A 288,358-nucleotide genomic window follows, 5' to 3' on the forward strand; every position below is an offset into this window, starting at 1 on the left:
TGCTAGTTTGGTTAAAACACTCCCTTTTCTCAGCTTTGAGGCCTTGGCCAGCCACCCGACATCGACAATTTTCTCGTCTGGAAAATGGGGTTAGTTTGACCCATGTCAGCACTGCTGGAGAGATGACCAAGCTAACGTCTATGAAGTACTTGTCAGCATGCCCGGCACTGGGGAAGACTTACACAACGTTAGCTGTAACTCCCTGGCCAAACCTGTACTCTAACGGAGCACACAGTGTGCCTACATACACAACGTGTATTCAGTAACACCATGGGTTTTTAAAAGTACAAAGTGTCACTTCCTGCCTGACACTGACATTCCCTCCTACTCCACATATATTGTTATCACAAGACAATGTGATCTTTCTTTCCCTCGGCCCCTCCCCCTTTCTTTTCAAGACAAGGACTTGTAGCCTTGACTGAACTCATAATGTAGCCAAGGATGACCCTGAACTCCTCCTTGCTTCAGTGTGTGGGGGATTCTAGGTGTGCACCACATTGTGCAGCCTTGCCTCTTACCAGGGCTCCATTGAACATTTCCCTGCTTTGAAAGGCTTGGTGGTCCTTCGTCCTATCAAGATAACATTCTTGTCCATCGATTCTTATGTAGGGTAGACTTGAGAAATAAAAGAGCTAGATGGAAGGACACAGATACTTAACTTTTAACAGCTCTCCACACATTCTACCCCATTTATGCTTCCACTAACAGGGCAGAAGTTCCCCCTCCACTGTGGTGGTATTGTGTTCCCCAAAATATTGTGTACCTTAATAAACTTATCTGGGGTCAGAGAACAGAAAAGCCACTAGTTCGGCAGTGATAGCACACGCCTTTAATCCTAGCATTCCAGAGGCAGAAATCCACCTGGGATCTCTGTGAGTTCAAGGCCACATTGGAAACAGCCAGGCATGGTGACTCACGCCTTTAATCCCAGGAAGCCAGCCTTTAATCCCAGGGAGTGATGGTAGAAAGCAGAAAGGTATATAAGGCTTGAGGACCAGAAACTAGAAGCATTTGGCTGGTTAAGCATGTGGCTGGTTAGGCATTCAGCTGGTTAAGCTTTCAGGCTTTGAAGCAGCACAGTTCAGCTGGGATTCATTCTGGATGAGGACTCAGAGGCTTCCAGTCTGAGGAAACAGGAGCAGCTGAGGAACTGGTGAGGTGAGACAGCTGTGGCTTGTTCTGTCTCTCTGACCTTCCAGTATTCACCCCAATACCTGGCCTCGGGTTTGATTTTGTTAATAAGAACTTTTAAGATTCATGTTACACTCCACCCCAATACCCTTGTTATTTTCTAAAAATTTCAAAGTTTTAAGCCTTTTGCCAATCTCATAGGCTGAAAAATAGCTCACTTAAATGTGCATCCCCCCTAATTTTTCAAAAATTTATTACATTTATGTAGCACAAATCCCAATTGGTCTTAATAATAAAAACCCGGAGCTAAATATCAGGATAAATGCTTAAAAATCATTAAAGGAGCCAGGCACTTGAAAGACTTCTTACCTCTCCTGAATCCTCAGCCTGAAAAGGGACTCCTGTCTCCTCCTACCTTACATCCCTCTCTCCACCCAGCCACATCACTTCCTGTCTCTTCCCTCCTAGTGCTGGAATTAAAGGTGTGAGGCTCCACCATCTTTTAGAATCTCATGTAGCCCAGGATGGCCTTGAACTCCTGGTCTTCCTGCTTCCTCCTCCCAAGTGCTGGGATTAAAGGTGTGTGCCACCACTGCCTGGCCTCTGTGGTAACTAGTGGTTGGCTCTGCCCTCTGATCTTCAGGCAAGCTTTATTTGTTAGAGCACAAATTATCACCACACGTCTAATTTAGTGAGTCCATGTTGTGTGTGAGTGAATGCCGGGGCACATGTGGAAGTGAGGGACAGCCTGGAGGCAGTTCTCTCCTTCCATCAGGTGGGTCCCAGGGGTCACCCTCTGGGCACCAGACGGGCCTCGACCTGCTGAGTCACTGAGCTGCCTCAATATTCTTCTTTTTTTTTTTTTTTCCAAGACAGGGTTTCTCTGTGTAGCTTTGCGCCTTTCCTGGAACTCGCTTTGTAGACCAGGCTGGCCTCGAACTCACAGAGATCCGCCTGGCTCTGCCTCCCAAGTGCTGGGATTAAAGGCGTGTGCCACCACCTTTTATTGTTTACATACAAATTGAGGATAATGATGATGTTAATGTTTATCTAAGTTTTCTAGGATATCAGAATTCTGTAAAGAAATCTTTTATTTTTAAATCTGTATAAAGTACTCATTAAATCAGATCAGCATGGCCTATGCAGCTTGAATTACTGAGGGTGTTTCCCCAACTCTTGGCTGCCACTCCGAGCCTGGAGCTGGAGACCCACAGACGCGTCTGCCACACTGGAGGAGATGGAAATGTCAACTGGCAGTTAGAATAGCATGGGCTTTGGGCAAGACAGCGCTCACTGGGAACCCAGGAAAGCCTCCTGGAGGAGGTGACATTTCCATTAGGCTTCCAAAGGGAAGAGGGTCCTAGGCAAGATGAAGCCCAAGAACACAAAAATGTGGCATTCTCCAAGGTGATGTGCTCGCCAAAGAAGCCGTGGGCTTGGGGAAGGCTAGCCAGAACTCACTTCCCACTGACCCAAAGGACACGGCACCCCAGCCTGGTCACTCTGCCGCAAGTGTTCCCGATTTGTTCCTAACGCTGATGCGCAGACAGTGTATTAAAAACGGGTTTTTATGGCACGGTGGGGAGGGGGCATGGCCGGCAGCTGGAAGGACTGTGGCAGGTCTGCTCACCCACACTTTGTGCTGCATTAAGCCGAAGAGAACCTAAGAAGTCCTCGGAAAGCAGTGTGAGTGCATCAGAAATCAGGCGAAAATGAGCCACAAATTGTCCAGGGATTCCTCAAGTGGTCTTTGTTTATCATAGAATTATTTTTTATTTCCCATTTATTATAAATAACCCACTTCATTACTTAGCCATCTTTGAAAAAATTTGGTATTTAGCATAAACACTGAGCGTCAACCAGAGGTGTGTCAGTTAAAAACAGGATAGGGAAGAATTAAAAAAATCCACAAAATCTTAAAACCTGAAACACATGTAAAGACCACATTACCATTCTTTAAAATTTCAGCGTTAAAAAAACGAATTCCAGGTGGAAACATGAGTAAACATAAATATAATCTAATGTATTTCTTTTATAAATACATTTGGACAAACAAATGTATAAAACAGAGATGGACAGTGCATAAACATAGGAAAATATTTTAAGCTAATTAAATTCGAATGAGCAGGAACTAAAATAAATTTTGATTCTATTTTTTGCTCACCATGGAAAAATATGCTATCGCATTTGTGTAAAAAGAGAAGTTGCCACAGACATGTTATTAAAGCCACCCAAACTCATGATATACATCAATTATTGGAAAACAAAACACCTTTTAAAGCAGAAGATAAAACGCTCTCCTAGCATGTCAGCTGAATTTCTCCCACAGCCACACCTAGTGCAGGTGTTGAGAGGTAGGGAGGTTGCAGGGAGACCAGTGTGCACGTGACCGGGGGTCTGACTACAGTCTGGCAGACAGACAACTTCCACTTCCTCTAAAGCCCAAGTGTGAGGGACGAGACTTGAAAACCTCTCTGCTCCGAGTAAGTGGCACACTCGCCAAGGGAGTCACTGCCAAGGCCGGGCACCGGCGGCAGAGCTCTGCTGGGGGTTATGGGTCCTGAGACATCGACACAAAAGACCTGGGCGAACACTGGAAGGCCGGTGCTAACCATGCCGTAAACTAGCACCCCTGACGAGCCCGGGGAATTCTGAAGGAATGGCTGCTTCGCTGTAGGACTTCAGCCACCACTACCAAGAAAGGCGGCTGCTGGGGAGAGAGCAGCCTTGGTGAGGCCCAGGCCGCCAATCTGTCTGTCAAATCAGTAAAGAGTAAGTATAAAGGAAACACAAGAACAGCGTTGCTGCCGCCGCCGCCGCCGTCGCCGCCCATTGCTTATTTTCCACTGGGGTCCAGCTTGAGCTCTCCTGGCCACTGAAGGCCACATCAGATAGTCCTTTGAAAGCTGATGCCCAGTTCCAGGACTGGTTGTTTGACAGCTTGGCTAATGGATGGTCTTGGGCCTTCTGGGCTGGCCTCTTCCCACCTGCCTAGGCAGTGTGGGCATGTAACATTCGCTCACGTCCATGACCTTAGGTCTTCTTTGACTCCTAAGGGCAATATGATTTGGTTTCTTAAGAGATGCTCCAAACATTTGTCAAGTGAGTGATGGACGCTCTCATTCATGAACTGTCTCGAATGTCTTAAGTGTGCTTACTTAAAGGGTGTAACAGGCTGCGTCTTGCCAACAGGAGCGACTTGGAACTGTGTAACAGGACTAGCACTTGGTCCCTAGGTGTGCAGGGGGAACACAACCCACCGTCAACTGCTGCTACTCTCCAACTGACTTCCATGTTTGTGTGTTGCCCTGGGGCGTCTGTGAGTGTGCCAGTGAAATGAGAAACAAAGGAATTAAGGAAGAAGGAGGAAAAGCACACAGAGATAGGACTGAAAACCTCCCAAACCACACTCTGTGTTTACCTCAATACTCACATCAGGCCTTCCTTTGAAGCAGCTCATAATAAATTTAAGCGATTCCCCCACACAGGTGTGATGGGACTCAAGAGTTTCCAGAGCGTGCGGGGACTAATTGAAGAGATGTCTAGAGAAGACGACGTCAAGGAATGAGGTACCTCGTGCTTCTCAGCATCTCGCCGATCTCTGACCCCCGCTGAGTTGATGAGGAGGAGCCATGTCACAGTCACAGAAACAAAGAACCACATGGCGAATCAAAGTGTGCGAACGAGACTGCGGCATCTTTCCCTGTCACCAGGCGGATGGTTTCTGGATGGTGTGACCTCATTTCAAACGTTACAGTAACTATTACAGAGTTGTTGTGAACAAAGGCAGTACAAAGAAAACCTGTGAGCTTTTTGTCCCTTACAAAAACTTTTTTTCTGCATTAAGGAAAAAAAATTAAGTCCAGAATACTGTCCACCCATGGCAGTCGTATGTCAAGAACATTTAAGGCACTTAAACAGGTGTATCATATTTTTCTGTAAAAAAATAAAATAGGCATCAAAGCAACATTCACAAGGACAAGTGTTCAGAATGGCCTGCACGGACAGCCCTGTACATATATACACGCTTCAGGAAGGCGCCTCCTGAGTCATATTGTCGGCCTCGTCAACTTCACTCCCTGCAAGAAGACATGGAAACGGTTCAGAGTTGGAATGTCCACAAACAAGGCAAAAATATCAACTCATACCAGATAACGTGCCACTGGGAGGAGGAGGGCGCTGATACTCGTTTCATCTGGAATGTTCCTGTAGGTCCCAAGGCTTGGTCCTCAGAGTGGTGCTATACCACTACTGGAAGATGGTAGGACCTTTAAGATGTGGGGTGATTGGGGGCCTTGGCTAGGACCTTGGGCCCCCTAGCCCTCTTCCCTGCAGTGAAGGCAAGGGTTATATTCTATACACTCCCACCATGACTCTCACAGGCCCCAAATAGAATGATGGGTTGATCATGGACTGAAACTTCCAAAACAAGGGGCCCAAACCAACTTTCTTCTTTCTAAGTCTTGGGTTTTGTTACAGCAACAGAAAGCGGATTGGCACACTCACTCAGATGGTCTACATAACCAGTCCCTACCCTAGAAACAGACTTAGCTGCCAGCTCACTGGCCAGCAGACTGTGTCAGCTCCAGAGCCTGGCCGGGTGTTTGTATGCTTCTGTTCTGCACTACATGGTCTCATTAGTACATCTGCAAACAAAAGTAGTCATGGTACCCTGAAGAAAGGCTCCTAGTGTTTATGTTACTAGGTAAATGTTCCAGGCTTTGTGATTACTCTAAATTAGCCAGTGCTAACTGGAAACTGACAGCATGGTCTAATTAAGTCTCAAAAATTTGAGACATTTAGAAGAAAACCTACTCCAGTTAATTTTGTGTTTACTGTGACTGAATACTGTTGCAAAGAGTATTTGGATTTTCAAGCAATTTCTTCTTCTTCTCCTCCTCCTCCTCCTCCCTCTTCCTCTTCTTCTTCTTCTCTTTCTTCTTTTTTTTTTTTTTTTCTTCTTCTTTTCTTCTTCCTCTTCTTCCTTCTTCTTCTTCTCTTCTTCTTCTTCTTCTTTTTCTTCTTCTTCTTTTTTGTAGAACTGGGTATTGAATCTAGGGTCTCATGTATGTTAGGTAAATGGTCACTCACTAAGCTACACTCTAGCCCTTTAAAGAAATTTATTGTGAGACAGGTCTCACTGGGCTGCCCTGTCTTGAGTTCATTTTGCAGCCAGAATGGCCTTGGATTTGCTGTTCTCTGCCTCCGGTCCCTGAGGAGTAGGTAGGGTTGAAGCCCTGTTCAGTATGGCCCAGCTAATTTTCTTCATTTTTTTTTTCAATAGTTGTATGAATACATTCTGAGGGGGCATCACACATGTACACTGACAGATGGAAGAGAAAAATCTCCAGAGAATGTGGGAAGTAGAGGAAGAAGACACTGGCCACCATCTTGCTGCTAGCCCTGAGCAAGGTTACACCCTCCGTCTGCGTGAGTACGCCCACCCACTTTCCATCACTACGACAAACCCAAGGCTTAGAAAGAAGAAGCGTTTTTCAGCTCCTTGTTTTAGAGGTGACCTGACATTGCTGTCATTAGGTCACTGAATTAGTGATGACACTGGATGGGCTAGCCTTCTCATGCAGGACCTCAGGGGCTTCCTGTGAGTCTGCTAAGAGGGATATTCTATCTCTGTCATTGTGTTACAGATATTTATGGCCACATAGAGTTTTCTAGTCCCAAATCCAGCACCGAGTTTCCCACAGGATTTTGAACTCTTGAACTCTCTCATCCCGTTTCCTAGCCTGTAAAAATGGCACTAGCAAGTGCAGCCATGAGCACGGCTGTAGCTCAGCTGTGAACTCAGGCAGGATGCCTCAGAACCCATTGTCTGACCCGGGCAGGGAGCGGGGCCTGCCTCACACACATCCCGTGGCCACGCTGTCATTCAGGATGTTAGGGACACAGCACAGGCGGCTTCGCCACTGGACGCCTCTTCTCACCTATCTCCTGTTAGCAGTCACCGCTGAATTACTTCTGGCAGGACCAAGCCACCAGAGGAGAGCAATTCCATTGTGATACCAGATTCTGCATCGTCTAAATTTCTTTTGAGTCACTGACTCAATTATTTTGGTTAATACTTTTGGAAATTAAGTCTAAAGAACCTAGCTAATTGCCAGGCGGTGGTGGTACACGCCTTTAATCCCAGCACTTGGGAGGCAGAGCCAGGCGGATCTCTGTGAGTTTGAGGCCAGCCTGGGCTACAGAGCGAGTTCCAGGAAAGGCACAAAGCTACACAGAGAAACCCTGTCTCGAGAAAAAAAAAAAAAATGCTAGCTAATATGTAATAATATTATGTACTAAGTATGGTGAAATTGATATTGTGTGGGCTCTTTTGATAGTTAACTTTTATATTTTAATTCTCAAAACAGTTTTACCACACTGGGAAGTTAAAAGTGAAAATGCATTGTGGCTAAGTCTAGTTTGGGCCATATTCCGAAAGGCAGAGAGGAAAGCCCCCCCAGTCCACAGGGAAGTGCACAAGAAAGGGTAGTTCCAATTTTAAACACCCCGTCAGTATCCTTCGGAACAGGAGTATGTTAGAGTATTTGAAAATGCCTTGCAAGTATTATTCTCTTTTATAAGACATTCAATACTCATTCTTCCCGATCAAATCGAATGAATCAATGTATACTGTAATTATACATTTATTTGTGTGTGTGTGTGTGTGTGTGTGAGAGAGAGAGAGAGAGTTTGTATGTATGCACACATATGTGTCCTTGTGTGCGGGTGTCTTCTTCAATTGCTTGCTATCTTATTTTTGAGACAAGGTCTGTCTGTCACTGTGTGCATGCTAGACGGACTTGCCAGTGAGCCCCCAGGATCTTTCTGTCTCTGATCTCCTGGGCTGGAGTTAGAGGGCTGCACTGCCACGCCTGTTTTTCCTGTAGATCCTAGGGTTCTGACTCAGTCCTAATGCTTGAGCAGGACGTAATCTACCCCCTCAGTCATCTCCTCAAACCTGTTAGTATATTTCATTAATAAAATACATACATTTGAACAGTGATATACCAGGAAAAAGTAAATATATGAGTCATTTGAACCCAGAAAGAACATTTCAGGCTAATCTGGATCCACTCAGATCTTTCTGGAGTCTCACCTTCTGCCTTGATACCATCCAGGACTTGATTGTTGGTACGAGCACACTTCCCAGAAGGATCTGAGCGGGGTGGTAGATGAGCAAGGGCACAGATATCAATGACAGATGCTCGTGGCCTGCGAACACTATCTTCAGCATTGGAATCCCTGTTCAACCAGGAAGACAGAAAACAGAGAGGCAAATTCAGGCTGGCGTCAAATAAAAGGCATGCTCCATGAAAATCACAACTGAACGGGTTGTGACTGTATTTCCCTGCGCGTATTCACAGACCCGAAATGGACGTCCTCAAAGTTGACAGGTCTAGCTTCCTTTCACAACACAAAGTCCTAAGCTCTACTTGGGACAGATGAAGACTGTTTGGGGGCCAGTACCTCTCACTCCTTCATCAGGAGGAGGAAGACTAAACGGAGCTGCTCTAAGAAGGCTGGAAAGGACTAAGGAGAGGTTAATCTCGGATCTCCTCTCGCTCAGTGGTGAGGACACTGGCTGTTAGTGTTCCCCAAAGACACAGGAAGATAATGTGTGGTACAGACAGGGGTCATGAGGAGGTCCTCCAGCTGGGTGGAAGTTCCGAGATTCAGCTCAGGACCTCACAACTTCTAAGCATGTGCTCCACCCACAAATCCTGAATGTCACTCTCAGGGCCAAGGATCCCAATGTGCTTTCCAGTCACGAAACAATTTTACAGGTAACAGGTAAACTGTAAAACTAGCACTCAAGCCAAGGCCTTGATGGAACCAAACGGATGAATGCTGCAATGGGAATCTACCAGTCTATTCTAAAAGAGTGGGCTGTGCCTGTGTCTGGGCAAGTACCACGTCGGCTTCTTTAGCTAGCAAAACCCAGACACGAGCAGCTTGTGTGTTAGCACCCCTGCCTTCCTGTGGCCTGGCTCTCAGAACTGACCTACACACGTCAGCTCCTGCAACCAAGCGCTTTCAGAGTTCCGCTTTCTTCTTGTTTTTCTGAAATGGTCTCTGACAAGGGTCCAAGCTCCTAAACATGCCCAATAATGGTGCATAAATAACGTTTTATTATAACACAACAGGGAAGGCTTCGCTTTTGCAGTCATTTTTTAACCTTCTAATAAATTTCGAACCCTTATGCAAAAATGGATCTCATGGCTGCTCTCTTCTCCCAGCCGCATGCGACACTGCTGTAAACCGAAAACACTCAACCCCCCCAACAGTCGTCTCTCAGGGCCGCCACAGTACACACTTAGATACGTTCTGTCCTCTCTTTCCACGTTCACTATAAAACTCAGAAGAGATAACAACACTAAGACAAAGAACAAAAGAAAATAAAATAGAATAGCTCTTTAAAAGCCTAAAAACCCCTGTGTTGTAAAGGATTATGCACAGCCTTAGGAAGTGTATAGGACGCACTATAGAGAGTGACGCACTGAGAGACAAGCACCACCCTCCTCTGTAGACAAGCTCTCCCTTCCCTGGCCCACACGGATGATACCCCGCCTGGATTATATGGAAGTCTGTTGAGCTCTGCTGCCCCCGAGGGACTTCTAAGGAGGCACCAGAGGATGAGATCCAGAAAGGAGGGTCACTGAGGCAGGACATGAAGGAGCCTGAAGGGAACACATGATAGAAGCATGGAGATCTTTTGTCCTTAAAAGTGAGATTAGAGCAGGCTTTCTGACTAAAATTTAAGGATATCATTGCTCAGCTAACTCATCCCAGGTACCTTGCTGTGGCCATGAATGAGGCACCGGATGCTGATGCAGTTACCAAGCCAATGAACCAACTGCAAAACATCCAAGCAAATAACATGACGCCAGAAGGTCCCTGACTGGATGAGGCAGGCAGAGTAGAGATGCAGACATGCATCAGCTGCACTCCAAGTGTCCTAGGTGGCATCTCAGGATGCCCAGGACACTGCAACCCAAGGGGCACAGAAGAGGGCCTGGTGTGCACCTGCTCTCGGTGCAGCCCAGCTTCTGCAGCACAGTCCTACGGACTGCAGCTCCTTCAGCGCAGACCCTGGACTCCCTTGGTCCCCACACCACCATGGTGCTGGGATTTCACATGGATGAAAAGCAAAGCTACTGTTAGGGCTGCCCCAACAAGGCCAAGGCTTGACCTTCTAGAAGCTTCTAGTGTGCTGGTGGTCTTGCCAGTCTTTGAACTGGAGGCCTGAAGCTCTCTTGTGCTGCGGGTTCCCTCAGATCATTCCTCTCATCTTCAAACATACCTTCTGTTCACAGCGACTCAGCACACTTCAGTCCTTTCGGCTGGCTCTACCTCAGTGGTCTTGCTAGTCTGGACGTGAAGATGGAGGGGCAGGAGGGTCTCTGCTCTGCTCAGGCAGCAGACATCTTCGGGAGCCCAGCAGCCAGCAGTTGGCCCTACAGGGAGCTCACTGTGCCTGCCCTTGGACCTCACTGGCTCAAAGCCTGAGCCTGCTACCTGCCTCCTCCAAGCACCAGGTTCTGAGAGCCGAATTCCCCTGGTCCCAGCTTCGGCCACTCCTGACATCACAGCACCTGTGTTTCCTCCCGGCCCTTTTCCCTTTCCACTCACCGAAAGGGCAGATTCTAGTTTCCCGACAGACCCTGGTGGCCTGTTATCACTGTGCCTTGTCTTACAGTTATCTGCCTTGCCTGAATGAGAAGGAATCCAAGGTGACTTGCAGCTGTGCAGACATCTGTCATGTTAAATAGGACTTTCTTCCCACGACTTGATGTGGCTACAGCACTTTCTGGATAGTAACTTCCTCAGTGACTAACATTAAAATCAGGGCTGGAAATCATATATCAGAGGTAAGAATTTTGGTGTCCAGTGAGGAGGTCCAAGTCCTTCGGTGTGTCCTCTGGTGTCACAGCTGGCTCTCAGTGATGGGAGGGGCATTCTAGCAATTAAAGTCACCGTGATCATTTGGGTCTTAAAATCTATCTTACTTTTCCATATTTCTTTTTTTTTTTTTCTTTTTTTGGGTTTTCGAGACAGGGTTTCTCTGTGTAGCTTTGCGCCTTTCCTGGTACTCACTTGGTAGTGCAGGCTGGCCTCGAACTCACAGAGATCCGCCTGGCTCTGCCTCCCGAGTGCTGGGATTAAAGGCGTGCGCCACCACCGCCCGGCACTTTTCCGTATTTCAAATACCTACTTTCCTTTTCTATTTTTAGAGGTCCTCTCAATCTTCTTCTTCTTCTTCTTCTTCTTCTTCTTCTTCTTCTTCTTCTTCTTCTTCTTATTATTATTATTATTATTATTATTATTATTATTATTTAAGGTCTTCTGAGACAGAGTTTCTCTGTATAACGTCACTGGCTGGCCTCGAACTCACAGAGATCCACCTGCCTCTACCTCCCGAGTGCTGGGATCAAAGGCGCTTGCCGTCACACTGGCTCGACCCGTTTATGTTGCTTTGTTCCATTCCTCCCAAGCCCTGGCTGAGTGACTGCAGTGGGCTCTCACGCTCTCCAGGGTCTGGGTGGGAAGTGGAAGGTGGGAGTCACGGAGAGAAGCAGATTCCCTAGTCAGCGGGTCCGATGCCGTGACACTATTCTTTCACAACTGAAAGCTTATTATCTCTGTCCTGGGTACCTCTGCCAGGTGTCCAGGGATATCTGGGCAGCAGCTAGAAACCACAGGAAGGCTACAGTGCCCTCCAGAAGGCACCATGCCAGTGTACTTGATTTCTGCCACCTGGCAATGGATCTGTCATGCCAACCAAGAAGTCACTCTAGTTCTCATTCCTGAAGCCTACAGACAGACAGTCGGACGCTCTTCTCACCCAGGGTTAAGAGCTCATGGGAACACCAGTTACTCATCTCACTAGCACGCACGTGAGCTGGCTGAGAACCAGAAAGCAGGTGGTGCCAGAGCCTCGTGCTATGGCTTAGACAAGGCCTCACCCCACCATGTACTCAAACCTGATGTCCTGCCAGAGGACCCAATGACCCTTTCCTATTCCAGAGGCCGAGGCACTCAGGAACCATGGCAGGTCGTCCTTCTCTGTGAAATCTAATTACACAGTCATGCAGGAGCCCTCTGCTCTCACCCTCTAATCTCACCCCTGCTCTCACCCTCTAATCTCACCCCCTCTAGATCTCACCCCTGCTCCCACCCCCTCTAGATCTCACCCCTGCTCTCACCCTCTAGATCTCACCCCTGTTCTCACCCCCCCTCTAGATCTCACCCCTGTTCTCACCCCCTCTAGATCTCACCCCTGCTCTCACCCTCTAGATCTCACCCCTGCTCTCACCCTCCCTGGAGATCTCACCCCTGCTCTCACCTTTCACCCCCCCTCTAGATCTCACCCCTGCTCTGACTCCCTCTAGATCCCCCACTCTAGCCTCAGTGGGTGTCTCCAGGCTCTCCTGTCATCCACCGGGGCCCCCAGGCCTGCCCAGCTCTCTTGGTCTAGATGCCGTCACTTCTCGGTGCCCACTTTACCCTTCAGCCTTCCGCTCTTACATTGCCTCCTCTGAGAGTGCAGCCTACAGTCTTCAGGCTGACCTGCAGAGCCCTCCTGACCTACGCCAGCCCGGAATTTCTGTGTCAAGCTGCAGGGTCAGCAGCTACTCACCATTCATCTTTGAGGCCATAGTAGGTGCTCACAAAGGAACCCGTGGAATGAATGGGTTTGTATTTTTTCCAAATTCCATAATAAAGTTACTATACAGATTATCACTTCATTTTTACATTTGTTAATTAGGAGAAAAAAAAAACTAGCAAGAACTTAAAACCCCAAACAGACTTACTTGAGTTTTCCTTTTAAAGTAAAATTTAAATACGAAATTCTTTTCATCTTGCTATCACTGTGGTAATATAAATGAAGCAAATTAATTTTAATGCTCCCAGGTACTGATTCTGTGTCACCATGGTTGACAGGATTCAACCAGACTTTATGGGATGGCATTTGACTTTATGGAAGTGAACACCATGCACACATTTACAATTTTACAGGGACTTTAAGCTGTCATGCTGAAAAATGTTTATAAAACATTAATCAAAAATGCCTCTTTAATACAATGCATTGTCTGAAAGATGTTAGAAGGTGCATGTTATAAATGGATTCCTTTTCTGACTAACGTAATTTCCACGGGAAGCATTTTCCCACTGCTCCACATGCACACTGTGTGGGTAGATAAAGAGCACTTTCCCTGCACATTACTACCTGATCTGAACACTTGGGAAATCACTAATGTACAGCGTGCCATATTTCCATGTCACACATGACACATTCGTCTAAAATTATCCAACAGAGTTTGACACTGTAGCATATTCCATAAGCAGAGCTTTCAACTGACATCTGCCACGGAGGAACTTCAAGCACGCGCTTTCTTCTTCTAACAAGCAAGTAAGGGCTTTCTTTTATCCTACACCCAGGAAGGAAAGGATAAAGCAGTGTGGACAAGAACAAGTTCCCTTGAACTTAACTATGTTTATTTCATGTTCTTTGAATTAGAAAATTCCACTTGCATCATGCTCAAGTGGCTGCACTTGTGTGTGCTCTGTATCAGACGAACATTCTTGACTTATCCTTGAGAAATGGCATTTCCCCAGATTACACATGTACTTTTCTTTAATGGCCACACAAGACTGTCCTGTGGCTCACAACGCAAGATCTGCTTTGCAACACTGTTCAGAGTTTATCTCCAGTACTTGTACCTGCACAGTATTTTCAGCATCATTCAATCGCTCCGTCTGTCTCGTCCGTCCGTCCATCCGTCCGTCTGTCCTTTTCTTTGAAATGGTTTTGCTGTCAGCTCTGTTCTATCCGCCATGGCTAACGGAGAGCCATATTTTTCGTCTTCCACAGGCCAGCTTCTCTGTCTTCCACACTGGTTTCTGGCCGCTCTTTCCTGACAGTGTCCTACCATCCTGTGAGTCACCTGCTGCCCCTACTGTCACCGGCTTGCCCAGACCCTACAACTCAAAGCTTGAAGACAACTATGAAGAAGTCATAGGCTTCTATAGACTCCTGCCTCTTTCCCCCAGTTTCTACACTCATCACCTCAGCTCAGCTCCTCGTCAAGTCCAGTTGAGACCAGTCAGGCCTCTCATCAATCCTCCAAACTACACCAGATTAATCTCCTCAAAATTCACATTAATTAAAGCCAATGCCCTGGTCCTGAGCTGCAGTGAGTTTCGAGGGCCCATTCATCAAATCGTCTACCTACTCAACTTTAGTAAAAGATAATTACAGCTACCATCATTTTCAAAGAGCTACCGCATGCTAAGTGCTCAGACTGCATGGTCTCACAGTCCTCACAACAGCCCCAGGGAGTGGGCGGCCCCTTTCCCACTGATGAGGAGTTCACGCAGTTAGTTACCTGCCTGACCCCATCATCTGTAGCCAGAGCAGAACTAGACCTGCTGTATCTTTTTAACTGAGTCCATGGAACTCTGTGGACACCACTAAAGGAAACTTCATGGGTCATTTGCTGTCACTGGCTCAAGCCCAGAACTTCAAGCTCACCCTGGACGTTGACTCTCTTTCTGTATCCAGGCCCATGCGGTCATCAACACCTTAAAGGTGACCTTCCTCCTGACTTGTCCATTGAAGGAGGAGAATATGATTTCTAGTTACATCACATACTCTAGTACTGACTCATGCTAATTATTTTCTTTCTCTAACTCTTCTACTGAGGCAGGTACATAGCTCCAAAATGATTATTTCAGAAAATGTACCAATATTTCCTATATTGGAAAAGACAGATTTAGAACAGATATGAGTTACTCCATTAGTCTTTAAAGCTAATGCATGCCCGCCCACTCTGGGAGCAAATATTCATCTGGTGTGGCAGGAGGGAGACCAATCGGACTGACAAAGAACCAGCAATCTGAGATGAGTGGTGAGGTGCCTGGTGAGGGTCTAAAGACATGGGTTTTCCCACTTAGCCAAGAGATGGCTCACAACCCACCGAATCACTTCAAAGGTCACCCCCTGAACCCACGTGACTTATTCTCCATTTAAGTGCTTTCTCGGAGTACCACTGAGTTCTGGAGGCAACTGCTGGCAAATCTGGAAGGCAGTTGCTTCTCGCCTCAGCTGTGACGGCTCCGACTCTTGTTTAGACTGTTCTTGGAAAGACCGGTAAGTGTAGCATCCAAATGTGCTAACTCTTGCTACTTTAAGTCTCTTTCTCCCTCCTAAGTCTCCCAGGAAAGCTCCTGCTTGCCCTTAAAATTCATCAGGTCAGTCTCTCCCACCATCATGAACGCTGTAGAGCAGCCACTGTATGAAGAACATGGCTGCTCTTTTCAAAATCAATAGATGATGTCCCCTCACTAAGGCACAAGCCCATGTACATACACACCCCCTGAACCCATACTGAGAGACAGAAGAGCCACAGAAATGAAGCCCATGGGCATTGATTTATCTGGCTCACTAACAAAAGGCAATTATACATAGTTTCTAGAGCACCAAACAGTGCCATGGCAAGGCCTAAACTGTAATCTTGGCATTAGTTAGAACAGGCCTAGGCTGATCCTAAAGCAAGCTAATTTTTAGTAACAACAGCTCTTGTCTCATGCAGGGGTTAAGTTCTTCATTAGTTATCATTTGTGTATGTTCAAGTGTGTGTATATGTGGGAAAGTATATGTGTGGGCAGGGTTGTGTAGATGCTCGAGGTCAACCTTAGGTGTTAATCTTCCCCTGGGGCCTCAGTGTGCCTATTAGGCTGGGCTGGCCGGCCCATGAGCTCCAGGCATCTGCCATGCTCCACCTCTTAGTGCTGCGATTCCAGCGTGTGCCACCACATCCAACCTTAAATGTTCTAGGGATGGAGCTCCAGTCCTCACACTCATGCAACAAGCACTTTACACACTGAGCTGGTCCTCAGGCCCCGTTTATCATGTACTATATCAATGGCCTATGCTGGTGTACAGTGTGGCGCTAAGAAGCCCAGGGCTGGAGTCACTCCTGGGTTAGTATCCTGATGGTTTAACTACTGTCTGTTTGCTCTTTGGTTGGGCAAGCTGTTTGAACTCAGTTTCACATCAGTAATACAAGCCTAATTTCTCTCTCATCATAAAGAGGTAGTGAGCTAATATACACCAGTTCACATTTATCTGTTATGTTCCGGACACTCTCTGTTCTGCAAGCAGTGACACACAGACAAAAACCCTGCCTCACAGAGCCAGAATGCCTCCCCATTTAGCAGGTGGCCAGTGCACAGGACACCATGCCAACGCTAGGCAAGCACCAAGTCTCATCCCATAACAAGACACTGTACAGAGCAGAGAAAGCACACACAGATGGCTGGAAAAAGGTGAATTCCACGAATAACAGGCGAGGAGAATTTGGTTATTTTAATGTATCTCCCTTTTAGAGATCATAAAAGAAACCCACTTCTGGGTGGCTGTCCACCAGAGGCAGGTAGGTAAGTTTCTGGTCTAGGTGGTGTTTAATCTGCATTCTGGTCCTTCGTTCTGGAAACCTCTAAAGGATGGCCAGTCAAACTTTTTGCAAAGGTCCTTAGGAAAGGGGACAAGACGACACATGAACACTCTAACGGCATCCTTATCTAAATAATGGTTTTCTGCTCGGATGCACTGAGTACTCTAATACGCAGTCTGGCTGGCACAGCCTTGACTTGGGTTTGTGCTGACTAGCTTCCTTGTTCTGTCTGGCATTCCACCTATAAGTGAAAATTGGTCGTTTCACTGGCGAGAGCCACCACAGCACCTGAACCTCTGCTAAGACTTTATGGACCCAGAGGAAAACATTCTTATTCTTCCTCTACAAGAAGGCATCCCACATGAGATGCAGTGAGATGGAACTCTCCAGAGCTTTTCTCAGTGTCCCAGGACTCTGGACTCATGGAGGCCACAAAGACTTACCATCTCCAAACTGCTGGACACTGAGTGGCCACCAGTAGCTCTGGGCAGGCTGGCAAACCCCTCTGTGTCTAGCAAGAAACAGGATATCTTGCATCAGTTTAACAGACAGAAAGGGAACAGTACCTTCCAACCTGAGGCCTGAGTTATGTCCATCATTATCTCTGTTGGTGGCACCTCACAGGTAAGGGAACAAAGGAGCTGTCAGCTGAGTAGACAGTGTACAATGGCTCGGACATCCTGCTGTCCTTGAGGGCCACTGCTTCCTTTTTGGGCCTGAATGTTGCTCTCCTGCCCACATTCTGCCTGTGAAAGCGGCATGACATACCCTACACTCTCACAATGCTTCTTTTTTTCCAGCACAGGTCTAGAAACTATCTGCTCCTCTGAACAGATGCTTATGTGAAACTCTATCCTGTAGGCCACAAAGATTACATCTCCAAACTGTGACATGATGTCTCACTGCAAACTGTCAGCAGAACAATATCTTGCATCAGTTTAACAGACAGAAAGAACAGTACCTCCACCTGACCTATTATGTCATCATTATCTTTTGCACCTCACATAAGGAGCTGTCAGCTATAACAGTGTACAATGGCTCGGACATCCTGCTGTCCTTGAGGGCCACTGCTTCCTTTTTGGGCCTGAATGTTGCTCTCCTCCACATTCTGCTGTAAGCGCATGACCATACCCTCACAATGCTTTTTCCACACAGTTAGAACTATTGCTCCTCTAACAATTTATTGAAATTTCTGTAATTTTCCTTCATATTTCAAAAGCAGAATTCAAAAATTCCCTTTATCAGAAATGAACAGCCTTGAAAGAGAACATGAACAAACAGAGAGCTATGGAATAAGCTATGTAGAGAAGCAGTCTTGCTAGTGATCAAGACTTTAGAGAAGCTGGGCGGCGGCGGCGCACGCCTTTAATCCCAGCACTCAGGAAGAGAGGCCGGTGGATCTCTGTGAGTTCAAGGCCAGTCTGCTCTACAGAGCAAGTTCCAGGACAGCCATAGCTGTTACACAGAGAAACCCTGCTTGAAAAACCAAAAAGACTGTAGAGAAAAGAGTACCATTCACCCAGGTCTTTGGTGTAAACACTGTGCACAGGCCAGGCTTTGGAAGCCACATGTGGATCCTGTCTGTTGGTCAGGCAGGAGGGAGAAAGCACGCTGTTCTGAGGGCACTCATCCATCGATCTGTCCGAACGAGTGAACGACTACTGCCATCCTCGCGGTTCAGAAGACGGAAGTGAGGCGGCAGCAGGTCCCTGGCCGCACAGACACCAGGGTGCAGGTGGGGTCGAGCACAGACACTGGCTCCACAGCCTGTGCCCTCCATCAGCCTCAAACAGTCACTGCCTGGGGGACTGAGGTGCCCCAGAATATTAACACAGAACGAGGAGAAAGGCTCAGGAAGAGAATGTTTACTCAGAAAGGCCAGGCGGGCTGGGTCTCTTTAAACAGAGGTACCCAAGGCTGGCAGACTTTGACTTACTCTGAACCAGAGTTGTTTGGGGGTCATTTTCAGCCCATTAGGAGAATTCAAGATAGCCTTTCTGCCTTCAGTTACCTGGCTGCAATCCGATCACGTTGCTGGAAGTTTTATGTAAATAAAGATGCAAGAAAAGCCCCAAATGAGCTGCTGGTGTTATTTCTGTTTTGAAACAGGCATGCTTTGATTGGGAAAGACGTTTAATGAATGGTCTGGGCCAGCTCAGCAGATACCGACAAGGAAACACTTAACTCCTCCGACTGAGGTTGCTGTCTCCAAAGAGGTACCACCTCACCTGTCTGCACCACAGGAGTAATTAGCAGGCAGGGAACTCAGGGCTGAGGTGAAGAGCTGAACCACAGCCTTCCCTCTTCCCAGACACTGCTATGACTTCCAGGAGGGGCCTGGAGACAAGGTGTGCAAAAAATAAGGAGATGATGTCCTTCCTTTGCTAGGCTGAGGAAGAAAATCTTGCTAATGTTCACACTAATAAAATGTGAGACATTAAACATAGAGCAAGTATTTCCCATGGCAAAAATAACAAAAGGTCGTCAGGCTACATTTGACATGGTCACCACACAGACAAGGCTCCACCTGATCAACACTGGAGTCCTTGTTTTAGTCAACAGAACTTTAAAAAAAATTTAAAGTTTACTTTTATTTTATGTATGAGTGTTCTGCATGTATTCCTGCAAGCCAGAAGAAGGCATTAGATCATATTATAGATGGTTGTGAGCTATCAGGTGGTTGTTGGGAATTGAACTCAAGACCTCTCAAAGAGCAGCTAGTGCTCTTAACTGCTGAGCCACCTGTCCAGGCCCTCAACAGAATTTTTAAGGGAATTTAATTTGTATTTTCTCTGTAGGAGCGCTTTTCCTGCATGAGCATCTGTGTACCACCTCATGCAGTGCCTGAGGAGGCCGGAAGAGGGCACTGGAGGCCCTGAGACTAGAGTTGTCGACGACGATGAATGAGTCAGGCAGATTCTGGGAACTGAACTGACTCCACAGGGCCAGGAAGTGGGTCAGCAGGCTTGAGTAAAAACGGCCGCCATAGGCTCAGACATTTGAATGCTCAGTCCTCAGGGAGGGGCACTGTTTGAGGAGGACTGGGAGGTCTCACCTTGTTGGAACAAGTGTGTCACTGGGGGTGGGCTTTGCCAGGCCCCATTATCTCTCTTTCTGCGCCTTTGGATCAGGATGTAGAACTCTAAGCTACTTCTTTAGCACCATGTCTGCATGCATGCATTACCATGCTCCCCACCACCATGATACTGGCCTAGACCTCTGAAACTGTAAGCCAGCACAATTAAAACGTTTTCTTTATAAGAGGTGTCATGGTCATGGTGACTCTTCACAGCAATAGAATTTTGACTAAGATACTCCTCTTGCGGAGGACTGGAGTTCAGTGTCCAGTACTCACACCAGGTGGCTTACAATGCCTGTGACTCCAGCTCCAGAGGATCCAATGCCCTCTTCCTGTCTCCATGGTCAGTCTATCTCTCTCTGTCTGTCTGTCTCTGTCTCTCTCTCACACACACACCTTAAAGAAAAGGCTCACACACAACTAAAAATAAAATAAAGAAAAAAAAGCTGGAGTTACATTTCTGTTTTATTTCAGCTTGAAGTTGTTTCAATAATGTACTCCCCTTTTACTCAGTTTCAATGACGTAAGAATTGGGAAAATATATCTCATTTACAAGTCTTCTAGCTGGAAAAACTTGAGAAAACTCTCAGAGTCAATTCTGGAAAGAATGATTGTAACCTTTTTTTTTTTTTTTTTTTTTTTTTAGTCTTCCTGTTTCTTTCTTTGAATACTTAATGCATTTAATCTGGCACTGATCATTTTTATTTCCACAAGCGAGTACAGTCAACTCTGTGAGGAGTGGATGGACAGGTCTAGTCCATGGGTGAAATGTGGGAGCTGGGCCTCAGCTGCACATGGAAAGTGCTTAGGGGCTGGTGTCAAACAGGCTGCAGACAGGGAATCCACGGGTGTGGGGAGGTTCCTGGCTGACCTACTACTCATGGACAGTTCCCACGTGAGTCTAAAGTGAGCCAGGTTAAAGAGTCAGGACTGCAACAGCTGTGGAGCGAGTGTCTGGAGCAGGACGGCAGGCTGCTGTAGGCCAGCTTTGCGATGTACTCACGGTGCACACTGGGGTGAGCTGGGTAACCCCTCACAGGTTTTCTAATTTGGACAATGAGATCATGAGTACTGTGCAAGGTTGTTATAAATGTTACCTGAGATAATGAGGCAAGTGAACCCAATACAGTGCCTAGCACACAGTAGGTACCAAATGAATGCCAGGCCCATTTTCCAATGTCTCAGAACATTTTCTACTTTCTGATACTGTTTAACTCAACCATATGAGAGAGAAGAACACGGGTTTGCAAGTTTACATACATGTATGGCCAACTGCATTTACACTTTTCTGCTATCAACCCATTCCACCTCTCTACCCTCTGGATAATTCCAGTCCTCAGACTCTCCCTTCTAGCTGCTCACTGTGGGTGATGTCATCCCGTTTAACAGACCAGATAGGATCTTTGGGGCTAAAGCTCTGACCACAGTTCCAGACTCCACCAGACTGTTCATGCCTGAAGCTGAACCTCTGATGTGTTCCCAAATCCCTTTTCTACCACTAGGACATTTTTTTGTATTCCTTTCTAGTGGCCCCTCAGGTTCTGTGGTTACCGCCTTTGCTCTCTGTCTGGACTGGAGCCCCTCACTGATCTTCTCAGCTCTCCATGGTGCACCCTCCTACCTACCCAACAGGGTGGCCATGGAAACCATCCAAACTTGAGAATTTGACTTTGTCATCTGTTCATCCAGAGCCCTCCAGTGACTTCCCCTCTCATTTGGATAAAAAGACCTCACAGTGACCAGGGAGGCCACGTCTGCTGTGGTGGAGGGTCTTGGCCTAGCACTTTTAACCTCATTTGCTCTCATTTTCCCACCCTGATTCTGTTGGCTGAAGAACGGCCGGTACCTTCCTCCTCCACGCCCATGCCACGCCTTGACCCTTAGCCACCGCCACGGCAGGTATTTATGTGTCCTCCTCCACACCCATGTGTTCGATCCCTCCTTCCCTCAGGTGCCTGAGGCATGCACGGTGTCCTCTGCACCTGAACGCTTCCCCACGTCCTGTGCTGCGCTGGCCTGCGGCTTCACCGCTCTCCACAGCAACACCAGCGGATAGGCTGCTATTAGAGGGTGATCAGCTTGCCCTCACCAGAAAGGAAGCCGAACAAGGGTGAGCATTTGGTTTGTTCACTGCTGGACCCCTGGGACCTAGAGAGGGCTGGCACATATGAGGCACCAAAAAAAAAAACAAAAAAAAAAAAACCACTTGTTGAATGAATGCATGGATAAAATGACTTGGTTTGAGATTTTGTGTGTGTGTGTGTGTGTGTGTGTGTGTGTGTGTGTGTAACTTTATTACACAGCATGTGTCAGAGGTCAGAGGACAAGTTGTATAAGCCAGTTCTCTCCTTTCCCCATGGGGTCCCTGGGATCCCAGATTGTCAGCTCTAGGGAAAGTCCCTTTGCCCAGCAATTTCAGGGGTTCCCACCTTATCTTTTGAGACAGGCTCTCTCACTGGCCTGGAGCTCCCTGACTAGGGTAGAAAGCCTCGGGAATTTGGAACCTGCTGCAGTGGTCTGAATGAGACACAGGAAGCTTATGAAACTTGTCACACAGGGAGCCTTGCTGGAGGGAAACTCACTGTGGTCAGGCTCTGGGGGTTCCCGACACTTGCAGCTCGCTCCGTTCGCTTCCTGTGAGATGTGCTCTTTTGACTTCTGGCCTGGCCACTGGCTGCCACGCCCTCCTCACCACTGTGGGTTTTCCCTTCAGCTCTCCCTCTGTTGCTTCTGCCATGATGTTAATCACAGCAACAGAGAAGAAAATGGCTCAGCCACCACCGCCCCAGCACCCCAGGTTACAAGGGTGAGCTGCTGCAAGCAGCTTTTTAAGTAGGTCCTGGGTATCAAGCTCACGTCTTCACGCTTACTTAAGCGAGCTGCTGATTGGGCTACGGCCTCAGCTGCCCGATGTGACGTGCTATCGCCACTCTAGCACCATGCATGTTCCCAGCGTCACCAGCTTGCCGCAGCACAGCCGGCTTCTGAGTTGTGTCTAATTTCCTATCTCCTACCCTGAGTGATTTGTCGCAGCGACCACGTGCCGCACAGATGAAGCGGTGGGCACTTGACCTTCCGTTCCTGCAGTGGACGGGGCTGCAGTTGGGGATGACAAGGGGACATGCATGCCCTTTGCTTCACAGCCTCGGGTTCCCTTTTCCTCTACTATAAAGCCTGGTGTCGGCTGTCATTAAACGTATGCTTCCTGGCTTACAGTGTCTGGCTCAATTAAGGGAACTTCAGGGAAGAGACACGACCAAATAAATAATTGGAGATGCAACTCTGGAAGGGAGGCTGTTTCTTGCTCGTTTGTAAGTTGAGACGGAGAGCTGTAACTTCAAGAGACTGGCATCTCCTGGGTGAGATTCTTCACGTCTAACATGGTAAGCAGTGCTGTTCTGTGATGCACATTTTAGTATTGCTGGAGGCAAACTTTCTCAATATTAATAATAATGATAAACAAACCCCTCAGCAACTGACAAAGAACGCACAGAGGAGCAGGAAGACTTGGGAAACGGGTTCTTGTTGGTGTTTCAGGACATGGCGGTGGCCACCTTGGAAAAGGCTGGAAAGGGCAACATGTAGGATGACAAGCTGTGTCCCCCCAGTTCTTAGGGAACGTCCCTTTCAGAGACACGAGGTATACAGGTGCTGACTACCAGTGTGTACAATTCCCCTCTTCGTAGTTGACTATGGAAATAAAAGCTTATAACATTAAGAGTTGACATTAAATAGCAATAAAGACTGTCTTTCTTCCTTCGTTCCTTGTCAGAAATTTCAGCGGAAATTCAGTGAGAGGACACCTGAAACCGGAGGCTACACAGTTACACTTGGGGGAGGGGTGGAGCAGCTGTCAGGCCTCAGACCCATTTCATGAGCTGCAAAGTCAACTCTAAGTCACAGGGTGAAGTGGGTTTCCAGTGTAGGCTCCATCATAAAATGTTTGATGGTCACCGATACAGAAAATAGGAGAAGCGTGGGTACCAGGGTGCTGGTCAGCTGGGACAGTATCTGGTATGGTGTTAGGGTGATGATACTTGAAGAATAAACACATACAGGCTCCCTTATCTTGAATGTCACACTTGGGACACAGAACCCTGGGTTTCCTAAATTTTGGCCACAAAATCTAGCCACACAACCAGTGACATCAATTTTGGCACAAAAAACAAAACAAAACAGCTCACAAAACTCTGAGAAATGTACTTTGTTAAAGTATGCCTTTTTTTAAAATATAAAAAAAAATTTAAAACAGGCACACAATAGACTACTGCTTTAAAAAGTGCTGCCCAGCTCTGTGGCAGTTAAAATAATTTTTGTGTGTCAAACAGAATCCGATAGCTTTGGGTAAGGAGCACCAGAACTGTATATCCATATTTTGATTCCACATCTTCCTGAGAAAGTGATCAAACAAATCATGTTTTCAGTTCTGGTTGAACTCATTCTTTACCATTCTTGAAAAGCTTACAATTAAAGTTGAATAAAAGATCCCTTTGTGACTTTGTTTCTCTTTGGGCAGTGTGAGGATTAGAAAAAAAAATCTTGGGCTGGAGAGATGGCTCAGGGGTTAAGGGCACTGAATGATCTTCCAGAGGACCTGGGTTAAATTCCCAGCACCCACAAGGCAGCTCACAACGGTCTGAAACGCCAGGATCCAACACCCTCAACACATGCAGGCAAAGCACCAATGCACATAAAATAAAAATAAATTATATATATATATATATATATATATAAATCTATATATATATATATATATATATAAATCTTGATGTGTGTGAGGCACACATGGGGTGTGTGGGGGGGCAGGGGGCGTGGTCAGAGAACAACAGCCTTTGATATGTGTCCTGAGCGCTGGCCCAGTAGCCCCTGGGGTTCTCATGTCTCCTCCACCTTCCATCCCACCACAGGAGCACTGGGTTACAGAGGCAATGCCACAGCACTCAGCTTTACGTGGGTTCTGGGGATTCAAGTGCAGTTCCTTAAGCTTGTATGGCAAGGGTGTTCCCCACTAAGGCACCTTCCCAGCCCTGTGAGGATGCTATTAACCTCTGGAGGCAGCAGCCACAGCTGCATTTCCTTTTGCATGACAGTGAGACACCATTTCTTTCAAGAACTTTACTCTGTAGACCTAAGAGGAAAAATTATTTTAGAGAGGAAACATCAGAAACAGACCTACAGAAACTAACTAAAAGCTGGAAGAACGCAGGTGCCATGCACACCTTCTCACTTCGGCAGTGGGGCCAAGTCTCCTCAGCTGTACAGTTTGATCCAGCTTTGAGAACTAGCATCCTAGGAACTGGAGCTGGATCTAGCCTAGAATCAGGCATATGACCTCCTCATTCTCTCCTGAATCCTAAAAACTCGATTCTTCTAGTTGGTAACTCCTTACCACAACTCAGCAGTGGCCACAGGTTCATAATGACGTGTGGACAATGTGAGGAAGAGTTGCCTTGATTTGCCTTCTATACAAGTGTCTATAAATAGGATTTATAAGCCATTGATTATAACTCTCAATTTAAATTTTAAACAGAGTGCATTCAATTTAGAAATGCTTTTACAAATAAAAACTTGGGACTATCATTATTGACTCTCAACAGTTGACTCAGTCTGAGATGATGTCTTTTTATTTTGCTACTTAAATTACAAACCAGTACAAATGTATGCTTGTATAAGGACCTCAAACATCCCAAATCATTCTCTTCATGGGTGTGGCAAGAAACATTTCTACATACGTTGAAACTCAAGAAAAGCAAAGTGATTTGAATCCCCGAGAGAAAAACGATAAATAAAAGTAAAATACCAAGTCCAAGGGAGAGCTGGGACCTACTCTTTCTTGATGAAATCCACGACCGTGCCTGAGCCGTGCCCAGGCTACAAGCTACTCTTCAAACTCTCTATGTAAAGGATCCTCTTGTTATTATACCAATATCACCATCAAACTGGAGAAGAACCAGCGAGTGTGCTGGCTTCTATGGCAACCCACAGCAAGGACTGCTGTCTTGAAATTGCCTCCGACCCAGTTGGAGTCGGAGGAGCATGGCAAACAAGCCCTGTGGTATTGTTTTAGATGAAGCACAGTGATAGCTCTGCACTTCCTCCAGGCTTCCTGCCTTAGTGAACGAACTCAGGGAATGGCATCACGTCAGGCTTTCCAGATGGATTATGTGAAGCCATAGCTCAATGTCATTTTCAATAGGAAGCCTCATAATTAAAGGTCAAATAGTCACTTCATCTGCAATCAATCAATAGAAAAAGTACTAATACGAAGAACTAATCAATCAATGGCAAATGCACTAATAAAAGCAATGAATCAAATTCAGCACGTGTGTAGATGTGAGTACATGGAAGAGACCAAGACAGGGCGAGGCAAGAACAATACAATAAACCAGAGGTGACTGCACGGAGGGTACTGAGGACACGTCCCAAGCCTCACTGTCACAGGGGTACCACTTGGCCCGCAATAATGTATTATTACTATAATAATAATCTTACACCTTGGTAGGTATAATAGTACACTATAATTTCTAAGTTTCTCTTAATGTATTTTATTTGGTATCACGTGTTCATGTGTTTGTATGAATATAAAATCACTGGGAGAAATATTAGGACAGTATTTGCCACAGGAAAGATGTATTTCTGAAGTGCCAAGCAGCTATACTATAACCTGTGGTATTTCTTCTTTGTGTATACAGACAAACAGTACCACTCTGGGTGACATTATGCTGAGTTTCTGTCCCCTTTCCAGAGTGTGGTATTGTTCACACCAAATGTGCCAATCTTCCAGTCCAGCACAGACATTTATTTCTAGTTGGCAGTGTCTGGCCTGCGTCACGATGAAGGCACATTCTCTGCCACCCTTGGGACAGCAGCCCACCAGGAGAGAAATCTTGTGAGAATGGGTAGAGCAGTCTTTTGGGTTTTACAAGTCCATTCCAGCAATCACCCCACAGCCCTGGGTGTGTGTGGAAATAAGGTGCTTTGTCCGAGATAAGGAACACCACTGAGGTGTACCAATTGGCAGAATGTAGGAGCTGGAACTAAAATTCTCTCACCTTAGACCCGAGGAGGCCGAGGCCAGGCCAGGTGTTAGGTCTTTTAGTTTCAGAGAGCTTGGGCCAATCGGGGTATAAAATAGCTAAGTTTACATTGTGTGGTCACTAGCTGCCACAGTGCCTTACCATCACTGGAAGAGCCAAGTACATACTTCTTGGGAGAACTCTTCACAAGCAAACACAAGTCCAAGTTCATCCAATCCTTTCTATCCAAACAACTATTTCTGCAAATCAGCTTTCAGAACACATAAAGAGCAAAGAGCGTAGGACTAAGGGAAAGGAAGAGTCTGGATTTGAACAAATTTGCTTATAGAGAAAGAAATACCAGCCACCCTGAGGAATGCCCCGGTGCTTCCGGCAGTACATTCAACTAGCTGCCGTTTGCTCAGAGAGGGTCAGAGAGAAACAGAAATCACCCACTTCAGTCTTTCACTCCACAGCAAGTCCCAAGATGCTGCCAGGTTTAACAGCTCACTGCAGACAGGCAAGACAGCCATGGTTAAACATGTGCTCTAAGACATGGCTCATCTGAACCCTCTGACCTTCTGACCTTTGGGCACATCCTTCAATTTCTATAAGACTTGCAACGCCACACATTGGCATTCATAACAACATGGGTGACAGAATGTGACATGCTTTCTTTGAGGTCAACAGCTATTTCAGGAAAATCTATGACAGGGGCATGTGACTGGAACCCTGGGCATAATAACACATTTATAACTAACGTAAGTAAGGACAGCAATAACAGTACTACTTTCGGGAGGCCACTGAGAGCTGGGCAGCACAGTCAGCTGTGAGAGGACACCTCACAGCCTCTAGAAAGCTCTGTAGAGTGCACTCTACTGTCCACTGTGTCAGGACTGGCCGTTTACGACCCAGTTTGTCCTTCGGTTTTACAATCATGCTGAGAGCAGACATCAGCCCACTTTAGAAACACAAAGCCAAGGTTCACAATGTTAACAAGAGGCATGCCATCAGGGCTAGAATGCAGATCCCAAAGCTCTTCCCTTCAGCTTGGTGACTACAAGGACTTCAGTGTACGTAGAAACTGCTCCTTAAAGAGTGTGTCTAGTTTTGAAATTATTTTCCAAACTTAACAGAACTGGCAGAGACCCCACCAGACAGCTTTGTTTAGGACTTAGGAAAACATGAAATCTATCAACTTTTTAGTTGACGAACGAATGTTTTTAATGTGAGCAAATTCAAAGCAACATTATGATTCCTCATTCTCTCAAGTGAATCACATTCCAAATGCAGAGGAATTTCTAATTTGAATTTTTACGTACCACCCCAACAAGCCCAAGGAGTTTATGAATGATGCATTTTGCAATAGAGTTCCTGACTACTTAATGAGTTTTAATGACTGAAAACATGGATTTGGGATGTCTCAGGGGTTATTGGGATAAATTGGATAAGCTTAAGTAGACATTAGCACTATTATTCTTAATCTTTTCCATTAAATAAAATACTTCACTTTAACTGTTAATCCAATTAAGTCACAATAGCTAAAATGCCTTTGTAGAAAACAACATAATATTAAAAGATGAATTTCAAACTAATGTCAGTCACCAAACTAGAGTAATAGCATTATTCTCGTCTTCATTTGAGCTCCCAGAGAAGTCAGTGTTTTTCAAGTGCATGTCTAGAATCTTCTAAAGCAAGTTTTTGTCAATTGCTTTTTCAGAAACAGGTCTTCTAGACCCCTAACCAACTTGGGTTAACATTTTGGACTAATCATTTTTCATGAGAATTGAAGACATGATTGCAAATCCAGTTAAATCCTATATTATTAACTAGGCCCTTAGCAAGTGGTTTGATCAAGTGAGAGTACTCCAGAGCGACGGCCGTCTGCATCTGACTGCTGTTCTTTGTCCAACTGAATGGATGGTCCCGCTCCATTTGACAAGTTTCTGAGTTTCAGAATTATTTAGGGTGATACGTAGTTTTTAACTTGGTGAATCACTTACCCAACGTGAGGGACTTGTGTGTGGAGCAGAAAATGATAGCCACTGTGTCCGCTGGTGTGAAACCCGAGTTATTCCTAAGGGGGGAAGAGGGAGGATTTTTACAAATATGTGTAAGAAAACCTAAGCATATCCCATACAAATGTGCCCATCTTCATGTTAGCATCCTGCTTATCAACCCTAGTGACAGAGGTTACTGCGGACCAAAATGCACAGTTCTGTCTGGATTTTTCTTTAGAGACCCTAAGTTCCTATGCCCAGTTACAACGGTTTAGAAAACCATGATATAAAACTAGAAACAATAATAATAACAACAACAACAATAACATCCCTTCCTATCTTAGAAACCCTTCCCCAATTCCTGTACCTACTCCGTGCCTTGAGCTATGAGCTAACTCTGACAATAGTTAGCGCATGAAAAAATGTTCCAGAAGTGAACTGTACATGGACATATGCTGCAGATTAAGTGAGCTTGTCCCCAAAACCTGTGCTGACCCAATTTTTAAAGGTTTCTAATAAACAGGTCTACATTTCCCTTAGTAACCTTAGCTCTCCATTTGTAACTTTTGATGGGAGAAAAATCTTAATTCCTATTTAGAAAAATCCGTAAGTAGGTCCTCTGTCCTGTGTCACACTCACTGGAGGGAAGGCTTTAAGGCCCCTCCTAACCCCGCCCCACGAACACTGTCGAGGGAATATTTTCAACGGTCCCAGTCTCCTCTGCTCTGAAAAGGTTTGCATGCTCATGCTCGGCAGCCTTCCTCCAGGTCTCTCTTGGTATCAGCTGAGGTCTGGTGTCTCCCCTGCGTGGGGCTCCCCACAGATGAGTAGCACTGGAATGCAACAAGGCTGTCTGTCTGTCTGTCTCTCATCTGACTCTCACGTCCTCTTCCCTTAAACATTTTTCATCCCTTTATTCCTCACCCTTCATTCCTGTGGTAAGCTATGGGGAGGGACCTCTCGGGCAAACCTGGGACTGGCAGGGTAGGAGCACACATAAACACTGCATGTGGAAGAGGGGGAAGAGGGGCAGAGGGGAGAGGACGGGGAAGAGGGGAGGAGGAGGAGTTGCCGTTGGAAGAAAACAATGTCCTGTCGCCTGGAGGAGGTGGGATACCACCGTGGAGCACACAGAACCTCTTGGGGGTTAGGGATGGGAAACCTATAGCCCGAGACTGGCACAATGTGAAGTTGGCAAAGAACAGGCTCTTCATGCAGTTCATTTTCAGGAAAACTGGCTTGTGAGCAGGGTGTGGACTTGAAGATGGGGCAAGTGGGAACCCTTGAGTCATGTGATCAGATTTGTTCTTCAGAAATTATCACCCAAACAGAACAAGCCAAGACCGAAGAGGGAGAGCATGGTCTAAGTGGGAGCTAGAAGAGCCGGAGAAGAGCAAGAAACGGCCACATGGAGTTGGAATGACCAGAATGGCCATCACCTTTCTCCAAGTAGTGTCCCTGCCCAGAGCTGGAGAGCACAGGCCTGGGGACAAGAGCACTTGATCTGAAACCTCTGTGAGGATAAATGCAAATGTTTGTTAGGAATTTACACATTGCAAGTGCTTATGACATATTAATGACATGTTTATTGTCATAACTATTACAGAGAGGAAGAAGTTATGGGACATTAGGAGCTCGGAGCATTCTGGATTGAGAGGCACAGAGTCATGAATGGGGACAGAATGAAAGAGGCAGCACTGGGCTTGGGGGGTCCAAGAGTTGGTGGCACATGTGGTGAGTTTAAAGTTGCAAGGGACTATGGGAGGGAGGGATGGAGGGAGAGGGGACGAGAAGGGAAGAAGAGAGGGGGAGGGGAGAGAGAGCACTGTGAAGAAACTGGCAAGTCTGGGTCTCCCAACAGTCCCAAGAGGACCAGACAAAAGGGGCCAATGTGGTTTCTTATTTTTTTCTGAGCTGGAAGCAAAGCAGAAAAACAAGTTGTGTGGAAAAGAACAGAAAATGGTGAAGGCGAGCGCAAACAGAGGAGCGGCTCCTGTCATGGGAGGCAGACTGTGGGAGGGACGGACACCTGGGCTGCAGGATGTGTAGCTCTGGGGATGTTCCCACAGACGCTTGGTGGAGTGTTCCCCTTTAGTGAACCCAAGACTGCCTGGTATCCGCTCTTGTTCAGATCACAACACGTTTCCAGTGGGTTTATCAGGCTCCGGTTTAACAGGAGCGGCCCCACGCTCACCGGAACTTCCAGTGTGGCTCAAGGGATCCGTGGGGTGGGGTGACTCTTGTGTTCTGCTCGGGTAAGGAGACTGTAGCTAGCTGGGCTGTGTGGGGCAGAGCAGTGTTGTGGTCCAGAGCACCAACTCCGTCAGCAGGAGGGAGGGCAGGGTCTTAGGGTGGGAACACCAAGTGTTTCTGCTTAAAATCTACCCTCTCCTGGGACTGGCTTGACTCCAGCTATCCAGTGACAGGCTATGTGGTGTGGATTTTGAGGCAAGTACCCGCAGGCAAATGCCCGGGTGGCCCTCTACTCCTGAGAGTGAGCACAGCACTGGGTGCCACTGAGCACTGCTCGAAGCACATTGCATCCAGTGTGTCTTCTCAGAACCACTGTAGGAGGTGGCATTCCTGCCCTACTTTCTCTGAAGAGGGACCAGAAGCCCAGCACACCCAAAGTCACAAAGTAGGAAGTAACCTGACCCACATTCTGGGATCACCTTATCTTCTCAGAACGAAGCCACTAAAAACAAAATAAATAAAAAAAAAATCACGTCAAATCTAATGGCTGGGAGAGAGCAGTTGCCTGGTCAGCAGCCCACCCGTGTCCACACTTTGAGGAACGTGGCATCAAGACACAAGAGCACGGCACACAGCGTCCTGGTCACTGTGGGGAAGCAGTGAGGACTTGCAGTCGTCTCCAGGGCGAGCATCTGTGTGCGGGTTAAGACAACCGTGCTGGTTACTTTCATTTCCTAGCCCCACCTTATCTCTTTTTAATATTGATTTCTTTTTATCCTGCTTTTATCATTCTTTTGATCATGTTGGCGCCCCCCAGGTGATTATTTCGTTTTCTTCCCAACTGGTTTCTTAAGAATTCTCTCTAGCAAGGCTTTCAATCAGAGGTTTCCACGTAATCTTTCTTTTGTCTTCCTGTGTACCCACAGAGGAAGGCATGCCAAGTTTCTCTAGCAGAAGCAGAGAAGGTGGGGCAGAAGAGGTCCTCAGAGAAGAGAGTGCTGTCGAATGTGCTGGAGGGACGGCATCTCTGTTAGCCTTTGTCTGCCTCTTCAAAAGGAAGACCTCACTGTCATCAGCTGTGTGGCACTAACAACCACCCAGACCTCTGGGGTGTAGGCGCCTCCCTCCAAACGTCCCCCTTCTCCTCCCTGCAGCCCTGCCTCTTCCTCTCGGGACTGTGGTACGAGGCCGACAACAGGACACACACACTCCCTTCTCTTTAATCACCCAGTGACTACCCAGTCAGCAGCCTAAGTATCTTCCATACATTTTAACACTGCTGCTTCCTTTCCTAAAGCGTTCAACATCAACACAAAATGAAACGGGGACAGTCTTCCGAAGCGGCAGAGACAGCTCGGACCACTCCCTGTGGCTGACCTGCAGGATGACTCAAGTGTGACAGGGGAAGGGGGCTGGACTTCATCACAAAGCCCCACGAGCTGACTCTCTGTCCGCTAGCACTCCTTGCCACACACCAGAAGCCACCGTGACGGCATCAATGTCCTAGCATGCCCACGTTCCCTGAGGATTCACTCGGCGCTGGGTCTTTATGCAGGGGGCTTTATGAAGTGATCATTGAGCTCTCTCTGTGTTCTTAGGATAGACACACTGTCTCCATTTTTCTTCATAGAAAAGCAACACAAATTACAAGCCTCTTGAACAGGGCTGAAGCCCAAGTCCATGAGTCTGGTATTGGGATTTTGGACCCATTTGTCTCCAAACAGACAAATGGGAATGTAGAATAATCACTGATAAATTAGTTTTAAGTACTCTCTAACATGGTAACATTCCAGATCAAGAACCCTAAGAAATGCTAATTAGAAAGCAAGGGGTGGCGGGAAGCTCCATTTTCCAAGCTGGGTCTCTCTCGGCTTTATACTACATCCCCATCATCAGCCTGGCACTGCATGTGGCCGACACAAGTAAAGGATATGGACACTGGCAGGTTCTTTCATGCCCAGGCTGGTTCTAGACTTACTGAGCTGGTAGGGAATAAATGAACTGGGAGGGGGGGGGGAAGCAGGAGAGGTAGAAAGAGGGGGGGGCAGATTTCATCAATTACAAGTAAGAAAGATGCAAAAGTAGGAAAAGGAAACAGACCCCAGTGGAGATGATGACCCAGTTTCAAGCCCTGGCAACTGTAACATGTTTTGTATGTATCTGTGTGAACTTGGAAAACTCAGCTAAACATTCTTTACAAATACTCTGCGGGAAAGATGTATTATCAATTATAAGATTTATTTTTATTATTCTAAATTATTTGTATGTGTGTATCTGTATGTGGGTGTGTGCACATTGAGTACAGTGTGTGTCTGTATGTGGGTGTGTGCATATTGGGAACAGTGTGAGCCTGACACTCTGACATCTTCCTCATTCCACAGGCTTAAGTCATACGTACTGAGTGAATCCCACCAGCAGCAGAAGAAATGGCATTTAATGTAAGTCTTGAAGACCAGGAAAGATGAGCCTGGCATGGTGGTGCATGTCTGTAATCCAGCCCTTGGGAAACTGAGAGAGGAAAACTGCCATGAGTCTAAAGCCACCATGTGCTATATAGTGAACATCAGGCAAGCCTGGGCTACATTGTGAAACTTGTGACACACACACACACACACACACACACACACACACACGGCAGAAAAGATGGTGTAGGACATGGAGAGCCAGCTACACATAGGGACAGTCTCAGCAAGAGACAGAAATGAGAAAGCATGAAAGCATGAGGTGGTTCTAGGAAACAATGAAGGTTTTACCTTAACCTAAAGCTTAGGCAGCATGAAAGAACATGGTCTCTCACAATTGCAAAACACACTTACAAGATGAACTTAATTTTGCAGGTCCTGGCTAAGCTTTGGGGACACTGGAACAAGACTGTGGTTACTGGGACACCAAGTCGCTGGAAGCCAAAAGAAATATTAAGAAAAGTTGAAGTGGGCTATCACGGCACCGAAAGCCTGGATGAGGAAAATGGACTTGGGAGTAGAATATATACGACAGAAGCAGGTGACTATCTACAAAATAATGATGTCTGAGTAACTCTGGAGATAGAGGTTCCGTGAAAAATAAAAAATGGGTGCGTGTGGTACCTCGGTGACTTTGAAGCCAGCCTAATCTATATAACGAGTTCCAGGTCAGTCAGGGCTGTACTGGGAGGCCCTGCTCAAATCAATCAATCAATCAATCAATCAATCAATCAATAGATGGATGGATGGATGGATAAATGTCAGGGCTGCACTGGGAGGCCCTGCTCAAATAAACAAACAAACAAATAAGTAAATAAATAAATAAATAAAATAAGGCTCGGGGAAGCTTTTCCAAAAAGGTGAAGGACCATAAGAGCTGAAGGGAGCTGTGAAAACTACCTTTTGGTCATGCGCCGGCCGTCATGCTCATAAACTTGCTGAAGCTACGGTTGCCTGCTAAGATCAGCCAACAGATGTCCTAACATGCTCAAAACCAGTACTAACTGGATTCAGTGGGTTACACAAACCCAAAAGGAGAGGACATGAAAGGAAGGGGAATGTGTTAGGGAATGCCTGCTGCAGGGGAGGAGGAGAGGGTGGACTGTTTATATATATGAATTTGTTAAAAATAAAAGGTATTGTGGTGGTTTGAATGGGAGTGGTCCCCATGGACTCACGGGTTTGGACGCCTGGCCCACAGGAAGTGACACTATTAGGAGATGTGGCCTTGTTGGAGGAAGTATGATACTGTGGGGGTGGACTTTGAGGTCTCATATATGCTCAAGTCATGCCCAGTGTGGCAGACTCCTTCTGTTGCCTGTGGATCAAGATGCGGGACTCTCAGCTCCTTCTCCAGTACCATGTCCTGCCATGATGATAATGGACTAAACCTCTGAAACTGTAAGTCACCACCCCAGTTAAATGTTTTCCTTTATAAGAGTTGCTGTGGTCATGGTGTCTCTTCACAGCAATAGAAGAAACCCTAACTAAACCAGGCTTTTATTAAAACATAAGAGAAGAAAGGGAAGTTTCAGAAAACAGAGTAATTCCATTTTAAATATCCCGAGTCCTTAAGTCTTGCTGAACCGGTCAAGGACGAGATCCACACGGTAAGGTAAATAGCAGTGCTGGGACACAGGAGAAAGCCTAGCCAGAGGGTCTCAACTCAAAGTGTCAGCAGGAAGCTTCCAGCGAGCCATTGAGAAAACGGTCAGCAAGACAGAAGGACACACAGGACAACCCAGCCATAGGAGCCCAATAACTGGCTGAGAGGACGTACCAAACCACTTACCGTGTGGAAAAGATGAAGGTCAAGAGCATGAAACTCAGCTGAATGGAGACTACTGAGGAAGAGACAAAGGAAGACGGTGGACTGAGTGGGCATCGGCACCATCCAAGTCTCCTGCAGCTTGCTGGGCTCACCTAGAACTTGCTGCAATCAGAAACAACTAAAGCGCAAACACAACTGACCTGACAGGCAGAAACGTGTGGATGCAAGCTGTTCTCAGACACTGCCCGGCACAGCAGCACGCGGGGAGATCGAGAACCCCCCTTGACTTAGATTTGATGATCACATTTGTTCAATTGAAAAGAACTGGCTTATACTGGGAGCTGAACAGCACAAATGTATACATAATGTACATCTCAAAACAACTCACCTCGATGTATAAAAGATTATTTGCTATTATAATATTAATAAAAATCGTGCGTGGAATTATAAGACCACTAGAATACAAAGTTGCTTTTTAAGCTTTAATACTTATTGACATTTAGAGTATGCTGCTCCTTAAAAGTAAAGAGCCATTTCTTTATATAAACTTCATTAGAAACTGTGATGGGAACGTTTACATATTATCCAATGCAGCTGAATTATTATCAATGTACAATATGTCATATGTCATAAATCTTTTTGAAATCACTGTAAGAGATCAAACTGAGTTTAAGTTAAGTTAGTGACTTACTGAATTGTGACACATACTGAGTGACCCTGACACACATTACGGCTTCTCTTATCTAACACGAATTACTGTAGATCAGAAAGTGGTGCACGGAACACAAAGGCAGAGCAGCTTAAGATCACAAATGTGGGGCTGGTGTCTTTCTAAATCCCATCTAGAGAGGATCGAGTCAGTGAGTAAATACAATACAGCCAAGAGCATGGACTGCTTCACAACACCGCAGAGGAGGCCAGGGTCAGCAGGACTCCCGTCTCCCACTTACTTATGAACAGTATGAGGACCAGGCTGAATTTGTCCAGGTCGATGTGTGGGTTGGAGAACGTGTCGCAGAAGGTGGTGTAGATGATCATAAGGAGCACGCTGCTGCTGACCACGCCGAAGGGGGGCTTCTTTCTCTCCAGCCAGTCCTTGATGTATCTGCGGACAATCTGAAACACAGAGACCAACAGGTCGCCTCTTCTCTGAGATGTAGGGAGTGGAACTGGGCATCACAAAATGATTCTGACAGTGCAAAGACAGAATGGGAAGGGAATAATCTGGATGTTGGCCACAATGGACTTCAAAGCTTCCCTGCCTCGCTGCTCTTCTTCTGGGGAATTCAGTATTTGTGGTGCAACTTCCACTGGGTGTCCATAATGAGAGTGGATTTTCAACCGCATTCAAATCCATCCTTAATCACGCCAAATGCTCTTTGCTAGCTGTCACTGAGACAGGCCCATTAAGCCTCCCCCAAGTTTATCTCCTCTGCTAATCTTAATGGATGTGTGTAATTATCACAGTCCCCTTTGCCTCAACAGACAATTCCAAGTGCGACTTTGGGAATCTTAAAAATCTGACATCTTCAAGAATTTCAAGACAGTAGATAATCGAAAGTGATCCATGGAACATATTAATATTTAAAGCACTAGCAATGCACCAGAAGTTTTTAATTAAATTATAACTCATGCTTGAAAAGCAAAAGTGCATGTGTTGTGGGAGTTTAAATAATTCACATCTGAATATCTAGAGTTTTTTTGTGAATCCAAAGACAAATGCCATTTGTACGCTTTTAGAATTCTAAAATTAATACTTAAAAATGAATAAACCTGCCCCAACTTTTCTACAAAAGGACTGCTGAAACAAAAGTTATAATGCAGCATCTTCTTATTTTAAGACCAACTCAGATCTTAAAATCACGACAGCCTGAATATCGGTGACACTGTTTGCTTGGCCATGAAAGTCGGCCACTCAGCTTCAAGTCTCCTCTCACTTCTGAAGGGAGTGGTACAAGTCCATCATAAGGATGAGAGTGGAGAAATTTTAAGTTTTGATTCATTCACTATCCTGAATAAATGAATGGAAACTTTCACAATAGGCGAGTTATCAGGGATCCATTAGCAGTAATGAGGTCATGGAACCACCGAAAGGTGGAGGGCAACATCCTGTCATCAAAAAGGCGAAACTCGCAATGGGGCACAGCCGCCTTATGGCTGTAACACAAAACAGGCTCCCGTCATCTCCCCTGGCCACGGCTGTACTTCCTGCACTTTCAAGCACCTGTGCGCAAGCTCACCTCGAATGTGGCAAGTCAAAACTCAAGAAGTAAGAAAGTCACGAGTCGTGAGTAAAGTTTATTATAGTTTGTTGTTATAGTTATATTTTATTATGGTTGTAGTTAATCTTTTACTGCCCATAACTTGTAAATTGAACTTCATCCTATGTATGTGTGTATGTATTTGTATGTGCAGAGCAAAGTCTATATTGGGTTCAGTTCTATCCACGGCTTCAGGCTTCTGCCAGAGGTTGTCCCCGCAGAGCTAACACAGGGCGGCTCCTGCACTCTCCTGACTGGACATTTTGGTGAATGACTCCCGAATCTGCTTCGCTCAGCTCAAGGAACGAGTGAACTGACTGTATCAGGTAAGAGTCTCAGCAGAAAGCTGATCAATCACCTGGTAACAGGCGCAGGAACACAACCTTCAAGCCTGCGTGTTGTGGGCACAAAAGGTAAGAAAGAGCACTACAGATTGAGCGGCAATGCTTAGGATCTGTTTTGAAAGCAGATCTCACATTAAAGTAATGACCGACTGACTCACTGAAATACGAACGGGGAAGGAGAGAGAGCTCTCAAACTTTTTTATCTTAGCTACTGGAGTTCATTTCTTTTCTCAGTGTTGAAAATGTACTGTGTAGACATAAGAACAGGTCTGTTGCCCAGCGTTATCGACTAGTGTACAGGACATGAATTCTGCAGAGCAGTGTGTGAGGTATCATGGGTGGTGAGCGGGCTCTCACACAAACATGACACCATGGGTGGCTGTAAGAAGGCTGCCGAGGGACTTCATTTAGGTCATTTCATAACACACTGAATGTCAAATACAGTCTTCAAATTTTAAATCGTCCAGCTGCTTTAAAATAAAGGGAAAGAATTGACATCTGTGACAACAGTTACTCTTACTCTAATACAGAACAGTTAAAATCATACAAATCCCCTCTCTACAACAGACTAGAATGTATGATCCCAACTCCCAAAGTAAACACGTCCACCTCTCTCACTGCCACACCCCCCCACCCGACCTGACAAAATAAACAAATAAAAATGAATGGGGGTAGAGCTTGGAAACCAAAGCCACCTTAAAGCCAAGGCATATCTCTAATCATCAATCAACATTATGAGCAGTAATTTGATTTAGTTAACCTAATAGTCTCTTCAAAACTTCATTACAAGGCACTTGGTCTTGTGGTAGCAGAGTCTGCTTTCAATATGGTAAGAAACAGGGCTCCTCAGTCAGAATCCTCCTAGCCCAAACACATCGCTGGATCAACGCTGGATACTTAATCTTGATGAATCAATTACAGCTGGGGGCTGGATGAACCCCCAGGGCAGGGACAACCCTGAGGGACAGATTGCCAGTCAGCGTTTCTAGGGTCACTGTATCTGGCCACGTTTCCCCAGTCACGCGTTTTCTTTCCAGCTCCACAGAGCCTTTCCCAGAGCTGCCGCTTCTGCTTTGTGCTGTCTTGAGTGGAGAGCCGCCGGCACACGTACCTCACAGACGTGGCCTGGCCACAGCTCTAGAAAGCCCCATCCCTCAGTCACCAGCTACCTTTGTCACAGTCATACTCTGTTCCTTAAGAAGCTGCATTGTCTAAAAGTTCTCCAGACTGTTGCCTTATCGACAGTTGAAGAGACCCTACAAGAGCCAAAGCTTGGCTGAGAGATCACTGCACCCTGAGACTGTCCCACCAGAGAGTTCTCGGGAACAAAGACACTCAGGATGGTGGGAAGAGGTACCCAGGTGAGGTGGCCAGGTATATCTGTTTAGACCTTACACTGTGCTCATTTGTTCTCAGTGCTCAGAGAAACTCAGGCAGTAACAATTTAGCGATGAATTCTCATTAGCTTACTTGCTTTTCCCAGTAGGGAAGGGGTGTGTGTGAATCTCCCACAGGAAGGCTTTCATTTTATTGTCTCATCTTTAATACTTTGATTTCCGTTATTTTAAATTAAGTAGCAGGAACGGCTATGGGAAAATTAAACTTGACTGCATTTCCAATAAGCTGTTTCATATCAGCTGTAATATGACTTCAAATTGGAACCCAGTAAAAGTGACACATCTTAGGTGAAAAATGTTGATATACCAAGATAACTTGGAGGGCAATATTCATCATTTTGGTTTTCTTCATCTTTTTGGTCAATGTATTTCCTTGCTTTTTCTTTCTACTCTGTCTCTACATTTATAAATTAAGTTTGGAGTAAGGACACATGAGAGATAATTCTTCACGTTAAGCCTGAGCTTTAAAATGTATTTCTCTTCATGGTGGTTTCAGGTTCTCCAATGTTCCCCTTCTATTGCAATGAATTCATATATTTCCATAAAGAGGCTTGTCTCTTTATTGATATCTTGTTGAATGGATATTGTAAGACAGGTGGTATTAAAGCCAATGTTTATAACATTCTCTTAAAATGTTTTATTAAGCCGGGCGGTGGTGGCGCACGCCTTTAATCCCAGCACTCGGGAGGCAGAGGCAGGCGGATCTCTGTGAGTTCGAGGCCAGCCTGGGCTACCAAGTGAGTTCCAGGAAAGGTGCAAAGCTACACAAGAGAAACTCTGTCTCGAAAAACCAAAAAAAAAAAAAAAAAAAGTTTTATTAAATGTTGATTAGGTTTAAAATAATATTAGCATACTTTGGAAAAAGTATAAATAAATAATAAACTGGAATAATCAACATCCGTTAGTGATAATCCATTTCAAAGTGGTAAAAAGCATCAGTTTGGGAAAAATTCCTTCATTCTACTCTCCGGACAATGCTACCGACATCTTGCTAGGGATACAGTTGACGACAGAGACAGAGTGCCCAGACAGCCTGCGTAGACTATAAAAAGCTAGTCACCTGGTGAGTAGGAATATGCTCTGTGTGCTGAGAGCACCCCATCTCAGGTATATAGACTCAAGCCAGGTTACGCATAACCTTGAATCCAGGCTCCACTCCTTCCTTTGACATCTTGGATAAATCCCTTAACTTCCTGGTGGTTCATCCGTGGAAGGGCTGTGACAATAGTTGTAGCAATGGGTGAGTAATGAAGTGAATGGAATACGCTTTACAAACAGCCTGTGGATGGCAAGTGACCGTCAGTCTCCCTTCTGGCTCTGGGCTGGAGCAGTGTCTATCTCCGCTGACAGCACATTCCATCCCACAGGACAATGAACCAGCACGATGCAGCTGTATGAAGCAAAAGAGAGACTGAAAACATTTCAGACCCAATTCAGCATCATATATGCCAACTATAGAGAATTCGTAACACTAACTGCAGCTTAAGTTAAAGCCCATTTAACAGGACCGGCCGACTGGAAACTGAAGCAAATCATGAGTGGAAAGACCAGAGACCACATGCTACCATGCAGATATGCCTTAAACTGTTAATTCATACAGAGAAAAGGTGGGCTGTAGTGCGCTGCTCTGCAAACTAACCAGGGTGATAGAAAAGAATGAAAGGTGGCCGGGCGGTGGTGGCGCACGCCTTTATCCAGCACTGGGAGGCAGAGCAGGGGATTCTGTGAGTTCGAGCAGCCTGCTACCAAGTGATTCCAGAAAGTGCAAAGTACACAGAGAAACCTGCTCGAAAAAAAAAAAAAAAAAAAAAAAAAAAAAAAAAAGAATGAAAGGTGACAGAAATTCAGTTTCATAAATGTTTATTCATAAATCATCCTTAAATACAACGCATAAAGGAAGCATCTGCCTCATGCACTTGGAGGACAGCTTGTCAGGAAGGAAGGAAAACACCATAATGGCACAAAATTTCCTTCATCAAGAACTGGCAGAAGCACACATCTCCTAACAAACTGGGAAAGACCAATCCCATCCACACTGTCAGGGTACAAAGCCCTGGTCCTCGTTTCTCCTGAAGCCCCAGAGCCCCTGCACAGCAGGGAGGGCTAGCAGACCAAAGCAAGCATCTCCAACATGCACACCAGGCTGGCGACCTCAACCAGAAGGGAGCCCTGCTCGGAGCAAAGACAGAGAACCAAATTCACCCCCAGGAACAGAACCCAAAGCAGAATTCTGACATTTTATTACTAAGACCGACTAATGACTGGCTCGGCTGGAGCCGCATACCCTGAGTGGGCGGTCACTGCTGAGGGCCAGGAGGCTCACCCCAGAGGCCTAGGACAGAACCAAACATGACTGGCTGGCAAAGAGAGTCAATGAAATGATTCCTAATGATGTTCTGCTGTACTCATAGATGGGTGTCTAGCTCAGCTGTCATCAGAGAGACATGTTTGGCAGATGATTTGTGGGAAAGCAGACATCATTGTTATCTAGTAGTTACTATACAGACATAAAAACATAACCCTGAACAAATGGCAACCTAGGAAACCGAGTGCTGGGCCTGCCGTGGGTGCGTTCAAAGTTATCTCTGTCTATCTTTTTATATAGCTTAAACACTACTGCTGAGCATGCTCTTGAATACACCTGGGGGCCTGTGGACTCACCACTCAGGCTGACTGACACACTCAGCAAATACAGATTTGTAAGACAGGAGCCGAAAACCTTAAGAAGAAAAACTCTCTGCTTCTGGTTCACAACACACGATCATCTCTTGGTAAGCGCATGCTGTGTCCACCGTGGTGAGCTGGAGCTGAGTGTAGGCCAGGGGAGTGAGAACAGGCCACTGCACAGCGGAGTCTGCACTGGGGCTACAGGAGAGGACACAGACTGCATAGTATGGCAGGGCAGGAGCTAAGAAAGGGCGTGGTGGAAAGAGCAGAGGCAGGGAGAGCCAAACTGTGTGGGCCAAGGGAGTGACGATGGGGAGCACCGTGAGCGCTCACTGTGTGGGTAAGGGAGTGATGACGGGAGCACCGTGAGTGCTCACTGTGTGGGCCAAGGGAGTGATGACGGGAGCACCGTGAGCGCTCACTGTGTGGGCCAAGGGAGTGATGACGGGAGCACCATGAGTGCACTGTGGGGCAAGGAGTGCGATGGGGGCACCATGAGTGCTCACTGTGTGGGCCAAGGGAGTGACGACAGGGAGCACCATGAGTGCTCACTGTGTGGGTCAAGGGAGTGATGAAGGAGACATGAGGCTCACTGTGTGGGTCAAGGGAGTGATGACAGGGAGCACCATGAGTGCTCACTGTGTGGGCCAAGGGAGTGATGACGGGAGCACCGTGAGTGCTCACTGTGTGGGCCAAGGGAGTGATGACGGGAGCACCGTGAGTGCTCACTGTGTGGGTCAAGGGAGTGATGACGGGAGCACCGTGAGCACTCACTGTGTGGGCCAAGGGAGTGACGATGGGGAGCACCGTGAGCGCTCACTGCTCTGGCTACCTGGAGGCAGGGAGACCTGGGTGGGAACTGGCGACATTCAGGACAGAGAACAGGTTCAGGAGGGCGAGGACTTAGACAAAGATGACTAAGGTATGCTGCCCTCTCCCACACTGGGTGGTGTTTGCAGATGCCAAGTTGAGAAAGACCTCGGGAGAGAAAGGGTGCCATTTAGTGACTTCTGGATGTAGGGCTAGGACATGAGGAGCAGGAGCAGGCAAGGCTGAGGCACAGTGCAGTGCTAGTGACTGACCACTCCAAAGATCAGACTCCAAGAGGGACAGAGACGCAAGTGTGCAGGTTCCCGTATCACATAAAGCTGCCAAGGCACCTAAGAGGAAGTAATGGAAAGCTACCTGTATGAGGTCTGTACACGCCAAAGCCGGATGGGGTCCCAGCGCTGAGACGGAAGTGGACGCAAGCCCTCACCCTAACCCACAAGTTATTTCCAGCTGACCACCCCTCGCAAAGGGAAAATTAGTTTTCCCCAATGGAGTATCACTGGACTTACAGAGCCCCGTGCCCAGTGGGAGACGGACAACCCGTCAGTATTTGTGAAGATGTTTTGTCTCACAATGCTTTGTCTAGGCATTGTTTTAACCTTACTTTTGCCTATCTACTGTGGTTTCCTATTTTGTGTCTTTATGGTGTGTGTGCGTGTGTGCGCGCGCGTGCGTATTTGATCCCGGTTGGTTTGTTTTCATTGGTCTGTTGGGTGTAGAGTTGGAGGGTGGGTGTTGGGGAGGATCTGAGAAGGGATGAGGGAGGGGAGACTGTGATCAGAATATACTGTGTGACAAAAATAATTAAAAAACCTGCTCTCACTACTTTTTGGCTGTCTTCACTACTTTATAATTTACTGAATGTTTTACTATGGGGCACACATAGGATGAATAATGTAACAATCCATATTCTCTCTGATTTTTTACATAAATGATAGACAGCACTCTATACATTTAAAAACTGAATTATGTGGGTACACAAGTTTTCGTCCATATGTGATAAGCCAAATATTTATCGTTTCATAGATATTTCCAACATCCACTAGGAGAAGAATTACGTGTTGCAAGTTATTATGGGGAACATGATACTGCCCACAGTAGAGACATGGGGCAGGCAGGTGTGCTTTCGCCTCAACAAGACAAAGTGTACACTGCATGGAAACAGAATCTGGTTTTCTTATCAGTCATTCACTCTGCATACATTTGCTGAATGCCTGTAGCCTTGGAATGTAACGGGAAACAAAATAAACATGGCTTCTCAACATCATGAGCGGGCTGAGACAGGAATCAAACAAGGTGCCAGTGATGAACCGGAGGGAAATCACATGGTTCAAAGGAGAGGCGGATTAAAAGTCAAATGAGTCATGAACTGGAGGGGGCACGGGATGGCATTCTATCAGAAGGAGTGAACAAATCGAGAAAGGTCCTGGTGAGCCAGGGGTAGGAAATGGGGCAAAGGCTACAGAGGCAGCAGGGGATATATTGTTTGCTCAGAATCCTCATTATGTCACTGGCATGGGGGTATATTTTTCAACTGTTAGCTTGTAGTTAATTAAATGGTAATCTTTGATTGCTGTTAAATCACCCCAATTAAGCTAAATTTGGTCTATTTTCTAAGTGTAAACTCAATTTTAAATGTGTGTGTAGTGGGCGCTCTGGTGCTCTGCACAGAACTACCTCTTCTGATTGTTCGCCTTCCTTAGGAGTGTGAGTGAGGCCAGCCTGCAGTGACTGAGAAAGTGTGGAGACTGTGTGCTCTTCGCTCTGAGGGGCTGGACCAGCCCCAGAGCTCTGTATGCCAGCAGGGGGAGCCTGCGCTGGGAAGGCACTCTCCCACCATGCCTCCCTCACCCCTGTACACTTCCTGCACAGAACCTGTCTCAGAACCCCCTGCCCCAGAACCCCACTGAAAACAGTACTCAGTACCATCTACATGGATACCATGTTATGGACAAAGTTTGAAAGGGCAGCTTCCTGATGATGATGATCATGATGATGATGATGACGACGACGACGACAACGGTGACAATGACTGAAGCTGTACGTTCACTTGTGTCAGATGATACCCCAAGAACTTCACACCCATCAGTATTTCATTTAACCCTTACAACAATACTTTGAGAGGTACTGTAGCTATAATATTTAATAAATTGTGAATGAGAGCTAGGAAGATTAAATTACTTGACCAAGGTCATCTAGGAAAAAAAGGGGGGTGGGCATCCTCAGGTACCATTTCTCTGAGACCTACTGCATTCATTCGTATAGTAAACTCTAGTCTTTATGACTGTAGCTTCCTTTGATTTAAACCACAAATGAACAACCAAAGACCCTCGTTTTACATATGCATGCTCACAAGTAAGTTATCGAACAATATCATAGGAAGCACTGTAGAAGAGTTCCTGTTGTTGAAGAAGGTTCTCGAATCCAGCTCGAGTCTGTTCACAGATTCTTATGTAGCCAGCCAACTGTGAAGCGGTTTTATGTTAATTAAAAAGTTAAAGGATGGAAATGACGAATCCATGCACTTTTAGTCTTTCTTCGTTCACTCCCTCACCTGTCCTGACTTTACCTAAGAAGTCACAGGATAATCTGTCTGGAAAAGAGGGGCAAGATGGGCCCTTACCTGTCCAATAATGAGAGGCACCACAACCGTCATAAAAAGCTGAGAGAAAATGGATGTAAAAGGCACAGAAGAGGATGAGCCGAGCTGTAAAACAGGAGGACCAGTTAGATTCACTGTGACCCAGTAATGAAATATTGCTGTTACATCAATAATACAATAAATTAATTTTATTTCCATAAATTTCTTTCACAAGCACCAAACATTTGGCAGTAATCAACAAAGGACAAGTGAAGTCACCTCTGATTTTCTGAATTAGCATTAATAGATTATTAAGTATTTTAACATATAATTCTATTGGAACTAAGATTAAAGAAAAATTGAAGTTACATAATCATCTTAAGTTACTTTTCATTATACACTCTTGAATAGTAGAGTTATTCTACATGTACCACAATATTTCACCTACAGTCATAACTTAAGTGATTATTTCATCCATTTGTAGATTCCTAGAATAATAAACAAACATGTCTCATTCTCTCATCAGGACAATATTTTTATTGATGAAAATAAAATATTTTCTAACTTTTCTTAAGTCAAAGACAATGAATTTTAGATCCTTTACAATTCATTACTACACAAATTCTAGCAAATGAGAGAAATCCTAAAATATAACTTTTTTCTTTTTTTAATCTCTGTATGTGTATGGTATGTGTGTACATGTGTAGGAAAGCAGATGTATATGTGTCACAACGTGTGTGGGGGTCAGAGAACAACCTCAGACATTGGATTGGTCCTTGCTTTCCACTTTGTCCGAGATACAGTCTCTTGTTCACTGCTGTGAACATCAGGCTAGCTGGCCTACAAGCTACTAGGAAGTCTCCTATCTCACCCTCCCAACTCACTGTAGGAGAGCTGGGATCACAGACGTACACTACTATGTTCAGCCTTATGAGGGTTCTGGGGATTTGAACTCAGGTTCTCACACTTGTAAGGCAAGCTCTTTACCTACTGAGACATTTCTCCAGTCCTCTACTTTTCAACTTAAAATTTCAATACACCTGTTTTAAAAGTTGTATGCCGTACCAAGGTTCATAAGTCCTATTTTTCTCCTCCCTTGCCTTTTTAATTCTTTGCTAACAGTTACCATCACAGCTTCATAGAGATCCTATTTCCTGCGGCCCTGATGTTCATCTATATACATAGTTGTATTGGCTTCAACTATCAAGAATCAGTTTCCCCATGAACTTTCTCAACCTCCTCCTGGTGTTCAACCCTCTCTGGACCAGTGACAGCCTGGTTCGCGGATGTCCGTCTTCCTCTTCAGTCCTCCCATCACAGAGTGCCTCCAAACCACATGCATTCTCTCCCTTGCCCCTGTAGCTTGCTTTTCATCCTCCTACAGAGTGGACCTCAGATTTCCTGTTTACCCTTCTGAGTCAGAATTAGAAATGCCCTTTGGAAAATAATGTTATCAATCAACAAGGAGGCAGCGATGATTGAGGGCAGACTGTCAAAACAAATCAGGTGGTTGGACGGATGACACCAGCAGCTCAGGATGAAATGATGTTACTGACGTCCGGGATGGTTGATGCAGGCCTTTCTATGTAGGCCAGAACTCACTATATCGCTCAGGTTAGCCTTGCACTCAAGATTCTCCTGCCTCAGTCCCTCAGCCTCCCAAGTTCTGGCACACATGGCTCTGGCAGGCCTTGTCCTTCTCCCTGTTCCCTTTGCCTTGCTAAGAACTGTTAGAGGTACATTCCTAAAGCTAGCCCCCAAGGTCTGTTCCCTTATTTGGCCATTTCCTCCTCCTGAGGCTGATTACCAAAGTCCAGCTGTCAAAGCATTGAAGTCCAGCAATCAAAGTCCCCTTTGGCTCACCTAATGAACATGCCCAATTAAAACTAAACACTCGTTCGATCCCTAGACATGGGCGTTTCCGCCCCTTTAACGGGGTTATAAACCGACCTTTTCCTGTCTCCTCTTTATCCAGAGGCAGTCCTTTATTACTGCTCCCCAACCCCGCAGGACACATCCCCCTTTCCTCATCCTCTGTCTCCTGTCTTTGTCCCCTACCCCTGGCCTCTGACCTTCTGAGGAAAATAAATCTCCTTTGTGCTGAGACCTTGGTCTGGGGGTCCTAAGCCGATATGTATCCTCTCACCCGCTGAATAGAAAGAAAGAAATGGAAAGGAAAGGCTGTGGCTGCTCCGAGGTGTGGTGGAGGAGATAAAAGGGCGAGCGTAGACCAGAGGCAGGGACATCTGGGAGAGTCCAGAGTGGACATGACCAGACTGAGCTGGGCCATGTGAGGGGGGGGGGGGAGGAAGAGGGGAGAGGAGGGAACCAGGTGTAGCAGCCAGGAGGCCAAAGGTCAAAAGGGGCAGGTAACAAAAATGTCTGGATTATATAGGAAAGAGCCTCTGGGGGAAGGGCAGGCCAGCCCCTGGGCGGAGAGTTGAGGATAGAGAGCAGGGCATGCCAACCATACCCTGTAACAGGTGGAGATTGAGGGATGCTGGGCCTGGCAGCCAGGTCCACTTTGGTATGTTAAATAGTCACCTCAGCTGTTGTCCTGGTTTTGAAGCTTAACAGACAGAAAAAGATATTTCAAGCAACAAGAAACAAGCTGGTGCAGCTATTTTAACATCTAACAAAACAGACTTCAAAACTAATCAGAAGAGAGAGGGAAGGACACTACATGTTTAAAGGAAAAATTCACCAAGAGGCTACTGCAATTCTTAACATCTGTGCAGCAAACACAAAAGCACCCAAGTTCACAAAAGAAACACGACTACAGCTCAAATCACATAGTGACCCTCACATGCTGATAGTGCGTGATTTCAATGCCTGCCTCTTGCCATTAGGCAGGTCATCCATCAAAACTAAACAGAGAAATGCTAGAGTTAACTGCAATCCTAAACTAAATGGACCAAACACATTTACAGAACATTTCACCCAAACAGAAAAGGATACACCTTCTTCTCAGAAGCTCATGGCACTTTCCAACACTGACCACAGACTTGGACACAAAGCAAGTCTCAACAGACACAAGAACATTGAAACACCCCTCCACATTCCTTCTGATCACTACAGACTCAAGCTGGGCCATCAACCACAGAAACAACAGTGAGCTTACAAACACATGGAAACTGAGCAACACACTACTGAGTGAAAAATGGGTCAAGAAAAAGCGAAGAAATAAAACCTTTTTAGAATTGAATGGAAATGAATACACAACATATTCAAACTTATGGGACACAATGAGTGGTGCTAAGAGACAAGTTCACAGCACTAAGTGCCTGCATAAAAAATATTGGAGAGATCTCATATTAGTAACTTAATGGGACATCTGAAAGCTCTAGAACAATAGGAAGAAATAATGTCCCAAAAGAGCAGAGGACAAGAAATAAACTGAAATCAATAAAATAGAAACAACAATAACAAAACAATACAAAGAATCAATGAAACAAAGATTGGTTCTTTGAGAAAATCATTAAGATTGACAAACTCTTAGCCAAATTAACTAAAAGACTGAGGGAAACTATCCAAACCAACAAAATTAGAGATGAACAGAGGACATAACAACAAACAACAAGGAAATCCAGAGAGTCATAAAGACAAACTTTAAAAACCTGTACTTGCCAGGAGGTGGTGGTGCACGCCTTTAATCCCAGCACTCGGGAGGCAGAGGCAGGCAGATCTTTGTGAGTTCGAGGCCAGCCTAGTCTCCAAAGTTCCAGGAAAGGCGCAAAGCTACACAGAGAAACCCTGTCTCGAAAAACATAAAAAAAAAAAAAAACCCCCCCCACACAAAAAAAAAAAAAAAAAACAAAAAAACCTGTACTCCAGCAAATCGTAAAGTCTCGAAGAAATGGATAATTTTCTTGACATATACCACATACCAAAGTTAAATCAAGATCAGATAAGCAAATTAAACAGACCTATAACCTCTACAGAAATAGAAATAGCAATTATGTCTCCCAACCAAAAAGAGCCCAGAGCCAGATGGCTTTAGCACAGAATTCTACCAGAAGAATTAACAGCAATACTCCTCAAATTATTTCACAAAATAGAAACACAAGGAACATTGCCCAACTGTTTTTACTAGGCTCGAGTTACACTGATACCCAAACCACACAAAGACCCAACAAAGAAAAAAGAATTACAGACTAGTTTCCCTTATGGACACAGATGCAAAGATTCTCAGTTAAATACTTGCAAATTGAATACAACACATCAAAATCATCTGTGGTGATCAGGTAGGCTTCATCCCAGAGATGCAGGGATGGTGCAAAATATGTAAACAGATAAATGTGTGATGGAATAATCCTCTTGACACTGTAAAGATTTGTCACTCAAACTGGTTTAATAATAGCCAGGCAGGAACTATGCAGGGTGACTAAACTAAGGATGATGAGAAGGAGAAGGGTGGAGTCAGGAGTTGCCAGCCGGATACAGAAGGAACAGGAGAAAACGTGCCATGCTAATAAAGGTACCACCACATGGCAAAGCATAAATAGAAATATGGGTTAATTTAAGTTTAAGAGTTAGCAACAAGCCTGAGCTATCGGCCAAGCATTTAAAATTTATATTAAGCCTCTGAGTCAATTATTTGAGAAGCAGCTGCTGAGTATTTGGGACCAGGTATTTGGGACAGGAAATGTCCATTTATATAAATATAATCCACCAAATAAACAAATGCAGAAAAGACCTTTGACAAAATCCAACATCCTTCATGATAAAAATCCTGAAGAAACTAGGGATACAAGAGACATACCTCAACATAATAAAGGCAATTTACAGCAAGCCAACATCAATCTAAATGGAGAAACTCAAATCAATTCCATTAAAATCTATTTTCAATAATGAAAAAAAAAACTAAAAAGTCTTTTCTTCATTCTGATAAATTTCATAAAATTTGTTACCATCCTTAGCTGCAATCTTTATACCTTCAAGATGCCAAGACTGTGTCCCTCCATCAGGGGACCTTTGCTCATTGAACACCAGCTTCTGCACTGACCACTGGCCATCGATTTAACCATTCCCCAAACTGTGGCTTCTGGCCCCTTTCCTGTACAACCAACATAAAGTAAAGAAAATGTAGAGAGTCAAAGTGAGGCTGAGGAAGATGTGTATACAGCATCTCTGATCCATCAACATTGAACTGGAGGGACTACTTTCTGTGTAAAATCAGAATAGTCAGGATAATGATTACACTCTATTTTATATCAAGCATGTCCTTGAGCACAGAGTGCTCAACAAATATACTTGCCTCACAAATAATTAACTCTAGATTTCTTCCTGATGCAATGGTTGAAAGCAGGAAAAAAAAAGATTGAGGTACTGAATAAACTTCAAATATTAAATTCTCCAAGTTCTGGATGACCAGTCTGATGCTGTGTTCACAAGCTTTGGAGTGTCTGGAGAAGCAGCAGAATTCAGTTATAACTGCTGGGTGAAGACAATCCCTGCCCGGAATCTCAGGGCTCAGTTCACACATTCCTGGCTCCTCTTTCTACCTAACTTTATTCATACTTAAAAATGGCTAAGTGTTAGGGATATGTAGATCAATAGTAGAGTGTTTTCCTAGCTGGTTTGGTTGCCATATTCCCTCTATAACCGCACAGAAATAAAGGTAACTCATTTCAATAATATTTTTAAAATACCATGTATTTTAATTTTTTCATTCACTAGGCTGTTGTATACTTAATATTTAGAAACCCCACATTAACAGAAGGCAGTAGAACACAGCAATGGGTTGATGAGGAAGCCATCTAGGGTCTCCAGAGTCCATTTGTCCTCTAGAACACCTGAGACCTTTGAACCACTTGATTGGAAACACAGGTTAGAATGACCCTCCTCCGAGGTCCTGTCCAGATGATCGAGGAGGCCGAGCTATCCAGGGATGTAATTAACTAGGTTCCTAAAGGCAGAAGGGAGGCAGAGATGCTGGCTCAGAAAGGAAGGCAACCTCAGTGCTGGATTCTGATGTGACATTAAGTCCTTCCTTTCTTTCGACTTGGCCACAAGATCTACTGTGCAATCAGTGCAAAGATTCAAAGGTGTCCCTGGGGAGGTCTCTAATGCCACTGGCATCAGAGGAAAGGACATGGAGCATCTGGCACAGGACAGTACATTACAATATGGAAAGAAAAGGAGAGGTTCCAACCATTCCATATGCAGACCTGATCTCCACTGTGGGAAAAACTGCTTCCTCACATTTCTACGAGGATCCTGATGTGGACAAAAGGACCCTGGGAATCATGGCCAGCTTCCTCCACCATGTGTCTAGCAGAAGTCCCAGTTATTAGCAGAACAAGCTTGCAAGTTCAGGACTAACTCATATCAAGCATGTAGCCTGGGCTTCCCAGAGACAACATATCTTTTACTGCCAAATTTTCAGATATAGCACATTAAACAAACAACTCAGTTATCATTTAATTTCTTGAAGAAATATTGTACCTTAAAGCAGAAAAGTCACAAGGAGCTTAGCTTTGTAGCTTTCATAGTCTATACCGAGAAGAGATGATACATAAAATCTCAATATATGAGAATTTAAGTCCTTTATGTTCAATCACTCCTGTAGGGAACAAAGAAAGGCATGTGTGTGTGCGTGTGTGCGTGCATTTAAAAAACAGGTCATGAATTTAGGAGGGAGTCAGGGAATCACGGAGAGAGTTGGAATGGAGAGAGAGGGGAGGAAATGAAGTAAGCACAGTACTCATGTATAAAACTCTCAAAAGAATAAAAAAATCAAAGAGAAGATGTTTGTGAGCAGACCTGGCCATCACCCTATAATATGAACCCCAAACTGCTCATTTCCAGATCTGTCTTTCCAGGGAAAGTGTACACACTGGAAGGTTGGAACACTGTCTTGCTAATGGTTTACAACTGGGAAACACTCAGAAACAACAGGAGGGCCAGCTGGGCCAGGCTGCTTGGCCAGACATCTGAGCGACACAGACGCCTCTGGAAGAACCAGAGCTCCTGGTAAGGCTCCAGGTGCAGGTGCTACTGGGTTCACACGTGGAGAATCTGCACCAGGTGTTCAAGATCTGTGTCAGTTTTTGAATGCTTACAGCACACGGGGAGAGAGGAAGCCTGAAGTTGTTTCTTTGCGATCTCCTAACATTTTAAAGTCAGTTCCAAAGTCGTAGGTAACTCACAGACCCAAGAAAGGATCCGTCTGGTCTCCCTCTGCCCAGCCATCTCCTAAGAGTACAACAGCAGCATTGATGGTGGACTTCTATGTGGCTGGTCTAAATGCTTACTATGTGTTACACAGTTTGACTCTCACAGAACCCTGTGAAATGGGTCTAACTATTAATCTCACTTCAGTGGCTAATTGGACAAATTGAACATGGTCACTGTTGCTACAAAGTGACAAAAGCAGGATGTGAACGCAGAGGTATAGCTCCAAAGCCTTCCACTCTCCTGCACAGTGATTCCAGAAGGTTCAGAGGGTAAGCGAGGCAACAGGAGTGGAAGCCAAAGCTGTGCCCTCATTTTCTTGCTGGTGGGGTGGGAGTCGAGGGGGTGGATGACTGAGCCACAGGACACAGAGAATCGCTTGAGTGCCTCTTCTCAACACTCCCAAGAATGATACATAACTAGTACCAGCTTGGATTAATGAGAGGGAGCTAATTCAGTACACACAATGGATGCCTTGGGGCTTTAGCGTTTAATTCTCCAACCTGGCAGAGCACAGTTCAGTGGAAGCACAGTAGACTAGTACATTCAATTTAATAATGATTTTGCTTGGAGAGTAAAAGATTACTGGTCCAAAGTAGCCAGGCTCAGGAAGAGAAACACATGACAGCTCTGAAGCAGAGATGCTGACTATCTGCAGACTCTGTTACCAACCAACATTAGGAAACGGGAGCCTTATCACTCCTGAAAGTGGGCTCACCTGGAAAATGTCATTAATGCATGGGGTCGTCACCTGGAGAGTGATCTGCCTCTTTTCTCCTGCAGGCATTGCTATTTGTGTCTCTTTTCTGCTATTAAAACATTATTGTATTCAATAATTTACTCCTGATGATTGGTCTTTGCTTCCATTAGGAACAATAGAAAGAGCTATGTACAGTTTATACTGTAGGATGGCAAATGCCAGCCAAATCTCTTCTTATGGAAAATCAGCAAGAAGTGGTTTGAGATATAGTGAAAGATTTGCACACACATACACACTGCCCTGTTTCTAGCTCATATCACAGGGCCCAGCCCTGGGGGAAGAGGAAGGGAGGCCTTGCTTACTACTGAACTTGACTTTCTTGTAAATACAGGCATAAATACGCATCTCCTGCCTGTTGTGAAGACCAGCACTACAGGGATGTCTTCCTTCTCAATTCCTACCCTTCCTATGGACAACAGTTCAGCGTCTCCATGGTCTTTTCCCCCCTCTGCTGCTCTTCCTCACAGGGGTGCACGGAAACTTCACTGATGACGTCCTGAGGCTGAGTTTAGTGTATGTCAGGTGACATGTTCAATGTCAAAATGACTGGGATTTTTTTTTTTTTTTAAATCAAGGTGAAGAATATGGTTGTTAGGCAGTCACATTTATTCAGTTGTTTACATCAAACTAAAATTGGGTTACTGCATAAAGAATATATTGAGTAGAGAAAATGATTTTTTATTTTACAGTTAAATCCATAGTATTTTTCTCCTCTGAGAAATAAAATAGGTTTAAAATATTTTTTATAGATAGGATAGTATGTAAAGTATGGTTTCATTTTTACGTTGATTTATCTTTTTTCATCTTTGCTGAGGCATAATTGACAAAATTATATATGCAAGGCACACCAAGTAATGACAGTGTATATAGTGTGTGATGAGCGTCATAATCAGGCTATTTAACATAAACATCACCTGCAATCGGTTCCCTTTGTGTATGTGGTAAAAATATCCAAGAGCTACTACTCTTTTAACCAGTTTTGATCAGGCAGTGAGTCACTAGGTCACCATGCTATCACGAGGCTCCAACAGTCTTCTTAAAACTGTAAGCTGCAGTGGCCTTCATCACTCTAGTCTGGCTCTGGTCTGATGGCTTTAGATTTTCTCATGTGAGATCATGCAGCACTTGCCTGTCTACATTCAGCGTAACCTCCTTCATGTTTACCTATGTTGTATGCTAATTCAGTGTAAGATGAAAAGGTCACTTCCAATTACTTTAATGGAAATGTGTTTGGGGTAGTTCTGAGGATTGGTTTCGGGGGAGAATGAACGCTGTACCACTGAGCTGCACCCCATTCCTGATGGAAACTAGTTACGTAAGTTCTAGTTATTCGAAACATGCAGACTTCAACTAAGATGCACCGGAAGTAGAGACTGGAGGCAGAGGTATCTAGGAACGGATTTTGCTTCTGACTTTCCGAACAAATAGTTCATGTTATCATCAAATCTGGAGTTTGGTAAAGGAACCAAAAGGCCTGCTAAATAGTCCCTTAAACAGAAAGAGGATTTCATTCCTTCGGAAGGGGACACGGGGTGGGGGTGGGGGTGGGGTGGGGGGAGTGGGGGGTGGAGACAGCAAGCAGGCAGTGTCTTTCTGCTCTGGTGCTCCTCCCTGCTCAGGGAGCACCCAGGGGTGGGGCAGGAGCAGAACACTGGAAAGCCTTGACCAAAGCTCCCTCTTGAGTTCACTCTAGCTAGGCCAGGGAAGCTAGAGGCCAGCAGTGGAGCTGGCATGGGCCAGTGGCCCTTCAGAGTGGGTGTTATCACTGTCGTTACTAGAGTTTTTAAAGTACCTCCCAGGTGATTTGGCTATCCTGCCTCCCTTACTGTGACGCAGGAAGGCATGTGTGTGTCAGAGGTGGGAGTGGGAGACATAGCATTTACAATAGGTTCCCCAGAAAAGTCTCTGAGAACAGCTTTTGTGTGACTAACACACAAGCTATCTCAGTTTTGAGAGAAGATTCATCTTAAGGCATTTCTGAGCAGAAACATCTCAGTGTGACTCAAGGGGGATAATCAAACAGCTGGTGCCTCTTTATGTGCTCTCCAACTATGAACACTTTGTACATCCCACTCATTTGACAATCGATTATGCCATCATAATTGGGAACATAATATACAAATAATGATTATCACACATGACATCAACAGCAGGGTGCTGGTTAGTTTTATGTCAACTTGACACAAGGTATAGTCATCCGAGAGGAGGGAACTTCAATTGAGAAAATGCCTCCATAAGATCATGGTGTAAGTGACCCTATAGGATATTTTCTTCATTAGTGATTGGTGGGGGAGGGCCCAGCCCACTGTGGGCTGTGTCATCTTTGGCTGGTGTCCTGGGTTCTATAAGAAAGCATGCTGAACAAGCCATGGGCAACAAGGCAGTAAGCAGCACCCCTCCATGGCCTCTACATCAGCTCCTACCTCCAGGTTCCTGCCCTGTTGGAGTTCCTGCCTTGACTTCCTTTATCCAGAAGGATAAGCGGAATAACCCTTTCCTCCCCAAGCTGCGTTTGGTCATGGTGTTTCATCCCAGCAGTGAAAGCCCCAAGACAAGCAGTATCAACTATTTCTGTGTACAGTGATAGGACGGAGAGCGGAAATTTCTATTCCAGGCAGGCAATTAGCAGGAAACGAATGAGAGCTGCAGACTCAGAGACCACTCCAACTAGGCCCCTCCTTTCAACGAACTCCTATTAAATAACAGTTGGAATCACGGAGACTGGTGATTAATGTTTTCTCTAATTTTCCCCCACATTCTTGACTTCTGTTTACCCAAACAAGTGTTCAGCTCCTTCGAGTCAGTAATTATGTTTTCTGTGTCTTGTATAGACTATAACTGTTCAGGAAATAGTAGCTGAGTGCTAGAAATAGGCCCGAGAACTGTCTCTAAAGAGTCAGGCTTCCTAAACGTAACCAGGAAGAGCCTTCACCAGGGCGGGACCCCCGCCACGCCTTCTTTTCCAGCTGTGCAGCCTGGTGAAATCAGGAAGCAGCTGGGACCCGTTTTCTCATCTAAAGCGGCCCTGTCTGCCATGTGCAAACCGAGCCTGCAGTCACAGCTCCTCAGGAAACCTCAGTCTGTCCGCCCCACTACCTCGGTGCAGAGTGGACAGGATTGTCAGCTTGACATGATCTAGAACCCCTGAAGAGACAAGCCTACACCAGTCTGTGAGGGATCATCTAGACTGGCTAGCGGGGCTGGAGGACGGGAGGAGACAACAGCTGAGTGCAGGCACTCGCCCCCTCTGCTTCCTGACTGCGACAGCCGCCTCTTCAAGCTCCGGGACCTAAGAGTGCACCCCTGACCTGTGAACCTAAGTAAGCCTTCCCTTCCAGACATGGCTTCTGTCAGTAATCTCGTTGTAGCAAAAGGAAAGTAATCAAAACACTTGGAGAACACGGGTTCTTGTACAGTGCTGTGAGAGAGCACACATGTATGGGTTTAAGAGGGACGCCAACAGTAGAAACAGTCAATCAATGAAACACAGGCAGTGGAAACAGGCTCGCATGCGCGCGGTGTCTACACATATGTCTGAGTATGTACGTGTTCCACTGCCACTGGGACCTATACATATCCATCTACTTGATGCAGGGCCAGACTGCTGAGAACCAAGCCATATGAAACAAGTGCCCCACTTCCTGATGGAGTGCACCCACTCCATAGCCACCATGCAACAAGTTGTCTCCGTCAACCTTGTCTGTTATACACTACTGAATAGTGGACAGACACCACAATGGTTACTTAACAGGGTTAGTGACAGTCACCACAAAGAAAGGAAAGATGGGCACATCATAAGTGACACTGGACATAAACAGCCAGACTGTGTGCTTGAAGAGACCTGAAGTGAGAAGGCAATTCCCTGAGAAACATCAGAAGTTTCTGTATACTTCTCATGCTCTTCAAATAAAAATTTTCTTTTGACATAGAATTCATGTAAAAAAATTACCTCTGTGCTATGAAATGTTTCCTGTTTAGGCAATTCTTAGAATATTATACTATTAATATTTGTGATGCTTAAGAGTTCTACCCTGACTTCTAATTATCTGTGCATGCATCCCATTTTTTTTCTTTTGGAACCAAAGCTCTATGAGTCAAAGATCAATGTCTGATTGATCTTCCTAATATTCACAGTGTACAGTTAGGTTCCCAAACATTGAGTAAAATAATGGTTAGTTTATTTAATATTGAAAAAGGTGTAATTTATTTTCCCAGTAAATGAAAGGTAGGGTTGTTTGGGTCAGGTTATGACACTGACCTCCTAATCATTCATTTATCCACCAAATTACCCACCATTCAGCACTCCTGTTCTCCTTTCAACAAGAATTTATAAAATACCAGACGCTGGAGATAAGGGAATGGATATGCAAACTCCTGGCTGGGTAGAAGTTAAAATCTATTAGACATTCACCACTTATAACACTGTTTCATAAGAAAAGTTACTACAAAAGAGACCAAGGCATTCGAGCCCCTGGTGTGGCAGTGGGACTGACAGGCTCAATGCCCCCCAACGCACCCCAGTTTCTGCTGTAAGTTCTTTAAAAAGCCCCCAGCCTGACAGCTTGGTGATACCCACATCCTGGGACCCCTCCTGCTGTGGAGGAGTCCTGTGCTTGCTCTCCCCCTGTTAAGTGCTTACCCTGTGTGGTTCCATGCATTTCATTCTTTGAACTCACAAGAGAACCCTAAAACCACTAGCTCTCAGGGGCTTTGGCAGCTGCTTCCTGGGACAATTACCCCCATCCCCAAAGGCAAGCTCACCAAGAACCCAAGAAAGGCAGCATCACTCTCAAGAACATCCTCAGATTCCTGTATCAGCAGGATGTATCTTGATGTATATCAGGAAACCAGTTACCCTCACTGAAAATATCCCCATCACTCTTTGAGCAAGCGGATCTATTCTTTCATGCAATTATGAATTAGAAAAACAACAACAACAACAAAAACTTTGGAGCTGGGCGTTGGTGGCGCACGCCTTTAATCCCAGCACTCGGGAGGCAGAGCCAGGCGGATCTCTGTGAGTTCGAGGCCAGCCTGGGCTACCAAGTGAGCTCCAGGAAAGGCGCAAAGCTACACAGAGAAACCCTGTCTCGAAAAACCAAAAAAAAAAAAAAAAAAAAAAAAAACTTTGGAGTGGCTTCTACTACAACAGTAACCAAAACTAGATTAAGGTTGTATTCTCATGAGGCTTTACATTTTAAGTGAAAAAGAACAAAACAAAACAAATTAACAAATGACTAAGATGATATATAGTAATTAATGCTAAGGATAACATGTTATGGTTAAGTTTATAATAAACTTGACTGGGCTAGTGACTGCCCAAATAACTGGTTAAACATTACTCAGGAGAAGGATCTCGATGTTTCTGGAACAAATTCACACTCGACAGGTCTGTTTTCAAGGGTGCAGATAATCCAGTCCTCTGAGGTGCTACACAAAGCAACAAGGCAGGGTGCACCACTGCTCCCGTGAGTCGGGATATGCCCATTTTCTATTCCTGCAAACAAAGGTTCTCGATCTTGGGCCTCTGGTCTCTAAGAATCCCAGTACCCACAACCCTTTAGTCCTCAGGACTTGTGCTCTGCGGCAGGTTGAGAGCGACACCATTGGCTTTCACGGTCTGAAGGCTTTGGACTCGGACTGAAGCACACCGCCGGCCTCCCCACTTCTTCAGACAGCATATGGGAGATGGTAGAACATCTAGATGTCCACAACTACGAGTCAGCTCTGACAATACTTTCCTCATATGTATGTGTGTGTACATCTGCACACTTACACTAATATTCTCTAAATAGCAGAGGAATGGAGAAAGATGGAGATGTCTCCAAAATCCTAATTCAGAACAATTAAGAATGGTAGTACAAGAGAAAGATGAATATGGTACTCTATATAAAATAGTTATAAATCTCTCTCAGAACGCCAGCCTGCCGCACCTGCCACGCCTGCCGCACCTGCCACACCTGTCTCACCTGCCGCACCTGCACATCAATGCACTGTGCATTCCTCACAGAACGACTTCACACCTCCTCTCCTGTCAACACTCCAATGCCTCCTTGCTTTTCTTACTCTCCACCACTAGCCTTATTTCTTACTTCCCACGGGAGACAAACCAGCCAGAAAAGACTTGTGCTCTCGAGTCTATCAACGAACTTTCTGGCACCTCTGCTCACATGCCATGACTCACTGTGGCTGGATTCTCTGACCAGGAGGCTGCCAGCATTCATCCTCTGTGCATAAGAGCTCTCTTTCTCCTCTTCAAAGAGTAGGTCCAACAATTCTCCCTTGCCTTCGTTATGGAGCCAATTTCCCCTCTACAACTAGATTGATCTTGTTAATACAAATATGTAACTAATTTTTTCAACCTAAAAAAACCTCTCAATCCTTTATTAACTTTGTTGATGTTTTTGTCTCCTTTATTAAAAAAATTAACCTCAATGTTATCAATTATTCTTGATCTTAATCTTTCTTCTTTTATTCGTTCCCAAGCACATTTCAACCAAACTTTGACTATCTAATTCTATGCAAATAGCTTTTGTTAAGGCCACCGATGACAACCATCTTGTTAAACCAGTGGCCACGTCATTTTAACTGAACTGTTACTCACACCCCACTCCATACATATTTTGAAACACATTCTCAGCTACGCTCTGGGGCATCAAAATCTCTTGGTGTTCCTCCAAGGCAAAATGGGTGTCCCTTGGCCTTCTTTGTGGATCTCTTAATAGTACAATATTCTACATCTTGATATAGCTTGGTGATTTTTTTGCCTCCATTCTTACCTTTTTCCCCCAGTTAAACATGAAATTGTCCTTGATGCTGAGCTCTTCCCAGTGAATATTTATGATTTGGACAGGACCAATACAAACACAGTGGATGGTGATTGGACCCTGGATTACAGATTCATACAATCAATTGTTTATCTATATCTTTGCTTGGATGTTTTGAAGGCAGCTCAATCTAAATGTGCAATGCAAACTCCTTTTGAGTTCCTTAAACATGCTCATCCCACACAATTCCTTATAGTATAAACGGTAACTCCAGTCCTGCAGAGGCTCGGGCTTGCAGTTACCCCTGACCTTTTTGCCCCTTTCAGTTCTACTTGCTCAAGTTCTGTATTTCAACTACGTCCCACCAGACTTTCGACTACTTTGGGCCAAACTAATAATCTGTCATGCCTTTACAGCGGTCATCCTGTTCCAACCATCATCCTCTTATAGGCTAGATATTCTCAGCCTAGTGTCCAGAATCATCAGGCCAATGGTGGTGGTACCCATCTATAATCCTAACATTCTGAGGCAGGAGGATTAAGAGTTCAAGGTTAGCCTAGGCTACATAGTGAGACACTGTCTAGAGAAAGGAAAGAAAAAACAATCATCATGTTATCAAAATGCATTCAGTTATTTCCTATTTCTCTCAAATGAAACCTCCAAGTCCAAAGTCTTCCATGCCTTGGTGTTGGCTGCACTGGTGGCACCGGAACACTCAATTCTTTATCTTTTGCTCAAACACTACTTTTCCCAGTGAGTCTGCACTTCCAGACTAATGAAAACAGCAAGCTCCTCCCATTCCCTAGACCATTTCAGGCCCTGTATTCTCTTCTGTGGCACTCACTCTCATCACAGAGACTGCATTTTTTCTTGGTTGTTTCTTTCTCCTGTGACATAACCACCATGGCAGTAATGATACCTCCGCTCTGCTTTCTGCTCTATGCATGGCAGGAGACTGTTCCTGGCACCTAAGGATTCAATTCGCATTACTAAAAGGGCAATGAGCAGGTTTAAGTAACATTTCATTCTGTAAATACAAGATGGAGTGCAAGTGGGACAAGGTGGAGTTTAATTTTTAAGATCTGTATTATAGAACACATCACTAGAAATAATAATAAGAGAGAACTTGATAACATAGAACAAGAGAAAATGTACTAAACTGTGACACAGACGACAAGAGAGGACTGGACTGAGGCGGGAACAAAGGCAGTCCGTCCACCAACCCGCAGACTACAAGGCCGATGGTGAGAGGTGCAGGTGGAGGTGTCTGATAACATTTCTGTGTCTCATCTCATCTAATTCCCTTTCTGCACTAGCTGATGTGAAGAGAGACATTAGAGATAGGAGACGCTAGGAAAAAAATGAGAGATGATTCTCCAGAATCAAAGAGGGAGCGTGGCAGGGAAGATCAGAACTGCCAGACCAGCTGACAGTCACTGTCACGAGCTCATGGAGGAGCAGTTATCACAGTGAAGATGGCTCTGGTGTGTTTGGGTCCATGGCAAACGGTGCAGAGCTGGCTGCCAGCAGGACTGGTGATTTGTGGCAGATATGGAGCAGCAAGGGGGTGAACAAGACTGCTGCCGTGGTCTGTGACACAGGAATTCTAACCAGAGAGCATGGGCCGGGGGGAGGGGAGGGGAGGGGGATGTGGGAGTGCAGGGGTGAATGCAGGGCGAGCACAGCCAGAGGTCTTGCAGCAATGACCAGGTCAGGAAACAGTCATTCCAGTGAGTCTGAAGAATTCTGGACTTGGGCGTATACCATGCGTGTAGGGGCTACTGGTCACACAGAATGCTGGAAAACGTGATTATGAAGGGTCTGCCTGATGGGTAGTTGGCTGGGCTGGAGGGAAGGTAAACTTGTTGGGCTGGGGGTTATTAAAAGGTCAGGCATGTGAACAGTGAAAACAGCAGTGAGGGATCCCAACACAGCACTGAGAAGAAAGCAATGCAAAGATGCTGACGGAGTTGTTCCTGAGAGAAGGACGTGGTTCCACAGTCCTAACAAGAGGGAGAGCAGACAGAGAGAAGGACGGACAGAGAGAAGGACGTGGTTCCACAGTCCTAACAAGGGGAGAGCAGACAGTGTGGACACATGCTAGCCTCCGAAGGAAGTAGACGATTGTGCAGAAGACAGGGAAGTGACTCGGAACAGGTGATGGGTGTAAGAACGACACTTTCCTCCACTGCAAGTCTCCATGGCAGGAAGAGTTGGCCGCTGAAGTGAACCAGAGGACAGGTTCCAACTGGAGCAGGACAGTGAAGGGGATATTCTGGGAGGTCAGTAATACAGGGAACTGAGATTTCACTAGAAAAACTATATTCCTTAGCAACTGTGTGGGAATACCAAGCAACTTCCATCTTTAAAATATGCTAAAGTAATTTCCAGGGCTCAAATTAATTCGTCGGGCTCTTTAACAGACCACAAGCTAGGCAGCTTAAACCAACAGAAACACTGCCTCATAGCTCTGGAGGCTGTGGGTCTAAAATCAAGTGCAGCCATGTTTTCTCAGAAACGTGTCTAGAAACATCCTCTGTCGTGTCTTCTAGATCCCCGAGACTGCTAGCAGCCCCTAGTGTTCCTTCAGCTGGTCAATGCTGCACCCTGACCTCCGCCTCCATTGTCACTGGGGTTCACCCTGTGTGTATTTGTCTCTTTGTTTTATGAGGACACAAATCACACTGGATTAAGGGCCCCACCCTCTTCCAGTATGACCTTATCTGAACTAATTACATTTGCAATGGCTGATTTCAAATAAGGCCACCCTTGGGTGTGTTGGAGGCTAGGGCTTCCACAAATCTTCCTGAGAGCCCCTAATAGAAGTGGAGAAAAAGAACAGCTTTTCTGGAATGTGTTTGTAGTTTAAGTCTCTCAATTATGTGTCCCGCTCAGTAAACAGGACTTGGAACCCAAGTGTTTTATAAATTCTCATTACAAAATGAATAATAGCCCAAACAGGCAAAAGGAACGTGCACCATGGACATGATCTAAAAGCCAAGCAACACAGAAGCAGCTGTGATGTGGCAGGCTGGCACCTTTGAGCCAACGGGGGAGTGCACTGCTCCGAAGGGAGGCACAGGGCTTCTGGCTGAGGGGCTCGGAGTGCTTTCGAGTCTCTCCACTTTAAAATGTCAGACCATAAAGTTCACAAGCTCACAGTTCTGTGTGGAGGAAAGCTTGTGATAACGTGATGCTGAGACACTCATCAGTGAGACATGTCTTGTTATGACATGCAGACGGAACGAGGGTGAGGGTTTTTAATTCCAGGGCTCAACCCCCTAGCTGCGGCTGGAACTCTATCTGCACACTCTGTGCCTGTGTGTGAGTGTACACTGTGGAGGCCAAAGGTCAACCTCAGCGTCTTTCCGAGTTGTGCTCTACCTTTCTTGTTTTGAGACAGGATCTTTTTGTTGTCCCAAAGCTCCCTGGTTTGGCCAGGTTGGTCAGCCAGCAAGCTTGGGATGTGCCTTCCTGGCACTGAGATTACAAGCATGAATCTTTACATTCTACTTTTTACATGGGTTCCGGAGCTCAGACTTAGGTAATTGCGCTTGCCTGGCAAGTACTTTACCATTGATCCACATCCCCTACTCCCCCAGCTCTTCTTGATTAAGTCACAGGAATTAGGCTTCCATATTTGGTAATGTATAAGACCTAGGATATGCAGCTTATTACTGTGCATGCACTCGGTGCTGGGCGCTATACCTGCCCTGTGACTCTCAGACTAACCGGCATTTTGTACCTGCAGAAAGCTCCTTCTAAGTTTCTACTGGGATGCCAAATCTTGGCCAAAAAATACTAGTGGATAATTCCAGTTCCTCATATCCAATGTGCAGGTAGGCAGGCAGCAAGTCATTTCTTCAGAAGGAATGCAAATAATTTGACCCACTGCCTATTCTGAATTGCAGGAGCTCAAACACATGAGGTTCATTCTGCTGAGGGAAGTGATCTGACGACTCTTCCAACCTTGGAAGAGTGGAGCCGGCATTTCAGAAGGCAAGGTGAGGCTGTGGCTTATTACTGGAAGGTAATGGCTTTCATGAAAGATGCAGAATCCAACTGTTTGATAGTATATCTAGCCTTTCCTCCTCCAGACACAGCTGGTAAGGAATGAAGAAGCCCACTCGATTACTCTAATTGAATTCCAACTTGGGTAATTATACCATAATTAAATAAATTTTCCCCATAGTTTTAATTCACTGACAAATAGTGCTAGTCAAACAGCTTCATTTCATTCCTAGACATGCATCCCCACTACATTTCCGTGAGAAGTGGAGTGATTTATATTTGGAAGATGTGTGTGTTGAAAAACTGCACAGTTCATAAAATATTTTAGGTATCATTTATGATTACATATGCTTTGCTCAGCATGAGATAACATTAATTTCTATTATAATCTTTCATCTAATTTCTCATATGCTTACTGCCAAAGGAAATAAGACAGTTAATTAGCATTTCTTATTTTCAGAACAACTTTTGAGTTAGCCAGTGGCCTGGATCTACTTGTAGTTTTGACATTTCCTTACAGCACATTTTGTTGTCCTTGACAGCTGGACTGCATTAGGAGTTTCTGCTTTCCAGTTTACAAACGGGACCTGTTGTGGTAGTATTCCCAGGATTAGGGAATGAGTTGTAGTAGGCACCAGCTTTGGGATCTCAGCTGCCTCAGATCTCCTAGCTCAAGGTTCTTTTTCTCAAAAACGATCCAACACCAGGTCACTATTAATCACTTAGCTTTACTGAGAAAGAAAAGGATGAGTAGTACATGTGTGATCCATGCCATAGGTCACTGTTTTATGATAATTAATGATTTACCCAGGAGCTGGAGGCCTAATCGCTAGGACCAGCTGCTGTCCCTGGATTGCAAGGCTGTGGGATTTTCTGGGTCTCAGGGATAATTCTCTGGGCTCTGCCGGGAGGGGAGATCAAAACGTGTCACCAAGTTGTACCGAAGGATCCAGATTTCGGAGTTATTATAAGGAATAAAGGTTTGAAGAAGGCTTGGGAGGTGGGGGGGTCTTTTTTCCCCTCATGGTGCTAGGATGCAAATTCAGGCCTTGAGCATGCTAGGAAAGGCATCTACCACCGAGTCACATCTGCAGTCCAGTAGATAGTATTTACTAAGATACGTCAATAGCAGACATGAAAGGCAATACCAAGATACTCACGAAAAGCAGCAGCAGCAACGGTGTCACAACAATGCCCTGAAAGAAATAAGAGAGAGAATGGTTGTTTGTCGGCCTAGAAAGCATACTTCTTCCCCCATTTTGTGGGAACGCTAGTCACGCTAGTCCTCTCACTCCTAACAAAATGAGGAGAGACGGCTCTGCTACCATCACATTGACGTCCCTAATGACTATTTGGATAAGGCCACACTGAAGTTGTAGGCCCATGCTCCTTACACCCACCTTCCCTCCGTTTCAACCGAAACTCCCTTCCCACTGCACAGGCCCTGCAGGGGTGGAACCTGGCGGTTGGCAAGTCCTCTCTCTCACTCAAGGCCTTCTACTCTACTTTGGGTAAAGTGCCCCTTTTTGAGAGAAGACAGGTGGTTTAGTCCCAGTTGGGGTCCTCTCCTGAGCAAAGACCACGTCGGCTGTGATGAATGAGATGTCGTGATTTTGTAATGTGAACTGATCTCCCCCAGGAAATGAGCTGCGATCTCCAAACTCATTTCGCTTGATTAGACTCTGTGTCTCCATGGCGGAAGGGAAGTCTTTCATCTAATTCAGCCACACAGGACCACCTCAGTCCCTCTGCCTCCCCCAGGCAGAAATGAGCAAAAGATTTGTTTTCTTCGATGACAGGGAACAGTTTGAGGCTGTTGTCAATGAGGCAGGATACAAGCTTTTAGCTTTGCTTAAAAGCACACATTTGAGTTGGAAGTCAACATGACAGGCTTCACTTGAGAGCAGCAGACAAGGATGTGTCTTAGTTCTTCCTTTATTACTCAGAGCTTTGTTGTGATTTACACAAGAAAAAGCATTTCATATTTTTATTAATGCACTCTGTTTGAGACTTTGAAATTTTAGAGTCTGAATGTATGTGTGCATGTGTAAGAGACAGAGAGACAGGGAGACCAAGGGCTGCCTTTTTCACCCATAAACAATCCTTTTGGTATTTAGAAGGAAGTCTTTGGTCTTTGCTGTTACTACACAGTTGTGAACATGGCATAAAAAACGTATACTATGGGAACAATAATTATAATGATTCTTTTAGTTTATACTCATGTGAATATCCTTGCTTTGCTATTGGATAATAGAATGAATATTGTTTACTGTGTGAACTTAAGCAAGTGGCCAGAGAGAGCAGAGCAGTGTGAGGGTCATACTTTAAATCTCTTCATTACAGCATGCATTGTGGCTTTATCAGTTCCATGGGTTTCTATGAAGCATGCCTCACATTTTGGAGGGCTAGGTGTACCAACCCAAAATAATTTGAATTTAGAAAGGCTACTGCCTGAGGCTGAGGGTGGATCTCAGAGGCAGAGTGTTTGTCCTGCAGGAACAAGGCTCTGAGTTTGATCACCAGAACTTTAATAATAATAAAGAAAGACGGCTGCTAGATTTCATTCTTATAATTACATTTATTCTGTGTGTTTGTGTGTACACATGCACACACAAGGCATGTGTGAAGGTCAGAGGACAACTTATAGAAGCCCATTCTCTTTCCACCATGTAGGTCCTGGGGATCAAATTCAGGCCATGACGCTTTGGCAGCAAGTAACTTTACAGGCCTGAAAAGGTACTTTTGTCTTTAGTGATTTGGAATATATTTGGAATTTAGGTGGAATTCCAAGCTTTAAAAAGTAATGTAAAAGTGAAAACAAACTGGTTGTTGAACCTCTCAATTTCATGATAAGTTTTAGAAACATTTATCAAACATCCATTTAAACACCAGCTCTGTGCTCCTTCATGGCTGATTGAGGGTGAATCCAACGCGGCTCCTGTATTTCAATAGCTAACAGCCTAGAGACAAGTTCAGTACAGAGTGAGGTGTAAAGCCAAATATGCCGATGTATGAGAAGTAGTGTGAAAGAGGGTGATTATTTACCTTTGGGAGGTTTCCTGGTGGAAGAGATACTGGGGTTGGAGAATTCATGGAAAGTGATCTGGTAGGAGAAAGGGCTAGCCCAGGAAGGGAGAGGCACCCCCACAGCCATGAGAATTTGAGCAGGAAAGCACAGACACATGCGAAGCAAAGCAGGTAGAGAGCCGTTCCGCAGGCCTTCGGGGTCTGCTGGCCTCTGAGCAAAGCAAGCTGCCCGGTTACAGAGAGTTCATAGTTCAGTGTGTGGGATGTGGACTTGAAGTGCCTTGTAACCTAACTAGTCCTGGCCTCGGCCCGTTAATCCACCTAAATGCAAACAAACACAACAGCAACTTGCTTTATGTTATGTTTTGTCACCAGTACTAACTAGTGGCGCTGCTGAGAAACGCCGTGACATCTGAGATGGGCTAAGACATTTCTGTGTAGGAGAGGCTGAGCACGCACTCTGGTGACATTTGTACTAGAGCTGATGGCGTGCTGGCTGTCACACAGTGCCTAGGGCCCACTGTTCTTCCTGATGGCCATTTCATTTTTCTTTATAATAACCAGATGCCAGTGGGATTAGTAAGAACATAAATCCTATCAATGCTGTTTTGCTTCAGCACATTCATGTATGTTTTAAAACGTGACTCTCCCCGACATAAGGGGGTGAGTTACACTGTGGCCCTCTCCTCTACATGGGGAAAGAAGGGTTCTGAAAGGCCAAGCAACCCAACACAAGGTCACATAGCAAAGATGGCACAAGTTGGGGATGAGCCAGCATCATCCAGCTCTAAGTTCACTGGTCCCTTGGAAGCAGAGCTCTACCACCAGCACCACTTCCTGCCGAATTCTACCCTGACACATGGGGGGGGGCAGTGGCCATAGAACCTGGGGCCTAATTGATAAGTGCCTCTCGGAGATGACCGCACTCTGGAAAGCACAACACAGGTATCTGAGCTTTCTCTGTGGAGAAACTCCAAATGTGCAGTAACCTATACAATAATTTCTTTCTTGTTCTACCAAGGACTAACAACATTCAGTCCTGAGATAGGAAAATTTGCTGGACAGGATGCACCATATAATTCTGACTTGAATATTCCTCATTATTTTTCAATAAGGGTGGTTCAAGTTCATTAACTATGACTGGATTATTAGAAACGCTGAACCCCCTTGTTCAGTTATATTAGGTACTGAGTCATCTCCAATGCCATCAGCTGTGGTATGAGCACTATTAAGTTTGGGTAAAGTCATCAGAATTATTACCACACCTATAACAACCCATATTTATTAAGTACTCATGTCAGATACTGTGCTAAGGACTTCATGTCTATTATTTTATGAAATCTTCAGAACCACCCTATGAGCTCTGCACTATAATTATCCTTATACAAGGTAAGGAGCTGAACCTTGGACACGGAGAGGAAAGTGTGGAGGCCATTTGTTTCTTTCACTTCAGAGCCCAAACTCTTGAACGATGATTATACAGTCTTCAGTGGCCCGAAAGATGGCTCAGAGTAAAGGTGTTTGCTGTTTGGTGATGCAGGCCACATGGCCTAAGTTCCTAAGGCTGGAACCCATTTAAAGGAGGAAGGAGACAACTGACTTCCACCTGTTCACTGTGGCAAGCCCCACCCCTCACCCCTCCACATACATACACAAAATTATAAATAAATTAAATGAAAAGTTAACATATTTATAATAAATGTTAAGCCATTTCGTTGGAGTTCTATTTTAAGGGTTAAATCAGAGAGGAGCTTAAAAACTCAATGTGTTTTCTGATGACATGAACTAGACCATAAAGTGAGCACTGTGTGGTGTGGCTAATACAGTCCTCTAAAGCCTGGCTTTTGCAAACATCAGTGGTAAAGGTGGGAAAGGTGTGCACTCAAATTTAAAATGGTGTTAGCAATGAACACTAAAAGACAGAGCATCAAATAAACATGGGTCTACAAAGGGCCCTTGAATTTTCTCTCCTCTCTTTCTTAAGTAACTTCTTGACAGAGAAGGCCCAGCACTTGCAGCTTTTGAAGGTCAGGGTCATGGCAGCTGGTATCATGCAAAGCCTTCTGCTGCAACACTGGAGAACTCAGATCACGAAGGACATGTCACGTCTCCTGGGAAACTTCCCTAGATCCATTTACACCTCGGTGAGAGCCACTGCCACAGTGGAAAGGGAAGAGTGTCAAGTCCGACACTGTCATTCAGACACTCGCAAGTAAACAAGGAAGCCCTGGTAACAGCTAGAGAACTGTAACATGTCTCTCTCAGCAACAGGACTCACAAAAAGAGAAACTGAAATGAACTTCTCATGCTATTTTTAAAGAAAAACCTATGAAGAGGTTTTGCTGTAACAGTTCCAGTGATCTTACAGTTACTGATGTCTGAGGCCAGCACCCAGTACCTTCTGCATAACTTGACTACACAGAATGACAGGAGCTCAGCTTTGCAAAGGATCTTGGGACCACTTGGTCTAAGTCCTCACTGTCTACCTCTTGTACATCCTCATAAGAAATGTGAGTTGAGTGGCTGTGTCTTGTCCAGACACTTGCTCTTCCCAATCAATGGCCCTGACTAAAGGTCCAATATCAGAGGAAACACTTTTTTTTTCCAAGACAGGGTGTCTTGGTATGACAGACCTGGCTGTCCTGGAACTTGCTTTGTAGACCAGGCTGGCCTTGAACTCACAGAGGTCTGCCTGCCTCTGCCTCCTGGAATTGAAGGTGTGTGCCATCATGCTAAGGTGGGAACACTTTCTGAAACCCCAAACCATCAACATTGCTGTCACCAGAGGAAGGCCCACCTCTCTTCTTTGACAGAGCCTTTTCACTGACTCACGCCTGGTGCAATGAGACTCCTGGGTGCTTTAGCCCTCTCCGCTCCTGATACTTCAGTAGTAATGCTGCTGCTGACATTGAGTCTCCCTAGTGTCAAAGTCCTTGGTTCCTCCTAGGCTGGTTTTGAGCCTTCTTCTAATGTACCCTCACCAAGATGCATTCAAAGATGGACAGACTGCATAATAGAAATGTCCTGATCCGTAGAAATGAGACAGAAAGGCTGTCCTTGCAGTGTGAAGCTGGAGCCCACTGACCAAGTCAAGGACTCCACAGCTACCTGAACAGACACTGGCCAACCCAAGGATCTCACAGCTACCTAGGCAGACAATGGCTAACCCAAGGATTCTGCAGCTACCTGGGCAGACACAGGCCAACCCAAGGATTTCACAGCTACCTGGACAGATAGACTTTTCTTTCTTGGACTCCTATTTACTATTGTCTAGTGACCTGACTATGTAACACATAATTTATACAATTTATTTGGTAATTTACAATTTATTTGTCTTGTAGTGGGAAAAAAATGGCCCTAAAAGTTATTGTTCTGTTGACCTGTAATGAAAACTAACCAGTTCTGTCTATAATGTAAATGCATTTAATATGTTTTTCCGGTGGCCTATATATAAATGTCCACTATCACCTTGGGAGCCATTTAACATGTGCTGATGCCTGATTATCCTTAAGAGTGAATGTCCAGCCTATTTGTTCCATATGTGTGAGGAAATCATGCTAACTTTTTAAAAATTAAACTTTGGAAATACCTTTCTTTTATTTGTACATTAGTGCAAAAATTAACTTTGAAAAGGTAACAATAATGATTCTTCCAGCTCTCTGCTTTTGCCTTATGGCTAACATATAAAGGTCTGTTAAAAAGCTGGGAAAAGTTCACCCTTCAGGAACAAGGCTTTGGCCAGCCAGTATGTGGTTCTAGTCAACAAATTCAAAGCATTGAATTATAAAAGAGTGGTGTGGGCAGTTCCAAGGATACCTAAATTTAAACAAAATGGGGAGCATATTGTGGTGGTATTGTGTTCTCCAAAATATTGTGCACCCTAATAAACTTATCTGGGGTCAGAGACAGAACAGCCACTAAATACGAAGGCTAGAAAATGGTGGCACTCACACCTTTAATCCTAGCATTCCAGAGGCAGAAATCCATGACTCAAGGATATAGCCAAGCATGATGATTCACGCCTTTAATCCCAGAAAGCGAGCCTTTAATCCCAGGGAGTGATGGTAGAAAACAGAAAGGTATATAAGGCGTGAGGACCAGAAACTAGAAGCATTTGGCTGGTTAAGCTTTCAGGCTTTCGAGCAGCACAGTTCAGCTAATATTCATTCTGGATGAGGACTCAGAAGCTTCCAGTCTGAGGAAACAGGATCAGCTGAGCAACTGGTGAGGTGAGGTAGCTGTGGCTTATTCTGCTTCTCTGACCTTCCAGTGTTCACCCCAATAACTGGCCTCAGGTTTGATTTTATTGATAAGAACTTTTAGGATTCCTGCTACAGCACATGAAGTTGACAATATATGATACTACATTGACAACAAAGCACATGAGTTCTTTAAGGAAGAAATAGCCTTGTGTGCAGGTGTGTGTCTGTCATCACAACACAACAGTGAGGTCAGCCTGGCTAAATGAGACTCTGTTCCCCACAAAGCAACAAACCACCCAATCAAACAACAACAACAATGGCTATCACATAGCCTGAGAAAAACACACTAGCTCTGTTTGAGGCTAAGGTATACAATGACAAATGGCACAAACACACCCATGTCTTCTCCGAGTTTTCAGAGACCAGAGACAAGCAACTATAATAACGTGATGAGCACACAAAACAAAAATCTCAGAGTGCTCTGAAAGGACTCAGTCGGGGTGAGAAACCAAAAGAAGGAACAGAGGAGAGGGGAGAGGAAGGGCGGGGAGGGGAGGGGCAGGGAGAAGAACCCACAGAAACTCAAACTGGGAGTACAGTGGGCTGTGCGGTTGGGAAGGATGAACTTGAGAATCCAAAGACACACAGAATGGTCTAGTAATCAATCCATCCTGGGGTTTGGGCTTGTGTCAATGATGGGACACCACAAGAAGAACAAGAAGAGAGGAGGACAAGACTGTGGTGACATCATGGTGACATCTTAGAGGAGAGCAAAGTGGAAGACTGGGATGGAGGAAACCTGCCACTGTGGTATACTGTCTGTAATCTAAGAAATAAAGCTTGCCTGAAGATCAGAGGACAGAGCCAGCCACAGAGTCAGCCATGGAGGTCAGGCAGTGGTGGCACACACCTTTAATCCTAGCACGCGAGGAGGCAGAGATCCACCTGGATCTCTGTGAGTTCAAGGCCATGCTGGGCTACATGATATTAATCCAGTCTAAAAGAGAAACAGAGCCAGGCAGTGGTGGCACACACCTTTAATCCCAGCACTAGGAAGGTTGAGACAGGAAGTGATACGGCTGGGCAGAGAAAGGAACATAAGGCAGGAGATAGGAGTTCGCCCTGCCCTTCCCGGCTCTTTCAGGCTGAGGAGTTGGTGAGGTAAGAGGTGGTGGCTGTGGCTTGCTCTGCCTCTCTGATCTTTCAGCTTTCACCCTGATAGCTGGCTCTGGGTTTTTATTACAAGGCCATTTAGGATTTGTGCAACATGCCACACTCTAAGCAGAAGTTGATGTGAGCTAAGAGGATGGAATTTTAGAGGAGATGAAGATGGGGGAAGTCCTTGAAGATGCATGGATGGACGGACAGACGGACGGACAGATGGATGGATGGATCAATTAGCTGAGGGTAGGGGACAGTGGCAAGAAGGAAGGAGGAGTAATTTCCTGGTTTTCTGAATTAGGTGATTCTTGACCAAACAAGACACCACAGAGCCAATTACTTGGCCAAGATGGCCCTGGTTAGTCTCACTTTCCTTGGGCAAGATAAGTGTGAGGGGTCCACGAGGCCTCCTGCTGAGATGCAGTAGCTGCTTATATGGGCCCGAAGCTGAATGCTGCATCAGGACAGTGGACACAGTGGCTGAATCCTCAGCACACAGTAGGTTGTTCCTGCTGCACAGAAGAGGAGAAGTTAAGAGCACAGACTGTGGGCTGAAGCACCGCACTGAAATGACTGTGAGACAATTAAACAGGAAGGGTAGAAGGGAGCAGAGGAGGGAGACGGAGCGAGGGAGTACACAGAACAGAGTCTGGCCAACTCTTTGAAGAGCCAAGACTCCTGGGTCAGAGGCAAAGGCTTCTGTCACTCAGCAAGCAGCTGAAGCAGGCACTGATGCCATCTCGTCAGTCCCAATTCCAGCAGGTGACACAGATGCTCAGGCTGATGTCTGCATGGGCCGTGGGTAGCATCACTGGAAAGAATACTGTCTCAGCCAGGGAACATGCATCTTTTCTAATGGGCAGAAGACAGACCAGCCCTTTCTCCTCAGGGAGACTCTATTCAAACAACCTTGAAAAGGCCATGAACACAGAGTGGGCAGTGTCTGTGCTCCAAAAATATATTAAAACACAAGACAGAGCTGTCTTCCAACAGAGGAGGTACCCAGCAACTTAGTCAACATTGGGTCAATTAAGCACACACGTTACCAAACTCACTATAACTTTCTTCAAATATAATCACAGGGCTAATAAGCTCAGACAAGAAAAGGATAGCCAGATAATCCTTCGTAATGATCAAAAAATGTTCCTCAAAGATAACACTGATTCTTGGACACTATCACTCAAATAAAGTAAGGTTCTGACCAATGGAACTGATGTCCAATTCACAATTTCCTCTTTTACTTTTTAAATGGGTAAATCCAATAAGTGTCCTTTTGAAATCTAGACCCTTGATAGGTTGGAATGCGGTCTCAGAACTGGCAGCAGCGGGCTATTCCCCAAACCAATGACTTTATAATCCTCACTTTGGCAACCTCTTTGGGCAGTCTGTAGGTGAGCTTCTGAGTGGGTGGGTGGATTTAGAACCCAGAGCAGAAGCTGTGTTGGGCCAGACCATCATCTGAGGCTGCACTGCTAGAATCCCTCCACTTGCCTGTTGTACCTGGAAAACGGCCAGCGACCACAACAGGTAAATAAACAGGAATGGCCACAGGTGCCCTGGAGGTGATGAGTGGCAGATCTCTGTGCCTTAGTGTTGCTCTGGATTAAGAACTATATTTCACAAAAAAAAAGAAGTGCAAGAGGCTATTCTCTCTAATAACCCGGCTTTCAGTGGAGCCATGCTAATCCCTGGAACATCACAGCACATTCCTCTGTAACTCCTTATCTTCCTCCAGACGAACATCAAATGACTTGCTAGTAGTGTAGACCATCCACTTTCCCCTTCCGGGCATGCACAGTGACATCTGCAAGACTCCAGCTGTTGATCCTGCCCCCTTTCTGTAGGACTTGTCAGGGATGGAGATTCAGCAGTCACAAATGTCAGTGTTCTCAGGACTTGATGAGGTCATCTCTCCAAGCCAGCAGACAGACAGCACTTGATGAGGTCATCTGTCGGAGCCACCAGAAAGAGCCTGCTTATCTTGGGACAACTTCTCTTTTCCAAAATTGACTCCTTGCTAAAAGTGATGTGCGAGAGGAAGGACCAGTGGGGAGGGGAAATAAAAATGTAGAACTGAACAAACTGAATTTAGGGTCCTAATATTCAGAGTTGCAAAGCAGATAAAGAAGAACCACAAAAAGAAAAAACATGTGTATTACTGACTACCACCAACACAATGACAGATGTTAATGATGAAAAACAGTGTCAAAATGCATGATTTCTCTTTTTGCATTTTTTTAAATATGGGATCAAACTTGCTATGTAGCCAATGCTGGCCTTAAGCACCGGAACTTCCTGTGTCCACCTCCTAAGTGTTAGAATTATAGATATATGCCACCATGTTTGATTTTCTTTTTACCTTTAAAGTGAGTAATTCTTTCTTTCTGGCCATGGAAACTCACCCCCTGTATTAAACAGTTAGCTGCTAACTTGGCCTTTTCTGTGCAGATTAAGCTGACAAAAAAAACTAAGGCACAATTAATGCCCACAGCAAGATATCCTGTGTTCTCCAAGGAAATTTCATGTGAATCTTCTGTATGTTTACAGATTTAAAACACTTAAATCTGTAAACATACAGAAGGCAAGTAAACCCAAAGAAGTGTCTTAAAATTCTTATCTGTATGCAACAGGCCTAGGAGGCAGCAGGAGGAGACAGAGTGAGGGTCAGCTTCTGAGACTACACTATAAAGACACCGGCTTCTGGGGTGAAGGCAAGATCTTATGTCAAAGGTTCATTTGGGCCTGCAGGCCTCCTCTGTGGGCATATGCTGCAATAAGGATCTGCAGTGTGGCTTTCCCTAGGACTAGGAGAACAATCCATCCATTGTTAGCACAGCAAACACGATGCACAAGAAGCCCAGCTTCCTAATGTCAACAGATTAATTCTATACAACCCAATGGCTGACCAAAGCTCACCCTGTGTAGCTGGAGATTTCTCCAGTCGGGGGGGGGGGGACAGCCACTCAGACCCAAGTAAAGACACAGAGACTTATATTACTTCTAAACTGTATGGTCGTGGCAGGCTTCTTGCTATCTAGTTCTTATATCTTAAATTAACTCATTTCTATAAATCTATACCTTGCCACATGGCTTGTGGTTTTACCGGTACTTTACATCTTTACTTCTCATGGCAATGGTGGCTGGCAGCATCTGCTGACTCAGCCTTCCACTTCCCAGAATTCTCCTCTCTGCTTATCCCACCTACATTATACTTCCTGCCTGGCCAATACTGGCTATACTACACTATACTGGCTACTGGCCAATCAGTGTTTTATCAATCAATCAATCAATCAATCAATCAATCAAAGCAATACATTTCACAGCATACAGAAAGACATCTGCAGCATACCCAGTCTGAAACATATCCATAGGAACTTGTGGAGCTTCTTGCTTTAGACTCACTGTTTTAGTGGTGTCTTAAAAGTTTCTATTTCTGTGAAGGGACACCATGACCACAGCAATTCTTATAAAGGAAAACATTTAATTGGGGCTGGCTTACAGTTTCAGAGGTTCAGTCCATTATCATCATGGCAGGACGTGGTAGTGCGCAGGCAGACACCTAATGAGAAGACACTATGGTGGTGGAGAGGTAGCTGAGAGTTCTACATCTGGATGAGCAGGCAGCAGGAAGAGAGGGCGACACTGGGCCTGGTTTGAGCATCTGAGACCTCAGCCCTCAGTGACACACTTCCTCCTAATATTGTTGGTCCCTGGGGACCAAGCATTCAAATCTATGAGCCTATGGGGGTTATTTCTATTGAAGCCACCACAAGAGGGTAGCAAATACTACCAAGAAACCAACAGCCAGAATTTACTCAGAAATGTTATATAGTAGGAACTATGTTAAATGGTTTTCAAATATTATTTCATTTAAAGTCTAAGAAACCTGACTGTCAATTTACAGGTGAGAAACATGGGGCTTACAGAGAACATGGGCGACCATGGGTACCGTGACAACGAAGACTGCAGGACAGGAATCACATCGATAGCTGAAAGGTCAGGGGGTGGCCCAAGGAAAGGGAGAAGAGGGGTGGGAAAAATGAACAAAGGAGAAAACAAGAACTTAAAAGAGAGTATGGTTAAGATACGGATAGCAATACAAGTCAAATTTCATATGTACATAGGTATATATGTGCATTTATATGTATGTACATATATACACATACATACATACATATATACATACATACATACATACATACATAGTCTCTTGTCAAAGGCACTCCAATAACTTAATGTGCTAAATAACCTCTTAGGTCACTGGGGTAACACTAGATCTTTATTTCCAGCAGCTGAAATGATTACATGTATGTTTACTACTCGAATTATTGGCATTTTCAAAACAACAGTGCTTGGTTGATATGAGGCACTTGAGAAATTTTTTTGCTGGACCAGTGGGTGGGTGGGTGGATGGATGGATGGATAGATGGATGGATGTGTATCCACATATGCTTCTCTCAGGGAGCAGGACATCTTACATTGGTAATAGCTATGAGTCGGCTGACACAGCGAAAGCTTTGTATGTATGTATACTAAGCCAGTTTATGCTTTTTATACACATAACTCACGCAGTCCTTAACACACTTATAACAAAGTGTTGTTACGACTTTCATTTTACAGACAAGAAATCGGAAGTAGATGGGAGAATTATACAGAAATTTAAGAGAGTTGGGTGGGGTGGGGTGAGATGGGAATCCAGGATCAATACTATCATGTTATTGTCTCCATCCTGATCAAGACTTCTCTGAGGGCTTAGGGAAGTGGAGAACATTAGAGATGACTACATCCTTTTACACACTCTGACACTAACGCCCAAGGACGGCCATCTCAGTACTCACGGCTGCAGCGTTAGTGGAAGCGCAAGAACCAGCAAGGGTACGACATCCCAATCCCAGATCTTTATTTCTAACAGCACATGTGCTCAGGAGAACAGCTGGAGTGCGGCCCACAGCCAGAAGACCCAAGGTCACTGCCTGAATGATGTTATTTGCTACACACACAAGAAAAAGAAGTGGCAGACGGGGCGTTATACCAGACTAAGAAACGGGAACCGTACAATAGGAGCTCTCTTCTGTCTGCCTGCTTAAAAAACAAAAAACAGCTGGGTGGTGGGGGCGCACGCCTTTAATCCCAGCACACGGGATGCAGAGGAGGCAGATCTTTGTGAGTTTGAGGCCAGCCTGCTCTACAGAGCGAGATCCAGGACAGCCAGGGCTACACAGAGAAACCCTGTCTCAAAAAATCAAACCCACAAAAAAATGAAACACAACAGCCCCAGATGGTGATACAGCTGGGGAGGAACGGGTCAGCAAGACTCAGAAGAGGCGGGTGCAAGGTGGGGGTGTGTGGGGGGGCTCGAACAAGGGCCCAGCGAGGACAGAGAAAGAGGCAATGGGGTGACTAGTGAGATTTTTGGGCCCTGGGGATTTCATTCAGGCCTCTGGGTGCTTAGAGGAGGAAAAAGGGCTTTCTAGAATAATTAGAAATTGATTTCCTTTTAAATAAGGCATTGAAAATAACAGTTTAATCAAAACTACTGTTCAGATTTATTCCAAAGCTTTAATCTAAACAGACAGACAGAAAAGCAGACCTCTATTCATGTGAAATGAATGGGCTTGGCAAGGCTCACCCACCACTTTTAGACGTGTCTGAAGGACAGCACACTCTGCTGTGGGCACTGCTGTGCTGACCAACACCAGGGATGAAGCAGCTGCATCCTATCTGCCTTGGCTCACATCTTTAGTTGGATTTACTCCAGGTTTTGTGATATTCCTTAGTAGACCCTCCCCCAGCACAGAAAACGAGCCCTCACTATTTTCACTCAGAGAGGCTCCTGTCCAGAGAAGATGAACTAACCAATGCTCCTAAGAAGGTATGCACCTCCTGTGAGCATCAGTGGTCACCAGCCTTTCCTCCCACCCCCAAGGAAAGAGGGGTTGTCTTTTCAAAGTCTATTTCCCACTTCCCACCGCCAGTGTCCATCCGGAACGAGGATCAGTGGGTAGAAGAAGAAAAATGGCCCTGAGTGTGAACAGCTTAGACATGAATCTTGGATTCCAAATTTCTCTGGGGCAGTGCTCCCCAAAGCTGCACTAAACAGGAAACAGGAGGGAAAGCCAGGACTGGGCCAGCAGATAATTAATGACTTACACTAACTACTGAGTGGCCTTGGCCACCTGGTGATCATGTAAGGTTTTGTATAAAGTGTTCAACAATAAGATCACTGCTGGAGCTGAAAAGCATCTGTCATGCAAGTCTGAGGACTGAGTTCGAATCTTCAGTGCCATGGAAAGCAGAAAACAGGAGCACACCTTTGTAATCGCGGTACCGTTAGGCGAGGTAAGAAGTTCACCAGCCAGTTAGCCTGGGGTACACAGCAGCAAACCACAGAGACACAAAACCAAACCTGTTGCAAGACAGCGTGCAAGGAGAGGGCTGACTCCTGATGCTGTCCTGACCACCACACGTGCACTGTGGTATGAGTGAGCCATGATCAACACACACACACACACACACACACACACACACACACACACACACACACACACACGTCAACGTCCCAATTTTACTGTGTTAGGAAAATGCAAAAAAGTTGTGGAAAGCACTTTTAAAGTATTAGACTTTTATCCCTGAAATCCTAAGGTAAATGATTAAAAACAATACCGACATTTTACAAAATTATATACAGCAAATTCCCCTTAGTGTTTCAGTTAAGACTTATCCCAATATAGTTACTTCTAGGTCTTAATTAAATAGTGAGTTTTGTAAATAAGGAAAAAAATTGGAGCAGAAATAGCTGTATTTATAGTCACACCACATATTTATTGTGTGTGTATATGAGTGTATGTACATGTGTGTGTGTAGGTAACAGGACAGCTTTCTGCAACTGGGTCTCTCCTACCATGTCTGAGGCAGGCTCTCTCTTGCTCTGCTATGCACTCCATGGTAGCTGCCCAGCAAACTTCTAGACAGTTCTATCTCTGCCTCCTAATTTGGCTTAGGGGTGCTGGGATTACAGATATGCTCCACTGAGTCTGGCTTTGGATGAGGCTCCAGGGACTAAACTCAGGGTGCTGGGCTTGCAAGGCTAGCCTTACCCACTGGGTCTGTCCTCCGCCCACCACCCCTGGTCATGGTTTTGATAGTGCTGTTTGTTGGTGTTCTGAGGCACGGTCTTTCTATACAGCTGAGGCCTCAAATTTAACAATCTTTCAGCTTCCGCCTACCGAGGGCTGATGTTACCACAGCTGGTTAGATATTTATTTTTAAAGGTATTCTGATAAACATTTCCGTATCTTTGGAACTTTTAAAAGTGCCAGAGAGTAAGAAATGAACATCAGAAAAATTACAAACACATTTAACTAGGTCTTTAAAGAAAACAAAACCTCTGTGTCAACATAATATTTCTAGTTCCCCAGTAGAGGGCAACTTCTACACACTTTGACAGTTAAAAACAAAACAAAACAAACAAAAAAAAAACAAAGACCCTGCCAAAAACTCCAAGTCCATGCACATCAAATCAGTAAGAATCAGAAGACATTTAAGTAAAACAAACCAGTTCGTGCTTACAAACTAATTCATTCTACTAGCAGGCAGCTATAGAATATCACAGGACTTCACTAATTAGGAACGGAATATATCTAATGAACAATTAGCAGGATGGTCAACATAAGCAGAACTGTAAGACTGTTAACCAGAGCAACTAGCCATCTGTTCTCATGACAGCAATCAGTGACTGAACACTGTTCTAAGTACCTATTTTGATCGAATTTTAGTGTGCTTGATTTATAAAGGAAGCTCAGGTAAATGTGTATTTTCAATAAGAATAACAAAAAAGAAAACCAAAACACTGAGCATGCTCCAACATTTGAAAGGTATGACTGTTTTTGATATTATGAAATCTGAATTAATTCTTATAGTGCTCACATATTAATGACAGCAGGCTAAGGAAATAATTGCATCTACAGTTACGCGGGCAACCTGAGAAAAATCCCACTATACACGCACTATGTTGTGCTCTATCCAGCAGCGGGACACAATGTCACATGTTCTCATTCATTCCTTCATCCAACACTTTGCCTTTTTTTTTAAGAGTATGTGTATGTGGTATGTGTTCACATGCATGTAGATACGCATGTATGTTCACACATATGTGGGTACATGTGTATGGATGTACAAAGGCCGGGAGTTAATACTGGGTATCTTATTCAATTGCTTTCCAACTTACTGACTGGAGCAGGCCTGGGACTGACTGAAGCTCACAGATTTTGGCTCCTCCAGCTAGCCAGCATGTCCCAGAATCCCCTTCTCCATCTCCCAAGTGCTGGGATTACAGGCATCCACCATGCCTGCCTAGCTCCTTTTGTGAGTTCTAGGGATGTGTACTCTGACCCTGACACTTGCAGGGCAAGCCCTCCTACCCACTGAGGCACCTGCACCCAGCCTTCGTTCAACATGCTCTTACTGGGTGCTGAGTGTGGTACGCACTGTTCCAGAAGTTAGGAACACAGACAGACAGAGCTCTCTGAATTCTCAGAGTTTACATACTATGTAGTAACACACACACACACACACACACACACACACACACACACACACACCATATAATAAAGTCTTCTAAAAAGATAAGCTTACAAGGTAGATGGTTGGTTACCCTAGCTCCTAAACTAGTGTTTTCAATATGGATGACAACTGTAAGGAAAACTGAAATGCTTCGTTATTTAATACTCACTGCCCTTGCACAAAATAACACAGGATCTCAGCAGGAAAAGTGTTGTGGAATATTATGTTAAGGTGCGTTACTTCTGTTTATGTTGCATTTGTCTAACTCTGTGAAGCTGTGTTACTGTGCCTGTCTAAAACACCTGATGATGGTCTAATAAAGAGCTGAAACGGCCAATAGTGAGGCAGGAGGGAGAAATAGGTGGGGCCAGGAGGCAGAGAGAATAAACAGACAGAGAAATATGGGAGGAAGAAGAGAAGTAGCCAGAGAAAAAGGAGGACCCAGGGGCCAGCTACCCAATTACATAGCAAGTGTAAGTAAGAGTAAGATGCATAGAAGTCAGAGAACAGGAAAAAACCCAGGTAGACAGGTAATTTTAAAGAAGGTAGACAGGGCTAATTTAAAATTAAGGAAAGCTGGTAAGAAACAAGCCAAGCTAAAGCCAGGTATTTATAATTAATAATAAGCCTCAGTGTGACATTTATTTGGGAGCTGGGTGGCGGCCCCCACAAGAGTAAGAAAACAAACAACAGAAAAGCATAGTTGTACAGAAAGTCAAAAGGATGAAAAGTAGGATTTTCTAGTACCCCACTAAACTGAGAGACATTCACTTTTCTAATGATCCCTTCCAGAAAGGGACAGCACATCAGTATCCGCCATCCTCGACCCACCACCATCAGCTCGTTGCTGTCAGGGACTCAGGACCATAGCTTTCTAAGGCTGTCATATCACTCACTGGACTAGGCACACAGGTTTGTCTTTCCTTGCTCAACTGAATTCCTAGTGCTCTTCCCCAAAAGAGATTATAAGTACGTTACATTCTTTAATTTGACTTGTTTTATTGTTTTTTAAACACAAGTTATTTTATCCATCTCTGACTCCTCTCAATTATAACAAAAAAAAAAGTGGTTAGACAATTTTGCCTGAAATTGATAAGCTCTAAGCTCTATGGTATATAGCGCTGGTTGGTTTGATATTTGAAGATGATTCGTGAACTTCAGAAGCAGCCTGGGAATATGACCTTTAATAGATTACAGAGTAACAAACAGTAAAAGGAAGAAGCATTTGCACAGGACAGAGAAGTCACAAGTAACTTCATCAGTTCACACACAACGAAACAATCTCCTCACAAGAGTTTCTGTGGAAATACTAACTGGAATACTAGCCGTGTTTTAAGTTAGGAAACTTTTATAACAGATTGATTGCACAGCTATCATTTACATTTCACTTCAAATTTTCAACTGCACAAGTAAGACCCTGCATCACTGCGTCTGTAATTCTGCTTAAACCATGCGCTTGCTCTCGTGCCACATTTGATTTAAAAGTCACCGGACTTTTAAAATCTATAAAAAATATTATGCAAAGGAAAACCCATGGCACTAGGTGGCGCTGTGGGACCTTGCAGGGCAAAGCAACACCAGAAAATTCTGTGCTAGACAAATTGTTACTGGTGATTATGTGCAATTACATGCACATTAAATATTTTGTGTGTGTAGTCCAATGCCACTCTCATAATAAGAACAGCTCAGTGTTGAAGCAAGCTCAACAGAAGTCTTTCAGGAAGACACAACCTCATTTCAAATCCCTTGTCCTAATTCCTGTGTCCTTAAACGTTTTTCCATATAATGAATGCACTTTTGAAGTATGTTTCTTAACTATTATTTTATTTATACTAAAGATACTTCTCATTTAAGACTAAAGCATTTGCATTTAAGACTAAAGCAAGCCAATACTTAGGTAATTTTGTCAAAGAATTTTCTACAAGGTAGTTTCTTCCATCACAATGCACATTGTAATCATGGGCTGTATCCTCTGCTCTCCCAGAAGTGATTGCTTGTTGCTGAGCTGCTAGTTCGGATGCAGCTGCCGGTTCATCAAGGTAAACATAGGAATAAGGCAGCGGGTAAGAAGAAATTCAGATAACACACACTCATATCCCACACTTCTATGCGAGCTGAAGAAAGCACCATCTGCCATCTTCTTGTGGTCTGTGGGTGACTATCGATGCCTGCTTACTGAGTCCAACATGCCCCTCCCTATCCACTGACCTACGAGTGACCAATCTGACACATAACTTAGGTCAAATGAAGGACAGCCACTGAGCTGCCATCTTTCAACAGTGTTTTATTATGTATGTCTGTCCCTCTGTAAAGAACAAACGCTACTAGTGACGTGGGAGGTAAAACATGGTTCAGAAGCATGAACTCTCTAAGATGAGCTATGGCTCAGAAATCCCCAAAACTAAAGTACTTAATTGAGCAGATAGGAATGTATGGCTAGTGTGAAATTTAAAACCTCATTAACAGTAAGGGCGGAGCTCATTATTAGAGGTACATGGTATGATTAAAAGCAATGAAAGTGAATTTTTAACAAAAGAAACAAAATCCATCTTCAGGAATGCTGTTTTTCAAGTCTGTCAAGGAACCAGACCAGGCTCAGCGGAAAGCCAAGCACCACGGAGGACAGTCTGCTGCCTTCACAGAGCCCTCCTGTGACACCCCTACGACAATAACATAAAGTTGTGTCATTCCTGAACTTTCAGAGTACACAGGGGAGACAATCCTCACTTTAGCTACACCTCACAAGTCAGCGCTGGAAAGATAAACAATTGGGTGGGCAGGGGAGGCTGTGTCACGGGAAGCTGAGAGCAGCAAGCCACACAGGGATTCAGTGCACCTTGAAGGGGACCAGCCTTACCCGTGTACCTGAGGCAAAAAGACAAAGGAATTTCAAATGCTGTATTGTCTAAACACAGGTGTCTATAAACACTAAGAACCACGAGGAACTTTGAGAGCATTTAACAGATTCAGGTGTAAATGGAGTGAAAAGCGGAAATAGGTTAGGGCCCTCCAGTCCGCTCCCTCACCTCGCTTCCTCCAGTCTGCCTCCTCTTTCAGAGCAGAGTCTTTGGGCTTAAACAGTACTTCACCTGAAACAATTCTCAGAGTGCTCTGGGGACCCAGGGCTCCGCAGACCACTGAAGGTCACAGGGATTAAACACTACCTTTAAGATAACAGTAGCAACTACTTTATTTACATTTTCCCTTTCACTGTCTCATATTGGCACACCGAGTTAGTTCTCCAGAAGCTACAGATGTGATGTTGCAGCAGATTTATACAGCAAGGGAGGAGACTCCAGCTGTGTGAGGCCAAGCCCACGAGGAAGCGGATTTGCCAAATGCAGAATGATGGCGCTCTCCTTACCAGGTTTTGGTTTTGTTTGGAGACCTTAGTTATTTATCATGAAGTTTGACATTATTTTTAAATTAATGCTTTCCAAGTTTTCATTTCATATAATAAGTACAGCTAGGCAAACCCATATAAACAAAGCTTTCTCTGGTCCTCAGTTAATGTTAGGAATGTAAAGGGGTCCCTAAAGTTTGAGGCACTGCACTGTTCATGGGTGGGGAAGTCGCTCACATCTTGGTATGCTTTCCTCTAAGTGCTGGTGTGAGCCTTCTTTCCGAATGAGATACGGTTAGGGGCTCGGAAGAAGGGGCCCCAGCGTGACACAGGCCACGCGCTCTGGGTTTTTTGCAGACATAGGTGGGGTGATCCGGGCAGAAGACAAACCAGAAGGATCTAGAGTGGGTGATGGTGCATGTTGACACTGAGCTGGGGTTCAGCCATATCTCAAAACAGACCATTTCCCTCCACCTTCTCTTGATGCTTAAACCCCGGAGGCTCCAGCCAGCCTCCACATTGGAATTCCATCTCCACGGGTTCACACCTCGTCATTAAAGAGTGCCACCACATCTGCAGGACCTGCTCCCACCTGCCCATCCATGTCTACCTCTCTCATTCTCTGTGTGTCTCTCTCCACATACGCTCTGGGTCCGCCATCCATTTTTCTGACTGAGCTGCCTCCCTCCCAGCTGCTTCCTGCGGTCAGTGAGGAAGCCTCCCTGCCGCCATCTAGCCCTGATGAATACGCAGGCACTATGGGTCTTCTTAGAAGCATGCAGCATAGTTACAACCTTCCATTTATTTATGCACCTATCACACGTGCTGGGGATGCCACCCAGGGATAAAGTGTTTCCCTACATACAAGGCCCTGGGTTTGAGCTCCTGCACTACAGAGAAATAAAACGAACCGAGACAGAGTCAAGTCATTTCTGTCTGGTCTGTATGAGGGACCAAGCTTATTTTGTTCCATCTTATACTCACTATTCTTAGAAATATGCCTGAAGCAGAACATATCTCAATCAAGGGTTATTTCCTGTGCATCCTTTTTTGTGCATGCCTGAGTGCATGTCTGTCTGTCTGTGTGTCTGTGTGTCTGTCTCTCTCTGTTTGTGTGTACTGAGGTCAGAGGTCAATGTTGGATAACTCTACCTTACTTTTTCCTTTTTTTTACATTTTATGTGTATGAGTGTTCCCCTGCATGTATGTTCACTGTGCCCACAGGCCAGAAGGGGGCATTAGGTCCCCTGGGACTGGAGGCACAGACAGTTGTGAATCACCATGTAGGTGCTGGAAATCAAACCCAGGGCCTCTCCAAGATCAAGTGCTCCTAACCTCTCAGCCCCACCTTATTTTGAAACAGGGACTCTTACCAATTCAGCAAGACCCAGGCCAACGAGCTCTAGGGACCATGTTGTATCTGCAGCTCCCAGCACTGGCACTATAGATGCAAGGCACCATGTGAATGCCGAGTCTGAACACAGGCCTTCATGCTAACACTCGACAACTGGCCATCTGATCCCAGCCTCCTCAGTCAGGTTTCTCCCCACAGGCAGTGTCTGCTAAACATACCTGCCAGTCACTACACATTCTGCAAGTGCGATCCACGCTGAACCAAGCCGCAGTGCGGTTAGCGTCCCCACAAACAGATGAGAAAGCCACCGCACAGACGGTAGTTACCGTGCTCAAGGACACGCAGTGACTTCTGAAGTCAGGACTGAATCTCAAGCCTGCAACCCCCTATGGCTCACTCTCTTAGAGTTTATAAACAATATGGGCTTAGCCTCCATTGATATGGCTGGAATTCAAAATTATTGTTCCTAGAAATTAATGACTAATTTACAAATGCTAAGAGCAACATGCAAACTGAAGGCTTAATAAACATGCTGGGGTTGTTTTTTTTTTTAGATTTATTTATTTATTATGTATACAGAAGAGGGTGCCAGATCTCATTACAGATGGTTGTGAGCCACCACGTGGTTGCTGGGAATTGAACTCAGACCTCTGGAAGAGCAGTCGTACGTTAACCTCTGAGCCATCTCTCCAGTCCCAAACATGCTGTTTTTATGCTTCAACAGTAGAATGTGTTCTGAAGTTAAACAGTATTTTACAACCATTTAAAGCCAGTCATGTTATGTGCAGGCTCTGTCCGCTGTGCGTTCTGCTCTCTAAAAGGAAAGGGCAGTTCAAGACACAAGGCCAAAGCTAAGACGACAGCTTTTCCCGGCCGTATCAAATCCTCATCCAGATAAACACTGAGTACAAGCTGGTAAAGACTCACAGACAGTCTGTGTTCTGTGACGTAAGGAATTAAAACAAAACAAAGCAGGAAGGTTACAATCTCAGCATTAAATGCTAAGGGAGCCCTTCAGATCTGAATTACAATTTTCAGCTATGCTTTTCTTGCTATGAGGTCAATGATGACCTTGAACTTACGGTCTTCTTGTCTACCCCTCCTCCCAAATGCTGGGATCACATGAGTGTGCCACCACACCAGGCTTCTGTGGTGCTGAGCTCTTACTCAGAGTCTCATGCAGACCAGACAGGTGCTCTACTAATATCCAGAATGTATATTGCACAATAAAGTCAAAGTCTAGGACAGCTAAAAATCCTAACAATTTATCAAAAAAAAAAAAAACCATTATGTTTATGTTTAAAATTCAATCTTATATTTATAAACCTTTTGTAGTTTTATTCAGTTATAATTATGGGACACTGACGCTATGGTGAGCACATGATAAAGGAGGGTTGGGGAAATCAGGGCAAAGGGTGTTTAGTTTTTATCCTGAGCCAACTTTAACAAGCCATGGTACAAAAAAGTAGGAAGGCTGGATGCTGGAGATGATGGGGGATGGAGATGGGCAGAGGATTCTGAAACTGAGACTGCAGTGAGTCTGGACGGCCAAGGAAGGCAGGGGCTGGGGTGCCAGGAAATGACCTGGGGTGGGGAGGGGAGAGAGAGGGTGGGGACAGCAGGGACAAAAGCCTACAGACTGGAGAGTGCTCATGACAGGGCCCAGTGAGCAGGACACAAGACAAGGGCGTAAATCTCATGCAAAGCACTCAGGAAAAGATAACCAGTCCTACTTAGGAGCCTCGCAACTTCTGTAAATCAAATTAAAGGGGAGATTAGGGGACGCTTCAAAGGGCACTGTCTGGAATATAACATTCCCTGGCATAAAGTGTGTGTGTGTGTGTGTGTGTGTGTGTGTGTGTGTGTGTGTGTGTGTGTGTGCGCATGTGTGTAGCATGTGTGCATGTGGGTGCTACTACTAAAATGTCAGTGAACCCAAAAGCTGAAGGAGCATAAGACAGGATAATAAAGTTAGCATGGTAAGCCTGACCAGATCTTCCAGTGCTGGTGTATGCTTTGTTCTCTGAAGAATATTTATAACTACAGTAAACTTACTCCTCCTGGAATTTTTGTTAGCAAGGGGTTATTTCTATTCAGAAATAGAAAATTCAAAGACCTAGTGCCCGCCCCCCTCCCCCGTATGGTAATCTACACTGCTATGTGCCGGTGCCGTCTGCGGGGCCCCAGGTCATCAATTATGTATAGAAATGTACAGTTACAGCAGTAGCCAGTGTCATGGGCCTGTCAGGGCTTTCTTAAGAGGAACAAAACCATCTGATTGTGTCCACTCTTAGACAATCCAGCACAAAGGAAAATGAAGAAGATCCATGGGAAAACATAGGTAATTTTCAATATATAGATTGACTTTTTGTAAGGAATGAATTTAAAAGCATACGTGAAGCCAGAAACATAATGAGGGGTAAAAGCCTTGGAAAAAGACACAAGGAAAGGTCCACAGTAGCTCATCAAAGCCACATACTTTAGAATACAAATTCATTTTTCATATATTTGAGGGAAATAACAAATAGGGGTCACCAGGCTCCAACCTCTCTGAACCAAATCCAATGAGTTCTGCATTTACAACAAGGGTAGTCATGTTATTTCAAATAAAATGCCTTGCGATCACAAGCTGATGGCTACAGAGGTGTGTATTTCATTCCAAATGAATGAAGTATGTTTACAAACTGACCTGGGAACAGGACCATGAAGATGAACGTGAGTAAAATGCAATCTCAGCTATCTTATGGAATTCAACCATTATGTCAAACACAGGGGGAGCTTTCACTGGGATTTCAATACATTTATTTCTATACATGGCTGCAAAAATTTAGTTACTCTCTTTTCCTCTTGTGGGTAGCCATGGCAGCAGCTGGAGCACTGTGTATTTAAATGCAGAAAGTAACTCTGGCTCCCTCTCACCACCTACATAAATGCTTGAGAAATTTGGAAAAATGATTTTCTTGGAGTGAAATGAGTTTACTTACTTTCCAGCAAGGTATTTGACAGGTTTTTAAACACGTATGAGTCATGTTTTCAAGAAACAGACAGAAAACTAAAGTGTATAAAAATACCATTTAAATTTCCTGGAGCCTCACATTTTAAATGTACATCCTCAGTCTTCATCATTTTCTGGGTAGAAGTTTTAATACCTAATTTTTATACGATGATTTGGCTACCATTTAAATATTGAGAGGTTGGTAGTGATGTCATCACATTACTTTAGGGATTATCATGACACAGGCTAGACCACAGGCTACCCCACTCGGTCACACCCTGCTGTCACGACACAGGCTAGACCGCAGGCCACCCCACTCAGTCACACCCTGCCGTCACGGCACAGGCTAGACCGCAGGCCACCCCACTCGGTCACACCCTGCCGTCACGGCACAGGCTACACCGCAGTACACCCCACTCGGTCATACTATAAAGCTGAAAGCATTGTTTAAAACCAGCACCACGATGTTCCAAATGCCTGGAGCAGATGAGAACCAAATTCATTCCCTTATTTTTTTAAATTTAAAGTGGGCATAACTTGCTGATCATTTATATAAAGTATCATTTAGCAAAGCCGACTTCCACAAGTGTAGAAATGCTTGATTTTCTGAGCTCTGATTTTTTAACAAATGATTCATGCCACTTTGTGCATGAAAAATTCCCATGTATTCAACCTCCTGACAGAGCTGTGGCCCACTGAGCTGAGTGCCCCTTGCTAGCCCAATGCTTTAGAAAACATAAAGCTATGGTCTAGCACCGCACCTCCTAGACTTACCGAGGTCCACACTGTGGCTTCCACGCATGCTTAGCTAAACATTTTACAAACTCGGGAACTGCCTCGAGACCGTTTTGAAAATCTTTGACTATCAATTTTTAAGTTCATATTTTATTAAAACTTGAAATGGGAAGAAAATTTTCAGTTACCCAAGCACCCTGTGAAAGGTACTTTACATAAGTTACTCCAACCTTCAAAAGCACATTGGTAGCCATTACTCCAAACTGAACAGCGTGCAGGAAGGGCACGGCCATCATGGGTCCTTCCACTTACTCACTTAGCACCTGACCTACTCAAGATACACTGGAGAGGACTCTGGGATAGCACGAGCCTCCCTTTACTTGCCTCTCCCCTACTCCATTTCCTGAGGGGCTTATTTGTAACAGACCCTCCCACCCCAACCTTCTTCCTCTACTGACTTCCATCATCCTAATATGTTTGATTTTTGTCTGTAAAGACGGGCACCACTTGACACTGTATTGAGTTATTTATCAGCTTCCCCCAGGATCTTTGTATCAAACCACTGTGCTCTCTTTGTCTGCAACAGCATTCAGTTGTTTAAGGGAAGCCTCCAGCGGATTTGCTGAGTAATCAAGTATCCAGTGCATAGCTGTGAGGCTGAGGTTTGCGTGCAGGTTTCGACTGAAAGCCCTCTTCTATTTGACCACAGCTGGTTTACTTTCGAATACTGCACATCCATAAGAAGAGTTTCCAAAAGCTAAAAGTGCAGGGAAATGACACATTTTCATAATGAATCCCACACCTCCTGTCCCTCCACCAACAGCCTACAAATGAAGAAGGAAGCTGCACTGGGAGAAGAGGATGAGCGCTCTCAGGTGGAGACAAAGGAGAACGGACTGACCCTAACCCTGCACTCAGCCTTATTGAGTGATGAACACACCACAGGGATGTGAGTGAGAGCACACATTTCTGGATGGATACAGTTCTTATCCTCTTCATCAGCAATTATGTAAAACAGATGCTACAGATGTGGAAATGGACTCGGGGCACTTTCAGTCACTTGGATATCCGTAGTCTTCAGGCACGACAAATGTAGACTTATGTGAGCCACCTGACAGGGTGCTGAGAACCGAACTCATCCTCTCAGAGCACAGCAAGCGCTCTTAGCCCAAGCAGCCTCCCCAGCCCCACTGAAATAGTTGATGTGAGGAGGCTGAGGAGTCACAACTTTGGCTTGCTTCCACTACGTCCTCCTCGCAATAATGAACTGTCCTGTACCCTCAAACTATGCGCCAACATAGCCTTTCTCCCCTTTTCCCACAGCACTTTGATGTCGGTGACAAGGAAGTTAATACACGCATTTCCTAGCGATAATAAAAGAAAGATTTGCAGCAGCATCTTGAAGATAGCAGTCACTGGGCCACAGAAAGCCAACCCCATCTCGAGGTGACTCCCATACAAGGAAAGGGAGAGGCATCTCAGGGGCTGCGTGGAGGGAGGCTACAATAGAAATTCGTTTGAGCTCCCCCCGCCCAGCAAAGACTGCCGGTTTTCCCACGAGCCAAGGAGCCCAGAGAAGAGAGCTGGGCTCAGGTCTCTGACCAGGTCTCCCCTGGCAGAGGTAAACCTCAAGGAGTCAAAGCTGTCAGCTTTCTTGAAGATCACTGCCCAAGCCCACACACAGCTGGAGGTCAATGCTCCTAGTGAAGCTGATTCCTGCAGCACCCCCACAAGCACCCCCACAGAGCAGTGTTCTCAGACCTCCTAATGCTGCCACCCTTCAATACAGTTCCTCGTGTTATGGGGACCCCCAACCACAAAATTATTTCACCGCTACTTCTGAACTGTAATTTTGCTAGTGTTATGAATTGTAAATATCTGATATGTGGGATATCTGTATGCTACTCCTCTGGCGGTCTTGACCCACAGGTTGAGAACCACGGCATTGGCATCAGACTTCAGGAGGTGTGCATCAAGGACACCGAGGCCGGAAAGCAGCTGAACCCCAGACCATGCCCATTCTCTCCACCCGCCTTCTCCTGTGTGGCTGACCTGACAAGGACAAAGAGCAGCTCAAGAGCGGGAGAGCAAGGGAAGCAAGGACCAGGAAAAAACCAGCAGCACCACCATCCTTTCCCACACTGCAGATTATTGATCGAGTGGGTGTTGGGGAGGAAGGGGGGTCTTTTCAGTTAGGTAAGAGACTGAAGCAGCACTAGACTGAAGCAGCATTTCGCTTCCTGCATATACGATCACCTAAAGCTTTACATACATTTATCATATGTCATAGGTAGTTCTACGTAGCCAATAACCACCACTCAGATCCAGACACACCAGTAGCCCAGAACGTTCTAGTGCTCCAGAAGGATTCTTGGTACTCCTGTCCAGCCATCAACCCACCATGACAAGGACACCTGACCTTTAGCACCATGGCGAATTGCTCTAATCTTGAATTCATATACACAAAATCACACCCATGAACACTTCTGTGTCTGTTTCTGCTCCTCGGTATGACATCTGAGTAGCAACTGTGGCTTCGCGAGAGGCAAGGAGCCCACTTCCCCCCAATTTCTGTGTGTGATTACACTATTTAGTTATTCCTCTACTAATAATGAACATGAGGTTTTTCACTTTAGCTTATTTAAAAAGTTGCTATAAACATTTCTGTCTCTCAGTGGATATACACATCCACTGGAATGTGTGTTTATCTCAAAGCGGGATGGCTAGACCCTAAAGCAGCCATACACGCAGCACAGGCAGGACCTGAACCATTTCACACTCATTTTCACCAGCAGTGCCTGGGAATCCCACCTGCTGTACACCTACATCAATATCTGTTAGCGACAATCATACTCAGGTGCAGCTGTTCTGATAAAAAGGTGTCTCACTGCACCTTAATGCTCGTTTTCCTGATTAATTATGATAACAAACCTCTTTTCATATATTTATTGAATATTTGGATCCTTTATGGCTATATCTGAATCCTTGACTGTTAACTAGGTCATCTAGTTTTTATTAATTTGTATGGGGTGTTTTTTCTATTGCTTGGGTACAAATCTTTTGCTGGATAACTGAAAAGTAATGTTTATATTCTAGAAGCCTTCCAGAGCACCGGGGCTTGGGAAATAGACATTTTAATTTTTATGAGATGGAGTTGATCAGTCTTTTCACACACAGCTATGTTTTAGGATTTAAGATGCTCTTCTGTGTTTTCAAGTGGACTGGATATTTTAATCTGGGAGAATGACTGGAGAACCATAAGTTCATTTGGAAATTTTATTCAAAAAGGAGTATTTGAATTTATGAAGCAAATGTTCAGGGACACTAATGAATGATGGGGATACTGCCTTCTAGTCATACCCAACTGGCTCCTTCAATAAATCAGCCAAGCTCAACAGACTGCAAAGATTCACCTGCGAAGTAAGTATATCACATCTTTTTTTTTTTTTAAATGAACAATCCTCCTCATGAGTATGAGATACCTGATTTATTAGGCATGTTTATTATGATATGACATGGCTGTGTGGAATCAGAAGCCTTCCCCATTATATGTTCAATGCCCTAGGGCAGTCTACACAAAGATGTATTTCTGTTGTAATTAGATTTTCTTAGGCATGGTATTTGCCATTGGAGTTGGTGTGTCTTTGTGAAGAAAACACTGGTCAGGAAGTTGGAAGGATCTGCAGCCCTCTGACTACCTAGCAATAGTTGGAAGGATCTGCAGCCCTCCGACTACCTAGCAATAATAGCTGGAAGGATCTGCACCCTCTGACTACCTAGCAATAACAGTTTGAAGGATCTGCAGCCCTCTGACTACCTAGAAATAATAGTTGGAAGGATCTGCACCCTCCGACTACCTAGCAAGATCTTGTTCATGTTCACAGCATCAAGTTCCCCGGATTGAGCCACAAGGTCTGATTTGGATTTTGAATCTATTTTTCTCTATCTACCAAATGCCCCCAAACTAAACCCCAGCGGCCTTCTGTGACCCCACCCCCCAGCTACTTCTACTTCTAACAACCCGCCAAGCATTTCCCTATTGACGATGACTTTGACAGGTACATTTGCTTTCCATTCCTGCTGCCACTGCCTTCTTGATGGCATTGTTATTTCTTTTCTTCAGTCACTGCTTCAGCCTGGTCTTCCTCCCTCCAGCCCACCTATGATACATGTTCAGATTCTCACTCCAGCATTTGTACATCAGTTATGACCTCAGTGAATGACCCATGCCCATGGACTTCAGTATCCTCCTCTATAACATGAAGATAACAGTCATACCTGTTTCAGAAAACTGGTGTCAGTATTGGATAAACAGCATAGAGTATTAGAGCCATGCTAGGATAGTCCCAGGGGGAGCATGTGACGTGCCAAGGCTCCCGTCAAAACTATTCTATCGCCCTTGAATTGAAACCACCCTTCTCTGAACAAATCGGAAACAAATGCATTAGTTATCTGTTTATATTGCTCCATAGTGCTGGGGTATAATTACACCTTACATAGTGTTGAGCCATAAAAATATTAATTGGGTAGACTGAGGGATGGGTACATTTCTAAAAAAGAGCCTATGACCAATGGAAGTTGTTGTGTTCCCAACCCCACCTCAAGGCTGACAAAGTATTTTCTGTTTATCTCCAACAAAGTAAAAAATGTGTTTGGTACATAAATGGAGTCTATTTGGGCAGCTCCAGAAGACTTGTTTTGATAGACTCAGTTAAAGTGGGGTACGCTGTGGAATATCAGTTGGAGAGGTGCTACATTTGTTTGTGCTGTGGAACATTTGTTTAATGATGTAAAGATGTGCTGCATTCTTTCATGTTGCATTTGTTTAACTCTGTGAGGCTGTGTTACTGTGCCTGTCTAAAACATTTGATCAGTCTAACAAAGAGCTGAATGGCCAATAGATAGGCTGGAGAGGGATAGGTGGGGCTGGCAGGCAGAGAGAATAGATAGGAGGAGAAAGAGAGGAGGACACCAGGGGCCAGTTGCCCAGCCAACCAGCCACCTAGCCACACAGCCAGACACGAGTAAGAGATAAAGAGAGGTTTACAGAATAGAGAAAGATAAGAGCCCAGAGGCAAAAGATAGGCAGGACAGTTTAAGTTAAGAAAAGCTGGTCAGAAACAAGCCAAGCTAAGTCTAGGCATTCATAAGTAAGAATAAGTCTCCACGTATTTATTTGGGAGCTGGGTGGCGGGCCCCTCAGAGAATAAAGAGTAAAAGAAACCAACTTATTCTCATAGACTCGGTTAAAGTGGGGTGTCTAAATCAAAGGAACAACATGGCTGGTTTGCTTTCCCCGCTGCCAGCAAGTGCACACTTGAGGAAAACCCCAGCACCACTACAGCACGGAAGCCTCTTCCTTGGCTTCCCTACCTCTCTCTGACGTCTCCAGTGAGGCAGAGCAGGCAGACACATGACGGCCAACTCTGGGGACCAATCTAAGTCAGGAGAAGAATCTGTGTTCTAACTCCAGTCATGGCATGTGAAGGGCACACTATTACAGCTTAAGATTCAGTACCAGGTGACACACAATCTAGAAATACTGTTTGTTAATGACATCTTTTATAGTCCTAGAATAAGACAACAAAGCTAAATGCTATCTTACATAGAGAACAATCAGTAATATCCCTGACTCTAAATTTTTCTTTTTCTCTTGAATGTTTTGGAAAAGTGTGTCCTTCTGTAGCCCAGGCTGCCCTGGAATTCCTTATGTAGCCCATGCTAGACTTGAAAGTACAGCAATCCCTGCCTCACCTGCTCAAGGTGCTAGGATTAGAGGTCTCAACTACCATGCCTGCCTTTGAATTTGAACTTTTTTCACTTGGACACTTAACTTTGTGAGACACGGGATAAGTCACTGTGTAATTTAAGAATCACAAAGTACATGTCAAAATATTCTTTTAGGAATAGTGGCTAATTTCATGAGTTATATTTGAGACTTAAAGAACAGTTACCAGAAGTTTTGGCGTGAACATCTGAATTTGGGCCTAGAAGTTTAATGGATTAGAACTGTCTTACTATTGAATAGAACTTCAACCATTACACTTAATGGCAAGGAAAGAGAGTTGATTTACCCTACTGAAACAATGTACCAGGTACTCGAACCCTGGAGCCAAGCAGGTTGACTCTGAGTGAGTTCACTTGGCACTGGCCGTGAGAGCGAGAGCATAGGCAGGTTGCTTAGCTGCCTGCCCTCTGTCGCAGAAGCTGGCTAACAGCAATGGCACTGCGCAGCATGTCTGGAAGCACACCTTGGGGGACGGAGAGTTCATGGCCAGACTTGGGGAGGGAAAACAAAGATGATCCCCCTCACCTCACCCTCATTTAAAAAGGAGGGTAATATAGGTTTACATCTTGTTTCAAAATCAATGCCAAATGAATTTCAAATCTGTCAGACTTTGGATACAGGGTAAATAACTGTGCCAGTGAGGTCTGTGGAAGCGCTCCATTCAGCACAGCAAAACAGATCCATTCACTCCATGAAATAAATACAGGACAAAAGCCATCTCATGCCAACCCAGGTCAGATGGTGGCCAGACACAAACATGGCTGGTTTTGCTCTTGGTTTCCAGAAACTTGCAACTTCCAGATGTGGAAAAGAAGGGGTCCCTGCTGTGTGTGTCTGTGACGGGCCTTCGTGGGCAGAGCCCCAGCACTGTAAAGGGTGTCAATGGCGCTTCGCTGCCACCGCCGCCACCACCGCTGCCGCCACCACCGCCGCCGCCACCACCACCGCCGCCGCCACCTCGGTCAACAACACTGATTCTGCACGACTGGAGAATATGCTGACTCGTTCCAAGTGACAGCTGATCTCTGATGGGATTCTAAGTCAATTTTACCTCAAAGTCTACACTTGTCTGTATTTTACAACTCTGTATAATGGGCTACCTTTTAAAGAAAACAGCCTTGAAAAGAAAATACTTTGCTTTCATTTGGAATAATTTATATTCTTAATTCCTTTGTTTCCCACAGAATTTTCTAAGTGTTGCCTTTTCCTTTGTGACACAAAGATTCTTCCAAGTTTCCAATGCCAAAAATGTTCTCTTACTGGGCAACTGTTACACACTTTATAAAAACTCAAATTCAGGTTTTATATAATTCTGATTCAGACTTTTTCCTCTTCTGCCCTACTTGAAAGCAAGGCACATTTTGCTCCTCATGGTTCAGCTCATCTCATGGGAGAGCACATTTGTCCAGCTGTAAGCTGTTGGATACACTAGCAGGAGGTTACTAAGACGAATGCGGGAACATTGACTGTAGCTCTTCAAATTCATGGCTTCTCTTTCCATGAAAGGGTATTTTAAAATGGTAACAAAACTCTAGCTGAAAAACAACAACACAACGCAGCAAATAACCAGCTTGCTGCTTTCCATCGCTGTCCTACACGGCGCCGCCGAAGCAGACTTCCTGTGATAAACGGTCGGTTGCGTCACTGGAGGGACCGACACAATGGCCACTGCCGAATGCAGCGACCAAGCACTGAAAGGTGGCTGCTGCAATGAGAACCAAATTCTCAATTTTATTTGATTTTTAAATTAATTTAAATTTAAATTTAATTAGCCACATGTGGCTACTTACTCATAGATTAGATAGCACAGGCCCACAAAGGCCCAATTGTCTGTTGAGTGCCTCTCAGTGGGGACACGGAACATTAGCTCTATTTTAAGACTATTTGTAATGTTTTCCATGCAATAAAATTTGAGGTTTTTTTCCCCAGCCTTCTTTGAAAAAGAACATTTAAAATCCAGATGAGTCAGAGCCTCTGTAACTAGAAGGCTCTGCCCACTGTGCTGCCCTGAGGCGTCAACTAAAGAAGTTGGGGTTTTAGCACACATCTGTCTCTTTGCTCACGGACTCCTGAGGCTCATCTCTCATCCACCTTGTAAACTATGTCTGACAAATATCTACAAAGTGGCTTCAGGTAGTCAAGCATTAAAAAAAATGAAAACAATAACAAAACTGCATAACCATTAATAAATGAAATGTCAATCAAAGAACTACTGTCCATGACAAAAATAACCTAAAAGCCTATCACAGTAACACATACACTCACTCATAAATCCTTTTTAATTCTACATCAGCCTACTGCCCTTCATTCTCAGGACTTTAGTGAGGTTTTGGAAAGATCCAGAAAGCTGTGTTTTGGTATTTGTTATACCATAGTTCACAATTCACGTGGCCAGGCTCCTTTCTAATCAATTGTTCGTTGAGATGTCTAGCATTTCTTTGGAATCCTTAGATATTGGAATGGTTTAAGAGATGACAAATGTGTGTGTACTTTTCAGAATAAAAGGACTGTAAGGAGGGTTTAAAACTGAATGAGAACAAGGGGAAGAGACAAGAAACCAGACCTTTTCGTCACAGCAGCGCTCTGGGCAAGCTGCAGGCAGCACGCTGCGGGAGAGGATGTGGCTCCAAAGAGTGCCAAGTGTTGACAGGCGAGGAGGAGTCTGAAAGCTTAGAGGTACAAATGCTCTGTCAGTGGCGCTGTGACAACATCCCTTAATCAGGGCTGCTAAAAATCTCCAAAGCTGCTGGTGATCACTCAGGTGAAATAATCCACCAGTCTTTGACACTGAATTAGCAAGTTACTCTTTTTACAAAGATAACAACCCTGTACCGCAGGGACCGTGTGAAGAAAGCAAAGGACCTTTCTGTCCAGCCTTGAGTTCTACAAGAGTAAGCCTTAAAGACACTCCTCTCCCTTCCTTTGGAAAAACATCACAATACTAAAACGGTAGTATATACTATCATTTTAAGAAGTGTATATCCAATTTACGTCGTAGGTGAAAGTTCTACAGAGAGCGGCCCAAAGGTACTAATATTCACACATTCAGTCACATACAGAAGTCACAACCCTGCAGACAACCAAGGAGGGGCCAGTACTGACTCTGCTGGAGAATCTCAAAGGTCTTGCTGGGCAACTCAGCTTTAAGTCAGTGGAGGTGTTACTTCAAAGGAAACTCTGCGTAGATTATCTTCCTTTGCTTCTGAGTACCTGCAGCCCCTCTCAGGGGCTGCCACTTACTAGTCAGCCTCCTGAAAACTTGTTACTCATCATTTGTATCACCAGCATGAGAAAGGCAGCCCCTGTGGACAGGACTGTGTCTCTCACACATGCTTCTTATCAGGGACGCAGACACCTAGTGCTCTCTGTGAAAACTGTGCTTGTTTCCTCGGTATCACAGGAAAAGAGTTCTACCCTTTGGTGTTAGCATTGTGTGTGCTAGTTACACAGCACAGCACTTTGGTTAACATCATTATTACTGCGGGTCTCTTTGGACAGGCATTTTCACTTCTAAACATCTGCAATCAAGGTAAATGCAGAGAATAGATAAAGAAAATGAGATTATCTTCAATATCCTTTTTTAAGACATGTGTATGTGTGGTGTGTGGGTAGGTATGTGTGCATGTGCATGCATGTGGAGGTCAGAGGTTATTGGTGTCTTCCTTGACTGCTCTGACTTTCTCTACTTTAGGCAGGGTATCTTGTGGAACCCAGAGCTCACTGATTCTGCTAGTCTGTCTAGCCGCCCATCCTTGGGATCCCCTGTATCTGCCTCTCGAGCCCTGGGGCTTACTGTGGGCTTTTAAGGGGGTGCTAAGGATCTGGGCTCCAGTCTTCATGCCTGTGTGGCAATTCTTTATCAACACTGGGCCACCTCCCCAGACCATCACTGAATATGTCTTTACTGGTAATACTGGCAGGTCAGTTCTCCTGTCAGAACCATGTCTCCAGGAAGGTCCACCTCGAGGTTCCGGTACTCTAAGGGCTCTACAGCAGACAGATGAGGCACCCCTGAGGCTTGATTACAGATACAACATAAAGTGAGTAATGTAAGAGGCATTATCCCTTGTTACAATGTTACAGTGAGTGATTTCTTCCACAGACTAGCTCAGGGGCCCTATTAAGAACCTATCTCACAGCACTCAATCACATTCGGTTTTCACTTTCAAATCTTTATGAAACAGCCAATGATATTGCTAACCGTACAGCGTAATTGTACAGACTGCTGATGTGGTCAAGCTGCACCCATGATGGGTCCCAAAAGCCACATATCAGTAGCATCAAGTCTGAAAATGAAACTAGACTGGAACTCTGAAGAGAAGGTTAGCCAACCCAATTTAACCAAGACAAAGAAAAGGCCCTAAAAATAATTTGCAAAACCATTTCCTTCATGCGCTTAATAAATATGTGTCAGAATAAACAAAAATCACAGAAACTGAAAGTTTAAAAAAATCAATTAAAATAAAGTCACAGGGCATGGTGGCGAATTATTTCTGGCAGTTATTTGATATAATGTGGTTAGTATTTCTCCTCAGTCAAATTAACACAGTTTGCCACTGTAGATTTACAGTCACGACCACATGCTCCCAAGAGGCCTGTTCTGAGAACCAGAGGAAGGAAATCCTTTAAGGCCCAGAGCAGCGTGGACATTCTCTTCCGTGCTTCAGAACTGACTTTGCTATGATCCCCATGTGGCCACCGCTGCCTCCTCCATTTCTCCTTCAAAGTCCTATGTATGGTTGCATTTGTGCCAAGGGCTAGGCTGTCTTTCCTACTGGTCTACCCACTTCTCTCATGCTCTCTGCCACACTGCTGACTGAAAAAAGCTCAGGCAAGGTGCAGTCAGCTTCTGTTTCTGAAGGCCCCAGCAGGACGGCCTGGCACTTGAGGGCTGCTGAGAACCGTCTCGCTTTCCCTTCATGCCAGGCATGAGAGAAGGACCACAGAACTCTCGAGTGTGTGACAGCAGTCTCACAATTCAATTTTTCTCACCCTCATCTTCCTCCACAGAGCTCTGGGTACTTTCCATGGAAGACAACTCGGTTTTATAAAAACAAAAAATTATTTTCAACTACACTTAGGCTTACACTTCAGGCTTCATGCTTTTGATACTTGGTTCTCAGCTGCTGTTTTTGAAGGCTGTGAGACTTTGGGGAACAAAGGACCCAGCTGGAAGACACAGCCAGCATCAAGAGTGGGTCCTGAGGGTCCACCCCCATTGCTGGCGCCACTTTCTACTTCTTGCTCTGACACGTAGTGAGGAGTGCGGAAGCTCTGTGGCAAGCTCCTGCCACCACAGACTGGGTGCCCCCGCCACACCTCCTTTCCTACCTCAGTTACCTTCTAACCTTCTCTTCCCTGAAGTTGTTTCTTTCGGGTATGGGGTGTGTGTGCATGTGTGTGCACATGCAAGTGTGTGAGTGTACACACACTTCTGTCTGTGTCACAGTTACGAGACAAATAACAACTACGCATCTTTCCAAATGCTTAATTAAAAGAAAAAGAAAGTGGCAAATAAAGTCAGTGAGTCATATCATGGCCAGAGAAAGATAATCTAGCAATTGACCTCAGGTTAATTTGGCCATTTTCCTGATAGTATGAGAAGTAATCTGTGTACTTTGCAGGAAGAGAAAGTCAAGATGAACACTCGTGGATGGCATGCTTAACGTTATTACCTTAATAAAAAGTCCTTAGACTTAGGTCCTGAAAGAAATTCAGGCTTCCCTTACCAAATGCTTTCCTAGGTGGGGAAGGGCTCGCGCGCGCGCGCGCGCGCGCACACACACACACACATTCTGAATGAATTTCTCAGATTCCTCATTCATTATCTCACAATGCAGCATGAATGTGATGTAACAAAAATAAAGAGTCATAGGTCAGAATGAAGGCATCCAGATCTACTTCTTCCATCCACAGGGGACCTCTAGAGAGAGGCATCCCCCTTAGTTACCTTTCCTGGAGCTACGCCAAAACACTGGAAAGCACCCCAGGAGAGAAGAGCTTATTCTGGCTTCCAGTTTGAGGTTGCAGTCCATGGTGGGAGACGGGGGAAGAGGGAGAGAGATGCTGGTGTTCAGTTCACTTCCACATTTTAATTCAGTCCAGCCCATGGAATGGTGCCATCTACATTTTGGGTAAGTCTGCCTGCCCAATTAACCAAATCTAGAAACTTCCTCATGAGTATAGTCAGAGATTAGTATTCTAGGTAATTATTAAATCTATTATATTGATAATCAATGTTAACCACCACACTCATTAAAATTTCTTTTCTTACATTTATTTTTATGTATGTATTTTTATGTATGAGTGCTTGCCTGTGGAGGTCAGAGGGCAAGCTGGACTCTAGACCTGGAGTTACAGATGGTTGTGAGCACCCGTGTGAGTGCTGGGAAATGAACTCTCCCACAACAGCGACAAGCGCTCTTAACCACTGAGCCACCTCTCTAGTCTCCACCGTCACACTCTGGAGTTTCACTGAACTTACTTGGATCACAGCTTTGTTATTTTTTATCTTACAGGGTACTGTTGGCCAATGCTTACTGAGTATTAGTCTTCTTTGTTTCTTGTAATCAAAGTGAAGAACCGTTTAGCTGGTCTGAACAAAGTGAGAATAATGGAAGAGGCCAAAGAAGCAGAGTTGACACTGGCTTCCAGAGTTGAGTGGGATTTTAGTAGAAGGGGGTGGGAACTAAGGGATTCATAGTAAAGGAGCTTCAGGAGAAAATAAAATGGAACTGTGAGCTGTATGTGGTATATTTCAAAGCAGCAGAACAGCCTAAGACCAACAAAGCTCAGTGCACAGGTTCTCACTGGAGTGGTACAGAAGGAATGCTACTGAGCTCATAGAAAACTAAGACACACCAACAACGTACTGAAGAACAGGAGAAGTCCTGGGTTCTCAAAGGCAATGGCTGCTGCTCACTGATCCTAACCGAAGCAGTCTTTATCTCAGGGCATCCGAGGACTATGGATCACAGAAAAGGGATGCCTTCCATGGGGAGAGAACAGAGTGGGCTGTCAGTCCTTAGGAGGAAGGTGGGATCCAGCGCTAAGACAAGAGATCAATATTTAAGAGTATGCCACTTTCCTTTTTGGCATATAAGATATAAGAATGTCTTCTTATGCCAAAAGGGAGGGGGAGGAGCTACCCATCATTCATCAGGATACTCCTACTTAACCACAGAGCTTACTGTAGTCCTCTGTGTTTGTCTCTTTGCCTGTCTCATTGACTCTTCTTTTCTCTCTGTGTTACAAAAACATGAGGGAATGATACAAATATTCTGGTCTTTAACCAGAACACGAGTCACAGCACAGCCTTTAGGTTTTCCTGAATGATGCATATGTTGACAAGCACCGTTCCTTTTCACCCAAGCGGAGCTGCTCGCCAGGGAACCAAGGGCAACACGGGCCGAAGAGCTTCAAGACTCACTCTGCAGTGCCACACCTATGTTACAGAGAACGCGGACAAAGAAAAGGTGTCCTAACCATCTCACTTTGCACGGTGTGTGTGTGTGTGTGTGTGTGTGTGTGTGTGTCATGACACATTTGATTCCTAGCCTGCAGACTTCTTGATGATAAGAATAAAATGAGGAAGTTTAGTCAAGTACAGAGAATACAGAGGTTGAGAAAATACCAAATCCAAAAGGCCTAAAGTCATCCAACACAGCAGCATGTGATTGATTGGTATCTGGATTTGTGAAGGGATCGCAGAGTTCACTGTACCCGACTGACTGCATCAGCCTGTCCTTGACAACAGAAAGCCCAACGGGAAGGCTGGTGACAGAAGATCAGATAACCTGCAAAGCAGATAATCTGCTGCTCACAATGGAGCATTAGAAGAGTCTAGTCGACCACCTGAGCCCCCATAATATACCCTTTCCAGCCTGCAGTCAGAGCCTGTGAGGCTATTGACCCAAGCCCAGAGGCAGCATGGACGCTCACAATTAAAAGGCTTTGACCCAACTTCTGACCTCAGTGTCTGCTTCCTGTGGAGACTGTCTGAACTGGCCTAACAGAATCAGAGCTTAGGAAAAGTGCCCAAATTATTTCCATTTTATGGCCCCACTCAACAAACCATTAAGGCCCTATTTGTTCAGATATATGCTGTTCAACAGCTCAAGACAGTCCATATCCATCAGTGTTTATAGAGGGTTATGTTGTCCCCAGTAATTATCCCTACTCTTGTCAAAAGTCAGTTTTTAGTTCAGGCATCCTTTATCTAAAACTGTTTATTGAAGCAGATTCATCAGGAGCCTTGGAGAGCTCATCAGCACAAACACATCCTTGGGAAATGAGACTGCCAATAGGAAAGTTACCATCTTAGTTCTGTAATTGTTGCAGATGTTAGGACTAACTGTGTCCAATACTGAGATAGCTAGCCTAAAATGAATTTAGGAATATATATGTACGCACATAGACAGAGATATATGTAATAACAATTAATGAAAAATGAGGTCATGAACTTGGAAAAGAACAATGAGGGATGTATGGGGGATGGGGGAGGAAAGGGAAGGGAAGGGAGAAATGTAATTATACTACAATCTCAAAAATTAAAAGAAAGAAATATTCTCTAATTTAATTGCCTATGAGGCTGAATAACTAAGAAGCTCAGAAGTGAGAAATAAGCTTCCCTGAAGGTCAAACTTCCAAAATGGAGAAACATCTGGCTGAAAGAAAATGGTTTATGTGAAATATCAATCCTTGTTGTAGAGTCCTTTGCTCTACACTAATGCATCCATTTCTATATCTTTTACTCTTTCCAAAGGGCACGCCAACAGGAGTCTACCCTCTTTCCCTGACTACTTCTCAAAACCCTACCAATTATACGTAAAGGGATGTAAAGTTCCCGAGAGCTTCAAAGTGGCCTGGCCCTTGACAGACTAGACAGGTCAAAGTTCATGCAGTGATTCCTGCTACACAAATGTCACTGTCTACACACTGGGGAATGAAGAGAATATGGGAGAGCAAGCAGGAGAGAGCTAACCTCCTGTTTAAGAGGCATTTTGAGCAGACTTTGATAACCACTGGGAAAGAAGCTCCCTAAAGGACTAGCTTCACGTAAGCACAGCATTAAAAGTACGGCTGGGCAAATGAAATGTTTGAAATGAGCATTTGTTGGTTTTCATTTCTCTGAGGCAACTTCTAACCCTATCAAAAGGAGGACAAAATCAGCAACTATGGTACAACCGAAGGAGAAAATGCCTTTTCTTTTGAGTATATGTTGAAGTGTATCTTCAACAGAGGCATACAGGCTGCCTGTGTAACTCTGCATTTGGTAATCATGCAGATGACATGGCCCAGTGGACTCATGATGGTATACTTCAAGTTACCAGAAGGTAATTACAGAGAGTCTGGGAGATGAGAATTCCGCCTCATAAAAGCTACTTACCATCAATGTGCAAACAACTATCTTTAGGTGATATATTTTACTTTTTTTCAAACTGAAGAGATCCTGCCAATATTTATTTTTAGTTTGAAAAATAACCCAATTCCCCACATGTACTTAGCTTTAGCTCCGAATATGTGTTCTGAGTGCCTGCCACTCACAAGGAACTAAGCTTGCTGGTACAGAAAGCCACACAGAGATTACACCATCATACATTATACATCACAGTGCAGAATGTAGGAAATCTGGTGACATATTTTGAAGTGAATTCATCTGATTCCTGTATACAGTTGTACCAGCACACACCAATATATAAACCAATATGTCTATATTATTATCATTATAATTATTATAATGTAGTTTTCTCATGCTTTCCCCTTTAAACGTTATTAATACTTCAATAAAGGAATCAAATAGTTACTTACAATAGCATAAAAGTAGCATTGCTTATTTTAATTTCTATAATCTGAGAGAATAGATAAGGCACACAGTTATAGACTGGAGCACTTTTTAAATTTAAACAGTTCCAAAATCTCTTGAGTGATGAAATTCATCAAAATTTTCAATTTGTCAGACATTCATTTGTAGTGAGAATTTTGCCACATAGACAGCAGCAGGTTCTGTAGGAACTGAACTTCATACATTCTGGTGGTTCTTCTTAAAAGAATGGAATATAAAATTAGTTTCAGGCCTTAGGAAGGGGCCTGTACAAATGAAGGTCCTTCGTTAGCTTCTGGATAAATCTGCCTCTGCTTGTCAGCCTTGTAACCAACTTCCATTCTGGGATGATGTAAAACAGAACAACAAGTATCTGAAATTTAAGTTAGGGCGGAAACATATTGCCCTTAAAGTTAATTAGAAGAGCTGTGTGGTCATTTGTGCGACTGAACCACCAAGGCACCCCCAGAAACCTACTCCACCATCACCGTGTGCAATGCCAGGAAGAGGCCACGGTTAATCACTCATTTCCACTTTCAATCCGTCTCAATTACTGTTATGGGATGCTTCAATTAGTCATTCCCTCTCTCTCCTGGGATAGGCAGAGATTAGAGATAACTCATCCCAAATAGACTCCACAGTTTGAACCCTTCCACCCACCAAAGAAAAATCCTCACTGGAGACAAGCAAGATCTGCTGTCACCCACCCTGCAATCTGTCACTGCCACTCTTTCAGACAAAGAGGAGCCATCCGTCTTCAGGGAAGCAAGGGTTTCTTTCCCTTCCCCCAAAGGAGCAAGTTCTGTTTCTACCACATACTTGCCCCAAGTCAGCCCTAGGCAATCGTTCTTAAAGACCGCCCTTGGATGGCCCTTTCTGGAAGCTAGCCCCTAAGATCCTCCTTGCACTATCAGTCACCTAGACGGCATTTGCATCTCTCTACTAGTTAATGAGAGAGCTTAGCTTTCAATTCTAAACTCTCCAAAAGCAAGCACTTCAACCAACGACTCTTGAAGAAGTATTTGTGGATCAACGTTTACAGATCATTACCCTCAAATAATGATCCCTAAATTCAGAAGGAAAAATAAAACGTTCCCCATCTTTAGAAAAGGCATGTGGTCTTCCTAAATTCATGGGATAATAAAGAATTCTAAGCCAACAAAGGCTTTGTTTATGCTTCTCCCTTTGCAGAAACAGAAGTTCATGAGTTCCACCACCACGCCACAGAGCATGCCCATGCTGGGTGTTCCAGCAGCAGTATAAAAGTGGCACTTATATAAGAGCACTACAAATTGCCTTCCTAGTTCCCTTTTCAGAAGCCCTTGACTCTCCTGGGGAGGGGGAGGGCCTCGACTGGCTCCAGGTCTGTGTATGGTGAGGAGCTTCTAATTGGTCCCATCTTTATTTGTGTCATTCCTGAATGTGTAGGACATTAACATCATGGGCGTTTACTAGCTTTCAGGACAGCTTTACTCAACAGCTCAGTTTCCATGGACTGCACAGGGCAGGTGGAAGGGGAGCCTGGAGCCATTTACCTGTCTGTGTTCTCAGCGCCTGTAAGGAGCTGCCACACATTCAACATGCAGTGAATTTACAGAAAGAGTCACAGAGTGAGTATCATCGAATAGTGAGATCATGTGTTTTAAAAACTGACTTCATACTGTACTGCTCAAGATCACGGTGACCGGAAGAATTTTAAACATTAACAGGCTATACTAAAAAAATACAACACTGGAATTACTTTTTTTTCTTTTTCTTTTTTTTCCCGGAGCTGAGGACAGAACCCAGAGCCTTGCACTTGCTAGGCAAGCACTCTACCACTGAGCTAAATCCCCAACCCCTGGAATTACTTTATAAGGAGCTAGGATAGATGTTCTTGATGTACTACTGAGAAGTCCTAAGTATGGAGATATTCTTAATATATAAAGCCTTCTTCTAGGAAAATTCCAGAACTGAAGAGATTAAAAATATTCCAAATGCATTTAAAATCAAATCATTTTAAAATTTCACATAAAGTTATTATATTATATACTGACTTTTCTCATCCGAATGTATGTTGCTTTGAACACAGTTAAATTCCAACTCAATCTTGACTCACAAAAGTCTTCTCTATCATGGGCCTCAAATATCTCTATGCTTCAAAATATAATTAGATTCATACTGGTAGGTGGAACATTTAATAGGGAGGAAACCTGTTTTCTTTGGTACCCTCTCACCTCTGCATCATCTCCACATACACCTCACCTCTGCATCATCTCCATATACACCTCACCTCTGCATCATCTCCACATACACCTCATCTCTGCATCATCTCCACATACACCTCACTTCTGCATCATCTCCATATACACCTCACCTCTGCATCATCTCCACATGCACCTCACCTCTACATCATCTCCTCATACACCTCCGCTGTGGGATGTCTTTCTGTATGCTGTGAATATGTGCTGCTCTGATTGGTTGATAAAATAAAGCTGTATTGGCCTATTGCAAGGCAGCTTAGAAGCAGGCAGGAAATACAAGCAGATAGGAAGAAGAAAGGCAGAAGGGAAGAGACGCCAGCCAGCCACCCAAGGAGCAACATGGAATGGGACTCAGGTAAAGCCACAGAACATGTGGTGATACACAGATTAATAGTTATGGGCTAATTTAAGATATAAGAGCTAGCTAGCAAGAGGCCTGCCATAAATTATACAGTTTGTAATTAACATAAGCCTCTACTTGGGTGTAAGCAGTTGCAGGACCGGGCGGGACACAGGACAACTTCCAACTACACACCTCACTTCTCTGCAATATATCTCCACATACACCTCACCTCTGTACATCATCTCCACATACACCTCACCTCTCTGCATCATCTCCACATATACCTCATCTCTCTGCATCATCTCCACATACACCTCACCTCTCTGCATCATCTCCACATACACCTCACCTCTCTGCATCATCTCCACATACACCTCACACCTCTGTAATTCATCTCCACATGCACCTCACCTCTGCATCATCTCCACATACACCTCACCTCTCTGCATCATCTCCACATACACCTCACCTCTTTGCATCATCTCCACATACACCTCACCTCTCTGCATCATCTCCACATATACCTCACCTCTCTGCATCATCTCCACATACACCTCACCTCTCTGCATCATCTCCACATACACCTCACCTCTCTGCATCATCTCCACATACACCTCACCTCTCTGCATCATCTCCACATACACCTCACCTCTCTGCATCATCTCCACATGCACCTCACCTCTCTGCATCATCTCCACATACACCTTACCTCTCTGCATCATCTCCACATACACCTCACCTCTCTGCATCATCTCCACATGCACCTCACCTCTCTGCATCATCTCCACATACACCTCACCTCTCTGCATCATCTCCACATGCACCTCACCTCTCTGCATCATCTCCACATACACCTCTCTGAATCATCTCCACATACACCTCTCTGCATCATCTCCATATAGACCTCTCTGAATCATCTTCACATACACCTCACCTCTGCATCATCTCCACACACATGGTTCTTACAGTATCTTTTTCATGAAGGCCTTTGGAAACTACACCTGTCTCCTTCCCTACTGTGGTTAGCAAGCTCGTCACAGCGTGAAAGCACGGCTGTTGTAGGCAACTATACATGAGCAAGTGATTCAAGGCGATTCTAGGAGACTGAGAGGCTTCTTAATAACAGTAAACAACCTACATCCTAAGTATCTTGGTCCAGGTAGTCCTTTGCAAATTCTCCAAATTTGTTTCATTCTCTCAATTACTGTAGGATGGGTTCCACTACTCTCCCATTCTACATCTGGCCAATATGAAGCTCAGAAGGCTGAACAACTAGACACTGAGGCCACAGTGATACAATCTCACATAGGCTTCACAGGCTTTTTGATGACAGCTGTGATGATAACAGCTAAGAACTTGCGATAGTTAATACTCAAAGGAGCACTTGCTGGATGGTGCCCACGTTCTAAGCACTGTACCTGTTCACTTGATAACAAACATTGTCTGACAGCACAGGCAGAAGGCTGAGGTAGGAGCCTGCCTGGGCTACCAGGTGAGTTGCTATTCAAAGAGGGCGGAGTCTTTCAGTCACTGGGGTGAGCTCTGAGGTTTTAAAGCTTGGCCCCCCTTCCTGTTCTCTCTCCCTCCCTCCTTCCCTCCCGCCCACCTCTGCTTCCTGTGTATGGGTGAGAATGTGATCAGCCAGCTTCCTATTCCTGATACCATGTTTCCTGACGATTGCCACGCCTGCCCTGCCGTGCTGGAATTTATCCCTCTAGAGCTCTAAACCAAAATAAAGCCTTTCTTTGGTAAGTAACTTACCAAAGCTTTTTTGTTTTTGTTTTTCGAGACGGGGTCTCTCTGTGTAACAGCTCTCTGGCGGTCCTGGAGCTTGCTTTGTAGACCAGATTAGTTTTGAACTCACAGAGATCCACCTGCCTCTGCATTCCCAGTGCTGGGATTAAAGGCGTGCACCCCACCACCACCTGGCTTCTTGGTGTATTTTTTCCCAGCAACACAGAAGTAATTAATGTATCTCATCTTAGAGTGCTTTATATCAACTGAACACAGGCCTGAAACATTTGTGAGGAGAGAACATCAGTTGACAAAATGTTCCCACCAGATTAGCCTGTGGTACGTTTTTGTTTTGTTTTGTTTTTTTAAATTTTTATTGGTGATGGATGGGGGAAGACACAACTCACTATGGACCCCCGGGGCTGTGGTCCTGGGGTAAGAAGGCAGGTTGAAATAACCACAGGAGTAAACCAGGAAGCAGCATTCTTCCATGGCTGTTTCAATTTTTGCCTCCAGGCTTCTGTCTTAAGTTCCTGCTCTGACTTCCCTGGATGGTGGACTACAAATCATAAGATGAAATAAACCCTTTCCCTGCCAAGTTGATTATGGCTATGGTATTTTATCACAGCAATAGAAACTCTAAGACAAGACATCTGTAGTAGCCTACTGCATAAGTATCAAACAGAATAATATATAACAGTACAAGTTTCCGGATGTTTGACTTTGCAGCTGTCCAACAAGGAGTGGAGTGAACTTTGATATGACACACATCCATAAACACACATGTGTGCACATACACAGTCTAACGCTGGCATAAATGAAACATAAAGAGCCATGACTACTCATAGTTAGGAGGTAAGTGGGTATATTTTCATTTTGATATTTATATACTGCCTTTTTGTTTCTATATATTGAGAATATAATTTTAAAAAACAGAACATCTACATGGGTAATCTTTAAAGTACAAGCCTTTCTTCAATAATTTCTAAGACTTAAACACCCTCACTCAAAGGAGTTATTTTGAAAGCCAGCCATTGTGGTGCATGTCTTCAATCCCAACACTTGGGAGGCAGAGGCAGAGGCAGGCAGCTCTCTGTGAGGCCAGTCTGGTCTACAGAGTTGAGTTCCAGGACAGCCAGGGCCCCATAGAAACACCTTGTTTCCAATGAAAGAAAAAACCAACGAACAAAACAAGTCTGTCCATTGAAGTGTCTTCATTTCTTAATGGCATTTTCTTTTTAATTTTTACTGTTTTGAGTGTGTGGGTCTCTTGCCTGCATATCAGTGTACCACATGCTTCCCTAGGGCTCATGGAAGCCAGAAGAGGGCATCAGATGGAACTCAAGTAATAGATGGTTATGAGTCCTGGAGGAAAAGCAGCACCCTTACCCCTCAGCAATATTTTCCTTTACAAGTAAGAGCTGCAATATAAACACCTTGCTTCCCTCGAATGTTCTTTCCACCTTGTTCCCTTGGACAGTTGAATTGCCAAACCCACTGACTTTCATTCCCTCTGCCACAACCGGACTCAGGTTTTCATTTTATTACCCCGTGTCAGATACAGGAGTGGAAGCAGATACAACAGCAGGTTTTTCTACACAGCATGTTCCTCCCCCTTCTCCCTGATTCCTACAGCAATCACAGAAGAAACTAGCATCTCTCTCAACCAGATACCCTCAGTATGTCTACAGTTTCAATTTGTAAGTGACGTCATCAGCAGAACGCCTGCCTACTATACACAGGCCTGAGGTTCTCTTCCCAACCCTCTCCAGATGTGTAATAATACCAAGAGGTTGAACATTTTTTTTTTTCCTATAGTCCACTTGCTTTAATTCCTCTGGCATAACATCCTTTATACACAGCTTCAGTTCTGTTCTCATGTCTAGCTCCTTTCTTGCCTGATTTCTCTCTATATTTATCTACTGTCCCCTCTAGGTTCTATCTTAATTCCTTCATCTAGTTCTGTCCCTTCTAGGTTCTCATCTATCTAGTTCTTTCCCCCATCAGCTTCTCTCCCATCTCCTTCTCTCGCATCTGGCTCTTCCTCATCTTGTTCTTCCCCATCTGGCTCTTCCTCATCTTCCATCTCGTTCCTCTAGTCCTCTCTTTTTGCTCTTCAATCTAGTTCTTCCCCATCTCAGCTCGTTCCTCTCAAGTTCTTACCCATCTCGTTCTTCCATTCTCTTCTCTCTTCCCTCCGTGTCCCCTGCTTTACAGTTATATATCTCCCCAAAATCACAATCCTCCCCTCCACCCAGGACATTCAGCCTGAACTTCCTCAGGCAGTGATTGTCCGCTATCAGGATCAAATGGAGGGTTGATAAGAATTACAAAGAGGGGCACTAGTTGTTAATTACCACTTGTGACCCAAAGGGGAAGTGACTAATGAATTAACTAAAGGCTAAATATGGGTAACATCTAAGAAGAGGGATCTTACGTGCACAACTATAACCTTAAATGTGTTTGGTAAAGGATGTTAAAAATCTATAAGTTGCTAGGTCAATGGGAGAAAATAAAACTGTCTTCTTTTTTCCGGTTGAACATGTTTTTAGTTAATGGGCACCCTTATGCTGTGGCATTTCATGTCATGTGTTCCAGATTGACAAGTTGTTTAAGCATTTGATTATTTTGTCCTTCAAAATGTGTGTGTTAGAGTTCCAAGAACAGCATAATGAAGGCCTATACAGACAGCTTTGCCTTGTATTCACCAATTGCTGGTGAGTATTCAATATCAAGCTGTATTTTTCACTTTTGGACACTTCCTAACACTAGCTGCAAAATCAACCATTTACTCTCCACCCCCCAAAAAACCACTGAAGAACCAGTCACGGTGGAGCACGCCTATGATATTTCCAGTATTTAGGGAGCTGAAATAGGGGCATTGCCATAGGTTTGGAACTAGCCTGGGCTATAGAATGAGGCCCTGTTTGAAAAGAAAACCACTTAATAAATGCATGCAAGGAGGAAATTTTCGTTTCTGTTTCTCACCTTTCAAAAACTTTACAATTTTACCAACCTACTTAGATTTAGTAGTGAAAATATTAATGAAATAATAGCCCTTTCATTTTCAAGATGAGGTACTTTACATGTATTGGTATCCATCATTCAATCTCCACAAAAGCTTTAGGAGATAGGCCTAATTACCACGTTACAAGGGGAAAGTGAAGTGCACGAGATCGAGTGCTGTGTCTGAACTCACACAAGGAGGATGTTGCTTATATAAGACTTTCACTTTTCTTAGCTTTGTACTGTGTGTATTGCTTGCTTGACCTGAAGCAGAGTTCAGTAAATTTAAGATGACTTGTTCAAAACTGAATGTTGGTGCTGTGGGAATTCAACAGTCAATAGTCAACAACAACAATAAAAATAACTCCAACTTCTAAAAGAAGAAAAGTTTATACTTCTGTTGCCACAAAGTGACATGATTTGAGGGATGCTGTAACAGGTCAATTTGGATTTCAACATTTTACTAATCATGACCAATAGCAACACTTGAGAGGTATATGCTCAAAGCATGCCGTATTCACAGGCTGCTGCTTTGGGAAGAGGGGGTTCTGAGGATGAGCTGGCAACTATTCTCCTTTTAGTGACTTTGGTTTCAGAGAACCCCCTTAGCTGGGCATTTTATACTTCCTTGGACAAAGCACAAGCCAAGAGTCTTTTGTTTTAAACGAGGAGTCTCGTTCCCAGCTCTTACAGTCAAGAGACTCCGTGAGCCAGTAGCAATCTTCTGGCTGAAGAAGGCTCTGGAACCCAGAGGCCCGGTGTCAGGTTGCTCAGAAGAAAGGAACAAAAAAGTCACCGCACAAAACACTTATCCACGTCCCATGTCCTTTATTCAGAGGGTCTTCGAAGCCACGCTATACTTTAGCTTCAACACTACAACTGATGCTTGTGACCGCCTGTCCCCGGTTCAGATGGGGAAGACCTCAGCCCAGTTAAACATGGCCTTTGGGTAATTAGGTCATGAGTAGATACTCGCGAATTGGATTAGTGCCTTTAAGAGAAGGGGCAAAAGGAGCCCACTGTCTACTCTATGTAGATCTAGGCAAAAGGAGCCTAATCTGATGAGGATCAAAGCCTGACCATCTAGCACATGGGTTCCACCTCCCAGCTCAAGAAACTCTATTTAAGTTCCCAAACTACAGCCATCTATATACAGACCAAGCTCCTTAAAGCAAATATATATTCAATGGGATCTTTCTCTTCTCTGTGCATATGTGTGTATGTATACATAGCATGCGCTAGTTTGTACAGGTGTATTCACCCATGCTTGTCCATATAGAGAACAGAGATTGTCTTAGTGTTTCTATTGCTGTGAAGAGACACAATGACCACTGCAACTCTTACAAAAGAAAACATTTAACTGGGAATGGCTTATGGTACGGAGGTTTAGTCCATTATCATCATAGTGGGAAACACGGTGGCATGCAGGCAGACATGGTGCTGGAGAAGGAGCTCAGAGTTCTACATCTAGATCCTCAGGCAGCAGGAAGAGAGAGTGACTCTGGGCATGGCTTGAGCATTTAAAACCTCAAAGCCTTCCCCCAGTGACACGCTTCCTCCAACAAGACCACAGCTCTTAACATAGTGTCACTCCCTATGGGCCTATGTGGGACATTTTTCATTCAGACCACTACAGAGGTTAATACTAGATGTCAGTATTATCAGTCTCCACCTTGTTTTCTGAGACAGGGTCTCTTGAAGAACGTGGAGCTCGCTAGTTCAGTTACACTAGTTAACCACCAGTGTGTGTGTCTGTCCCCCAGCACTGGAGTTGAGAACACAAGCTACCAGACCTAGCATTTTATGTGGATACTAGAGATCCACACCCAGGTCCTCATGCTTGTGTGGCAAGCACGTTACCCACTCAGCCATTTCCCCAGCCCCCCTTTTTAAGTCCAGCAAAACTCTTTTTTAAAAATTGATTGATTGATTATGTATATTCTGTCTGCATGTATACCGGCAGGCCAGAAGAGAGCACCAGATCTCATTACAGATGGTTGTGAGGCACCATGTGGGTGCTGGGAATTGAACTCAGGACCTCTAGAAAAGCAGCCAGTGCTCTTAACTGCTGAGCCATCTCTCCAGCCTGAGTCCAGAAAAATTTTTAAATGCTTCAAAAAGCAGTGTCAAAATAAATAACAAAAACACTCCAAAGGGACGACATTGTTCTCCTTGGTTCAGTTTCAGTGTCTTTAAGTCTAAGGCTGTGGATCAGGTTCCTTAGAAACTACTAGGCAGGGACGGAAATAGTTGGAATCTGAATATGAGCTTCTGGCTTGGAATTAGGATTTCAGTGGCTCACACCACCATCAAATATACAAAGTACTGACCAGGCCGCTAAGAGCCTCAAAAGGTTACAAAATACAAATGACCATTCATCTATTGGCTTGTCAGAATTGTGAATAATGAAAGTAAAAACGTTTAGTGCTCTGTCAAACTAAATAGACACTGAATGTAAACTATGAAGAGTTAAAAATAGTTTAAGATGTTATATAATGAAAATGGAATCAACCTCAATTTAAAAGAGCAATGGAAAATATCAGTTTCTGCTATTTAATGGTGAAATAGCAGAATAAAAAAGAACAATGCACAATTTTGTGTCTTACAAAAACCAGCAGAAATGTGTTTATTAAACTAACGAGTGGCTTGAGTAAGTAAATGAATAAAAAATGGGTTCTTTAGCTACAAACCAACCTTGGCAGGACACTGCATCGCACGCCGACAGAAGGCGGCCATGTTTTATGATTTCAATTACTGATTGTGGTGCTGAAAGCAAGCCCTTGCTGTAGGCCACACCTCCTGCCAGGCATTCAATAAAGGAGGCTTCCAGTTGTGTCATGTGTCCCAGAAGCCTCTCTGCAGGACTTGGAAGCCATTCCCAAGAATGTAAGCATCATAAGCCCGTGGGAAGCTGGAGTCTTCGCCCTGACAACACACTCCCAGCTAATCTAATCTCATTCAGACTAACCAAATCCTGATGTTGTCTGCCTTCTCTGAACCTCATCATCTTCTCTTAAAAAATAAAAATCAAACAACCTAAAATACAATGAAGCTAAGTTCTTTCTCGTATCACTAAATATTTCTAGAACAGAAATCCTTAATTTGTAACTGTTGGAAAAGGGACTCCATAGAACATGCCAGGGATGCCCCTGGTAGTCTGATCTGGATGATCCTGTAGAAGAAGAACTAAAAGTCTCAGACCACTAACTAGCACCTTATGTTCAGAACTGTGGGTGGAGTGGCCATGGCAGAGGCAAAGGGGTACTCCCCATGAAATTACAATGTAGGCCTAAAATGGCAAACACCCTAGGAGATGCAAGAGTGATCAGTTAAGAATCAAGGCATCTTCAGACCGAGCAACTCCCCAAGGGCACCATTTGAGCATGCACTGCCTGTGTCAAGTAGCCTTGAACAAACCTCTTCATTTTTACCAAACCTGGTGCCACAATATGACTTCTATGTGCCTCGGGCAGCAGGCCCTCACTTGGTACCAGAATTCTTTATATATATAGTGTTTGTGTGTGTGGCTGAGAACATGCATGCAGAGGCCAGAAGAGGGCACCAAGAATCACTTGGAGCTGGAGTTACAGGCAGTTAGTTGTAAGCTATGATGTGCTGCTGGGAACAGGTCCTCTGCAAGAGCAGCGAGAGCTCTTAACCATTGAGGCAGCTTTTCCACCCCTGCTACCAGTATTCTTCAAACTAATAGGTATTAAAGGCTTAACAGATGCTAGGGGTGGAGGAGGAGCGGGAAGAAGATACAGAATCCTTTAGGTAATTTCTTTCATCAGAATCTTGGAACTGCTGAGAAGGTTACAAACAGGATGAGCCAAGAAAATTGGTGCTATTTCCCTGCCTAGATTACCAGTAATATCACTTGCAAGGTATTCAAATTTACTCAGCTTAAATTTGTTTGCAATAGAAGTACCTTCTCCCTTAAATCTAACTTCAGATCTGCCAGAAGAATATATTGTTTTGTTTTTCAGGACAAGGTTTCTCTGTGTAGCCCTGGCTGTCCTAGAACTCATTCTGTAGATCAGGCTGGCTTTGAACTCACAGAGATCCTCCTGCCTCTGCCTCCTGAGTGCTGGGATTAAAGGCGTGCACCACCATGGCCAGGTGAAAGTCTTTAATTTAAAAAGAAATGGTTGGGCTGGCAAGATGCGCAGTAGGCAAATGTGCTTGCTGTGCACAGCTAGAGACTGGGCTGGACCCCAGAACCCGAGGAAAGGTGACAGAAGAGAACTGACCCTGCGAGACTGTCCTCTGACACACACACATGGCTGCACAGGCATGTTGTTGGGGGTTTCCACTCGTTTGCAGTGCCCGCCACCCAGCTCCCAAATAAATTCACGCACGGAGGCTTATTTTTAATTATGAACGCCCAGCCTTAGCTTGGCTTAAGTTTCTAGCCAGCTTTCCTTAACTTTAAATTGACCTGTCTACCTTTAGGCTCTGGGCTTTTCCTGTCTCTTACTTCTGTAAATCTTACTTACTCCTGTTCTCTTACTTCTGTAAATCTTACTTACTCCGTGTAGTTGGGTGGCTGGCCCCTGAAGTCCTCCTCCTTCTCTAGCTGCTAGATATCTCCTCCCATATTTCTCCCTCTATTTATTCTCTCTGCCTGCCAGCCCCACCTATCCTTTCTCCTGCCTTGCTATTAGCCAGTTCTTTATTAGACCATCAGGTGTTTTACACAGGCACAGTAATACAGTTTCACAGAGTTAAACAAATGCAGTATGAACAAAAGTAACATACCTTAAAATATTCTACTACACAGACACATCAGAGACACCACACACTAATTAATAATAACAATAATAATAATGGTTGTAAAGGTGAAAAACATAAAAGCAAGAAAGGTTTTAGTTGAAACTAATGCAACTTGAAAAGGAAAATCAAGCAAAGATTGGTCTATTCCCATTAAGAGGTACACATATGAAGCTAAAAAAGATACATATTAGCACTATTACCCTGCTAAAAGTCAGGGCACATGACTATAATAATAGCACATCGGAGGTTGAGGTCAAAGAACCCTGAATTCAAAACCAGCCTTGGTCAATATGTTCCAGACTAGCCAGGCCTCTCAGGGTGTCAAAGCAGCCTGAACTGCAAGGCAAAAGCCAAAACAGCTCATCCTGCTAGGACAGGATGTCAGGGTGCTGCACAACAGAGATGCTTGCTGATTATAAAAAGATAAGTAAATAATATACCATCTGGATTTATAAAGAAAATTTCTACTTTGTTCCAAAAAGGCCATGCAGACTATGTAAATGCATGGTTTGGGTACCATAGCAAGTAACCACTGCTGTGTGGTTTGAAGATGATTTTTAATTGGTACATTAAAAGTTGTATATAACTGTGGTGCACCATGAACCACTGAATACATCATATACAACATTAAATCAGGGTAAATGCATCTGTTTATCATTTCTTGGTGGTAGAACCATTCAGAGTCCTTTCTTCTACCTCACTAAAGTATACAGAACATTACATCATCTCTAGTGAGCACACTGATCAGAAGCACAACACAGCTCAGCCTAATCATGGCAGTTTCTCAGTCTTCATTCCAGTTCTCATATGCATATCCTACACAATATACCAAAACGTCTCAGTACTGTGCCCCCAAATGTGCGGACTGCAAATGTGTGAAGAGGAAAATAATGTCAGGTGTCCATTTGTCACAGTTCAAGTCAATGTTTCTAAAAAGAACATTCAGGACTATGGGTTATTCTTGTTACCAAACAGAGAAACCGTCCATGTGAGCATCACCAAGGAAGAAAAGCGTAAAGACACTGCTAAAAGCACAGGATTCCTGAACTCTTTGACCTAATTGAAGCTGAGAAATAAAGTGTGTCTGAGCGTCTCCGTTTGGTCCACTCGGATATTTGGGGCGAGGTGCAGAGGTGGACTTCAAAGTGGCTGGAAAACTGCTGGGGCCTGAGCTACACAAAGGGTAGATGAAGTCTTGCCTTCTGCAAGTCAATACATCTTCCGTAAGGTCCCCAAACATCCCCAACTCTAATCAGTAATTGTCATTAAAAGCCCTCATTAGGTGAAGTCAGTGTAATTAGAGAAATGTGCCCTCACAGGGTGTACCACACCAACAGGGCTGGAAGGGTTCATAAATTAGTGCCAATTCTCTCTCCCTCTATCTACTTCCAATCTGCTGTGAGAGACAAAAATCGTACTTGTACACATTAAGGCAAAAGCCCGCTGGCCCCTACAAAATTAGCCTAAACACTAACTGTGGTTACTTGAGGGTCTCCCTATTTCATTATATGCCTCAGAAATAAAAGAGATAAAGTTTGCCGTCAATAACACTGCGCCTATCTGCTGAACCCCGCAGATTCCGAGGCATTAATAATTTACCCTCTTGTGGGAATTTTGTCATGGTGGAGATACAATGTCTGCAAACGGAGCTCAGGGGATGCTCACTGTGATCTATTTGTGTGTATGTGTGCAACTGCTGTGCTCATCACTGCACACAGAACCATGTGGGGCCTTCTGTCACTGCACAGTTCTGAGACATGACTCACATATTAAAGTTGTTACACATAACATGATCCGTGGTGTTCTCAAATGAAGAGTGAACATCATGCCGTCTGTGTACCTTATAAGTTAAAGGGATGGGTAAATGTGCTTTATTTCCTTTCGCTCCTATGCAGGCATACTGCTCCTTAAACAGCATGGAGGCTGAATGGCCAGAAGTAGTAACAAGGGAAAAAAAGAACATACTGGCTGTCTCCTTATAGGGAGAGATGCGTGCGTGTGTGTGTGTGCGTGTGTGTGTGTGCGTGTGCGTGCGTGTGTGCGCGCACATGCGCGGGGAGGGGATCTAAGTGAGCAAGTGAGTGTGTCTGTAGTGTACATGCAGATAACAGGTTCTTGAACATGTACACCCTATAAGGACACAATTCTCTGATTACACTTGCTTACCTAATGAGAGCTTTTTTAAGGCAGTTCCTGACTAGAGCTGAGCACAGGACTCAGATGCCTTCTGTGTGGCTCTGTCACCAGCAGTCGACTCGCCACTCTGAAACCCAGAAATCCTCAGCACACACACTCATAGAGCTCTGACCTCAGACTTCCTACAAACCACACACCACCAGGGCAATTATGTCACTCCCTATGTGCTGTCTAGAAACATTGCACATATGGATGACATTAACAAAAACAGCCACCAGTATTTACTCAGAACACCCCTCCCAATGAGCTCATGCTACAGCTGCATTTATTTCCTTAAGCTTGGCTTTGGTGATGGAGACCCCGGGTCTCATAACCAGTCAGTATGCAACTTGGACTGAGCTACAGCCCCAGTCCTCTGACCTGGATGCAAATTTAGGATAGTTCTCATACCAAAGCCTGAACGCCTCTTCTAAGTCTGAAATCAAATGCTTCCGTCCCTGATGAAACCTTTAGACTAAACCCTTAAATCCTCTTTATCAAGTCCCAAGAGGGCTTCACAACAGAGCAACTCTTGCAAACTTCAGCCTTATCCTTAACTGTTCTCAAGCAAAGGCTTGCCTTTAGTTCTTTGAAAACATCCCAGGAACCCTGCCTCAGGCCCTTGGAACAAGCCATTCACTGTTCTGAATTGTTCCCCATAAGGCCATTGCTTAAATAGCCACTTAAAAGTCCACCATTCAGAAAAGCTCATGCCTGAATCTTCCACTTACCCACCAAAATTAGCTAAACAATAACCAAGTTAATTAAATAAAATGTTAGGTAATAGTGACTAGCTACTAAATGTTACTATGTGTTAGGTCCCATGCCCTACTTTTTACACACACGTTTTAAATTTGGCTTTCATAACAACCCACAGCATTTCTACTTACAGATATGAAAATGAGTTCCTTAAAAAAAAAAATCAAGGAATATGTGTTTGGTTACACAGTTTACAGGTGTGAGAGGAAGAGCTCAATGATACGGCCTAAGTACAACATTCTCTATTTACATACCATAACCTTTGGTTAACGCTGGAATGCAACTGTCTACCCCATGCTAAGGAGTAGCTTGTGCCTCAGGATGAAGAAATGTTTCCTGAGGAATGGCAAACTGAACAAGTACAGAGAAAGGCTAACTTGTAAGATCATGATGCATTGTATTAATATAATTCAAATGCTGAATTTGGAAAGCTAAACCATCATAAATTATAACAAATCCCTATATCAAGTCCAAACATGTCTATAATCAATGTAATAGATTTTAAGTATGCAGCATGGGTCTTCTGAGAAGACAGTGGATTACAGGGACCTACCCATAAACTCAGTTATGGGTGACTCTCACAAGTATAAACAAATCTAAAAATCTCATCAAGCTGTTCCATATAATGAAGATGAAATTGCTCCAAAGACATATTAGAAGACCTCAATAAACGCAAGCATCCTTGCATGTGGACTGAGCCACCATTACTGCATCACTGAGAAACTCTAATCAGAGTTGACAGCAAATGTGCTTCAGCTCAGTACAGGATGTGAACTGCCTGACCTTGGGGCCTAGTGAAAGTTAGCCTACATCTCTCCTCACAGCTATGGCCATAGCAGGAATGCAAAACTCACTTCATTATTTTCAGTCTCCATTTCCACAACTGACTCCATTAATATTTATCCCCAGAACAAAAAAACAGGTTTTGTTTCATATTCTTCCTTCCTACAAAAAATGGTTAATGAACACCAAAATGGCCGAAGATATGAGACAGCATTCCATGAAAACAATTTGGGAGAAGCAAGGGGACACTTAAAAGCCACACTTACAGGAGACCAACTACCCTAGGTCGACTTTCCATGGCAACATCCACTCATTGCACACGACCAGTCTTCACCTTGCGCTCTCAGCACCAGCACAGTCCACCCTTACAAGGCACACAGTTACACAGTTAGCATCCGCCTTTCTGGAGGGCTAGCTGAGTGTGGGAAGCAGACCCTGGCTCGGCTACTCATTACATACTGAGCTCACACAAAAACTACTGACTGTACAGACAATTCAGTAGGCATACTGCCTTGGGAAGTTCTTCCTCCACCGAAGACAAAAGCCTATAACATTCTCTTTGACAGTTTATTAACTACGGCAGACAACAAAGCCAGACCTGAGCATCTATAAACATGTGCCATGTGATCCAGTGAAAATATGGAAGAACTTGGAAAAGTTTCAAAGGTACCTTCCCTCTGATTCTTTTATCCATGTGGTCACACTTCTCCACAGACTTAATAATAATAATAATAATAATAATAATAATAATAATAATAAAGAGTATACATATTAAAACCCATGTCTCAGACATAGTGGACTTTGACTACTGGGATGTAGAAAGGGAATCCTGCTCTCTAGTCAACACCTCTAGCTCTTCCATGAAGTCAACCTGCTTCCTTCTGTCTTCCTCTCTGCACTTCTGAACTTCTGCTTCATGTTATCACTTCATCTATCTCTCCATCCCACACTGTCTTATTCAAACACACAGTTTCTGCTCTCCTGTCGTTCATACATGTTTATGTTCGCGACACCCTTTTTAAAACATGGATTCATTTTTAGTTTGCTTGTAGAAGTGTTTTGCCTGCACTGTATATATGTGCATACATACAGGGCCCATAGGGGTCCGAACAGAGCCCTGGAGGCCCTGGAGCTGGAGTTGTGGATGTTGTAAGCTACCATGCGGGTGCCGGGAACCCTGCACCTCCTTCTACCCCCCCCCATCTCCCTTTCTAAGTAGAGACTGACTTGGACAGAGACCTTCCCATCTCATTACATGCAGCTCTCTAGCCCTGTGCCTCCAACATTCCTATCCAATGCACAGTCCATTTCACTAGCACCCACCATGGCTGCCTGGGGGTGGAGTTCAGTGCTGATGATACACCTTCTTCCCAAGTACACTAACATTAACCATACCCTTATGTTCTAAATGAACTGACTCAGATGAAAAATCAAAACACGTGAATGTGCATTGTACAGCTTGAATTCCTCCCTAGAATGCTATTACTTTGGTTACTCAATGTTTCTGTGCATTTTCTACCTTGAATTTACCACTCCACACTTGTAAATAATTACATCTGCCATTTGTGTTCTTACTGCTTTCTCCACCCACTTAGAACTTAGCGTTCATAAAAATCAATAGGGAGCCTTCATAAAAGTAAGCCAAGATGGGCTTTGAGTTTGAGATCCTGAACATGGATCATTCTCATTACAGAACATTCTATCAGCTCCTCACCCCATCCTTCCAACATGAGTTATCCCTTCTCTCTGGCTCAGACTCACCTTCTAACAGCTTATTGTCACATTTACTGAAGAGCATTACTAAAGTAACCAGATTCTGGTATTCTGTGACACAGTCCCCAAATGCATCACTCTGACTCAACTCTGTGACCATGGACAGGACCCATTATATTAAACTTTAAACAAAGGGATAACTAATTAAACCAAAGTCACTCAAGAGGCTCAGAACTCAGTATGAAGTGGAGATACCAGAGTAACATCTATCTCCCTGGAAGGTGTACATGGAAACATAAGCCTTCTCTCTTGTGAAAGGCATCTCACCAAAAGCTCTATGTAAAATGAATTATTTTGTGGGTTGTGGTATGAAAGTCAGAAGCTCATGCAAGTAGGAAAGGCTGATAGTTTTAGATTACATTACCCTAAATAAAGGAAGAATTGTTGCTGACATTGCCTTAAATGTACTGCATAGTGACATGTGTTTGAAGGAATTACAGTTGTGTGGCACAAGTCAAAATCAAATTTATTTCAATCAACTACAGCACATTTTTAAAACAGAAAAAGCACATTAGGATACAAACATATAAAAACGCCTTTATGGACTTTGCTGTTTATGTACAAAATCTTAAATCTTTACTTATTTGCAAGTAAAAAATATGTATATTGGTAGAACTGTGGGATTGTGTATATATTCACACACAAAAAAGTGATTTCACACATAGAAAAATTCCTGACCACTACTTCCTCAAAAATTTGCTGGAGGAAAAAAAATAGTAAGGAGGGATAAGCCCCTTTACTAAATCACTACTAAATGTTTAAACCCATAAAGGACAAAGTAACTGAGATTTAGACACAAATAACCAAAGAAAGAGAAGAAAATAAACAGGAGAATTAAGTCAGATGCAGTGCCAGCTGAATTCAGACTCTCAGAGTTTACAGGGCATTAATCTGATATATGCTAAATTAGGTTTTCAAATTCTATAATATTTGATTTCTTTTCTAAAACTGGTTTACCCCTAATCCCAGAAGTTTTTCTTTAAATGATAAACTACAATTCTAAGTGGGATTTCTATTCAACCAGGAGTGCTGTTGTTGTTGTTTTAAGTATTTATGAATCATATTTATGATTTTATCCTCCCTAAACATTACTTTTGACTTTAATAAAGTCAAGACTGATGTAAGAACTAAAAGATGGTTTACTGTGGATTAAATAATACTCATTTTGAAGCAAGGCCACTATTTGTCAACTAAAATAATGTCAGAAAAGTTTTCAGACATTGGGAATTTCTTCCAACTTAACAACCACAAGCCGTTGCAAAGCCACCAGGGATTTCAGAAGATGAACCTACGTTAGGACACAGCCCTGGGTTGTGCACACACATGACCACAGCCTGCGTTAGGACACAGCCCTGGGTTGTGCACACACATGACCACAGCCTGCGTTAGGACACAGCCCCGAGAGTGCACACAGATGACCACAGCCTGCGTTAGGACACAGCCCTGGGTTGTGCACACACATGACCACAGCCTGCGTTAGGACACAGATGACCACAGCCTGCGTTAGGACACAGCCCGGATAGTGAACACAGATGACCACAGCCTGCGTTAGGACACAGCCCTGGGTTGTGCACACACATGACCACAGCCTGCGTTAGGACACAGCCCCGAGAGTGCACACAGATGACCACAGCCTGCGTTAGGACACAGCCCAGACAGTGCACACACATGACCACAGCCTGCGTTAGGACACAGCCCTGACAGTATATACAGCTGACTACAGGTAACTTCCCTTGTCTTCACTATGAGAGCACAGCCTTAACTTAAAGACAGATGTGTTGCCTGGCTCCATCAGGTAGAGTTGGGAAGCTGGGAGCTTTTCCTTACACCTTGATTCATGTGGCTTCTGATCCACTTCACAAGTGCTCCAAGTTCAAGACACACACAGGGTCAACCCACAGAGCTCCATCATTGTCATTCCATCCATACTGAAGAGTGTTGGCATGTCAGCTCTGGGAGTTGCTCAAGGGCAGATAAAAGACTGCAACAGGATGCTGAGGCAAACCTTAGTAACAGTGAGTAAGCCTGGCGTGCCTTTAGGCTGAAGGAAAAACCAGACAAAACAGTAACAGGAAAAGGCCTACACAACATCAGTGTTTTCTGCAATGTGACCCAATTGGAACAAACTGCTTAAGATTATCCTGAAATTCCTGAAAATATGTGGATATGTACATGAATGAGCCTGTCGATGCTGGTGGGTGAAGTGAGAAGGAAAGATTCTACTGCATAAAGAAAAGCATATGTCTCTTGACATGAGTCTGCATCCTACAGTTTGACACTTATTTTGGCAATGAAATAGAGATTAGGACAGAAGAAGAGTCACTTAGAGAGGGCGCTGGTCATACACCTTGTATACACACACACGGACATGCAGGTAACAAATAAGAGAAATCCATTACACTTTAAATTTTTTGTTTTGTTTTGTTTTTTTGTTTGTTTGTTTGTTTTTGTTTTTCAAGACAAGGTTTCTCTGTGTAGCTTTGTGCCTTTCTGGAACTCATTCTGTAGACCAGGCTGGCCTTGAACTCACAGAGATCCGCTTGCCTCTGCCTCCCAAATGCTGGGATTAAAGGCGAGCGCTGGTGCCACCACCACTGGCTACACTTTAAATATTTTGTGATTTGTTTTTCTTGTGGTTTAAGATATAAAGAAGAATCAAATACATTCTTCACCACAAAAGGAATCAGAAAAAAAACTCCAAGATCAAGAAAGCCAGAAACACCAAAGAAGGCACTCCAGTGCCTTCCGACCAGCAGTGGGACAGCTGTTATAAGAAAAACAGACAAGCATTGGCCTGGTGATAAGGATGCCCTTTAATTTGATGTAATAGGAAACAGGCTTATGGACCAAAGCATGCTGCAATTATTAGAGTGCAGAGAAGAACCAGTGATGATATCAAAAGATATGGAAGATGAAATATGGTTTGTGAGGGCTATTTAAAGATGGAGATAAAAGACAAGTCTATCTTGAAGAAAAGAGAGGGATACAAAAAGCCCTGGCTGGCAAAGGGAAACCTGTTTGGGAACAGGTGTGGATCACGGGCTGGCGGTGGAGGCTCCCACCCCAGAGGCTGCTCCGGTTGAGCCCTGGCTCGAATGCTCTGCAGATATTTAGCAACAACAGGCTGCAAGCACAGTGTGAGCAGCGAGGAGATAGGAAAGGAAACGTCACGGTGAACTGAAGGAATGGACACATACCTTTTGATTACGGAAGTTTTGCTAAGACAGTAAGGCAGACAGACGAGATAGAAAGTCCTAGAAAGGCACACAGGAAAGCCTCTGCGAAGCTGCGATGGGAACTGACATCGAAATGACAAGGAGACAAACTCATGAGGATCTGAAGAAAGAATGGGCTAGGCTGAAGCAACAGAGACGACACGGGTTGTGTGAGGAGGGAGTCCACGTGGCTGTGCTGAGGTGGAGATGGGGTGTGAGATGCAGTCACAGAAGGAAGCAGAGACAGGTGATAGGCATGGATGGCTGCTAGCAAGAACCTAGATATTAGCCTGAGGACAAAAATAAAAACAACATAGGTTTAAAAACTGGAAGAGTTGAGAGAGTCTGGCTATACACTATAAGGTTTATACAGATTAGCCTGAATGTCAAGTTAGAATTTTTGCAGGGTCAGTACAGAAACAGGGCAACCACTTTGGGGAGTGATCATTGTCACCCAATAAACAAGAGTTAATGGCATCTTTGATTTGGACACTGACTGTGAATGGAGATGAAGAGATGGTCAACTCAATATGCATTGAAAGTATCCAACAGAATATTCTGATAAAGGAGATGTGGGATGTGGGGGCAAAGGAAAAGGAGAGATCAAAGAACACTCTTAAATCCACATTATGGCAGAGCCAGTAGTTGAAAAGACACACAAAAGAAAAACTGAGGAAGGGGAGATCAATATTTCTATTTTGCATATGGTAAGTTTGAAATGTTAATTTAACACCCCAGTGATATCTGAAATAGGTATTCTGATATTCTAGTCTGCCATCTAGGGGAAGAGTCAGAGATAAAGATGTCATTTTGGTAGCAAAAGCATGTTGATGTTGCACAAAAGGCTGAGTTGAATGAATTTTCTTAGAGAGACACCAGATACAAAAAAAGGTGCCAAGTCACAACTAAGCACAGCATGTTCCAGCTCTCAGAGATGTCACACAGCAGAGAACTCACTGAGGAGCAGCCAGAGACAGATGCGGGCTCCCAAGGCCACATGGAAATGAGGAAAACAAGCTACAGGGTGAGGGATCAGTAAGGTTTAGAACTGCCAAGTGTTGGAGAAAGACAATGGATCCTCCCAGGAGCAAGGACAAGAGCTGAGGAGAGTGCCAGGGGACACAATGACAGCACACTGTGATGGCAAGGGGGGAGATGTCGTCAGAAGTGAGGAGTAGGGCTGCTTCACACCGCGTCTGACAGATGTCAACCGCAGCAGCAGCTGGAGGAGAACATGGCAAGAACGTGGTGGGTGAGACAGAAGCGGGGTCCGGTCCCCTGTTGCCTCCCAGGCATCAGGAGAAACACGGATGTAGGAAGGGAACACAAGAATCCCAGGTAACGTTAGCTGAGCCACTGGTACGATAAACGCCAAACTTACTAACCACCTACAAGGGGAAAGGCCCCACGTTAGGAACTGGAATGGAACTAAAGACATGTGCTCGGAATTTCAGCACCCAAGCTCTTGCCGGAGAGTGGCATCCTAATCCTGGATGTGGAATGTTTCCAAAATTTGCTCACAAGGAACGAAAACACTTAGGTAAGCTTCAGGTTGTACAGGGTTTCCTACAGTTCACACCTCATAGATTCATTAATAGAGGTTATCAGTAAGAGCATCTGCCCCACCCCCATTCCGCCCTGAGAAACACACACACACACACACACACACACACACACACACAGAGAGAGAGAGAGAGAGAGAGAGAGAGAGAGAGAGAGAGAGAGACAGACAGACAGACAGACAGACAGACAGACACAGAGAGACAGACAGACAGCGACAGAGATGGAGGGAGATGGAGGGAGAAATAGAAAAAGAGAAAACACACACATCATTAGTGTGGCTTTGCAGATATCAAAAAAGAAAAAGAGGGAGAAACAGAAGCGAGTCAGCCCACCATAAGAACAGGGCTGACATTTGGGGAATACTTCTTCGTATAGAAAAGGTGAAAAGCAAACAGGTAAGAACCGAGACGCTTTCCCCAAAGAACAGACGCTGCGCATGTGGAGAGGCCTCACACTCTCAAGAGCTAAAACCTGCAGCAGCTCTCCTAAAGCATTTTTGTTTATTTCCAAACAATCCCGAGCTCCTACAGATGAGGAGATGAAGGGGTTAAACTCTCTCCCACTTTCACTACTCAATTCAGGTTCCAGTTCTCTGAGAAGGACAAACAGGTATCTTTTCCAGCAAAGGGCCACTTATCCACAAGGCCCTCACATTCAGGGTCGAGGGAGAGAACGAACACAAGGGTCTAAGTCAGCCTCACAGTGTCTCAAGGAAAAACCCAGCAGCCCTTCTGAGTCACGGCCAAGCTTGTGCAGGTGTGTCCAAAAATGATAAGACTAAACCTCAGCCAATTAAAAATATACTAATGTAACCGCTAAGTGCTTAACCAATTAGGTAAGTGACCCTGAAACTCCCTTAGCTGTGCTTAAAAGGAGCCTGAACGCTCATCTCAGGGTCGTCGCCATTTTGTACAGGGGAGCAATCCACATGCATGTGGTATATAAATGCTCTTTGTTCTTACATACTAATTGAGTCTGGGGTCTCCCTTCAGCATTTCCTCTGACCCTCCAGGGACTGTGAGAAAATGGTGGAAGAATTTTACTCAGATTCCTGCAGCTATGTGAAAACAGACCTGGAGCATGAAACCAAGTCTGTGGTGACGTAACACCATTGTCTCTTTCCATGATGGTAATGTGATGGCATATATTTAGATTAAGTTGAGAACAAATTTTGTAAAAATGGTAGGTCAAATAATATATAACATTTGCAATTTGGGGTGTTTTGATTCAGCAATTTTTTTTTTTTGTCACTTTGCAAAGGTCAACTAAAAACCTAGACCAAAGTAAACATTATAATACTCCTTATTTGTTTCATTGATTTGTTTTTCTTTTGAGACAGGCTCTCAATATGTAGCCTTGGCTGGCTGGAGTTCACTATATAGACCAGGCTGTCCTAAAACTCACAAAGATCCACTTGCCTCTGCCTCTCAAGTGCTGGGATTTAAGGAGAGCAGCACCATGCCCTGCTTTTATAAATCCCTTTTTAAAAAACCTAGGTAAAAGCTAGTGTTACACAGGTATGTTTAATGAAATAAAAACCTGAAGTTACAGATCCTGTTTGAAACACACACACACATGGACACGGACACGGACACACGGACATGGACACACATACGGACACGGACACACACACGGACACACATGGACATACAGACATGGACAGAGACACTCTTTGGACCTACTTGAGGGTAAGAGGCAGCCATGATACCTCAGTGTTGGTACAGCATTGGTATCCAGTATCTGGAGTGCTAGACACATGCTATAATGATGAGGCTGATTTTAGGCCTTTTTAGTGGATTTCAGTCAAACAGATAATATGGATGCAATGTACACATATAAAATCCATAGCTAATAAAAGTTATATAAACATATATATATTCAATATATAGCATATGTAATTTATATATACATATATAATAATTTTAATATGGGTGTTTGTATGTGCATACTCACTGGCATTTGAAAATATGAGGCCGCAATGGTACCCCCAACTTCATTCAGCCCAGTACCACAGATCTACTCTACACTTCACCCTTCCATACTTATAACTCCATTCTCCAACAGTGAGAAGCCAAGTTTCCATTGCCCTTCATTCTTCCCACTTACCCTGTGCGTTAGTTAACCAGTCCATGTCTGGCACATCTGCTTTGAAACCAAACATTCAAAACACAGGCCTGTTAGGGACATTCTATACTCAATTCATAACTAAAGACTATGTTTCTACCTCTTCTCATTGCCTGTGGGTCCTGTTCAGAATCTCATAGATGGAAACATGATCATTTATTTCTATGGACCCTTGTCAAAGGTTTGCAATTTGCCCATGATTGTTTTCCTGTAAGGGATCAACTCCAAACTTCTAGTCATTTTTTTTAAGGGCCTAGGTATTTATTTCTTCTTAATCTTAAGATTTGTTTGTGTATTAAGATAAAAATCACCCTCATTTATGTTTCTTCTCTGTCGCATGAATTTGAGGTCCAAAGCCACTGAGTCCATAGAGGGTACACTGACCGAGACATGGCTGTAAGGTAAACAGAGGGGTGGCCTCCAGTGCGGCACTCAGCAGCGGCTTAGGTTACTGACCGTTCTCTCTTCATGTTTCGCAGGAAAACGGTTCTGGGATTGTCTTTTAGGTCATACTCATCTTTCTAACCTGTGAACATTTCTGCTACTAGAGAACGGCCCACAGAACATGGCGGAAAGTAAGAAAGCATGCTCAGCACAATACCGTTCACAAGGATCTGCCGGAGCTCCGATTCCACACTGCGTCTTGCTTCTGTAGTCAGCATACCTGCGGGACTTTAGTCTTATGTTTCTATGTAGAGATTTTATTTCTAACTTTTCCAGAAGATTTTCAGAACACCACTTCTTCTTTTTAGATCCATTGTGTAGGTCAGCATTCACCTTTCTTATGTTATTCATGATCTGAGAGATTTTTTTTTTTTTCATTTCCCTCCCTCCCTGTCTTTCTCTGAGGCAGGGTTTTACAATGTAGCCCAGGATAGCTTTTAAACTCCTGCCTCTGCCTCCTAGTGCTCTGTTCCCAGGCATACCCCACACCTGGTGTTTCTATTTCTAGCCAGAATCCTTTCTTTCTGTGTCCTCATATGTCAATTACTCCGCCGTCACCCCCATTCCTCTGAGAATGAACCCTAACCAAAATAATGAAATTTACTGAGAACACTGGTTTTTTTGAGTGCTGCCATAACTAAGGGTCGGAGCATTGATGAGAAAGGGCTTTAATGAGGTTTGAGATAGTTAGAGTTACAGGTAGAAAATCAAAGTAGAAAATGTTGTCAGTTTCATCCAGTGTGTGTGTGGGGATTATCTAAATACACACATCTCAAGGACAGAGGTAACTTTGAAGACATGAAGAACTGAGGATTGTTTGAAAAAATAAAGAAGAGCTAATCTGTCTTTATCTATCTATCTGTCATATTATTTTGCTGTGATTATAAGCCTAATTAGTTAAAAAAAAAAAGCTCAAATATCTTGTAATATTGAAGTTATTGAAGGGCTAGGAAACAATAAGGCCATTATCTTTACTAAATTACTTTGAATTCTACGCAATCCAGAAGAGCGAACTACATGGTTCCTTGTCAACGTCACTTCTGAAATAATACAGAATTTTGTTCGTATATTTTACCTTCTTGAGAAGATACCGAAATTTGTGGATCTGGGGACAAATAAAATTGGGGAAGAAAAGTATGTCTTTTCCCAAGAGCTATCTGTGACATGTACATACATACTACAAGGCACTTCGTATAGTAAATGAGGTTCTTGGGGAAACACTGGGGACCGCAGTGTCTCCCAAATAGTTCAGAGGGTCTAGAATACCTAAAGTTTGGAGTAGTTAGCATTCAATTATGCCTCAATTTTTAATCTTTGAAAACTAGATGAAGCTGTAACTCCTCTCTCTACCAGTAAATAATTAAGTCACCCATATATAATTACAGAATAAATTATGAATACAATTTTTAGAACTTACTAGGATTTCAAGCATCCAAGCTAAAGAGTTCTATAGCAACTTCTGATTTTCTTTTGCTTTAAAAATTTGTCTTACAGACTACTGGTAATTCCTAATACATGAACTAATTTCCCATTTCCACTTCAGGCCCTGCATTAGTTTACTGTGGCCCATGGAAGACTGAAGTACCATATTCTGATCCCTAGGTTCTTCATTTGCAGGGAAAAGCCTGTGGGCCTCTGAAACCCTTTATCCTCTCTCTGCCATGGATACACACAGTGGGTGTCCTATATAGCACCCTTGAGACCTAGTGAGTTGCCAGAGAACTTGACTGTACACACATCTCTTGGTGTCCGGTTCACAGGACTGCCTTTCATGTGTTTGCTATGCCATTCTGGACTCTCAGACCTAAACTTCATCCTCTCTGATGATAGTCCTTTTCTACCTCCCATTTTCACCACAAAGATGATCAGGAAAACCCAGGGTGTGACAGACACCCAACTTACCCCTTTCCTTTCCTATGGCAACAATGATCCTGGGACTCAACTCTTGCCTAAGAAATACTAGGAAAGATCCTGAGAGTCTCCTGGAGATGCTGTTTGACTGGTAAAAGAGAACTAAGAAGAGAGCTTACTAGTCAAGCCCCGCCCCTTGGATAGTGATGCACTGCCTAAAGCCACAGCAGCCACACTGCTACTAGGAAGTCAACAAGCCTGAAAATAAGAGGCCACCAGCTGACTACAGAGAGCAGAAAGATGAAAGGGCCAGGGACTTGGTTACTCAACATGAAAATCAAGAGCATCTACTTTCCATCTTCCCATGGAGAGGAAAAATAGAATTTTCTTCCCAAAGCAGACGATGTACACTAGCGTATGGGAGATCTTACAACTTTTTTTCCCCCAAGGCATCATGGAGAGTACACAGTGATCTGATCTACCAACACTGCCACCATGTTGAGCCTTGCTGGGTTGACATCCAGCTTGCTGGTGTTAATTTCTATTGCATTCTTTATTTCAGAACACAAAGTCCCCTAGAAGGTTCTGTGTGTTGTGCCAACACTGAGTGTTGACTCCACGTGTGTGTGGAAATTCCTAGCACCTTCAATAAATTCCTAAAGGGTCTGATTACCATTAGGAAAAGACAAAAGCTCTGAACTAAACACTTGAGAACAGATGCATTTTTTGAAATACTCATCCCTATTTTTGCAATTCAAATTTGAAACTGATACATAAAACATGTTTTAAACGTTAATTTAACCATTTCTAATATATAGGACAGAGAAAGGAACTCTAAAATGGCCATGCATAGGCAGGGATTCTGGAATGTTCGGGTACTCTCACTGTGTGTCTGCAGTGTACATACCTGTAATTTCAGCATTCATGAAGACCACCACAACTTGAAAGTCAACCTGATTTACATAGCAGGTTCCACACCAGCCAGAGCCCTACAGCAAGACTCTGTTCTCAAAGACCAAGCAATAAACCAGTGTTTCTCAACCTGTGGGTCATGACCCTTTGGGGGGCAGCATATCAGATACCCTGCATATCAGATATTTGCATTACAATTCATAACTGTAGCAAAATTACAGTTATGAAATAGCAATGGAAATAATTTTATAGTTGGGGGGTCACCACAACATGCGGAACTGTATTAATGAGTCGCAGCATTAGGAAGGTTGAGAACCTATACAATAAGTCAATGTTTCTCAAGGAAAGAAAAGCACGCTCCAGAAATACAAATGTGAAAATTCCTCTACAAAAATAAAAGCAAAAAAAACAAAAACAAAAAAAAATTACTCCAAACAGAAAGAATGCTTTTAAAATGGTACACTAACGTGAGAGAGCTGCCCCTGGGGTCAGAAGAGTGGGAGAGCGAGCCCTGACCCTCACTGGTGGCTGCGCACGGGAAAGCAGCCTCTGCTTCCCATCTGGGCAGAACACTAGAGCTAACCCTGTTGTCAAGGGCACAGGTGAGCCAGCCCTAAGGGCATTGACAACAGGAGAGCTGACCCTGCCCCCCATATACCCCCTAAAGCAATCAGGAGAGGGGGCCCTGCACCTTGCCTGAGCAAAACAGTAGAGCTGACTCTGACGATATGAATGAGGGGGGCCCGGATCTGAGGACCCGAGAGCAGAGCTGGCCCGAAGGCAGAGGTGGCGCCCCTGCTTGCTGTAGGCTGCATTGGATGAGCTAGCAGAGGCAGTACTGGAGAGCTCATCTGGGTAGTGATAATGAGGGAAAGCCATCGAGCTGACCAACCCAGCTACCACCCAGGCCCAGAACCAGGGCTATGAGTTGGCTCCCCCAACATCCACCAAATCTATGAACTGTTGGATCATGTGAAGGAGATGAACCTACAAACCCAAAACAGCAGGATCTCCATGACACAGGACAGCAACAGGATATTCAAAGGGAGCCCTAGGGAGAGCCCATCACCTGTGGTGTAGCAGAAACCAGAGGCTTCGAACTGGACCAATGACTCATGGCAATGAAGACTTGCAAGTCAAGATGAATGAACTAAAGGGTAAACAGTGTCTCTCAACAGACCACACTACAACTTCCACGACAACATTCTTCTTTTTTGTTTGTTTATTTTTATTTTTGTTGTTTGGTTTTTGGTTTTTCTTTTAAACTTGGTCTTGTTTTGGGGGAGGCTGCAAGGACACAGGGAGGATAAGTGGGATTGGGGTACATGATGTGAAATCCACTAAAGTAAATGTATCAATAAAAGTAAAATTAAGTTAAAATAAATGGCACATCAAGATGGCTCGGTGGGCGAAGGCACCAAGTTCAATCCCCAGAACCTGCCATGGCCCTGCAAGATGTCTCTGACCTGCACATGCACACCCTAGCACCCTGCATGCAAGCAAACACACACACACACACACACACACACACACACACACACACACACACACTTATTGGTATTTTACTCTTTAGTGGGGGCCCCACCACCCCAGCTCCCAAATAAATCACACATGGAGGCTTAGTCTTATGAACGTCCGGCCTTAGCTTGCCTTATTTCCTTCCCATTAAATTAGCTCCGACTATTTGCCTCTGGGCTTTTCCGTTCTCTTACTTCCGTAAATCTTACTCCGTGTCTTGCTGTGTAGCTGGGTGGCTGGCCCTGGTGTCCTCCTCCTTTTCTGGCTGCTAGATCTCCTCACTCCCCATCTCTTTTTTCCTCTTCCTCCCAGACCTCCGCCTGCCAGCCCCGCCTAGCCTTTCTCCTGCCGTGCTACTGACCAGCTCTTTATAGACCATCAGGTGTTTTAGACAGACACAGAAACACAGCTTCACAGAGTTAAACAAACGCAACACACCTTAAAATAATATTCTACAACAGTCACTCACTCTAAAAGTGAGGGAAATGGTTCATTAACCACCACGTGTTGCGGCACATACAGCTGTCACCTCAGTACCTGGAGGGTGGAGGCAGTGAGATAAGGCACTAAAGGCCGGCCGGGGCCACACAGAGAAGGCCTGACTCCAAAAACCAAACCAAGGTCAGGAAGACGGCATGGCAGTTACAGGGGGTGGCCAGCAAGCTTGAGGACGGAGCTAGATTTCCAAAACCACATGATAAAGTGGGGACCGACTCCTGCAGGCTGCCCTAGGACCTCGCCGTGTGTGCCATGACCTGTGTGTGTGCCATGACCTCTCTGCGTGTGCCATGACCTCTCTGTGTGCCATGACCTCCCGTGTGTGCCGTGACCTCCCCAATAAATACGTGATGTGAAAACAAACAAAACAGCCTTAAAATCCAAAATAAACAAATAAAAAGCGCACTAAAGCGCACTGAAAACAAGGGTCACTTATCACACTTAACAACCTACGTTATCCAGTCCCAGTTCTGGAAAGGTCAAAACTGAAGGGCAAAGAGAGGACCAGTCCAAGAGGCTGGTGGCAGAAGAAGCACGGGGCGTGAGAGCTCAGAAGGAGCTGAGTCTCCACATGTTGGCCACTGTGTGTTACATAACGTAAGCAGTTATTAAAACTTGTACGACGGTACACGTTTTTAAAAGGTAAACTACTGTATTTTATTTTAAAGTGGCAGAAACAACACATTAACGAAATAACAGCTAAGACAGCAAAGTTACTCCACGCTAGGTTAACCGATGTGATAGCTAAGAGTCTGAGAGACGGAGCAACAGCCCCGGGGAGTTTTAGGCTGCAGGAGAGCTTTACACGTGTTCAAGACCTTATGGTGGAATAAATTTCATCCTGGAGTTAGACACCAAATGATTTACTAGTAGGGGCTCACACGAAGTGACCACCTTTGCTGTGGGAACAACAGTAAATCTTAACATCCATCCCGTGCCTTCCAGTGGGTACATGAGCCATATCTGAGGATGACAACATTTGCTGGCCTTTAAATTTCTGTGTCTCTCTGCTGCTGGGATGCTAACTGACCTAGTCCTGAGACCAAAATGAACAGTGTGCAAAATGAGCAAAAATGTAATCCTGGGAACTGTACTGTTTCCCTTAGAATGCTACCTCAGCTTCAAAATGGCATACTAACTATTCTGATACCAGAACTTGTGGATGGGTAAGGTAGAAGAAATTTTGAAAGAAACCTTCTAAACCCTACACAGAATAATTACCACTTGAGAATGAGGGTGGCACAAATGACAACGGCCTTAATACTGCTTTCTGCTTTATCCTTAACAGCTACTATTGAAAAAGCCAAGTGACAAAGAAGAAGAACTTTGATTGATTTATATTGCTATCAGCTTCTAGATTGTGTGTGTGTGTGTGTGTGTGTGTGTGTGTGTGTGTGTGTGTGTTGAGAGAGAGACAGAGAGACAGAGACAGAGAGAGAGACAGAGACAGAGAGAGAGAAATGTACCATGTACATCATTGTCTTGCTGGAATATAATTTATAAAATGAAGTTCATTTTGCTTGTAAAGTGCAGATAAAAGGAAGAAGGAAGGAAACAGTTTAAATGTAAAAGGCACCTTTTCCCTAACTCCTGAACTAGTTCACACAATGAGATGAATAATTCAGCTGCTGGAACTTCCTGTGTGCAGAGCACGGCCGCAGACGGGGCGTCTTCACTTCGAATTTGTGTCGCCTTTAGTCAATCCACTTCATCTGCATTTCTAACACCTGCTCCGTCAGCTGTGAGGACGCTGTTCTCTCTGTAATCACCTTTTATCTCCATTCTGTCCAGCTCACAAAAAGATTACATTATAGAACACAATTACTTGGCCTAAAAGAGATAGGGCGTGGTGATCTTCTGCAAAGTATTTTGCTTTATCATATCAAGGAACTTTCTTAAAGTAGATTATATATAGATGGTGTCACACTTTATAGTCTATCTACATAAATATATGAACTATCAACACTGTTAGTAATGAAAATATATCTCCTTCTTCTGCAATGAGTACCTGTTTCAGTGCAAACGGAAAAGAAAGTAAGTACAAAGAGGAAAAAGATTTGGAAAAGATGCAATTATCCCTTCCAGGTTTTTATTACTGACTGCATTATTTGTATTGACATGATAGTTTCTCAACTTTGCCTGTGTAATGTGATTCGAGTTAAACTTCCACGCAAATCAACAGAGCAGCCAAATGTAGACCGCCCGTCCCTCTACTGTCAACAGCCCACATTACCCACCCTGTGCTTCATGTGGAGTAGTAAGGCTGACTGATGCTTTCCCACACAGGCTGTCTGAGGGAAGGAGGAACTGGAGAGCGGCTGGAGAAGTAGAGCAATGCTGAGCACTTTCTAGCCACCATCATCCATGTCTTTCCTCCAGAGAATCTCACTATCAATGCAATGATCACGTCTGCCGTCTGACTCTCTTAGGCGCGTGTAAACTCCATCTGGCTGCTCACCACTCTGTCCCCCGTGTCTACATTAATTCCAGACACACAAGAAACACACAGTAAATATCTCTTCACAACTGTTCAATGCCCAACCATGCTGAATTAGAAGGGAAATTGAACGAATACTTATACGTGTCTGGATGGTGTGCGTGCGTGCTTGCGTGCTTGCGTGCGTGCGTGCGTGCGTGCGTGCATATATGTGTGTGCATCCGCATTGATGTTGTTTTGGTTTCTCGAGACAAGGTTTCTCCGTGTAGCCCTGAACTTCAGCTGTTTCTGCCTCCCGAGGGCTGGGATTAAAGGTGTGCACCACCAGGCTCAGCTTGCTTGTGGGTATATTTTTATTTTATATGTACACACAAGATCCTACCTACCAAGGATTACCATTGAATGGTATTTTCTACATAAGCTCATTCCCTCAGACAACAAAATATAAAGAGATTTTGTTCCAAATATTTAAAATGAGTCATTTAGCCAGGGTAGGGTAGGGTGGGTGGGGTAAAAGGGTGCACACCTTTTAATCCCAGCACTCAGAAAGCAGAGGCAGGCGGATCCCTGTGAGTTCCAGGACAGTCTGGTGTACAGAGCGAGTTCCAGGACAGCCAGGGCTATACAAAGAAACTCTGTCTTGAAATACCCCCGTGCCCCCCCGCAAAAAAAACAACAACCAACCAACAAACAAATATTTCACACATAATTGTTTAAAATTCCAATAAGCAATTTGAAGGAGCAGGCTAATGTTCCAAAAGAGAGTTAAAAACACCTCTCTGAAAAGATGATCCTGGAGCCCACAAGGCGATGGGAGAGCAGCTGAGGGGAAAGTGGGGGCCTGCACAGAGGCCTCCGAAGAAGCTGCATCCACCCTAGACCAAGATGCTACGGGAATGTTTCCTACCACCTCCCTGACCTGGCTCTTTCCTCGCCTTAGTACCTGCTGTGGTCTGACTACGAAAAGACCTTGAGGTTCACGGACCGTCTCCTGTGCGCCCCATCCCCTGCTCCCTCACTACCATGCAGGGAGAAGTCTCTGCCCACACTTCCACAGCTGGGGCCTTCTGCCCACCACAGACCTGGAATCGCAGGGCAGGGTCTATATACTGAATCCTCTAAGCCGTGAGCAATGATAAATCTCTCCCTGGCTTCAGTTGATATCGGCTCCTCTGTCACAGTGATAAGAAAGTAACTGTCACGGAACTTGTCAACTTGCCCCTGGTTGCTCCCTGAAGCACTATTTCCCCAGTATCTCTGTAGCTGGCTCTCTCACCATCTTCAAGTGTCTACTCAAATATTCTTAAATGAAACTCACAACTAACACTTTATAAACAACTGCAAACCCTCTTTCTTCATTTTTCCTTATGGTCATATACCATCACATTCCAACGACAGTCTGGACATGCCATTCCATAAGCCCATACATACCACCTACTGACGCCATAACCATCTAGTTTATGGATGTAGTCTATGGTGATTTTTGTACCACAATGAAATCCCCTAACTATGCACTTCTCAGTGAGGCACAGCTATTTTCTCCACATGCCACACATATTTGGGATTATAAAACTGTAAACGTTAGTTGCTATACTCTCATTAGAAATGTGAGCTCCACACAGCTCCATCCTTTGTCAAATAAATGAGCTGGTGAAACCATTACTCTCTCAGAACAGGGCCATGGTTAAAAAGAAGGCGGCACAGGGTAAAAGTGGTTGGGGGGCGCAGGGAACAGGCCATGTGAACTTTGCAAGCATAAAATGGTATTGGCATTTATCTAAAAAAAAAAAAATCCAGTAAAGGACTTTAGACAGAAAGGGACACTATGAACCTATCTCTTATTGTTGTGTTAGCTCCCACACGGAGAAGTGGGGCAAGAGAGACGGGGCTGGGAGAGGTCAGCTGGGAGAGGTCAGCTGGGAGAGGTCAGCTGGGAGAGGTCAGCTGGGAGAGGTTGGCTGGGAGAGGTCGGCTGGGAGAGGTCGGCTGGGAGAGGTCGGCTGGGAGAGCTTGCCTAGCACACACAAAGCCCTGGGCCAGGCCCCAGCACTGCAGAGCCTGGGCCGGCAGCACATGCAGGCAATCTCAGCACTCTTTAGGTTTCTCTCTCTTCTTTTCTTTCTTTCTTTTTTTTAAATATATATTGGTGTTTTGTCGCAAGTATGTATGCAGGAATCAGATGCCCTGGAACTGGAGTTACAGAGAGCTGCGAGCTGCCATGTGGGTGCTGGGAATTGAACCTGGGTGCTCTGGAAGAGCAGCCAGTGCTCTTAACCGCTGAACCATCTCTCTAGGACTGCACTCTTTAGTTTTAATCTAAGCACCCAGAAGTACAAGGATATCCTTGACTACATATTAAGTTCAAGGTTAGCTGGGCTATAAAAGACTCTTTCTTAAATAAATCTATGTCTTTTCCCATCCTCAGATTAATGCAGTTTTATTAACACAAATGTTTAACACAAACATCTATGTGATAGGGTACACACCACTACCAGATACTGAAGTAAAAAAGACATTTGCTGATCTTATTACAATTTGATTTAAAGTTGCCAACATTGTCTCTTAAAACATAAATACTTCTTTCCTAAGCCTTTTCCCTCTGAAGAAATTGGGAAATAAAAATATGCTGATATAAAGACTTTAATCAAATTCTAATGATGTAGGCACCAAAACATAATTCAGCTAGTGCTTTCAGCTTATAAAAATATATCTCTGCACACGGTACATAAAGGTTAAGAGTCGACCAACTTTCTGATATTCTGTAGCCACAAATCTGGCTGAGAGCTTGGTAGTACGAAGAAAGAGACAAAGTGAGAGAAACACTGGTGATTTAACCTCCGTGTTCCCTTAAGGACAAGCATTTGTCACCTTGACAGCAAGGTGAAAGGTTTGCTAGAGTGTGGTTATAACAGGGCTCTCTTCTCTCCTCCCAGGGGGCCTGTGATTTCTGAACAGACATTATCTGAATGGATGATGAGGAGGAGAGGAGGAGCCACGGAAGGGCTGTGGGAGGAGGAGAGGCTGAGACCCACATAGCTCAGAGCCTTCTATGGCAATGCTGTTCTGGGGACAGTGACAGTTACCATGTGCTGCTCCTCCTTCCAATCCCAAGCTTGCACTAGAGGCTGGAGTAATCACCTCCATAAATGATCACCAACACACACTCCAACGGCAGCCCAGTTCCCATCGCTAACAATGACCAGAGTGTTAGGAAGCTGTCCAAGGAATGAATCAATCTCTCTCTCTCTCTCTCTCTCTCTCTCTCTCTCTCTCTCTCTCTCTCTCTCTCTCTCTCTCACACACACACACACACACACACACACACACACACACTTTCTACAAATCTGTCACTTTTAAGGTTGATAATTCTGTAAAAATCTGCTGCAGGCTTAAATCTAACACTGAGTTCTCAGTAATAATACATAACTCAAATTAGCAGTAATTTGATGAGGATGGCTCACAATTCACAAAAGATAAAGGGATTTCTGTCCTTAAGCATTCAAATACTCATACTGTTTTGACAAGTGTGCAAGGGACATTTTTAAATGACGATCATCCATTTCTGAGCTTTGGTCCTAATTTAATTTCAAGAAACACAGGCATTCATTCACAAATTCCTGTGAGGCATGAAATGTTGTCAATGATAGAATTTTAACTTTTACTTTAAAAATTATCTTCCTTGAAATTGGATAAAATTACAATTATCCATTTCATTTAAATGTTTACTTGTTTCTAAGTACTGTTAGAGGAGTCAAATTATTTTTAAGAGAAAAATCAACTTTTAACATCATGAACTCAAATAAAATCATAGGGAAAGTTACAGCCTAGAGAAAAGGTTCAATAGGTACCGTGGTCACCATGCAAGCAGGAGAGCCCAGGGTCGACCCCCTAAAAGGGCAGCCAGCAGCTTGTGTCTGGAAAGCCAGGACTAGGGAGGCAGAGCTGGGTAGAACACTGAGGTTCACTAGCCCGACTTCCCAGCCATTTGGATGGTACTGAAGGAATGCCTGAGAACGCAGAGTCGCAGGTCAGGTCATGGATAAAAGGAAGGCAGAAGCTTGGAAGAGAACAAAAAGGGAGGAACTCCTGGTCTGTCTAAAAATACTTTTACACTGTTTCAAGATCCAGGAATGCTTGCTAACAGACATGAGCCATGTCCACCACACACAGCACCTCACTGACCAGCATTAACCAGACCTCACTCCCTTTTTCGTAACATCACTGTCCCCATTTTTACATTCCTTGCACTTCCTGGCACTTCTAACACCAAATGTTTCAGGTGCTTTCAGAGAAACTCCACAAGTATAAACACACGAGGTGGGAATGACAGTGATGGGTAGAGATGAGAAATTTACCTCCTAGGATGTGCTGAAGCAAGAGCCGGGAGTGAGCTGGATCAACAGTCAAGACAGTTAAAGAGAGATACACAGGGCTCAGGGATATTACTGCGTGGCCTCTCTACATGTGTAAAGTTTCTAACAGAAAACCTGTTTTAAATAGCCAGAGATTTTAGAAAAATGCCATATCCAGGCACTAGGTAAAGTGTAAAGGATGACCTTGGTGAGGGGTGGGCAAGAGGGCTGAGGTGATTCAATTCTAAAACATAATAATAATATTAATTATTACTAATAATAGTGGTAATAATAGTGGCTAGTTGCTGCTAAAGGGATTTCAGAGATGTGACCTAATTTCACTAGATTAGAACCCACTATTAAGCTGGGCCTGTGGCCTGTGCTTGTAACCCGAGTATTTGGAGGGCTGAGGCAGGAGGATCACTGGCTATGGGCCAACCTAGGCTACATAATGAGACAGTTTCATCATGCTAGCTGGTTGTGTAGCTCACAGTACAGTGTTTGCCTAGCACGCTGGAGGCCCTAGGCTTAATCCACATTATAAAAAAGTTTTATTTTAGCCGGGCGGTGGTGGCGCACGCCTTTAATCCCAGCACTCGGGAGGCAGAGCCAGGCGGATCTCTGTGAGTTCGGGCCAGCCTGGGCTACCAAGTGAGTTCCAGGAAAGGAGCAAAGCTACACAGAGAAACCCTGTCTCGAACCCCCCCCCCCCCCCCCCCCCCCCCCCCCCCCCCCCCCCCCCCCCCCCCGCCCAAAAAAAAAAAGTTTTATTTTTACAAACAAAAAGGAAATTCAGTAGGAGGACTCCTGCTGTGTCAGGGCCTAGGGCAAGGCTTCTTAAACTAGTCATTGTTTCAAACCAAATCAAATTTGCATACTAATAAAATGGATATGCTTTTTATTTTTACATAAATAATTAAATCTGAATATTTGATGCTAAATTTTCAATGTTTTTCTAAGTTGATTGTATTTTGATTTTATAATCATCAATGTTAAGAATGTCATTTTGCATAAGTATGTAGTAGAGAATGGAACAGTATGTTTATGGCCATTTTGGAAATTCTGTTCTAATCTCAAGTCAAAATTCACTTAATCAATTTTTATGAAATGTCCAACAACTCAAACAGCAATATTAAAATCAAACATTTGAATAACAACATAATTCAAAGATATACTAATTTGGTACTTAAATATTGATGAGTGATTGAAAAAAATAGTGAAAATTTTGTTTTCTGTAGTTAAAATATTGTTTCTGTGGAGCAGAAAGCTTTATGTGTACAGTAAAAAATCCTGCAGTTGGCCCCACAGAATAGCCAAGGTGTCTCAGGCAGTATTTGATGTCATAGCGTTCTGTGCTGTGGTGGTGTGCGAGGGGCAGAGTGAGTGCCGGATGTTCAAGGTTGCTGGGAAGCCATGTGGGAAAGCGTGGGTTAATGTCAACAAAAGCACCACGGACTAATTACTTTGGTTAATTGCTGATTTTTATTTTACTTATTATTGTGTGTGTTTATGTCGTGTGTTGAGTGGGTGCGTACACACCATTGCATGCATTTTAGGTCAGAGGACAGCTTTGCTTTTGCATGTGTGGTGTTGAGAATGGGAATGGCCCCAGTGATTCACGTGTTTGAATGCTTGGTTCACAGGGAGTAGCACTGTTAGGAGGTGTGGGTCCTGCTTGGAGTAGGTGTGGCCTAATTGGAGAAGTGTATCACTGTGGAGCTAACTATGAAGTCTCATATATGCTCAAGCCACGCCCAATGTGACAATTCACTTCCTGTTGCCTGCGCAAAATGTAGAACTCTCAGCTCCTTCTCCAGCACCATGTCTGCCTGCACGCTCCCATGTTCTGCCATGACTAAACCTCTGAAATTGTAAGTCAACCCCAATTAAATGTTTTCCTTTACAAGAGTTGCTGTGGTCATAGTGTCTCTTCACAGCAACAGAATAACAAACTAAGACACATTGGGTCCCGGGGTTAACCTCATGTTGTTGGGCTTATGAAGTGAGCTCTTACCTGCTGGGCCATCACTACAGCCCCTATTATGCTGGTTTTTGAATTTGTTTTTGGTTGTTGCACGTTCAGAAACCTTTTACTGTTGCCAATTTTCCCCGACCCCCAGATTCGGTTCTATGACCCCACGTGTTGTTTGCACAGCCTGCAGTCATAGCATGGGCCACAGTAGGCAGTGGGTACGTTTCCGTGTCTGAACCACTGACGGGAAAGCTCTGCATTCTCTTCTGCTCTTGGGGTTCTTTGTAAGGCAACTTACAAAGCCCTAGTCAGTGTTCATCAGTGTCTTTGTGGACTCAGAATGCCCTCAGATCAATCTTTCACTGCCTAATGCACCAATGGACACATTGCTGCCAGGCCATTTCTTTTAATATACCACATTGGGCATGATCTACTAGTTGTCAGATCCTTAATATTGCCTCACAGAGTATCAAAACTAAATCTACATACCATTTCAGCTAAATTGCCTGGCCAGTGAATTCCCCAAGATGTTCCTGCTTCTACTCCCTCCAGTGTTTGCAATCTAGGGATGCCATATGATAACCCACAAGTTTTTTTATGTGGGTGCTTACATACCAAGCATTTTTCCCATTTGGCCATCTTCCTCAGACCATATAATAAACACACAATAAAAAAACAAAACAAAACATGAGGCAGTGCATGCATGTGTGCACATACAAATAAATAAATAAATAATAGTAAAATAACAAACTATATTAATAATACATGATTATAAAATAGTTTATCTAATAAGCATGGCTCCAGTGTCCTCTACAAGAACTTTCTGCAGTGATGAACTATGTTGAACTGTACAGTCCAGGGCAGTAGCCAATGGCTACAGGTGGCTAGTATGAATGAAGAAGTGAATGTTTAGCTTTAATTAATTTTCGTTAATTTCTTTTGTGTGTATGGTGTGTGTGTGTGTGTGTGTGTGTGTGTGTGTGTGTGTGTGTGTGTGTGTGTGTGTGTGTGTGTGTGTGTGAGTGAAGGCCAGAGGTCAACTTGAGAACTGCTCCTTAGGAGCCATCCACCTTGCTTCTTTTAGGCAGGGTCTCTCACTGGCCTGAATCTCACTGATTTGGCCTGGGTAGTTTGTCCTTAAACCCCAGGGTCTATCTCTGTCCTTCAATGCTGGTTCTAAATGCACCCACTACTTTTAAAACACAGTCTCTGGGGGTCACACTCAAGTTCTCATGCTTGTGCAGAAAGTTCTTTACCAGCTAAGCTATCTTTCTAGCACTTAATTTTAATTAGTTAATTTTAAGTGGTTATGTTCTGTGGCTACTATGCTGGTTGGCACAGTTACAGGTGATGCAATATGGCAATCTCAAAGTCTCTTTGCCAATTGCCCTGAGAAATACAGGAGAACTTTTATAGCAGAGACATGCCAGATCACCGGGAGACAGTGGAGAGGTTTCAATGTCAGAAAGACATTAGGTACGGGAATCGATAAAAAGGGCAAACCATCTGCGATGGAAGCAGACACAGGTGAAAGTGACTGCTAGGCTCACCTATCTGGAGTGCCATCTAGAAAGAAGACCCCAGCTCAAGTGACAGGCTGGCTGCTTCCAAGGGCAGCACACCCTTTCTGCAGCCCGACAGCCCCATTTCCAACTGCCTGACAGGATCACACTTGGGAATCACCTCTCTATCTTGCTTTCTCTAATGCCAGGTGAACTCCTTATCTGCACACCTTCCCATGTAATAGTAAGCATAAAGACAGAATGTGTGAACTCCAGTGTCTACAAGTCTCCCACAGTTGTTTCTCCACTCTTAATTAGCATATGAGTATAGATATCATTATCTGGTTAGGATTCACTGGACCTACTCTTTTGAGATGGAGCTTCCTAGCGGTAAATCTGAGAGGGTGTGCTACCTGTGTCCCTAACAGTGATGCATTTAGGATTCTAAAACTGTGGGATGATTCAGACTGACCAGAGAAAACAGGAACATGACTAGAAATACTCCACAAAGGGGTGATATCATGCCATCACCAAAGCTAAGAAGGGAACTCTGATTTGGGGAGTGTCAACTGTAGATCTAACAGAGAAGGAAAACTTCCTTTAAGACATGTGCCCATCTACTTACATTCCCCCCACAGACAAGGAAGGGTAGAAAGGGTGGTGGCATCGAAGACATCCAAAAGACGCACAGTGCTCTCTGAGATCTACATTGCTCCATGGTATATTTTTCATATCAAATAATGAAATCTTGAAGGGAGAGAGAGAAACAGAGACAGACAGAAGCAGAAGCAGAGGCAGAGACCGAGGCAGAGAAGCTAGATATGGTGAAGATCTGTACCAGGGCTAAAGATGTGTTTTTGAAGTTTCTTCTTAGGGAGCCTTGACACTGTTTTTTTTTTTTTTAATATACTTTGGAAATTCATAAAGAAGCGCAGGAGCCATTGCAAGAGAAGTATTACTCTCAAGCTGCATATACGCTACTGTTATGCATCTAAACTATTTTTAACTACTTGTTTACATAAGTGGAAGCTTTGAATCTTATCCTATAGCTAAAAAAAAAAATCAATTTGTAACTTCCATAATTGACTTCAAACTGATTCAAAATTCTGTGGCTATTTAATGCCTCAGTCGGGACTCACTCATCTCTGAAGCTGTTACAGAGCCAAAGTTGGAGGCCTCTCCATTAGAGTCCCTCCTGTCTCGCTTCATTCCACTCCTTGGTTTCAAGTGCCGGGGGAAGGGAGAAGGTCAATGGAAGCAACTCTATCATTTCCTATTGATGATTTTAATGACGGAGAAGACTGGAAACTTCGCCCTGCTCCATCTGTACACCTCGGCAGCCACTGAACGGGGAGTGCCTGGCTTTTGGTAGGTGACTCCCAGAAGTACAGATGTCACAAGAGATGGGGGATGAGGGGAATCATAAGAAAATGGAGCCAATTTCTCATTACAAAACCGACATTCAATAGTTATACATTCCTTCTTTTAGTGTATTAAAAGTCCATCCCTTGGGGAGGGGATGGAGCCCAGCTGGTAGAGTGCTTGCCTAGCATGCACAAAGCCCCCAAACTCCCACATAAAACTGGGCATGGTTGCATATACCTGTAATTCCTGCACATAGGATGTGGAGCTAAGAGGATACAAAGTGAAAGTTTAAGGCCATCCTTGGCTATATAGTAAATCTGAAGACAGCTTGGGCTACATGAGACCCTATCTCAAAAAAAAAAAAAGGCATATTATCTTGTTTTCTCTATATTATATAATTACATATTAATAAAAAAAACATTGTTATGTTAATATAATGTTAATATAGAATTACTTTCTAAAGCTCATCCAGCTAGTCATGTCTTCACGACTTACAAGATCACACTTAACAAATATCACCCTGTGATCAGATGGTGAGACCAATGCTCTTCATGACGGATCCACCAGCCTCACTGCAGAGTAACATGAGGCTCCAACGAAGACTGCATTTGCTTTGCTTTGCTTTGCAGTCAGATCACATTACCCGCTTCCTTGCGATCACCTTGGGTTTTTTCTTTAATTTCCTTTCCCTGCTTCCCTTTTTATCCTTTTAAGTACTTCTAAACCCATATGCATTGGAACTCGCTTTTTATAACATCACTGAACTAGTTCTTTTTTTCTTTGAGACAGGGTCTTTATGGAACTCAGCCTGGCCGTGAACGCCTCACCCTCCTGCCTCCCTGTCTGATAAGGTAAGATCATGGCAACACCACTAAGTATAGCTCTTGAATTAATCCTTTAATTTTCAAGTTTACATATTTACTTTTTCTCTAGAATACTGTTGGTTTCTTCTCAGTGCTGTCTAAAATTTCAGCTTCCGTTTGTCAATTTAATTTTCTGTCTCATGAGTTGCTAAAGAATAAGCTAAAAAATAACACTCATCCACACTATAATCACGTATTGACCTATTTGTAAGTCTTTATTTAAAGGTAGCAGTTTCCCATGAAAAAGTTTCTGATATTTAGAAATCTATTTCAATGATAACAGCATATGTATTGATAATCCATTACATGGGATATTCTGCCTAGCCTATTAGGAGAAAATCTTGCAAACTGATCAATATTAAATAAAGATATGGTGATTAATTTTCACTCTCTTTCTAAATAAACACTGTAAATGTAAAAATATAGCTGTAACATGTTTCATTGAGATTTAAATACTTACAATATAACACCTCCTTCATGTGGTAAAGAAAAATTTAATAGCTATAAGGTGAATTAAAGTTATGGTGAGATTTTTGTCAAATTAATTCAACATATAATTAAAATGAAGGGCACATTTTAAGTGTGTTCTTCATGTGAGATATTTTAATGTTTAGATGTTTGAAGAAAAGAGATTAAAGCCATGTTCACTAGGTGATTTCTGTCATTTAACAGATCATTTTTGGGGCGCCCTCCATGTCAAGTTCTACAAGCACAGACGACGGGGAGCAAAAGCACGGTTTAAACACCCACCCTCCTGGGTCCTTCCTGTAGATACGGGAGACAAACAATCACACAGTCAGTAACACTTTAGATCAGTTTCCCAACCTTCTAACGCTGAGACCCTTTAATACAGGTCCTCTGGATGTGGTGACCCCCAACCATACAATTATTGTCATTGCTACTTCATAACCGTCATTTTGCTACTGTCATGAATCATACTGTAAAGATCTGCTGTGCAGGAGATCTGACATGGGACTGCTGTGAAAGGGCCAGTCGACTCTCCCTCACAAAGGGGTCCTAACTCACAGGTTGAGAACCTCTGTTTTAAATAGTCAGAAAACAAGTCTTTTAGAACTTGCAATCTGTCGGGCGGTGGTGGTGCACACCTTTAATCCCAGCACTTGGGAGGCAGAGCCAGGCAGATCTCTGTGAGTTCGAGGCCAGCCTGGTCTACAGAGCGAGATCCAGGAAAGGCACAAAACTACACAGAGAAACCCTGTCTTGAAAAACCAAAAAAAAAAAAAAAAAAAAAAAAAAGAACTTGCAATCTAAGCTATGGGTGGTGATGCATATTTGTAATCCCAGGATACACAAAACTGAGTTGGGGGACCCAGAGTTCAAGACCTATATGGGCTTTATAGTGAGACCCTTTCTCAAAACAAAACAAAGTACGATTTAAGTGGAAAGTCTTTCTGCTGTGGTTTGGATACGTTTGAGTGTGCTCCTCAATGGCTCATATGCTGAAGTTTAGTCTATTAGGAGGCAGGAGAGTAAAGATGTGGTTCGACTTGGTTTTGGAGTTGGACCCTACGGGAGGCGATTAGGGTCAGATAAGGAAGCGTGTAGCTCCCTGACTGACGAGAAATGGCTTTATAAGAAAGGGAAGAGCAGAAGAGATTCCTCCCAACACATACACCCCTCCTCCTTGTCTGCTACCATGTGATGACCTGCTCTGCCCAAGGACTCAGTAGGAAGCCCATCCCTAAGTGTGGTCTCTGAACCTCAGGCCCCAGTGACCTGGAGTCAAAATCACCCCTTTTTTTCATAAAGTTACTTCATTATGTGTAATGCAAAATCAGACCAACACATGCTGTAAAAGCTAAACAACCATTCCCAAGAAGCTGGAGGGCCAGGGAGATGTCTTGGCTGGTAAAGCGCCTGGTGCACAAGGACAAAGACCTGAGTTCAGAACCACTAGAAACCACATTTTAGAAAGCCAAGCACAGCAACACATACATGGATGCAGGTCTGCAGAGGCAGACTGGGGCTTACTGACCAGCAGCCTAGCTGACTCGGACAGCTCCAGGAAACAGTGCAAGAAAGAGGGAGAGCCATGTGCTCACGTGTGGAGGAGAGGGAAGGAAACTGTTGGAGCCTTGTGGGAAAGGAGAGGCCCTGAAGAGCCGATCAGCTGGGGACGAACCAGAGCCACAGATGCACTGGGCCACAGACAGAACAATACAGTAAGCAGGAGGTGATACATCTAGTAATACTGTGAAGACTGTGAGAAAGAACACAGGATCTGTCACCTCAGCTCCATTACCAAAAGCACAAGGGGAATAAACACGGCTTTCTCCAGAGCAGACGCGAAGCTATCAGCTGGTGCTTTCAAGTGAAAAACCAAGAATACCTTTAGAAAATAACTATATACACGAGGATTGCCAGGATGAAGGGGAAGAAAACCTTGAGCAGTATACCAGGTATTGTTTTAAAGCGCAATGAACATTTTCATTTTTAATTAGTCAGAAAAGCCAGCTGGGAGAAGTAGAGAAACACAGGGTTAGGACGGAAGCAGAGAGGAGAGACGCGCACTGAGAAGACAGGAGCCCCTGGACAGAGGCGGCGCTCATCCCCGTCTCAGGACCCCAGCGCCTGCCTGCAGGACCCTCCAGTCTCTGGCAGATGCTCACTCCTCTGCCAGCCGGGCCGATTCAGTCACTAGAAGTTAAAACCAAACTGATCAAGGCTTTAGAATTAGAATAATAAATTTCACTTTTAAAAAGTTCTCTAAAAAGCTGTGTTTGCTCAAGTCCACAATCTGCCAATAGGAATATTTTACTATAATTCATGAATTTATAAATTGAATTTCTAGAAATCAAAATGGGGTTTCATTTTATTTATTTATTTATTTATTTATTTATTTATTTATTTATTTGTTTTTTTCCGAGACAGGGTTTCTCCGTGTAGTTTTTTGGTGCCTGTCCTGGATCTCACTCTGTAGCCCAGGCTGGCCTCGAACTCACAGAGATCTGCCTGACTCTGCCTCCAGCATGCTGGGATTAAAGGCGTGCACCACCACTGCCTGGCTCAGTTTCTATAATTTTAATATGACTTCTATGTTCATCCCATTCTATGTTTTAAATAATTTTGTCTTAATTAACTGTATTAATGTCACTTGTGATAACCACCATGACTACTGATCCAATTATTTTCAAAGATAATGTAAATGTCACTTAGTAGACATAGGAATGTTAGTTACTAAGAGACAGTTAAGGGGGAGCACCAGCAGAGGCAGTGCTGAGCAGAAAATGACTTCCTTAACCAATGTTATCATGAGTAGATGAAGTATTTTCAAACTTATTAGCATCTGTAGAACCCCCAGATGAATATCAAGATTAGATATTCAGTTTTGACTACAAACTGAACGATAATACATGTGACTTTACATCAGGTGTTTGCAGGGAAGAACTTCACGTACAAAGGCAATGGAGAAAATCTACCAGGGGAGAGTAGGACAAATTGGACAGACACACAAAAAATTTAACTTTTACAACCATAAGCCAAGTAACAAATCCTAGCTGCGACACACCTGTAAACACAATCTCCAAATGGACCACAGACCTAAGTGGAAAAGTTAAAACCAAAACTGACAGTAGAAAACAGAGGAGAATACTCTTTGTGGCTTTAGGTAAAACAACAACTAAGAAACAAAACACATGAGATATGAAATACAAATACAGATCAGTTTGATCTAATTAAGTGAATTTTCCCTTGTAAGTCACTCTTAATAAGAAAAAAAGGCAAGAAATAAATGTATATGCATGTATTATGCATATACATATAGTATATATGTACGTGTGCACGTACTGGGGAAACCACTTGTAAAATAAATATATGATAAATAACTGGTATCCAAAATAAAGACCTACACCCAAGTATAAAGAAAGAGGTGGGCCTGGAGAGATGGCTCAGAGGTTAAGAGCACTGACTGCTCTTCCAGAGGTCCTGAGTTCAATTCCCAGCAACCACATGGTGGCTCACAACCATCTATAATAAGATTTGGTGCCTCTTTTGACTGGCAGGCAGAACACTGTACACATAATAAATAAATAAATATTAAAAAAATATATTTAAAAAACAGGCAATTCAGTTTCTTTTTAAAATAGGCAAGAACTTTGAACAGTCACCATCCAAAGAAAATGCACAGATGGCAAAAAAGCACACACAGAATATGTCCATCATCATTAGCCAGTAAGGAAAAGGCAAACGAAAGCCATGCTGACATAGATTACACGCCTATAAGAATGAAATAAAAACTGCTAAAGCCAGGGCTGGCAAGGACAGAACAACTGGAGCCTACACACTCCTCTGGGAACCTAACACAGCACAACAGTTTGGAGGCTGCTGCTAACTCAAAACACATACTTACCTCACGCCCCAGCAACTCCATTCCTAAGTGCTCCCTGAGATGTGGAAAAATACATCTACATGAGATCTATACACAAATATAACAACTTTCCACAAGTCAACAAACACAAGAAATAAACTGTCAGATTTCCAGCCCTCTAACAAAAGATCTGAGATTCTTACATTATAGAGGAGACGTTTCCTTTAGCTGTTTTAGAGGTTCCCTCTGTGGTAAGGTACAGCCACTGTTTTTAGATCTCGGCTAAGATGCTGGACGGCAGTGATAGGGAGGGGCAGCAGAGCACACTGAACACCTACTTCATTTCAGGGGTTCCATCGTTCCCTAGTGCCCTAGCGTATCCACAATGTTCCTTCTAAGATTCTCAGCACCTCCCAACAGCAGCACCTTAGGGACCAAGTCCTTAACACACAGCCCTGTGAAAGTCATCCAATATCCGAAGTACCACACAACCCAAAGCTTATCAACACTCACTCAGTAAGCAATGCAGTGCGACTTAGCAATGAGAAGGTTTGATGACGTACGCAGTAACATGACAAGAACCACAGGGCAGAGTCATGCCATTCACAGGACCCCCTGGAAAAGACAAAGAGGGCATCCTCTCAGTGGCAGTTAGGGCTGAAGCTGGGAGAAGAGCTGAAAACAAACGGGCGAGAAGGAACCTCTGATCAAACAGAAATCACTTCACCCTAGGCCGCGCCACCATATACATGGGTACGTTTACCTGAACTCAGACTGAACATCCAACAGGGGCAAATAGTAATGTCTAAAACAATCTCTGTACATGTGACCTGAAATTTTGTTTCTACCAACAATAACAAAACAGAGTCAATGAAAGGTTTTTACAATGGAAAAATAGATTAATCTTGGTAAATGTTTGCTCTGGAGAAAGTGAATCAAAAAGATGAGCACCATGTGATCACTAAGAAGCAGGAGTCACTGGGCAGATGCACTGAAGGCCGTCAAGCTATGCAGGTCTCCAGCAGCTTGGATTCAAACTAAGGAAACTTAATCTTGGTTTTAACCAACTGTGAGGGTCATATTCCTAAGGAGACCCTTTATAAACATCAAAAGTAATGTATATTTATTTATTTTTGTCCAAAAAGGTTTTGGGGCAAATACTTTTCCAGTTTGGGAATGATGACATTTTAAAAGTTCATAAAAATAAAAATGAAAGTGCATGGCATTTGTTAAAGGTGATAAAATAACTGCAGCCAACTGGCTAGTTCTACACTAGAAGATTTTTTTAAATAGTAATGAAATCATTGCTTTAAAAAAATCCATCATTATTAAAATAAAAAAACTGCCTCAACCTCCACCGAAATTAGATTTGTAAGTTGCTGGTCATCCCTGTAATTAAATCTACGTCACAAATCTGCAAGAAAAATGGCCGCTGTGGCTAATGCATTTACCTGCTACACCAGTCAGCGACATCAGGCCACACAGAGAATTATGCTGCTAAAATGGACTAGGTAGCCATTCCCACACATTTTGATTAAATAACAAGGCCACTTTTATTTACACTGATTAATTCAGATGAGAGTTTGTTTTAAAAATGAATCCAAATTCAACTGTGAGAGGGTCCTCTTTCTCAGCCGCGTAGCCTCTTTTCAGTTCCAGCCTAGCTTGTCCACACTTGTCCAGTGCTGGACAGCAGAACACAGAAGGAGTCTGGGAAAGAGACAGGCACCCTCCAGTGCTGGGACCCTGATTCTGGGGTTTCCTCATTTGTCCCAGAGGGCTCTAACTTGTCTCTGGGATTGAGAAACTCATACAACGATGCTATCCATGGGACACAGGGAGGCTAGAAGGGAAGTTGACTCACACAGGCAAACTCTGTTGGTGCTGGTGCTGATTTCATCTTTTGCAGGATGGTGGCAGGAGGGAGACAGCCTATGTAGGCTGCAGACTGCAGCTACAAAGTTATAGCAGCTTTTTCCTATGTGATTTAGTATCTGCTACCTTAGTCATAACAGGATAGTTTTTTATTTATAGTGTTGCGGTGAAGTTTGAGCTTGAGATAAATTCAAATTTTAAAAGTGGGTCTGATTTAACAAACAGCATGCTGACATGGCAAGACCCATAATGGAGCCTGACCGCCGGGAAAGAGCACTGGGGACGGCCCTGCCATCCTGCTTCTTCAATCTTCTACTGCTGCTTTGTTTTTCCCATGTTTATTTATGGTTGCTTTGGCTTCAGTACCTAGAAAGAAGCCATGAACTAGCCGGCTCTGAGGACATCCAAGGTAGTTTTGTATCTCATGTGAAGGAGGAGATCTTGGGAAGAAGCTGCTGCCTTCAGCAGACATCTGCTGAGCTCGCCAGCTGATTAGAAACACCTACTGCTGCAATCTTGGAATGCCACTCCTCCAAAGCCAAATTATCTTGGGCCTTCTTTAGCCCTCATAACAGTACTTTATTGTCCTCCTTGTGTGTGAGCTACTATCTTTGGGACAATTAATTAGGTAAGTCCTTTGGAATGTACAGAAACCTAGCTCCCACAAAAAAGCTAAGATGACATCAGATCGAATCTGAGGACTACAGCAGAGAATCCCATTTGCGATAACATCCAGCTAGTGTTTCCACCAGTGTGTTTAAGAAGGGTCTTCATTTGTGACTTTCTTTGTTCTTTTGTTCTCTTTCTATAAAAGCCTCATAAAAGGATGGCCATGTTGAATATGGAATTTGTGCAAATATAGGATCCATGGTCACTCATATATTTGGCTTTAGAATAAAATGTATTCCCTATAGGTGAGAGTTGTATTTTGCCTTTTGTGTTGCCTTGTTAAATGAATCAATAGTATTGTTTTGTCGTTATTATTGGTGTAAGCTGGAATCTACCCTGTTTGTTGAGACAGGGCTCTCCCTGGTCTCTAATTCAAAAAGTAGGGCAGGCTGGCCAGCCAGCAACCCCATGCATCCTGTGTCTGTTGTCCTCAGGCTAGGACTGCAGCACAGAGCACAAGCCATGGCCCTTTAGGTGAGTGCTCAGGATCCACCTGAGTCTCAGCTTGTGTGGCTTGGTGGACTGGCTAGGCTAACTCCTCAGCCCCGTAATCAACAGGATTCATTAAAGGAAAACTAGTCAGTTGTCAGCAATCCAGCCTTCATGATGCCTGTCTGTCCCAAAAAGTGCTCTGCTCCACTCTGTAAAGAGAAAGGTCTATAAGAAAAGTGATAAAGGCGAGTGCCACCTTTCAAAGTCCTGAGCTTGCCACGTCCTTGCTACAAAGATAGATTTGAAATGGCATTGTATAGGGTGGCACTGAGCCCCACCTGATCCTGAAGATGCCTGTTTACTCTGGCATCGGAATCAATGAAAATCAAGTCTTGAACTTGGAAGGGTAAACCAAGATTCCAAGTCATCTGAGTTGGTTAAAATTAATATCATCACTAATACTGAGCAAAATGACCTCTTCCATATCCACGATCTAAATATACCCTAGACTTGGGTAAAAGAAAAGAAAAAATAAGTGCCTGGCCTCCAGCACTCAGGAGACTTAGGCAATAGGATTATGAGTTTGAGTCAGACCCTGCACAGAGAGAGGGTGGAGGAGGGGAGGAAGAGGAGGAAGGGGAGAAGAGGAGGAAAGAAGAGGGAGGACTGAGTGCTGAAGGAGAAGCGGAGGAAAGGGAAGGGAGGAAACATGAATGGCCTGCATTAACTTGTGAGATTCTCCTCTGTTCTTGCTGACACCAGGCACACATCCAGGACACTGACACACATGCCGGCAAACACTCACACATAAAACTAGTAACTCTTTAAAAACTGTCTGCAGAATCTACACACAAACACACCTCCTTCTGATGAGAACACAACATGTGAGGTACTGCTCTTGACATGTGTAGGTTTTACATGGGATACACAGGCATATGCATTACACGGGACACACAGACATATGCATTTAGACATCATCTTAGTTAGGCAGAGCACGGAGTTACCAAATTCTATTCACATCTCATCAAGAAGGAAGTCTCAAGTCACTTACTACAGTATACAATAAGACTAAGCTGAACAGCTAAAATAGGCAGAGAATGGGGTGTATTAACATCTTAACTTAAAGCAATCCTCTATGGCACAATTTCAAAATACTCTCTTGGTCTGAAATTTATGTAAATTGAATTCATCTATCATTAGTTATTAGCAGTATAGCTCCATTAAAAAAGTTTTATATAACAATTAGTTCTTAAAATTACTGTGTTTTAATTAGACCTGGGACATTATTAAACTAGCTATAAATATGGACCATATTTTATTTGTTATACCCAGACACCCGAAAAAATCAACAAAAATACCCTTAAGTCTTTCTCCAAAATTTCTTCTAATAAAAGTCTTACAAAGGTTTCAGGTAATTGGAATTAACCTGAAATATTAATGAATATCGGATTCTAATATAGAATATATACAGATTCTAATATACACATTCTCTGGTTATGAGTGATGATTTCTTTTGTGTGAACACATACACACACAAGGAATGGTCACTCATAATGTATGCGCGCGCACACAGACAAGGATGATTACTCATAACCAGAGAACAGCCATTGATTCAGTGTATCTGAGAGTTTCTAGTACCTGGCAGAGGTAACTCCTTGTGGTTTTCAACAGTCACATATAAAACCATCTAATAGCAGAGACTGGACCAACACTAGAAGTAAATTTACCTCAGAGCTGTTTCTACCACCTCACACAAGCATTTTCTTTGCGTTTTCAACATGGTTCTATACATAGATGATATGATACTCCACATTATGTACATTCAGGGCAGGTATCTGGCTCAGTTAATATTCAGTCAAGTGAGAATTCAAACCCACCCTGCTTTCAGTAGGGTAGCTACTACCCATAAGCACAAAATTTCTTCATAAAGAAAATCCCCTCCTTAGAATGAGTTATAATTCAAAATTTCCCTCTGTAGAGTGAGTCCTCTTTGTAATGCCAACTCAAGGACCAACTTCTCATATCATTCCACTAAAGTTCTTTCTTCAAACTTGTGCATACTTTTGAACATTCCTTATAGGAAGATAAGAAATATAGAAAGGATGCACTGGCTCTTGAACATTCTCTTCAGTGACAGAAAGCATGGCAAACTGTCATATTTTGCTGAAGAGGTATGACCGTGTGGCTGATTTCCGCAACAAGATATTAGTGGAAGGATGGTACTGGAATTCCAGGGCTGCTAGTGTATGTGTGTGTGTGTTGTGTGTGTGTGTGTAAGACTTACTTGCGGGGGGAGCTACAGCAGCTATTTTGGCTCATGAGCCAACCATGGAGGAAGGAAGCCACATGCTATGGATGGCAGAGCAGGAAGACATGAGTTCTGTCCCCTGAGAGATCAAGTCATCACATCGTATTTGGACGAGACCTCCATGCATTTATTTCATCAAGCAAAGCCTGTTTTACTCATACTAAGGAACTGGAGGGGAGAATTCCGTGTTCCACTGGGGCGAGGCATGCACAACCACCACCATCATTCTCAACCCTGCCGGTAATCTTCAACTTTGCAGAGAAAAAGGAGAGAAAGAAAGGAAATGCAAAATGAGAAAAGACTTCCGCCACTTCAGCCTCTGCTGCTCAGGCCAGCTTGGAGAGATGCCCTTGGTCAGACGCTTGAGTTGAGTACACATTGCCTGTGCTGCTCAGACGACCACCATGTAGCTACAGTAACACCTTCTCTTTAGCTTCTTAACTGTCTCGCTGCTTGCTTTCCTTTCTTTGTTTGTTTGTTTGTTTGTTTGTTTTGGTTTTTTAGACAGGGTTTCTCTGTATAGGTCTGGTTGTCCTGTAACTCACTCTGTAGACCAGGCTGGCCTTGAACTCGCAGAGATCCGCCTGCCTCTGCCTCTCAAGTGCTGGCATTAAAGGTGTGTGTCACTACACCCAGCTACACTGCTTTCTTTTCTAAGGTGTCAGGTCCACAAGCTACTGGAGCAATCTTTGTATGCTCTAGACCTACTTGAAAACTACCTATCTGTGTGTGGCCAGAGTTCCATAAACACTTTTACTACCTATCTATGTGTGGCCAGATTTCCATAGTTAGATACGTTAAGGTTTTAAAATAAAATTTAAAAAAAAGAGTGAAGAAAGGAAGGACAGAAGACTAAGGGAACACACACCCTAGAGGGGAAGGAGCTGAAGGAAAATGCAGAAAGTTCTATGCAAGCTCTCCCTATGTGCACCTGAGCACACATCTGAGCCTAAAAGAAAATGACCCAAGGGACACCAGTGGCCAGTGTAAAGCTCAAACTACTTGTAGCAAGCATTCTGTCCAGAGTGGAAAGTGGCTTTTGTTTCAGCCACTCACACAACTAACTCACTGCATTTTCTAAGTTATCATGGGCACTTTCATGAGTGACCAACACAAGCTGGGAAGTCATGCTTCACAGAGGATGTGTATGATTTCAAACCAAACCAAAATTGGCTTCTGGAAATTTTGAATTTTATACATATTATGCTGTAAAACAATTGTGACAATGTAGAAAGTAACACCGGAAGAAGTGAAACAGTGACTTAATGAGACATTACTAAGTCAAAACTAAAGTCTTAAAAATCAGTCTGTGTGTGTGTGTGTGTGTGTGTGTGTGTGTGTGTGTATTCTCTGTATCTGTGTGTGTGTGTGCATTCTCTGTCTGTGTGTGTGTGTGTGTATGTTCTCTGTATCTGTGTGTGTGTGCATTCTCTGTCTCTGTGTGTGTGTGTGTGTATGTTCTCTGTATCTGTGTGTGTGTGTGTGTGTGTGTGTGCATTCTCTGTCTCTCTCTCTGTGTGTGTGTGTGTGTATGTTCTCTGTATCTGTGTGTGTGTGCATTCTCTGTCTCTGTGTGTGTGTGTGTGTATGTTCTCTGTATCTGTGTGTGTGTGTGTATGTTCTCTGTATCTGTGTTCTCCATTCTCTGTCTCTCTTTTTGTTTGAATCAGTCTCATTATGCAGCTGAAGGTGGCCTTAAACTTACTTACTTAATCCTACTGCCTCAGCCTCCCCAGTCCTGGCTTACAGGCGTAGCTACCATGCCCGACCAAGAGGTTATTTTTAAATATACTTTATTACTTTGCTTCTAAGCCCAATAAAAATATGGCATCAAAATACAAACAACAGCAGCAACAGTAACAAAACCCCAACACGCCTCTGGAAGAATGGGACATACTTCAGTGTTCACAGAACCGATGAGTGTCATCCAGAAGACAACGACTCCAAAGCTAGCTAGCATTTTGAGAATTAGCACCAGGTTAACAATGTGCTTTAAAACCTGAACTATCACTTAGTGCATACAATACAGAAACAAGAGACATACAGAATATACTAAGCACACAGAGTGGGTATTTTACCTAGATTCATAAGCCAGTTTATATTCCCAGTCATTTGTAAGTCACTACATTACAGCTCTATAAATGTGTTTTGCACCTAACACAGATATTCTAATTTATTTTCCTGAATTTAGTAAATTCGAAGTTATAAGCAGCATTATTAAATACAGGAACCTTTTCCTATCTCTATTCTTTCAGAACACAAATCAAGTATTATGATAATTTATTTTAAACAATATACTCATAAGTAGAGGTTCTGCTTGCAAAGGTAGAACTGCATTTGAATCATTTCATTTATAATTGACATTTAAATCTCTAAAACTATATTTTCTTGCAACTTACTCATGAATCATATCAATTTTTTTGTTATTGTTCCACAAAGATGTCTCAGACATATCCAAGATCGTACGTAGGTAGCTTCTTTGATAGGGAAATGTAGAAAATAAAGGACGTGTCAACCATAAATTAGCATTCCCTTTCTGACCAGCTGGGTCATGTTTCCTTTTCAAAATCCTCGGTCCCATGACACAAAATAATAATCATCTAAAAGACCTCATTAAGGGATCAATATATCGATATAACCTCTATAAGGGGGCACATCACATTTTAATTGATTCCTTGAATCCATTAACAGACTATTAAACCCAAGCCTCCAAAATATATTGCAAGAGAATATTCACTAGTGTTTACTTACTAATTTTCCTCAGGGAATAATTAAGGGTATGTGCAAAGATCCCAAAACTTTTATGTTTAACCAAAGAGCAAAAGAAGTTCAGCTCTTACTAAATCATTTGTGCAAAACAATTTATCTTAAGAAAAATTAAAATAGGCAAAGTTAAACCATGTGTACTCACCAAAAAACTTCCAAATGCTGAATTAAATATTGCAGCTGCCTATGAAGAAAATAAACAGGAGAAACATTCACTGAAAGTGAACGGCAACAGGACGAGCAAAGATCCCTCTCCCCACTGTTCAAAACCTCAGACGCTGACCCTACAGAGGAAAGTTAGTCACTGCTTTCAAAGATGCCAGTGGCCTCTAGTTTACTAAGATGGATGACTGCAGCTTAGGATGTTATCAATAACGGGCCGCAGAAGCAGGCAGGGGAAGGCTTCAAAACTGGATGATGGTCCAAAAGAACCATCTGACAGTAAATCACAGCTTGGTTGTTATTGATTTTGCTGCTAGAACTAGAAAGACCAGAGTTGATTTATACATAACAGTGAGCATCCCTAAGGTGGGTAACAGTAAAGCAAACATTAGCTGTTCCCTAACAATGAGCTGTCATCACCAGGTGACAGCTGCTGTCCACACTTTAGAACCAAGGACAGGACAGTCGAGAGCAGGAGAACTATTGTCATGCTAATCAGTTCTTGGTTAGAACAAGCAAGGAAACGTGCAATTGGTACCCACAATTAAAGAAGAAATTATCGATTCTGCTTACCAAAGCATCCCCGAGACCACTGCAGAGGCTATCCACCCTCAACCAAGTCAGTCCCTGTGCTCCACGAAGCTACACGCCATAGTCCTGGTGGCTTTTCACATTACTCAAAATGGGGAAAACTTGTACATCTGATTTGATGAGAGAAAAGGGGGGAAAAAGAAAGAAAGAAAAAAGAAAAACCAAAACTAGGCAAAAGCCAAAAGCATGTAGAGAAAACCTATTCAAACGCCCAGGAAGTCCAGAGCAGTGTCGGTTAATCGTTAGGGACATTCCGGGCGCAATGTAGGAAAAGAGGCCATCAGTTTAGCAAGTTTGACTCAAGTCCAACATGGCTAGGCTGTAGCTGAAAATGCCTTCTGCTCCACCAGAGGATGCGATGGGAGTGAATGGCTAATGAGATCGCCGGCTCCAGAGAGCTTGGCTCTCCTATGCCACTTCATAATTAATTCAAAGCTTTGATAATTTCATTAGATTTCTCCTGTGCTGATCCTATCAATAAAAGATGGCACTGGACCCCAGCTCTTCCGTGGCATGAACACAGGCGACAACCATAGACCAGGGAAACCCTTGCTTCTTGACAGAGACAGCGGCATATGGCGCTCTGTGATGTGCTGGGAGAGATGAGGAGGGAGAAAAAGATTCACCTACATAAAATATTACAAATGACAACTATAAGCCATAGCAGCATATTATAGGCATCTCCCTAGAATTCCATTATGGACAATTCCAGGAAAGTTTCATACACAGAGAAAAATAAAAGGGGATCCAGTGGGTTGTGGTCAGAGCAGCAGGGAACACTGGTTTCCCTGTCGCACGATGCACTTGACAGAAACCTGTACGCACCGGCTGCATTTTATGCTTAACATAGACTTAGCTTATTCAAAGAGAGAAACGAGCGCTTCCCACTAGAGCTCCTCCTTCTAAATCATCTTCAGACCTTTTCCTAACCTTCTACCAGGAGCAAGTACGCCTGCCCAGCACTTACCGAACATGGGTTACTACAAGTAGAACGCACAAGTCCAAGTTAAAGCACTGACGGCTACTGCTGACCCGGAGCCCTCCAACCCAGTCACTCCTGCTCGCCTTTGTGATCCAAACCTAAGTCATGCTTCATGGGGATCGGCGCCACGATGGGATGTCACCAGCAACCTCCTGAACTGTTTTCTGATTATGGGGAAGATCTGGATTCTCTGCTATGCCATCCACCCAGGCAGTAAATCAACAAACTTTGGTGAAGTGGTTGGCTTAGGGTCCCAGGTGCTCCGATGGCCAGATGAAGCTGGATACTGACCCCAACCTTAGGCTCAGTTCTACAGCAGCAGTACATGAGGGAATGATGGTTTCAAGAGTTTCGGAGACTGTTTTCTGATGTAAGGAGGGCCGTCCTGCCCTTTCGCACAGTCCTACAAGGCCTTCTGTAGACAGTTCTCTCCATTTCCTTCCCTGCCTCATTAAACTACTCCCGATTTCCCCCCAACTCACAATATCATGCGATTTCTTACATCTTTGCTCCCTGATCTAAAATAATTAATTCCCCCTTCAAGGGAGTGGGGAGGAGCTTAAGCAACCCTCGGTTATCTTAACAAATCAGCTCGTGGACCCATCCTTCCAAGTTTCCAGTGAGCCAGCACCCCATACACAACTTAGCATATATGCACAACACTCGTAGGTGGCCTGAACAAACTCATGCTTGCCGCCACTAGGACACTCTGAACTCATCTCCACCGTGGCACTTGTCACACTCTCTTGGACTCTGGTCACATGCCTCCCTGACCCACTGCAGGCAAGGGTCTTCTAAGGAAGGGATGGGGTGAAGTTCATCCCAGGCATGAACTGAACACATTTACAGAATTCCAGAAAGAAGTCCACCTCTCCTATTAAGCTAGTCTGTGATGGGCAGATTCCGAGGACGGACAGACCCAGGAGACTGGATCTGATACCTCATACCATCAGCAAGGAAAAGCCTGTCTGGCTTTTAATTTCTGCTTTTACCGTGCTGTCTTTCTCTATCGGACAGGACTGTGGGACAGCAGGATGGTAATTTTTTTCTTTTTTGCTGTTTTCTCTATCGGACAGGACTGTGGGGCAGCAGGATGGTAAGCCACTTCCCATTCACTCTACTCTCCTGTGCCAAAATGTAATGGTTGATTTCAAAATAAAGTTAGGACTTTAGTTCCTACTCGGCATGTTGATGATGGCTCTTGCTGGCTGCTCACCAGCTGCAGAAAAACCACCCTTTGAAGCAGGTATCATTGTGCTGGGAAGCTCCAAGATAAACAATGGCAAGCAAACATCTGGCTTTTAGACAACCCTCCCCACCACACACACACACACACACACACACACACACACACACACACACACACACACACACACATCCACTATTGTCCTTACATATTTTAAACAAAAATCTTTAAAGAGAATAAAGCTTCCTGAACTGAAGGGAGCTATGAGCTGCCACAGGGAGTCTGCACTGAAGGGGAGCCTGGGCTCTACAGCACTTCACCGCTCACTCTTGCAGCTGGAATCTGAAGGTCCTGAGTCCCACGTGCCAAGGCTTAGTCTCCAGCTGATGGAGCCGTTAGGAGGTGGAGCATACTGGAAGAATGTCGGATCACAGGGGATATAATGCCCCAGATATTCCTGGGACCTCAGCCCCTTCTTGATCCCCTCTTCTGTTTCAGATAAACAAGTCTCCCCCACCACCTGGTCTGCCATGGTGTACTGGCTGCCACAGGCTCAAAGGACAGGGACAGGCCACCACAAGCCTCTGAAACCATCTTGCTTCTTAAGTTGTTCATCTCAGTGACACAAAGCCAATAAACACAGTTGACAGAACAATTAAAACAATATCAAAACCCATACCCCCTCTAGAATGCTCCATTACGTCAACGATCTTGTCTTATCCATTCAGGGTTGTTTGTACCTTACAGCCTAGGATAGCACCTGATTCACAGAATACCTTCTATAAATGTTACAAAAAAAACAAAAAACAAAAAAAACCCCACAATTTAAATGACTGAGGAATGTTAGCTGAGTGTGCTACACAACATTCTCACTACTCACTCCAATTCCATCTGCAAAGTATGTAACTAAAGTAATTACATTTGATGGGCAGTTAGATTGCTTTCAGTACTTCTAGTAAGGTATTTTACTGATGTTTCATTATGTTTTATGTAACACGCCTTTATTAAGTGACTTAGTAAAATTCGACTTTTTTCATAATCTATCTGTAATAAATTTCCTTAAAGCCTGAAAACAATGGAGACAGAGAGCTTTGAAGTCACAGAAGTGATAATTTCCATTGCTGAATGGAATACTGTCAAGTTCTACTTTATGGAAAGCCCAAAGCTCACAAATCCTAGGAGAGCTGTGCTCTGCCCAGGTCTCACACTCTGGGCTTACAGAAGCGTGCCTGGTCCCTTCTACTCCATGAACACTGTGGGGCCTGCCCAAGTCTCCTGTCTTGGTGCTCGTCCTCTGCCCTCCCCTTGCTCATTTACTAAATAAGAAACTAAACCCACCACTACGTAGAATAGGAATGATTTATTACAAGCTAATTTGTGAAGGGCCTGGCTTCTGAGTGTCCTGCCTCCTGGTTGCAGTATAAGGAACTGTTTCTAAGATGTTAAAAGGATGGTTATGGCTGTCCTAATTCCCAATGGTGTTCTAAGGTAGGGAGCCTATGTGGACAGTACCCACAAGTCAGACACCAAACACAGTCTCAGCACTTGTGAAAAGATGTCAAAACTGGGCCAGGGTACCCTTCTTCTGCACAGCTTAGATGGAGACTGGACTAAGGAGAGGAATAAGCAATGGAAACTCCCAGAAGTACTGTTTGACCTGCTCTCTTCCTTCTGGGGAGAAGGCTCAATTCCTCCTCTCAAGCTGGAGGTAGGAAGCCATTTACAAGCAAGCCAACAACGGAAGTAATAAAAACTGCATGGAATCCAATGAACACCACTTTCCCATGGTGGCTGTTGAGTGACAGCCATGTCCATGCTGGGCCGAAGAGGGTCCATGTGTACGTGTGTCCTTTCGCCTCAGTGGCTGGGCAGGGAAGGTATCCCAAACCAGAGACAGGCACTTGCTTCCTGACGAGAAGCAACAAAGATGGGAGTCTGCTTAGAACAAACCACAGTGAGGCAGGGGCAAAGGGAGAGGGCGGGAGTCTGGACAAGGTACACTTCAGTTCTGTGACAGTGCAATGTCATCTCAATGCCATGTGAGCCCTTTGTTCTGGACTCACTCTGAGACCACACTCAAGAAGAGACTCTGGCAATAGCCGTCAAGATAAAGGGTTAAAGGCTGGGGTGGAGTTGTAATCCAAAGTGCAAAGAAACATGGCTTATTTAATAACAGCGAGTAAATCCAGATTGCTAAGCACATGACCATGAGATCCGACGGAGCAGCTGTCAGGGGAGGATGTGGGAAAAGGACCTCAGGTTTACAATCCTCACCATCACCCCATTCAGTGAAGGGACTGGAACACAGCACTATAAACATTTAGCTGAACCAAAAGGAAACAAGCTCTAGACACAGAGGTCAGGCCACGCCAGAGTGACAAAGCAAAGGAGCTGATGCTGCAGGCAGGGTAGGATTGGAGCTGATGCTGCAGGCAGGGTAGGATTGGAGCTGAGGCCTTGGGGTGGGGGTGAAGCATAAGGGGGTGCCACAAGACTGCACCTGTGGGAGGACCACCAGTGGCATGAGGCCTGATGCTACTAGGAGATGGGCAAGAGAACTTGAGACACTTCGGAATAGATGTGGTTATTCCGGACTCTTCTGCGTGTTTCCAAGAGCAGGACAGGTGTCTGTCTGTGGTCAGCCAAAGCTGCTCCTTACTGCCATGTAAAGACAACAGAAATGAGAAGATGGCGCCCAGAGTCTGTAACAAGGGAGAGCATGTGGCTAGACCTGGGCCTGCTAAGCCCAGTGTTCTTCCCTCGACATGACTTCTGTGGTTACTGCATCGCATCCTGGAGCAAGACAGAGCAGAGTGTGACCAGCACTTGCCCAACCGACACTCTCCACTGTGGTCACCAGCTAATCTGACAGACTCTTGGGTGGCCAGGGTTTTGCTCTTCTCAGATAGTAAAAATCACTGGGTTTTTATGAAATGAATAAAAGAAAAGATGAAGAAAACAGAAAGCTTAACCATGTTGCAGAAGGTCTGAGGAAGCTGTGAATGCTCTGGATGGTATTTTCTTCACCAAATATCACCATGATATGGGTGCCTATCTCTTACCACCCTGACCCTTGACTTTCTGGAGTGGTTATTCCCTTCCTGCTATAAAATGCCTCTGGAACCTTCTATGCCTTTCAGTCAGTCCCATGACCTAAGAGTAGATCAGCAAAACCAAAGCCCCTCCCACCCCATGCCTTACTCAGCTCCAAAACTCTGGCCCTCCTTCTTTGTCCATAATGTGACCTTGCTGGTCTGTGAGGATTGGGAGGAAGGGAGAGACAAAAGGTCCAAATGGGGAGCTGGCTGGAAGTTCAGCGAGTCAAGGTACTTGCTTTAAGCCTGACAACCCGAGTTTGCTCTCCGAAACCACACTTGAGGAGAAAACCAACTCCCACAGGTTGTCCTCTGACTTCCATCCACACTTACACACCACGGCATGCTCATGTGAACTCGCTTGCCTTCGTGTGTAAGCACACAAACACACATACCCACACCAAACAAACAAACATTAATAAAAGGCCAAAAATCAAAAGCAAAATTCCCATACTTTAACAACCAGCCCAATAGATCATTGCTGATGATTTATGATCTTTAGATATTTGGAGTCCTAAATTCTACAGTGATTTATCCAAATGCCCAGTCTCAAAAAAAAAAAAAAGTCAATTAGAATGCAAAGTTTATTTTTAAGCAAGATGGTGAGATGTCTGCCTGTTCACCTAGATAGGCATCCTACACAAACAGTCCATGAGCTAAGATGAAGTAACTTCCTCCCTAACCCTGACAGAAAGGTCTTTCACTCAATGCTGCCATCCTGTCTATGGTGAGGGTGGGAACTGGGGATGAGGGAGAGATTGAGAGACAATATAAAACTACCTTTATGCCCTTAGGAATGAAACAGCTTCTTTAACAAACTGTCACATGAAAAAGAAAAGGCTAGTATGGTTACAAAGCATCCACCAACTTAGTGACTCAGTTTGGAACGCTGCAATTCTTGGTCTAAAAGCCACTGCTGGAAGGAACACAATGACATGTTTTTATAAATGTTGACACATATCCTACTTGAGAGTAAATGTTCGTTATCGAATTGCTGTTCCAGGAGTAAACTGTAATTCTTTCTAATTTCTGCAGATCCATTTCTTGATACCATGATGGGAAAAAAACTGTTTTTGGATATCCTTTATCTTAAGGTGAGCAGTGTTGCTGTTCTTGTTTGTAACTATTCTTCTCAATTCAGGCATGGAAAAAAATATGCAAGTTCCTGTTTCTGGGCACTAAATTGAATCAGGTGTCCTCTTCTCTTAAGAAAATTAAGTTGCTTTTGTGCTGGCGTGCTTTAATGAGAACGGAGTCGGCCGACAGTGACAAATGGCAATGAGGCCATGGAGAGCATGTGAGCAGGACAGTGTGTGCAGGGTGCAGGCTCACAGCCCATTTCTCACTGACTACTCTGAATGACTTCGCTGTTTCTTAAGGGGCCTATTCATCTCAAATTTAGTTATTACACAACGTTTATTTGAACATATATTCTGTGGATGATGACAGTTAATAAAGGAAATCTTTCACAAGCTGTATTTTTACATATTGTTCCAACTACAGTCCCTAGCCCTTTGATGGTGTTGATGGAATAGCCTACACTGTTTGTACCAGGCTTATTTTTTTTAAGGCACATATATTCAGATTCCTTTCTCAGCACAAGGGGACTCTTAAATAACTGTTAAAATGCATAAAAAAAAGTCCTCATACAGAATGGTAAAAGTAAAAGGACATCTTAACTGTTCAACAAAAATCGTTTAATGTGCAAACTGACCCCTCTAAGACAACCCAGATGCCTTTTAACACTTTTAGAGCTCGGGTGCCTAATATGCACCAGCCCTTGCATACCAATCCACTCTCACGGTACGCACAGCGCCAGAGACAGAGGGCAAAATCAATTTTCTTGAGGTGCAAAAAGAATCCAATAGCAGCTGCGGGGCTTTAGTCCGTGGAATGCTTTTGTCATGGAGTACCAGGCACTGGGAACAGTGCAGAGCCTGCCGATGTTTCTACTCGGCCTAAAAGGATCCTTTTCATGCTTTCCTCAAAACATTTATTAACTCGGAGATCCATCAGTTCAGACGGTGGTTCTGGTTCTGGGAGAAAGTCACTTTAAGTGAAACTGATATACAATAATAAAATTTCACTACAGCCTAGGGGAAGACTTGCAAATGTCCTTTATCATCGAGATTCATGCGACTTCCTCCTGAAATCCCAGTTTCAATGAAATCAGAATATTCTAGTGGGCAGGTCCTTGGATTCAGTGACAAGCCCTTGACAATCAAGAAAGAAAACTCAAGAGAGGAAAGAGGACCAAAAAAAAAAAAAAAAGAGAGAGAGGAAAGAGGTCTTTCCCAAGGTCCTGTGGTACAGCAGCAAAGCCCGAGAGAAGTCCTCTCCAGACCATGCTGCTGCCCTCTCTCATTGTCACATGGGCTAGCTCATGCATCAGTTTAAACAGCCAGCCATAGAGAAGGGCTTTTACATTGAAATTGTAAAATACTAATAACTATGCAGAGGCCAATATATTAAAGTGGTGATGGTTATGTGAGACAACAGGATTATAAACATTTTCTCCTCTGTGTTGGTCTTTGATTTTTAAGGTTTAAGGTTTTTGTATTGCCTATATATTTAGTAAGGGGGAAAAACATAAGATAAATGTTAGAATCTTGGAGGCTCACTCATCATCCTGGGGCGAGCATAGCATAACAGTGTGTCTATCAGACGGCGCTCAGTTGATGTGCAGCTAAAAGCTGAATGACCCGAAGACAGTGTCAAGGGGACCGCCTGCCTGGTCATCTTGACTGTCACCACTACTGAAGGGATGAACTGTGGTACAAACCAGAATACCAAGTCTTCAACTGAAAACCCTTAAGATTTGCTTTAGAATAACATATTAACCTCATATAAATATCTAGAATGAAGCTGAATAGAAATCAGTTAAATTATGACATAGTACTTGACATTATCTCTTTTGATAATGCCAATTTGCTGATACTCTTGAAGTTTGATTTTTCTTTATTTTATGAGTTTCCAAGCTCCACCAAAAAGGACTAAAGAAAATATTCCTCTACTCATTCATTCGTGCAATACAAATTTGTCAAGCCTAACCATAAAACCAGGTCTTGAAATACAAAAAGTCAATAGCCTATAGAGTCACAGTTAAGGACAATAGCCTCAAACAAATCAATGACTTGAAAGAGTTAAGAAAAGCTGGCAGTTAATGACCCGGCATTCTTTCAGGAGGCTGGTCAGTATCTCCTGGTGCACACACAACAAACATTTCTCTGATCAATTAATGGAAGCTCTACTCAGTGCCAACCATGGACGGGGCTCTCAGCACACCAGGAGAAATTCTGGCCAAACACTCCCTTGGCACTTTGTGTAGAAAGGCGTCCACAAAACGGAAGTGACAACCTACGTCAAAGCAATCTAGGGTTTCTTACACATTTTAGACTCTCGCGACTCAGCTCTGTAATCTCTGCTCTTTTCCATCCATTAGAGCTGAGGACTTCAGCGCTTCTCAAGAGAGTACTGGATCAATCCCTCAGCCATCGCTCTCCCATCAGCTTTTCAACAGTAATCATCAGCTTTCCATAGAGTCACAGGGCTGCCACGGACCACAGGCCATGCACTCAAGGCCCCCTTCTCAAAAAGGTGCCACCAAAGTCACGAACAAATAGAGCCTGTTCACCCTTCTGAGTCTTCGGTCTGAGAGTTTCAGATTCAGATTATATGTTAGAAATCACATTTTCAGCACCAAAGTCTTCCCTTTTCTGACATACTCTTTTGAGATTGTTTATTTCATGAGGGGTCCCTTATTGCCATTACAGGTCCTCAGCAAGAAACAGTGAACTGATTCTTCAGAGGAAGGAACATCAGTATTCGGTATTGGCTCTAATAGCATTTTTTTTTTTTTTTTAGTTTTTCAAAACAGAGTTTCTCTGCGTAGCCCTGGCTGTATGGAACTCACTCTGTAGACCAGGCTGGCCTTAAACTCACCAAGATACATCTGCCTCTGCCTCCCAAGTGCTGGGAGGATTAAAGACATGCGCCATCATACCTGGCTGTAATATGTACTTTTTTTACGATTTTATATTTATGTATGTATGTGTGTGCACACCCCATTGTACAATATGGAGCTTAAAAGACAAGTTGTGTGTCTCTGTTCTCTTCTTCCACACCTATGGGCTCCGGGAACAGAACTTGAGTCATCAAGCTTGGCAGCCAGTACCCCCTGCCTGCTGACCCATCTCACCAGGCCCTAATGTAACATTTAAAGAAGAAATATTAATTTTGTGAAAACTCGGCTGGGCGGTGGTGGCACACGCCTTTAATCCCAGCACTCAGAAGGCAGAGGCAGGTGGATCTCTGTGAGTTCGAGGCCAGCCTGGTCTACAAAGCAAATTCCAGGAAAGGCGCAAAGCTACACAGAGAAACCCTGTCTCGAAAAAAACCTAATAATAATAATAATATTGATAATATTAATAATATAAAAAATAATAAAATAATAATAATTTTGTGAAAACTCATCCAGAAAACACAAAACATAGCCTGACATAGAAGCCATCTAAAGCATCACAAGAACAGCAAAAAATAGTCCTCTTGTATATAGATAGGCACAAAAGCCTATGTAAAATTTGAATTATTTGAACCTAACAATATACAGAAATGCTTCACTATGCAATGGGGTTTACTTTAGGAATACATAATTGGTTTATGATTTGAAAAATCAATCAAGGCACTCAAACTTATCAATGATTTTTTTAAGTAGTCATTTCACAACTATCTAACGAAGTGGTGGCACTTGCCTGTATTCCCAGGACTCAGGAGGCTGAGGGAGGAAACTGAAAGTTCAAGACCAGCCTGGGACAGAGCGAGACACACATCTGTGGTTAAAGATTCAGAGAACTAGAGGCTGGGGAGATGATTCAGTGGATGAGGTCCTCAGTGTGCAAGCAAGAAGGCCAGAGTTCAAGCCTCAGCATCTCCATAAAAGCCAGGCTTGGGACAGCCCACCTGTAACCCCAACCCTTGATCAGGAGAAAGAATGAAATAAACGAGGAATTTATATTTTACCGCCCTAGCTCCCCTTAAAAATAAGAAAAAGTAAGTGCGGTTTTCATTTTAACATAATGATACATAGAACATAAAATCTACGTACAAAACAACCTATTTCTATATACCAACAAGGAATAATTTTAAATTGAAATTAATAAAAATAGTATTTATAAGTATTATAACAACAGTTAATAGGGGCTGGAGAGACGGCTCAGTGGCTAAGAGCACTGACTGCTCTTCCAGAGGTCCTGAGTTCAATTCCCAGGACCCACATGGTGGCCCACAACCATCTGTAATGAGATCTGATGCCCTCTTCTGGCATGAAGGGATATGTGCAGATGGAGCACTTAAAAAATGCATAAATAATTAAACTTTAAAGAAAAAAACCAGCTAACAGGTACAGAACTTGGATTTGACAACCTACAGAACATCAGCAGAAGGAAAATGTAAATCCTAACTAGGGACTGGTTCAGGGCAATCGCTCAGGCAGGAAACCGCTTGTGGTGCAGGTACAAGGGGGCTGAGTTCAAGCCCAGACCCATGCGAAAGTCAGGTATGGTGACACATGTGTGGAATCCCAGAGCTGAGGAGGAGGGAGAGGCAGGGGGATGCCTGAGGTTTACTGGCTGGCTGGCCAAGCTTCAGGGCCTAGTTCAAGACCTTGTCTCCAAAACCAAGGTAGACAGCCATCCTAAGAAATCATACCAAAGCTGACCTCTGGCATCTGGACAGGTGTATACATATGTACTCAGACAGACCTGCATAAGTATTCCCACAGACACAAACACATACTCACAAGCAGCACATACCCACCCCAACTCACAAATAAAAACAGCTGAAGAGACAGAGCTTAAAACTTCCAATATTAACATGTCAAATCTTTCCACATTGACCTAAACAGTCATTGTAATCTCAAAATATCCACAGGGTTTTTAGTAGAAATCGACTTAATGAGTAAAATTTATTTTAAAAATAAACTTTATTTACCAAGGCATCACTTTCTTGAGGAAAAAAGAACAAGAACAAAGTTAGTCTCCTCCAGGTTTCAACACTTTCTAAGAAGCCGTACTGAGCAAGAGAGGAAACTGGCCGGAGGACGATGGACTGATGACCAAGGCTCCCAAGCACAGCGCATCTGGGAAATGGCCTTCCTGCAGACATGAGCTGTTTTTTGACAGGAGTGCAAGGGCAGCTCAGGGAACAAGACAGACTCCACAGTGAGAAGTGCTCTACCACATGCCACCCAAACAAAAAAGCCAAAGGAAAAGCGAACCATGAGGCCCACCGTACAAAGAGGAACCGTTTGATGCAGCCACCCTAGCATCAGGGTTACCAACTTAATAACTGGAACCTAGAACACCAGCTCCATAAAATTACTGTGAGATTAAGTTAGATGGTTATATAAAAACCCAAGTATCATACAAAATGTCGTAAAATCTACGGCCAGCTGCGGCTCCTTACACAAGTGTCTGTTCTCTATCAAAACCACCACAGCAGAGACAAATAAACACTTCTAAAAGGACCCCCAGAAAACCACCTTCTTTCTCGCACCCACACCCCAAGTGCTCTGTATACAAACCTCTTTCAGCTCAGGGTGGTTCGTGTTCACTGAATTTACAGTGTTTTCAACTCCAGCATCACATCACAGATAAAGCACAAATAGTCTGTTAAGTGCGACTGCAAGAAGGGGTAGGATTTAAATAAATTAATGCAATCCAAAACACCAATGAGCGGGGAGGGCAAAAAGACAGGACAGGCACTTAGAGGAAGAGCGCTGGCAGGCTGGCTCAGTGCGGGAGGAGCTGTTGCCAAGCCCAATGACCCAAGTTTGATCCCCAACTTGCGCAAGTTGTCCTCTACCCACACGTATGCACTGCGACACACAAACACACATGCATGTACACACGCATGCAAGCAGGCAAGGACATATGTGCATGTGATGAAATAGAAAATTATTTTTAAAAATAATACTAAAGAATGGTCAGTGGGCTGGGCTATAACTCGGTACAGAGCACCAAAACATTAAAAAAAAAAATTAAGTGATTGGAATAATTTCTTTAAAAACCTGTGTGTGTGCACATGTACATGCACATTTCTACGAGTGTAGGTTTATTTATGCAAACCATGGCACACATGTGAAGGTCAGACATCTCAGATGTCAGTCCTCATCATCCACCAGGTTTGAGGTGGAGTCTTATGGTCGTGTGCCATTGCACATAGCAGGCTGGCAAGCTTCCAAGGACGGGCCTGTTTCACCCGCCCTGCTCAGCGTAAGCAGTAGGACCACAGATGCACACTGCAGTACCCAGCTGTTACGGGAGATTTGAACTCGGGTGCTGTGGAATAATCCTCTGTACACTGTGTGAATAGATGCCATTACTATTGGTTTAATAAACAAGCTGACTGGCTAACAGCTGAACAGGATAAAGGTAGGTGGAAAAGCCAAACTGAGAATGACGGGATGAGAAAGGGCAGAGTCAGAGGAGACACAGAGGAAGCCACACAGCCAGCCACAGAGGAAGCAGGATATGTAGAAAATGAGATAACAAGACATGAGCCAGTGGGAGAGCGTAAATAAGAAATATGGCTTAATTAAGCGTAAGAGTTAGCTGGTAACAAGTCTGAGCTACCAGCTGAGCATTTATAATTTATATTAAGTCTCTGAGTCAGTTATTTGGGAGGTGGCTGCCGGTTAGTTGAGAGCAGGTGGTCGGGACAGGAAAACTGTCACACTCTGGTCCTCAAGAATTTTCCCCTGAGCCATCACCCCAGTGACCTGGAACAACCTCCCAGGAGAAAGCAGGTGAAGACCAGGTCTTCCTGAGCCTGTGTCTTTACGACTGTATTGTCAAAGGGAATGGGAGAGAAAGGGATGGCATCGAACCACCTGCGTTATCTTAGGACAATGACACCCACTCCAACTTCCCCAAAACATCAGACGCTGTAATGTGTCAATAATTAGCAAATGGTTATAACCTGGATTTTGCTAAATAAATAATGTTGCTAAAACATAAACTCACCATTAAAATTTAAGTTGTCTTCTTTTTTCAAATAAAGACTAATAGAATATACTTTTCAGTAACAAAACACTTATTATTTTAATAATAAGTTGAGTAAGCTTTCTCCTTTATAGTGCACCACTGATAATGTGGGTCTTTTCTGATTTGTATAGACACAACACTGTGATTCATTTTACGTCCTATAAAGATCACAGCTGAGTTTAAAAACAAGCTTCAAGGCATCATTTCTATCTACAAACAATAGAGTAATCCCTACGGAAGAAGTAGAGAGAGTTTCCCAGTTTCCTAATTGGACAGCAGCCTAGGGTGGAAAGGCCCTGCTCAAGAGGACATAATCTCTGACAGTAGCTGAACTGGAATTACAAGGGAGAGCTTCCAAACAGTCTGCCTTCCCCGGGCCATTAATCTTTATCTGACTCTAATATACTATGTAGATAGGATATACATGAATATCAAAAATACATGGCAAGGAAATCACACAGACACACTAAAAAGTAGAACACTAGTCAGCAAGCAGCAAAGCACTAAATTGACTTCAAATTTTTATTAAGGGTATCCTTCTGTTAGTGACTGAAGGTATATTAGCTTAGTGGGCCATGCAATCGCCATAGCACCACAACTAATGGACTGCCAGGAGATGATTTAATAAAGAGAGCCAGCTGAACAGCGGTGTATAAGTAACTCTGACAACCTAAGGCTTCCTTCTGGTCAAATGTTTTATATCTGTAAGTGACTTTCTTAAAAAAAAAAAAATAAAAAAAAAGGGGGGGGGGACCAAGAAGAGAACTCACAGAAGGATTCATTCTAACGGCCCAATGTTCGTATTTAAGTTCAGAGTGCCAAGACCTTCAGATGTGACTCCACTTGTAACATGGTGAGCGATCTTGCTCAACAAAGCATTTAGCAACTCCAGTGGGTACCAGTGCCGTGGGTGGTCACGGCAAAGTAACACAGCAACTCCAGTGGGTACCAGTGCCGTGGGTGGTCACGGTAAAGTAACACAGCAACTCCAGTGGGTACCAGTGCCGTGGGTGGTCACGGTAAAGTAACCCAGCAACTCCAGTGGGTACCAGTGCCGTGGGTGGTCACGGCAAAGTAACACAGCAACTCCAGTGGGTACCAGTGCCGTGGGTGGTCACGGTAAAGTAACACAGCAACTCCAGTGGGTACCAGTGCCGTGGGTGGTCACGGTAAAGTAGCACAGCAACTCCAGTGGGTACCAGTGCCGTGGGTGGTCACGGTAAAGTAGCAGAGCAGTTATCTTAAACGTCAACTTCTAGACCACACTTGAAAATGTGAGTGTCAGGAACAGGGTGGGCAGAACAAAACCATTTATTGAACAGACATTTCCACAATATATTTTAAAGAACTCTACGTGTGACAGAGAAGAGTTGGGGGAGGCACCTTTGCCCCTTCCTAGTCTTGCTAGGAGTAAGCAAGTGTCAATACCTCCATCACTTGACACAACAATGCCACTTCCTAAATCTTATCTAAGAAGGGGTTGGGGACTTAGCTCAAGCAAGAATAAGGCCCTGGGTTCAGTCCTCACTCAACTGTAAAAAGAAAAAACAAATTACCTAAGAGAATCATATGACACTAACAAATGATTTAGCACAAAAGCTCATAACATTATTTTAAATAACAAAAAAACATAAGTTGATGAAGGGCTAAGGACACATAGGATATACCTAAGAATATGGTTATCTATCAGTAAGTAAAGAAATAATTTGGTTATATTTTTCAGATTATCACTAGGAGCATATAATGCTTTCATAATAAAAAGAAACACACAGGAACATAAAATCTGGCTGTACCACCATTGTGGAATACGTCATTTAACTAGAGTTTGTTAAAATGCAATGTATGACAGTGAATGAATGGCAGGAACCTTTCTCTTGATGCTCAAGCCAAAATTACACCTAGGTATGTGATCATGTGATAAATCCAAAATAAAAAATCATTTCAATAAAAATAGCAATAATTGTATGTTATTAGAAAAGAATCGATGCCGGGCAGTGGTGGCGCACGCCTTTAACCCCAGCACTCGGGAGGCAGAGGCAGGCGGATCTCTGTGAGTTCGAGGCCAGCCTGGTCTACAGGGCGAGATCCAGGACAGGCACCAAAACTACACAGAAAAACCTTGTCTCGAAAAACCAAAAAAGAAAAAGAATCCCTTTCTGTCATTATCAAAGTGATCGTTTCATGGAGGAATAAATTACAAATACATGTGGACTGACAGCAGTCTGCAAAGAGACAGGTGAGGATCGGAACATAGCAAACTAAAAAGGAAAGATGAAGGTTTAAATGCTGAGAGCCCCAGACAGCATCTGTTGTGAACACTTCTGATTTCCTTTAAAACAAACCTTATTATACTCTTTGAAAAGGCATCTCTTTAACCTATTCCTTATAAAAGAAAAAGATGGAGGAAGTCTGATCCAGGGGTAAGACTCCAATTCTTAACTTGTTTTTAGGATGCTGTTTCTTGCAAAATGAAGACATGGCTTCCCATCTACACCTGTCCATCAAACAGCTCCACATCGCAGCATTTGAAGACAGAAACCACTTGCTGTATATACCAGAGATGTTGCTAAAGGATCTGTAAGTTGCGTGTGGTGGTGCACATCTGTAATCCCAGGACTTGGGAACAGCGGCAGGAGGCTCAGGGTCAGTCTGGAGTATGTAGTGAGGCCCTGTCTCAAATCCTAACCAGTTAACTAATTAATTAAATAAATAATTGGGTTTATAAAGCCTACCAAGTATTAGGCAGTCTGGCTGGTAACACACTCTTGGCCTTCTCTCTCTCCCCTCCTCTCCCCACCTCTCCCGCTCTGTCACCACAACCACTGCCCCAGAAGTCTGTGTATCAGTCATGATGAAAGTCACTAAAAACAGGTTTATGAACTTACCATTTTTCTATTTCTTAACACACAAGAAAATAAATGACTTGAAAGTAAAAATACTACTTTTGCTTTGAAAACTGTCTTTGGTCTATCTTAAAAACATACCATAATTTAAATGCAGCCCTGAAAAAATTTATAAACAAAACAAGGTTCTTGGGCATAATCAAATTCTGGTAGCCTTTTGAAAGTGTTTTTGATCCAATATCAGATAATCAATGTCAATTCTTCATTCTCCCAAAAACTGAAAGACAGCACCGTCAAAGAGCAACGTTCATGCTGTTTTTTAACTTACATGCATGTGTACACATCAGAGGGCATCGGATCCCGTGCATCTGGAGTTACACTGTGGACTATCTGACAGGGACGCTGGCAACCGAAGCCAGGTGCGCACTCTGCGGAAGTGGCGCTCTGCTCTGGCACTGAGCCAGCTCTCCAACCCTTTCTCACTAATATCAGTCTCAGCTTCAGGATTCTTTACTGAAGCAGACAAAAGGAGCCACCTTTGATCCTTCAAGCCTACGGTAAGGCCCACAGAGAATCGACTTATGCACAAAACACCCAGCTTGGCCAGGAGGTCGCAAGGACTGAAAAATCAGGTGGCACTTATAACTTGCCACCCAGTCACCCTCTGCATGCACTACCCAGAGTTCTCAGTCACCTAACTGGTCGATGAGACACCAAGTGAGTCAGCTTGCACAGGCAGACTCCTTGAGAATATAAATGAGAAGGTTACTAAAATCGGCCCTCTGTCTCCTACCCTCAGTTAGCTTAAATTCAAGATCCGAATCAGGAGGCTAATTAAAGATTTTCCCAAGATGTCATTTAGCCAGCTTTTTCCTTCCTTTCCTGCATTTCCATCATCTTTCTAATCTCAAAGTTGAAAAAGGTTTACATCTTTAAGAGAAAAAATGTGGATGTCTTTTAAAAATGAATTCCCTTAACTGCTCCTTACATCTCTTTCTAATCCCCAACCCACTTAATTAAATTCAGTGTGAATTTAAATTGCAATTAACATCTTTTGAGGGATTACATGCTCTAATCACAATTATACAGTGAATATTTAAAACACATACATTTTGTTACATTATCTGAAATGCAAATTGGGAGTCCAAAAAAGATGTTTAATAAAAACGTATAGTACTGAAGACTTTATTACGAAAGCTAAGGGACCAGAACTGAGGTTGGAGAGAGTAAAGCGCAGATACAAGTACAAAACCAGACTGCCTTACCTCCGAACCCCTGGATCGACCCCGCTTGGCTCCCACAGAACCTAGCTTCACCACAGTCTAGTAAAAACTCACTTGTAGGGGTTTGGTTAATCAAATGAATTTCATATCTTTCTCTCATGTCAGTAGCTCAATCTTAAAAAAGAAGCAAGTCATACAATTCTGTACGGGCCAAGCATGTTTTTCTAGTCAAGTATAGTAGCCCAAGCCTTTAATCCTGAGATCGTGGAGACTGAGACAGGAGAACTGCTAGGAATCTGAGGTCACACTAGGCTACCATGTAAAACCAGATCAAGGCCACAGAATGAGGTACTGTCTCCAAACTAAAAAAAAAATTAAATATGGAAAACAACAAAATGTTCTGATTGAATAATTTTATTGGAATGACTAATTTATTTGACTGTTTCTTCAAAATAGCATCCCATAATAATGAAAGAAATCCTCCACAGAACACCTCCCTGTATTCTAGACAGTGTTGCTCCTCCTCCGTAGCCCTGCACATTATTCTACATATTTTACATCTATGACCACAAGGCTCAGCAGAACCGTGCTAACTGCTCTGGCCTCACTGTGTATGACAGCAGTTAACTTGGGGGGTGTGGAATTCGAGGTCACAGCTTCAGAGGACTGCAGCCCATCGTGGCCACAAGAGCTCCTCACCTGGCCGCAAACTTGGAGGCAGAGAACATTGGGAACCAGAGGTTCCGAAGCCTGCAAGACCCACATCCCACCACCTGCTTCCACCAGTCAGAACCCACAGCCTATAAAATAGTGCTGCAAGCTGGGACCAACTTCGTGAGAGACATTCCAGAGTCACTCTATACTAATGTCCTTAGGAAACACCAAATTTAGTGAACGCAGAGTGAAGTTGGGATTTCACTTCTAAACTCAAGCTCCTAAGAGGTAAAGACAAAAGCATTGTTTACCAATTCTTCACAGCTAACACCTTATTTAGGAGGGAAACTGTAGCCCATAATCCTCTCGAGCAGGTCACTGGATTGTGGCCACCTCAGGAGTTGCCTTCATCTCTGACAGGCAGGCTTTGAAAGGAATCTTCAGGAAGTTTTCTATCTTGGGCTCCTTCCGCCAAACTCCAGGTCCGTCTGAAAGCCAGGCCTCCTGAGGTGGACTCTTCAGGCTTCCCCAAGAAGACAGAGCACTGCCATCTGTATCCAGGTTCCCTTGGGGACCTTCCTCTTTTACCCTCAGGGACTGTGTGTACTTAGCATATTGTTACCTCCAGAAAGAGGTTTAAGGGAAAAAGTCCTTTTCTTCCCCTGTCTGTTTCCTGCTAACGGGTTCCCACACAACTGTTGTGACTGTTTTACTAGCAAAACGGATGAGCTCTGACTTTTTTCCTTTGCCATAATTCATACATTCTCAGGTGATCATAGCACCAAGTTAGTAAGCTCCACATCGGCCAGCTATGGAAAGTGGGGTTTAAAGCAGCTCTCCTGAGGATCTGGAGAGATGGCTCAGTGGCCAAGGGCACTGTGTGCTAGCTATGGTTTCCAGCACCCACTCAGGCAGCTCACAACCACCTGTAACTCTGGCTCCTGGAGACTGACATTCTCTTCTGGCCTCCATGGACACCTGTACTCATGTGGGCACATGTGCATATGCACATACACACAAAAAAATTAGAATACATCATTTTTTAAACCCGGTTCTGTGTGTACTCCTTTTTCTTGTTTGTCCATGCTCCCATGATCAGTCTCAGACACATATGATGAGACCATGTCTCGTGTAATGCCATATCCCAGCATGGATAACGACGGATGCACTGTGTGCTGTATGTGTCCCCAGGTTTTATGAGCTGGAACTTGGTCTCCAGCATAAAGGATGGGAAGACTGTAAGTCCAGAGGTATTTCAGCTGAGAGCTCTGTTCTCACGGGCGAGCTGTCCGTGCAGTGACGGGCTGGCATGCTTGCTGTCACTCCCCACGCCATGCCTTCTGACGCAGGGCAGGAGAGCATCCCTCACCCAAAGCTGAGTGGACGACAGCACCCTGTTCTTAGACTTCCCAACCTTCAGAACCACGAGCTAAGCAAACCTGGTCAAGTATAAATGATCTAGCCTGTAGTACTCAGTTATAGCAAAAACAAACAGACTAAGAACATAACAAAGGCCAGGAGAAAGGAACAGAGAGATGCTCTAGTATGCAGCTGATTATCTACAGCAGAGAAGAGATGTGCAGGTCACAGAGGCCCAGACTCAGTTTACATTAGTCTGAATAACCTCTGATGAGTATGAAGGTATCTACTTATATTAATTTTGTAGAATTGATAAGGCTCATATAATTCCTTGCCACAGCAAATGCTGAAGAAATTCCAGGTGCTACTAACCATGCTGTCTAAGGAACACCATGTTACTAAGTGCACAGAACCATTCACCCAGAAATACAGAAACAAAATTCCCGGGCACATTTGAAGGCCAAGACAAATGATTTTCTATGAAAGTTCAGTGGGTAAAGTGAAACGTGAGAACCTGTGCTCAGATCCTCGGCACCCACGGAAAAAGGCCGGCATGGCAAAGTAACCTGTAAACCCAGCGCTGGAGGGACAGCTGCACTACAGAAAGCCAGGAGGCCAGAGAGGCTGGCGACAGAATTCGGCCAGAGGTACACGGAGAAGGCCTCCTGGAAAGCAGTGCCGCAGAGGTAAGAGAAGCCCTGGGCTGGTGCAGTGCGAACCCTAATTGGTCTTCCTAAAAACCCAGAGTCAGATATGGGGGTAAATGCTGAAAGATCAGAAGAGTAAAGGAGCTGGCTAAAGTCACCTGTTACCTCCACTATGACGACATCTCAGACCAAAAGGGGGGCGGGCTGAGCTCCTGTCTCCTCCCACCTTATATTCCTCTCTCCACCCAGCCATTATCACTTCCTGTCTCCACCTCCCCAGTGCCAGGATTAAAGGCATGTGCCACCACTGCCTGGGCTCTAGGTTAACTAGTGGCTAGCTGCACACTCTGATCTCCAGGCAAGCTTTATTTGTTAGAGCACAGCAAAATATCACCACAGGCCGGAGGTCTAGAGCCTGGATTCTCACTGAATCTGAATACTCTCCTTAACATCAGCACTAGTATTCCGTCAAGAAGAATGTGATGAATTCCACTGTGTCTGAGAAACTGGGAAATATAAGATCCCTGTTCTCAAGAACTTGTCAGTCAGTAAGAGAGCTCAGCAGGTGCAAGCCGAAGCTGCTTTAAGAAGCCAAGTAGTGGCCAGCAAAACGGCCCAGTCAGCAAAGGCATTGCTCGCCACCCTTTGCACCGTGAGTCTGATCTCCAGGTCCCACACAGTGGGGACAGAAAACATCCCCACAAGTTGTCCTCTAACCGACACACGTGACATAGCACATGCATGCCCCTCCTAAGACAGAAAATAAATAAATAAATAAATAAATAAATAAATAAATAAATAAATAAATGTAATATTTTCATTAAAGAAGCAGACTGAAGTGGGGTTGGTGGTGAATGCCTAGGATCCCACCACTCAGGAGGCTGAAGCAGGATTGAAGCTAACCTGAACTACATGGGGGGGGGGGGGACAGATGGCTTTAAAAAAAAAAACAAAACCAAACCAACAAACCATGAAATCTCTTTAAAAGTCAAGCGTTCTCTAAGGTAGACTTTATTACTGCCCCAATGTTGGGTCCCGCCATGTGTAGTAATACTAATTACGATCTTATAGCAAGCCTTGCTTGAAGCCTACCCTATCTGTTGGGAGAAGGAGAACATAAAAAGAGATGATCATTTCACCACTTCTTTACCTCTTTCATGGACTAAGCACTTCTTTTAAAGTAATTTTGCTCAGTGTTAACAACTAGGGCTCAAGCTCAATCCATTATTTAGAATGTCACTGCTGAAGGGTGCCCTGGGCCAGAGCTCCTCTGTAGACACTCCCAAAGAGAACTCCGCTCTGACATACAGAAGCATGCCTTCTACAATGATACAGTAGACACATGGATGTGTACCCATGGGCAGATGTGCCAGGCACAGATACACACATGCCTGTAAGTGCGCACATATGCCCCAGACATAGAACTAAATAGCTACAAAGGACTGCTGGTTGCTGAGACAGAAGAGCTTCCTCCCCTTTATTCTAAAGTAAAAAGGCATGACTATGACTTTGCGCATGTGTCTACATCTGCACACACACATGCACCACTGTGTGCTCAGAGACCAGAGGATGGCGGGTCTTTTCTCTATCACCCTCCATGTTATCCCCTGAAGACAGAGTCTCTTACTGAACCTACACTTGCTGGTTTTCATCTAGACAGGATGACCAGCCAATCCCATCGACCCTGCAGTTTCTGCCACCATTCCCACGCCCACACACAGCACTGGGATTTCAGGTGTGCACAAAGTACTAGGAGCCCTCATGCTTGTGTGAGCAATCATTCTTGTCCAAGCGCCATCTCCTCAGCCAGAATGACCCTTTTAGAAAGAAGTCACCTTTCTACTATGACAGCAGATATTTAACCTCGAACTTCACGAAATTTCCAATACTATACGAATGCGGTATTTTTGAAGTTATATTTTAATGAAAGCAATCTTGTGGATTTTTTTTAAATCAGACATAGATAATTGTGATTGGCTAATGAAGCCCATGACAGCTGCTGATTTTCTGCACTTGCTGACCCTGATGATCTGAAATCTCTCCTTGTAAATCTACAATCTGCCTTAGAGCGAGCAGGTATGTTGCTCTGGAAAGACACTGGGGAGAACAGCCAACCCAGCTTCTCACTTGCTCTGTGTGCACAGGCACCTGGCACGTACCGTTTTCATATGTATCATCCTGTGCAACAGGAGGGGTGTTAAGAAAGGACAGGAGATGGGCAAAGACATGGCCAGTCACACACATCCTCAAACTTGCTCACACTTACACACTCTCTAACAGTAACCTCGGAAGAACTGTGAAGGGTCAAGACATCACAAGCCACACTCTGCATTAAAGGAGAAGCAACACTAGAAACCCTGAATGACCCAAGACCTTGGAAGCTGCACTCACATGGACTGGGAAGCAGCTGCTGAGCCCAGCCCTACCTGAGGACAGCTGCCTGCTGGTGCTTCTGGGAGAGGAACAGTCTGAAGGGGTGTGGTCACTAGTGGTCAACCACGCCCCAGTGGGTGAAGCCACACCCACCTGTGAGCACATGGGCAGCACAAACTGAACCCAAGGGGGGAGGGGGGGACGACAGAGGACGACAGAGTGAAAGGTGTTTCAGAGGTGGGGGCATAGGGGTAAATATAACAAAAATACATTGTTTGGAATTCTCAAAGAATCAATAAAAATACTTTATTAAAAAAAGAAATTCCACTCACACAAAATACATAAAGGCAAGAAAACATCCCAATGATTTCCTCACCTCATTCATTCCAAAAAATATCTCCTTTAAGCTGTTTTTTAAGCCTGTATCAAAAATGAAGAGAAATAAAAGTGAAGGTTTAACACAAAACATAAACCTTTAGGTATCCTAAAAATATAAAATAACTGCAAAGTGAGTGTTAAAAAAATAAAGATACAGAAGAAAAGAGTTCCTGTCAGTACTGTGCCTGCCTCAAAGACCGTCTTCATTTCAGACACCAGCAGAAGTTGTTAGAAGCACTTCCCGGGGCCAATACCAAGCAGCAGCAATGAAATTAAGCCAACAACAACAACAAAAAACAGGACAGAAGGGCTTTGCGGACCACCATGAGAACTTCCAAATAAACTTTCCCTCTACTCGGTAAAATCTTCCTGCAGACTTCCGCCCTCATTTGCATATCTGTGCAAGCCTACTCTCTCTCTTTTTTCCCTTTCAAGCCCCTTTGCCCTTTCAATCATGAAGCATATTACTCCACTGTCAGGGCAAAGCAGTTCCTAACAACAGGGAACCCAGCTGGGATAGGAAGAGGGCAGCGGGCTCATGCATTAACATAATAATCCAACTGTGTTCCCATAGGCCCTTAGGGCAGACAGCATATTAGGTAGGCCTCCTGTGCAGACCCTGGCGGAAGCTACCTTATCACCTGCCCATCAACCTGTGGCAGCTGGAGCAGGCTCCGTCAGCGGCTCCTGCCAAGCAGTGGTGCCCAATTACCTTACCACAGAAGACAGAAACCCACTTTTCTATGTCTGTTTAATGTGCCCACTGCATTTCCTTATTTGTGATTTGAATCTGCACTTCAGCATTGTTCCCAGGAGATTGACTTCTTGCCTTTTAACTTTCTGAAAATCTAGGTGTCTAGAGCAGGCAGGAAAGAGACTCACAGGGGACTGAAACACAAAAGCCCAAGTTGGTGAGAAGATAATTGCTTGGGCACCAGTTGTCTGAAGACCCTTCCATCAATTCAAAGGACTTGAGGTGCGTGGAAGGCATCACTATTTCCTCGGGGAGACCAAAAAATAAAAAGGAAATCCTATATCCTGTCTTCTTTCAGCATAAGTATTTACCCCTTCTGAGCCCATCCTCCCAGAAACCATGAGCTGCTGGGCACTCTGACCTAACTTGGAAAGTGTGCACACAGATCACTAGTTTTCTGAAGAAAAATTGAGAAAGATAAGACCAAAGGGTATTTTCATTCTTAAATTATTATTATTATTGAAGACCTTTAAAAATAAATAAACAAATAATAAAGTCGGCCCACTGGTATGCCTCCCATGTCGGCATGCAGAATCTATGCTGAGCTAGGTTACGGCTGCTTGGGTCCTGGAATCTTTGATTTGCTCTATGCATGATTTTCTTTCCAAGCTTGAGTGTGGGTTGCAAGCCCAGGGTGTGTGCCCTGAAGAAGGGGTACTCTTACCTTACACAGCTCACCTTCAAAGCCAAAACCTCAAAGTACGAATCACTTCAGTTAATTCAACACAGTAATCTCATTCCTTGAAATCATTCCTTCAGAAGACTTCGAAATGAAGGTGTATGATTTGCCGTTGGATGTAACTGGGAAAGCGTGCCTTTAGAAGCACGCTACAGAACGTTATTTACAAGTGCAACACTACTAACCTGGCTAAGGGACCATTTTCCACTGATCATGTGTTTCTAAATAAACCTGAGTTTCTAGGTTTTTATAGGTATTTTAATAAAAAATGAATCCTCTACTCAAACAAAAGCGTATTTATCTACTATTTCTATGAATTTTAAATGTTAAGGAACCAACGCTACTATTTAAACCAGTCAAGCTGGTAGCTTCTGTATGCAGTCTAATCATTAGGTAAAACTAAGGAAGAATGGCTACATCTACATGGGCACAGATCTTGAGGAGCTGTGACCCAGCAACCACAGTCTCAATGTACCATTGAGAGGGGGTTGGGGGGCACTCCACAACCTGTCAGTCCTTCATAGCTACACACCAGGCAGGGCTGTGTACGAGGCAAGAACCTCAGCATGAAGAAATTTGTTTGTTCTTTAACAAACACCTGGGGAAAATTCAAATCAAGGAGAAGGAAAAACTCCTAAAAAATGTTTTCTTCTATGTGTAAATCTTGAGCTATTTAAAGTCTCAAAACAATATAATATGTTATAGGGTGATGGAAGTGTAAATACAAAATACTAAAACTCCATTATAAATATTAATGCTTATATGTGTGTTAAACAACAAAATTATACACATCTCCTTGATCTGTCAGGGATACCAGGGACTCTTTACTCTTCATAGATTCTTACATCTTGACAAAACGTAATAGATCTTCCAAGTCATTAAATGTAGAAGCCTGATTTTTGATTAAAAGACAATAAACAACAGCTCTCTGTGGTGGTAACAGGATAAATAGTAGCACAGACTGTATCTCTTGGAGGGGCATGCTTCCGCTCTGGGGTAACAAAAGAAATGCATTTATAAACCAAAAGCATAGATATCCCATTAGTAGGAAGTGGATTTTAATGTAATCCATTTTAAACAATAGCTACAAGAGCCTGGCCTCTAAAACAGCGGCAGAGAAGGTAATAAAGGTAGGATTTATACTTGTTCCTAGATTTGGCAGTTCAACTTTTGATGAGCTTTAAAATTTTTAGAACACAAACACTGAACATAAACGTGTTCCTTAACTTTTAAGTATCACTAGGAAATCCTGTGAACAGAGTGTTATTTACATTCAGGATGATCGAGCAGGTTGCGTCCCACCACCCTGGCAGTGCTAAGCTGCACTCTCCTTCCTGAATTCAGAGCCACACCGTCATCGGGTCTCCCAGAGCATTGGACTCTGGAGAACTACTTGGGAAGGCACCTCTTCTCCCAGGAAGGGTGAGTTGCTCCTCAAGGACTCCACCCACCCAGTTGAGTTTGGTGTAAATAGGGCTTCAGAGATGGGATACAGCTACTACGTTTTGACACTTCTGCCAAGGATAAAATTAAGCATGAAATATCGAAATTACATGTTGAAATAGATGCCATCTTGCTTTGTTTCTTTCTGAATAGCCCTTCAGCTGTTGAGGCACAATACATTTTTCCCCAGGCAAATCCCCAGGCTACAATAACTAAGTCTCATGTCTTCAGGAAACAGCTTCCCAAACATTATCCTTAGGTATCTGGTCTATTTCATATTTAATCATGCAAATCTTACTTTAAAAAAGGAAAAACAGTCCATTTAAAGTATTACTCAGATGCCACTAATGAATGACAAGTTAACTTTCTAACATTTCTCAATTGTTGACCTTTATTTTAGTAGTAGAGTTAGATGCCACAAAGAATCTAAGGATGATCATTTGTATGCCGCAAACATAACTTTGGAAACAAAGTGTGATTTTCAAGCATGCTACCAGCATTTGGCACTGGAGACAGGAATCTCCCCTCATGGAACACTGTCCCTCACCTAGGTCCTCAGCCTTTCAAGGTGGCGAGGACCAAGACACCATTCCGAATAGTAGTAAATGTCCCAAGGTCAATACTTCAAATGTAGGGTAGGGTGAAGATAACTGTAACTAAAAAAAAAATTAGGGAAATTTATTAAATAAATAGAAATTTAATAAATTGCTGAAAAATTTAAACTTCCAGACCATTATAGACTAAAAATAAAAATCATAAGGTTGTGTGCTCAACCCCAATCTTTCCACAGAAAGAGAAATTAAAATGCAAATTAAATCATTGCATTCTAACAAAACGAACTTGATTTATACTGCAAACATCCTCACTTAGCGTGCAATTCTATCATCAAAGTTTATGGATTTCTACTTCAAAACCCAGTCAAGTACTAAGTCACTATGCACTGAGTTAACAAAGCTTCAAAAAGATCTTAACTGCCTTCTATCGAAATTTAGTTCCTATTTCTATTCAAAGCTCTTCCATACAAATGGTATAAAGAAACACAAGAGCAAAAGGGGAGAGAGAGGGGGAGGGAGAGGGGGAGAGAGAGGGGGAGGGAGGGAGCGGGGGGGGGGGGGGGGGAGAGTCTGAGTTGGTAAAGAAGTGGGCATCGTATAAAGAACAAGGTAGAATCAGCAAATAAAAACATGTGGAGATGGCTGGGGGTCGGAGCACTGGCTCTGCAAGCATGAGGACCCGAGATCAAATCTCCAGCACCCGTATAAAAAGCTAGGCCTGGGCTGGAGAGGTGGCTCAGAGGGTAAGAGCACCGACTGCTCTTCCAGAGGACCTGAGTTCAATCCCCAGCAACCGCATGCTGGCTCACGACCATCTGTAATAAGAGCTGGTGCCCTCTTCTGGTGTGCAGGCACACATGCAGGCAGAACAATGTATACATGATAATAAATGAATAAATATTTAAATTTAAAAAAAAAACTAGGCATGATAGTGCATGCTTATAAACAAAATGGATGAGAGGCAGACACAGGCAGATTCCAAGAGTTCAATGGCCAGCCGGTCTAGCCCAAACAGCAAGCTCCATACAACACACAACGCACACCACGGACAAGACGATCTTCATCTCCAAAATGCAGTACCATCTATTGCAAAGCATAATTACACACTTCTCTGTCCACAGTTTTGTGGACAAGATGTCACACAAAGGAATGATGGGAGCGACGATGTCCACAGGTTAGGAGGTGGGAGGGGACACCAGTGTCAATGAAACAAGCCGAGATAAATGAGACTTGATACTAAGAGGGAAGGAGACAGAGCTATAGCAGCAACATCTGGAAGACCAAAGAAGAGGGACCTCTGGGTCATTTACATAGAAAAGGCCCGTTTAAGGGGAGGGGGAGGGGGAGGAAGCAGTAGGGACCGACTCCATGTGCGTGCAACATAAGCATGAGAGGAAGACCATAAGGAGTTCTCTGACTGAGGAAACATAAAGGCTGCCTATCCACAGCAGAGAGGCGATGTCTGTCCACTCCTGGATCTCAGTCCTGAAACATAATTCAATCTCACAACAAATCTGGCTGTAATCAAGTCCAAGAGGTTAACAACACTGTTCTGGGAAGAGTTTTGTTTCTCTAAATAGCCCGTTCTTAAACTAATCCACTCACTGCGACTCAAAGCATTTATGGCACAGTGGCCAGAAGTGACTCGGCCTGCACTTAAACCAGGAAGACAGATCAGTGCATGGGGTCAGTGCTAGCAAAGGGAACCAGCTGCTCTGCACGGAGAGAAGCCAGAGCAGAACCAAAGGTGTCAGTGTGAGAAGGGACCACACTGACACACATCAATCCCATTCTGAGGAGGAAGACCAAACCAAACCAGAACCCACGGCCTCCTTAGCTCTTCAAGCAGGAAGCCACTTTACTCTTGCTTGGATACTTAACTCCGGAGAGAGATAAATCAATTAGCCCCTATCAACTGCTGCTAGGGGCTTTATTGTCCTCAAGGAGTTAAGAGAATCCTTGACCACAACAGGAAGAATACAAACTGCACTACATGGCTAACACATATCTCCAATTATATGTAAGGACGTTTTTACAGCATTCGTGCCAAGGTCTTAAAAAATGAGTTGCAGCATTTTAAAGCTCTAAGGCTGGCTAATGGTGTCTGATCACAGCGGTCTACAACAGCATCCAAGGAGAGCAGGAAGGACGCCTTTCTCCACTGTTGTTGATCCAGTACAATGTTGGACAGAGAAAACAGGAAGGCCTGCCTGCTGATACTCCGCCGATAACCTCACCAAGAGCCCAAGATGCCGAAGCCCGAACGGGATTTTTAACTATTCCTTGGAATAAATTCAGCTTAAAAACCTTTAAAGGTTCTAGGATAAGAATAACCTGAAATAGTAAATGTATTCATATCTCCCAAACTTGTATGTGACTAAAGAATGTAAAATTTCACATATGAAGCAAGCAGATAAAGGATGACAAGATTACTTAACAAGTGATCATTAGTAATTCCAAAGTGAAGAGAAGTCTACGATCAACAAGGAAGGGACAGAGACCCACCACTGAGATTTATTCTGGGTTGTTTTGTTTTGTTTTGTTCTTGAGATTTATTCTGAATTCATTTGAAACTCAGAAGCTGTGCTCTCAAAGCCCACTCCAAAACAGTTCAAAGTTCAAATGGCAGTGCTTTACAAGGAGGGATGCACACACACACACACACACACACACACACACACACACACACACACACACAAACACGCAAGCACGCGCGCCCGTGCAAGGTAGCCCCTCACCACCAGTTTACATGTGAACTCACAACTGTGATGTCCCCTTCTTTCTTTAGCCGATGGCCTGTCTGTCAGGACTAAGAATAACAGCTCAGAGATTCAAATCAAGCACAAGCTCTTCGCATTTCAAGTTCTATGGATGGCAAACTTCTCCCAACTAGCTACATAAAAGAAAATTGGTCCAAACAGAAATAAACTCACTAAAATTTAAGGTTATTCCAACAAAAGGGTTAATTAGGAAAACAAATTTTCCCCGACTGTTAATAATGGGAACAACACACACTATGTGCCCATAAGTAATGCGCAGGTATCTTTGATCTCCAGCCCCGTGTGGTTTCTGCTGCCTACTGTAGCCTGGCCTCTGGGACTCTCTTAGAACCAGACATCTGGTTACTTTGTTGTTTCAGACTAATCTCTTCCCGAGAGAGCTCAAAAATGACACCAGGCAAGGAGGGTCCTGGCAGAGAAAAACATTACAGTATTAGCAGATTCCTTTCTGAGGAGAGGAGAATATCCAACCCGTCTTCACATTTCTAAGGGTCTTTGGGAGCACCTCAGTACTCCAGTTTCAGCCTGGCACGATTTTAAAGGAATGTATAGAGTAGCTGTTGAGGCCCATCAATCATTTTTGCAAATCCACTGAATGTTAATCATAGGCTATTGTAATGTATAGGAGAAAGTTGCAGGGAAAATAGAAATCAGATTAATTCTTCGCCCATCTGTTAAGGTCGGGTGATGACTGATAAAACAAAGATGTTTAATTGTCAGCTGAAGGCTTACACCAAAATTGTGGGGCAAAATCTGAGATGGCAAACAGAGCCGCATGCCTCCCGTGAAGCCAGCTCCCTGGCCTATTCCTCTTCTTAGCTGGGATTTTTCTTTTTTCTAAAGAACCTTTACCACCGACCTCCTGGGAAGGTTTTCTGGGCTTCTGTGAGATGCCTCTGAGGAAATCAAAGAGTGAGAAGTGATACGCAGGCTAAACATTCAAAGTCAAGGATGAAAAGGCTATTTTTGTAGTCATGGTATCATCAATATTCTCCCCAAGGCAACAAATTACCATGGATATCATAATACCTATTTAGGGATTATTATTCGAGCCCTAAAATCTATACAGTAGGAGAAAGAAAAATATCTTTTACCATTTGCTCCACAAATGGAATATAAATCAAGTAGGACAGATGTTTGATAAGAATTCTGATACTTTATCCTAAACCCACATTTCATCTATTTCTAATATATGATTGCAAATTTAGGCACTATCAGAGATTACATGAACACTCAATATGATATTCATATTGTTCTTATACGGTGATGGAAAACTCACCAGGCTGTTAAAATATCCAACTATAAAAAGAAATCCCCATTTTATGCTGTCACTATCTTTTTTTTTAATTTTTTAAAATTTATTTTTATTTATGTATTTAATTTTTCGAGACAGAGTTTTTCTGCACAGCCCTGGCTTTCCTAGAACTCGCTCTGCAGCCCAGGCTGGTCTCGAACTCAGAGATCCGCCTGCCTCTGCCTCCGTCACTTTTTCTTAATGATTCTGATATAAAGTAACATAGAGCAACTTCAACCTTGCACTACCTTTTACTGTGAACTCCAAAACCCTATTTTATCATAATGCTGCCTACTCTAACACCCATTATATCAAAATATTAATAGGATATTCAGTGAAATACAACCTCCTGTTGTAGATAAGTAACTTCTAAAAATCACAGAAAACAAAATGTACCACTGGTATCAGACCAGCGTAGTGAGCTGATGGATAAGAATGAGGAAATAAACATCATTGGTTTGTTCTGAGACAGGATTTCATGCAGCTCAGTCTGGCCTTGACCCTCCTGTTTCCATCTCCAAGGGCTTAGATTACAGATGTGTACCACTGTGGAGAGCTAAAGTTAGAAATCCCGAGTCAACCTGACACAACATTCCATTTAAAAGGCCAACACAAGGATTGACTTCCTTACCACAGAGGAAACTGCTTTTATTTCTTTGGGTAGGAACTGAGTATTCAGGAGGTCCTTGAGTGAGTTAATGCTCTCCATTTGTTTAGAAGGAGTTATGTATCTGAACACAAACAAGCATAAACATGGTCCAAATACCCCAAGACTACCACCCCACTCCCATTTCTTAATCCACTGGGGAAAAATATATAGAGAAAAAATGAAATGAGTGAAAATTAGTATAACTGAGTCAGTTTCCTGTCAGTTCTATCCCCCAGATCACCCAGATCACCCAGGGATTTAAGATTTCCTTTGACTACGGCTGAAGATTTTCTCTTAGTGGTCGGAGGTATGCATGTGTGTGTACACATGTTCATGTGTATATACACATGTTCACGTGTACACATGCCTGTGGAAGCCCAGGGTTGAAGTCAAGAGTCTCCGGTCTTCTTCATCATTTCCACCTTACCACTGATTGAACTCACAGCTCACTGATATGTCTAGTCTGGCTGGCCAGACTTGTTCAGGGAATTCTGTTTCCACCTTGCCAGTGCTGGGATTGCAGGGGTCCCCAAACGTGCTCAGCACTTACACGGATTCCGGGGATCTGACCTCCTGCCCTCATGCTTGCATGGCCAGGACTTTAACCACAGAGCCATCTTCGCAGTGCCTTAATGTGTGAGTTACAAACACAGCCCCAGTTCCCTCCAGCTGACCATCCATCTCCCTGCAGCATAAAATGAAGCTGTGGTGATTCGTTGTGGGTGAACTTCAGAAGCATTCCTTCAAAAAACGGTGCTCACCTAACAGGAAGTCCTGAGAGCCTTAACAGGACAGGACAACAGCAGCAAGCTTTGAGCAGACCCTGTGTTTACAGCAAAGCAGGACAGGACAGCCTGAAGAAGACTTCCTGAAACCTTGGTGCTGGATGGCAGAATGCTGTGGGAAGTCCCGGTGGACCCTAAGAATAAATACCAGCTGTGCAGTCGCTCCTAAATAGCCTTCAGAAAGTACCGCAGCTCCAGCAGGCCACCGGACCACGGCAGCATCTTGAAGAAGGCATTGTATCAGAAGTCATTACAAGTCTAGGATGAGGACTTGGAGATTTAAGAGGAAGCCCACTTTGGTCTGAAAATGGTTATGCCCAGAGGAAGCGACCATAATGACAATAAGAATGAGGGTAATAACAAAGGTACCAAGAACCATGCAAAACCCTGCTAAAGAATATCTAGCTCAGGTGGTGGGCAAAAGGAAAGGCTAGAGGGCCAGGAAGACAAAAATATACACAAGCCCGAGGATCTGAATTCTATCACCAAAATCCACAGCACAAAGAGAGAACTGACTCTTGAAAACTGACCTCTGACCTCCACTGAAGAAAGGCCAGGGTGGAGAGGGAGAGCAAGGAGAAAATTGGAAACATATGCAGGGGAGAGGTACTTTTCTTTTGAGACAGGTTCACCCTGTAGCCCAAAATGACCTGGCATTCATAGTGATCATCCTGCCTCAGTCTCCCAAAGTACTAGAATTCCAACTGGAAGCCACCATATCCTGGCTTAAAAGTACATTTTTAAATACAAAGATAAAAAGTGAAGGAGCTGGTGCTGGAGAGATGGATCTGTGGTAAAGAGCACTTGCTGCTTTAGAGAGAGCAGGAGCTGGATCCCAGCACCCACATCAAGGAACCCACATCTACCGGGGAGCCAGGTCCAAGAATTCCAACTCCCTCTTCTGTTCTCTGACCCCCACTATGGGCACCTCCTGCATGCAAGTGGCATACATACACATATTCAAGCATACACTTACACACATAAAACCAAATAAAAAAAATATAATGAATACACATATTTTAAAAAATCAGGTAAACCAGCCAGGTGGTGGTGGCGCACATCTTTAATCCCAGCACTCAGGAGGCAGAGGCAGGCAGATCTCTGTGAGTTCGAGGCCAGCCTGGGCTATAGAGTGAGTTCCAGGAAAGGCTCCAAAGCTACACAGAGAAACCCTGTCTCAAAAAACCAAAAAAAAAAAAAAAAAAAAAAAAAAAAAAATTCAGGTAAATCAATGTAATTCTCTCTCAGGCTTATGAAGTGAAAAGAATCATGTGAACCAACTTAGTCAAAGAGAGGAAATAGGGAAGTTTTCCTTAGCTTCTCCTCATAAACCTTGATTTTCTAAACCAACGGGAAAAACAGTACACTGAATTCCTATCGTCAAAGTAATAACGTACCAGTCAATAAGACAATGCAATATTCAATCAGAAAGTGCAAATTATTTAGATAGGCTTTCTAGAGAGCAATGATTAATTTATTGCCAATTAACTCCATCCAATACTCTCCAATCACTATTACTTTATAAGCCAGTCTTCTAATAGTGATGGCAATAACTTACAACGTTTTGTAATTTGCAACGCGTGTTCACAATGTTAAATTAATCATTTGACAAGATTGCATTAAGTACTGTAGACTCAGAGAGAGATATGACGTATTTCCTATAACCTTATGGACTTGGGAGGAATGTAAGCACACAGAGGCAGAGTTTCTGACACTGCAGTTAAATTTCCCTTTCTTTAAACAACCGGAAAAAAGCACGTGTAGTCTTAATAGAGTTTCAGATACCATCTCTAACTAACAGTTGATGAGGTAGGAAATATTTGGGTAGGACTGGCTTCCTGAGAGCTTGGATCTCTGAAACCAAAACAAATCCAGGACAGTGGTCCCGTGTCTGAGGTGTAGAACGTTGGCCTTGTCTTCAACCTCTCCTCCTGCAGGGAACAGAGCTCCGCAGACCCAGTCTGTCTTTCCCTCCAACTCTCCCTCTAGCACAGTGGTCTCCACCTGTGGCTGTCCTCACTGTCCTCACTGCGCTGTGACACAAAATACGGACCCTGAAATAAAGCCTTTCAGTCATGGTGTTTCATCACAGCAATCGTAACCCTAAGAGGATCCTAACTGAGACACTTGGTCTTTTGTTTGTTTGTTTGTTTGTTTGTTTGTTTATGGGGGATAAGTATCTGCTAATGTTATCTAATGTCCAAATCATTTTTCTCACAAAAGATACTCATTTAAGTAGATAGTTGAACTTCATCCAAAGTTCCACAGGGAAGAAGAAAGGGAGGGTCCATTCAGCTAAAGTTGTTGTGCATGTTTTCCATCTCTTGGTGGCTTTGAAAATGCACAACTAACACCAGAGAAGTTATTCATGTATTTTCTCTAGGCCGTGTCAGCTACAGGGATCTCTCGCTTTCTTCCACTTAAGTGCCATTTCCTTGCAGGCACGAGACTAGCACTTAAGGGGATTCTGCCAGAAGGGCTGCCCTTTATGGCTGCCCGCGTGGAGACAAAGTAGAACACGTATAAGAAACGGAAAAAAACATTCCAAGTGTGTACCCGGATTCTTCGGTACAGGTTTGACACAGGGCAAAGTGTAACTGGAAAGAGTGGCAGTTTGAGCTCCCACGTTTAAACACTTGGTCCCTAGCTGGCCATGCTGTTGGGGAGGTGGGGCTTGAAGCTCCTTTGGGAGGTAACGCCTTGCTGGAGAAGTACATCCCTGGGGGCGGGCTCTGAGCATTTACAGTCTCTCCCCACTTCCTGTTTGCTCTCTGCTTGGTGTCTGCATTTTAAGATGTAAGCTCTCAACTTCTGCTCCCACTGCCATGCCTGCTTGGTATCATAAGCCAAAATCAACTCCTGTATATGCTGCCTTGGTCACTCAATGTGTGGAGGCACAGTGAATGTATCTTCAAATACATGAATATTTGTTCAAATAGATGGGCACTTAGGGAGCGTCAAAAAAAAATCCAGCCCTATAACTATCTCAGTTTGGCTATTTCGTGTTAGTTACTTTTCACTGCTGTGATAAAACTGTGACCAACTGTGGATGAGAAACGCCATCCCCGCTATCAACTGACAACTTCCGTGAAACACACAGGCCTTCACAGTGTGCTCTGCCAGCTAAAGATGTCTGGAACAGGGAAGACCCGAGGGCCTCGGAACAGAGATGGGCAGTACTTCCTAAGGGAAGAAGGCTGCCAGCCAAAGAGAGCACCCATTCAACAGCTTCTTACAGATCATTTTCACCAAGTCAAGGGCTTTTTCATCTGTTCTCGGGGAGACCTTTGTTTTCCCACCACGGTGGCGGGCACTAGGCCATGGGTGAGCTCTGTTCAGCACTGCCAATCCTACAGCAGTGACAGACAAGGCAGCAAGGAGAAGAGCCGTGGGCACTGAAGCCAAGAGCGAGCCCGAGTTCACATGCCAGCTCCTCCATCCTTGTACGCCACAGCCCTGAGCCAGGGTCTTCTCTTCCTTCTCCTTCCATTTTCTCATCTGTAAAATGGACAAACACGGTGCTGCCGATCTGAAAGATTGTTCTGCAGCATACGGGCATTCATACTGCCAGCCACAGAGCACAAGCACTGACCCCAGCAAGCACTAGCGCACCTGTGAGTACAAGGGCTGCTACAACTGCGTTCATCCTTATGTGCATGCAGGATGCACACCGTGCTAGGCCACTCTGCGTTCATCTCTTACTGTGCATGCAGGATGCACACCGTGCTAGGCCACTCTGCGCTCATCTCTTACTGTGCATGCAGGATGCACACCGTGCTAGGCCACTCTGCGCTAACAAGCTACAGACAAAAGTTCAGAAAAAGAATAAGTACATGCTAGCAATTCCCTTATACAAAGATACTGTGTATGTAAGCTTTTCAATTTTATGACATTTATTTACTTTACATGGATGTGTGCATATATGTGTGGACACAAGCATGTTACAGTATACACATGGCGTTCAGCAGATAACCTGCAGGGTCAGTTTTCTAATCCCACCATGTGGGTTCCAGGGATTCACAGGTTGTCACACACAAGAGCCTTTACCTGCTGAATGACCTTGCCAGTCCCACAATGAGTATTTGTGATGAGCAATGTTGATAAAGAAATTACCGAAAACTCAAAGGAAAGTGAAGGCTTATCCATCCCCATCATCCTTGACAAGGAGCGGCACACATGTTGAGAAACATTTTTCACAAGCTAACCCATGACTAACTTAAGCAATGATTGGTAGCTATAAACAAATAAATATACTTTATCTCATATAATTTCTCCAACTGTTTTTCAGAACTAATCTGTCATGATCTGCCTGTTTGAGAACATGTACTAGAGAGAACGAACTTCGAAAGAACATTGTCTCAAGGCCCATACTGGGTAGATCAGGAAGAGAGACACTTCTTCTGATCACACACTGAATAATTCCCACAACGGGCTCTCTACATGGATTTGCACAAACGAGGAAGCACATGTAGCCCAAGACATTTTTCAGTTCTACCCTGTCTGATCTACCCTTCCTTGTTTTACGAACACATGAAAAGATCCTTATGAGAGATGGAGAACACACCACAGTCTGGGAACTCACTTAGATGTCAGTGACGTCCTCGTTGTCTGAAGAGATGTGCAAGGCCATGACAAGAATAGGAGGAAACAGTCATTAGCTAATTTCCTCAAACTTCACTTCACTGCTTTTATTATGCATAATCTTACGTTGCTTTAAAAATTGCAAAGAAAAGTAGTCTCTGCAAAGAAAACTCACATCCTGACCTCTAAATAAGCACACACACAAAGTCTGACTGAGGGTGAGTACAACAGACTCTATGGAGAAAGTGAGCAAGACTGATTCTGACTTAGCATTGGTCATGACTCAGAGGAACTAGCCTTAACTGATGGGTGGGGCCTCGACATCTAGAAATGAGGGAATGAGGAGGTTGCTGTTGGAGGAGCAGGCAGGCTATGGAGGCTGAATACAAATTCAAAAGGACAATGCTCTCCAAGTGACCAACAGCACAGGAAATGCCTGTAAACGACAGGAAGCGAAGAATCCCCAGCATGGGCCCATGGCAGAAGTCCGTGCAGAGGATCAATGCAGCTGACTCACAGGCAGTTAGGATGGCAGCTTCCCTGCAGTCCAGTGTTCTCCAAGCTGGGCTTCACGAAAACGAATTTAGTGAGTATAAATGACCTTCATCGTTCCCAACATGCAAGGGAGGAAAGAAAGGAGACAAGGGGAAGGAAAGGAGACTAGCGGAAGGAGGAAGTGAACTACACGGAGTGGCTGGATCTGGGCATATCCAGCTTCTACACGTGGGATTTAGTAAAAATGAGAATCACCCAATTCCAAATATAGTACACAAATTGAATATTTCGGCACCTGATGAAACATAGCTTAGTAAGCCCTCTCAATATATTAAAGAAGACCATTAGTTTGGATCCAAGTGTTCTTGACCATGAGTAATCTTGAACATCTCACTATATCCTTAATCACAGGGTGTTCTCATTAGATACTTAAAAACCACAACTTGGTATCTTCAGAAAGCTAGTCAGTTTAAAAGACTCCAGCAAAGCTCAAGGCTGACTCCACAGTTTCTGGGGGTAGAATAAACAGCCACATGCCAACCCCCTTCATGTGAAAGACACATCTACAATTAAATTGCTATTCAGGAAGCCTATAAATTCATATAGATAATGAACTGAAGTATAAATATCTACAACTAATGACCAAGGCCACAGAGGGATGAGGCCAAGAAAAGAGCTGACTTCTGAACTTTATTTCTTGATATTTCCATAATCCCATGATTCAGTAAAATACTGAAAAAACGTCCATTTTCAAAAGTAACAACTTCATAACTATATGTAAACACAACTTCATAACTTTATGTAAACACAGGAATAAGAGAACTTTTTAAAAGGTGCATGCAGAATCTGGAAATAAAGGAAATGATTATAAGACAAAAAGTATGAACATTAGTCATCTAAGACTGGTTAAGAGAATACTTTGAAGTGATTTTTATTTAGACTAGCATTTCCTCAAAACCAGTAATGGATCCAAGTTCCCACCTTAGAAAAACGTCTAGAGTTTATAGATTTGTTTTATTTTGTTCTGTTTCAGTTTTTCGAGACAGGGTTTCTCTGTGTAGCCCTGACTGTCGTAGAAGTCTGTAGACCAACCAGGTTAGCCATGAACTCAGATCCACCTGCCTCAGCCTCTGGAGTGCTGGGATTAAAGGCAGGTGCCACCACACCCTTCTGAATCCTGGAGTTTAAAAGGTCCCTAGTCACAATAAATTCTCAAAGCTACTTTGTTGGCCATGATTCATGCACATACTGTGATACTAGAAGGGAATTAGATTAGCAACAAATGTTTCATGCTGGAAGAGGAGGGAAGACCACATCTGCAGGCTTTGACTTGTTTACGGAATGATGCCGGGACAGCTTTCTAGATGTTGAGAAAACACCCGTGTGTCTATTCAATCCTTTTGGCTCCAAATTCTAAAAATAATCTCCCAGGTAGTAATTTGAGTTCCCATGCCTTTTTCTTCCTTGAAGATGTTATCTTGGATAACTGACATAAATATTCCAGGTTACCAAATAATAATAATAATAATAATAATAATAATATTGAGAAGAACCTAGCATGCCAATAAAGTGGAGTTATCCAATTTATTAAGTGTATTGAAACATCCACCATCCTACAAATGTATTTAAAACACTAGTCATATTATCCTAGTAATTTACTATTTATCCATTTTATATTGCTTATTAAACTGAAGGTCTTATAAAGGCACTCTACACAGAAAGCTGTTGCAGGCACCCAATATATATTTTAGTGAGTAAAGCAACTAGATGAGTAAATTTAGAAGAATGAAGTCATTTCAAAAGTAATAGAGCTGGGTGTGGTGCTGAGGCAGCGGGGGCCTGAGTTTAACACCAGCTGGACTACAGAATGAGTTCCAGACCAGTCAAGGCGACAGAGCAAGATCTGGTCTGGAGAAGGAGGGAGGAGAGAGAGTGACTCAGAAAACCAAGTGACTTTTGTCAGTAGCAAGGCGTCGATGCTGGTTCTTGATTAACTATACCCTCACACTTTGCAAGCATTCCTGTGTGCAAACCACTCAGGGCCGTGTACATCAATTGTGAAATACGTATGCAATTACCATTGTTCCATGAAAGAATAAAGCAAGGGTCAGAGAGGTCCATCCAAGGTTTGCTGGAACCAGTAGATAAGCAAGCAGGAATGCAGAGCATGACCCCAGGACAGGAGCTGCCCGCACAATCACAGCTGGAATGAGCACGGGTGGTAATAGCCACATCACAACAACTTATGCTGGCCTTGTTGCCTCTTCATCAAGAGCAGAACAACCCCAGTCAGAGCTCTATACAAAGGTGCAGGTCACATGCTTGCACCCTAGACAGGAGGACTCAGAAGCAGGACTCTGGGGGCTGAAGTTTTTCAAGATCAGGTCTCTGGAATCCACTCCCCTTGGGGTGGGAAATGAACCAAACATGAAGAAATGAAGCAACAACACAAAAGAACCAATTCAGAGGACAACGTCGGGAAACAGAGGTAAGATGAAGGGGGGTCATGGCGTCAAAGACTTAGGCCATGGGGGACAGAACTATTCTAGACCACCGGACCTGGGACCAAAAGCCATAAAGAGAACTCTATTGCCCCTTCTGGAGAATGGGAAATAGACTGGAAGGCATCAGAGTTAAGGGAGAAGAGTTTGGGGTAGACAAAAACCTTGAGAAAGTATATTTCAACCACATTCACAACAGCTTAAATTGGAGCCAGTCAGTTCTTTGTGAATCACCCAAGGCAGAAGGTGCACTGAAGTCAGAGGTGAGAAGAAGGAGGAGCAGAGACAGATCCCTCCTGGCCTAAGGCTGCTGCTGCCCTTTCCTCTAGGGAAATGTACGCCCCGCTGGGATGAGTGCAAGAGGCTGAGTGCTATTTGCTGCTGGCTGGTAAGGAGGCGCAATGCTCTCGGCCTTTGCAGCCGTCCGATTCCTCTTCCCACATGCCATTAACTTCCCAGCACCCACAAAAGCATGGGTACCCCACTGAACGAAGGAGAAAGCAAGGAACAGATGGCTATGAGTGATGGCTGAAGACAGTGACTGACAGATGGGTTTCCTCCCTGGGTGGGTCAGATTTGCTCTGACTGCCTTTATAAATGTTTCAATGAACACTGTCTTCATGCATTGGATTAGCAAACCCAACTCCCCACCGATAATGCAAAATAGCCCTGAAGTGTTTCATGTCTCCCTGATAAGCCAGGTACTGAACTTTCCCTCTCCATTCGGACTGTGATGAACTTGACCTTTCACCTGTAGCAAAAAGCTCTGAGCTACACGTTTAAAGTTGGTAATGAGGGCTTCATTTGCTTTCCAAGCAGTCAGAAAACCTTTTTGAAATACACTCAGGTAGTCATGACCTTCACCTGTGACTTACAGAGTTCACCACAGTAATAAAGATCTTTGCTCGGGGGACCTTCTTAAATCTCCTTTAAAGAGATCTGGACACCAGCCCCATTGGTGAAACCACACACATACTTCTATACTCTAAATCAAAACGGTGTTTTAAAATGTATTTGGAATTCAAGTGTCTATTATCAAAGGAGTCTAAAATACTTCTACCTTATAAGTACTATATAATTAAACACCTCAATTCTATTTCTATTTGAAAAGAAGCATGGTATCTTAATCCTAAATTAGGCATGACAACAACCTGATGCCCCCAAGTAGCAAACACAATCCAGTTTCCTAGGGAGGACTCCATGCACTTGTATGTATCTGGGACTTTTCTACACTAAGGTAAGAGAACAGTAATTTAAGAGAAAAGGTCCCTCTGAGATGATTTCACTCTCTTCTATACTGTGAGTTTCTAACACGAGCCTGAGGTTCTGAAGCTGGCTACGGGAAGCAGACAGGGGAGCGCAGAACACAAGCCCCTAAGGACGCCACTTCAGCAGGCATTTACTGAGCTGAGAGGGCAGAGGGACTGAGAAGCAGGGGTGTTCTTGGAACCTCTACCTGCCCTGCATGATCTAGAAAGCCCCATTCCTATCTCTCCAACCTCCCCCACCCACCTCCGAGGATCTCCAAACAAAGGGAAGGCACCAAAAAGCCCAGTTCCTCATTCTTGGTGGATACAGCAGCTTCCTCCCCTGAAGTTGCCGCTACCATCCTTGGGCACAAACCCAGCTTGCAGCAGACACATCATCACCCCTTACCTACAACCTATATAACCTACCTGCTTTAGTTCAGGCGTGCAGCTTCTCCAGCTCCAATCTCTGGGACTAGAGAAACCACCCAGGAGTTGCTTTGTTCAAATAAATCTTTTGTTTTACTTTTCCAGTTCGGCTTGAACTGGCTTACTATGTCAGCAGAGAAACCTATCAGCGGAGAAACCTATTAAAGGAGTCTAGCCTCCTATCTCGTCCCTCTTTTGGCAAGTAGGTCATAAAAATAGAGATTACCCACTGACCTCATTTCTTTCCCCTAAGTCCTCATGAAGGGTATCCTACTCCTGGGGACAAAGAGGCAAACAAGGTCTTCCTACAGGGACACCAAAACAAACATGGCCAGCAGACCTCCGTAGGCCCCCACCACACCTGGTTATAACCACAATTCAATCACACCCTTCTATCACTGTCCACCTCGCTCTGGATACATAAAAACACAGTCTCCTGAGCCTTTGGGTCCGCATTTCTGAAGCCTCTCCACGCCAGCTCAAACTGGTTAAGTTTGCTTTGCTTTTTCTCATTAATCTGGCTTCTGTTACAGATCTTCGAAACAGCGATAAAAAAGGTGACTCTTCTGTGACAAAAATTCTCCTCCTTGTCCTTATGGTAAAAATAAAAAAGTCTTATGTGAACTGGCTGCTTAACAGGGTTCAACCTGTTAAGTTCTATTTCTGAAGCTGGAAGGTGGGCACAAAAGTGGTGACTAGGCCTTGAAATGTGTATACAAGTTTATATACCACTGGCAGACAAAATGGATTTATACTGTGAAAAAAAGAAAGAATATGAGGCCCATCCAGCAGACAGTGGAACCCAACAGGCAAGATAGACTGAGGCAAGAAAAAGTCTCATCACCTGGTCAGTGCTCATACAACGGTGCATACAATTTATCTTGGGGCGGGGTGGAGGGGGGAGAGGCCTATTTTGCAGGGGAGGAGCCTACTACAGTGTTCTAATTACCAGGCTAAGCTCCTCCCAACTTGCCCTGAGCTTACCTACTGGGATTCCTGCTGCTTTTTCTTTTTTTTCCCTTCCTTTCCTTCACTGCTGGTTCCGTCCCCTTGGAAACACGAGGGCAGCATCCTCACTTCTGTTTCTCTCCTGGCTGTTTCAATACTAGACTCTTAAAACTGTAGTTACACAGCTCTGCAGCTTCTTCCAGGAGCTAGGGCCCACACTCTCCACGGTTCTAGAGAATGCCTTTTGGTGAATTCTCCACTGAGGCAGAAGCAGGTAGCACGTCATCTGAATGCTACCTTGGTTGCTGTTCTGTTTTGAATAGGCATTAGCATAAATAAGAGAGAAATGTCTTTGTAAAAACAGGGTAAAAAACAAGTAACTCTCAAAACGTAAGGCAATAATTTTCCAGTCTTTTAAAGAATAAATTTATTCTATAAAAGGAATCCTCGAGCCGGGCGTTGGTGGCGCACGCCTTTAATCCCAGCACTCGGGAGGCAGAGCCAGGCGGATCTCTGTGAGTTCGAGGCCAGCCTGGGCTACCAAGTGAGCTCCAGGAAAGGCGCAAAGCTACACAGAGAAACCCTGTCTCGAAAAACCAAAAAAAAAAAAAAAAAAAGGAATCCTCGTGATTTCTGTGAGTTCGAGGCCAGCCTGGTCTACAGAGTGAGATCCAGGACAGGCACCAAAACTACACAGAGAAACCCTGTCTCGAAACGCCCCCCCCTAAAAAAAAAGAAAGAAAAAGAAAAAGGAATCCTCGTGGCAGTTACCATAAGTCGTAAATAACTTATATTTGAATATGATGATTCTCTTGGCAAGCCCCATAGATTTAAAGCCTTTGACAGGCTTTGTGCTGGGGTGAGGATGGGAAGGTTTGAGGGGGGCAGTCAAATTTTTGTCACAGAACCTTACATTTGAAACAGAAATCTAACTAAATAAATGCACATGCTTTTCAGTAATTACATCATATAATTAATACATATATACCTTCTATATTATAATAAAATATATATGTATATTTGTTTATTTTCTTATATTTGGCAATGAGATTAACTCTGAGAGCCTTTTTGCTTTTCCTATTATTTAAAAACAAGGTACAAATGCATGTGTGAGCTCAGAAACACACAGACATGCAAGCAGGTATGCATCACTTTTACCATAAGATGGTTGGACTATATCAACAGTATACTACAATTTTGCAGTTCTGAGGAATTGTACTTAAAATACTGGAATAAATGAATAACAGTTATGAAAAGAAAGTTAACCATGTTTGCAGCATTTACATAAAGACAATTTAAAACTTAGATGTCGCGAAGTGTTAGTCAAGTATTCCCCTGAAGACGAGCACTGGGCCGAGGAAATGGCGCAGTGGGTGAAGGTGCTTGCCTCCAGGCCTGCTGACCTGAGCTTGACCGCAGAACCAACTGATTCCCACAGTTGTCCGCTGACCGCCAAACATATACTGTGGTCCACGAGCTGTGGCCCTCCCTCTCCCCGTCCCTGCCTGCCTCCCTCTCTCAAGCTCCTACCTACAAATCTACAATAAACTTCTCTCTAGAGCTCACCCTCTATGGTCTCTGAATTTCATTTTCCAGTTTGCCAGACAAGAACCCAAAAGCTGCTGGGTCAAGGCAGCTTTGGTGGCCACCAAGTTTCCCAGACCCTAGCTCCCAGAAGAAGACATGTTCTCAAAGATACTCCAGAATTCACTTATCACTCATTGCCAAAGTGAAAGTGGTAAGTTAAAGGGAATGTAGTAAGTCTTTCAATCTATGACAAAAATCTTCTATAAATAAATAATTTGCTGGTTTTGGTGATGCATACCTTTAATCCCAAACAGACAGGAGACAGTCGGGTGGTGGTAGTGCATGCCCTTAATCCCAGCGGGGGGGACGGGGGACGGGGGGGGGGGGGGGGGGGGAGGGCACAGAGGCAGGTAGATCTCTCTGAGTTCGAGGCCAGCCTGGTCTACAAAGCGAGTTCCAGGAAAGGCGCAAAGCTACACAGAGAAACCCTGTGTCGAAAAAACAAAACAAACAAACAAACAAAAATCAGGAGACAGAGGCAAGCAGAGCTTTTGAGTTTAAGCCCAGTGAGTTCCAAACTCTGTCTCAAAAACAAAACAATTATTATTGTTGTTAGAAATCAATTATTAGAAATAATTTATAGGAGCTGGAAAGATAACTCAGAGGTCAGGAGCATTGACTGCTCTTCCAGAGGACCCAGATTCAATTCCCAGCACCCACATGGCAGCCTATAACTGTCTATAACTCTGGTTCCAGGGGATCCAGCACCTTTACACAGACATACATGTAGGCAAAACACCAACGCATGTAAAATATAAAAAGAAAAAATAATAAATTATCGTAAAAAATAAATAATTTTAAATGGAAGGTATATAAGTAGCTGAAAAACATTTCCTCCCAAGTCATCTAACAACTTTGCAAAACGGAAGCCCTGTGTACACTGGCCCTTCGGGACGGCGGCTGGCAACGGCAGGATTCCAGGCAGCACTGCCAGCCTCGGCAGTGACAATCCCCTCTGGGTTCTGATACCGTTTCCCCCACCCGACCCACCCCATGTTTTGGCTACTGAAAATTCGCTGTGCTCCATCCAAATGTTGTTCCTACTAAATAACAGTACCTCCAGACTTCCCTGCTAAATCACATGGAGCACAACTTATGAGCTAAGGAATAAATGTGAATAAATGTGTAGGTTTCACTACCAAGACTTAGGAATTCTTAGGGACCCCATCATATCCTAGCATCCTAGGCTAGTACTCCCCAAACTTGATCCTACACAGCAGTATTTTCCATGAGCAACCCCATGTTTCCCACTGCTCAGTCCAGACCTCTGGAATGAGTCTTGAGTCCTCCTTTTCCCTTGAGTCACATATACAATTCGTCAGTGTGTCCTATGCCTGCAAACACCTTCTACTGCCTCTACCGTCCGGCACGTCCAAGGACGCCGGCAGGACTAAACGGGCAAGCCACAAGACTGGGGACGATGTTCACAGTGCTCCCAGCTGAGGAACACACAGCAGAACACAGACATTTCTCAATGCTCATGGAAAGCAAACCACTCAAGTCTAAAACAATGAGCCAAAGACTTACTAGGCACTTTGGCCAAGAAGACATTTGGACAGAGGGTGAATAAGCACAATAAAGATACTCAACACTATTAGTCACTAGGATATGCAAATTTAATTAAAACCATAATGCAGTAACACAGGATATATTAGAATGGCAAAAATTTAAAACTGACAAGATTGAGTGATGACTAGGTTGCAGAATATTTAAATGTAAAATGATACAACCACTTTGGAAATTTCTTTCAACAGTTAAACATCCATTTTGATACAGAAAGAGTACTGTCCATTGTTGGAAACTTTCCACTTCAGAAACTAGGAACAGGAGATTAAAACAATATAAAGATGATTCTTTCTTGGTCCAAAGGCAATAAAACATCAAAGGACCCAGCTATTCCATTAATACATTTTCCCAAGAGAAATAGCAGCAGTGCACGTCCAGTTAAAAAGTGTAGATGAACACTCACCCCTCCAAACTGAAAACTGTCCACATGTCTATCAACAGGTGATAAACAATCTGCACCCCTCAGTCATATATAAACACCACTCAGCAATATAAATAAAGAATTGATTGGTTTCAAAATAATTACAATGAGTAAAAGAAGCCAGGAAAGAAAAGCAAAAAGGATACTGTGTGATTCTATTATCTAAAACTCTGGAATATGCAAACTGGTCCAAAGTGGCAGAAACAGACCCGAGGTTGCCTGAGTCCTGAAGAGGTTATAAGAGGAAGGGGTGTCAAATGGACACAGGAGACTTTGCAAGGTGCTATGGTTTGAGTGGTCCCCACAGTAGATGTAGCAGCATGTCTGCAGTTCAGACTGTTGGGAAGGCTGAGGCAGAAGGATCACTTGAGCCCATGAGCTCAAAGCAAGACCCCATCTCCAAATAACAAAACAGAAGGTGAGGAGAGCGTGCGCCCAGAATTTACTCATGGGAAACTTCACCTCTAACACAGTGCTTCTCAACCTGTCTGTCTCTGCCCCTTTGAGGGTCAAACATCCCTTTCACAGGGGTCGCCTAAGACTACCCTGCATATCAGATATTTACATTACCATTAACAACCGTAGCAAAACTACATTACGAAGTAGCAATGAAAATAATTCTATGGTTGGGGATCACCACAGCATGTGGCACTGTATAAAGGGATGGTTGAGAACCACTGCTCTGAGGCAATCACACTGGAAGCTGAAGCCCGATGAGAGGCGCTTAAAACATGAGAGACCCACTCTCAAGAATGAATTAATTCTAAATAAAAAGGGGCTTAAGGCTGAGGTCCTTCTCCTGCTCTCTTCCCCATTTACCAAGGGATGGTACAACAAAGAAAAACTCACCAAATGCAGGTCTCCAACCCAGAATTCCCTACCTCCCAGCTGAAAGAAAGAAATTTGTGCTCTTCATAATTACCCAGTTTCGGTACTGTTAGAGCAACACAGAGTGGACATTCAAAAGAATGAGATACACAACATGGTTAAGTGAATTAACATGGCTCTAAATTAGATATACCAAACTGTGTGGCAACTAAAAAAACACGGTATAAAGAAACTGCTCAAGTTAGTCTTCCTACCCCAAGAAGCTAAACATGACTGGGAAAAAATATGCAACCATGATGTCTGTCTTCACTTTAAATGATGGTTTCACAGACACAGGTAGAGAATGAATGGATGAACAGATAGATAGGAAGGAAGACAGACAGACAGATAGATGATAGATAAATGATACATAGATAAAAAGATATATAGATAATAGCTAGGTAAATAAATATTGATTGAAAGATAAGTAGGTAGATAGACAAATGATACATGGGTTATAGATTTAATTAGATGATAGAGAGTAGAGATAGATGATAGTGGATAGATTGATAAAAGACATATTATAGCTAGATGGTAGACTGATGAATAGAGTATAAATAGGTACACAAATGATAGAATGATGACTGATAAGTATAATCAATAGATGATATATAGAAAATAGATAGATATGTGTATAGTTTATCAGCTGTAATAAGCTTAACAAAGCTATTTTTCAAAAGGACGTAGCAGGCATTTGGTAAGGTATTTTTAGAAACAATAAGTGGACGAAGATTCTAACACATGCTTAGGAAGCAGAACCCTAGAAGGAATTGGGAAACCCCAAGAGCACTTTCTTCACAGACAGAAATGGAAGCCGAACATGTCGAAAAGGAAGGCGCCTCAGCAGGTCTTCACAGGGCCTTTCAACCAAGGGAGGAGTATCCGCAACAGCTCTAAGTGAATTCTTTTGCCACAGTAATTTCTTTGAACTCATCCTAGAAATGTGGCCTGATCTCTTATTTGATATCATCTATAAACAAACTGAATGCAGCAATTCAATTTATTATCTTTTTTTAAGGAAGTGGTCACAGCCTTAGTCAGTGAGTTTGGTAGCAAAAGCTGCTTTCTTTGGACTCCTGTCCATCATCCCCAGCTTCCACTGGAAATTCTAGCTCCACACATCACCAATTTCAGCCTCAACCTAGTGCATGCAAACAACCATGTCTTTCCTAAGCGGCTCACATGAGTTTTCTGCAATGATTCTTTTATGTCCACACAGAAGCACAGCACACACTGAGTTTACACAGAAGCACAGCACACACTGAGTTTAAACAGAAGCACAGCGCACAGAGTTTACGCAGAAGCACAGCACACACTGAGTTTAAACAGAAGCACAGCGCACACTGAGTTTAAACAAAAGCAAAGCGCACAATGAGTTTAAACAGAAGCACAGTGCACACTTGCATTTAAACAGAAGCACAGCACACACTGAGTTTACACAGAAGCACAGCACACATTTGCACACTGAGTTTACACAGAAGCACAGCGCACACTGAGTTTACACAGAAGCACAGCACACATTTGCACACTGAGTTTACACAGAAGCACAGCGCACACTTGCATTTAAACAGAAGCACAGTGCACACTTGCACACTGAGTTTACACAGAAGCACAGCGCACACTGAGTTCACACAGAAGCACAGGGCACACTTGCACACTTGCATTTACACAGAAGCACATTTGCACACTTGTGTTTAAACAAGGTTACCCCAGACTCACCTCATTTCCACCAACTGCCTTGGTTAAAATCACAGCAGAAGACACAGGGGGAGGCATGCAACCTACTGTCTGCAAACTGAAAAATAAAAGAAAATTCAACTGTAAATAGCTCCTCACTTCCAATTATTAGTAATTTTCCACTAATCAGAACTAAAGAGCAGAGCTGAACAAAGAAAACAGTGTTTACTGGTATCCTCTCCCTGCTGAGCTTAGTCACTAAGGGACAACATGATTAGAAGATATGGTAAATGCATGGGCCCTGAGAGCGTGTAACATTATATAGGCTTAGATGCTTTGATTTTTTGAGTTGTTTAAATTTAACGGGGCTGGGGTTTAGTTCAGCTGGAAGAGTGCTTCTTTAACAAGCACAATGACCTGGGTTTATCCTTTGCACCACATAAAGTAAGGCAGGCCTATAATCCATCCCAGCAATGCATGAGACCTCGTCTCATTCACACACACACACACACACACACACACACACACACACACACAACTTTGACTATGGAGTTCAGAAAGCAACCAGGTTATATCAAGTGGAGTGACCGTGTGATAATCCACATAGATACTATAATCTTGGGTTGCTGCCATTGATGTCTTCATGGGAACTGGTGCAGTGGACACACCCGTGGTTCCAGCTCATCGGAAGGTGAGACACAGGAGCATGATTGAAAGACAATAGAGGCAACACAATGAACCTCTGTCCCTAAAGAAAACCTTATGGTAAAAAACAAAGCCTCAAGATGACTCAAAAACTCAAAAATATTTGATAAAAGTTTACATTTTACAATTCTCAACTTTCACCTCATAAACATTCTCATGTTGTAAAATTATTTTGGAGGCAGTGATCTCACGCTTCTCAAATTCAGACCCCACAGTGAGTGAATTCTAATATCCACTTAAAATATTTTTATTAAATTATGTTCGTTCATCTATAGTCAGGACAATAAGTCTATCCTGTCAATTAGTGTAGAAAAAAGCAAACTGCATGCCAGGCAAACCAAACTATGGGCAGTAAACATAAGGATTAACACTGAAGAACAACCCTCAGCATTTGAACAGAACATGCCTAATCAGGAGGAAACTCACCGGGGACACTGAGGACACAGACGGTCAGGAGAGGCCAGCCTGGGCAAGATATTGAGGACTGTCACTCAAAATAAAGTAAGAACAAGGGATCTGGGAAGATTCATTTTGTTTGTTGTGTGTTTGTTTGTTTGATTAGTTCGCTGGTTTTCTGAGACTTGGTCTGGTTTGAACTCACCATGTAACCCAGGATAGCTTGAAATTTCCAGTCTTCCTGCCTCAGCCTCCCTAGGTGCCATGCCAGCAGAACATATCAAGTTGATATTATGCCTCATTATTAATGATAGTCCCTGAGATACACAATAGAGCTCCAGAATACATTTAGTCAGTTTCTAGAAAGTCAGGTTTTTTCTCTGAATTCATCACAGGAGCTAGCTTTGACCTCATGACTTACTTTCAGCTTTGGAGTAGTGTGTGACTCCATGTGCTGCTTATAAATAAATTGCTCACCAAAACCACCCTTCCCTGAGACTACTGCCGCCACCCCTGACTTAGAGGCTAGTCACCCGTGTCTGGACACTCACACTGCTGAGTGGTTCTGACCTCACTCTGCTCCTTACATTTACCTACCATGATTCTGAGAGAGACAGAGTCTGTACTCCTTCAAGCTAACTGGGCTGATTAGTCTTTATTGTCAACTGGACACAATCTTGGAGAAAGGACCGTTGTCTGTGGGGCATTTTCTTGATTACTACATGATATAGAAAAACCTAGTCCACTGTAGGCAGCGCCATCCCTGGGCAAGTGGGCCTGGGTTGTATAAGTCACAGGGAGCAAGCCAGTAAGCAACACTCTTCCATGGCCTCTGCTTCAGTTCCCGCCTCCAGGTTCCTGCTTTGATTTCCCTAGGTGATGAACTGTTACCCAGAAGTATAATGAAATGAACCCTTTCCTTCACAGTGGCTACTGGTCATGGTGTTTACCACAGCAACAGAAGAGCAAACCAGAACACAAACATACTAGTGTGTCTACTCAAACTGGGGAGGCCAAAGGAGACCAAAGGGATTGAGAAGAGATTTCTCGAGATGAGGGAGAGTGAGTATGGGCTGTGGGCTCCTTTAACATCCGAGGTGGGAGGGGTACCCACCACCTGTTCTACCTTGCACACAGATGACAAGTGCTACTCTCCTCATAAAACATCACCATGCTATCAGAATGCTCTTTCTGATGACCACCTTCTAGAACCTGATTCTTTCAGTTTTACACTTTTGTGAGCACCCTGTTTTTTTTTTCTTTTTGGTTTTTCGAGACAGGCTTTCTCCTTATAGTTTTAGTGCTTGTCCTAGATCTCACTCTGTAGACCAGGCTGGCCTCCAACTCAGAGAGATCCACCTGGCTCTGCCTCCCAAGTGCTGGGAGTACGCCCGGCTTGTGAGCACTCTCTTATCTACAGCTTCAAGCCCCAGATTCTTCAGGCCAGTCCTTCAAGACTCTGCTGGGCTAACACTAAAAAAATCCTATGTGTCTCACTAATGCCTCATTTTGTAGCTCTCCACTGTAAGGATACACAAACTACAAACTTTGTTGAGCTTAAACTGATATGTCCTATCATTCATCATATCTACATAGATATATAGATATATATAATACACAGAAGCATGCATAAATAGCATATATCTGTTGTATGTATTCAGTTGGATTGGGAGTTCCCTGAGGAAAAGTAAAAAACATCTTCCTCCTCCTCGCATGCCCCATGTATAAGCAGATGCTTAGAACTTCCTGACTCTTGGTTCACAGAAGTACATCAACGCTCTGGAATGACATCATCTTAGTTATGTGGCATTTTAACTCTCCTAGTGAAGCGCAGTATGGTGGAAAGTGCATTACTGATCTCCCTTTCTACTCCTAGGCCATCAGTGGCTCAGTAAACCAAGTTGCCATTCACCCTGTGGCTCAGCCCTGAAGCCTTAATCTCCTGGTGACTGCCACAGCCTCCTGAGAGAGGCCCCGAAAACTCTAACTTACAGTGGCTCCTCCCACACTCTGTTGCACCCCACATTCCACTGGCCTCCACACCAGTTTCAGCTCAAGCCCCTCTACTGCCCACCTCACACCCAAAGCTTTCCATGCAAACAGGACTCACACGTGCTTTCCTCATTGCAGCCCCGCAGCAGCTTCCTGCAGCACCAGAAGAAGACGGCAGCACAGTGCTGTGGCTGACGAGACTGTGCATCTAGCACCTGGTACCTTTCCCTCCAAATCCTTCTGTCTTTCTACTACATGGCCAGGACATGCCCATGGGTTGCTTACTGAACCTACCTATAACACTCCAGGCTTGTTTCTTCCTGACTGCCTTTGTACATTGTTTCCTTTGTCAAGAACATTCTCCCCAAGAATGTTCTCTCTGGGAAGAATCAGAGCTCATCAGCAGCCGGGCCACTCAACCCCTCTCCCTCCCACCCCCCAGCCCCTGCACACTTCCCTCTGACATCACTCATTTTCAGTGTGCCCACCCTCTGGCACACAGTACAGCTAAATGAATAACAAAGAAATCATGCCATGGATTGAAAAATCTGATGTAATCAACATCATTAAGTATGTGGTTAAAGTGTGGTTGTCCCCATTTTATACAGAGAAAAGCAGATCTAAACTAGGAGATAATTTTACTGAAAGTCATACAATGTGCCAGGTCAGAGGGCGACCTCTGGGCTCTGTGGTTGGTATTTTAGCAGCTATAACATGATGCTGAAGTGAGGTTAGTTTTAAACTACTTATTTAATTTTTCAATTGCTAAATTCTTTTCATTAAACATGGTAACATTTTTCATGAAAGAAAAGATTCTAATAAATCTCCTGTTAAATTAACTATAACATCAACATAAAACAGAGTAGGTGAAAAATTAAGTATCTGTCCCACACATATACTTTTATAAAATAGACATTACATTCAGACATTATCAGTCCATGCTTGAAAAGACACAGATAGGCAAGGTAAGGCACCGGTTGACAGCCTACGTTCCCATGCAGACAGATCTGGAATCCTCTAGTATCTGACGATGCTCACTTCTGTGAAGGGGCAGGGGGTGCATATGTTTGTGCAGGCCCAGAGAGCATAGGAGAACAGTGGGTATAATACTCTCTCAAAATTCATGTCACTCCCTTGAGATAGGAACGGAACCTGGAACTAAGCTGGTGGCCAGCAAGCCCTATCAATCCTGTCTCCTACAACCTTGGGGTTCAGGCATGCTCAGGTCCTGATGCATAAGCAATCACTCTTTATCACTGAGCCATCTCCTAGGTCCTCTCCTACTCATTTTAAATGCCCACAAAGTGTACATTCTGGAACCTTAAAATGAGGCACAGGATCTACTTTACGATTCTGCTACACAATTCTTTTCTGAACCTCTGATGAAACTCTATTGTTTTAATACACTGCTTAAAAAGTGGTCTCTTTTCCTTCTAACACACAAGTCCTTTGGTTTGTAGTTGCCATAGGAACAATAATGTCACTAGAGGTGCCCCATTAAAAGAATCCTGTCAAAAGGTTTAAACGTACCCTTTTAAAAGCCATTCATTGATGGATGTGACCGATAAAAGCTGAAGAAAGAGCCAGATTGTTGCTGGGAAGAAGGCAAGTGTGAAGATCTGGATGAAAAGATGCAGTTTCAAATGCACCAATGCACTGGTCAGCTCCTGGAGAGTAAAGGACACAAGGACAAGGGTGAGAAACAAACTCTGCAGAACCAGCACTAGGAAAGTGGCGTCACGGGCCTTAGCTCTGAACGCTGAATCGTTTCAAGTCTTAGACCTTTACAAGCATGTGTATAAGGGGCTGTAAGAGAAGAAGCATGAGGACAATTATAAAATAGTTTCATATAAAACCTCTAAGCTATCTAATATGCTCTAAGAACTCAGATCTGTATATTTCTAGACAGTACAGTAAAAGCAAACTAGCATTGGAGTAGTATAGATTCAAAGATTCTTGATGGTGTAAATAAAACACATGTTTACCTACATGAAAAAATTATCTTAAGCTGCGCAGTGGTGGCACATGCCTTTAATCCCAGCACTATGGAGATAGAGGCAGGTGATCTCTGTGAATTCGAGACCAGCCTGGTCTACAGAGTGAGTTCCAGGACAGCCAGGACTATTTCACAGAGAAATCCTATCTCGGAAGAAAAAAAAAAAGAAAAGAAAAGAAAAGAAAAGAAAAGAAAAATTATCATAATAAAAATCTTAGCTAGAATGCACAAGCAAGGTATTTGCACGTATTTCTGATGGTCTATCAAATGTCATGACTTTTCTCAAGAATAATGTGGGAATATATACCAAGAATAATACAATCTCTTAAACAAAATTTTATTTGTAGGTACTAACTCCAAGGATAAAAGTAGTTACAAATGTTCACACATAAGACTATTATATTATCTATTTATTTGCCCTCTTGTTTGTTTGCTTGTTTGTTTTGAGACAGGATCTCAAGTAGCTCAGGCTGGCCTCAAATTCTATAAACAGCCCAAAGACATTCTGATCCCCTGCCTTTATCATCTAAGTATTGGAATTACAGACATGTACCAACCACGCCTGGTTTACTCAGTGGTAGGGATTAAACCCTGGGCTTCATTCTTACTAGGCAAGCATTCTACCAGTTATACAATATGGCTAGCCCACAACATTATCTGTGAAGAGCCAAGTCTAAAGACAACTTAAATGTGCAAATCTGGGATGTTATAGCTTGCACATGGAATGTCCCCACAGGATGATGTGGCAAAGGATAGCATCCAGCAGATGGCATTATACAGGGAGGTGGTGGAAAATTTAGGAGGTGAAGCTAGGCTGGAGGAAGTAGTCAAAGGAGGTATGCCTAGTCCCTCCCCTTCATGTGTCTCACTTCCTCTCCGCAGGGGAGAAGCAGCTCTGCCAAGTACCCCCCACACACACAGTGACAGTGACAGTCAGCCTCACGGCAGCCAAAGTGCTGGAGCAGCAGACCACTCTTCCCTGTAGACTGTTCATCCCGCGTATTTGTCAGAGTTAAAAACACACCTAGCACATGGGAGAACGGTTACATAGGCTGAAGGCTAACCAGCGCTGTGAACTACTAACTACTGCCGAGGATGAAACACAAGACCTTACTTCCACTCCACCCCTGGCACAAGCTCCGGAGAAAGCTGGCAACATGTTCCTTCATTCAAGAAATGCTGAATGAGGCTGAGAGAGTGCTCAGTAGCAGAGTGCTTGCCATTTATGGACAAGGCCTTGGGTTCTGCCCCCAGAACTCCCACGCCCCATCCCACCACAAGCACCCAAACCTGACTTTGATCGCCAGGACCCATCTTTAAAAAGCCAGGCATGTTGTCATGCACTTGTAAACCTAGGATGAAAGAGGCAAAGATGAGCACTTTTAGCCTATTTAGCAAGCCAATTTAGCCTACTTGGTTAGTTCCAGGCCAGTGAGACCTTGTCGCAAAAACAAAGGGGTGGGGGACCAGAGACAATGGCTGAGGAACAGTACTGGAAGTTGTCCTCTGACCCCCCCCCCATACACACACACAGGCGTGTGCACACACACGCGTGCGCACACAGGCACACACACATGGGCATACACATACACACAGGCGTGCACATACAGGCACACACACAGGTACACACACAGGTACACACACGGGCACACACACGGGCATACACATACACACAGGTATGCACACAGGCACACAAACATGTATACATACACATACATACACACGGGCACACACATGGACACACATACAAAGGCACATAAAACATGCATATACACACACACATACAAAAACAAGGAAACAAAATAAAAAGCAGTAAGTCCTATAAAAGCCAAGATAGCATTATTCCATATTTATTTATGTGAAGTAAAGGCCGTATGTTGGAATACACCACCATGAGTAACTGAGAACTGGCTCCATGGGACAGTTTGGTCATTTACACTAATACAGGCAAATCCACTGTACACCACATACTGACTACAGCAGAGCCTCAGAGACATCAAGAGATGCTTGAGACCCGGGCTCTGCCAAGAGCACAGAAGTATGCTAATTACACATCATTCCCTCCAGCCCTTGCCGGGCCTTCCTGTCTGAGAGGCGGCAGAGCTCTCGGATCGAAACAAGCAGCACAACCAAACGCTTAGAACTTGCTGTAGTCACTGCTCAGCTAATGGGATTTCAAACTCGTCATCAGGTTAGAAACAGAGAAACCTGTCTATTCTGCCCTCCTCAGGACCCTTCTGCAGGCTCTGAGCTCTGCTGTGTTCCTAGAGCTAACCATGGTGCCTACAGACACAGACACTTAAGTATTTGTTTAAATGAACTGGCTTTGCCACAGATCTCTGAAAATGTAAGTCTGAAGTTGGATATTAAGGTTAGAATATGTACAGTTTCCCCACAGGTTCATTCCTGTGTGTGTGTGTGTGTGTGTGTGTGTGTGTGTGTGTGTGTGAACATGCACACTCAAGTAAGTGCAGGTGCCCAGCCCATGAACACATGGGCATCCTCTATCACTTTCCACCTGTTTATTTTTATTTTGTTTTGTTTATTTATGTCTGTATTTGTTTGTTTGTTGAACCTGGAGCTTGTCATTTCAGCTAACTGATACCCCGGGGATCCACCTGCCCCTGCCCCAAGTGCCGTGGTTACAAATGCACACTATCAGTCTGGTGTTCACAAGGATCCTGAGGATTACATACACCTCAGGTCCTAGTGTTTACACATGAATACTTGACCCACTGAGCCATCTCTGCAGTCCTGGGTTCCTATTCTGAATGTTTATGTCCAGGCTGGTTGGCACTGCTCTCAGAGGGTATGGAATCTTCCAGAAGCAGACCATGGAAAGCCAGAGCCTGGACCTTGGTTCCATAGCACCCTCTGTCTTGTTCCGGTCTTCCATGATGTGAACAACCTCCACACACATCCCGGCTGGTGAGAGCTGTCTCCCTGTGCTGTCCCTGGCAGGATGAGCGGGAACGGCGAGCCCAATACGCCTTTCCCCTCTCGGGTTTTGTCTGTGCACAGTTTCACTGTACACAGTCACAGAAGTGTATGAGGAACTACTATGCTGGCTACACACAGGGTAAGTTCAGTTAAATCTCACTGCACTTCAATATAACAAAATTTCCAAAACCGCTTCAAACCGTTTCAAAACTTAGAAACCAATAGTCAATAGTCATAAAACTAAAGATTTAGCTGCATTGGTGGCGCACGCCTTTAATCTCAGCACTCAGGAGGCAGAGACAGGTGGAGCTTGAGGAGTTCTAGCCCAGCCTGGTCTACAGAGCGAGTCCTAGGACAGGCAGGGATACACAGAGAGACCCTGTCTTGAAAAACCAAACCAAACAAACAAACAAACGAAAAACTAAAGATTTAACAGTGCATTAGCATAGGACCCTTTATGATTTTCATAAATTGGTCAAATTGGCTGGGAAGATGGGCCAATTTGTAAAGTGCCTCCTCCACAAGCATAAAGGCCTGTGCTTGGATCCCCAGCACCTCTACCAAACACTGGGTGTGGTAAATCGTGTGGGTGACCCTAGTGTATGGAGGGAGTACAAACAGGCAGAGGCCTGGAGTTCAGTTGGCAGCCAGGTTAGCTAGCTGGTGAACTCAGGTTCAGTGAGAAACCCTGTCTCACAACTAATGTGGAGAGCAACGGAGAACGCCACACATCAGCCTTGGCCTCCATACGTTGTGCACATGTGCATATGCAAACACAAGCACACACACACTACATACAAATACAAACGCAAATAAAATAAATAACATTCCATAAAATGTTCAATATACATCAAAGCTGAGTAGGACAAACCCAAATGCTTTCAAATGGACTTGTCAATAATTTACTATCTCCAATGAACAAAAATGCACTATTCTAGGACCAAGTAAGATAGAAAATAATAGCCGGGCAGTGGTGGCGCACGCCTTTAATCCCAGCACTCGGGAGGCAGAGGCAGGCGGATCTCTGTGAGTTCAAGGCCAGCCTGGTCTACAAATCGAGTTCCAGGAAAGGCACAAAGCTACACAGAGAAACCCTGTCTGGGGGGGGGGGGGGACACGACCAGTTAAATTCACTTAGGATCATTTAGTAAAAAATAAATCACAAACCTGTTACTTCCTACTTCCTAAATGTTGAACTAAACTGAAAACAGCAGGGCTTGGAGATGGCCCAGCATTAGTCACTGATATAATCTAAGTTAAATGGCTTTTGAAAATGACGGACTGTTGTACTGGTTTGAACAGGGTCTTTGATGGCTACTCACATATCACAATGAAGTACAGGATCAAAGTACTTCATCATTACATCTACATCCAAATTAGCTGGGTAACTATGAAGGCTTCCCAGGTGCTCACAGAAGTTGGTCCTTAGAGAAATGCCGATAGCTGTGACATTCTTCCTACATCAACTCTTACAATCCACAAAGTTGGCTGCTTTACAGAATAACATTAAATAAGAAGCTAAGGAGTAAGAGACATGAAGTCTCTTGCCAGATATCCCATGGCATAAATAACAGCTGTAGCCATTAAACAGATACCAAGGGACATAGTTAGAGCCATGTCCCAAGCAGAGGACTTTGGTAAGGCAGCTGCTCCACAAAGCATCAGCCAAGGCCAGCAGGAAGACCTCCAAGTCATGGCTGACCCGCACCGCAGCAGGCAAACTCCATTCTGCATCCCTTTCCCACATTTAGAGCCCACTGTAGAACTCAGGCTCAGACAGCCTGCTCCCCTACCGGTGGCTACCCCTAACTATACCATTTCTAAAAGGCCTACAATGAAAAGAACAGGAAAACACAGCCTGTATCAGCTATTTTCAGAACAGCAACCCATCAGTGAGAATATTTAGAATTGCTGGGATGCAATTTATCAGTTCTAAACACTACACACTAATCCTATGTATATCAAAACATACCCCGTAAGAGTTTTAACAGCCTAAAAACTACAGAATGAAAAAAATTAACAAAATCAGTTCCCCATGTTATTAACAGGGTGACCTGAGAAGGGGGTAATTGGCTTTATTCTTTGTCTGAGTTAGCTTTCTATTGCTGTGATAAACACCATGACCAAAAGCAACCTGGGAAGAAAATGGTTATTTCATTTTATGCTTCCATGTTACAAACCATCACTGAGGAAATTTAGAGTGGACACTCAACCAGGAACCTGGAGCAGTAACTAAGTAGAGCCCATGGAGGAAAGCTGCTTACTGGCTTGCTTTCCATGGCTTGCTCAGACTGCTTTCTTAAATCATCCATGCTAGAGGTGGCACCATCCAGTGTGTGGGCCTTCCTACAGTAATCATTAGTCAAGGAAATGCCCCCACAGACTTGCCTACAAGCAGCCTGATGGAAACATCCCCTTAAATAATGTTCCTTCTTCCCGGATGACTGTAGTTCAAGTCAACAAAAAGTAGCCAGCACAATCTTCACTCAGGTCACACCAAAATCCTACCATGTGACCTAGCTATGATCCTGGGCACATACCCAGAGGATCCATATCCTACCACAGAAATCTATGTCCATATCCTACCACACAGAGACACTTGAAAATCTATAATATATATAATATTATATATACACATTATATATACACATTATATAGACGTTATATATTATATATACATTATATACACATTATATACATTATATACATTATATACATATAGATTATATACACATTATATATATACATTATATACACATTGTATACACATTATATATAATATTATATATACGTTGTATATATATTATATACACACATTATAAGCTAATTAAAATATAATTTCTAAAAAAAAGAGTTTAGGGGCTAGAGAGATGGTTCAGCAGTAAGATCAGTGGCTGCTCTTCTAGAGGACCCAGGTTCATTTCCCAGCGCACACACATGGCAGCTCACAACCATCTGTAACTCAAGTCCCAGGGGATTCAACAACCTCCTTAAGCCTCCATGGGCAACACACACACACGGTGCACAGATATACATGAAGACAAAACACCCATACACATAAAATAAATAAATCCATATAAATAAATTTTTAAAGTGTTTGAAAGGGTGTATCCTTTATGATGGATCATGCTTCCCCTAGAAGACATGCATTATTAAGTGATTAAGCATTCTCAAGGCCAGGTATGAGATAACTCCCAACAAATTATTGGTAAGGGAAACCCCAGAGGCCCATCAAACAACATAAGTTGTTGCCACTGTTCCTGGTTACCCATAATAACTACAGGGTAAAAACCCTATTGCTGAGGTCACTGTGCACTTTGGTTATAGCAGATAGAGAAATCAAGCTTGAACTGATTTCTTGAAGCTGAAAACTTCTTTGCTAGTTAGCTTTCACAGTGCCAGAGGTGCCATGCAGGCTACTGGGGAATAAAAGTCATCACTTATCTAGCACTGGACCCTGGGTAAGGATCCAGAATATAAACCCTTTATCCAAGATGTGCCCACTCGTGTAATAATGGCATGACTGTTATGAAGGTAACCAACCACTTTTAACAACAGATTTAAGGCCTGTTCCACAGCAAAGAAATCTTGTCTCGTCCTGTAAACCTGATCAAAAGTCCATGGCTGGAGAGGTCACAGACCCTGGGGTGGAGGTGGGGGGACAGGCATAGAGGGGGTATCTGCTATTGTTCTGCTAAACAGGCACGTTGTCAGACTTCCTTCTAAATGTTTAATTTATATCCATAGATTCAAGCTGCTCTCAACCTTGGTCAGAGAAGTTCCTTTCTACAGTAGACATCAATTAATGCAAAAACTCTTAACTGTTCAAAGTGCTGAGAATAAGTAACTGTTGAGTGTTCGGTCCTAAGTGAGACAACTATCTCGATCTCCACAAGGCTCAGAGCCTATTACAAACGATGGAACAGGTGGGTAAAGAGTGCTATGGAATTCTGCCTTCTAGACATGCCAGGCCAGCTGCATTCATGAATTCACAGTAGCTGTGATTACCTGCACAAAATCAATTAGGTCAATAACTCCAACATGGATGAGTTAAAGAGACGGCTCCGTGGTTAAGAGCACTGGCTGCTATTCCAGAGGACCCAGCATCAATTCCCAGTTGTGAGCATGGCAGCTCAGAACTGTACATAACTCAAGTTCCAGGGGCTCTGATGACCTCAAGCATCCATGCATGTGGTACACTAACATACACGCAGACAAGACACCCATACACATAAAATAAAACCAAATAAATCTCTAAAAAATAATTATTATTCCAGCATGGAAGGGGGAGGAACTCATGAGGTTCTACTTGTAGCTAAGGAGTCACTGGCAACTGATGGCTGCTGGGGTCAGGAAGCCACTTCACTTCATTTCCAGTGTGCACCCACCAATAAACAGGCCACCCGTGATCATCAGAGCAGCACCAACTACACTCCACAGGTTATTTAAAAAAAAGGAAAGAAACTAAAGAGGACTGGAAGGCAGGAGAAGCATGGGTTTCTGAGTCCGGGCAGACGAAAGGAGAAGTTGGGATGATCAAGATACACTGTATAGGGGCTGGAGAGATGGCTCAGTGGTGAAGAGCACCGACTGCTCTTCCAGAGGACCCGGGTTCAATTCCCAGCACCCACATGGCAGCTCACAAAACAAGATACACTGTATACATGCATGAAACTATCAAAGAATAAAAGATAAAAATAAATCAGTAAAACCAAATAATACCAAAGTAAGAGACACAATGCTGAACCAGAATTTTAAGGTTTTTTTGGTTTTTTTTTAAAGATTTATTTATTTATTATCTATACAGAAGAGGGCGCCAGATCTCGTTACAGATGGTTGTGAGCCACCATGTGGTTGCTGGGAATTGAACTCAGGACCTCTGGAAGAGCAGTCGGTGCTCTTAACCTCTGAGGCATCTCTCCAGCCCCAGAATTTTAAGTTTTAATGCCATTTCTTTTTTTTAAAAAAAAGAGAGCCAGGTTGTGGTGGTGCACGTCTTTAATCCCAGCACTCAGGAAGCAGAGGCAGGCAGATCTCTGAGTTTAAAGCCAGCCTGGTCTACAGAGTGAGATTCAGGACAGCCAGGGCTACACAGAGAAACCCTGTCTCAAAAGAAAAAAAAAAAAAAGAAAGAAATGAAACCCACATTATAATAAGATTCTCCCTTCTACAAGAATAAGATGTTATGTTTATTTTTGGCATATTTAGGTGTGTGCTGTGCATGTATGTATACAAGTATGTTTACAAGCATGAGGATACACATTTATGTATGTGGTGCACATGTATGCACTTCCATGTGGAGGCCTGGGATTGATGCCCTGTGTCTTTCTCACTCACTCTCCAGTGTCTACTGAGGGGCAGGGTGTCCCCACGAACTCACAACTCCCCTTTGGCTGGAGGCTAAGCCATCTTACCAGGGAATCCCACCCCACCTGCAGAGCTGAGACTACAGTGGGTGCCACACCCACCCGGCTCTTCCGAAGGTCCTAGGGGCTCACACTCTGCCCTCACACTCGCACACTCTGCCCTCACACTCGCACACTCTGCCCTCACACTCGCACACTCTGCCCACACACTCGCACACTCCTCTGTCCTCACACTCGCACACTCTCCTCACACTCACACTGTCCTCACACTCTCACACTGTCCTCACACTCGCACACTGTCCTCACACTCGCACACTCTGTCCTCACACTCGCACACTCTCCTCACACTCGCACACTCTACCCTCACACTCACACATTCCTGTCTTACACTCGCACTGTCCTCACACTCGCACACTCTGTCCTCACACTCGCACTCTGCCCTCACACTCTGCCCTCATACTCGAACACTCCTCTGTCCTCACACTCGCACACTCCTCTGTCCTCACACTCGCACACTCCTCTGTCCTCACACTCTGCCCTCACACTCGCACACTCCTCTGTCCTCACACTCGCACACTCCTCTGTCCTCACACTCGCACACTCCTCTGTCCTCACACTCACACACTCCTGTCCTCACACTCGCACACTCCTCTGTCCTCACACTCTGCCCTCACACTCGAACACTCCTCTGTCCTCACACTCGCACACTCTGTCCTCACACTCTGCCCTCACACTCACACACTCCTGTCCTCACACTCGCACACTCCTCTGCCCTCACACTCGCACACTCCTCTGTCCTCACACTCGCACACTCTCCTCACACTCGCACTCTGCCCTCACTTACACATTCCTGTCTCACACTCACACTCTGTCCTCACACTCGCACACTGCCCTCACACTCACACACTCCTGTCTCACACTCACACTGTCCTCACACTCGCACACTCTGCCCTCACACTCGCACACTCCTGTCCTCACACTTGCACACTCCTGTCTCACACTCGCACACTGTCCTCACACTCGCACTGTCCTCACACTCGCACACTCACACATTCCTGTCTCACACTCGCACACTCACACACTCCTGTCTCACACTCGCACACTCACACACTCCTGTCTCACACTCGCACAGCGTTTACTCACCAAGTCATCTCCCACCCCCTAGAGATTATATTTTCATAACTTTGTCCTGAGAAACCACCCAGTGTTATCTTTTCTTCCTGCACTGTAAGTGAGAGGAGAGTTACAAGTCTTCCTCTCGCCTCTCTCACATGTGACAATCTCTCTGCATCTTTCCTTTTGAGAGGATCCATTTCAGTGAAGACTGGATCAGTGACGACCATCTCCTCCGTGCACGACAGACTGTGACTTCACAGTGACAGTGCCAACGTGTTTCCTAAGACAACTGTCAGAATGCTAGAATGTGCTCTATAAAAGGCAGTTCAGACAACCTGACAAACCTGAGGAGACAGCATAAGACCTAGGAACCGACCATAACCCACGAGAGTTATAGAAACCAAACACTTGATGAGCCTCAATATACCTTAGCAGAGCAAGTGTACTACAGTTTTCTCCAAAAGTTAAGCTATGAAGTAGGTACTTTAGTCCATTACCATTCTAAAAACATATCCCCAATTTATGTTTATATATACCATTAAAAAATAAACCTAATTTTTAAAAGAAAAAACTATTTCTCCATTTTGGTTCTAGTTTTGTATAGCTCAGGTTAGCTTCAAACTCACGGCAATTCCCTGACCTCAGCACCCTGAACACAAGGTGCGCGAATGACAGTGACCCCCATAGATTCATGTATTGGAATGCTTGGTCCCCAGATGGTAGAACTGCTTGGGAAAGAGGAGGTGTGGCCTTGCAGGGGAAGGTGTTTCACTGAGGGGTGAGCTTTGAGGTTTCTTTCTTTTTTTAATTAACATTTTTCCCTTTATTTCACATACTGACCAGTTTCCCCTTCCTCCTCTCCTCCCAGGCTTTGAGGTTTCAAAAGCCCACACTATGCCCAGCTAACCCTCTCTGCCTCCTGGTTGTTGTCTCAATAGGCAAGCTCTCAGCTACTGTTCCAGCACCGTGCCTGTCTGTCTGCTGCCATGCTCTCCACCATGATGGCAGTGGATTCAGTCCCTGAAACCTGAAGCCCCACTCAGAGGCTCTTTCCAGAGCTGCCTTGGTCACAGTGTCTCCTCACAGCAACAGAAAAGAAACCAGACACTAGGATTAGAGGCATGTGCCACCACACCTGGCTCAAAATCGCATTTTTAATTGTTAGTGTTACCACACATCTTTTTCTGTAGCATGTGAGATACAGAATTACAGTTTTACTTTCTATTTCCTTGATTACATCTCTTCATATGGGTATTCTCACACCAATTTCTTCATTAAAAGCATGGTCATCAAGCAGGGCGGTGGTGACGTACACCTTTGATCCCAGCACTCTAGAGGCAGAGGCAGGCGGATCTCTACAAGTTCAAGGCCAGCTTAGTCTACCAAACAAGTTCCAAGACAGCCAGAGCTGTTACACAGAGAAACCCTGTCTCAAACAACCAAAAAGGGAAAAAAAAGTCATCAAAAAAATAACAAAATACTCAGCCAGGCATGGTGGCACACACCTTTAATCCCAGCACTCAAGAGGTAGAGGCAGGCGGATCTCTGTGAGTTCAAGGTCAGCCTGGTCTACAAAGTGAGTTCCAGGACAGCCAGGGCTGTTACAAAGAAACCCTATCTCAAGAAAATAAATGAATGAATAAATAAAACAAAATAGGCATTCTAATCCCATCTCTAGGTCCTCAATGCTCAACTCTGAAGTTCCTATGCAGACGCAGCATGCTGTCCTGCTGCTGTCCAAGTCATTTTCTGTCACGGTGAAGCCTTTACACAGTAAATCAAGTTAACTTTTCTGCACTGCTCTTCATGTGCCCGCAGGTGACAGTACCTCTGTTTTTAACGACAGTCCACTGTTAAAGAATATCGTTGCGACGGCGATGTAGGACACAGTTATCTCTGGCTTCAGTGGTCCTACAAAGAGAGCAAGGAGTCACTGTTAGAAAAGCATCTGCAGGAAATGAGTTGGTTTAAGGAAGGCTGCTTTCAACATCAGTGCTGTGCCCTCGAGTCCCATTCTCTCCATGTGAAGCATCCCTGTGATGTTATCATGTCTACAATGTCAACAGTGCCCAGGCCGAGAAGCAAGGGTAGATACTATTTGCTTCTCCTGTACATGTGTTCCTGAAAGTCGTATCTACACTGTATCTGTATCACTGTATCTGTGAGTGGGATCGTATTGGAAATAGGACTACTGTAGAGAAAATCAAGATGAGGTTTTCCTGCGATTGGGTGGCTATCCAACAACTACTTATGTTTGCTTGTCTGCTTATGTGTTTGCAGTCGCAGGGATGAACTCAGGGTCTCATATGCTGGGCAAGCATTCCACCACTGAGCAGCACTGCAGCCAGCCCCAGTGACTGGTACTCTGAGAGGGACCTCTGTATGCAGACACACAGCAAAGACAGGACAGCGACTGGAGTTATGACACACCGGCCAAGGAAGCCAAAGATACTTGTGAACATGAGCTAAAAGAAGCAAGAAAGAGGATTTCCCCAGACCTTTGGACGCCTGGCCTACAGAACTGAGAGAATACATTTCTATCATTCTGATGTATTTCTTAGGCAATTTGTTGCTAGAATGGGTTTGCTTCAAGTCAAATTACATGATCACAATCATAGCATAGAGTTCCCAAAACCCTCCACCATATCTACTGATATTATATATATATACATATATATGAGATCAAATTTTGAAAAAAAATCACTTTCTTATTTATACAAATTTATTCATTCAACAAACACTTGTTAATCCACTAATATATCTTCAATATTTGCAGGACAATATAAAAGAAACAAAAATTCCCTCAAACAATGTAATAAGCTATTTTGTATACCTAGCATTAAGAGCCTTTAGCTGAGGCTGGGAAAGCAGAGCACAAAGGGACAAGCATGTCCAGCATTCCATTTGAAGCATAAACTTCTAAAGAGGCACAGTGCTTTCCAAACTGCGAGCATAGCTGTCTCAATCGTACACAGGACACACTTCTGCAACAACTAAAGAGTCAATTGAGGAGCAGAATTTAAAGGAATCTGACTCAGTTTAGAAGTAGAGCGCTCCCATAAGTTTTAACTGTCTGAATTATAACTCGAGTCATTTTTAATCCCACCCCCAGTCCTCACTTTTTGTCAGTCCCTATTCTTGTCTCTCTGGCTCTGTCCACAATGGTACCTCCAGAATCTCTAGAGAAGAAGAGTCTGAGAGAATCAGTGACATGGTTACAGGCAAAAGATAAAGAGAGGTCCAAAGACACATGTCCATAGATAACATGTGGCATTCAATTCAGTGGACTAATCCTGAACCTGCAACGTTCCACATTCAGAGACAAGCCACACCGACTTTTGTAGATGCACATCTACAATACTAGATGCACATCTAAAGAGTTCTAAGCCAAGAAACTTAGTGGGGCTATTCCAGGGCTACTTAGAATGTACCTGTCAGGGAGAAAGGGGAGTAAAGAGACCCAAGGCTCCTCCTTGACACACACAACTGTAAAGCTAACAGGTGGCCCCAAGTTGGGAACTCTTCAGGACTAGAAGTCACCTGGGTCACAAATGAAAATTGGCAAATACTTAAACGGAGGAAGGAGTTGAAACTAGGATATAAATTTGTCCCTTTTCCAAACTAATAATTGTATCTCCCAGGTCACCAAAACAATAAGATTCCGATCTTTATAAAGCTTAATTAGTTGGTGGTTTCCTTTGCCTTTAAACACAATTCAAATAATATTAGTCAACAGAAATGGAAGAAACTCACACAATCAAAAAAGAAGAGGTCAATAAGAAAATGAAGCCATTTTGAGTCCTAAAACCCAATCTTTTTATTTTGTTGTTGTTTGTTTTTTGAGACAAGGTCTCTCTAATACAGTCCTGCCTGTCCTGGAACTTGCTCTGTAGACCTTGAACTGAGAGCCACCTGCCTCTACCTCCCTAACAATGAGATTAATGGGGTTGCCTGGCCACCCTGCCTGCCTCACCCAGTAACATTCCACAGAAGCCATTCTTTATCTATGTCCATCTCACCTCCAAGCATCATCTAAAATATTCTAAGACTGAAGGGCTTGTGCATATGCTTTCAATCCTAGAAAAGGCAGGAGAGTCTGTGTGAGAAGGCCAGCCTAGATTTTATATATATAGCTAATGCTAGGCCAGCCAGGGCTAACTGTCAGACGATGTCTCAAAAAAGAATAAATTAATTAAAATAAAAAAATAAAATACTCACCTTTAATCCCAGCACTTGGGAGGCAGAGGCAGGCGGATCTCTGTGAGTTCGAGGCCAGCCTGATCTACAAAGCGAGTTCCAGGACAGCCAGGGCAACACAGTGAAACCCTATCTTAAAAAAAAGGATTGTGAGAGAAATATTTTCAGTGACATTTCTGCCCTTGTTTTTAAATTTGTGTTGATGAGGGCACAGTGAAAGTGTTGCTTGATGCTATTTTGAGTTTTGTTTTTTATTTTACAGGTGAGACCATGAGCTGAAATGGTCACAAAAAATAAAGTTCTCAACCTAACAACCTACAGAGAAAATCCCAAATTGTTTGGCTCTTCTTAAGACAAGTAGGTTTTACACATGGAAGGCCCTAGAAGAAACACAATGTCTAATATTTAGCTGATTCTGCCCTGTTCTCTAGACTAAAAATCAAAGCATAGAAAATGTCTTTATTTTACAGGGCCTTCTCTTTATAGTGATTACTTATCTTTAATTCTCTCTCTGTCTCCATCTCGGTCTCTCTCCCCAAAACCATTATTTTAGTATTTTGCCACTGTTATGATAAAAGAGGAAGCCCAGGTCTCCCCTAACTAAGCTCTGATCTGTTACCTGGCTTCAGGCCCTAACATTACAAAAGCAGCATTGGGAGGTGGGGGAGGGGCTGCAGAAGTGCTTTGGGTAGAGCGTGAGCTTAACAAGGGTGCACCAAGGTCCTGGGTTCACCCCCAATATTCCAATCAAAAAATAAAGTGGCATGATGGTTTAAAACGTGTTATAAGCTGAGAATATTCTGCTTCTACTTTATGACTGAAAAAAAAAATCCTGTGCTAATACCATAAGGATTGTTGAAAATGGAACATATTTCTTTTTTTCTTCTTCTTCTTTTTTTTTTTTTTTTTTTTTTTTTTTTTTTGGTTTTTCGAGACAGGGTTTTTCTGTGTAGCTTTGTGCCTTTCCTGGAACTCACTCTGTAGACCAGGCTGGCCTCGAACTCACAGAGATCCGCCTGCCTCTGCCTCCTGAGTGCTGGGATTAAAAGTGTACACCACCACCACCACCACCACCACCACCACCTCCACCACCGCCGCCGCCCAGCTGGAACATATTTCTAAGACACAATAATGTACAAAAGTTCAATAAACAGAGTCCAATAGAACAAACAAGATCACAGAATTCATCTTGTATCTGCCAGAGCAAGAAGTCCCAGAGAATTGATTTAACCATTCAGCCACCTTCCTGTCCACATAGCATTCAGAAAATTCAAGTAAAAGACATTTGGCAAGGCCAGCTTCTGCAGAATTACAGGCCACACATCACCAGGGATTTCATCGCAGTACTGAGCAAATTAAGTGCTCTCACCCCGAGCACTGTAACCAGTACAGTGTGCACCGTGGGTCATTTCAAAGACCCTAGACCTGCACGTCTCACAGCTCTAGGGACAAGTTTCCCAAAAGCTCACAGAAAGGGTGTATCAAAAACTAACTCTGGCCGGGCAGTGGTGGCGCACGCCTTTAATCCCAGCACTTGGGAGGCAGAGCCAGGCGGATCTCTGCGAGTTCGAGGCCAGCCTGGGCTACCAAGTGAGTCCCAGGAAAGGCGCAAAGCTACACAGAGAAACCCTGTCTCAAAAAACCAAAAAAAAAAAAAAAACTAACTCTGGAGGCAGGTGGATCTCTGAGTTCAAGATCAACCTGATCTACAGTGAGTTCCAGGACAGCCAGGGCTACACAGAGAGACACTAGGGGTTGGGGGTGGGGGTGGGAGTGGACCCACAATAACTTATTCTGTGTTGCATCGAAATTCTATGTATATATGTTGCATTTAAATTTTAAAATATGTAAATTTAAAAGGAAAAAACTCAAATAATCAAAAGCTTTCCTATCCACAATCACCGTTTTAAATAATTCCATTCAAACGATTCCAGAAGCTACTTCTAAATGGAGAAACTAGGGATGGGGGAAGAATGAACCACTTACTATTCTGAGGTATCATGCATTCACTTCCGAAGGTTTTAACAAGAAGGTACAATTTCAAATACCCACATAAGCACCTCCTACTTGAAAATGATTATGTATGTCCTCTTCTGTCCTTACTTGGACCCACTGCAGGATCTATCCATCAATAAACTTGGGATCTAACACACAGGGTCAAAAACACAAATGAGTTGAAGAAATTCAATGAATGTCTATGAAAAGCAGGACAAGGTTGTCTGAAGGTGGGGAAGAAGGTATAAAAGGCCAAAGACACTTCCCACGTCCCCACCAGTGTCCACAGACCACATTACAAAGCTCCTACTATTCCCGGATTGGCTGGGGTTTTAACCCATCCACACTTCCTTGTGCAAACATACACTGCATAGCCTAACACAGTCTGCATCTGTTAGATTGCTGCTGTAGCAACTGAATCCCCGCAGCACACGGAAGTAGTGCCCTGTAAGGAAAGAGTGCAACGTGTCAGTCGGCTTGGGAGTTTTGGAGTGTCAGCAGCTAAGGCACACTATCCCTCTCCACCACATGATCCACAAAAAAAAGTTTGGAGCAAGAGAGTCCTTTCTCTTTTTTTTCGTTTCTTTCTATTCTCTCTCTCTCTCTCTCTCTCTCTCTCTCTCTCTCTCTCTCTCTCTCTCTCTCTCTCTCTCTCTCTCTCCCTCTCCAACAGCCCTTTTTTTTTTTTTAAGGTGCAAAAGGGAGGAGTCGGAAATAGACTTGATAATGAGATCCACTCCAGGACAGATAAGGAACTTGTGGCAACCTAAAGTACCTTGAGATGGGATGCTACTCTAACAGCAAGAGGACTAAGTTTCATTTTCTGTAACCTCACTCCCGGCACTGAGCAGAAGTCATTTGATTGCCCGCAGAAAAAGCAACCTGTGCTCCAACTCCTCTGCCCGGCTCCTAATGCCCTGCCCTGCCGGGTCTGCAGGTGAGGACACCTGGCAGAGCCCCCGGGGAGCACGCCGCCGTGGGTGGAGGGGCTGGCGGGGCACGGTCCCCACGGCAGCCGGCCGGGCGGCCGCTCCTCCCGCAGACCCGCAGAGGAGTCCTGACGTGGGACCCGCCGCGGTGCAGCCGGCAGGGGTGCGGCACTTACCCCCGTTCACGCCGACCGACGGCTCCAGCTTGGCGGCGCCGATCGCCACCACTATCCCGACCATGAACCACTCCTTCCTCGCCCTCTCCAGCAGCCTCATGGTGGTTAGGGTGGGTGGGTTTGGTTTATTTGTTTGGCCGGCTGGCTTTCCAAGCGGCGATCCCTGAATCCCCGGGGCGTCTCCACACTTTGCTCGGTCCCTCCAGACATGCAGCAGAGCAAGTCAAATTGCCACTCGTAAACTAGAGACCGGAGGGCTGGCTCGGGCGGCTCCGAGGCGGGCTGGGAGTAGTAGTATCCAGTGACAGGAAAGCCTCGCTGAGCGCCGCCATCACTACCACGCGCCTGCGAATAGGCGCGCACGCGGGTCGCGGACTCCAGGGTACGGGAGACGTAAAATGGAGGCACACCGGGCGAGGGGGGAGGGCGGAGGGGGCCAGCCCGCGGCTGCACGAGCAGGACCGGCTGCCGTGCAGACGTGTCCGAGCTCGGGGAGGCCCGCGGCGGGGAGGCGGGAGGAGGCGCCCCAGACGCCTCGCCTCGCCGTGGGCGTCGCCGCAGTCCCGCCGTGCCGACGGCCCCCCGAGCCCCCGGGCATGCCTCGCAGAGAGCGTCTCTCGCTCCGCCCGGAGCCCGCGGGACGCGCGGGTGCGCCTGGGTGGTACCGGGTTTCCGCGGCGGTTCTGGTGCGCTCCTCCTCGGGGCATTACGACGACGGCCGACGTCGCGTTGACGTTGCGCGGGGGGAGGGGAGGCACTCGCGGCCTCTGGTTCTCGGCGGGAGCGGTGGCGGCAGACGCGTGTGGCGACCGGCGCGGGAAAGCGGCTTCCTACTTGGGGAAGCGTTAGCCCCGGGGGTAGGTTGAAAATCGGTGGCGGAGCAGACGTCCGGGACGGCAGGCCTCCCGCCTTCCCGCAGCGGCGGCGGCGGGGGGAAGGCGGGGAAGGCGGGCCGGGCCTTCCCGCCAGGTCGGTGGCCTGCCCGGGCCTTTCTGCCCGACCGCCTTCCCGGCCAAAACCCGCCCCGGGAGTGGGGAGGACGGCCGGGATGGGGCAAATCTTCCCTGGGGGGGCGGTGAGAGAGCGGCCCAGGCTCCTCCCCACCCGTGTGCCGCGCGTGGGCGGGCGATTCCGGAGGCCGCGTGGTGCGGGCCTTTGCCTGACCCCGGAGCAGAAGCACTAAAGCAACAGGACGGCCGAGGGGGCCGGGAACTCAGAACAAAAGCAGTGAGGGTCGAGACCCAGGGTGGAGGGTCTGATGTCCGGCCCCCGGTTCCTTGCATTGCATTCTGGCGACCTATGACATAGTTTCACGAATGGTCTTCCGAGCATCTACCCTTCCTCTTTATGCACCCAAAGAAAGAAAGGAACAAAGTATTGTGGGACATTTTGAAGCAGCCTGGTATCAGCCACTTGAATAGTTTACTATGGAACGTAACGTTCGAAAGCGATTATACCAGACTTTCATTCTGGATGCATTCAAAGCTTGAAAGAGACTCGGCTTGCAATTTGCTCTATTTAACTTTATCTTGCTGACATGACTCGCTATCCAAAAACTAAGCTGCTTTAAGCAGTTGTGCTATCAGTTCCCAGTTGCACAGCCCCCACTGTAATTATACATCAGGCAGCATGAAGAAAAGCTAATCTCAAGATAAAAAGAACTTAATAGGGAGACATTAAACAATTTACCAGGCAAAAGAAGTACATGAAATGTGATAAAAGATTAATAGAAGGCAGTCACAAGGTAAGTGGAGTTTTGGGAAGTAAAATTTATAACATAATTTTCTTACAGTAATTTTCTCAGTTCAAAAAAAAAAAAAATCTGCCCCAAAGGGCCATCACAAAGATGGTGCTGGCTTATTAAGTCTACTCACAAGTTCATTCTAGAGGCTTTGATCTGTTTAGAACAGAATCTTAATTCATAGAAGACTATTTTAACAAGAGTTCATTGAAAATCGTATTGTCCAGGACCGTATTAGTTTGCTAGGGCTGCTATAACAAATACCAACACACACACACCCTTAAAAAAAAAACTGGTTGCACCCAGACAGTAGACATTGGTTATTTTACTGTTGCAGAAGAAGAAAATCTAAAGTGGAGGTGTTGGAGGGCCATGTGTTCTCTGAAGGCCCTTTTCAGTTTCTTGTGGCTGTTGGCATCCCCTGGCTTCCTTGATTTAAGGTTGTGATGCTCCAATGTCTGCTGGTTTGGTTTCACAGTCCCCTGCGTATGTCTCTAATGACTACGTCATTTATTCTGCATCCATTGTCAACATTGCCTTTTTTCTGCATATATTACAAAGATAGTTGTCCGTGGATTTAGAACTTACCCAAGTAATCCAGAATGATGGGTCAGATTCCTTTACATGAATTATATATATGAGCTTATATTCTTCCTCCAAATTAAGTAACTGTTTAGTAATGTCCCCTGTAAAAAGCATGTCTTCCTGAACCTCAGAATTTGACTTCTGTTAGAAATGAGATGTTTGTAGGTATAAATACCTAAGAAGAGGTTATACTAGATTCAGGCAGGTCCCCAATCCAGTGACTGCTGTTCTTTTAAGAATGTAATGTGAAGGTATGCAGGAGAGACAGGTGGAGTATGAGCACCACATGAAGGGGAAGCCCTAACTGGCTTGAGGTATCTGTAAGCCAGGGATCTGAAGAACTGCTGGCTACCACTAGAAGCTAGGAGAGAGGCCGGTACAGATTTTTGTTCAGGCTTCTGATAGAAACCTCACCTTCATACTTGATGAGCCCCTGAACTATCAGAAAGTCAATATTTTTAATCCCTCCCCCATTTGCAGTGCATTGTTACAGCAGCCTGAGGAAACTAATACAAAACTATTCACAGGTGCTCGTGTGCAGTAGTCCTAGCGGCTTTTCTGTTCTGTTCTGAGACCCAGCAGCTGTCACCGCTGAGCTACTTAGAAGACCCATTCAGCGAGCTTCTAGGAGCTTGAGACCTTCACAGTCCCCTCCGACTCTGAGCTGGAAGGAAAGATGGTTGAAGCAGATCGCCCAGGAAAGCTCTTCATTGGTGGGCTTAATACAGAAACAAATGAGAAAGCCCTTGAAGCGGTATTTGGCAAGTATGGACGAATAGTGGAAATACTTTTGATGAAAGACCGCGAAACCAACAAATCAAGAGGATTTGCTTTTGTCACCTTCGAAAGCCCAGCAGATGCTAAAGATGCAGCTAGAGATATGAATGGGAAGTCCTTGGATGGAAAAGCCATCAAGGTGGAGCAAGCTACCAAACCATCATTTGAAAGTGGCAGACGTGGACCACCTCCACCTCCAAGAAGCAGGGGCCCTCCCAGAGGTCTTCGAGGAGGAAGTGGAGGAACTAGGGGACCCCCTTCGCGTGGAGGATACATGGATGACGGTGGCTATTCCATGAACTTTAACATGAGTTCTTCTAGGGGACCACTTCCAGTAAAAAGAGGACCGCCACCACGAAGCGGGGGTCCCCCTCCTAAAAGATCAACGCCTTCAGGACCAGTTCGAAGCAGCAGTGGAATGGGAGGAAGAGCCCCAGTGTCACGTGGAAGAGATAGCTATGGAGGCCCTCCACGAAGGGAGCCCCTGCCATCTCGCAGAGATGTTTATTTGTCCCCAAGAGATGATGGATATTCTACAAAAGACAGCTATTCAAGCAGAGATTACCCAAGCTCCCGTGACACCAGAGATTATGCACCACCACCAAGAGATTATACCTACCGTGATTATAGTCATTCCAGTTCACGTGACGACTACCCATCAAGAGGCTATGGTGATAGAGATGGATATGGTCGGGATCGTGACTATTCAGATCATCCAAGTGGAGGTTCCTACAGAGATTCGTATGAGAGTTACGGTAACTCCCGCAGCGCACCCCCTACACGAGGGCCACCACCATCTTATGGAGGAAGCAGTCGCTATGATGATTACAGCAGCTCACGTGATGGCTACGGTGGAAGTCGAGATAGTTACTCAAGCAGCAGAAGTGATCTCTACTCAAGTGGCCGTGATCGTGTTGGCAGACAAGAACGGGGGCTCCCCCCTTCTATGGAAAGGGGGTACCCTCCTCCACGTGATTCCTACAGCAGTTCAAGCCGAGGAGCACCAAGAGGAGGTGGCCGTGGAGGAAGCCGATCTGATAGAGGGGGAGGCAGAAGCAGATACTAGAACCAAGACTTTGGATCAAGGTCTCCATTCAAAGAAACAAAAAGATGGAAAGTCTTCTGTCGTAACTACCCAAGGACTACTAAGAAAAGTTGTGTTACCTTTTTAAATTTTTCTGTTTTAAGTTCCCCTTCATCATTTTTGTGTTCTTGTGAGGATAAAAGTAAAACATGATTAATTTTGATATTATGAATTGCTTTCAATAAGCAAATGTTAAATGTGTAAGACTTGACTTGTACTAGTGTTGTAATTTTCCAAGTAAAAGTGTCCCTAAAGACAATTTCCTGTCTTGATTTTTTTTTCCCCTTCTAGGAAATGAGGTGAGCCATTCTAAGATCTTTGAGGGACTGTCTAGATATCCTTTGGTCCTGGAGAGTTGAATTAGCCTGCCTATACAGACAAGCTAACTGTTAGGGGTAGTAGAGGGTGGTGGTGGTGGTGGTTTGCTACTCTTAGGATCTTGGGTTGTCTTCTGACTTAAGCCTCTGTGAAAAACTTGAAGGGCTATCGCCCAGAACACAAGAAAGCAAAGGCACAAAGCTGACTGGTTTTTTGTTTTTGTTTTTTTCCTCGACATTTCTTTGGGAATCTTCAAGAGCCTCCCTTTTCCCTCTCCGTTTTTTTATTCTTTATTTGGTTTTTGACACAGGGTTTATCTGTGTAGCCTTGGCTGACCTGGAACTCACTCTAGACCAGGCTGGCCTTGAACTCAAAGATTCACGTACTTCTTTCCTGAGTGCTGGGATTTCCCCCCCCCAACCCCCCAGACAAGGATTTTCTGTGTAGCTTTGGCACCTTTCCTGGAATTCACTCCGTAGTGAGTCCAGGATGGCCTTGAACTCAGAGACCCACCTCTGCCTCCTGAGTGCTGGGATTAAAGACGTGTGCCACCACTGCCCAGCTGCATTGTTTAATATTTTTTTTAAGATTTATATATTTATGTGTGTATGAGTGCCTGTGAGTTTTTGTGCATCACTTGTATGTAGGTTCCTATGGAGACCAGAAAAGGGAGAATAGGGTTTTACTCTGTAGCCCTAGCTGGCTTCACACAATGATCCTACTACTACACCTCCCCAGGGCTAGATTTTAGGTATGTAGCATCACTACTGGCTATCATTTTTTCTGAGGCTTTTCTGTTGCATTACCTCATTTGCTTTCAGGAAAAAATGGACACAAAAACAGAAAGACAAGATGAGTTGTTTACTCAGTAAGTATTCTTTTGGTCCCGTACTACAAAGTACCTCTGGGGGTTGGGGATTTAGCTCAGTGGTAGAGTGCTTGCTAGGCCCTGGGTTCGGTCCTCAGCTCCGGGAAAGAAAAAAAAAAGTACCTCTGATATGGACTGGAGAAGTAGCCCAGCTGGTAGAATGCTTGCCTAGCATACACGACACCTTGGGCACATAAATTTGAGTGTGAACTGAGTATGGTGTAACCCTAGTACTTGGGAGCTTGGGGTGGGAGGATCGGCCCTGTTTCAAAAACCTTGGGATTAGTAATTCATAAGAATTCTCATGGTTCTGAAGACTGACGTCTAAGGACAGTACTAGCATCTGGTTGTCGCCTCATGCTACATCATAACATGAAGGGGTCATTCATGTAAATCAAAACAAAGGCTCTGGCCATCATGGCCAGCCCACCTCAGTACTAACTAGTTCTCTCCCAGAAGCTCACTTAACGAGTAGGAATTTGGGGAATGTTTCTGTGCAATATGAGAAGATACATACAAGCTATCCCAAGTATTTTTAGTGAAGAAAGTGCACCTCTACCATATGCCAGGGGTGGGGTGGGTACTGAGCAGTCAGTATGTGAAGCTGACCCCAGGGAGCTTATCTCATGAGAAAAACTGAATTCGGGCTGTGTTGCTGGCTACACAAGGTCCCCAAAACCCAAGTAAATGGGTGTAATCCCATTGCTTGGGAGGTGGACAGGAATCCATCCCTGGGGCAAACTGGCTAGCTGGACTAGCCAAAACAGTGAGCCCTGGGTGCAACAGTGACCCCAGTGGAGAGCAACTAAGATGCCCAGCATCAACCTCTGTCCTACACATAGACACATGCAATCATACCACACACACAAGAAGCTAAATGCCAACACTTGGATTTGTGGAAAGAAGGTGTTAAGAGTCATCTCGTCTGGAAGATGCATCCTTGAGACCTGCAGGATGGACGGGTATGTGGGAGAACTCGCAGGTAAGGAGGAGCTTGATTTTATAAAACTCAAAAGGGATGGGAAAGGCTTGTGGGGAGCTGGGTAGGATACAGATCATGAGAAACCTCTGGTGTTATCATTAGGGTTTGGCTTTTGTCCACAGATACTATAAAAACAAAAAATTGTAAATCAGCACATAACATGACCAGTTTTGCTGAAGACATTGTTGTAGAAGCTGTCCAGTCTAGACCTACTTCAAGAAGAAATAAGTCCATGGAACTCAGTGATTAGTACAAGAATTGTTAGTATACACGGGAGGACTCAGTCGCCTGTCACCTCCTCTAAGGGGACCAGTAACTGGGAAACTGAGCAAGTCAAACCTTTCCCAGGAATTTGGAGTGTGTGAATAGTTATACATAGGCAAATAAAAGCTCTAGTCACGTGAGGGGTTTCTGCTCAAATTAGCTGTGAGACTTTTCTGTAGATTGAAGTTATTTAGTAAATACCTACTTTGGTGGTTGGTTAGTTAGTTTTGGTTTTTGTTGCTGTTTTGCTTTGAGACAGGGTGCCTCTGTGTAACTGACACTGCCCTGGTAGCCCAGGCTGGCCTGAACCAGGAGATCCACCTGCCTCTGCCTCCAGGGATTAAAGGCGTGAGCCACCGCTGCCAGACCAGTGCCTCCTTTGTAAGCTTTGTTTTTGTCCGTGTGCATGTACTGGGGGTTAGACCTGTGGCGTCACATGTGAGAAGGCCAACACTCCACCTTCCCACATCCCCAGCCCCCCTCCTCTCTCTCTCTCTCTTTTTCTCTCTCAGTTTTGAGGCACTGTCTCACTAAGTGGCTCAGGCAGCCTTTGATCCTTGGAACCCTCCTGCCCTCAGCCTTCTGAGTAACTGGGATTACAGGCCTGTAGCACCAAACCAGACTACTTTTTAAACTATGTCTTACACTGGCCATTTCATTTCTTTGACTAGAGTTCATTTTCTTTACATAACATCTATAAACAATTATTGCCAAAAGCAGATAAGCCTGTGCCATTATACTTGACACTCTTACATCTGATAGCATGTTAATAGAAAGTCTATCCCATGAGCCTGGGATTGAGTGACATAGAGCATGTGCACTTTCTTACATGGAATAAATGGCCACACATTCAGGTACTGAGCAAATATTTGTTGAGTTTCTGCTGTGTACCAGACACTAAATACTGAGCTTACAAGGTGAGAGACAAGATATGCTTCAGTTTACTTTGCATTTTCTAATAGTTATATCAGGAAAATTACGAATGGTACTAAGGCCATAATAAAAAGAAAACAAGATAGAGTATCACAGCTGCATCAATTTAGGTAGCATAGACTGGGTGACTTAAACAGCAAACTTTCACATCTCACTCTGGAGAAGTACAGGCTGAAGGTGCCCATAGAGCTGTCTGGATGAGGCATCCACTTTCTGGTTTGTGAGTGAGCATCTTGCTACATTCTCACACAGCACAGAATGAAGAAAAGCAAATGTCTGCCCCTCTTCCTAAGACAGTTTCACTTTAGTGACCTACTCATGTCCAAAAGGCCATTATCTAAATACCACCACCACACTGGGGAGCTGTGACTTAAAGATACCAATTCGAAAGGGTGTTCACAAATATGCAGTCCATAGCAGAGCCCTGATAGTAGAGACTCCAGCCCCAGGACAAGCCCCCCATGCTGTACGTGCTCAGGTGAGTACAGACCGCTGCACAGCGGGTGAGGGGAGTAAAGTGGCAATGGCTTTGTCCCACGTCCTGCCTTGCTGGTAACACTGGAACAAATCACCATGAGATTAGTGGCTGCATGCTCTAGTATTTTACAGGTTTGGATAGCGGAAGTCCACATGCGTGGCACTGGGCTCCAATCAGCCTGCCAGCAGGGCTGAAGGTTCTCAAGGAGAATTGCCGTTACAGCTGCCTGAATGCCCAGGTGTTCTGCCTTCCGGCTTCCAAGTCAGCCAGGAGCCATTGAGTCTTTCTTGGGAGGGATCACTCTGGCTCTCACTCTCTAGTCTCTTGCTTTGACTTTTTGTTCGTTTGTTTGTTTTGATTAATTGGTTTGGGTTTTTTTTTTTTTTTTTAAGACAAGGTCTTTATGTCAGTGTTCTCAACCTTCCTAATGCTGTAATCCTTTAATACAGTTCATGTTGTAACCCCCAACCATACAATTATTTTTATTACTACTTACTAATTTTGCTGCTGTTATGAATCTGTTTTTCGATAATCTTAGGCTACCCCTGTGACAGTTATTCACTCCCCTCTCAAAGAGGTCAAGACCCACAGGCTGAGAATCACTGCTTTATGTAGTCCTACCTGTCCTGGAGCTTGCTATGTAGATCAGGCTGGCCTTGAACTCACTGGGATCCTGCCTCTACCTCCTGAGAACTGGGATTAAAGATGTGCACTACCATGCCCAGCCCTTTCATATATGAAAACCCTTCTGATGGTGTTGGTGTTATGGGCTATATGAGTTCCCCAAAGGGCATATGCTAAAGTTCCAGCCTTCTGTACCTCCAAATGGGGCTTTATTTGGAATAGCTCCAGATAGGTGTTTGAGTAAAATGAAGGCACTGGGATGGCACAGGACACACATGGAGGGAGACATTATGAAGACACAGAAGAAGATGACTGTGTCATGGGATGGCACAGGCTAAGGTGATACAAGCTAAGGAGAACTGAGGACTGGTAGCAACACTAGGAGTTCAAAGAGGCAGGGGAAATCCCTTAGAGCCATTAGAGAGCAAGGCCTACAAACACCTTGGCTTTGTGCTTGGGCCTTCAGGGCAGGGAGATAATGTATTAAGCAGTCCTTGATTCATACTCCTTCACGGCATCATTGGGAAGCTAATTCAACTAGGCACGTGCAGATGATACCTTTCCTCCTTACGTCTAGATCCATTTCATCACATCTGTAAAGTTTCTTTGGCCATGTAAAGAAACATATTCAAGTTCTGGGAATTAGAATATGGACATCTTTGGGGGCATTATTCTGCTCACCACAGTTTATAGAAGAAATAGAAGGCTAATATAATTCAAAATTAGAGAGTGTCAGGAGTGGGGTTGTGGGGAAGGAGGGGAAGCAGAGACCAAAGGAATCGGTATAGAAGCCTTTATAGACCACATAGTAAAATTTAAGTTTTATGTGATGATGGGATTTTTCTAAAATGTATAGGAAATGGTTAAGCACAGGAGGAGCATTGTTCTTAAGATCACTCTAGCTGTTGTGTGGAGGAGGAATTTTAAAGTAGGAACAACTGAGGTGGGCTCCAAGGGAAGATCCTATTGGTCTTTTGTAAAGAGTCAGTAGAGGTGAGAAGAAGAAAACTAGTTATGTTACAGTAATAGTGCTAGATTGGATTCAGGTGAATGAAGGGAAATAGAAATCAAGGATGACTCCTAGATTATAGCTGTCCATCAGTGCAGGTAAATGTTGATATCATCCAAAGAGATAAAAGAAACAAGGAATGCAAAATTTGTGTGAAACAATGTCAAAATGCCCCCCTGGGCGGGGGGTGAGGCATTTGGCTAGGAGGTTCACAGGGGGAGCTTGGGACTGGAGGTAAATCCTAGAAGTTAGTGATATGTGAAAAGTTTCTGCACCCCGATAAGCCTCTCTGCTGATGCAGAAATCCAAATCAGACCAAATCAAACATAATTAGAAAAGCCCTGTGTTAGTGGGTATGGTACCATTTTCAGATGATCTTCGGCCCCCTGGAAGGGGAGGAGGGTGGGGAAGAGAAACAAAACAAAAAAACCTCGTGTCTGTTTTCTGGGGTACAGTTTAAATACCAAGTGGGAGTGAGCATCTATGGGGGAGGAGCAGTGTTTGGCGGCTTGAAACAGGGCAGAGTTTGTGGAGAGGTGGGGGAGGGGAGTCGAGGTGGAGCTTCCACCAGAACAATATGAGTGGTCCCTATCAAAGTGGAATTGGGTTCAAGTTGCCAGAGGTAGAAATATACGGAAAAGTATCCAAACAAAGTGTCTTAAGCCTCAGGCTGCTGTAACAAAAGTATTATACACTTGGTGAGTTGGTGAGCACAAACATTTGTTTCTCAGTTCTAGAGCCCAGAATGTCCAAGAGCAAGCCCTGATAGGTCTTACATCTGGTAAAGATCATTCCTGATTCATCGGTGACTGACTGTATTTTCCCAATGCCTTTGCATCGTAACAGGGAGCTGGTAAACCTTCTGGGGCTGGCCTTGAACTCACAAAGATCCGCCTGGCTCTGCCTCCCAAGTGCTGGGATTAAAGGTGTGCGCAACCACTGCCCAGCTCTAATTATCATTTCTGAGGACTTGATCTTTATGATGTAGTTATTTCCCAAAGGCCCCACATTCCAGTGAGAATGATACATATGTTCGATACATAATGTGGAATACAAGTTAACTACCATCCTCTGAGGATTTATCCATTTTCTAGGAGTATGGTACCATTGTACTCAAAGATCTTCAACTGGTAGGCAGGGGTGGCGGCACACACCTTTAATCCCAGCACTCAGGAGGCAGAGGCAGGCATATCTCCGAGTTCAAGGCCAGCCTGGTCTACAAAGTGATTCCAGGACAGCCAGAACTACACAGAGAAATCCTGTCTCGAAAAACAAAACAAACAAACGAAAAATGATAATTATTCTGCCTGTCTCTTTAGCATAGATTAAAGTAAACCCACCTTCCTGTGGGGAGTCCCTTGGCCAAACGGTTGACTAGCCCAACTAGAGTGTCTGGTGTCTACTCGGGCCGGAAAGTCTATTCTCTTGACTGGGAGTCCCCTTCTCAGGCTTTACACCATGAGCTCGACTGCCCAGCCACACTTCAGTTCCAAAGCTGCTTTCAACTTCCTAGAGACAGGGTCTCTCTCTCTCTCTCTCTCTCTCTCTCTCTCTCTCTCTCTCTCTCTCTCTCTCTCTCTCTCTCTCTCTCTCTCTCTCTCTCTCTCTCTCTCTGTAGTTCTGGCTGTCCTGGAACTCACCAGGTCAATCAGGCTGGTCGAGAACTCACAGGAATCCTTCTACCTTTGCCTTCCTGGTGCTGGGATTTAAAGCATGTGCCACCACACCCACCTGATATTTCAAACTCTTGATTACTAGTGACCTTTTCTGTTAAGTTGGTTAGTGGTTTTAGTTTGGGTACTGGAACTTTTGCTGTTTCTTAACATTCTAAAACTGGAGTTAAATATTCAGAACAACAGACTTTTAAAGAAAATCACGGGTTCTGTTTTGGTCTTGGGTGGTTTGAGATTCCCGCTGTACATCTGTGATACCAAGAAGGTAGCTGAGCCAAGGCAGTGGCGCACGCCTTTAATCCCAGCACTCAGGGAAGTAGAACCAGGCGGATCTCTGTGAGTTCAAGGCCAGCCTGGGCTTACAGAGTGAGTTCCAGGAAAGGTGCAAAGCTACACAGAGAAACCCTGTCTCGAAAATAAAAAAATAATAAAATTAAAAAAAAAAAAAAAACAAAGAAAGAAAGAAAAGAAAAGAAATAGGCAGCTGAGTAGTGGGCCAGGAGAAAGTAAAGGAATGTAGGGTAGGCACATGAAATAGCTCTTCCAGGTATTTAAAGTCCTGGGGACACGTGATGTAAGGAGTGTTGATAAAGGGAAGAAGCTGGGTAGAGAAGCAGAGTGCCGGTACTGAGAGAGAAAAAGGTGGAGGGAAGTAGTATGTGGAATCAAGAAGACTGCAGAGCTGGAGGGAGGGATTTGACTAACATTCAAGGTTGTGACTTCAACAAGAGCAATTTCAGTCTGAAAGGTGAACATGGAGGCAGTGGTTGGTGGCTTTTAAAATGGATCTCTATGTGCAGACCCTTATGTGACTTGGTGATTTCCTTCTAATAAACAGGCTGGCAGAAGTGATCCAGTAAATATGCACCCTATCTTAGCCACACCACAATCCCTAAGGTACTTTTAAACTGTTTTCATTCCTTGAGATTTGTGTTTGTGTAGTTGGTTATTTACTTTATATGGCCACTCTATTGAGAGATCCATGTAATAAGCAAGTAGTATTCCCTAAAAGTAGCCATCACTTGAGGCTTACAATGAACTTTCTATATACCTCCTCCCCCAAAAAGCATACACAGTGGAAACTTAAAAACAAATTTGGCCAGGCATCTAACTAAGTCACACCTAGATTTCTGATCCACAGGAACTATGTTTTAAGCTGCTAAAATTGAGGGTGATTCATTACACAGAAATAACTGATACTAAGCCAAATTAGGCATGGAAAATGCATACAGGGAGCATAGGCAATTCAACCACATTTTATGCTAGTGGTCCATGGTACTTCTGGAGGAGTGTGGAGCACAGGGTTTTCTTTGGAAGTTGAATGAAATGCCAATAAGAATGGTTAATTAGAAAGGGATACCTTAATGTTGATGGAGAAAGAGCGGTTATAATATTATAGTATAATAGATGCGTGTGTTGATCCTTATCCCATTTTTTGTCACGACTTATAAAACCTCAGGACTCAGGGAAGCACTGAGTGCCTTTCTGTATACTAATGAGCTGTCTGGGGCTGGGGAACTCTAAACAGCCCACTCTGGCAGAGAGACTTTCTGGTTTTTTTTTTTTTTTTTTTTTTTTTTTTTTTTTTTTTGGTTTTTTCGAGACAGGGTTTCCCTGTGTAGCTTTGCGCCTTTCCTGGAACTCGCTTGGTAGCCCAGACTGGCCTCGAACTCACAGAGATCCACCTGGCTCTGCCTCCCGAGTGTTGGGATCAGCTCATTCTGTTAAGTGTTGGATCCCTGGTCGCTGGGTTCCTCCGCCGAAATGCAATAAGTCAATCAAACTGAATTAATAAATCCAGATTTAATAAACAAGGCAATGCAAAGCAGAGCACTCCCGGTGGCCCTCAGGAAGGCAGGGGACAGAATAGGACACATGTGGCAGGTCTTAAATAGCGGGTGGGAGTGGTCCCAGGCACCTGGGGGCGGGGGAGCCGCTGGGGGCCCCGGGAGCAGCTGGGAGCTGGGGAGCAGCTGATGGCGGGCTTTATGGAATGGGAAAGGGTTTGAGGAGAGGAAGGTGGGGGAGGAGGATTGAGATGGAGATTCTACCAGAACACACCCTTCCAAGAAATACCCTAACTAACTCAACCAGAGGAGTGTCTCTTAGTTGGTTCCAGATCCAATCTGGTTGACAACCAAGTGAACATTACAAGTCCACTCCTTGTTAAGTTGATAACCATAACCAAATCCTGTTCAGTAGAAGCAAATCACCAAGTTACACAAGTAACTGCAAGTGAGGATCCATTTTAAAAGTCACCAACCACAGCCTCCATGTCCACCTTTCAAACTGAAATTATTTATTATTTTGAAATTATTAACATAAATAAAAATTATTTATGTTGATCCTTATTTTGGGATAAGGATCAACACAGGCATCTATTATACTATAATATATAAAGTCACAACCTTGCATGTTAGTCAAATCTTCTCAGTAGTATTTGGCCTGGATGGCTTCTCCCTCCCTCAAACTCTCCAGACTTTTGTGAGCCCACATTTTGGACTATTTGGGACATCTGGAACTCACAATGGTATCATCTGTGTTCATCTCACCTCTTGAGCTCTGTCACCTGAAATACACAAAAACGTTCTCTGGCTGACTCCCTACCCCACTTCAGCTTGCCTCAGTGGAGATATCCTCTCTCCCTTCATTCCCATAGACTCAATACCATCTCATTATGAAGAATGTATTCAGTCCAGCACCATAAAGTCCCCACAGTCTTTAACATTTCCAACACTGTTTGAAACTCCAAAGTCCAAGTCCCTTCCAAGACTCAAGGCCAAGACTTGCGATGCACAGTGGCACAAAATGAACACCCCCATTCCAAACAGGGCCAGTGAGAGCACGGCTCTCATTCCCAGTCTGCTCCACTCCACACCTAGAGCTTCTTGGTGGGCATTTTGTGGTCCTAGGTTTTCCAACATCCTTGGGCCACCATTGCAACAGGTTTCACTTCTCCTTCACAGCTTCATGCAGTAGCATGTCCAAGCTTCCTTGCAGGGACTGCCTCACGTTTATTGCCATGTAACAAACCATTCCAAAAACTCAGAGGCTTTTTTTTTTTTCTTTCCTTTTTTGGTCTTTTCAAGACAGGGTTTCTCTGTGTAACTTTGGAGCCTTTCCTGGAACGTACTCTGTAGACCAGGCTGGCCTGGAACTCACAGAGATCCACCTGCCTCTGCCTCTCAAGTGCTGGGATTAAAGGCGTGCGCCAGCACTGCCCAGCTTCACAAAGGCTTAAAGTAATGCTACCTGTAGTTCCAAGCAGTAGGGAGGCTGAGAACAAAGATAGTTTGAGACCTAGAAAGTCTGGGGACAGCCTGAGAAACGCAAAGACCCAGTGTAAAAGAAGAAAAATAGGGTGTGCTAAGGTATTTTATGACGGAAAAGCATTTGGTTGGGGAGGGCAAGAGGGCAGCAGACACAATGTACAAGTAAATGGAAATGCCATGGGAGCCCAGTGCTTTCCAGAATCAACAGATGTTAATAATTATGACTGAAAGCATGTCTCTTTCTGCCACACTCACTCCAAATAGCAGCTTCCTAATCTGCAGTCACTTCTTTGCTAACCTACACCTAACTGATCACTGATTATAAAATCGATCCCTTTTATACTCCAAAATTTTAACACACTTCTCTTTACTCCTTTCTGCTTGTTTTACTTCTAGTATTATTATTTTTAAACTACTACACTATTTGCTTTTCTCACTTTTTTTTTTTTTGTTTTGTTTTGTTTTTTTCGAGACAGGGTTTCTCTGTGTAGCTTTGTGCCTTTCCTGGATCTTACTCTGTAGCACAGGCTGGCCTCGAACTCACAGAGATCCGCCTGACTCTGCCTCCTGAGTACTGGGATTAAAGGCGTGCGCCACCATCACCCGGCATCTCACTTCTTTTTATCTGGTCAGTGTAGTGGATTCTACGTAACTGTTCTTTCCATCTCTCCAAGTCTAATTACATGGCTCCTCTATTTAAGTGATATTTGTAATCTTCCCAGCCTGATGCCTGGAACACAATAGATTTTGTATTCAAACTGTAAGAAGTTGAAATGGTCAGACTTCTGAACTTGTGCAACTAAGAGACTCACATGCAGTGCTGGTGAACTCACATGGTAATTGTGACTTCTAAGTAGCTGACTAGGTTGTCTCTCTTTGGTGGCTTCCAACTTTACCATTCAAGGTATAATACATTTTATTCAGTAGCAGGGACCACTCATTTGCAAGTTGAATTTGCAAGGTTCCTTCCCCTCCCTTTGCCTGCTGTCCTCTTCTGGAATTTCCTCCCTTCTGTCAGGCACATTCTAGAGAGAGATTGCACCTCAGTGGTTGAGCTGTTAATGATTAAACCATCCCTCTTCAGCATACAGAACTGTAGAGCATTGACTTTAGGACAACATCAGAATATGTAATGTTCCTCCTCCTTCTTTATTGTCTTGCATCAAAAATAACATCTTCAAATTGTTTTGAGGTTTAACCTACAGAAAAATAATCTATTGGTGCACAGAAATACTGGAACTCTTCCATAAGATCCAAGGTCCTCTGTGGCTCTAACTAGGGAAGAAGGGATAAAAGGAGACAGCAGTCTTCTATGACTACGACCCTGATGAGCATGCTGCCTTCTGCAACACTGGCCTTGGTCCCTGATCCCCACCTGGAAAGACTCTGCACTCTTGAATTCCTCATGTGGAGCTCTTCACCCACCCTCTCCGGTTCTTATGCCATAGATTCCTTGCTACCAACTCTCGTCTCTCAAAGATTGGCTTCCCAGTAGTGAGCAGCCAGATTTGAGTCAGGTAATAGGACAATGAGAAAGCAAGGTTAAAATAGTCATACTGCATAGGAAGAGTTAGTTCTTCGAACCTTTTTGGACTCTATGTTTTTATATTATCATCCACTTAACCTGTGCACTGTACCTATTTACTAAAGAAAGTTCCTCAGATAAGAATTAGTATACCAAAGCATTTTAGTTGATCTTTTAAACCTTTTGAGAAATATTTATCGTTTTAGAAGCCACCAACCTCCTATATGTAACATTGTAAACAGCATTTAAGTGTGACTCTTTTGAAATGCCCATGCCCACTTCAGGACATGTAATACTGTCCTCTTACACACACATCTCTCTCCCTCCCTCCCTTAATGTTTGTGCTTAAATCTAGATTAAAATCTTTCCCTAATGAACTCCAACTTTGCTTTACAGAAAGAAAGAAAGAGTAAGAAGGTAAAGATTTTTTCCAAGTCTGATAACCTAGGCAAGCCTGGCCAGAACCTGAGCAATGTACCCTAATATTTTGGAGTGTATCCCCAAGTATCCAGCTGCCTGTTACAAATAAGTTCAGGGTTGCAAAGAGACCACCACTCCAAGTGAAGCGTCTCTACAAGCCAACACTTCATTCTTGCTCAAGAGGGTGTGCCCGGAAGAGGAAACACATAAACCGGAAGTACATTTTTTTTAAGATTTATTTATTATGTATACAATATTCTGCCCACACACCAGAAGAGGGCACCAGATCAAATTACAGATGGTTGTGAGCCACCATGTGGTTGCTGGGAATTGAACTCAGGACCTCAGGAAGAACAGCCAGTGCTCTTAACCTCTGAGCCATCTCTCCAGCGCCCCCCCCCTTTTTTTTTTTGGTTTTTGTTTTTTCTTTTTCTTTTTTTTGGTTTTTCGAGACAGGGTTTCTCTGTGTAGCTTTGCACCTTTCCTGGAACTCACTTGGTAGTCCAGACTGGCCTCGAACTCACAGAGATCCACCTGACTCTGCCTCCCAAGTGCTGGGATTAAAGGCGTGCGCCACCACCGCCCTCATTTTGTTTTTATTTCATGTTTTTCTCCTATTGGCTGGGGTCTCAACCTTATACTCTTTCACAACTGTCTAGATTTAAAAGTCAGCACAAAAAAAAAAAAAAATGAAGAAAATGGGGAAGTTCAGAGAATGTAGTGTGAGGGCCCAGACTTAACCTTACAGGCTCCATCTTAAGGAAGGGCCACCATCTCAGACCACCTGCTGTACTCCGTTCCAGGAAGGACCTCAGGAATGTGCCATGACAACTTGAACAGATACAGAGCAGTATCCTCCTGCAGACATCCTGTCTGTGGTTTATGGCCCTTGAAGATCTCTAGATAATCCTGCTGAGCAGCCCAGATAATCCTGTTCAGCAGGTTTTGGTTCCCCACCAAAAGTCTAAACCAACGGTTTCAAATGTGGTTTCATGCCCAAAGTTTAGACCAATAGTTTGAAAAAAATCCCCTTGCCCCATATCCCTTCTGCCCAATCCCAAGTTGCCAATTCCCGGTTTGTGGTTTTTCCCTATAAAAACTCTCTACACCTGGGCTCGTGGCCCCTGCCACATTTCCTTCCATCTGCTGTGCAGTGGCCCAGGCTGAACCTGAATAAAAGGACCCTTGTGTGCTTGCATCGAAACCGGCTCCTTGGTGGTCTCTGGGGGTTTCAAGAAATGGATACAACAGTGAACAGGTTTTACCAAGTTTCGGATGAAACATTTGCATAAGTCTTTCAAGGTAGGGGAGATAAAAATATTTGAATTCCTTGTGTAAACACAAGTTTTACAGTATTTGATGGAAAAGACTAATATTTACTGTTTCTTACATGCTCAGATTGAATTCCTGACTCTACTACCCACTATAATAATGCTTCCAAATAGATTGAAAGCTTCTCAGAAATAAAAATTGCACATTTATTTGCTTATTTGCTTGTTTTAAAGTTTACGATCATTCATACCAGCTAATGTAGAACTATTAAGTATAAAGAATACTTTGGTATTTACTGAGTTTGTCAAAGGACAAAATTATAATAATGTAGTTTAATGATCCTAATTAGCTTTTGTTTGTTTTCTGTTTTTGTTTGTTTGTTTTGAGACAAGGTCTCACTATGTAGACTTGACTTGCCTGGAACTCACTATGTAGGTTCGGTCAGCTGGCCATGAACTCACAGAGATCCTTCTGCTTCTGCCTCCTGAAGGCTGGGAACAAAGACTTGTACCACTATGACCAACCATTAATTGGTTTCATTTTAAAATGTAGAATCAACACTTCATTCTATAAAATAGAATCAATAGCCAAAACATTAAGGAAAGGGAGTTGTTTCTATAGATAGAAAAAGACAGTCGTCCAATGGTGGGACACACCTATAATCCCAACACTCAGGAGGCAGAGGCAGAGGCAGAGAGATATCTGAGTTCAAGGACAGCCTAGTCTACAGAGTGAGCTCCAGAACAGCCAAGGCAACCCAGGGGAAACCCTGTCTCAAAGAGAAAAAAAAAATAGAAAGAAAGAAAAAGACTACGGAGCTGGAGGAATGGACTGGCGGCTGAGAGGACTGACTGCTGAGCTCTTCCGGCAGTCTCGGGTGCGCTTCCCAGCATCCACCTGGCTTCTCACAACTGTCTGTAACTCTAGTTCCAGGGACTCTGACCTCTTATCTGGCCTCTGCAGATGCCAAGCACACATTTGGTGCACAGACATACATGCAGGCAAAGCACCTGTACACATTAAACTTTAAAAAAAAATAAAGAAAAGAAGGACTTTTAGAAGAGAATAAGTGGATGGAGAGAAACAAGGACAGAGATGAAAAAATGACTTTTTTTTTTTTTAGATTTATTTATTTATTAAGCATACAGTATTCTGTCTGCACATATCCCTGCAGGCCAGAAGAGGGCACCAGATCTCATTATAGATGGTTGTGAGGCACCATGTGGTTGCTGGGAATTGAGCTCAGGACCTTTGGAAGAAGAAACAGTGCTCTTAACCTCTGAGTCATCTCTTCAGTCCAAAAAAATGACTTTCTAGGGTTGGAGAGATGGCCCAGCAGGCCAGACAGTTTACTTTTCTTGCAGAAGTGCCCACATGATGGTTTGTAGCCGAATTTCTAAATGGTCTTCATAAATAAAAACACGAAGCTAGAAATTTGGGTTAAAGCTCGAAGAGGAACAGGACAAACCATGAGCTAACCTCGCCTCTCCAACTCCGCAGCTTCCCAGTGCCAGTTGCTTCCTATCTACCCACGCCTTTATCACCTTGCTGTTCTGCCCTCTTGTTGGCTCTCTTAGCCCAGCTACATCACCTTCTCTTCCTACACAGCTCTGTCACTTTCTGTCTGTGTGTACAGACCTCCAGGACTCTATGGTTGGTACTGGGATTAAAGGCGTGTGTCAGCCTGCGGTGGTGGTACACACCTTTAATCCCAGCACTCGGGAGGCAGAGCCAGGCAGATCTCTGTGAGTTCGAGGCCAGCCTGGGCTACAAAGTGAGTTCCAGGAAAGGTGCAAAGCTACACAGAGAAACCCTGTCTCGAAAAACAAAAAACAAACAAACAAAAAAAAGAAGTAACTTTGGGGTTGGAGATTTGGCTCAGTGGTAGAGTGCTTGCCTAGCAAGCACAGAGCCCTGGGTTTGGTCCTCAGCTCTGGGAAAAAGAAAAGGAAAAAAAAAAAAAAAAAAAAGGCTTGTGTCACCACGCTTGGTTCTGTTCCTTAGTGTGACCTTGAACACACAGAGATCCTGCCTGCTAAGTGATTGGATTAAGGGTGTGTGCTACCACTGCCTAATTTCTTTGTTTACTTAAAATGGTTTGCTATTTCCTCTGATCTCTGAGCAAACTTTGTTTATTAAAGCATAAATAAAATATCACGGGGTTGGGGATTTAGCTCAGTGGTTGAGTGCTTGCCTAGCAAGTGCAAGGCCCTGGGTTCGGTCTTCAGCTCTCGGAAAAGAAAAAAAATATCACCACATTTCACCACAAATAAAATATCACCACAATGGTTCACCACCACCTTTAACTCCAGCTCGAGAGGATCTAGCTGTGTTCATGCATATCCTCACACATGCACACTCATGCTTTTGGGTGCACGCATGTCCGCACCCCCCTCCCCCCCCCAAGCCCTCGAGCATACACATAATTAAATATATTTTTAAAACTTTCGTTGTAAGGTGAGGACAAAGCGACAGAAAATGTACAAAAAGAAAATGTAAAAATAACTAGTTAGTAATTCAATTACTTTCAGTTATGTTTATTGTGTAAGGATAAGAGAATTTTATCATTAAACTAACTGAAATTTGCCTTATTGGGACATGTGACTGTTATTTCTAACCCTATTTCTTTGAAGGGCAGGTAAACAACTTAGTTTCAGTTTGGTGTGGCTTAGAACTTGTCCTGACTAGGTTTATGTCAACTTGACACAAGCTAGAGTTATTTGAAAGAAGGGAACTTCAACTGAGAAAATGCCTTTCTCCATAAGATCTGGCGGTAGATCTATCCCACTGTGGGTGGTACCATCCCTGAGCTAGTGGTTCTGGGTTCTATAAGAAAGCAGGCTGTGAGAAATGCAAATCAAAACGACTCTGAGATACCACCTTACACCTGTTAGAATGGCTAAGATCAAAAACACCAATGACAACCAATGTTGGAGAGGATGTGGAGCAAAGGGAACACTCCTCCACTGTTGGTGGGAATGTAAACTTGTACAACCACTGTGGAAATCAGTATGGCGGTTTCTCAGAAAATTAGAATCGAACTACCTCAAGACCCAGCCATCCCACTCTTGGGCATATACCCAAGGAATGCTGATTCATACCATAAAGATACATGCTCAGCTATGTTCATAGCAGCACTATTTGTAATAGCCAGAACCTGGAAACAACCTAGATGCCCATCAACGGAAGAATGGATGAAAAAAATGTGATACATATACACGATGGAGTACTACTCAGCAGAGAAAAACAACGAAAGCATGAAATTTGCAGGCAAATGGATGGAACTAGAAAAAAATCATCCTGAGTGAGATAACCCAAACCCAGAAAGACAGTTATGGTCTGTACTCACTCATAGGTGGATTCTAGATATAAAATAAAGAACAATCAGACCACAACCCATAGAACCATAGAGGCTATATATATAGCATGGAAGTCCCTAGGACGACTGTGGCATATAATAAATTTCAGTTTTACTCAATTATTGAAAAAAAAATAGCCAAATGAATGGAAACACATGAACTATGAACCAAAGGCTGAGGGGCCCCCAGCTGGATCAGGCCCTCTGAATAGGTGAGCAGTTGATTGGCTTGATCAGTTTGGGAGGCAACTAGGCAGTGGGACCAAGTCCTGTGCTCATTGCATGAGTTGGCTGTTTGAAACCTGGAGCTTATGCAGGGACACTTGGCTCAGTCTGGGAGGAAGGGACTGGACCTGCCTGGACTGAGTCTACCAGGTTGATCGCAGTCCTCGGGGGAGGACTTGTCCTGGAAGAGGTGGGAATGGAGGGTGGGCTGGGGTAAGGGGAGGGGGTGGGAGGGGGGAGAATAGGGGAACCCATGGCTGATATGTAGAACTGAATAGTATTGTAAAATAATATATATATAAAAGAAAGAAAGAAAGCAGGCTGAGCAAGCCATAGGGAACAAGTCAGTTATCAGCATACCTTCATGGCCTCTTCATCAGCTCCTGTCTGCAGGATCCTGTCCTGTTTGAGCTTTTGTCCTAAATTCCTTCAGTGATGAACAGTGCTGTAGAAGTGTAAGGCAAATAAACCCTTTTCTCCCCAACCTGCCTTCCCTCCCTCCCCCCAAGACAGGGTTTCTCTGTGTTGCTTTGGCTGTCCTGGAACTCACTTTTTACACTAGCCTGGCCTTGAACTCAGAGATCCACCTGCCTCTGCCTCCCAAGTGCTGGGATTAAAGACGTGTGTCACTACCACCCTGCTCCCAACTTGTTTTGGACATGGTTTTTCACCACAAAAATCTTAACCCTAGGACAGAACTTCAGCGCAAATTCTGTTTGTATTTTTATTTTTCACCTCATATGTTGGGGCATATTTCAGTCCAAAATAATGCTTTTCTATACTAATGCTTTTCTATACATTACTTAACAACTCAAACAGTTGGTAAATAATTAGAGGGTGCAATAGTAACCCCTCAAATACAGTGGTTGAAGTATGTGGGCTTTACATTCATTTATTGTTTTGTTTTTTGTTTGTTTTTGTTTGGTTTGTATGTGGGCTTTACATTCATTTATTGTTTTGTTTTTTGTTTGTTTTTGTTTGGTTTGTATGTGGGCTTTACATTCATTTATTGTTTTGGTTTTTGTTTGTTTTTGTTTGGTTTGGTTTCGAGACAGGGTTTCTCTGTGTAACAGTCCTGGCTGTCCTGGAACTTTGTAAACCAGGTTGGCCTCGAACTCACAGAGATCCACCTGACTCTGCCTTCCACGTGTTGGGATTAAAGGCATGCACCACCACTGCCCGGCTCAATGATTGTTTTATTTATCTATTTAGATAATTCAGCAAGCAATGAAGCTGCTTTCAAATTTAGTACGTATCATTTTCTAGTGCTTTACTTAGAGCAAGTGTGACTGGTTTCCTGTATTGGAAAAAAAAAAAAAAAAGGTTCTCAATGAAGCTGAGTGCTTGGAATTTTACATCTTAAAAATGATCAGTAGGGGGCTGGGTGTGGTCATGCAGGCCTTTAATCCCAGCAAGTGGGAGGCGGAAGTAGGTGGATCTATGTGAGTTCAAGGCAACCCTTGTTTATGTAGTGAGTTCTAGGATAGCCAAGTATGGGAGCCCAAGAAGGACTCCAGTTTGTGCCTTAATTCCATCTGGACTCAAGGTCAGAGAGTTCAAGCTTCTCTTTACTCTTTAAGGCTGAATAACAGGATGTTTGACCAAAGGCATGGTTACCAGGTGTCTTGCTCTTCAAGGTTGAATAGCAGGATATTTGGTGGTTACCAGGTGTCTTGAGTACTAAAGAGGAGTTTACACTTGTTTGTACCTTTAACCATGGTGTCCTTCAGAAGGATTTTTTTTGCCTCCACTGCTTTGGGTATAAAAAGACTGTGGTATTGACCCAGAGCGCTTCCGGTGCTATTCTGTGTCTCTGTCTTTTTCTATTATGTCGTCTATTTTTCATATCCATTATTTACTTTAAGTATTTACTTATCTATTAAGTGTCTTAATACTCACTCCTCCATTCAAGACTGTTTGATAGTTGGGCAGGACCTGGCAGCCAGGGCTACATAATAGAGAAAGCTTATCTAAAAAAAAAAAAAAAAAAAAAAAAATCAGTAGGAAGAATAATTATTGCTGCTGTTTATGTTCATAAAATTGTTCTTTTGTATCATATGTCAGGAGTTAAAATTTAATATGATAGGAGTTATAGCTCATGATAGAATGCTTCTCTAGAATGTTAATGGCCTTAGGTTCAATTTCCAGTACCACAACCCACACACACACATACACACACACACAAAGAGAAAGTTAAAATTTTCTTAGATCAGTTTACTTGTTATTACTAGCATAGTGGCACATGCCTTTAAAGCACTTGGGAGGCAGAGGCACGTAGATCTCTGAATTTGAGGCCAGTTTGGCCTACATAGTGAGTTCCAGGACAGTCAGTAGTGAGACCCTGTATTAAAAAATTAGTTATTATTTGTTACAGTTCTATATCATCTACTCAGTTTGCTCATTTGGCAATATTTGTTCTACATATTTAGTGTAGACACATCTGAACTACGTATTTCAGGTCTCATATTCCTTAGTGTTCACTATAGACACTGAATAAATGTTTCCCACAATGAGTACTGTTGATATAACTCTGTTTTCAAAGAAATATAGTTTATTCTAAGCCAAATATGAATGATATTGGCTGGAAAACATGGATTTCTGTTACCCTGAATGACATGTTCCTTCTTGGGAGAGGTGAAGGAGGGCCCCATCTGACCTATTGAATTCGACTTTTTTTTTTTTTTTTTTTTTTTTGAGACAGGGTTTCTCTGTGTAGCTTTGCACCTTTCCTGGAACTCACTCTGTAGTCCAGGCTGGCTTTGAACTCACAGAGATCCACCTGCCTCTGCCTCCTAAGTGCTGGGATTAAAGGCATGCGCTACCACCGCCCGGCGAATTCCATTTTCTTTCTGACTCTGTCTGGGTTCTCCTTTATTTATTCTTCCCTACAGGCCTGACTGACACATATATAATATAGCTACAGAATAAAGATAATTTGTTCCTTACATTTGATTAACACGTTGGTGGGGCACTGGATAGATGGGCTACAGCAAAGTCAGAAAGTATTACATCACTGTTCATTAGAGTGGACAGAGGCTGAGCTCTCCCAAGTTGAGTCATGAGAATTCTGGATCATCTACAAGGATTAAAGGTAAATGGCTAATAAAGGGACTGATGTAACCCAAGATAAATTTGATGGGGAAATCTATAGGACTCGGATGTTATCTCTGTCAAATTCTTAGCCTTAGGCTGGTAGAAGTTAGAAGACTTTTGTGTTTAGTGACATCCAAAAGTTATATCTAAATGCCACAAGGATTTGAAATCCGATGTGACAGTTGATAGCAAATGACTATTAGGAAGGACAAGGTAGCCCAGGATACTTTCTCTTCCTTGCTACATTTCATTTCTCCACAATCATATAGTCTAGTCAGCCAGTCTGTAAGATCTTTAGTATATATACAACCTTTCAGAGAACTTCATTTCTTTAGGATTTTAATTATTTCCCAAATAGTTTGCCTCTTGTCCTGCCAAATGGATTTGATTTCAACATAAAGGATTTGGGGTACACAAACATTCAAACCATAGTGATAGGTGTGAATTGAAGTTACAAAGGACACATCAGTCACATAAATCTGAACCTAATATATACAACTGAAATTTTAAATTTCGGTATCTATTAATTTGTAGGTATGAAGTCAAACAGCTAGTCATTTCCATAGGCTTCATTTTCTCTTCCTGGCTCTATTTGCCTAGACTTTACCATACTTTCATATTTTCAGCCCACTCCTAAACCCTCAGCCAAGAATTTATCGGCTAAGTTTGATGTCACAGGCCTGTAATCTCATCTCCTGGAGAAGTTGAGGCAGGAGGATCACAGATTCAAGGACTGCCTAGACTAAAGAGTGAGTTCAAGGCCTGAGCAACTTGGTACAAATGTTTATCAAAATAAAAAGTTAAAAAGGAGATGTTTCTCTAGGTTCTGAGTTCAATCCCTAATACTGCTGAGAAGAATTTCAGAATGTGTTAACAAGGACAACAGACTTTGGAAAGACAAACTCCCTCTAGACAAGTTAATATGCCACATGCAATGCATAGAAATGTAATCTAGATTGTAGTGTTCAGTTTAATAACTAATCCATACAATCTGTTTATCACTGGTGGACAATTTATGAAGAATATATTTAGTATAATATTACTTATATTTTTCTTTTGAGAAAGTGTGCTATTTGTATTCTTTTTAATTAATTGAAGTTTTATATTAATTACAAAAAGTTTCATAGGGACATACATAATCTCCAAGCTAACATATATTTAAGAACAACTTTTTGGATAAGCGGATGCTTTTTTATACAAATGGAATATTGTTAATTCCAAAATTTTACAATGAAGGAAAATGCTGACTTCTTTTCCTGAATCCACAAGAAAGCGAAGATGAAGCTGTAGTGTGATGTGGTGTGGTCTTTTATAACAGAAAACTGGCAACACTTGCATAATCTGAAAACACTGGAGCTAGCTGACAAACTTCTAAAAGAAATGTCAGGTCACCACTTCTCTGGATTGCTGAATGCTTTACAGAGATGAATATGATTTTTTTTCTTGGATATTGCTTCTCTCTGGAGCAACTCACAGACTAATATTAAGCAGTTATGAAAATTCCAACTCAAATACAGGGAGCCATGTTTTATATTAGAGTAGCAATATAACCACTTTTCTGCCCTCTGCTCAGGAATTTAGGTACTTAGATTCTATTGTACTCCTGTTAGGGAGAGTTATGCCTGCTGATTCCCTCAATTCAACTGTGATTACACCCTCTTCACGTGGGTAGTAACTGGGTTTGTCATTCTGTTAAACCACAGTGGGTAAGTGTGTCTCTTTGTAGAAGACTTTCTGCTCTGGTGGTTTGTAGAAGCTCTCTATCTAATAGTTTTTCAGCCTCTTAAGTGGAAATCTGTCTCAGGAAATTAAGGGGGAAAGGAGAGTAGACAGTAGTGGATGATAAGCTATTGGGAGGTGCAGTAAATAACAGAGGGAAATGTAACTGAAAAGAGAGGGATCATTTAGGGCTATTAGATGACAAATCCATTTGGATAGAGAGCTATTATACCTGTAAATATAGAAAAATGATAATGTTGACATCTCTTCATCACACAATCTGTGCCATTAATAAATGATGAAGGATAGAAAGAGTAAAGGAAATAAAGCCCAACGTCGCATAACAATATCACAGAAGCACTTGGGAAAACCAGCTAAGCTAAAAATGAGGGCACAACTTGGCGCCATTATAAAGGGAAGAGAGTTCATGACCCTGCATGGAAATAACATGAACGACCTAAGTTTTGTGCTTAAAATAAATAGATAACTTTACATTATTGGAGAAAAATCAGTGTGTGTGGAGAGGGGACGACAAATACCCAGGAACAAGATGAAGCGGGGCCTGGAAATGTTGAGAATTGTTGAAAGTAGTGATGGGGGATGAGGGTATGTATACTTTTTTTAAGTTTGTTTTTAGGGTAAAGACAAGGTCCCTGCACTCCTCGGGTTGATTAAGGTTATGTACAGATTGCTTGCCAACTTGCTATTCTGAAAAGAAATGGCAAATACATTAAAATTCTCCAGAGGACTTTTAGCTTCTAGAAAATTCCATAGAGCTTCTCTCATTGTCCCTGAGATGCTTAACAGAGTTGTAAATCTGAGTAAAGAAAAGAATAAAAGTTTAAGTCAGACAGCCTGTGTCTCTGTGAGTTGAGGACATGGGTTGCATCAGGTTGGTGAACCTCTCAAGGCTGCCCATTTCAAATAATAGACTGGGATGGCTGCTGCAAGAACTGCTATATTAGACCAAGCTACAGAGACTGGGCAGCAACCCCCACCCTCCCCACGCCCTACCCCGTCACCTCCCCACCCCCATCCCCCACCCCATGCCCCGCTGTGCCGTACCTGGACGCATGACTGCTAGGTACAGAGCATGGTTTCCCTTGTCTAGGCTCCAGCAATGGAATGTAACTGGGAGAGTAAGTTTTCAGAAGAGGAGACATCCACCTCTTTATTCCACGCTTCTTTTTGATGCTGGAATGCAGACACAAAGGTTGAAGTCCTGGCAGCCATCTTTCCAAGACTGGCAGAGCAACAAGATGGGAACGATCGAGCCGGCCATGCGAGCTCCAGTATCTAGAAAGAAGCCTACAGTTGGGCTTTCTATTACTTAGAGACCAGCCTAATCTTAGATAAACATGCCTGAGTTCTTACAAAGTAGAAAAGTAAGCAGTTATTCTTTTGGTCTAAAGGGTGCTCAAATAAAGGGTTAGTGAATTGCTAACCCTGGCTCATTGTTATGATACATTACGCAGGGACCCCAAGGGTATCCCACCCAGCAGAAAAACATGCTGGCATGCAGGCTGGCGGGCAACCCACTCCATGCGGGCACAGCGGGTGGACATTCACAGCCCAGATGCTACATCCCCACGGAAACGGTTCACTATAATAGAGAGACCGAAGATAGGAAAGATGGAGGAGAGAAAGAGAGAGAGAGAGAGAGAGAGAGAGAGAGAGAGAGAGAGAGAGAGAGAGAGAGAGAGAGAGAGAGAGAGGGAGGGAGTAGAGAGAGAGAAAGAAAGGGGCTTCTACATCAGGTCTCAGGGTGACCCCCAAGGGGCGGGATTTCAAGGGGGCAGGTCAGAATATTAACACTCATGCCGGGTTGATGGCTTTCAACTCCCACAATCCTTTGATTTTACGTTGATTACCAATGAGATTATTGATGATAGATTGTTACCAGAAGATGAAGGGTGAAATTCCTTTTAGTGATTGATCTCCACACATCATAAATGTGCATATGTAGAGGAAGAAAGAGTACAAAGCTACATCTGAAAATAGAATCGAAACAGGCATACTCTGTTGAGGGGTTGTTGTTGTTTTGAACATAAGGTGTCTGGGTGTCAACCGACAGGCTGGCCCCTGACCCACAAGACTCTTGAACAGTGAGGGAGAAAATAAGTATTATAATCCTCTCCAAAATGAGCATCACTTTCTTTTTCCTCTACTCCAAAGCAAACCACCCCTATGAATAAGATAAAAATAAAGCAGCCGGGTGGTGGTGGTGCACACCTTCCAGGAAAGGCGCAAAGCTGCACTGAGAAACCCTGTCTCGAAAAACAACAAAAAACAAACAAAAAGATAAAAATACAACAAACTTTTCAAAAGTTAGCAAATTAGAATCATGTTTAATTTTTAAGTTTATTATTATTAGTGCACACTCATGATATGTGTGTGTGTGTGTGTGTGTGATAGTGCATGTGATGGTCAGAAGACAACTTTGTGGAGTTATTTCTCTCCTTCTGCCTTTATGTGTGGTCCAGGGATCAAACTTGGGTGCCAGGGAAGCCTACAAGCTCCTTCCACGCTGAGTCATAGAACTGTCTTAACAACAGGAAAAGCAGCCCGTAGGAGTTCACTGAGGAATGAAGGCAGTTAGTTCCAACTACTCATAGACACAGAAGAGAGTGTAAACATACTTGGATAAACTGACGTGTATCTTCTGATCGAGGGAAGAAAGGGAAGTCTCCATGAGTATCATTCATCTGTAAGTGGGAGGCACAATAATAAAATGTCAATTATTGGGTCCTTGTAGTATATTTCTGGAATTCTTTTAACATTTACTTACTGCCAATATTTCATTTTTTCCATGTTCTTTCTTTTATTTTTTTTTAATTGAGAAAAGCCCTTGTCATATATGTCAGGCCTGCCTTAGAGGCATGATCCCTGCACTGTCCTCCCCGACTCACTGGTTATGGTACTATTCTACTGCACCTGGCCATTGTCATAGAGTATTGCCATCCATGGCATCCCCATAGTCCCTTGCGGAAGTACGTTAGAGAATATGAACTCTTTTACAGAGCAGTGAAGGTCTTAGGAGAAAAACTGGAGAGGTAAGCCATACTGTTGTGCCTAGATCGAGACCCCCAGAGAGACCACCAAAGACAAGCATGCTGGAATGCAAAAGCAAGGTTTAATCTGGATATCCAAAAGCAATACAAGCCTAGGTAGGGACTTCGTCCAATACATCCAACGCAGTGGAGGCTGGAGGAAGTGCCCACCTGTCTGCAAGCTCAGTTTTTTTTGTTTTTGTTTTTGTTTTTTGTTTTTTTGTTTGTGTTTTGAGACAGGATTTCTCTGTGTAGCTTTGGAGCTTGTCCTGGAACTCACTTTGTAGCCCAGGCTGGCCTCGAACTCACAGAGATCTGCTGGGATTAAAGGTGTGCACCACCACTGTCTGGCAGCAAGCTCAGTTTTAAAAGGCAAAACCCACAAGGTCACATCAGTTAGGGGTGCTATTAAGGGTACAATTCTGATTGGCTCACTTCTAGGGACTTTCCAGAAATCATGGCTTAATCTTACTTCTAAGGGGGTGGTTGCCCATCACCGTTTCTCATTGGCTGCCCTCCGGTGGGGACATTTCTGTGGTCAGTTACCCTGGAAGCCAGGGTTGGACCATTCCTTGGTTAAACAGTCATCACTGAACGAATACCTTGTGACTCTGTACTTTGCACTTTCTAATTTCTGGAATCTGGGTTGGCTGGTTCCAGTAACTGCAGGCCTATACCTAAAATGGAGAAAGCTTAGGCCTTATTTCTAAGATGGAGGCATTTCGTTCTCATTTTGGTCTCACAATACATACTCCCAGGTATTCAGGAAAAATAGGTCATAGAGCTTAGAGTTTAGTACTTCCTTTTGGTTGTAAGTTCTCTGAGTGACAGATAATGTTTCTTACATTTCTTCAGGTGGGTACCAGCTACCCTATCCCAGCAGCTTTCAAAGAGAAGCTGATGGGTCTAATCCATAAATAGTGGCCAGATGCAGAAGAAAGGCAAGGGACTGTGTATATTAGCCATTAGCCATCAAGAAATGGTATTAATATTAATCAATAAACATGAAGTTCAAAGAATATTATGAACACTACTCACTGAAGTTTCTGTGATCAATTAGTTTGGGGTAGCCAAATCCCCAGAGGGCTCCGCAGCATCTGCCATTACCGTGTTCTAAACTGAAAGCTCGGTTTTAAAAGCCATTTCAGGTTCTCTGCTTTGAGGGGGAAGCCTGGGATCTTGTCAGAGGACAAGATCTTCCTTCCCTCTGGATGTCATTGGGTTAACCTGAGGAAGTGCTGGGGATATCCAACAAGTAGTTTGATCTTTTCACAATGTGGGTCCCAATATTTGAAGCATGTATGGTAGAAAGTGTTAATATTCCGACCTGCCCCTTGGGGCTACCCTGTGTCCCGACGTAGAAGCCTATTCTTGAGGGAAAACTCTGCCCCTTCCTTCTCTCTCTTCCACTTTCCTCCATGAGTTGCACACCTCTGGAACTCCTCACCCTTCTCTCTCTGTCTCTCTGTCTCTCTCTCTGTCTCTCTGTCTCTCTGTCTCTCTGTCTCTCTCTCTCTCTCTCTCTCCACACTCTCTCTTCCCCCCAACCAAATAAAACTCTTCTCTGAGCGCTGTCTCCATGGCATCTCTCTCGCCTACAGTGGAACACCTTGGCTCTACCCACCAGGACCTTCTGCATACAATATCATAACAGAAAGCATGCTTAAACACCAGCTACCTAACCCAAGGAAGCATTGTGTATACCTTGAAACCCAATGAAGTAGCTAACCCTAAAACTAATTTGGATTTTTTTTTTTTCAAAACAAGGTTTCTCTGTAGCTTTGGAGCCTGTCCTGGAACTCGCTCTATAGACCAGGTTGGCCTCAAACTCACAAAGATCCACCTGCCTCTGCCTCCCGAGTGCTGGGATTAAAGGCGTGTGCCACCACCGCCTGGCCTAATTTGGAATTTTAAATTGTTTCAGGAAAATGTGGGTGGGAGCAGTAAGGAAGGATTTTGAGAGTGGTCTGATCCTCATCTTTGTTTTAAAACAATATGTCTCCCCACTCTGTATCATGTTACAAGTAGCAAGAGTCTATCACTTATCATAGTAATATTTCCACTTGTTGAATTCCCCCAACACAAACTCTGAAAGCAATAAAGAGGGAAATGGGCATATTTTAGATGGCTCTGTTTTAAGCGTTGTGACATTCTTGGGTTACTTTAGTCATCTACCTCTAGGTTCATTTTGAAGAACAAGTGCTAATTCCCAATGACTGCACCTCTAAGACCAATTTAAACATGTTTCTTGAAAAGAGACCATGCGAGCCTGGAGCCCTCAGACTTCACAGCCTCCGATTGACCTAAGGACCTAACCATAGACAGTGGCCATTTCTTTGTGGGTATAATTAAATCATCAAGGAACAGGGTTAATATCTGAGAAACTTAATTCTCAAAAATCCCAAGAAAGTTAATGATACTGTTGTTACTTTTAAGAATTGCATTAAAAACTTCATGCTATTTCCTTAAGAGATAAGTGACCTTTCTAGATCCTAGTGACACATCTTAGTTAATGATATCAATATTATATTGTTATATATTTATTTAAATATATTTATACTATTTACTTTTTTGATGCTTTGGTTTGGGTTTTGCTGAGACAGGGTTTCTCTTTCTAACAGCCCTGGCTGTCCTAGAACTCATTTCATAGACCAGGCTGGCCTCGAACTCACAGAAATCTGCTTGCCTCTGTCTCCTGAGTGCTGGGATTAAAGGCGTGCGCCACCACTCCTAGCTCTATATTTGTTTTAATATGTTTTTATATTAGTACTTATATTAAACTAGGTAGGGGTGGTGCATGCTTCTAATTCCAGAATGTGGGAGGTGGAGGCAGGAAGATCAGGAGTTCAAAGTCAGCCTCAGTACATACTTCACACTGTAACAGTGAAGGTTAAATTAAAATAAAATACCTAGCAGTAGAGTGAATGGTCAATAAAACATCTTTCTTTTACTCTTGTGTTTTGCCCTTAACAGGAGGAAAGTCAATAATGATTTTTAAATGTACTTAGAACTTTTTTCTTTTTCTTTCTTTTTTTTTTAAAGATTCATTTACTTATTTTGTATACAGCATGTATGACTACAGGTCAGAAGAAGGCACCAGATCTCATTACAGATGGTTGTGAGCCACCATGTGGTTGCTGGGAATTGAACTCAGGACCTCTGGAAGAGCAGTCAGTGCTCTTAACCTCTGAGCCATCTCTCCAGCTCCCCCCCTCTTTTTTTTTGAGAGAGAGTCTCACTATGTAGCCCTGGCTGGCCTGGAACTCACTCTGTAGACCTGGCTGGTCTCAAACTCACAGAGATATGCTTGCCTCTGCCTCCCAAGCACTGGGATTAAAGGTGGGCACTACCACTAACCAGTTTACCTTGAACTTTTTAATGATAAAAATAAAATAACAATAATACATATACTACCTTTCATGAATCTTTGCATAGGGCAAATACTATAAAGTTGTCCTTCACTCAAAACAGAAGGAAAGCCAGGCATAGCAGTAAAACTGTAATCCCAGTACTTGGGGAACTGATGCAGGAAGATGAGTTCAAAGCCAGTCCGAGCTACATAGAAAACTGGAGGCCAGCCGTGTCTACATAGTAAGGCCCTGTCTAAAAACAAATACAGACAAAAACACATAGATGCAAAAGCACAACAATGTTAATATGCTATATCAAGTTATACAAGAACAGAGCCAAGCCAGGCGGTGGTGGCGCATGCCTTTAATCCCAGCACTCGGGAGACAGAGGCAGGCGGATCTCTGTGGGTTCCAGGCCAGCCTGGTCTACAGAGTGAGATCCAGGACAGCCAGAGTTACACAGATAAAACCTGTCTCGAAAAACAAAAACAGAAACAAACAAACAAAATGAACAGAGCCAAACAGAGTATCAGAATCCCAGGTCTGGGGAGACAGCTCAGTCAGAAAAGTATGCACTGCACAGCATGAGGCCCCGAGTTCCATCCCCAGCACCGGGAACACCTGTGTTTGTCCTCTGGCTTCACCTGCACATGTGCTCACACCCAGCCACCTAGAGGGTGAGAGTTGTGTTTGTTTTCCAGGCTGAAGGTTTTTATAGAGAACTGCTTTGATCTGTCTTCACATGAGTTCCAATGGTGCTGTGGGACGGTCTGTATGTCAAATTGCTCTGATTGGTCAATAAATAAAACACTGATTGGCCAGTGGCCAGGCAGGAAGTAGGTGGGAGAAGGAGAGAGGAGAATTGTGGGAAGCAGAAGGCTGAGGCGGAGAGACACTGCAGCCGCCGCCATGACCAGCAGCATGTGAAGACGCCAGTAAGCCACCAGCCACGTGGCAAGGTATAGACTTATGAAAATGTATTAATTTAAGCTATAAGAACAGTTAGCAAGAAGCCTGCCACAGCCATACAGTTTGTATGCAATATAAGTCTCTGTGTTTACTTGGTTGGGTCTGAGCGGCTGTGGGACTGGCGGGTGACAAAGATTTGTCCTGACTGTGGGCAAGGCAGGAAAACTCTAGCTACACAATGGGATAGTGTAATGTGCCCCAAGAGACAGCATTCAGCTGCAGAAGCAGATGTGGAACCTACTGCAGCCTTGAAGGACCTCTAATTTTAGCTTTCTCAAGGTAGACCACAGGCTTGGACTTTTCTTGGGTCACAAAGAGTACAGGGTTAGGTCATTACCTTTAGAAGCTTTTAAGCATCTGGGCAGGGCTGGAGAGACCTGTGCACAGTGCTCTGTGCTGACATTCAGCCTTATTTGTGGTAAGGACCCCGATATGCCGTCAGCATGGGCTACCTGGCAAAGTGCACTTCAATTTCCAGCTGATGCATTTACTCTCCAGGCCTAAAACTGTTGTCAGCAATTTTTATTTTAAATAGAACTTGAGTCACTGGCCTTTTAGAATACTTCATATTTACAAAGGTGCATTTCATATGAACATCCTAAAGTGCTGTATGAAGATCATTTCATTTATCCTTATAACATCTCTGGAAGGGAAAGTTGCCCACATTGCTCTCCCCCACCATCACCATATCCTATATTGAAATGTTTGAAAGTGCACAAAGGCCCAGCACAGATTCTTTCTTTCTTTCTTTTTTTGTTTAAGATTTATTTATTTATTATGTATACAGCATGTATGTCTGCAGGCCAGAAGAGGGCACCAGATCTCATTACAGATGGTTGTGAGCCACCATGTGGTTGCTGGGAATTGAACTCAAGACCTCTGGAAGATCAGTTAGTGCTCTTAACCTCTGAGCCATCTCTCCAGCCCACAGATTGTTTCTTGATGACCATGCTAGGGCTTGAGAATGCACCTGCTAGGTGGCCTATGACGGGCCAGGCTTCCCTGAAGGGTTGAGGGAATGGTTGTCTGTCCCTGAGAAACACTTTCTTCAAGGTAGTAGAATTCAAGCAGGAGAAGAGAGACTCTAGAACAAACCTGTTGTGATAAGTCCCTTATGTCCCACACTTTTTCTTTTAAGGCCACCATTCAGCATGCTCAGCCTAGCTCTGGCTCTTTTCTGGCTAGCTCTTTTAACTTAAATTAACCTGTTTCTCTTTATCTACCTTTCATCTTAGGGCTTTTTACTTTTTTTTCTTTCTGTATATCTTTTTTGTTTTGTTTTTCAAGACAGGGTTTCTCTGTGAAACAGTTCTGGCTGTCCTGAAACTCACTCTGTAGCCCAGGCTGGCCTTGAACTGACAGAGATCTGCCTGCCTCTGCCTCCCAAGTGCTGGGATTAAAGGAGGGAACATTTGTTTGTTGAGAATTTATGAGACACCAAGAGCTCTTTGAGGTGACCTCAAATTATTGGCTGCTGGATTTAGGGGAACTGTGACTCTCACACTCCCTTTACAGTAACAAGCTTTGGGCACAGTAGGAAGGATAACTTACTGGAAGTCACATGGCCAGAGCTTTATAACCTTAAACTCTACCTGAGAGTTGCTTTGGGGTTGCCTCCTGCTAATGTGAAGTCTCTCCTAAAAACAGAAAGTCCACCAAGAGTCAGATAAATCTGTTTCCAATACAGTTTAAGTCTTTTGTACTTGTTTGTGTTACATTATCTGATTACATATTGCCCTTAAAAATGAAATGTGTATACAGAAGAGAGATGACTATTGTTCCTATGAAGATTATGTAGATATTTGAAACTGGCTTAAAATTCGCTTTTGTGGGATTTGGGCAGGTGGTCCAGTGGATAAAGCACTTGCTATACAACATGAGGGCCAGAGTTCAGAGTTCAAGCACCTACAGGAAAACTAGGCAGTTGTGGACACTGCCTGTCATCATCAGGAAGCAGGCAGAAGATCCCTGTGACAAGCTGGCTGGTGAGATTAGCTCGAATTGCTGAGCCCTGAATTGGCGAGAGACCCTACCTCAATTAGTAACAGGGGGATCGATTGAGGAAGAAACTGGATGTCAACTTCAGGATCCACATGCATGCTCACACACATTTGAACTCACTTGCATGCATGTACACACACACACACACACACACACACACACACACACACACACACACACACACACACACACACACACACACACGCATGCATGCACTTTTATGTGCTGGAGGTGTAGATCTGTGGCAGAGCAACTTTCCTGGTGTACTCTGGGTCCTGGGTTTGAACTCTAGTACCACAAAAAAGAAAAAAAAAAAAATGTTTCCACATGTGGGTGGTTGATACACCTGGGAAATGTTGGAGCAAATTCATGAAAATCTAGGATGTCCCATTGATATTACCTTATAACTTGTATTGCACCTTAAGGAAATGAAACTTAAAATTGATGATGAAGAATATGACTGTGGTTATTCCTAAAGGCATTGCAAAAATCAGAAAAAAACTTCACCTTAATTAAAAAAAAAGACTGATATTTTTCTTTCAGGTGTATTTAAATGTATGTTTGTGTGCATATGCATACATATGCACATTTATAATACAGTGTACCTAAGGTGCTTATACATTTTAGGAAAGTTTTTTGTCTGTTTGTTTGTGGAAGTACTGGGGATTGAACCTAGGACCTCACACACACTAGGCAAGCACTCTACCACTGAATAGGAAGTTTAATCTGGAAAAGGTACTTTCTGTATTGCCCTAGTGTAAGTAGCTCTCAGTTCCACCCAACTGCAGACCCTAAACACTCTGCAGATGGAAGAGCATCTTCTTCAAAGTCTTGCTTTGCTAAGCCAGAGATCTCACAGCTGATGAACTGTGTGTATCTCTAACCCAAGAGGAATTTGCACAAGAAACCAACTCTTCTTTTCAGAGGGAAGAACTGAAGACAGCAGGAAGCAACAAGAAAACGCAAGAATGTTTGAGATGAAGAGAAAAGCTGTTGAACCGGGGTGGGGGGTGGGGGGGGGGGGGGTGGGGGAGGTGCGGACACGACACATGGACAGATGGGACAGTGGAAGCACAGGCCAGACATGGGGGTCTCTGAGTCTTTGAGGTCAGCCTGGTCTACAGAGTAAGTTCCTGGACAGCCAAGGAGGACTACACAGAGAAACCATGTCTCATAAAAACAAACAAACAAACAAACAAACAAACAAAACAAAAAACCCAAACTCCAAATGTAATCTTCTCCACAAAGCTTGCTCAGCAATAGCTCTGTTTTCTGGGACTCAAAAGCCCAGCCAGTGAGTGGGTCATCCAAGACTCTGCCTCACCCTGCCCTCACCCACCAATCTGCAAACCCTTCCGATTCCACCCCACAGCTGCTCTGACAACTGTCCCTTTATCTTAGCCGGCAGAAGAATTAATCACAAGAGTACTGATTTACCAGTTCACACCTAGTCATCACTCCTGCATCCTAGTCTCCTGCACTCTGTCATTTATCTGATGAGATCAGAAAGAGGACTGACAGCCTCCCTTCCCCACTCTATGACAACAAGGTGCTTTCAAAATTCAAAGTTTTCAGGACCATAGTATTGACACTCACTTGCTCTTTTGCCTCCATGTACTGACGTCAATCATAAAACATGACATCACCTCTCAGGTGGATCTCTGTATCAACCACTTGTGGCCACAACCATGCCTTCATATCACATCTTTTGGTCAGTTACCTCAGCTAAAGCCAAATCTCAGGTGCTCTACTTACAATGAGTCAACAACTCTTGGCTTAATGGACAGTATAGTGGGTTGAGTAAAAATGGCCTCCATGGGCTCATGAATTTGAATGCTTACACCAGGGAGTAGAACTCTTTGATAGGATTAGAAGGATTGGGAGATGTGTCCTTGTGGGAAGAAGTGTGACACTGGAAGTAGGCTTTAATGTTTTCAGAAGCCCACCCCCAGCCCAGCCAGTCTCCCCCCCATCTCTCTCTCTCTCTGTGTGTGTGTGTGTGTGTGTGTGTGTGTGTGTGTGTGTGTGTGTGCCTACAGACCAGGATGTAGCTCTCAACTATTGTTTCAGTACCTGCCTGCATGCCTCTATTCGCCCTACTATGATAATAATGGACTAAACCTCTGGAACTGTAAGCCACTCCAATCAAATGCTTTATTTTCTAAGAGTTGCCATGGTAATGGTGTCTCTTCACAGCAATAGAACAGTGACCAAGACAGGCTCTTTGGCATAAAACACAAGGCCCTCTAGAATCAATCTGGATCTTCAGATTAGCCCACCTTTTCTTTTTCCAGCAGCTGTATGCTTCTAGGGAATTTCTACTCAGTTCTCAAGTCATGCTTTAGGTGTCTTAGCCCCTGAGAAGTCCCTCTCACACCCAGGACAAAAGAGGTGATTTAGTTACAGTCATTCCCAACCTAGAATGTAGGAAGCTGCATTAGCTACTTTTATTACTGAACATCTGATATGAAACATCTTAAAGGAGGAAGGCCTTGGGATTTGGTACTTGAGGGTAAAAGGACCAAGCAGACGCCATAACAGGCTGTTCAGTCTTCTCTCAAGAGATCAGGCCCCAATTTCAGTTTCCTGAGACTTGAGCAAGCAGTTTCCGGTAGGGCCATGAACAAAGACATAGTCCTTGCAGTAGCTCCCTTTCTGCACATACCCTGACTGCCCAAGGTTCAGCCAGTTGTTTACTGTCTGGGACCCCTCACCAGTCCCCATAGTCAGTACGTGCCAGGCCAGCCAGCCTCCATGGCAGCTCAAGGACAGAGCCTGGGACTTGTCCAGGCCTGCCCCAAAATGCATAACTGTAACCTCCACTGACCCTAGCCAATTAAAAGTCACTAACATGACTGCCACTCTCATAAACCAATCCCAAGTCTGTTCCTATGCAGTCTATAGACCCCAAGCCCCCCTTGCTTAAAAAAACCCTGCCCCATTGCTACTTGGGGTCTCTCCTGCTCTGCTTCTGCGTCAGATGCATGAAGAATCCCAAGTTAACTCGTAACAATACAAAGACTCTTCGCTTTTGCATCGGATTCAGTCTCTTGGTGGTCTTTGGGGGACTCGGTACACCTGAGGGTGCACTCCACAGTGACAGAGAAGGCGCAGAGGTGGCAGTGGCTTGAGGCGATGGCAACAGGAGCGTGAGGCCTCTTGCTCATAACTGGGGAGGAGGTGGGAAACAGAGTTGTTTCTCAGCTGATTCTCCCACACCCCCTTTTTTCTATGCTAGACCCCTCCCCATTGGACAGGGCCACCCACATTCAGGTTGTTTTCCTGCCCCCTAGTTAATTGACCCTGGAAATACCTTCACAGACACATCCAAAGGCATGCTTTACACATGCATTATGCATTTTTTATTCTTTTATTTTTAATGTGTGTGTGTGTGTGTGCCAGAGGTTGATGTCTAGTATCTTTCTCAATTATTTCTCCATCTGTTTAGATTTTATTGATTTTACAGTAAGTATATGGGTGTTTTGCCCCCAGGTATGTCTGTATACCATGTGCATGCCTGGTGCCTGTGGCCGCTAGACGTTGGATTCCCTGGAACTGGCATTAAGCATGATTGCATGACACTACGTGGGTGGTGAGAACTGGAAGAGTAACCAGTGCTCTTAACCACCGACCCTTCTCTCTGGCCCTCCATTTTATTTTTTGACACAGAATCTCTTACAGAACCTGGAGCTTATGAATAACTGGGCAAGTTCAATCCCTTGCCTCTCTAGCAAGTCCCAAGAATCCCTCTGCCTTCTCAGCCTGAGATTACAGTTGCATGCTAGTTTTTAATGTGGATACGAGACTTCTGTATTCCTTACTTTTCTGTTGTGATAAAATGCCCTGACTAATGAACTTGTGGAAGAAAGTGATTTTGGATTGTTGCTCCAGAGGGTTAGACTCCATAGTGGCAGGGACAGGGACAGTGTGGCAGCAAATGGCCAGAGCTGAAATCTGAGATCACATCCTTAGCCACAAACACAAAGCAGGGGGATTGAGGCAACAGGGGGAGAGGAAAAAGTACAAGCTGGAAGTAGAGTGAAGTGTAGATGTATCCAACAGTCTTATTAAATAAGAAACACAGAAACAATGTAAAAGAGAAAGCAGAGAGGTCAGAGCTCAGAGCTAAAATCCCACCCTTCCTCCTGCGGTGTCCCAGCTTCCCAAAAGAGAGCTATATCCTGTCTGTCCGTCTTTTTTATAGTATTTTGTTCTGCCTTCTCATTGGTTGTAAACCCAAACACGTGACTGCCTCGTCACTGTCTGTATGTACAGCCCCCCAGGTCTTAAAGGCATATGTCTCCAATGCTGGCTGTATCCCTGAACACACAGATCTATGGGATTAAAGACATGTGCCACCACCGCCACACTCTTGCTATGGCTCTAATAGCTCTGACCCCTGGGTAACTTTATTTATTAACATACAATCAAAATCACATTTCAGTACAATTAGATTACCACCACAGTGAAGGCATGAAACTAGGCTGCACCACCTTCCTAAACAGTGCCACCAACTGAGGACCGAGTGTTCAAACGTGATCTGGACGGGGACAGTTTTCATTTAACTCATCACAGCGTCTAAACTCGGGCATTCATGCCTGTGGGGTAAGCACTTCACCAACCAAATCATTTCTCCAGTCCTCATTAGACCTTTCTTAATCCAATCAAGTTGATAACGACAGCCATCACAGAAGTACCCCGTCGGGACCGAGTATTTACCGAACTTCAATAACAGTTGACCACTGTGTTGCTGCAGGGCCAGGTGTGAGGGGCCATCACTCAGACCACTAACTGTGAGGTCCAAGTAGCACTCTGGAGATGTGCAATATGAAGAAGCCTACCTCAGGACCAGGCTTTCCTCTCTTTAGATACCTTCTATACATGCCAGGAATGATTTCCACCTTGTGCCATTGTCTTCTCTTGCCCACACAGAATAACACCTTATTGGTTAATGTTAGTCTATCTAGGCAAATCAACAAAAGAAAATACCAAAAGAAATATACACTCTTCCAAGTTGGGCTTTTCCTTTTGACAAAACTTTAAATTTGATCAAGTGATGAAATTAATTCTTAAATTATTCTGATGTTTGTGTGTGTGTGTGTGTGTGTGTGTGTGTGTGTGTGTGTGTGTGTGTACATTTTGGTATGTGAGTGTGGAGGCCAGTGACTGGTCTTAAGTATTTTCTTCAACTGCTTTCCACAGAGTGATTCATATTCTAATGCTATCTTTAAAACTGATGCAGACTTGAAATTGGGATATTCTCAGAGTCTTGTATTCATTTCAGAAAGGTGAAGCATATTTGGGAAAATATTACTGAATTTAGTTTTCCCCATTTTAAAACTATATATCAAAGTTAAGTATTCATTTTTGTATTCTTTTTTTTTCTTTTTTTCTTTTTTCTTTTTGCTTTTTCCAGACAGGGTTTCTCTGTGTAGTTTTGTGCCTTTCCTGGAACTCGCTTTGTAGACCAGGCTGGTCTTGAACTCACAAAGATCCGCCTGCCTCTGCCTCCCAAGTGCTGGGATTAAAGGCGTGCGCCACCACCGCCCGGCTTGTATTCTTAAAATTGTATCAAGTAAAAGTTATATTTAAAATGTTTTAAGTAAGATGAACAGAGGTGGCACACACCTTTAATCTCAGCACTCAGGAGTCAGAAACAGGCAGAGCTCTGAGTTTGATGCCAGCCTGGTCCACAGAGCGAGTTCTGGGACAGCCAGGGATACAGAGAAACCCATCTCAAAAAACAACAATAACAAAAAAACCAAACAAACAAACAAAAAAGATTTAAGGGCTGGAGATTTAGCTCAGTGGTTAAGAGCACTGGCTGCTCTTCCAGAGGTCCTGAGTTTGGTTCCCAGCAACCACATGGTGGCTCACAACTATCTACAGTGGGATCTGATGCACTCTTCTGGAATAAAGTAGTACATGCAGGTAGAGCACTCATATACATAAATAAATAAAAATCTTAAAAAAGATTTAAAATGTTTTAATTAATTTCTACATATACTATGAGTGCATGTGTGTTTGCGTGGGCCACGGTACATTATATACTGTGTGTGTGCCACAGTGCATTATATTCTATATATGTGTGCCATGATGCATTATATACTGTGTGCGCGCGCGCGCGCGCGCGCGCGCGCACACACACACACACACACACACACACGCACGCACGCACAGTTACATAAATCAATCTGAGTTGATTTGCTTTTTATAGGCTAGTAGAATATAAGTCAGACATTACTGTCCCCATATTAGTGAAAGGAAACTCAGGGTGCTTGAAGACCCTGGCCACACTGCCCAACATTATCATCAGGTGAAAAACAAATAGACAGCCAGGTATGATGTTGTCCTCCTAGAATCCAAACATCTGAGAAGCTCAGAGAAAGTGTTACAAGTTCAAGGCCAGCCTGGGTTAGATGGTGAAACTTTATCACAAGCCAGAGCAAATGAACCAACTTTGCCATTCCTAACAAGAATATGGCAGAGCATTCTTTTTTCTTATAAGAAGGAATTGTGTAGGATATAATAATTTTAATTTGATAAAGCAATTTGGGAGGTTATTTGTTTTGTTTTGTTTTTGAGACATGGTGTCATAAAGGGCAGGCTGGCCTAGGTATTCACTGTGTAGCAGAGGATAACTGAACTTCTGAACTTTCTGCCTTCCCTTCAGAGGTGCTTAGATTACAGGGGTGCTCCAGCACACTAGCTTCACACAGCACTGGGGATCTAATTGGTGGATGTACTGTGTGTGTACCTGATGCCTGAGGAAGTCAGAAGAGGGCATCAGATTCCCTATAATTGGAATTACAGACAGCTGTGAGCTGCCTACTGTGCTCTGGGACCGGAACGTGAGGCCTCTGCAAGAGCAGCAAGTGCTCTAACTGCTGAGCATCTCTCCAGCCCTTCCACTTGTATTTTAAACTGGGGGAAATGTGCCTTCAATAACCACATTTCTAAGGCTATGCCAAATGTCCAAGGAGAACTACAGCCAAGAACTCCCAGGGGCCAGACAGCAGCCACTTCAGTTCTTCGAGCTGAGAACGTCTACACTGCATTTAGCAGAGAAAATGGCTCCATTTTGCCAGCACTGTTTCTGATTTTCATCATACTGCTGTGATATTTGCTTCCAGCACTTGCAAGCAGAATAAAAATGCATTTGAAATCACTGATAGAAGCCGGGTGCATGCCTTTAATCCCAGCACTTGGGGGGCATAGCCAGGCGGATTTTTGTGGGTTCCAGACCAGCCTGGTCTACAGAGCGAGATCCAGGAAAGGTGCAAAGCTGCACAGAGAAACCCTGTCTCGAAAAACCAAAAATCAAACCAAACCAAACCAAAACAAACAACAAAAAAAAAAATCATTGATAGAATGTTTGTTCTCTGACTTGCATTAAGGAGTTGGAAAAAAAGATTTAGAGCTGTACATCTTAGCTTGGAGATATTCTTATTTATTTAAACACTGAAAAAAATCAAAATCACATATCAAATAAATTCAATATAATTCATGCATTGTACTGATACATGATACCTATAGTCTAAATTTTTTATTAAACCCTTTGATTGAAGTTAACGTATCAAACCATTTAGGTAATGTCTCACAGGAAGACTGAGGTTGATTTCTGGAGAGCATGGTAATTGGCACAGATTTCACCTGATATATTTGGGGCCATCTTGTCAGACACATCTGGCCACTTGATCTTACTCTTGGACTGTGGCCCAAGCACTGAGCCACAGGTTAGAGTATCACCAAGAGTACTAGTCATTATCCATCACCAACCAGACTAGTCAGCATCATCACTAAGTGTACTAGTCAGCATCTATCACCTTTCTTCAAATTATAAAAAGACAAATAATCCACCTATTCTGACTGTTCACAAAAAGCCTTTCTGAAGAGGAGTTAAATATTTTTAAAAGCCTGTTACTGTGAGGAGCTGATCCATGTTATAAAGAGCTCTTTGTCTCTCTGTCTGATAAAAAGATCTTGGGATACCAATGAGGCACACCCTTTTAAATGAAATCTCCTGGCCAGCAGCTGTAAGCACACAGAGGCGTGATCCCCATGTAAAACACCTGGGAATAACCACTGAATATACTCCAGTCCCCAGCAAGCTGTAGATTCATGTCTGGCTGGTAATTTAATGGCACCTCCAGGCATAAACAAAGGTTTATTAAAATAGTGAGTAAAATAGTTCTAAACACTGGACCACTTTGAGAATTGTCCTATTTTGCTCTAGCAAGTTAAAGCAGCCTATATTGGGATGCTGAAAGGCTCTGCCTAAAGCATCACTTGGCATTATGCTGTTCAGAGTCTTAATATCACCTCAAGCAAGTAATCGATTTGGGTTTGTATTCAAAATCTTCTTTATTTCTGGGAGGAACATTGCAATGGTGATGAACAGAACTCCCTTTTCCAAGTTCTTTTGCCTCCTATTTTTGTTTCTTTTTCTTTTTTTTTTTCTTTCTTTTTTTCTTTTTTTTTTTTTTTTTTGGATTTTTAGTCTTTTTGAGACAGGATTTCTCTGTGTAGTTTTGTTGCCTATCCTGGGTCTCGCTCTGTAGACCAGGCTGGCCTCAAACCCAGAGATCCACCTGGCTCTGCCTACCGAGTGCTGGGATTAAAAGCATGTGCCACCACCTCCCAGCTTGTTTTGTTTTCAAGACAGGGTTTCTTTGTGTAGCCCTAGCTGTCCTAGAACTCGCTCTGTAGACCAGGCTGGCCTTGAACTCATAGAGATCTGCTGTTTGAATCTAGGTGCCAGGTGTTGTTTGAATCTTAGATGGTCTTTTAATAAAAAACCCAGAGCCAGATATCAGGGTGAAAGATCAGAGAAGCAGAACAGTCAGCCACTAGTTCTTACCTCTACAAAATCCTCAGCCTAAAGAGAGTGAGTTCCTCTTTCCTCATGCCTTATATACCTTTCTCTGCCCTGCTATATTATTCCTGGGATTAAAGGCATATGTGCTTCCCAAGCAAAGGCATGAGATCTCAAGTGCTGGGATTAAAGGTGTATGCCACCACTGCCTGACCTCTATGTCTAATCTAGTGGCTGGCTCTGTTCTCTGATCCTCAGGCAAGTTTATTAGAGTACACAATTTATCACCACAGAGATCCTCCTGCCTCTGCCTCCTGAGTGCTGGGATTAAAGGTTTGACCACCACTACTAGGTTGATTCCACTCTCTTAGTACACAGTTCTGAACATCCTTCAGGATGATCAAGTCCCAGTAGTTATTTTATTTTCATGAGAAATATAACCAGTAAATGCACATTAATATTAGGTGGGCCATTTCATGACTCTGCTTGAAGAAGGAATGTTGCAGTGTTTAAGTCACCAAGAACAACTTTATGTAATGTGGCACCCAGTGTACCTGGAATGGTTGGGTTAAAGTGAGCAGGTCTTGCCGGGCAATGGTGGCGCACGCCTTTAATCCCAGCACTAGGGAGGCAGAGCCAGTCGGATCTCTGTGAGATCGAGGCCAGCCTGGTCTACAAAGCGAGTTCCAGGAAAGGCGCAAAGCTACACAGAGAAACCCTGTCTCGAAAAAACAAAACAAAACAAAAAAAGTGAGCAGGTCTTTCAGCATCACCAGTGTCTTGCTGCTCACTTAATCGCTGCTCTTAGGGATCACAGACTGGGCAGCACTGTCCCAACAGCTTTAGATCAAAGTTCCTTAAACTGTGAATCATCACCCCATATGGGATCACGTGACTGGGTTAGGAGAACTGGACAACAGTAAAGGACTGTGACTGTGTGACAGCTAAATATTAATTCAGAATCAAGTGCATTATGGCTCCACAAGCGCTTGCCTGTGGCGTCCTTACCAACTTCGCTGCAGTCTGATTCTTACATCCACTAGGTACACTTCACACTGCCGTCATGCCACACAACACCAACCATCACTGCTGAAAGACAGCCCAGCCCACACTGTTTCCTGTTAGGAACTGTGGTGTTTTTTTGTACATAAAAATTTTATGCTTCACAATTTTCTGAACATTCATTCTGGGAAAAGCCATGAAGTTTTACTCTGCAGGCACACAGCACAGCTTTCTTCACTTTTCCTTACCTCCAATCACTCATCTCTACAGCTTACACCCTGTTTCTCGATTCCATAAGCACCCTTAAGTCCTGATCTTGGCGAGGTGAGGTTGAGGTATGTCCTTATCTATGTGGGGTTTTTTTGTTGTTCAAAACTCATTGCTTGAGTGGAAGGCGTAAGTATTGAGTAGACAACGGTGGCGTGCTAGGTAACAGGGTGCAGACGAGCAGCAGTCTCAGCTTTCTAAGAAAAAGTCTGAGGCTGTGGCCAAAATCGTATCACATTCCCTCTTTCTCAGGCATGCGTACGTGTGCATGGCGTATGTATACATACACTCATGTTTGTGCACATGGGCATGCAGATGCATGTCCGTGTGTGTGCATGTACATGTGGAGGCCAGTAGTTGATATCCTCATCAGTCCTTTTCCTCTCTTCTGTTATTTTTGAATCAGGGTCTCTCATGGAACCTAGAGCTCACAGACTCAGACTGGCTGTCTACTGAGCTCCAGGGGACCTGCTATCTCTGCCTCTGAAGTGCTGAGGTCACAGACATGCAACACCACTTTTACATGGGTGGCAAGGAACTGCACTCGGTCCTCATTCTTATATGGCACACCCTTTAGTGACTGAGCTATCTCCTGAGCCCAGTGGCATTGTGGAATTTCAGCAGATAGAATATAATCCATGTCCTCAAGAAGTCGACTTGGGGGTTGTGCTGTGATACCATTCACTCGTCTTTAGGGGCTTGCGCCATGGAGAATCAGCACTGCTGTACCCCTGGTTCCACCTCTCCCAGAGAACAGCACAAATATCGTTGAAAGCACTAGAACTCATTGCTGTTGATGTTCTCCTGAATATCTATTATCTAGTCAAAAGCTAAAGCAATGACAAAGCCGTTTGTACGATATTTTTAGGTGTGTTGTGCCCCAAACTATGGGAGGACGATTTGACTCTGGGGCTTTATCTATTGCGTGGTGCTCAGCATATAACTGGCTAGCTTCTTAGTAGCTGAAGAGGATAGTTTAATGGTGAGCCTTGACACAGATCTTTTTCTTTGCGATAGTTTACAGTGACTTGCATGACAAGTCTGTTTTCCCTGCAGGGAGCAGTTCCAGCTGTGGGTGCTGGAGAGTCATTTTGAGGCACTTTCATGAAGTAGTCTTAGCTGTCCCTGCGGGATTAGTGACAAGTTTTGACATAAGAGAATGCATTTAAAGATCTCTGAGAGGAGCTGAAAAGATGGCTGAGCGGTTAAGAGCACTGGCTGCTCTTCCAGAAGACCAGAGTTCAATTCCCAACACCCACATGGCAGCTCACACCTGCCTGTGACTCCAGTTCCAGGGTTTCTGACACCTTCACACAGAAAAACATGCAAGCAAAACACCAATGATCACAAAATTTGAATAAATTAATAAATAAAATAACAAAGATCTCTGAGGGACATCTTCTCTGGGTCTTACAGGTTAATTTTTTTTTAGGTTAATATTTTAATCTAAAACATTTTACTTAAATGTTCTCTAAAGACAAACATTATTTTCGCACATTAAAAAGAATATTCCCCTAATAGAGATCCAGAAAGTTGTACTGGCAGTCGCAATGGTAAGTGATGCTTGGCTCATTTATTTCCCTTCTAGGATATATATTTATTTTATACGTCTTTTGACAGTGCAGGAGTGTGGACAAATTAGCATCCTTTATGAGCTCTGGACATAGGTTTTTAAAAAAATTGCTTTATTGGTAAAAAGAGTGACAGGGAGTCAAGAAATAAAGAATAGTCTAGTCTCAAAAAGAAGAAAATTGCCCTAACATGAGGGTAAAGTTTAATTAGGGAAGCCCAGCAGTGCCCTGGTTCATAAAACTCATTTTATTAAATTTATGTCCCATATTTTCACCACAGCATATTGCTTTCTGCACTTAAAATCCAGGCATGAGGATATGAAATTATTCTCCACTCCACCATTGGCTTCAGGGGACAGGGTCCTGATTCCACCAGGCTCTTTGGTCTTCCTGCCCTTTTGTGCCTTATTCAAAAGTTTCAGCAAATTTGACCTCTCAGAAGATACAATTTCCTGTTAGCCTTATACTGTGACTTTTCTGTTTGCACGTTAGGGCTCCATTCAGAGGTAGGAAGTTGCAGAACAGAGCTTAGGTGTCAAAGCAATATCAAGCAGAATTTTGCTGCCTGCATATTTTACAACTGGGACAATTTCCTCCTTTGAGTCTTAGCATTGGAGTCTTATTTGGGGGTCGGGGTTCTATTTTGGAGTGACTTGCTTATAAAGTACTACCTATAAACTAGTTGATTATCTGGTTAATTCTATAAAATGTCTTGGTCTCAACATTAAATCATGTTATTGAAGGGGAAAAGAATAAAAACAAAAAACAAAAACAAACAGTATAATTGAGAGGTCTTAGTTATTTTGTGTGAAGGGTAACTGTCTACACTCGCAGCATGCAGGTACATTCTTAGTTCTCCTCTTGCATTTGCAGTGGCTCAGCCAGACAGGAAAATAATTATGTCATTAAAATTCATCCTGTTTGAGAATGTTCTCTTTTAGGGTCTCACTATGTAGTCTTGACTGTCCTGGAACTCACTCTGTAGACCAGGCTGGCCTTGAACTCACAGAGATACATACATCTGCCTTTGCCTCCCAAGTGCTGGGATTAAAGGCTGCACCACCACGCTGGGCTCCCCCTTCCACCTTTCTTATCTTCCTCCCACTCTTGTCCACCCTCCACCATCAATCCTTTTCCTACATTCTCTTGGTTTGCTTGCTTTGTTTTGTTACACATACACAGGACCGTCCATACGACAGTACGTTTAGGAGTATTCGTGGGAGCCTCGGGGGCTCACCAATGGGTATGCAACTAAAGACAGTGGTAACCCCATCCCCAGTGTGTCAGCAGCAGGGAAGGGTAGAAACACATAAGCCCCTCCAGATCCATGACTGTTGACAAGCACAGCGGCTGTGAGTTCATGAACGTAACGGCTGTGCCATGTCCAGAAGATGGCGTTTTTTCAGCCTTTCCATCATTGTCAGGCTCTTAACGTTCTTTCCACTCCTCTTCCTTGGTGATGCTCCCTGAGCCTAAAAAAGAGCTGATGAGACCCTGCCTTTCCTTGTATAATATTAGAAGGACAAGCTTTAATATTATACATCCCAGGGGCCCAGGAGAGAGAACTACTAACGGTGAGGACTATTTTTGGGAAATAGAATCTCAGCACACCGAGCTCTATAGTCCACTTGCTTTAGTTCCTCTGGTGTAACATCCTTTATACACAGCTTCAGTTCTGTTCTCATGTCTAGCTCCTTTCTTGCCTGATTTCTCTCTATATTTATCTACTGCTCCCTCTATTTTTCTATCTTAATCCTCTTGTATTAATTCTGCCTCATCCAGGTTCTTATTACCTTGTTCTTACCCAGCTAGGACTTCCCCATCTGGCTCTTCCTCATCTTCCATCTTGTTCCTCTAGTACTCTCTTCTAGCCCTTCAATCTAGTTCTTCCCCATCTCAGTTTGCTCCTTTCAAGTTCTTACCCATCTAGTTCTTCCATTCTCTTTTCTCTTCTCCATCCTCCCGTGCCCTGGGAGTCCTGGTATATTTACACTTACAAGCAGTATTCCCTTAGCAGTGCAAAGCCAGGCTTCCAGTGTCAAATGGAGGGGTGATAAGAATCACAGAGGCAGTAATAGTTAATTACCATTTGCAACCCAAAGGGGAAGTGACTAATGAATTAACTAAAGGCTAAATTAGGGTAATATCTAAGAAGAGGGATCTTATGTGCTCCACTATAGTCTTAAATGTGATTGGTAGAAAATGTTAAAAATCTGTAAGTTGCTAGGCCAATGGGAGAAAATAAAACTGCCTTCTTTTTTCCTGTGGTTCCTATCTGTCCAAGCGATCTGCCGTTTTTCTGCAGGGTGGGGGAAAGTGTGCTCAGTCGCTAGGCAACCTGTGTACAGCTAGATGCCTCTGGTGATACTTAAAGGGAGATCTGGAACTAGAGGTAAAGTTTGGGAAAGGAGGAAGTAAAGCTTAATTGGCATATCCGCCAGGCCTTCTCAAACAGGTAGCCTGGATGCTTAAGTCTGTTCTTAGAGAGTACAGAGGTATCTCTGATAAGGTACTTTCCTCCATCTGGGGATGGACCTGGCTGGATGCTGCCAGTGATGATAATTACAGGGAGGCTTGAACTGGGGTTTGAGCTGAGCATAGCTATTAGCACAGAAGGTTATCTAAATATTCCTAGAAGTGGTTAGGTAAGGAGTTAGAGGTCTATATAGTTAGTAAGGCTGTAAGAAAGGAGGGTCCGAGCTGAATTGTGTAAAGCTATTACTTAACATCCACCTGACCTAGGCTATGTCTCATTGTAGAATTTACCTTAAATCAGGAGACTAGCATGTGGTGGTCTTGACTGTTATTTCTGTTAGTCCTTGAATGTGGCTAAGGGAGAGATCTGATTCCAGTGCTGAAAGGGGAGAAACAGATAGGCTGGGGGGAAGGAAGCATTTCCTGAGGCTGTTCTCCAAATACCTGGAATGTGTATGTCCAAAGAGTGATCAGTCCATACTGTTAGCCCTTCTTAGGGAAAAGTCAATTGGGAAATCTATGAAAGCACACATGATTTCCATAACAGAAGACAGCTGATATATAACAAGCCAAGTAACACCAAAAACTCCTTGGAATTGGCTTCCTCTGGAGGAAATCCTTGATCCCTCCAGGTAGTGACTTTGCCATAACCAGCTGAGTTCTTATGATATATTCCTGAGGCCTGCAGCAGTCTTTAAAAGAAGAAAGATAAATAATCCACGCAGGGCAGTGGTGGGATGTAAAAGATGTTTGTGTGTACAGTGGTGTTGGTGGGATTTGTTGGCAGAGCACAGCTTTAGAAAATGTGAAGAGATGCTCTCGTTTATTTTATGTCAACTTGACACAAGACAGAGTCATTGGAGAGAAGGAGCCTTGGTTTGGAAAATGCTTTCATAAGAAGGGACTATAGGAAAGCCTGTAAGGAATTTTCTTAATTAGTGATTGATGGGGAAGGGTCCAGCCTATTGTGTGTGGTCCAATAAGAAAGCAGACTGAGCAAGCCAGTAAGTCATACTCCTCTATGCCGTCTGCATCAGCTCCTGCTCTACTTGAGTTCCTGTCCTGACTTCCTTTGATGACACAAACTTTGATATTGGAAGTGTAAACTAAATAATATACCCTTTCTTCCCCAATGTGTTTTTGGTCATGGTGTTTCATCACAGCAATAGAAACCCTAACTAAGACAACATCCCAGGATGGAGTGAGTTGGAAGGCCCTGGAGCCAGAGCACAGTCAGTGAGTAGAGCAGAAAGGAGTCCAGGCCAAGAGAGGAAGGAAGAGAGGTGAAATGATGCTATGTGGTGGTGGTCGAACAACACTGGCCACAGTCATAGCAGGAACTGTGGAGTGACTCTGAGCAAAGTTGACGCACAGTGGCAGGCTCTTACATTGAGACGTACAGGCATGGGCAGGGAATGGAGGAGAGTTATGAGGTGGTTCCATCAAGAAACACTGACAGCTTGAAGAAGGTAATAACAACAGGCTGCTGAGAAGTGGTTTATACATTTATTGGAATAAGAATAAGCAAGATTCAGATGAACTAGATGTGGTTCCCAGGAGAAAGAGGATTGGAGGGTGATAAACTCTACTTCCATGGACGCTTAGGAGTGTCAAATTATAAATGAAGAGAGTGGAGGAACTCACTGGTGCTGTGGGATGTCATTCAGTATGCTGTGAATATGTGCTGCTCTGATTGTTTGATAAATAAAATGCTGATTGGCCAGTAGCCAGACAGGAAGTATAGGTGGGACAAGCAGACAAGGAGAATTCTGGGAAGAGGAAGGCTGAGTCAGGAGTTGCCAGCCAGACACAAAGGAAGCAAGATGTGAAGGCAGAACTGAGCAAAGGTACCAAGCCACGTGGCTAAACATAAATAAGAATTATGGGTTAATTTAAGTGTAAGAGTTAATCAGTAATAAGCTTGAGCTAATGGCCATACAGTTTGTAAATAATATAAATCTCTGTGTGTTTATTTGGGTCTGAGCAGCTTCAGGACTGGTGGGTGAGAGAGATTTGTCTTGACTTCGGGCCAGATGGGACCAGGAAAACTTCTGACAATAAGCTGGGAGGATGGTTATGTGCACTCAAATGAGCAAATGTGGGGTGAGGAGCACACACAGATCCTGTGGAACATGGCACACATGAAATGCCCATCAGTCCTCCATTTGGTGCTAAAGCAGGAGGTTGATCATATGTGTTTAGAGTTCTAAAGGGAGGTGTGGAATATAGGCCAACATTTGGAGGCTTCACTGGCCGGTGGCATTTAAGGCCAAAAAATAGGACAAAATTGTCCAAAGAATAAACAGGTATAAAGGAGAGGTCTGCTGGGTGGTGGTGGCGCACACCTTTAATCCCAGCACTCGGGAGGTAGAGCCAGGCGGATCTCTGTGAATTAGAGGCCAGCCTGGGCTACCAAGTGAGTTCCAGGAAAGGTGCAAAGCTACACAGAGAAACCCTGTCTCGAAAAACCAAATATATATATAGGAGAGGTCTGACCACTGAATACTTTAAGGCTGTTGAGTGTGGACATTTGGTATGTTAGGAGGAACTGGCAAGGATATGACGGGGGAACCAGGGAGACCAAAAAGAGACGAGAAAAGGAAGTATTGTAGTAAGGGAGTGACCAGTTGAGGTGCATGCTGCTCATAGTAGAGGAAATGAGACATGGATGTCACCATTAGTGTCGACAGAGGATGCAAGCTCCGCTACAACCGATTCTGAACTCTTGGGGCAGGGCATGCAGTCAGTAAGTGCAGCCCACAGCTTTGAAGGTTGTGTTATGAAAGAAAGCAGAAAAATCATACAGTACTTAGCAAAGTATATACAGCCGAGAAGATGCGCAGGTTTAGACAGGATGCTCTTGAGTAGATGGGCGAGGGGATGACAAAGGGATTGCCATATACATGGAACAGCCTAGAAAGTTCCCTTTCCCCGCAAAGGAGCAGAATTTGTCCAGAGTAACAGTGGGGAGGAAAGGTAAGCATCAGGTGGGGGAGTCATGTGCACTCAGGGAGGACATGAGGGCAGTCCCTCTCAGCGCCCTGTCTTAGTGAACTCGAGAGTTAGGCCACTGTGGTGAGACCAAATTAGAGTGAAGACAAAGACATAGGGAAGAAGAAGGAGAAGAGAGAAGAGAGAGGGGAGGAGATAGAGATAGATAGACAGACAGATAGACAGACAGACAGATAGATAGATAGATAAGGGTAGGTACAAAATACTTCTGGAAAAAGAAAGTGTCCAGCATAGTACAATTCCCTTTCTGTAGTCAGACTCTACTTATCAATAAACAAAGGGTAGATTTTCTTTTGGCAAGTTTCCACAATTCAGGCACAGGTGGGGAGGGGTGGGAGTTTGTGTTTAACTGGAAACAAGTTTCTGGGTGGGAGAGAAAGAACTGAGTTGGGATATGCTGTAGTGATTGATCACCATATTGAACTGTAGAGATATGATTACAGAACGTTAACTTCAGGCAGGGGTGAATGGTAAGTGTTTCTTCTGTGGTGATTTAGAGTGAGCTGGAGCGATGGGAGACGATGGGTTTGTATGGATCTGAAATTGGATTATAAGGAAGTTATGACTAAGAATAATGATAAGGCCTAGGGTGTGACTATAAGAGCAGGTTGAGATGTTGTGATAAGCAAGATCATAAGAGGAGAGGACATCAGTAGCCTGAGACCTGAGATTATTGCAAGGATCTTCTCAGTGATATTGAAACCATCAATAATTAGATCAGCATTGGAGAGACTGACTGTACATTAGGCTTGGATATTCAAGGAGTGAGATGTGACCACAAGGTCAGTGAGATGTGACCACGAGGTCAGTAGATGGCTGATAACGGAAGGAAAGTGTGGTGGAACAGGGAAAGACTTCTAAGCAAGCAGATTTTGTCAAGAAGGAAGGAGGAGGTGACTGCAGTGAATAACATGGTTGCGAGACTGAGTTCATTCGAAGGGGTGTGGGACTTGTGGCGATGATAGAGTTCCCCAGTCCACAGGAGGCATCTGCATGCTGGGGAAAGGAACGAGATCAGGTAAAGGAAGCAAGGCTGTGTGGGGTGTGACTTACAGCAAAGAGTGCTGGCCGCGGCTCCTCTTGGTGTCCGAGATAGGATAGCAGTCTTCTCACCGAGGAGAAATTCCCAACACAGATCACTGGATTTTGAGGCTAGAGTGAGAGAACACGGCTTGTGTATAGGCTAAAGCAGTGTCACTGACTTAAAAGGACATGACCAGTAGGTGGTGGTGTTGGCCCAGGATAGTTTGGTTGCTGTTTGCTGTGCAAAAGGAGCCAGAGGAGGTCACAGATTGAGTGGGAGGGAGAGGAGGCATTCCTCTTGGTAAAATGGTGTGCCTCTTGGTAAGATGGCAGATTTAAGTGGTCTCACTTTCTGAACAAAACTTCTGTTTTTTAAAAAGATTTATTTATTTTTGCTTTATGTGTATGTGTAAATGACTATATGTGTATATGTACCATGTATGGGACTGGAGCCCATGGAGGCCAGGAGAGGGCATCATATTCCCTGGAACTGGAGTGATAGGCAGGTGTTGCCCTGTTGGTGCTGAGAACCAAACCCAGGACCTTTACAAGAGCAGCAAGTGTTCCTAACCACTGCACCATCTCTCCAGCACACACACACACACACACACACACACACACACACACACACACCCCACTTAATAAATCTTTCTTAGGATACCAATCACACATTCTCAGAAAGTTCTGTGGTATATTGAAATATTTGCGTATAGAGATAATTATGGAAACATACAAAATGCAAAGAACAGGGCTCTCCCTTCTGCTTGGAAAGATCCAGATGCTGAACTGGTGAAACTGATTTTATTTGGTTTCTGAAGCTACCCTGGGTACAACAGATGAAGACACTGAAGTCACTGAGGAGGGCTGGGGAGATGGCTCAGCAGTTAAGAGCACTGGCTGATCTGCAGAGGACCTGGGTTGGGTTCTCAGCACCCCATGATGGCTCACAGTCACTCATAACTCCAGGTCCAGGGGATCCAGGATCTTCTTCTGGCCTCCACAGCACTAGCACATATGTATAGGCAGGCAAACACTCATACACAAATAATAAAAATAAATGGATTTTTTAAAGTCACTGACTGTATTCTCATTATCTGAAAGCACAGGCTCTGAAAAGCAGGCTTCATCTATTTGCTATAAAAACGTGTGAATAAAGCCAAAGCTCTCTCTCTGATCTGCCGTTTGACTGGGATTTGGGTTGATCTTAGATATCTGAGTCACAGTGGCTTCCTTTGTAGGAGGACCCGCTGAAGGACACTGAGAGCCCTTAGAACCTAATAGCTCTGAGCTGTCTATCATCAGAAAAGCAGGGGCAGGGGCGTGGGAAAAACCCCAGAAACTACAAACGACTCAACATTTCAATTCTATGTTCTCACACAGAACTATCAAGCTGGTGGGTCCCCTTCACCTCCAAGCAGGGGCAGCTCTGGCATGCTGATATTTTAAACATTACCCACAAGATTCCAAAGGACTTGTCAGAAGAACTGTCATGATCTCTGGCCACAAATAAGAATGATTTCGGATACCATCTTTCTCTCTCTATTTCATGGGATTAATTGTGAACTGATTAGCAGGGGTTGTTAAGTGGTTGCTAGTAACAAGTAGAATTTTTCATTTTTAAAAGAATCATATACATTCTGGCATGCTGGTTTTATTTAATTGTTGAAACTTTTCTTCAATGTTAGCACAGTTATGCCTTGATTAAACTACCCTGAGAGATCCCCTGGCAATGAAGTTAGTCATATGAAGAAAACACCCGGAGCTATCACATGCAGTAGACCTGCTTCGTATTAATTCAAACACTTGAAATGGCACACGATGCTGGACCTCGGGGCACATGCGCAGCTCCTTGGAGGATGAAGCAGGAAAATAGTGAGTTCAAGGATTGTCTGGTATCCAGAGCTAGTTCAAGACCAGTTTGTGGAATTTTGTAAGATCCTCTTGCAGAGGGGAGAACATTAGGTCAGATGATTTCAGGATGGACAAAGCCCTTGGGTTGGTCACTGGGGTGAAGCGGTGAGACTGGAAACCAGGCCTGTGGGAGTTGCTGAGGGACGCAATGACCCTGATGTTCTGTCTCCTGGGGAGTTCTTGGGCAAACACTGAGGAGGCTTTGTGTGTCTTAAATAAGGAAATCAGGACTCGTGCCCAAAGCAAGCAGAGCATAGTGGGCTCATGGGGCAGTTATTCTGTGGTGGCCTTGAAGCTCTTGCCAATTTGGTGCCACTGAGGCTTGGCCTGTAAGAGCTTTTCACCATGTAGGTCAGTTATGGATGGATGTGGGAAGTCTGCATGACCTTCCATCAGCCTGGGCAGCATAGATCCCTCCATTTGAGAAGGTAACAAATATGTTTCCTGGTGTTCTCTAATCTGTCTCTCTTGAAAGCATATCACCACAGAGATGGAAGAGAGGATGCACGTGATTCCTTCTGAGTTGTGAGGCTGGCAAAGCACCTAACTGAGGCAAACTGTGAAGAAGAATGCTTAAGACTCTCACTTTCATGGTTTGACTTTGAGCCATAGATCATTTCTGAGGTAAGTTTGCAACCTTTCATGGGGGATGCAGTGTCCACTTCAAATAGAAGATGTCCCCATGGTTCATCAGAATGGAGCTCAGACTCAGGGTTGGCCCCTAATTGTCTCCTGGTCCACACAAGATGACTTCTGTTGCTGAGTGACCTCCGCACAGGGCACTGCTGCTGCCAGGGCCTGCACTGCCTTTCTCAATATGGCTTCTCAGAGAAAAGGTTAGTGGTCCATTGAGGAGTTCAGGGCTGAGAGTGCCTTCCTGTCAGGGCCAGTGACACTCAGGATGTGGGAGAAATGGGAAGCATTTGAGAGCAGAGGGAGAACTTCATTCCTTCTTTCCAAATCAGAAAGGGTTTCAATCTTCCTTTCCCCCATGAGTCAGAAAAATAAAGTGATACAAAATCCAGCCTATTCCTGTGCCTTGAGGCATGACTGCAGTGAAACCATTAGGGATGCAAACTGAATCCTCGCAGACTCAATTCAGTGTAGAACATACCGTCCCGGCCACGTGCAAAACCACCCATTCACGACCATGTGTTTCCTCTGAACACTGTGGGCAGGCTCTATTTCAGCAGGACAAAGTTTGACTTACAGGATTATTAAAAATAAAGCAATATTTTTAAAAAAATCACTTATGTTAACAAACAATACGTGGAGACTGAAATTGGTTTCAGTTGCTGAATTTTTAAAACTGAGACATTTTGTTGTTGATAGTTTATGAAAAGCAGTGTAAGTGGTGGGGAAAGTTTGTGCATTTTTGATCTCACTGCTTGGCAGCTTGGGATTAGACAATTTTCAGGCAGGCTCCATCTGCCTACATGCAACTCATAGGATTGAAACATTTGTTTACTTATAAGCCCTTGTGATTGCTTAAGACACTAATGGCCAGAACTGGGGAGATGCTCAGGACAAGAAGAGCTTTGCAGATCACTGGTCACCAGCCCAGTCATAAACCAGCAAACTCAAGGTTCACTGAGAGAGTCTGTGTCAAGGAAGCACAGAGAATGTTAGGGGGGACCCAACATCTACAGCGGATTCTACCAACACCAGAGTATACCACAGCATGGGGTTGGGGCGGGGCACACAATACTGCCAATGGTGTGATAAAAAGAGCTGTTTTTTTTTTCCTCCAGGAAAATTAAGATAAGAACAAAAGCATCATGTCAGCCAGCAGATTCGTGGAAAGAGTAAAAGCAGGGTCTCAGATATTTGTATATTTATGTATATTCAAGTGTAGTCACAAAATAGAATCAAGTGATTGTCAACAAATGAACAAATAATATGAAGTATTTATACATCATGGGATATTATTCATTCTTAAACAGCGATGAGATTCTGACACCTGCTACAATGTAGCACTATGTCAGTGAAGTATGCTAGTCAGTCACAAAGACCACATACAGTATGCTTCCACCCCTATGGAGTACTTAGAATTTTGAGACAGAAAATAAAATAATGGTTACCAGGGGATCAGAGGAGGGGTGAGTGTGGACCTAGTGTTCAGTGGGTAGTGGGTATAGAATTTCAGGTTACATGACAAAACCTTCTAGGTGTAGTTGATGGTAATGACTGAACAGAAGCGTAAATGTGCTCAGTACCACTGAACTCATTACTGTTGTAGGGTAAAAAGGGCCAAGGAAAAACGCCCTGACCCTGACTTGACCCCAGGACCAGAGTGTGAAATCCCACCAATGCCTGGGCTTTCCCCAGAGTCAGGCTGCAGAATCCCACCAATGCCAAGCCACCTTGGTATGCTCAACACCCCACCCCCACCCCCTCCACCCCCCACCCCACCTCCATCCCCACCCCACCTCCACCCCCACCCCTACCCCCACCCCACCCCACCCCACCCCCACTTGGTGTTATTTCTTAGGAGCTGTCTACTTTGTTTTTAGAGACTGAGTCTTTCATTAGCTGGTGCTTGCCAATTTGGGTAGACCAGTTAGCTACTGAGACCAAGGATCCATCTGTTCCAGTACCTGTGCTTTTAAAAA

At 43.9% G+C, this 288,358-nt stretch overlaps 2 protein-coding genes across 9 annotated transcripts; one reads left to right on the top strand and one right to left on the bottom strand.

Moving 5' to 3' along the window:
• Window positions 1-2,880: 2,880 nt before the first annotated feature.
• Slc10a7 (solute carrier family 10 member 7) lies at window positions 2,881-230,427 on the bottom strand. 7 transcript variants are annotated; one of them, XM_028892893.2, is made up of 12 exons: window positions 230,081-230,411; window positions 224,612-224,694; window positions 212,896-213,032; window positions 208,315-208,390; window positions 159,626-159,664; window positions 65,069-65,104; window positions 45,237-45,320; window positions 36,064-36,229; window positions 35,135-35,183; window positions 28,691-28,764; window positions 8,231-8,376; window positions 2,881-5,210 (listed from the first exon to the last, which is right to left on the bottom strand). In XM_028892893.2, exons 1-12 carry the CDS (start codon window positions 230,178-230,180, stop codon window positions 5,181-5,183), a joined length of 1,020 nt encoding a protein of 339 aa, XP_028748726.1. In that variant the 5' UTR covers window positions 230,181-230,411; the 3' UTR covers window positions 2,881-5,180. The 7 variants fall into 7 exon arrangements, with proteins under 7 accessions (XP_028748726.1, XP_028748725.1, XP_028748724.2 ...); XM_028892892.2 differs by having other exon boundaries at window positions 35,135-35,186; window positions 230,081-230,408; XM_028892891.2 differs by lacking the exon at window positions 2,881-5,210 and adding an exon at window positions 33,279-33,388 and having other exon boundaries at window positions 8,267-8,376; window positions 35,135-35,186; window positions 230,081-230,418.
• A 386-nt stretch (window positions 230,428-230,813) lies between these two features.
• On the top strand, window positions 230,814-234,526 carry LOC114709207 (RNA binding motif protein, X-linked-like-1). Of its 2 annotated transcripts, none has more exons than XM_028892889.2 (2): window positions 230,814-230,937; window positions 232,934-234,526. In XM_028892889.2, exon 2 carries the CDS (start codon window positions 233,083-233,085, stop codon window positions 234,247-234,249), a length of 1,167 nt encoding a protein of 388 aa, XP_028748722.1. In that variant the 5' UTR covers window positions 230,814-230,937; window positions 232,934-233,082; the 3' UTR covers window positions 234,250-234,526. The 2 variants fall into 2 exon arrangements, with proteins under 2 accessions (XP_028748722.1, XP_028748723.1); XM_028892890.2 differs by having other exon boundaries at window positions 232,980-234,526.
• The last annotated feature ends 53,832 nt before the right edge of the window (window positions 234,527-288,358 follow it).

Source organism: Peromyscus leucopus, chromosome 5 (genome assembly GCF_004664715.2).
Source record: "Peromyscus leucopus breed LL Stock chromosome 5, UCI_PerLeu_2.1, whole genome shotgun sequence".
Taxonomy (NCBI): Eukaryota; Metazoa; Chordata; class Mammalia; order Rodentia; family Cricetidae; genus Peromyscus; species Peromyscus leucopus.

Excerpts from the sequence above, each read along its gene's own strand:
- Slc10a7 (XM_028892892.2), bottom strand. The coding sequence starts at position 230,180 with ATGAGGCTGCTGGAGAGGGCGAGGAAGGAGTGGTTCATGGTCGGGATA. Across the intron at positions 159,665-208,314 it reads AGGCAGTTGGTGGAAATGAG|GCAGCTGCAATATTTAATTC; the intron begins GTGAGTCTGGGG and ends TTTTCTTCATAG. Across the intron at positions 28,765-35,134 it reads ACCTTCATCTTTTCCACACG|GAATAACTCGGGTTTCACAC; the intron begins GTAAGTGGTTTG and ends TTCCCCCCTTAG.
- LOC114709207 (XM_028892889.2), top strand. The coding sequence starts at position 233,083 with ATGGTTGAAGCAGATCGCCCAGGAAAGCTCTTCATTGGTGGGCTTAAT.